Source organism: Eurosta solidaginis, chromosome 1 (assembly GCF_040869045.1).
Source record: "Eurosta solidaginis isolate ZX-2024a chromosome 1, ASM4086904v1, whole genome shotgun sequence".
In the NCBI taxonomy this organism is placed as follows: domain Eukaryota; kingdom Metazoa; phylum Arthropoda; class Insecta; order Diptera; family Tephritidae; genus Eurosta; species Eurosta solidaginis.
In genome coordinates this window covers 76,083,819-76,372,176 of record NC_090319.1, presented here as the reverse complement: position 1 = coordinate 76,372,176, position 288,358 = coordinate 76,083,819, and the positions used below count along the sequence as shown (strand labels likewise).

At 39.0% G+C, this 288,358-nt stretch overlaps 5 protein-coding genes, 2 long non-coding RNA genes and 1 pseudogene across 19 annotated transcripts in view; 3 read left to right on the top strand and 5 right to left on the bottom strand.

The window, feature by feature from the left end:
* The window catches only part of l(3)neo38 (lethal (3) neo38), a 79,441-nt gene extending 20,213 nt beyond the window's left edge, over positions 1 to 59,228 (bottom strand). Inside the window, exons 1-2 of one of the 5 annotated variants that reach the window (XM_067758372.1) lie at positions 59,063 to 59,228; positions 39,765 to 40,606 (exon numbers count right to left, since the gene is read on the bottom strand). In XM_067758372.1, the coding sequence (XP_067614473.1) occupies positions 39,765 to 39,966 (202 nt within the window). In that variant the 5' untranslated portion in view covers positions 39,967 to 40,606; positions 59,063 to 59,228. The remainder of the gene's footprint in view (positions 1 to 39,764; positions 40,607 to 59,062) is intronic. The other 4 variants (XM_067758369.1, XM_067758376.1, XM_067758386.1 and 1 more) reach the window with 4 other exon arrangements.
* A 6,572-nt stretch (positions 59,229 to 65,800) lies between these two features.
* prd1 (pruning defect 1) lies at positions 65,801 to 87,090 on the bottom strand. Of its 3 annotated transcripts, XM_067758366.1 has the most exons (11): positions 86,921 to 87,090; positions 86,428 to 86,572; positions 85,240 to 86,373; positions 83,804 to 84,859; positions 82,675 to 83,708; positions 82,274 to 82,426; positions 81,818 to 82,212; positions 81,543 to 81,756; positions 81,265 to 81,477; positions 77,803 to 78,288; positions 65,801 to 77,732 (listed from the first exon to the last, which is right to left on the bottom strand). In XM_067758366.1, exons 3-11 carry the CDS (start codon positions 86,339 to 86,341, stop codon positions 77,604 to 77,606), a joined length of 4,782 nt encoding a protein of 1,593 aa, XP_067614467.1. In that variant the 5' UTR covers positions 86,342 to 86,373; positions 86,428 to 86,572; positions 86,921 to 87,090; the 3' UTR covers positions 65,801 to 77,603. The 3 variants fall into 3 exon arrangements, with proteins under 3 accessions (XP_067614467.1, XP_067614466.1, XP_067614462.1); XM_067758365.1 differs by having other exon boundaries at positions 85,240 to 86,572; XM_067758361.1 differs by lacking the exon at positions 86,428 to 86,572 and having other exon boundaries at positions 85,240 to 86,382.
* A 21,976-nt stretch (positions 87,091 to 109,066) lies between these two features.
* On the top strand, positions 109,067 to 115,902 carry r-l (rudimentary-like). Of its 2 annotated transcripts, XM_067758358.1 has the most exons (4): positions 109,069 to 109,210; positions 109,270 to 109,338; positions 109,394 to 109,901; positions 114,671 to 115,902. In XM_067758358.1, the coding sequence occupies exons 1-4, from the start codon at positions 109,205 to 109,207 to the stop codon at positions 115,489 to 115,491; spliced, it is 1,404 nt and encodes a 467-aa protein (XP_067614459.1). In that variant the 5' UTR covers positions 109,069 to 109,204; the 3' UTR covers positions 115,492 to 115,902. The 2 variants fall into 2 exon arrangements, with proteins under 2 accessions (XP_067614452.1, XP_067614459.1); XM_067758351.1 differs by having other exon boundaries at positions 109,067 to 109,338.
* A 4,457-nt stretch (positions 115,903 to 120,359) lies between these two features.
* AnxB9 (Annexin B9) lies at positions 120,360 to 215,948 on the bottom strand. Of its 6 annotated transcripts, none has more exons than XM_067758344.1 (6): positions 215,803 to 215,948; positions 161,434 to 161,519; positions 142,459 to 142,941; positions 142,160 to 142,385; positions 141,914 to 142,095; positions 120,360 to 120,540 (listed from the first exon to the last, which is right to left on the bottom strand). In XM_067758344.1, the coding sequence occupies exons 2-6, from the start codon at positions 161,461 to 161,463 to the stop codon at positions 120,487 to 120,489; spliced, it is 975 nt and encodes a 324-aa protein (XP_067614445.1). In that variant the 5' UTR covers positions 161,464 to 161,519; positions 215,803 to 215,948; the 3' UTR covers positions 120,360 to 120,486. The 6 variants fall into 6 exon arrangements, with proteins under 6 accessions (XP_067614445.1, XP_067614443.1, XP_067614446.1 ...); XM_067758342.1 differs by lacking the exon at positions 120,360 to 120,540 and adding an exon at positions 120,815 to 121,032; XM_067758345.1 differs by lacking the exon at positions 120,360 to 120,540 and adding an exon at positions 125,044 to 125,160.
* An 8,772-nt stretch (positions 215,949 to 224,720) lies between these two features.
* spn-D (spindle D) lies at positions 224,721 to 234,063 on the bottom strand. Its single transcript, XM_067758336.1, has 6 exons — positions 233,821 to 234,063; positions 233,650 to 233,756; positions 233,402 to 233,589; positions 233,213 to 233,341; positions 226,822 to 227,010; positions 224,721 to 226,763 (listed from the first exon to the last, which is right to left on the bottom strand). Exons 1-6 carry the CDS (start codon positions 233,979 to 233,981, stop codon positions 226,731 to 226,733), a joined length of 807 nt encoding a protein of 268 aa, XP_067614437.1. The 5' UTR covers positions 233,982 to 234,063; the 3' UTR covers positions 224,721 to 226,730.
* Positions 234,064 to 239,893: 5,830 nt separating this feature from the next.
* Positions 239,894 to 265,244, bottom strand: LOC137235353 (uncharacterized). Its single transcript, XR_010947877.1, has 2 exons — positions 265,182 to 265,244; positions 239,894 to 240,381 (listed from the first exon to the last, which is right to left on the bottom strand). It is a non-coding gene; the product is annotated as an uncharacterized lncRNA (long non-coding RNA).
* On the top strand, positions 246,429 to 264,415 carry LOC137235345 (uncharacterized). Its single transcript, XR_010947876.1, has 4 exons — positions 246,429 to 246,604; positions 246,677 to 246,907; positions 262,624 to 262,804; positions 262,875 to 264,415. It is a non-coding gene; the product is annotated as an uncharacterized lncRNA (long non-coding RNA).
* Positions 265,245 to 271,755: 6,511 nt separating the features above from the next.
* Positions 271,756 to 274,534, top strand: LOC137236916 (uncharacterized; annotated as a pseudogene).
* The last annotated feature ends 13,824 nt before the right edge of the window (positions 274,535 to 288,358 follow it).

Sequence of the window (288,358 nt, the reverse complement as noted above, 5' to 3'; positions counted from 1 at the left end):
CCTCGCATCTCCAGTGTCAATTTGATGTTTCACAACGTTGGTGCGGCCTGGTTTGGAGCCATCTTGGTCACATATGTTGGCGTACTTTAGAAGCAGTTGTTTTGCCTTACTCTGATAGGCTTCCTCTAGTCCCTCCGTCCATGCCGTAATGTCATTTGAAAGATTAGTATTACTTGATGAAACGTGTTCCTGGAGCTGTTCACAGTTAATAACCACTTCAGTCTCTTGGTATCTTCCCAAAATAGCTCCTTTGGTCAGTTTGAGTGGTGACTTGAACTCATTGAGTACTCTTACCGGAATACGTCCATTTTGTTTTGTCATAGCCAGGGTTTTTCCTACAAGTATGTTCGGTGTTGATTTGTTTGCTGCCTCAACAACCCACAATTTGTTTGTCCCACAATCTCCATCAACCTTTGCCAGATGACTGCTTCGGATTTTGGTGGTATTTGCTGACTCTCTTCCACCAGCACTCGTTTACTGCTGTAGCCTCCCTCACATGCGCAACTGGTTATACATAGATGTTGCACCTAACCAATTATGTGCCTACATATTAAGAAAAATATTATCTTTTTTTCAAATGCAGCAAAAATAAAATTTTAAATTTTTTTGAAGTTTTATTAATTTTTGTGTAATTTATGGAAATAAACAATTTTATTTTGTCATTTGTAACATTAAAACTAAAATCCGAAACACTAAGCAAAACCGTCTAGATTATTAAAAACAAAATACGACAAAAAATATGAAAAACAATTGCCAATCTTCTCGTGATCGTAATGAGAGGAAAACCATTGAAGTAGGCTTGAGCATACTATAAATTGCACGGATCGCATATAATTTTTTGCGTGTATTTTGTTGTTGTGACTTTACAATCCGTGCAATCCATGCATTCTGTGATTTCAAGACAAAGCGAATCCCCCGATTGACATATTTTACTTGATATGGGTGCTACATGTCGTATGAGTAACTTTTTGATATATAAACATCTTTGCTCACGGTATTCGTGAATCCAGAATGTAACCGTATGCGTGATGTTTAGGAATGACATGCTATATGGGGGGGATATAGAATACAAGTGTAGACGTAGTGTGTGGTATTGGGGGAATACACTGTCGTCGATAAAAGGCAGTAAAGTGCAAAAAGTGAAACCGGCGAAAATTTATTTTTATTTGGAAGATTTAAAAATTTTAAATAAACATCGATTTTAAAACCTTATTTTATCTTTCGCTGTGAGTTTTAAATATGTATTTGTTTAGTTAGTGAGTAAATTTTGATCACAGAAATTTATTGGCATTAATATTCCTAAACTTTACTGCCTTGTTGCTATGGTCGGCATTACAGATGTAAGTGTAAGTGTAATCATAAGCGGAATGCAAGGGCGAAAGCATGCAAAGGAAGTACGCAATTTCAGTCTACGCCGGCGGTTCCGAAATGGACTGCGTTGTTGGAGCGGGAGTATCCTAAGTACATCTTAAGGTGTCGCTGTCAGTCCGACAACAAAATATTTCTAGTATCTTCCAAGCGTAAGTTCTGGGTATAAAGAGAACATGCAGGCTCCTGTCAGAAGACTCGCTGGGGGTGCGAGGTGTGCATTTACTCAGATAGCCAAGCAGCGCTCATGGCGCTTAACTCCCCCATCACATCGTCTAAGGCCATCAGCAGCTCCAAGAGGTTGCTTTAAGTCGCAGCTTACTTCACAAACATAACGCTTAAATGGGTACCTGGTTACAGGAACATAGAAGGTAACGATGAAGTAGACGAACTTGCAATAGCAGAGGTAGTGCTGGATGCTGCGAAGTCGGTCGAGATGAATTATCCACTTTCATCAATCAAAAGAAACATGCATACAGATTCAAGGAGTTAGCAGTCTCCAGCTGATACACCTGCAAGATAACCAAGCAAACCTGACCGAGTTACGATAGTAGAAGAACAGTGGACCTACTAAACAGATCAAGGAAATAAATCTTTATAATCACTACCACAATTACGGGACACCGGCTGATTTGCTTGCTGCACTTGCATCCACTGCGACGGGAAGGGCAGCAAGGAAACAGCCACGCACTACCTATGTGAATACCCAGCTCTAGTACATACTAGGTTTCTAACTATGGATAGTTATTAGGGCGGGTCAAATAGTATGGGGAAAAAACTTCAGGTGCACATCCAGTTTCTGAATCTATGGGTCATACTGAGTAATATTGTCCATGGGACCATAGGTCTGAAATTTTGATATAAAATTTTCTAACAAAATTAGGGAGGCTCGAAATTCACTTCAGACCTATGGTCCCATGGGCAAAATTACTCAGTATGACCCATAGATTTAGAAACTGGATGTGCATTTTCAACAATAAATTTGACCCGAATACTGCCGAAATTTAAAGGAGTAGCTAAATATTTTGTACAAGATATCAGCAGGTTCATTGTACGCACCAAATGGTTCGATCGGAGTACCGACTAGCCGTATTAAAACAGCAGCGATTCGTTCCACGAGAAATGTGCATCAAAAAGGGGGACCAGTGAGCTACTTGGACTCGGATCGTCAGTATGCGGGCGGCAATGTGTGAACAGTGTTCGTGGTAGGGTTTATGTGAGTGAAATCAGAAAGCAAATTAAGGCAAGAAGAGAAAATTAAAGACACGTAAAGAAAAAATAAATAAATGAAAACAGAACAGAGAAGAAATAATAATAAAGGAAATGATAGGGAACAGAGAGAATAGAGGGAGGAGAAAGGAAAGATGTGAGGTGAAACCCGAGGCCGAAACCGCATCGGACCATATATTTTTATTTTTTATTTTTATTTTTTTATTTTATACTGGGTTCCCGGTGAAAAGGAGACGGGAGTGGGATTTGTTTCATCAAACAGGAAAGGCGTGGACAGGAGCGCGGGGCTGTACGGTTTCTAAGATGTGCAATTTCTGCGAAGTTGAACTGACAGAATTGCTCATATCTCTAAAGAGCCAAGCCTTAAGACTCACATTGGTCATACTAACTGAACACTGCCTTCTGGCATCACATGCTTATAAGTGAGGCCTCGCCAGTAGCACATTCTGTTTTCGTGTTCTGCGCTCGCAAGGTCCAGGCTCCAGCTACCAGAGCGCCAGAGTTGCCAGAACTCGAGGCAGCAGTTAAGATAGGTGCTAGAAAACTTCCAATATTTGCCAAGAGGATGGAGTTATTCCATAACATAAGTCCTGATGCATAATTAGAGTTTGTTAACAAATTTTGTTAACACTGTGGACGCCCTAAGTCTATGTGAAGTGCTTATTGAACGTCCAGTCCAACCTAATCTAACCTGGTAGAATTCGATCTGAAGTTGGGTTCAGTTCTGGCATCAATTCCCTGGTCCGCTCTCCTCTGTTTCTCGACTTGCTATTTTCGTCGTTGTTGTTGTTGTAGCGATAAGGTTGATCCCAGAAGGCTTTGGGGAGTGTTATCGATGTGATGGTCCTTTGCCGGATACAGATCCGGTACGCTGCGGTAACACAGCACCATTAAGGTGCTAGCCCGACCGTCTTGGGAATGATTTATATGGTCACGTTAAACCTTCAGGCCATCCCTCCCTCCCCACCCCCAAGTTCCATGAGGAGCTTGTGGTCGCCGGAAGCTCGCCTGTTAGTGAAACAGGATTCACCGCGGATATGTGAGGTTGACAATTGGGGTTGGAGAAGCTATATATTGCGCTGGCAACCTGAAGGGTTGCGCTACACAGCCCCTTGAATCTGGTATTTTAGTCGCCTCTTACGACAGGCATACCTACCGCGGGTATATTCTGACCCCTTAACCCGCTGGTGGCCTCTTTTCGTCGTCGTATCCTTATCCGCATTCGCGTCTTTGTCCTTGCACTTATGTTTATGTTTATTCTTATCCCTATTCTTACATTATCCTTATCTTTCTCCTTATTCTTGACTTGTAACTTTTCGATGTGATCACGGCGATACATAGGCAGCCAGCGTGTTAACATAAACGAAAAAAAAAAAATATGAATGGAAATGTTATACAGTGTATTGTAGATGTTTTTCCACAGTTAGTAACATACTAACTCTGCAACTGATGGAGCCGACATAAAACATAACCAAGGACGAACAATAAGCGCAAACGTTGAGCAGAGCTAACGGAACCGACTAGGTATGCTGACGCGTCATACACATTCATGCCCGTACGGACATGTACAAAGCATATGTATGAGACAGTCTATTTCGGCTATTTGATGCTCATATACATACATACATACATACATACATACATAGATACTTGTTTGTATTTGGTGTGACGAGAAACCCCAAAATGTATATTTATATAGATATGCGGCTCGTCGGGACTTCCAAGGCCATTTGGCCGATAACGTGTGCATGTATGTAGATATGTATGTGTAGGTGTCTAAAGTTACGTGAATGAAGACATGGCACGTATATACATATCAATAGAGGCGCCGGGCAATATTTCGACAGCAAACGCCCTAACAACTGCAACATATACACACAAAAAATTAAAATACATATTGAATGTCTACAGCAATGTCTCGGTATATTTCGGCACACATATACAAGCAAATAGCGGCGGCTGGTGTATACATAGGAAAACGGAAATGAAAAAGCCGGCTATTTGTTGGTAGCTGCAAGTCGGTAAAAGTGCCGATCTCTGGGCTTTGCTGTAACGTTTGTGTGTGTGTGTATGTGTGGTTGTAGGTACTTGATTTAAGGTTACGTATACGCACCGTCGTACCATTAACCAACGTTTTTGCCGAATATTTAGCTGGAATTCGGGCTGTTTTGTAACTGCGTAGACGAGCAATTGAAAAAAATGTGCGTATTTGTGCTTGCAGCCGGATTTAACTTTTAATTTCGTTTGAGGAACTTTATAGATTTTTGGTCGATTTCGCTCAGCTGGCAGTTGTTGTCAATTGCAAATTTTACTTTTCATATTTATTTTCAGAAATTTGTTTTTGTATTGTACAGGAAATGTGTCGCCCGGCGTGAATAAAGATTTTATAAATATGCATAACTAGTTATATAAATATTCATATGTACATATGTGTGTATGTATGTAACTTCTGTGATTATGTATCAACTCATAAAATGTTATGTACAATGAATTGTAGCGTCGGCTCATCTGTTTTGCGGAAGCTTTAAATATCGACAACAATTTTATTAATGGTTGTATATACATACATAAATTTGTAGAATAGGGTGTGCCTTTTTGACCTGTAAACATCTTTGTTCTCGGTATGGGGGAATGTAAGTTTAAAGGGGATATACGACGTATAAAGGAACGAAAATGGTAGGAAATTAAAGGAATAAAGGAAAGGAAAGGAAATGAAAAAAAGGAATAGAGAAGAAAATTAAAGGAAAGGGAATCAAAGAAAGAAAACGAAAGGAAATGAATGAAAAAAGAAAAAACGAAGTAAGGAAGGCTAAGTTCGGGTGCAAACGAATATTACATACTCAGCTGAGAGCTTTGGAGACAAAATAAGGGAAAATCACCATGTAGAAAAATGAACCTAGGGTAACGGTGGAATGTGTTTGTATGACATGGGTATCAAATGGAAGGTATTAAAAAGTATTTTAAACGGGAGTGGGCCTTAGTTCTATAGGTCGACGCCATTTCTGGATATCGCCATAAAGGTGGACCAGGGGTGACTCTAGAATGTGTTTGTACGATATGGGTATCAAATTAAAGGTATTAATGAGGGTTTTAAAAGGGAGTGTCCCTTAGTTGTATATGTGAAGGCGTTTCCGTGATATCGACCAAAATGTGGACCAGAAAATCATCTGTCGGGTACCGCTAATTTATTTATATATGAATACCACGAACAGTATTCCTGCCAAAATTCCAAGGGCTTTTGATTTCGCCCCGCAGAACTTTTTCATTTTCTTCTACCTAATATGGTAGGTGTCACACCCATTTTACAAAGTTTCTTCTAAAGTTATATTTTGCGTCAATAAACCAATTCAATTACCATGTTTCATCCCTTTTTTCGTATTTGGTATAGAATTATGGCATTATTTTCATTTTTCGTAATTTTCGATATCGAAAAAGTGGGCATGGTCATAGCCATTTTTTATACCAAGATAAAGTGAGTTCAGATAAGTACGTGAACTAAGTTTAGTAAAGATATATCGATTTTTGCTCAAGTTATCGGGTTAACGGCCGAGCGGAAGGACAGACCGTCTTTGGCAAAGAATTATCGCACTTTTTTGGTTTTTCCTAATTTTCGATATCGAAATAGTGGGCGTCGTTATAGTCCGATATCGTTCATTATAAATAGCGACCTGAGGTGAGCACCCAGAAACCTACATACCAAATTTCATCAAGATACCTCAAAATTTACTCAAGTTATCGTGTTAACGGACAGACGGACGGACGGACATGGCTCAATCAAATTTTTTTTCGACACTGATGATTTTGATATATGGAAGTCTATATCTATCTCGATTCCTTTATACCTGTACAACCAACTGTTATCCAATCAAAGTTAATATACTCTGTGTGCAAAGAGTGGAAAGGAAAGGAAAGGAAAGGAAAGGAAAGGAAATGAAAGGAAAGAAAAGGAAAGGAAAGGAATAGAAAAGAAAATAAAAGGAAAGGGAAGGAAAGAAAGAAAACCAAAGGAATGAATGAAAAAAAGAAAAAAAGGAAGGGAAAGGAAGTGAAAGCAATAGAAAGAAAAGATTGGAAAAGAAAAGGAAAGGAAATGAAAAGAATGGAAAGGAAAGGAAGGAAAGGAAAAGACCGGAAAGGAAAGGAAAAAAGGAATAGAAATCAAAATAACAGGAAAGGGAAGGAAAGAAAGAAAACGAAAGGAAATGAATGAAAAAATTAAAAAAAGAAGGGAAAGAAAAGGAAAGAAAAGGATATTAAGTGCCTGGGTGATTTTGGCAGGACCATGAATCTTCCGAATACTTTTGTATGTAGAGAGTGGATTTTACTTTCGTTCAGCTTCAGAGGTACGTGACACGTCGCTAGCTTATACCGGAACAGGTGCGTTTGCCCTTTTCCTTCTACCTCTAACAGAGTTATAGCCTTAATAAGGCCTCATCGTATAGAACGCAATTGCTTTCAACAAAGCTCCTCCTAGCGAAGTGCCTACGTTTTGCTTTTCGCGTGCTTCAAAGCTTAAGACCAAGTCACTGAAACAAATTTAAATTCAGAGCTTGTTAGTAAATGTAAATATCTCAAATGAGTTTTTTATTATATTTGGAAGTTTTCTATACATGGCAACCGTACTTTTTTATTTATTCATCGATCAGGTGATGAGTACCGTTACTTTTTATAAGTGGGAAAAATTAAGTGAATTTTTATTCGTGGTTAAAAGTTTAGAAGAGAATAAAAAAAACTCATCCTAACTCCATCACAATTTTTGGATATATTGTCACAAGTAATGCTAGCTCAAAATTAAGACTAGTGAGAATTTGCGCTAAGCTGCGATATTTACACTTTTTTACTTTAGAATGATAACTGCTATTACAGCAAAATTAAAGGGGAAAAGTTTAATTTAAATATATTAAGGGAATTGTTAAATTTCTAAATAGAAACACAAAAAACTTATTATCTACTAATTCGTGTTTTATTTGCAATCGAGGGCAGATAAGAACGTGAATGAGACTTCGTTTTAAAAGATTGCATTATCCACTTTTTCCCAAAACATTTTTATTTTTGTGGGCGTCTGTAAGGCTCGATCTCTATGAAATTTTACTTGTTGGCTTTTCAGGTTAGCACGAAAGTGTGTACCAAGTTTCGTTATAATCGCTACAGTTTTAGTTTTACCGCCCACTAGTGTAGGGGCGTGGCAGTCAACTAATTTTGATTATATTTAAAATTTTTTTTATCTGCAGTAAGTGTAGGCTCCATGATGAACTACAGCGAAATTGCAGCACGACAAGTAGTTTTGGCTACGCTTATATGGGAACGCGACACTGTGAACCATGCTCTGTGGTTAGGCCAACGTTAGTTTCGTTGCAGTGCGTTGTGGGGAATGTTTCGTACCAATACAGCCGAATATATCCCTTAAGCTCAAGCTTTGAACTAACATACTTATCAAATAGTAAGTGTTGTTTCTCAACAGTAGCTCCACTTGTGAAGAGGAATATTGGAGAATGAAGCTGGATATCAACTTAAAAACTATATATTTATTTTATATAAAATATTTGTTGAAGTTTGTTACGGTGCCGAATTATATCTAGATAATTTAGGATATATATTTTGGAATAGTTTTAAGATCTTTTATCCCAATACAAAATTCACTAAGAGGGCCTTGCTTTATAGAGCAATTCTACAAAAGTGTACCAACCTAATATCTAATCGGTGCAGGGCAACTGCTCGTTTTTTAAATAGACCTTCCATATGCTCTTTATATACTCATTTTATTTAATATCGTATATTCATAGTTTGGGGGGATCGCACGTGTGTTCACTTAACGAATACATATACACTAATATGTATGTATAATGACACATGAATATGTACATATACGTATATAAACAATATTTTCTGTTTGGGCGTGTGAGCATAAAAGTCCTTGAAGTTAACGATTCAGTTTGAACTCACGCCCAAATTTTAGATCTGTGCTGGAAACTTAAGCATTTCGAGAAAATAAAATATAATTAGGGGGGACTATCTGCCAGTGCAAGATGAACAAAAAGTGATGAATACCAGGTAAGGGAGAATAGATGTAAGAAAGATGAAGTGGGGAGGAATTAGAGGGAAATTGATAGGATGAGGCAAATGCGAGATATGGTAATAGCAAAGAGCGAAAAAGTATTGGTAAGAGATCGTAATAGAGGTAGTGGTAGAGTAGATGAAGATGATGAAGAACATCAAAATTTTAGAAACAAGCTTTTTCAATTAGAAGAAAATTTTCTGAGCGGGGTCGCCCCTCGGCAGTGTTCGGCAAGCACTCCGAGTGTATTTCTGCCATGAAATGCTCTCAGTGAAAACTCATATGTCTTGCAGATGTCGTTCGGAGTCGGTATAAAACAAGTAGGCGGGACGGGGCCAATTTATAAGAAACATTAAAAAGGAGCACGACGCAAATTGGAAGAGATGTTCGGCCTAAACTCTCTTCGGAGGTTATCGCGCCTTATATTTATTTATTTATATGGCAACATAGGTAATTTCATACAAAGCTGTCGCAGCAACTTTTTTTTTTGTTCATTTGACTACTAAAACGGTCAATTACGAATCAACGATTTGTGCGCAGTTGATTCAACATATTGTTGCGATGGATAAAAATTGACAGTAATTTCGGTTGATTTTACCAGTCTTTTTCTTTCAGTGTAGAGATGGAGATAGAGGAATACATAGAGATAGAGGAATAGGTAGAGCTAGAGCTAGAGGTAGGGGTAGAGGTAGAGGTACAACAGGAAAAATTCTTCCGCAAGAAAAGATGGCTACGACATTCACGTGACCAAAACTCAAAGGAATTTACATTTATTTGCTATGCACCCTCAAACATCATTAGCACAAAGTTTGAGAGCATGATTATTGGCATGAACATAGAAGCACAAAGTAAACATCCGTTTATAATGTTAGGAGACTTAAAAGCATGGTCTACTGTATGGAGTAGTAGTCGAAGGAACGTTAGAGGTATAGTTGTTCTCGGGAGCCTTGCGCCCCTCAGGATAAAACTTCTAAATGAACCACGGAAATATACATTCGACACTGGCGACCACAAAACTATCAGCTTAGAGTTAGTGGAAAGTTCACCAAGCATAGCTTCCAACCACATACAAAAAAGAAAATGGAAACAACACCTTTTTAAACCACTAACATTTGATGTTGTATGGAATGATGCCACAATACGAAGAACACATGCGAAGGATCTGTCAGTTTAAATATCTAAGTTATAAAGTACAGAGTGTGATGGTGTTATACCCAGAAGTCACACAAAAGTAAATCGGACTCCTGCCTATTTGTGGAACAACCAAATAGCGGAGGAGCGTAGAAAATGCCACAAAGCACGAAGAATGGAACAGACGGCACGCTCGTCGCAGCGATGAGTTGCACAGTACCGCCTTAAAATGCTGTAAAAAAGAGCAAGAGAGCGTGCGTCAAGAAACTAATGAGTATTTCCGATCATTATCCTTGGGATTGGCTTACAGAACGGTGATGGCTAAAATGAAAGGGCAAAAACAGAGCAACCTGCATGCCTGATAGTTTTGAGAAGAATTTTCGAAGCTCTTGTTCCGACACAAGATTACTGAAGCTATGAAAGCGAGGACCTGGAAGATATGGAAATCCCATAAATAACAGAGCAGAAGGTACTGGATGCGACTATAAGTTGCAGATAATAAAACTCCAGGACCGGTTAGAGAGGCAAATACAGCTGTTAAATCAGCGATAAGGTCTAAAACACCAGTATTACGGATCGCTTCACCGATCCAAAAAGGCGTCCTCTTCCGCTCATGGAAACACGAAAGACTGGTCTTTTTGTTGGAAACTGGTAAGATGCTCGATCAGCCATTCTTATGCATGCAACTTTGTATGTTGGATTCGATAGGAAAAACTCTCGAGCGTATTATTATTTAGCGTCTCGGACCCTAAAACGGTAACCAGGGCGATAATATTATACGCAGCACCAATATGGCACGGATCTTAAATGCAGCCTACCGAATTACAGCCATATGAATGGCAAGGACTGCGTCCAACAACGCGATCTTTGTTTTATATCGTAAAATCTAAGTAGATGTGCTGTCAAGTGAATGACCAATCTGTATGGCATTAGAATCAGTAGACCATCGGAAGATCGCAGGAAAGGCTGCCAGAAAAAATAATTTATTTGGCAAGAATGGTGGAAGGAATCGAAGAAAGGGCGCTTGTCCTTCAGCTTAGTTCGGAATATAGCGGAGTGATATGGTACGTTGAGCTTAGCTACGCAGATATTGAGTGGGCAGGGCTGTTCAGGAAGTATTTACACAAGGGTAGGATAGAGGAGGATTTTTTCTATTCACACTGTCCAACCGTACGCAGAACAAGCCCTGTAACATTTCTCTCACTGATGCTAAACCAAACAGTGGAACACATGGATTAGTTGATTTTCATTGGGCCACTTGAGGGAAGTGCGCTGCCACAACGTCCAAGAAAATAAGGTTTAGGTAGAGGAAGAGGTACAGTCAGAGATACATATATAGGCAAAGGATCCGGCACGTTCCGGTAACATGTACCATTTAGGGACAAGCCCGACCATCTCGGGAATATTTTAATATGACCATATTGAACCTTCCAAGCCAGTAGAAGAAATCATCAAGTTACTTCATGCTGAATTGTCCAGGTTTACCAGAACTAAGCGCAAATAGTAGACTCGAGTTGGTCTTATTCGAGACTACAATGGTGCTACTGAACGATTCTCTAAGTAGCTAGTTTATGTCAACGTCTTACGTAGTAATAGGTATTCCTCTGAGTTGCCATTTAACAGGATGTCTACCACTCAACCTAACCTAACCTAACATAGTAAACGCAAGAAAAAAATATTACTACTTTACTTAATTGGCGCTTAATCGTTTAAACGGCTATGGTCATCCAAATAGGCGCGCCAGTCGCTTCTTATCTCCGCCAACCGGCGCCAATTGGTCACACCAAGGGGGTTTAAATCGTTTTCCAGCTGGTCCTTTCAGCGGAGTGTGGCCGCCCTCTTTCTCTGCTTCCATAGCCGGGTTCCGATAGAAGCACTTTCTTAGACGGAGCGTCATCTTTCATTAGCATAACCTTGCCTACCCAGCGGAGCCCCTGCATTTTAATTCGCTGGACTATGTTGATGTCAGCGTAAAGCTCGTACATCTCATCGTTAAATCTTCTTCGGTACTCGCCATCGCCAACGCGTAGAGGACTATAAATCTTTCGAAGAACTTTTCCTTCGAACACTCCCAGAGGCGCTTCATCTGATGTCCATGGTCCATGCTTCTACGCCATTTAGCAGAACGGGTATGATAAGTGACTTGTAGAGTGTGACTTTCATTTGCCGAGGGAAAACTGTACCCTTTCAATTGCCTACCTAGTCCAAAGTAAAGGAAAATCTTAAGTGATGCCAAAAAAAAAATCATCATATATATTATTTCTAAGTGCTGTTTTTATGTACGGGTCCCATTTTCGCTCTTATTTGGAATCCAAATCTATAAATAAAGTTTTGGTTGTAAAAATGAAAATTCGGGCTATTGGCGAGCTTTGGAAAATTTTGGTCGTAGTGCTTTTGTTTAGCTATATTTTATTAAAATAATTTGTTAAAAACGATTGTGAGCACAGAAAGAAAGCTATTTTTACTATGGCACTATTGTGAATATTTGCACTGCATTACCGGCAGTTACTACCATACGCTAGATGGAAGCGCAAGCTGTAAGTTTTAATTGATTGATAGAACAGCTGATTTCTGTTTATATTTGATAAGAGACTTTTATATTGGTTGCGCAAGACGCGCACGGGTTCGGCTCGTTATTTAATAAATAAAAAAGAAAAATTAAAATTCGCCTAACACCGGGGAAGAGTGAGAATCCATATCAGCAACGAGCAAACAATTTCGTGTGTAAGTATAAAAACATTACTCTAGTTACGGAACAGAGTCATCGTCTCTGGCATAGTAAAGCAATCGAAGTAAAAACCAAAACCAAAAAGGAAGAGCATACAATAAAGCCAACTCCAACTGGTATATGTATATAGATAGCAGAAGCTTTTCACTTTTCACTTCACTTTCACCAACTTACTCAGTTGTATATGAGTAACAAAACTCCACAACTTCCACTCATTTGTCCAAAATACACAAAATTGTGTAAATAGAGTAGAAAACTCGAACGCTCTCACACTAAGCAGAAAAAATGTGTAACATATAAATAAAAACCTAAGTAAAAGAATGAGTTCTATTTCGCGACTGAAAGAGTGTGAGTGAGAGTGTGCATGAGAGTGAGTAAATAGGAAAATGAGTAAGTGATTGCGCATAAATAGCAATGAGTGGAGTAAGTGAGTGATTTAAATAGAGAACGTGAGCGATTTAGAGAAAACGAGTAAAGGGTCGCTAGCTTAGCCTATATATGATGGCAAAAACATGAAAATAATAAAACTTGATATATTGTGCTGAATATAATATTTATATTCAGCAGATATGAGTATGCGCGTAAAGTAAGAGTGTACACATGAGTATGAGTAATAACAAAAACAAAGAGTTTGAGTATATACCTAAATGGGTGGGCTGACTAGCACAGCTCCATAACTTCATTTCATCCAGGTGGGTCATACGCTTCATGGTATGGAATGAGTTATTTATGTATATATCGCTGAGAGAAAGCATGGTAAGAGTAGCGCTCAAATGTGGTGAGAAAAATGTATGTACGTACATATGTACATGCAAGTAGGAGTAAGAGCAACCTAATAAAACCGCACTGCGTTTTTTTAGCGCACGCAAACAACCGGCGTTTTTTGCCCTAACTCAAATAAACATGCGATGCTACATTGTAAAGCATGTGTGCAAACGTCAAATCTAAATGTCACGCAGAACAAAAATTGGAAATCGAGTTAGGTTTTCACGCAGCAAATTCAATTTGGGTTGCTCTCATACAAGTTGTATGTGCATGAGACATTTTTGACAGAAAATGACTTGCGTGCGTTTATATTAGGTTGGCTTGAAAATATAGCGCATTTAATTGGTGAGATTGGTTTAGTTTAATAGTAAAGAGAGTATTTAATAGAGAAAGGGTATTATGTTTGGAGTTTGAGTATCTCTTTGAAAGTATGGCGCGCTCCTAAAGTGTTCGGCTGCCGCTTTTTTGAGGATGATGATGATGTTGTTACTTATTTTTGTAGGCAATTTTATATAGTAGTTGAATACATTTGTATGTACACACACATACATAAATACTTACTCAACTACAATGTAAGTACATATATGGAGTTTTAGTGAAAACGAACGCATATTTTGTTTGCAGTATGTGACTGCTCAAATGTGCTTATAAATATTTTTATATTCCTATCATTATGCTTTATTTTTTACTTAAGTAAATATGTATAGCTATATGTGTGTATGTGCATATGAGCATAAATACATATAGACATGTTAGTGTGCATTTTTTTGTTTATTGCAACCCTCGACATTTATAGCGGATGGGGGTTGAATGTTAGCGCCGGCCGGTTGGCATTCGTCGCTAAAAATTAGAAAAATTTAACATTTTTTTTAAAGCTGAATAATTTTCCAATGCAGAAAGAAGAAATCTGGCACCTAATTGCATATTTGTGCTTATTAAAAGAAAAACTGGTTTGCTTCAGACATTTTAGAGCTTCACGCTATACAAACATTTAATTATGGTCAGGTGGCAACACCACTCATAAAAATTTTTGTTGTAAAGTGAAACTTCTTTGAGTTGGAGCAACAATAACTAATTATAATAGTTGGTTGTTATTGCAAAACGGAGATTGCAGATTTGCTTTTCAATGCATTCACGCGTTTTGTTGTAGTAAAAATTGAAACTACTCGATATCAGTACGGACGAGGCAACAGCTGTTTGTTAATCTCTTCAAAGGCTTTTTTCCTGAGAGTGAGTTTTGAACCCGCACTCCTGCAATGATCCGAAAAATCCAATTGTGAAAAAGTTGTACAACAGCAAGACGTGTTGATGGTCGAATAAGTTTGTAAACAGTCCGATCATCGCAGCATGGTGGGTTCAAATCCCACTCCCGGGAGTAAAGGCTTTAAAGAGTATTGCAAGGTATAATCGAAACAGCGGCCGCCGTGGTGTGGTGGTAGCGTGCTTCGCCTATCACATCGACAATCTTTTTTAGTTAGAAGCAATTTTATGTAGGCGGAGTCGCTGCCCGGCAGTGATTAGGCAAGAACTCCGAGACATTAACCAAGTAGATCCCGTCCCGCCAATTTTTAGGAAAAATTAAAAGAGGCACGAGGCAAATTGGAATAGAAGCTTGGCCTAAAATTTTTCGGAGGTTATAGCGGCCTAAATTTATTTATTTTATCGAAACAGCTGTCGCCTTGTCCGTCCTGATGTCGAGTTGTTAAAATTTTTTCCTAAACATTTAATAAAATTAAATTCCTTTATTTATTTGAATATTGGTATCAAATATCTCTTTTAATTTCGAAATTTCAAACAACTGGCAGCCTTGTAAAAACATTCTGAATAGCAAAATCCAAACAAGTATGTAGCGTGTTGCCTACATACAAAGTTTCTTCCAAATGAGTCACCCGTTTCCGAGATATTTGCTAAAAGTTAAAAAGAATCTATTTAGGATTAGGTGGTAAGCTTTCAATAAAACATTTACACGTAAGTTTGAGAAAAAACAAACAAACATGCATCGACATAAAAAATATGAGATTAAGTGCTAACCCGTTGGCAACCTCATCTAGAAATATTTTTTTTTTTTTTTGAATACGACTCAAAATATATTTCGTTTGAAACCCATATTACCATATCTCATATTATTAACAGAAAATCCCACCGATTTGAAGACATTTGTAGTATCAGCACCTTCCTAAAATGTTTAAGAAACTAATACACTATCCAGGTACCAAAGCTCAGCTAAATTGGCTAAGCCGTTTGCGAGAACGTAGTGGATTAATAAAGGAATATGAAATAAGCTTAGATGGCAACCCTGAAAAAATGCTTTTGATGTAATGCGGCTCAAAATACTGTTGATACCCATATAGGCGTAGTTAAATTTTTGTTGAAAAGAAATTTTAAATGAAAACTCATAGCGAAATACTAAATAAATAAATGCAAAGCGCGATATACTTCCGAGAATTTGTCCTATATGCGGGCCGAGACGGGACCTACGTGTTTTTAATGCCGACCCTGAACGGCATCTGCTAGCAGATGCATTTGCGCTGAGAAGTTGTTCATGGCAGAAGTACGTCCAGAGTGTTTGCCAAACAACCGCAAAGGACGGACCTCGCTTAGAAAAACGGTTTTCTAATTCAAAAAACTTTTTTTTTTAAGATTTTGGTGTTGCTTTTCCCGGTTTTTGAACCAATAACCTTTGCACGCTACTGCCGCACTACGGCGGCCGCCTTAGAATATGTATACATTTCATATATGTATGTATACCTCCTCGGCATTAATACACATTCGTTGAAAGTAGTCACGCGGCGATAGCGTTTGCAAAGACTCCCCCCGTAAGCCTAGAAAACGGCTATTCATTTTTCTCTGTTCTCAGTATTTTGCTTCCAAGTCTCGTATGTACTTCATTCTACCAGAAATACTTAGCTATTGACAGTTAAGTAAAGGTAAGTTCAGGCTCGGTATTATGGTTTCAGTGATGAGTAGCAATAGCTAGGTATTTCAGAGATTTAAGCTGAGTCCTGAGGTCTCCGCCACCAATTTAATACTTTTCATTCCTGATGAGTTGCTGTGGCTTACTAGCTCCAAACATTACATATGCCTTCAACTTGTGGACCACTTCATGTAACGCAGTCGCCGTTAAATGGCCCTTTGAATTGAGTGTAGAGCAAACAAATCCACAGTTGTTGTTGTTGTTGATGTAGCGATAAAGATACTCCCCCAAGGTTTTGGGAATTGTTATAAATGTTGCTGTTCCATTGCCGGATATAGATCCGATCCGTTCCGGTAACAATGACCATTAAGATACAAGCCCGATCATCTTGCTACCGATTAAATATGACCACATTGAACCTTCTAGGCCATCTCGCCCCCACCCCCTAGTTCCATGAGGATCTTGGAGTCACCAGAGCCTTGTCTGCTAAAGAAACAAGATTGGCCACAGGTGGGTGAGGTTGACAATTGGGTTTGAGAAGCTATAAACAGTTGCCAGTTGCCTCTTATGAGAGGCTTACCTTCCTCGGGTATATTCTAAACCCCCTTACCCAAAGTCTTTCTCCTCTTCGTCTTGTAGCGATTAAAACACTGCCGAAGGTTTTCGGTAGTGTTATCGATGTTAATAGTCCTTTACCGGATATAGATCCGATACGTTCCGATAAGTACCTTAAACCGACCATCATAGAATTGATTTTATATGACCACATTGAACTTTCAATAAAAAAAATTTTTGCGATTTCTTAGACAAAATATATTTAAACTAAAATTTTTGTGCAGACATCAGCGCCTAGACTATCAGCTTTAATATTTTTCGCAAAATCTGAAAAAATTGTTTGGGGATGAAATGCCGAGTAAATGACTTAAAAATAATGTACATATAGGTATTTACATTCGTGTATTAATCTACAGACATACATACATACATACATGCATGTGCAAGCTGCCAACTTCATGATTGTCTCGCTGATAATCATTTTTACAGCTGCCATCTATTTTCATACCACTTATGGGGAGTAACGAAGCCCCAACGAGTATAAGCTCCACCACTGCAGTCAATGGCCGCATGGTGGGTGAGTTGTTTATACATACATACATATGTACCTATACATATATGAGGGATACTCTGCATATAATTTTCATGTCGTTAATAACGGCCTAGGTAGAATGAATTGTGTTATGAAAGAATGTTGGCGAGTTTCTATTAAAACCGTCGTATTTCACATTGAAACGGCAAACTCTTTCACCAAATTTCAGATATGTACAAATAGGTGGTGCGAACAGTGGAGAAGTCTCTTATGCATAACCACTTTACTCTGACCACGTTTGTTGACGTAAAAGGTACATACAACAACTTAAAAGCTGACAGGATAGAGTCAGCCCTCGGTGGGGCAGGGCTGGAGCAACCTATAAGTAACTGGATTCCGGTGGGATGCTCCTGTGCTATGGATCATTACTATAAACCATATTCTACGCTGATGATGTGAGGATCATGATTTCGTGTCCATTCCCTTCAGTGATCAATGAAATCATGGTAGGACTGTTGGGAAAACTAAGTAGGTGGGCACAGTGATGTAGGATCCGGAGTAGACGGATTTACTACACTTCACGAGGAAGTGCAAACCAATCACCTTCGAATTACCAAGGATAAATGGCCGGCAATTAACCCTATTAAGTAGTACCAAATATTTGGGCCTAACAATCGCTGCTAAACTCAACTGGAAAGCGTGCATCGAGGAGCGGGCATGAAATGCCTACATCGCTTTCTATGCCTAAAACCGATATTCGGTAAGAAATGGGGTCTCAGCCCAACGATGGTGCTATGGCTCCATAGTAAGGTGCTTGACCGATACCCAGAAAGAGTATAGCGATATCCTTGATTTACTTCCGCCGGTAACTCTTGATTCCTAAATAGATCACTATTTCCGCAAACTACAGTTTGAGTGCGCTGTTAACACTAGCATTCCAAGTAGTAGTTCCAGCTAATGACGTCATACTTATCTACACCTATGACTCCAAAATGGCCTTAAGTGTGGGAGCTGGAATACGTGTACAAAGCTCAACAAAAGTGGAAGACCACCACGAGCTTTATAATATTGTAACGAATTTAGGGAAATTCCATTTATTTGCAACCTTCTGCTAACATTCGAATCGCTAAACTGTTGAATAAATCACTCCAATATTATGTATTGCAAAATGGTCTTTATTGGACTACTTTGGGCGTAGCACAATTATACTCCACAAATAAACTTCACTTCGCAACTGATAGCGTGTTTAAATCAAACTGATTGCTTATTACTCAGCTTGCGCTGCTTTAATTCTCTCGGTTTCCTCGTTCACCCATTTCTCCTAAGGTCCAGTAATTTCGCGAACTTTATGCTTGGTTACCAGCCATATATGTACGTGTATATTTGTAGTTTGTAGCCATATGCATGTGTATGTGTAGTGAGCTGATGAATACATATGTGACCCGGCCTATGAAAAGGTGGCTTATGACTCAAAAAAAATAATGAAAAAGAAAAACTACTAAGAAGCTGAAGAAATGCATTGTTTATCTTTAACAGCTGTTTCTTTTTTGAGTCATAAACCACCTTTTCATAGGCCGGGTCACATATTTTTATGTGTGAGATGAGATATTTCTTCGTCGCCTTCTACATAAGAGTGGCTGCTTTATTGCTGTTGTGCACTTATTTATTATCAGCTTAGTGATGCTAATATTCGCGACAATATCAAGAGCTACATACATGGCCACACTAAAATGAAATAATGACAAGGAGTCTATTGGGTAGATACAATAATGATGTTAGATGCATAATGATCACTGCTAAAAATAGTGTTGAGCACTTTCTGTGTAAATGCCTGGGTCTAGGTAGAACTAGTTTAAGATCTTTCCGAAACCCCTTTTTGGAAAATCTGCTTAGATTATCAGAAATAGAGGTTCCAAATATTCTTGAATTTATAAACACATCCGATGTGGCACCCAGTAGGTTCAAACGAGTTTAACGGCACCGCTTTCGCATAACTTCAGGGTGGCGTTCCATATATCACGTTTTTCAAGAGATATCCGTTGCCCCTGTGTCTAGGTCCCGCTATTTTTCTCTGAGTATACTTTAACCGATTTGCTGCCACTCTTCTAGGCCGCTCAGCATGTTTGCTGTAACATTATAGGACAGTGATTTGGTTGACTCTTTCCTCGAGCAAATATCGGTTCTGCTTCGTTGTTTATTTTCCAATCGATCTTGCCACAACCTAAACGTTTCTTCCTTGCTCTCTTTCCTTACGACTTTCATGCACTCTTGATCTGTCTACTTTTTTAATTCCATTAAACTTCTAATCTCTAGCGCTGATATGTCGATGGGGATTGTTCCGTTAATCACTTTTACGGCTGGTACTGATACAGTGCTATAAACGGAGGCTACTCTCAGCGTTGCTGTTCGCTGTATACTGTTGGAAGCTTAGAACGATTTTTCTTGCGGCCTATGTTTGCGCCTTACAGCAACGTGTATAAAGTGATATCTATCAACAGTTTCCTACGATGTTTGACATCAGCCTTCTTGGCAACGATACCTGTTTAGACGCCTGTTCATTCGCATCTACAATTTGCGCCCAGTATGTTAGTCAGTAGTCTAACCTTGCTACCAAATAGTTGACACCCTTTTCAGATGTTATATTTCCGTTGTTCGTATCATGACTAGATTGAGCTTTATAGGGCTTCTTCTGTCTTTCATGCTGTAATGGCAGCAGCAATATCGTCTGCGTATCCAACTAAGGCATTTTTAGATTAAAAATTTCATCGTAACTGGGGCTTCACAGGTCAGGACCAAGAATCGATCACTGTGCTGCTCCGCATGTGACTTTCGTGGTACCCTCTGAGATTTGATATTATATGTATATTATCATCACTAAGCCGATACTAAGCAGCCACTCGTATGTACGTAAACAAATCAATCATCATGTACACACATACATACAAGGCAGCAGAGAGATACTCACAAACACATGTCACCATCAGCCGAAGTAGTATTCACATATACAGACGCATATGGATACAAACTACAAATGTAAATGTATATAGCTAATAACCAAGCAATAAATACAATTATTCTAGTTTCGCGAAATGACTAAACCTTCGGAGAAATGGATGAACGAGAAAACAGAGAGTATAAAAGCAGCGCAATCTGAGGTATGGCTAATCAGTTTTGATTTAAGCACGCTATTGGTTGTGAAGTATAAGTGTTATTGTGAAGTACTTTCAAAGTAGTATAATAAAGACCATTTTGCATTATTGAATATTGGAGTTATTTATTCAACAGTTTAGCGATTCCAACGTTAGCAGAAGGTTTGGAATAAGCAGAATTTCACAATATTCGTTACAGTATAAGTATAACGATGAGATCACTGCGGTAGCTTCTGATGACGCCCTGTAGTTAGAATGTTATGTCTGCCCATCACGCGATGTCGAAAAGGTTTCCCACGTCTTACGTTGCATGTATATTTTCCAATTCCTTGATCGATGTAGTTAATAGAGTTAACTTAGCATCGTTTACTTTTAAAGAAAATTCAAGTACGACGTATGAAACTGGCCTGACTTAATTTTACCTTTTCTCGTACTCTTCAACAGCCCTTTTAGCAAAAGTGTAGTAGATTTGCTGATAAGTCTATGCCACTACCTGCAGTAGAAAGATCATAATTCATTTCGGCTTATTTGAATAAGTTAATTTCCCAGCAGGGTATGAATTAAATACACCGGCAAAATCAAATTATTCCATACTAACACAGCCAAACTAAATTGGTGGTGTGTTTTTGCTTTTTATCTTTTACTTTCTGTTCTCCCACCCCATTTTGCTGTATTTATTTTGCATTTGCTTGTTTCTGCATTGCGTTTGTTTGCCGTGCAAGTCACTTTCGTAGAGGTCGCTTGCCGCATTCTGTTTTGACTTCAGTAGTTGACTTCACTACAATTCAAAATTTCTCTTGAAGTTGGAGCAACTCATTGTCCACATACTTGTACTCAAATCTCAGTCTCTCTCTCTCTCTCTCATTGCCTACTTGCACCGCTGATTTTTCAACTGCTTTAAAGTGCAAACACATCAGGGATGGGAAAGTAGATGCAATTGTACCTTGTTAGGAGTTTTTCGAGTTGCTAGTTATATTCGGTATATTCAGCACATTTTATTAGATTCAGCTCTTCATAGCGAAAGCAAAAATCGCTTTTCCGACTTTTTTTCACGAGTTCCGACCTTATCTTAACTGAGAAATTGGAAATACAGGAGATATATCCCTGCAATCAAACTAACTAGTTCGAAACCACCTCACAAGTGTTATGAACGCAGCGCGTCAGCTGGATTTTAGAAAACCACAAAAAAAGTCACAGTCACGCTTTCTTAAATCCAATTCAGTTACCTCCGTCTCCGCGGTTAAAACTGCCAACTCGACCTTTTATTCAAAAGTAATTTTTGACATGAATGGATAGTGGACGTGGTGATGGAAGAAAGAAGCGAAAAAGATGAGTTTTATCATGGAGGAACGATGCAGGTGATGGCTGGAAATCAGCTGATTTGTACTTTTTAAATATGATTTGGCACTTCTACTTTCGGTGCAGTACTATTTTGACATTAGTCCATCGAATTACAAAAACAAGGTACATGTAACTTTTATTTAGCCATGGCTTTGATGGGGAATGTGGAAAGGAAGTACCTGGTGTGATCAAGAAAAGTGTCAGCGCATTTTCATCTTGGCAGTCACGTCACTCTTCGTAGCCATAATTTTCAAATAGTAAAGGAACGATTCACTTATTGTGCTACTATATGGTGCAGAAGGATGGACCATAATATAAGATGAGATGGCTATGGGAGTGTTCGATAGAGAGCGAGTTCTTCAAAAGGCTTACACGTCGGCGACGGCGAGTACCGAAGAAGATTTAATGATGAGCAGTACGAGTTTTATGCAGAAACCAACGTTGTCCAGCGAATTAAAATATGCGAATGGAAGTCGTTATCGGAACCCGCTTGTGGAAGCAGAGGAAGAGGGTGGCCTTCCACACCAAAGGGGGAAGAGATAGATCCACTAATAATTATACCGAAGTGATCAGGATGATGAGCTGAGTCGATTTAGCCATATCAGTCTGTGTGTCTGTCTGTTTGAATGCAAACTGGACCCAAAACTTTTGAGATATCTTGGCAAATTCGGTGAAGTGGTATATCTGGGTATCCGATTAATCATTTGTCCCAACTCTTTGTTAGAAACTTGAAATTTCACTGGCTGCTTAGAGATTTTTCACACGTTGTTGTCCGAAAAAATCGTCAGGTTCGATCGTATATATAATATATGTCCGTTGGTATCTACCATATTACAAATATAGAGGGGGAGTTCCACTTCTTCTTCTTCACTATCATTGCCGTCATTTGACATAACTAAACTGTGTTTAAGCATCCCGTTTTTGGAGATTTTGAAATTTTTCTCTGTGCTACAATATTTTTGATTTTTTGTTGCCAATTTGTTAGTGTAAATTTGAATATTATACCGAAGTGCCTTGGCTTCATATGGAAGTACTTTTCCTTTGCACTTTCATATGAAATTCAGGCACTTTCATATGAATGGAATTTATATGTGAGGCTATATGGGAGTGCTATGAAATTTTTTTTATATTCAAAGTGTGAATTTGTACCTGTGCCTATTCTACAGGGCAAAACCAAGACAAAAGTGCTTTAAGTGTATAAGAGTTGAGCAGCTCTGTTCAGATCCATTCATGAAAGGTTTACGATCTTCGGCACAGCCAAAAACAGTCCCATCCTTACATGTTTCTGACTAGTTTCATATTTCACTTCGCGTTTTCTTTTGATGCTTTATCATTTACAATTGACTATTCTCATATCGAAATGGCGTCTTCCAATTTCCAATTTCCCATTGACTATTCCCATTCCCATATGACGCTTTCGCTTCTGACTCTTTCTCATTTACAACTGGATAGGGTGTAGTAGTTCGAACCTATCGCTTTCCTTAAATTCTTAAAATATTTCATCAAAATATTTGTACACGCTAAGAGTACTTGAAGGTTCTTCCGTAGAATACCTACATTTCAAAGTAGGTAAATTTCCAATGCTAAATTAGGTACAACTTAAAAATATTCTGCCCATTCCTAATGCAAATACCGCTTTTACTCATTTTCTAAAATTTGACTCTTTTTTTCTCAACCACTCTATCATTATCGTCGTTAGCATCATTATGGTCGATATGATAATCGTTATAATACCACCACCGTCACTTACTTGCAATTTACACACCAATATATCATTTGCAATGCGTTACGAACTCGAAACATTTTCCCACCAGCCACCCATGTTTTACCGTCACTGCCAACATCGCGATTATCATTGAAGTCGTCAGTAACTTTGAAAAATCAATGAAAGCGTCATTAGTTTACTTCAAAGTCATTTTGTTGCTATTTCTATTTGTTTTATTTGCATCATTATTTTTTTTTGTTGTGTGCTTTGGGTCTACTTTTTTATGATAAGTAGTACTCCTTTTCAAAAACACAGTGCCAGATGTTATTGAAAAGTGAAATTAACAACTTTTTTGTCCAATGAGTCACATATGACTCACAAATTAAAAACATGTAAAATGTTTATATGGGCAAATCCCAAAAACTTTTACTTTTTTGGATACTCGGGTTTTACACACGGGCAAAAAACTTAAGGCCAGAAAAAAGTACAAGGACATTAAGTTTGACCTTTTGACTATCCGATCTGATGATTTTAAAAATCAAAAAAGTTGATAGTAAGTTTTTGCAGAACTTCGAAACGTAAAAACCGTCGATTTTTACACTTTTTCAATCGATACCCTTGATTTTTTTTTTTCGATAAAATTTTGAGGCATCGCTGAAACGTTATGGAATTTTAACTCAATGTTGTTTTGAGACGGAGATTCTAAAAGTATGAGCAAAATTAGTGTGCCCCTCCAATACTCAAAACTATCATCAATCAAAGTAGCGATACTTTTTTTTGTCATTTTCAATATTGACAGTTTTTTGCTTATAGCTTTTTGAGGCAACTGAGTATTGAAATTTGAATTATGCAGGATAATAGCCTATCAGGGACTAAAAATAACTGGGGCTTCCAATTCGATGTTTTCAGTTTTGAAGGTAGAGGCAGAAAAGTGGAAGCACTTGGTTGCGTAAATTTTTTTCAGGAGCATGTTTTTTTGTGGGCATAGCTACAATTTTACTTTTATCACTTCATACCCGTTTGTTAATTTTTTTTCTACACCACAGTAGTATGCCACCAATTGCCTCATCTTGGAATATTCACGCAAGGAAAGTTATTGATGTTTGTACATGGGGTAAATATACGAAATTTTCGCCAAAAATTGGCAATCGTCAAAAAGTGTAGAAACAGTTTTTTTTTTGTTTTTTTAAACCAGGTTTTATTTAAAAGTAAATGAAAAGAAACACAAATTTGGTACAAAAATTGAAAAAAAAAAAAAAATTTCTCTACACTTTTTGTCTACACACTTTGACTTTCTCCTGGAACCAATTATATTTTTGGCTAATGTACTGATGTCCTTGATGTGGCAATTTTACACCGCCCTTAAGTCCGGCAACACATAGCTGCCTAGAGTTCGGGACCGACAATTCGCGAGGGCTGGGCACTCGCAGAGGAAGTGGGTAACCGTTTCCTCGGCACCCTCCTGTCTACAGCTCCTACACCTCTCATTTTAGTGGATACCCATTCTACTCGCGTGTAGGCCAAACGGCCAGTGCCCTGTAATAGTGGCCGTGATTCTGTATATTTTCTTCCTAGACCTATTTAGTAGATCATCGGTTCTTTTCTGGTTGTACTCTGGCCAGATTAGTTTGGTGATTCTACAGATGTCCGTAGAGTACCAATCACGGATTGCTATTTTCCTAAGACAGGTGAGAATGTCTCTTTTAATTGATGTGAGTGTTCGATGCACCGTGACTGCTTCCGTGATGTCTAATGATGCTTCTGCCTTTGCTATTTCATACGCGTTTTCGTTGCCGTCAATGTTCCTGTGGCCGGCTACATCATTGGCGTCCTGCTTACCCCAAACTGGAGAAAAAAGCGAAAAATATGGGTTGGTTGGTGAATGAGGACGAAGCGAAGTACCTACTGTCATCAAGCAAAGAGTCGGCGCATTTGCTTATTGACAATCACGCAACTTATGGCAGCTGTAATTTCAAAATAGTAAATACTTATTTATTGGTCGCCAATAAATGCTAAGTAGGCGATTGAAAAGTTAAGTCCACTCTCGGCAATCGAAAATCATTCCCTAACAGTAACTTATCGTACCCGTCCTTATATATGTATGGTGCAGAAGCATGGGGCAGCTTTGAGAGTGCTTGAGGGAATAGTTCTTCGTAAGAATAATGTGCCTCTAAGCGACGGCGACGGTGAGTACCGAGGAAGATTTAATAATAAGCTGTGCGAGCTTTATGCAGACACCAACATAGTCCAGCGTATTAAAACACAACGGGTACTCTGCCTCGGTTATAAGATTGAAAGATGATGTTCCGGCCAAAAAAGTGTTCTTATCGGAACCTGCGTACGGAAACAGAAAAGAGGGCGGCTCCCACCAGGTGGAAAGTGATTTAAATTGCCTTGGTGTTAACAATTGGCGCCAGTTAGCCAAACGAAAAAGCGACTGGCTTGACCCATTGAATGCCCATAATTGTTTAAACGGTTAAGCACCAACTAAGTGAGAAACGTAATTGAAGGGAAAGACAAATTTTTATTTTCCAAGAAATAAAATAAAAAATTATGAATTTTTAAGATGTCTTCGAAAACAGCAAACAAAATTACAGCTTTACTTCTTGAATAAATGAAATATTTATTGCTTAATACCTGCAAGTAATGACAAGATAATATGTCACATACAACCTCACAACCTAAGATCAATGAACTTAGAGCTAAGTGATTACAAAAGTGCAAAACAAACGAAACGAAAACTGGAAGGACGAGCAAAATAAGGAAAATTTTGTAATATGAATACGTACATATGTGTACATATGTATTTGTATAAGTATTAGCACAGAGAAGCCTCTCCTAACGGACACCTCTATTAGGTGGACACCTCTCAATTTATAGAACAACTTGTCCATAGTTATTTGCTAGAAAGCGAGATGAAACCCCTTTACTGAGCGGCCCCGAATCACACATACACATGCATATAGCTAAATAACCAAGTATGAGATATAACTGTTCCATAAGGCATGTTCGTGAAAGGTCTAGACCTTAAGAGAAATGTGCGACCGAGGCAACAGAGAGTATAAAAGCAGCGCAAGCTGAGGACTAATGAATCAGTTTTGATTTAAACACGCTGTTAGTGAAGTATAATTGTTATTGCGAAGTACTACTCCCAAAGTAGTATAAATATATACCATTTTGCAATACTGAATATTGGAGTTATTTATTCGACAGTTCAGCGATTCGAACGTTAGCAAAAGGTGCAAAATAATCGGAATCCCCCAAAATTTGTTACAATATGTATTTACAAATGAAAAGGGGCGCTCTCCGAATAAGACTTATTTTGCGTTAGATGGGCGAAACTTTCATCAGATAAATTTTCAGGTTTGAATGCTCACTATTTAGTAACGCGGTCCGGTCCGCAAGGACCTCACATGAACTGAATGTATCCACAGTGTTAGCAGAAGTTTATGCGACGACCAAATTGAAAACTTCCTAATCAAAAATCAAGACCTTTGAAAAAACTACATTTTGTTGGAAAATACTTAAAGTTTTGTGTGGCCCACCTCACCAACTTTTTCTAGACCTGAAAATTTGATTTGACATGATTTAGTGATCTGCCAGTTTGTACGATCGTCTTATTACCGGATCGACACAGTATACAAGACACCCTCCCATTAGTTTGGTTCCACCGACTTTTACGTATATCGCCCCAACCTTTCACCTCTATTGGAGTTTTAAATCTTCACCGAAGCACATGCTTACATACTTTTTAAACCAGTGAATATAATAATATTTATCAATATTTTTAAAACAGCTACCGACTCCCTTGAGAGAGAACTAGTTTTGGGCAGACAAAAGTTGGCTAACGGTGAATGTTCGGCCAAGGTAGTTTTCACTGTACAACTTCGCATACGAAATGTGTTGTCATGACAATGAATTAAATTATGAAATAGCAGCATCCTTCAAAATGCACACAAAACTCATAACCCAACCCTAAGCCTAAGTAGGGAGAAAAAAATCAAAGTCGCATAGGAAACTGAGCGCGAAAAATTGTGGCAAGCAATGCTGATGGAAGAAACATTGTGGGTGGGTTTGTGTATGTGTGTGGGCCAATGAATGGGTTGGGATGATTAAGCGGTAAATGTCGGAGAGAAGGTAGTTTGATTCTGTGGTTGAAAGCCTACTGCTTGTTGCCGGTTTGGGACTTGCTGATAAATTATGAAAGCGGAAATGATTGCTGGTTGAATGACGACGTGAAAGCAAAGTTTTGAGAATGTACCCCTTTTTTTCAACTAGCAATGTTATTGTTGTGCTTGTTACTATTCAAGGCGACTAAAGTGAGTCGCCTATTCATCAAGAGACAACAAGAACAACATTTGCTGCAAACGCACTAAGTTTTCACATATGGCATTGAAGCTTCAGGGAATTAGATTAATTGGCCAGGCTATTGATAACGAAATTTGACTGCAGTGCTGAGAAAAAAGTGCAACAACAACACATGCGTAAAAAAAATTGTTTAGAACACTTGAGTAGGCAACTTAGAAATATAAAAGACGAAAGCGAAATTGATGCCACACGAATGCAAGCAAACATGCAAACAGATGGCAATAACCTGAACACTAACAAGTAAGGAAGGCCAAGTTCGGGTGTAACCGAACATTACATACTCAGCTGAGAGCTTTGGAGCAAAATATGGGAAAATCACCATCCTGCCATGATTCCAAGGGCTTTTGATTTCGCCCTGCATAACTTGTTCATTTTCTTCTACTTAATGTGGTGGGTGTCACCCATTTTACAACGTTTTTTCTAAAGTTATATTTAGCGTCAAAAAACCAATCCAATCACCATGTTTCGTGCCTTTTTTCGTATTTGGTATAGAATTATGGCATTTTTTTCAAATTTTGAAATTTTCGATATCGAACAAGGGGGCGTGGTCATAGTCGAACTCCGGCCATTTTTTATACCAAGATAAAGTGAGTTCAGATAAGTACGTCAACTTAGTTTAGTAAAGATATATCGATTTTTGCTCAAGTTATCGTGTTAACGGCCGAGCGGAAGGACAAGCGGTCGAATGTGTATAAAAACTGGGCGTGGCTTCAACCGATTTCACCCATTTTCACATAAAACAGTTATCGTCATAGAAGCTATGCCCTTATCAAATTTCACAAGGATTGGTAAATTTTTGTTCGACTTATGGCATTAAAAGTATTTTAGACAAATTAAATGAAAACGGGCGGAGCCACGCCCATTTTGAAATTTTCTTTTATTTTTGAATTTTGTTGCACCATATCATTACTGGAATTGAATGTTGACATAATTTACTTATATACTAATTTTTTGTTAAAATTTGACTTTTAAATGTTTTTTGTTAAAGGGGTGTGTTAATCATCCGATTTTGCCAATTTTTATTTAGCACACATACAGTAATAGGAGGACCGTTCCTGCCAAATTGCATCATGATATCTTTAACGACTGCCAAATTACAGCTTGCAAAACTTGTAAATTACCTTCTTTTAAAAGTGGGCGGTGCCACGCCCATTTTCCAAAATTATACTAATTTTCTATTTTTCGTCATAAGTTCAACCCACCTACCAAGTTTCATCACTTTACCCGCCTTTGGTAATGAATTATCGTACTTTTTCGGTTTTTCGAAATTGTCTATATCGAAACGGTGGGCGTGGTTATAGATCGATTTCGTTCATTTTAAATAGCGATCTGAGATGATTGCCCAGGAACTTACATACCAAATTTCATTAAGATACCTCAAAATTTACTCAAGTTATCGTGTTTACGGACGGACGGACGGATAAGGCTAAATGAATTTCTTTCTTCGCCCAGATCATTTTGATATATAGAAGTCTATATCTATCTCGATTAGTTTATGTCGTTACGGATTACCGTTATGCGAACAAAATTAATATACTCTGTAAGCTCTGCTCAGCTGAGTCTAAAAATAAAATGAGCGTGGGAAAATACAGTTAAGCCTTTGCAAAATACAAGAAAGGCGGGCAGGCAGGCAGTTCCTCAATTGGTAGTTTGGGGCCGTTTGGCTATGTGCTTGCGTATACGGGAAATGCCCGGGTAGCTGAAGCATATCGCGAGTTCGAGTTCATTGCAATTTTAAAAGCAAAGCGCGCTTTATGACCCCCGCTGCCACATTATGCACACAACACTATATGCATATACATGTATGTGTATGTGTGTGTGTATGTGTGTGTGCTTATATGCGGGGGTTGGTAATGGTGTTTGAAAGGTGGTGTTGGTAGTGCAATGGCCGTGCAGTAAATTGTTGTGGTTACGGTTGTAGTAGAAGGTACAAGGAAAGAGTTTAGCAGCGTTGGGGCTGTAGTGCATTTTGTAGCTATAACATACCGCTGCACAACCCCCTATACCTCCCTGAGCTTGTGCGCCTACATACATAAATACTTGTTTGACTTTTGTGCTTTTCACGTATTGTGCTATGTTTTAGCAGATTTGAGGTACGGATTTAGTTCGGACTGAGCAAATGCACTGATTTTACATGATTTTTATGTGTTTTTATAGCTTCATATGGGGTTGAGTTCTTTTTCCAACTCTTTTCCTTTAAATTGTTGGGGCGGCAGTGTGTGGAAATGAGTTGAAAGCAGTATATATTTATGCATATATACATATATATTCATAGATACATCTAACTATATATCATCATATATATTATTTCTAATTGCTGTTTTTATGTTCGGATCCCTTTTTCGTTCTTATTTGGACTCCAAATCTATAAATAAAGTTTTGGTTGTAAAGATGGAGATTCGGGCTATTAGCGAGCTTTGGGCAATTTTGATCGTAGTGCTTTTGTTTAGCTATATTTTATAAAAATTATTTGTTAAAAATAAACGATTATGAGCACACAAAGAAATCTATTTGTACTATGGCACCATTGTGAATATTTGCACTGCATTACCGGCAGTTGCTACCATACCAGCGCAAGCTGTAAGTTTTAACTGATTGACAGAACAGCTGATTTCTGTTGATATTTGATAAGAGTCTTTTATTTGGTTGCTCAAAAAGCGAACGGGCCCGGCTCGTGTATATAAAAATCAAATTATGTATGTATGTATGTATTTAGGTATTAGAGGTATACGCCGGTCACTTAATCGGCGGCGGCGGCGTAGGCTATATTATATACCGGCGGCCGCGTGGCCGGCGCGCCGACAAAGCGATCGGCGTACACCTCTTAATTGAATGGCTGGACTTCAGAGTATCACATTGTCCACAACTAATGAATATCGAAACATACTGCTGATGTGAATGGTATGTTTGACGATCTGGAACAGTATCATTAACTTGCGGATGAATATTTGGGAGGCTTGTAGAGCGAAAATTTAAAAAATTATTTGTAAAACTAGCAAGGCACCCGACGTTGTTCGGGATGCGTATTTATATTAAAGTGGCCCTTATTTTTTTTTTTAAATTTTATTTAGTGTATGTGTACGACAACCAATCGCACACCTACCAAAGCATCGCAGTACACACGAAAACTTTGCGCCATCTGTCAGCGAATAGATAAACCCAATTGCACCAAAAGGTTTGAGTCCCTGATTAACGCGTGTAAAAGATTTAAAATCTTAGCTAAAAGTATTTCATATTATAGGTAAATTTAAAAATTTTCGAGCAAATACATTTTGCCCTATAACTCAGTTATCGATTAATTTATCGAAATATCACAAAATTCAAATGAAACCTGTGACCCTCCTCTATTGTTTGATGCCCATATTGTACGCATATTTAGAGGTTTTAGGTAAGCTCATTTTAACCGATTACACTGGACCACGAATTTCAACTTTTTCTCTCTACCAGAAACGCCGTTATGAAATTCGTATGTAAAATTACCCCCTGATTTCGAAAATTGAGCTCATTTTTGATTCTATGGTACCGTTTTTGAGATATTTGCAATTTACCGTTATTCGATGGCTCCGTTTAATTACGTATATCTCACGAACATGTCATACAATTGCAAAAAAGTTTACAGAACCGGAAAGAAGATAAAATTTTCTATAAACTCATGATATATTGTTTTTTGCTCAACAAGACAGTTGTCGAGATATTAGCTTATCATTTCAGATTTCTGTTTTTTTTATGAAAAAATATGAAAAAAATTACTTTTTGCGAGGGCAGCATTCCAAAACCAAAACCTTTTTTCAAGATATTTTTTCTTTGCGTAAAGCTCTGTTTAATTAAAAAAAAGATTAGCTACCATCGAAGAAAATCGATGCAAAACTGCGTAAGTTATAAGCGATCAAATAAAAATACCCAGGTTGCGCAACTTCAATGTATGTATACATACATACATATATTAAAGGTATAAAGTGCAAATGGGATATTATCCGGACAAACGAAACACTATAACAATGATAATACTTGTTCTTTAAATAAATCAAATAGTACTTTTAATACTCGAATTGTTTTATAGTAGGTAGAGTGGTTGCATCGAAAGAAAGAGTGGTTGGGTTCGAAACCTGCTGTAGGCATGTAGTTATAAACATGTATTTCCGGTAGATTTTCAAAATTATTAGACGCAGAAAATTTTTAAAGGTAGTATTTTCTTTTCCCGGCTTCGTATAAAAAGGAACCTTTCTGTCTAGGTAAAATTTAATTTTTTTCAATTTTATTCTTGTTCCGAGTATAAATATGAGTTAATGCGCCTTGAAACTTCATAACATCTGCAAGTCTCGCCGAAGATAGCTCAGTTCATAAGTCAAATTTCAAAACCGTGATTTATTAAAAAAAATAAAATGAGTAAAAGGACCCGAGAATTTGAGTGTAATAACGATCCAGATATGTTCTGTTTCATGTGTGGCCAATATACTATCATAAGGCGACGACGAGTGTTCTCAGATCATATCAAAACTTTATACTCCAAGTATTTTGGCATTGAGCCTACAAATGCTGAAAAACCATGGACATCGAACACTTTGTGTACATCGTGTCGAGTAGAATTGATTCAGTCGGAATCAGGACAAGAAATAAAATTTGATACACCAATGATATGGAGAGAACCTACTTGCCATTCAATAGAGTGTTATATTTGTCAAACAAAAGTACTTGGCATTGGAAGATCAAGAAGAGTAACCTATGCCAGCGTACCTACAGTGACATTACCAGTGCTACATTCAACGGCAGTTGCGGATCCAGTTCCATTGTCAACAATAATATCTGAGTGCGGGGAATCAAGTTGTACTGAATTTCACATGGGAAACGAGATAAACGTTCTGTCACAAGCACAACTTAATGATTGTATAAGAGATTTGGAACTATCCAAGGAAAAGGCCGAGATCCACACTTCTCGTATGCAACAATTTAAATTTGGGTTATCCGATGTTAAGGTGATATATTGTAGAACTCGTCACGAACCATTTACCAAACACTATACCAAGAAAGCTACTGCAACGACATTCCTGGTTTATTCAAAGAGTTTGGTCAAACATATGATTCAAAAGAGTGGCGATTGTTCATAGACAGCAATAAACTGAGTTTGAAGGCTGTATTACTGCATATTGGTAACAAAAAGCCTTCTATCCCGATCGCACATGCAGTAAATACAAAGGAAACCTATGAGGAAATGCAAAATCTACTCAAATTTATCAAATATGAAGATCATCATTGGAAAATATGTTCTGATCTCAATGTCGTTGCAATGCTATGCGGTCTACAAAGTGTGTACACCAAGCACTGCTGCTTCCTCTGCAAGTGGGATAGCCGAGCTCGTAAGAGCCACTACGTCAGAAGGATTGGCCAGAAAGAGTCGAGTTTACCGTTGGTGTGGATAACATCAAATACACCCCTCTTGTCAAGAAAGAGAAAATCATACTTCCACCCTTACACATCAAGCTCGATCTCATTAAAAACTTTGTTCAAATAATTGAAAACAATTTTTCCAGATATTTCTCAAGCCAAGATAAAGGAAGGTATTTTTGTTGGACCACAAATAAAAAAGTTGATCAACAATAATCAATTCAAAAGACTGCTCTCATCAGTTGAGGCAGCAGCGTGGGAATCCTTTGAAAAGGTCGTTGCTTCTTTCCTCGGTAGACACAAAAGCCCTAACTACGAGCAGATAGGGAACGACTTAATCAATAATTATGCGAAAATGGGTAAATATTAAAGGCTTATTAAAATTAGTTTCCCAAAATTCTATAACTTGTTTACCTAACTAATATTTTCTTTCCAGGCGTAAATATGTCCTTAAAAATTCACTTTCTGCACTCACGTTTGAGCTTTTTTCCGGCAAATCTTGGCGACGAAAGTGACGAACATGGCGAAAGGTTTCATCAGCAAATGAAATTAATTGAGAATCGATATCAAGGATTCTGTGACGTCGCAATGATGGGTGATTACTGCTGGTTTGTCATAAGAGAAACCGATCCTAAACTGAATAAGCATCAAAGTAGAACACATAATTATTTCGACTACATAGTAAAATCAAATTAAGATAAAGATTGTTAGAATATAGTATAAACATAAATAAATTTAAAAAAAAGGTAAAAATATGGGTAATTTCATTCATAAATTGAACTTTTAACTAAAGAGAAACAGAGCATAGCTAGATATTTCACTCTTCTTTATACCATACATACGTTTTGAGGTATACGTTGAAATTGCGTAACCTGGGTATTTTTATTTGATCGCTTATAACTTACGAAGTTTTGCATCGATTTTCTTCTATGATAGCTTATCTTTTTTCTAATTAAACAGACCTTTACGTAGAGAAAAAATATCTGAAAAAAGAGTTGTGGTTTTGGAATGCTGCCCTCGTAAAAGTAATTTTTTTCATATTTTTTCATAAAAAAAAAAAACAAAAATCTGAAATGATAAGCTAATATCTCTAAAACTTTCTGGTTGAGGAAAAAACAATGTATGATGCATTTATAGCAAATTTCATCGTCTTTCTGCTCCTGTACACTTCTTTGCATTTGCTTGACCCGTTCGTGATATATACGTAATTAAAGGGAGCCATCTTTTTGGCTTTTTCGAATAACGGTAAATTGCAAATATCTCAAAAACGGTACCATAGAATCAAAAATGGACTCGATTTTCGAAATCAGGAAGTGATTTTACATACGAATTTCATAACGGCGTCTCTGGTAAATTTTGGCCGTCGACCAGTGTTATCGTAATATGGCAGCGTGAAATAATTTTTTTTGGTACGCCACTGTATCTATTCATGAATTTGATTTTCAATTCATATGAAGCTGAAAAAAACTTTGCAAAGGCATTCTTTGATATTTGTTTGCAAACTAAGTGTATTTTCCTTCGTTTTTCGAAAAAAAAATCCTTAAAAGTAGCTTAATTATAGCTTAAACAACTATATCTTTTTTGTTTCTCACGCGATTTTAATGAAATAGGTTCTAGATTCCCTTCTGGATTACAGGCTATCCATCTGTGAAAGTCTCATAAAAATCCATTCGTTAGTTTCCGAGATTATCGATATCATACAGACAAACAGACAAACAGAAAAAAGTGGTGCCGATGGATTCTACGACATTCCAAACGTCAAGTACACTCATTTTTTTTTAGAAATCTTGGATGTACAGACACGATTTTCTAGAGATTTATTATAGTATAGAAGATATATGTGTTTTTCGTAGTTAATAAATAGATTCCCTGAGAAAGACACGAAAATGTGTCGAAACACGTCGGAAATAAAAAAAAAACTTGTTTTATTTAATTAAATCGGCCCAAAAGCTCCAAATTCATTTTAAATAATTAAAAAAAATAATTTAAGATTTTTTAAGAATTAATGAGCTTAACACAGGTAAGTTTCACCGGGGAAACCTGTTCAAATAAATAAAAACATTACGAAATTGCCTGATGATGATGACGTGGCGGTTTTCAAAATGGTACCATCGCAATATGCCGGTAAATGTTTTCTTCTTTTCAGTTTTTCCCAATAAAACCATTATAATTTACCGGTGTTAAGCTCATTAATTCTTAAAAAATCTTAAGTAAAATTTAACACACCATTAAACATACAAACATATAAAAAAAATAATATTTGGAAAGGTTTTGTTTATATGTATTTAAGGAAATTGACGTTTCGGCCATTTCGGAAAAATCCGCGGATTTTGCCTCAAAATCTTGCATATCGTTCAAAAAATTTCGGGAGTAGCTCCTTGCGTGGAGAAATACTTAAAATGGTCATACTTTTGTAGCGTAGTTTCACCGAAGGAGATGTTCTGGGGTATTAGTCGTCGGCACGATTTCTTTAAATCATTCGTGGCTACATGCTGGTCACGAACAAAGGCGACTTACGGTTGCTATCAATTATCTACTAATAGTCATGAGCCATGTCTCTCGTGGCGCAGTTTAAACGATTATCATCAATGCCAAAGAGCGCCTTCAGTTTTTTTTGGACGAAAATTTGCAGACGTTTGTATTCGATAAATTGACTTCAATGGTCTTCGTTTCCGACCTTATGATATAACAGCTCATTATGGATGACCGCCTTCAGTTTTCAGACTAGTTCGACTATCCCCTACGTTAGGTAGGGAACATCCGGTCATTTGTGCGACTGCCTTGAGAAAGCTTTTGCTTCACCAATTTGAGTGTTTTTGTGAAGGACAAAGCCTCACCTGGTAAATATATGTGCCTACGTATTCACATTTGTAAAAGGAGCCGTAACGTCTAGGTGATATTTAAACTTGTTTGATAGGCTATAATCAATGTGATTCACTCCAAGGGACTAGTTTTGGATAGGGCCGCCAACTTTGGGAAATGTCAAGCCTGGAGACTTGGGTGTTGAAGGATGAAGTGTGAAAATCAAAATTAACATTTCAGACGCTATTGTATAGTTTCGCAAATAAACAAGAGATGTTTGAATGTAAGCCTAAGTGATTTTTCCCCCGTCTCGTACGTACATATATCCTCAACTTAAGTATGAGGTAAGAATTATTTCAAAGAAGCTAGAACCTATTAAAGGACTTTGCATCACTGATTTCTCTTAGTCTTTCAGCCAATCGCAATATAACTTTTTTTTAAATATCGGCACCTTTTTTGGGTAATAGCTTTTTTTTAACAACTTGAGGACAATTTGAAAACATATTCGCCTTGGGTCATTTTATTTGAATTCATTGTTCATTATTAATTTTTTGAAACGAAAAATATGCAAAGTGAGCATATAAATTTATTATAAAACCTTTCTTTTAGTGTTTTGTTTTAAAAACATGAATTGGGCGATGCAAAGTCCGTTTTAAGCTGACATCGAAAACGCCTGTTTTTTTAAATAACTAATGAACAGTTAGAAAGAGTTAAATTTCGCAATTAGTTTCTTATAACTGGCAGTGATGGGCATCCGTTGATACCACTTTCAACCATATCCGACCAATTTTCGACAGGACAATAAATGGCGTAAACAGTCTTTAACGGGTAGAAAATATAGTAACGCGCCGAACGCCGCCGCTGCCGCGCCGATATCTTTGACATTCGGCGGCAGCGTGCGAAAAACGACCAATATCGGCGGTGGCGTTGATCGGCGGCGTATATCTCTAGTAGGTATAGATCGGATTGCGTCCTAAACGGATCGACCGATCACAACTTAATTTGCACCACCCACTAGAAGTCTTCGAAGGATGGTCGTAGGCTAAAAATAATTTCGATATATAAAAGGGGCGTGGCACCTCCCATACAAATGGAATCTTTGGTACTGCAAAACTCTGAAGGTATTCATGCTAGAACATTGCAGTTCAGTAAGGAGTTATAGGAGGAGTTTTCCACCAAGAAAATGTGGGGTGAGGGAGATGGAGGGGTGGCACCTCGCATACAAATGTAATATCTAATACTGCATAACTCTGGTTGTAGTAATGGTAGAATAATGAAAATTGGTGAACAGTCGTGACGTGTACGCCTTGAATTTATGTCCGTACATATACAATACAGTACATATACCTATATTACACATAGCGCCTGTATTTACATTATACATGTATCCCCTACAAAGACTACGCTTAAACTTACATCTTATGCTTACATTCAGGATTCCCCCATACACATAAAAAAAGTGAGGGGTGACAAAATGCTTTATTTATGTCGGTTTTTGTAACAGACCTATTTTCGTCGGGTAAAAGGCCAGCCTCCATACTTTTGATAACGACCTGTTCTTTCATCCCATCAGAGCGCTGACACCTCAGTCTCTACACCGTGGCATATGGTTACCCTCCAATTATAACTTCATGTTAAAGTTGTCTATCATTTTCATGGCATAGAATCAAACTGTTAACGGTACCTTTTACTGTGACCCTTTTGCCCGTAGGGTTGTAATACTTTCCACTCTATTCTTATGCCTGTGATGGGGCGAAAGTAATTCGACTTCACTATCGACCATCTCAGAAAAACTCGAAGTAAGACTTTTGGCTTTCCTAATCTGAGTCCATTAGAGAAATTTTGATTATGCAAAGCTTTTTAGATGTTTGTATTGGTTCATCGAAGGTTTCGTAAACCTCAAATAGCGATGCTAAATTTTATTATATTTCTGTGCCACCCCAATGTACATACCAATCATAACCTCACAAAATTTTATGCATGACATACATATGCAATTAAATGGTCAGAGGGTGTTTTAAGAGTTCATAGAAAATAAAAAAAAAATAATCAATAATCAAATAGCCAGCTTCTTATAGAGGAAGTGAATATATTATGTTTTCATGTAATAGAATATTTAAAGATAAATACTTTTTTAATTCTATGCGCATTAAACCGTAATGAAAAGAAAGTTCGCTGTACTTGCATATTTTTATCTTAAGCAAGTAATCGAGCCCAAATGGTTATGTTTCTGAGCCAATATAAGGTCGGCAGGTCAAATTTTTCTCAGATGTAAGTAAAATTATTTCCCTCACTATTTCAACTTGGTTTGAGGACTATTTCTGGATCATTTTGGGATTGTTTTGGAATGACTTCATTACCCTTTTTGGTATTATCTGTCTTCATGGGAGTCCGAAGCTATTTCAAATTCCTTCAGCCGCCCTGACGTGATTGACAAAAACCATAAAAAATAACTGATCCTAGGAGAAATGTGTTCAGTTGTATTTAAAAAAAGTAAAGCAAGTGTTATACACGCATTCTCTTTTATCATCCAAGTTGGTGCAGCCGTTCTGTCGTAATTGAGTTGCAAAAGCAAACAATTACGGGAAAATTGAAAGCTTTAGGCAAAATTACTGGACATTTTCCGAATTTTTGTCGCTATATTTCTGGGACTATATCAGAATCCTTTCAGTTCTTGCAACGAATTCTTTCGGGGTCATATTAAATGCATTTCGGTATTCTAGGGATCATATCGGGACTATTTCGGGTTGGCTTTAGGACTATTTTGGAATAGTTTTTGGGAAGATTTCATTACTATCTCCGGATCATTCTAAAACTTTTTTCGGTACTTTTTCAGGACTACTACGAGATAGTTTTGGGACCATCTCCTGCTTCCAGTTCTTGTTATTTTTTTCCGGACCTTTCTGGGGCTATTTTGGCACTCTAAGGATCAGATAGAGACTACCTCGGGCTAGTTTCCGGACTATTTCTGTGTCCCTTGTGGACTATTTTCTGGTTTCTTTGCGTTATCACTTTGCCCCTATTTCCAGACTGCATTGAGTTTGTTTTCCGATATTTCAGAATCGTTTCGAGACTCACCGAGATTTTTTTCTGGACTGTTTCGGGTATAGTTTAGGGCCAATCAGGAGGAGGAAGAAATAAAAATGATCACATCTACAGTCTATAAATTAAACTGGGTCGATTTATTAACCGATATCGCGCCAACGATTTTTCGATAGGATTTGGGCTCAGGAAAAAAAGTTCCACTACGCATACCCAAAAAAATAATTTTCGAGCCTGCGAAATTTCATTTTTTTGACTTTTTTTCGACTTTGATTTTTTTCATGACCTACTAAAAAAATTTTTCGAGCCAGCTTAACTCACAGATAAAAAAATTTTCATTTGATTGTAAAATTTTCATGTACCCAAAAATGTTCGCTAAAAACGTTGGCGAAAACAGCTTTTTGAAAAAAAAAAAAATAAATACGTTTTTAGCGGACATTTTTGGGTTGGATAGGGTATATATATGAAAAAAAGGTGAGGAAATGAACCTCCAATTTGCATTGGAGTGCTATTAACTTCAGTCACTTTAAAATAAATTTAGAATTTTCATTCAAAAAATTTGTTAGTAAAATGGTGACCAGAACAAATATTTTTTTATACGGACTAATCCACATCTCTATGCGTTTGCTTCTTATTTTGCATAATTGTACGATACATATTTACATAGTGTAATATTAATAATTATTTCTTCACTCACCATTCGGCATATTTTGATTAAAATGATTGCCATTCGTTTGATAGCGTTGCACATGATTATCACCGAGCCCGGCACCCGTATTGCCATTAATGCCGGTGGGCGTGGCAAAAGCGCCAGGTGGACCTTGTGTGTCATGGCCGAATTTAGCCGCAAACTGATGAATGCCGGAGAACGGGCCACCAAAAGCAGAAAAATTCATCATGACAGCGTTCTTTTTTTGTTTGTTTAGTGCAGACTTCGAAGGGGGGAGGTAAACGCTGAATAAGAGGTTATGCCGTAACACCGACACAGTCAAGTTACTTCTAGTTCAATTTTACACAAAATGAGCACTACATTGAAACATATGCTGCTGAGTGTAGATGAGTTGTTATGGCGTTTTTTTGTTGTTTTTTTTGTATTGCTTATTTCATTTTGCTTACGGCAGACACTTGCTCTTAACTTATTTTAAAATTAATTTTCCACTTTTTTATTTTTATTTTTGTTGCTGATTGAAATTACACATTTTTGTCACGTTGTTAGTTATAATTTTTGTTGTTATTTAAAATTTTTTTTTATACATTTTTTATGCTGTTTTAAGTTTTGTAAAAAATTTGTGTACTTTTAGTTGAAAAAATTATATGCTTTTGTACCTTTTTTATTTTTAAAATGCTATTTTTTCTTCACTTCACACCGCCTCAGTCCCATTCAAAGTTTACTTTTTTCTAATCAAAGTCTACAATGCGACAGTCATTGCTGACAACGTCAACAAAGTGGCTATGAGCTTAGTATGTATTTTGTTATTGCTGCCGCCACTGCTATTCTTCCTTCTGCTTCATCTGCTGGTGTATGAACTATTGAAAAAGCTTTACTTTCGTTTTTCGCGAGCGCGCAGTATGATGACGATGATTTAATCACGGCAACACTAATACTACTGCATTACCATGGCCTGCGCGACTACAGACATCATCTACAATACACTCAAGCACACAAAACATACAAATATTTGCAGTAAATACAGTAAATTCCGAGTAAACTACTTCTCATTTGAGTTCTAACGCCTTTAGTACCAAAAAATCGTTGGTCTTATAAGCCTTGGGGATTCATATACCCAAACATGGTTAGGTTTGGTTGAGTGGACATTAGACTCGGTTGGTCCCCATACAAAAAAAAAACATTGTAAATGTCCGCCCCTAAATTTAAAGATTATGTTGAGAGGGTTTCGGAAAAAAAAATGTTTATTTGATTCTTCGAAATACAGCCGAAATAGTTTTTCAATGTAACTTGGTTATTTGACGTCCGATTTTTTAAATTTATATGTCATTATTTTGTCCTTAGGAAGCTTCACATTTCCGTTTAATGTCCTTTTAAGCTATGAAGTCGTTTTCACAGGATTAGGTTAGCCCCCCCTAAAGAATCCTTTTTTCCTTACCAAACGAAGGTACTTAAAAATTCAAAAACATTTTGCTCTCAAACCATATTACTAAAATAATAAACAAAGAAAAAATCATAAAATTAAATAAACAAAAAAGTTATATCACTTTCAATATTTATTACAACTGTTATTTTACCTGATTCTTATTATAAGTACTTAGACCTGAAACTCATCGTATTTTTGGAGGAAAAAAAGTCAGAGTCTGACTGTAGTCAGAAGTCAGAGTCTGACTTTTCACCTCGTATAACAGCTGTTATACTAAATTTCTCAAAAAAAGAATTCAGCCCTTCAAATAAGGGAAAAGAGCGGCCAACGACCACACTTTTACCTTTTTAATTTGCTGAACGTGTTAACAAAAAAAAAAATTATATTTCGAAATATAGAATTTCGAACTTCGAAAGCCGATATCTATTTGTTGGAGGCTAACTTCGAAAAACGGAGATAGTACTTTGTTTACTTAAGCTTCAGTCTCTACAAAAAAGTGGGTTTTGTCCAATATCCAGAAAAAAGTTGATTTTGTCGCATAGTGCGCTCTGAGCTTAATGAATAGTTACTTAACATTCAGATACCAGCGTGTTCGAATTAGTTCTGAAATGTCACAACTGAAAGAGCTGACTATGGGAGTACCCCAGGGCCCTCTGATTTTCAGCCTCTTTCTTAATGATATTTTTGGAGTGTGTCAATATGTGAGACTTCATGCGTATGCGGATGATATCCAGCTCTATTTATCTGACTCGTTCAAGCAAGTTGACCGTATTTGCTGTCACATTAATGATGACTTGTCAATGATATACAAATGGGCGACTGAAAATGGTTTGTTACTAAATTGTGATAAGTCCTTTGTGCTACCTATCAGCAAAACTCTTGGGTCACTTGACATACGAGTACATATAAATAATGTTAACCTCCAAGTTGTTGATAAAATCAAGAACCTAGGGTTTATAATAAATTTTAAGCTTTCGTGCAAAGACCATATAAATTCGGTTGTCAGCAAGATGTATCTAACCCTACGCAATCTGCGGCAGTCTAGTCTATATACCGCTACTAGCACAAGGCGTCAACTTGTTTTGCAACTCCTTTTGCCTATAATGACGTCTTCTGAGCTGATATATAGTAAGCTGGATTATCACTCCGCGCATAAGGTTGAAGTCCTGTTTAATAACATCATGCGTTATGTATACGGTGTGCCCAGGTTCGATCATATTTCCCCCTGGATACACCGTCTCCTTTGTTGTGGCATCTTAAATTATTTGAAGACAAGGAATTGCATATTTTTATTTAAACTCATGATGTCGGCCACGCCGAACTATTTGCATACAAAATTAGTTTTTACTAGGTCAGCTCGTCTAAGTGACTTAATTGTACCACAATTTAACTCGGTAACATCAGCAAGACTTTTTTTCGTCAACAGTATTCGTCTTTGAAACTCCATTCCGTCAAGTATAAGGAATAAGTTAAACAAAAGCAACTTTAAACAAACGCTTTATGCATATTTTAGTAGCCTTACTCCAGGAACATAGAAGAATGGTCAGCTATCTCTTTTTGTTGAAACCGTCACTTGTAGTTTAAAATTTTTTTTTATTACTATTCATTATTTTAACTCTAACTCTTACTTAATTTTTATAAATCGCAAGCTTTATTTTAATGTGAATTTGTTTATGAATGCTGTTGTGCTATAAAAGATTTAAGAATCTTATTGTACTGATATATATTGAAATAAATGCAATACAATACAATACAACAGGTTTGACTCACTTATTTACTTTGACTTCCCCTATTTATGATATTTGGCATATCTTTATTTAGTTTTCAATGCAAACCCTAATAATAATTTTTCCTCCAAAAATATCATGAGTTTCAGGTTTAAGTATAATAAGAATCAGGTAAAATAACAGTTGCAATAAATATTGAAAGTGCTATAACTTCTTTGTTTATTATTTTAGTAATATGGTTTGAAAGCAAAATTTTCTTGAATTTTTAAGTACTTTTGTTTGGTAAGGAAAAAAAGGATACATTAGGGGGGTACAACTTTGTTAGCTGACCTAGTCATGTGAAAACGACTTCATAAATTAAAAGGACATTAAACGGAAAGATCCTTCGAAGATTCCTAAGGACAAAATAATAACATATAAATTTTAAAAATCGGACGTCAAATAATCAAGTTACAATGAAAAAGCTATTTCGGCTGTATTTCGAAGGATAAAAAAAAAATTTAAAAAAAAATTCCGAAACCCTCTCAACATAATATAAAACAAAAATTTAGGGGCGGACATTAGCAACTTTTTTTCGACCCAGTCTAGTGGGCATGTATGGAAGCTTTCTAGGACCTATGCTACTTGCTGCTTATAGATCTGATAGCTGCGGCTTTCCCAATAGCTCGGGTCTTAGCCTGGTGAGCGCAAAGCGCGAGCACAGAACGTGCTTGATCGTTTCCTGCTATCACTTACAGGGCCTAATTTAAAAAGCCTTGCATGAGATTTCCCACGCATATATTCCAAAACATTTATGTATGTTCATTGTGAATGCACTCAGCGTGTGTCGGTAAGCGTGCATTGGTTTCGCGAGATTTTTTCTACCATTACCTAGTAATAAGACCTTAAGTTAAGAAATTTAGGTTACAAGGATTGGGTCTAGAAGTAACATCCCAGCCCGACCCTTACTGTACCAGCTACTGCGAATCGAACCGCGTCGTGTTGTCATTAAATATAACTATCCCCCTAATCACGAGATTTAAAAGCTCCGCGAGAACATTTAGATATGATTGACCAGAGCAGCCAGCTTCCTTCTACTTAATGGCGCACAATGACAGAATATGCTACACACTTTCCTCTTCCCCAATACTTCTGCAGCTGAGGCAGTAATCGCAAGATTCGATGTTGTGCTCGCAAGAAACTTAGAAGCGGCCATGGTATACCTACTGACCTGTTTTCGATCTGCGGCGTTCACATGAGTCCAAGACCTTTAGCGCGGTAAGAAATTACTTACTTACTTAATCGGCGCTTAACCGTTTAAGCGGTTATGGTCGTCCAACAAGGCGCGCCAGTCGCTTCTTCGCTCTGCCAACTGGCGCCAATTGGTCACAGCAAAGGAGTTTAAATCGTTTTCCCCCTGGTGCCTCCAGCTGAGCGGGCCTTTCTATCAGAGAAAATTATCCCCTTTTCTCGCCTTTAAGCACAGGTTTATTCGCTTTATAAACGCTGCAATAGTCGGTAAGGCGGAAGGTGATCTAAAGTCTCAGGTTCGGTGAAAACATACCAACCCCCCGACCTTTCCGTCAAGCTTGGAGCTATCAGTAATAATGTTGATGGCACCCTGAACAGCATGTTGCCTATTGGCATATTCTTATCGCGTGCATATGCCCATTGTGAAATTCTTTGTTAAAATGTTGCAAAAGTTCAAATATCAGTGTTAAATTAGTGGCATGACCACTTCCTCCATTCCTCCATTTGCCAGTTTCTCTAATTCGAAGGGACACGATAACGGCTATTTCCATCGCTACGAAATCCAGTGTTGGGAGGGGCAGGATAGTTTTGACTGCCTTTGTCGGAGTGGAAACAAGAGCGCCACTAAGGATGAGCTGTGAGCTCGCATGGAATTTTGCCTTTATATGCGCCGACCAGCAAACTAGAACACCATACACTTGAAATTGCAAATTTCCTTGGACTCCCGTTAGAGGACATTGATGACATTTTGTGATCGGTCGCACCTATTAGGTGGGGCGAAGCACTGCTACAACAACAACCATATACTAGAATTAGACGTGCAATGACAGTATAGATCCAGATATCGTCCACGTAGGCAACAGACCTTATGTAGGAGGGAAAATCCTGTACAATTACATCTCGTGAAATGTGGAGAGAACTTTCCATCAGAACTTGTCATCAGAAGAACACCTAACGATATGCGAACAGAATTGTCCGCCTCACTTAGTTTCATATCGGAATCGTTTGCGGTTATCTCATCAGCAATCTACCTTCATCCACATTATATCACTTTTGATTATACCACCATTATGGTATCCGATTACAAGCATCGTTTAGTTAGTTATTGAAACTGCATTATCCTGTAGGCACGTATCTGCTCTTCTTATAGCAAAGACCTCCACAGAATTATGCCCTACCACAATTTCCTTTTCCATTTTTGAGCCACCTGTGTAGGTATAAACCACCCTAATATTGTCTTATCTCTCCCTTGTCTTACTAACTATCTAAGAAATATTTCACCTTAACTCTCTCATAGACTATTTTGACCTAACCCAAGAAAACACCCTCATCCTTTCTTCGTGCTGATTTAAAGATAGATACAATATACTTCTGAGAAGGCTTAAGTCAAGCTTCCAAACTGCGTGGTGTAACTTTTTAATATTTCTTACAAATTGGCAAGACGAGACCTTGATTTCAGCATTCGGAAGCTCTTTTATTCCTCTCTTAATTCAAATCAGGTAGCCGCTGTGGTGTGATGGTTGTGTGCTCCATCACCACACCGAAGACGCTGGGTTCACGCCCTGGGCAAAGCAACATCAAATTTTTAGAATCAAGTTTTTTCAATTAGAAGAAATTTTTTCTAAGCAGGGTCGGCCCTCGGTAATGTTTGGCAAACATACCGAGTGTATTTCTGCCATGAAAAGCTCTCAGTGAAAACTCATTTGCCTTGCCTTTCGGAGTCGGCATAAAACAAGTAGGCCCCGTCCCGCCAAATTGTAGGACGAATTAAAAAGCAGCACGACGCAAATTAGAAGAGTAGCTCGACCTTAAATCTCTTCGGAGGTTATCGCGCCTTTCATTTATTTTTTTAATTTTTTTATTTTAATTCAAATCAGAAACGACTGAACTGCGGCACACTATAAAGGAAGTTAATATCAGGTTCAGTAGTCCCTTCTATGCAAGTCCTGCTGCAGTCCCTTATCTACAGGCGGAACAAATGAGATCTTATCACCTCGTTTGTATTAAAAAATAAAGAGAAAAGCTTATTTCGATAACTCGAGATATCTTTGCAGGCATTTGCAGGTGTTGATATACTCCTCCTCGGAACAGTGATTGGGAAATATGTACATATGTTCTCCCGCTCATTTTACTAGTGCAGTCCAACAAAGCAGTGTGACATCGAATCTGTGAACAACATCTTTTTCGTACTTGTTTGTTTGAGAAGTTAATTTTACCTTGAAGCACTGCCAATTCGGATGGATTTCTGCTGAGAAGCTTTTGATAGCAAAAATGCACTCAAATTGTTTGCCAAATTGCTACCGGAGCTCTGCCACCATTGCGAAAACTTCATTCTGAAGATTTTTCATGTTACTTCCACATTATATGAAACTAAAACCTTTTGTAACATTGTATATAGCACACATATAAAGGCGTTCAGTGCAAGTATTAAAAAAATATAAAATTTACAATGGAAACCGAAAAAGACCGAGGAATCAACTATCTAGACCTCACGATAAATATTGATAAAATTGCCAAAAGATTTAGCTATGACATATATAGAAAGCCAACGGCACAATAATACATAATACCTCAAATCACCCCCAACAGCATAAAAATGCAGCATTAAGGCATTTGGTACATAAACTTGAAAGAACACCTCTTACACAGGAGGCATATAAGAGAGAGCTTAAAGTCATATATAACATTGCTGCAAACAACGGATATAAAAAAGCATTAGTAGATAAGCTTGGAAGGGCGCGTGGTGAACCAAAAAGAAATAATGAAAAGGAAAATAATAACACCTGGACGACTATGACATATACTGGAAAAGCAACATATAAATTGGCAAACTTCTTTAAAAAAATACAACATTAACACAGCGTTCAAAACATCGAACAATCTAGGGCGGAAACTAAGAACTGACACTAACTCAGAAAATCCGGTTAGCAGCCACGGCGTATACAAGCTTACATGCGGATGCCAACATAGTTTCATATGACAAAGAGGACGGCAAATAAGAACGAGGTTCCGAGAGCACATTAGAGATTACAACAAAAAACACGGAATCCAAACATTATACCAAAGTCTAACTTCGCGAATCGCATGGTCGAAAATTAATGTTCCCCAGCAAACATTAATAAAACAGTTAGGGTTCTTCACATACAAGTAAAAGGCCGACGTCTCAACGTACTCGAAAACATGGAAATCTACAAACAGAAAACATTCGACGGTAGAATAATAAACGAACAGTTAAACACAATTTCTGACACAATATTCGAGCCTTTAAAACTTGTTTACAAGAAACAAAGTAATCACTCAGGTACAACAGACAAACACACAACAAAAAATAAACACAAAATAACGCACCAAAACAACAAACCCACAAAGAAGGTCAAACGATTAAAATTACGGATTTTTACCTGCCTCAGTCAGCCACACAAATCGATCAGTAAAAACCACCCTCGGTTCTGAATGAACCCACAGCACATACACATAACTAAATATACACAAGCATCAATTTTGACAATACCTGTTCATGTACCTACGAACTATAAATACAGGACAAACGACAACAACAGATCAGAACGAAAAACGCCACTGATGATGGCACAACGCCGAAACCGGTTTGTCTCGAAACCAAATTTGACAAGGGACGACGGAAAATCGTTCCAATATACATCATTTATCCACACTATCGGAAAATCAACACAACAAAATAAGTAATTAAAAGTACCATTTATACTGCTCTTTTAGTACCTCAGAAAACTAATGTTTGTTTCTTAGGTGGGTTTTACTGTACCAACTTCCCAAAGCACACATAAATATGCATCCGTGTGGCTATGTATGTATGTAAGCAAGTGTTTGTGTTCGCCGCCTCACTGTCGACTCAGAATAGTTAATGCGTCCACTGTACGTACGTCCAACCATTCGTGACCGCAGTGCCTGTCTTCAGTATGAGTCAACAAACCTGCTGAGGTGTCCATACCATTTAGACTTGCATAGGGGTGAGTTAGAACTTCGTTGCTGTTATTTCTCCACCCTGGATATCGAATCGTATGGGCCCTTGTCAATTTGATGCAATATGAGTTAGTTGTTGGCTGGTGGGTGGTGGGTGGCGCGATTCTTACTTGCAATGCTATTAAGTATCTATAAAAAGAACTGTTCTAAGTATACAACAGCTACCTTGCGGAAAGATATTGTATGTGCTTTCAACTTTCAATTTCTGTAAACGTCAAGCGGCTTCGTTGTTGAATTGGTAACAGAGACATTGACAATAAATTAATGGTGCCTCTGACTAAAAGACTCCTGGAGAATGAATGGAGAGCAAACTCCTATCAGTCTTCAGAGTATATGCGCTTTACTAAGGCAACGAGCAAGATGTACCTTGACTAACAAATGGATTGTAGTTCGTAAGTAGGAGCTTTCTAAAGTAGCAGACTATGAAATCAATACGCAGCACTACGAACAATTTTAGAAATGTAAGTAAAAGGCTCTACAAGAAGTACAAAACTTACTGACGCAGAATAATAAAATAATAACAAGAGTAGAGTAAATGCAAAAACAAAGCGAAAGCTAAATAAATTGGTTCGTACGCCGCCTTGGGGGTGAGTCTAGAGACATTTGTGCATGTGTATGTGTGCGTTTACGGGAATAAGTATGGGGATGGTGTACCAGTAGGAAAATCTTTGGCATAAATATATGTATGTATATATGTATTGATTATTCTGACGAAGTTTCAAACATCCGCCTAGTTTCTTTAAAGTCGAACGATGATTTATTTAAGTTGGATATTGCAGCTTCGCGGCTCTCGAAGAAGATTAAGAGGAACTATGGGGCAATATAAGCACCTTCCATGAAGGCAAGTAATAAGATTTGAAGGGAAACAAAAACGTCTATAAATTTCGGAACGATACTACCAGCTCCTTCAGGAGTATAAATATTCTCTCCTACCAAATTAAGATCCAGGCAACGAAATATCGAACGTCATCATAAAGCTGCTTAAGAATCATACGCTATGTTGTTATCAAAGACCTGCTGCACAGTAAGTTCTTCTTTCTACTTGAATAAGGATCTCATCAATCATTGAAGTTTCCTCGGGAGCATTAACAGGGCAGCTGAGCTTAAAGTGACGTCCACCCTACATTTAACATAGCTGGGGCTGTCTAGCACATTGAGTCCTGTCCTGTTAACACTCCAAAAAAAAAAATAAAAAAAAAAAAATAAATAAAACCGAAACCTTCCGTCCAAACTGAATTCATTCATGAATAGATTCACCAGACTACCGTCCCCTACTAATTCCCAATTCCTTGCATCCATTGAGGGAATATGGGTGGTGGATGTAGCTAGAGAGTGAAAAGTGTTGTTCGAAGGGCACTGCTTATTACAACAAAGCTAATCACTAATATAAGAAAATCGGGTTGATCACCATATCGTACAGCCGTTTTACCACACTTGGAGAGATCCCCCGAGCGTTTGCCAATTGCCCCTCTACTGCAGTACAAGGCAACTGAAGCCTATTAGACTTGTCCTCCACATTAAGCTTCCCTGACAGCTTGCTGTGAAGAATAATCCCAAGGTACTTAACCATGTCAAACAGTACCAGCGGGACTCTCCTAAAAGTTTGTGTTCTAAATTTGGGATTCTTGTACTTCCGCGTAAACAAAACAACTCCTGGTCAAAACACCCAGATAACCCTGTTAAACGTCTCTCAGTGTATTCAGAAATATAAGCCTTCAACGTCCTGAAGCAGGTGGTTGATTACCACGACCGAAAGCAGGGTAGTAAGAACGCTTCTCCTGTTAGGACATATACTGGGTCAATGTTGAAAAATTTTATACTTGGCCTTTATTTGGGAACCAGCGCTGGCACGAAAAATAAGGCCGCGGTCGATATCTATTAGCGAAACGCTCTTGTCATGAAGTTATTCTTTGGCTGAAAGCTTGGTCTGTCGTAATAATCAACAAACTCAAAAGTTCGAAGGCCCAAAAAAAATTATTCCTGCGGCAGTTGGGCTGTGGCCATAAAGGGCTAGTACTGGATTCATGCCCGGGAAAGTACCGCGATATCGATTTTTTCGATACAGCGATACTGACCTCCATAAACAATACCATCTCTCTGAAAATAGTATGTCTTCATCTCACGTTCAACTGACGCCCTAAACATGAGCTTTAGACGGTTTAAAAGAACCCCTTCGTGATATGATCACAATGATATTCTTGGCAGGTTTCCTGATATGACTTCGACTTAGTATATAATTTTTGACAAAGTTATACGGTGAGGAACCCCTCAAGATCAAGTAAGGGGTGGGTAGAAGGAATACAATCCCTCTACACGAAAAGATTTCAAATGAACTGGATTGTGATAGGTTGCCTTTACTCTGAGCAGCTCCTTAAGCACTCTTTTAATACTTTTTCCTGATTTAGTCAGTATGCTCCAACGTAAAGTACCGGGTACTTATTCAGCCTGAAAACTCAGTGAAAGGGCGGGGGAAACATACAAGACAAATCCCAGGAGATAGCTGTTTGCTAATGCTTTTTCCTTTCTTCTTCTTGTTTCCCTAAGGGTTTGGGGAGTATAATTGAAGATCATAGTCATTTGAGGAATATTGTAGGTTCTGGAAATCAGCACGTTTAAAGTACTACTTGACCATCTCGCGAAAGATTTGATACCATCACGTCGAACCTTTTAGGTCCGTAGATTTCAGCCGACTCGTTTGACAAACATGACTACCGTGCGCATAATCTAAGCTCCTTAGTCGGCTGGCTGGCTCTTCTCGTATGCCTGTAGGACATACAAATGAACAATCGCATATTAAAAGAGTATAGGACCTAACAAGGAAAGGAATTCTTCCGAATCTAAATGGAGATACCATTCAACCCTACTTGAGCCCTGGTCGCTTATAACCTAGATAGCACAGTAAACATTCAAACAACCGCAGGGTCACTTATAGTCATTAAAAAGTTCGAGCATCCTTTAATCAATACACCGATTTTGAAATTATTAACAAACCCTCTTTGGGATGTAACTAACATTTCTAGTGGATCCCTGTTTTTGTTGCTCTATGAAAACTTGTCTTCGTGGAAATAGGTCACACCCTAATGTACATACATATATTCCACTCATTACTGCTATTGCTTTCATTGTGTATTTTTTTCTTGTCGCTATTTTTCTTCTATTCATTTTGAGGGTGGAAAATCGTATATGAGGTACAAAATATATGTATGTATGTGTGTATGTAGGTAGTGCTTGTGCATGCCAAACGGGAAATGTTTCACTTGCCACGATGTGTGAGTCTCCGCCGCTGTTCCACTAAGTTATGTTGAAAATTGGTGGTATGAGAAATGGTACGCTTACTCATACTTGGCACTGTCCATGCAAAAGTGGGGTGCAGCTCACGAAAAAAGTACACACATATATATGTATGTGTGTATAAGGGCATGTATATATGTATTTGTCTAAGCCGCGGATACTATGTTGGGATGGGAAATGTTGTAGCTTCAAAGGAGACCGAGAAAGCCTACTGGCTTTAAGAAGCATGAAAACTGCAACAGAAGGTTTCTAAGTTAATCGAAGCACACTACGGACTTTGTGACCTTAACTTGCCCAGGCTATTGAAAGGGAAGGGGAGAGAAAGATTTTAAGAAGGTAGTCCATAGACCGAATTTCGAGATGATGTAGAAACCAGTAGAACCAGTTAGAGGTACCTACTGAGTTGACTCTTTGATTAATCTGGTATGTTTTGGATTCTTCCTCATCCCCATGGTAAAGACCAGGCATGCTTAACCAACGAACCGATATCATTTCGTTACGATAATTAACGTTAATAAACGAAACAAAGTCATTTCGTTTCGTTTATTAACGTTAAGAACGTCAAATTAACGAAATGATTTCGTTTCGTTTTCTGCCATATCAAAACGAAATCAAATCGTTTATGTTGATTATTAATTTCAAACTATGCTGGCAAAGCTGATTGATGGCGGAGTCATTAAAGGTGAAAGCATTAGCCAAGCTGATTGCAACTTTTCTCATGAATTTTGACAGTACGAACATTTCTCAGAGTATTTTTGACATTACCACCAACGAATTACACAAACAAATTACATGGAGTTTGTGTGTGTATGTGCGCTCGTTGTTAGCACCTTACGGCTTCACCATGGATATAGCATTGCCAGCACAATTCAAACATAAAGTATCACGTTTTTGTTAGCGTTTTTAACGTTAACGAAAGCTTTTCGTTTCGGTTAAAAACGAGATACAATTTACCTTGATAATTTCTTTATCGATAATATTTCGAAGTGTTTCAACGGAAACGGTGGAAATTTTTTGATAAACGATTAGCTTAACGTTAAGGTGCATCCCTGGTAAAGACTCATTGCAGACATATACGCACATACTACATACATATATGCATACACAGACATATGTAGATGTTTGCCATAGTGATATCATGCCATGAGCTTTCGCATGAATCTCACTTTTCACTATACGTACTACATGCTAATCATCATCAGACTTATTATTATTATTATAATAATGGTCTTACTTATTCTTTGCAACGAGTAACCCAGTGAGCATTACCCACTCACTCACTCACGAATTGCTGCACTTATATAAAATGTACTGAAGAGTAAGTGAGTGTTATTGCATGACAGAAATGCTCGGACGAGTACGAGTACATTGAGCGACTGTGTCAAGCATATTTTGTGGTAAGAGCGAATGTTTAGTATATTGAGAAATTCCACTGGTGGCCATTGCAATGTTGAGTATTTGGCACATTTGTTTGCGGAGAGGGCATGAAAAGTGATAAAAACATTCAAATACTCTTACTCTCATTGCAATATGTTCCAATCAAAATTGTTGTTTTATTACAAATTTTAAACCTAAGATTTTAAGATTTCGTAAGTTCTAATAATAATTTCAAAAGTCGATTAATTCATCAAGAATAAAAATAAAATTAAAAAAATGTAAGCACTTCCTTTATATAAATGGACAAAAATCAGCGAAAAATGTCTCCTTATATAAAGGCATATTCTTGCTAAACTTTAATTTTTAAATTTTGACAGAAATTGTAAAAATATTTATGAGACACATTACTTGGATTGGAAAGTTGGTAGGAACTGAGATATTATTAGTCAATCAATTTCGCTCCACCTTTATATTTTTACTTCTCATAAATATTTTTGCAATTTCTATGTCAAAATTTAAAAATCAAAGTTTAGCAAAAATATGTCTTTATATAAGGAGACATTTTTCGCTGATTTTTGTCCATTTATATAAAGGAAGTGTTTAAAATTTTTTTATTTTATTTTTATTTTCTCTTTTGTTCCTTTGCCACGGCGTCTTAACATATCTGTGAAGTTTCGTGTTTGTAGCTCAATGAGAAGTTACTTTAAAATCGATCTCCAGGCACCAAATTTCCAAGTTCTTATCTAAGCATTTCGATCCGTGCGCCACCTAACGGAACTTTTTCTCCTTTTCTTAAATTTTCTCGGCTTCTTATCCTATCTGTGAAGTTTTACAGTTGTAGCTCAATGAGAACTTATGTAAATAAAAATCAATCCCATAATTCCCTCCGTTTCGTACGATTTTTCTAAATATCTCATCCCGTGCGTCCCCTAGCGAATCTTTTTCTATCGTGTAATCGGCTGTCATCGACCTCTGACTTAAGCTCTAAATTGGTAGCCTCTAGCTCATCGATAAGTTACTTAAAACCCGGTTTCAAATTTCCAAATTATTATCTAATTTAAGACTCAGAATATTTTCGTTTGTTCCAGAAGACCAATGATTTATTCGTCTAAGATGGCACGTTAGGTATGGTTAAAACTTATTTGAGTTATATTTTTTGTTTTTTTGGCCAAGGGAAGCTCACTAGGACAGCTTGAAGGTATTGAAGACCTGCAGGAAAAGAATTTATTATTCCACCACCCCGAACATTTTGGGGAGTGTTATCGATGTTGATAGTCCTTTGCCGTATATAGATCCGGTAAAAGCACCATTAAGGTACTAGTCCGACCACCTCGGGAACGATTAATACGATCGCATTAAACCTTTTAGGTCATCCCCCACCCCCTAGTTCCATGAGGAGCTTGGGGTCGCCAGAGCCGCATTCATATATGTAACAGGGTTCCCCTCGCAAAGGTGAGGTTGACAATTGAATTGCGAAAGCTTTTAAGCTGTAAAGCTTTGTATTGCGCTTATGAAGCCCTTGAATCCCTATGATTCCACCACGTAATCTTCTATGAAAGGGCAGCTAGAGGTCCCTACAGAATGCTGAATCGCATTACATGGACTCTCATTGGATAGCGTACTGTCAAAACGCCAATCACGATAGATAAATGGGATTTATTGAACCCGATAAGAATGGCGGAGCAGCTTCTATCCAACTCTGTCCAGATAGATCCCGCTATTCTGCTAGAAGTAGGAACTATACAGAGATTTATTAACTAACTCGAAGCCTAACTGTGCTTCAGGTGCCGACTACAGAAGGTCAGCGGAAAAACGGATTTTCTGCAGCATATAACGGCCGGTTCACAAGCACCCAAAATAGAGCGAGTTCAGGCATTCTCTTAACACCCTTGGATCCACAATTGTTGGGCTAAAGGCCACAATTGCGCGTATCCGAGTAAGTTTTGCATTGCTTAATCGTCAAAGCGTTGATAGCATCCTTTCTACAGTGTCCTTAATTGCTTAAAATTCGGGAAAATTGAACTTTCCGTTTAATCACAGCCGGCTGCCGTGTTGTGTTGGTAGCGTGCTAATTCTGCTATAGAAAACTTCCCAGTAAAAATGTATCTGCCCTGCGGCTACCGTTCGGAGTCGTCAAAAAATATATAGGTCCCATCACGCCAACTTGTAAAAAAAGTTAAAAAGTTGCACAACACAAATTTTGTGGAAATCTTTATTTGCTTTCGGAGATAAATTGCGCCAATTCGAGAGTATGAAGCTGTTGAAGTAAACAGTGGCGGGTTCATTGTAATGTGGTTTAGCCAAGATTGAGTTGAAGCTATTAAGAATGCGGGATTGCGCGTAATTCGCAAGACTAAAGCCCATATCACAAACTCTAATGAACACACGGGCTGCAGTGGACGTGACCACAGAGTGTATTTTCAGCGAAACATGCAAAGGCAAAGGTGATTTCGTAAATTCGGCTGCTTTCAACAACTGTCGGCCCTTTACCCTCCATCCGCCGTGCGCCGCAAAAAAATATTGGTTAAACCACCGTGGCGAACACCGTGACATGGACGTAGCGTGTTCACCAACCAGACCTGGGTTCAAGGCTGGTTTGACAAACACTCCGAGTGTCATTCTGTATGGAAAGTTGCTCAGTTCAGTTCGGTAGATCCTGTCCAGCCAATTTGTAGAAAAATTTAAAAAGCAGCACAACACCAAAGAGAAAGAAATAAATAAATACAAGGCGGGGTAGCCTCCGAAGAGTTTTATGCCGACCTTCTCTTCCAATTTGCGTCAAGCTCCTTTAATTTTTGCCTAGAAATTGGCGGGACGGGACCTACAGGTTTTTGAGAAGCTTTTCATGGCAGAAATACACTCGGAATGTTTGCCAAATCACTGCCGAGGGGCGACCCCGCTTATAAAATTTTCTAAGTGAAAAAACTAAACTAAATGTTTGATGCTACTTTTCAAGGGTGTTGAACCGAAGATGGTGTGGTAGGCGGAGCACGTTACCACCAAGGCGGCCGCCAAATGTAAGAGAAGCTTGAACTAAACCTTCTCGGAGGTTTGGTATTTATTTTCATTTTCTAGCCACCATCGAATCATTCCAACCCCGTAAAATAGGGTTAACGATTCAAGGGTCACCTTTATACCAAAATCTGGTCACGTGTCACGTGACCCCTAAAGACTTCAGACCGATTTGTATAAACATAAGATACCTGCGTTGCAGCTGCCGGTGCTAGCGGGTATAACCCTGACGCTGAGGGACTCTGCCAAATACCTAGGAGTAATTTTGGATAGGAAACTATTCTGAAGGGAAAACGCTCAGGAGCGTGTGAAAAAACAACGGTGGCACTGTATAGCTGTAGGGGAGCTGTTGCGCGAAGAGGGGGACTATCACCGGATATTACCCTGTGGCTCTACACCGCTGTGTTTAGACCAATCCTTTTATACGGGGCAGTGGTCTGGTGGACGAGCTTAGATACTAAATCAAACTTACGGGCATTCCAGAAGGTACAAAGAAGTGCTCTAATCTGCCTGGGGGTGCTCGGCGGAGGCGCTGGACACTATTTTTAATGTGTTGCCAATAGATTTAATGGCCAAGCAATGTGCGGCCTTTTCTGCTCTACGGCTGCGAGAGTTATCCGGATGGAGAGACAATGTGGATGGTCATGCAGCCATCCTTAAGTATCTGGATTCGCATTCGTCGACTTATTGCGCTCCGACTGTATTTTTCAATATGAAGTACGATGTTATTATCCCGGATAGGTATTATTGGTTGACGGAGCCACCGAACCTGAGCGATAGGCTGCAGATATATACTGACGGCTCCAAACTGGATAATAAGGTGGACAACGGTGTCTTTGCACCTCAACTAGGGTGGAATCTATCATTTAGCCTACCCGTTCATTCCAGCGCATTTCAGAAGGAGGTGGCTGCTATAAATGAGGCCGCTCATAACCTGGGGAAGGCTGCTAACGGCTATAACCAAATTTGTATTTACTCTGACAGCCAGGCTACACTAAAAGCACTTGGATCGGTCACATGTAAGTCCAGGACAGTAGAGAAGTGCCGCAAATATCTTAACGAGATCGCTGAGCAAACTTCCCTCAGTCTGGTGTGAGTGCATGGACCTCGGATATACCGGGCAATGAGATGGCTGACGAACTTGCAAGAGGGGGCACATCTGTGCCGCTTTCGTCGTCTTGGAAGGGATTGAGCATGCCGCTCGCTACCTGTAAGCTCATTTGGAAATGGATTTTCTTAGAAGCGGGTGTGAGATGGAGCAACCTTGAATCCTGCTACCACTTACACAGGAAGAAATCGAGGTTACAAAGTTTACGGAAATAAAGCGCAAACACCAAAAAGAGCAACATACGTCATAACTTCAATTGAGAGCAATTAATAATTTAAGAGAAAAAGGGTGAGAGAGAGAGATAATATTTACATAGCTGGCATTGAAATCAACGTGACCTCTCACATAGTACAACTCCAACGGTAGATACATAATGTCTGGTAGTAGTGGCAGGAACTGTTTTTGTATTTCTTGTTGACAAGTGTTTTCATTTTCTATATTCTGCTATCAAAGCTATGCTCCATATTTGTTGTTGTTGTTATTGCAATTTTTGGTGGTGGGTCGATGTTTTGTACTTTTTATAGTTGAACGCCTGAGCGTATGCTTGGGTTTATGTACGTTTTGTTTTTCCTACCGCCTGGAGGGTGGCTTTTCACTTTTCAGCACAAACAACCAGGGCCGAATTTTCTTACAAACATATAAAAGAGTGAAAGAAAAATATAATGAGAACTGAAGCTAAATTTTAGTCAAATAAAAAAACTCAATTGACCACATTCAAAAGGCGACGACCGACGAACCAGACAAGGTTCCTAAAAAGGACATTTCCGACTCATTTGACAAATTGTATGAGCGTGCAAAGAAGTGTATCGAAGTGTAAGGAGAGTATATTGAATAATAAAAAAGAATAATCTCAAAATGTACACTGAATGTTTTTATTTTGTAAAATTTCGGTTATTTTTGGAACAGAGGGTGTAGAAGCCTTCAAGCGGGAATTTCAACTAGAATGATGAATGAGTGAATGATTAATGATGGATGCCAATTAAGTGAATGTATTGTAAAGAATTTGGGGATTTCCTGATATTTTGCACCTGCTGCTAACGTTCGTATCGCTGAACTGTTGAATAAATAACTCCAATATTCAGTATTGTAATATGGTCTACTTTGGGACTAGTACAATTATACTTTAATATCGCATAATTCACAAAAGCGTGGTTAAATCAAACTGATTACAGAGGAAAAAACTAAACAATTATTACCTGGTGTAGGTTATACAGAAATCGTAAAACGTACTCGTCGTAGAAAAAAACAACCTAATGACGGAAACGCTCCAGAAGTAGAATTTTCGCCTGGCGATGATTTTAAAACAAAAGGTTTCCTCGAAATCATCGACAATCTTCACAGTGAAAGTATATGGAAGCTTAAGAGAGATTTGCATTTCTCATCAACTTTTCTCTAAGTGATGGAGACCTCCACGAAGCTATAAATAACTTTGTTATTTTTTATTCCAGAGATTTGGAAGAATTTTTCATTGAAATGAAACAATTCCAAAGTTACGTGAACTCCAGATACACTGATGCACAAAAAACTCATAGTCATTTGTATAAGATTCTAATGGAAGATCAATTAGCCGATGTATTTCCTAACACAGAAATAGCTATTCGGATTTTTTTAACATTAATGATCACAAATTGTTCTGCGGAACGATCCTTCTCGCAATTAAAAAGAATCAAAGCTGCTGAAAGAGCTACAACGCGACAAGAGTGACTCGAGATGTTAGGTATACTTTGCATTGATGATATAATTGATGAATCTGCCGAAAACAAATGTAGAAAACGACATGTTGAAAATGTAGATAGTAATTTTATTAATATTATTACATTGTGACAATAAAATTTTTATGAAAGATATAAGTTTGTATTTTTTAATCGAAAAAAGAAGGGAACGGACGTGAAAAAAGGGCCCCATTGAGGGTTAATCCGGCCCTGCAAACAACACAGATACTCATACATGCTCATACATACATCCATCCAATCAAAATACATACATACACATAACATTATGCATAGAAACACATTTGTTATCCTGAAACTGAATTGGATGTCTAGCTGTTGTTGTTTTTTTTTTTTGTTTTTGTTTAATAAAACCGCAAATATGTCTGTTAATCGATTTTTTTTTCGATTGTTGTAATGTTTGCCCAGCTTTTCAGTTTTTAACTTACTGTTTAGAATCTTTATAAAAAATTTTTTTTTAACAGTCAATTTAACACAAATTTTCACCGTAACTGCATGTACCATAAATGTTTATTAATTACACCACATACTAAAACCAACGACAATATATCCGGTTGTTGTGACATCCGCTAAAGGTAACGTTACGTCCTGATGTTGTTGCCGTCGAACAATGAATGGTTGCGAGTGTTTGGTACGCGACAATTTGGCGTCAGGCGGCATTAGTAAGCTTTCATTCCTTTTGGCTTTTATATCTCTTCTTTATTTGCCCTTTCGTTACAGCTTACAAGAGCCTTTATTACAATTCCTTGTATATATGTATGCCTGAATGTATTTGTAGTTGTTAATTGTTTGCAGCGCAGATTAATATTAGTGATACACAAAAGCGAGGGATCTCTCTTGAGAAACCCGGTCTTACAAGAGCCGAAGAAGTTGACGGACACCAATGTTGAATGAGCTTAGTAACATATGTAGATAGCATAAAAACCAAGAAGCCTTAAGCAAGAGGTGCAGCAGGGAGTGTGCCTTATCCCCACTTTCGTTAAAATTTTTAAATATCGAAGCTTTCTTTCCCATTCGAAGGAGTTGCCAGTTAGTCTTTCCACATTGTTGGCCTCACGTACACAGAGAAAAAAAGCTGGTAAAATCAACCAAAATATGGGCAGAATCAACCAAAATTACTGTCAATTCTTATCCAATACCCGAAGTTGTTAATTCAACAGCATCAAAATTGTTAATCCTAAAACAACAGTATTTGGCAGTTAAAACAACGAAACATCTGTTGTCTTCATATTAACAGTGACCCTGTTAAATCAACATATTTTCGTCATTTTGAAATTGACACCTTGAACAACAGTAATTTCTATTGTCCTAAAAACAACAGTATTTGTGTTAAGTTAAAAGAGATTCCTGTCGACTTGAAAATAAAAGTTTTCACCGTTGAAATAACAGATAGTTGCTGTAAAACACCTGTGAATGCTGTTGAAATAACAGATAAGCTATTAGTTTTAAAACAACTATGTATAGTTGTTAAAATAACAGTCATAGAAACTTGGCACTATCACCGGCCAAATATTCCGCGACCTTATACAAGACGTGGACGGGGTAAATGTCGACGATAGATGACATTACGTTATGAATTGTCTAGAATCGCGACGGGGTGTAACGTTCGATAATTACCTACATTATGGCGAACATGCAACCGCAATTGTACCTAAAGTTAAGAGTCGTTACAAAATCCTGAAGTACCACTCATTGCTACCTAAGAAGTAATTTGGCAGCCGTTTGTTTGCTACGCGTCTCAGCTATAGGTCTGCCAAAACACCGTGCTCTAAACTGCTATGGGATGTCTTCTTATGTCGCCAAAACATCATCTACACATTGAGGCGGAAGTATTACTAGTCAAAGAGAGAAATGAAATGTTTAATAAACAGATATCCCACCTTTCCCGGGACATAAGAAGTCATCCTCACAAGCACTATGATGAAATCCGGCGCACAAGAACTTAGCCGTTTGAGCCTGATGGGCATAAGAAGGTGTAGCGGTACTCAGAATGCGTTTCATTTTCAATGCATTTTTGATTGTACAATATACCTATACACATATCGACCACACAAGTAGTCAAGTCAGATTAAGCCACATAATTACTTGAACTCAGCAGGAGTTCAACATCATATGTACATGCCGACACACACGACACATATCTGTTTACATTTGTCAGTCCGTCACATTGCCCAACACACTTATCGATCAGTCATGCTGATCGACATATTTGTTATTGGTCATATTGACTGACAAACTATTTAAATGTGTCTATTTACATGTGTACATAAATAGGTCACTGCAATAATATGCTGACTGTCATTTTGCATTATGAATCTATGTATTTTTAGATTGTAAGTATTAGTGTAATTACGTATTAATACTGTAGAAATATTTTGGTATAAAAGGGAAACAATAATATTTGAACTCTAAATAAGGGTTGTTCATTTCATTTGTTAATTCACTTCAAAGGCCATCAACCTCATCCTTGAGTCCTGTGAGAGAATCCAATACCCGCAACTCGCAGTTGGTTAAAGCAGCCTCTCAGGAAGATGCGCGTCACTCTGGCACAACTTCGACCTGTATACTGTTATAAGTGAACCTCTAACTTATACAAAATCAAACCCCACATACATACATAATATATGTCTTAAATGGGATGAGTTTACACAAGATACCAACCATCTTTGCAACTGAAATGTGCCACCCATACCATGCCTGATTGGTTCAACCCTATTAAACCTGCAAGCTGCCTTGGACTTCCGTTAAAGGATGTCGTTCACAGTTTATGAGTGATCGCGTCTATTGGATTGGACGAAGCACTGCTACAGGAAGAAGATAAAGATGAAAACCAAAATTTAAGATCAATATATACAAGATTTGAAACTTTAAACAAACAAAACCTGCAACCCAATCTAAAATCAATTCTATTAAAAATTATTTTAATTCATTATTTTAAAAATTTCCTTTCGGCTGCCTTCAGAGCCGGAGCCTTCACAATACTGTGCCGTCTCGGAAAGCAACGATGGAAGAATATTAACCGCCTATATATGTTTTACACCATTATGTGCCCCTCAGCAGGCAAAAGGCCGGACGCCAAGATGGATTTCAGAAAATATATCAGAGTTAATAATTCCCATAAGAAGGCCGAAGATAGCGGCACAAGCGGATAGTCGTGACGGTAGAGCGCTGCAAAGAATGCGAACGGCGGAGAGCGATAGGTCAGAAGTCAAGGGGTGAAAAGGGATGAGAGAGTATTTCGTCTCAATGTCGGCAGAATACAGGATGCAAACCGCTTGAGCAACCGGATAGAGACTTACATGGAGATAACAACACGGAGACTGTGGCTAACGACAGGAAGACAAACGGCATGGTAAAGCCATCTATGACCATGACGCTACTGTATCGCAGCAATTTCTACGAACTTTTTTAGAACCGGTTAACAATGCCAAACGCTCTCGAAATATTACCCGCTTAACGCGCTTCACTAAATGGCATCTCTAAAATTTTTTCTTTTTTCGTTCCCAATTAAATCTGACACTATATTGTTTTACAAACTTCAGTCATAACAAAAACGCCGCCCAGGGACTTAATTTCAAAATTAGGGTGCCTATAACACGTGTAATGGGGTACCCGGGTAATGCCTGGACTCCTGCCACCTGAATACCCGGGTAAAATCATCAGCCCTATTTCGTATCTCCCTTATCTCCAAAAACTGAATACATCAGTTCACCATTCACCAATCATTTGAAAACCAGCCCATGAGTCACCGATCTCCCTCCTAGGGTAAGGTGCGCACTAATCCGCTACCTTTCAACCAATCGCCGTTTCTTCGAGTGGCGGAACCCAAAGCTGCCTCAGGGGAAGTTTAATGGGAGTGGTCCGTATTCAGCGTCCGGCTCAGAAAGGAACCTGGATGATAAAGTAGCCGGTTCAGAAAAATCAATTGGAAAAAGTTACCGGTTCTAAAAAAACGTATAAATAAATGCAAGATATATTGTAACGAATCTCGGTAAATTCCGCTTATTGTACACCTTCTGCAAACGTTCGAATCTCTAAACTGTTGAATAAATCACTTCAATATTCTGTATTGCAAAATGGTCTTTATTGAACTACTTTGGAACAATTATACTTCAATATCGCGTACTTCACAAGAGCGTGTTTTAATCAAAACTGATTACTGACTACTCAGCCTGCGCTGATTTTATACTCTCTGTTGCATTGTCCGCATATTTCTCCAAATGTCTAGACGTTTCTCCTTCTAGAATCTCCTACATGGTTACCAGCTATATGCGTGTGTATTTGTAGGTTATAGCCTCTCGCATAGCATGTGTATATGTGAGTACTACTTCGGCTGATGATTACATGTGTTTATGAGTATGAGTATATCTACGTTGCCTTGTATGTATGTGTGTAGATGATGATGGATTTGTTTACGTACATACGAGTGGCTGCTTAGTATCGGCTTAGTGATGGTAATATTCGTCACAATATGTACTTACGAACCGAGTTCAAGACGAGCTTCTATTCCTATTTGCTCCTTTTTAATTTTTTCTAAAAACGGGTGGGATGGGACCTGCATACTTTACACCGACTCTAAACGGCATCTGCAACACAAATAAATTTTCACTAAAAAGCTTTTCATGGCAAAAATACTCTCGTATTGTTTGCCACATCATTGCCGCGGAGCGATCCCATAGAGTAACTTTTTTCTAATTGAAAATTTGCTTCTAAAGAATGCTGACAAGTATCACGATTCGAAAAAGTACTGGCCTCCGAAAAAGTACTCGGTTCTAAAAAGTACCCGGATCGGATGGCTAAATCTCGAGTGGAACCAACATTACTCGAGAAGGCCGATCTGTGACTGCCGAGCCAATTATCAAATGGACGATGATGCAATAAGCATAACCTACTTCGGTAAAGTTGTAGCGAGTGTTCAAAATAACCCATCCCACTAGCACACCAAAAAGAGTTGGTAGCAGGATTCTCCGAACGCAGTGGTTATGTAGAGAGAGTGAAGGGCTTGTGAAGGAATCATGCAAGATTTTGTGGTACCGAATTATCGAAAAGCTGGCTTCCAATAAAACATGTTTTTACTACTTGGGTATGGGAATGGGAAGAAGGCCTATACAGTAGCAGAGGCATTACAATCTACACCAACGGCTCGAAAATGGGTAAAGGGAACTGGAGCTGGGATCTACTCAACACATCTACAGTTAAGACAATCATTCCGACTTTTTGACGCATGCAGTGTATTCCAGGCCGAGGTCTATGCCATAGACAGATCAGCAAAGCTGCTTCAAGATAGTATGGTCTCCGACACCGACGTAACAACTTTTCTTGGCAGCCAAGCCGCCTTAAGGGCATTAGAGTCCGACATAATAAAATCAGATATCGTGCGGAGGTGAAGAGCCTCGCTGGCTTCTATAAGTCATGTCAATGTCTCCCTTTGCTGGGTCCCTGGGCACAGCGGTATTGAAGGAAATGAACTCGCAGATGAGATGGCTAGGAAAGGTTCCGATTTTGACAAAAGAGAAGAGGACATCGCCGTCCGACCACAGCTGAGTTATCTCTAGGGGAGAATCGAGGAATATGAGAACAGGGCAACGGACTTGCTATGGACGAAAAGGGTTAACTGCGAAGTCTCAAGGTCCTTATGGCCATGTTTGGATAGGAAAAGCACCTGCTTACTTCTCGAACTGAACAAATCCGCGGTGAGGGTACTTACGGGTGTCATCACAGTTCAATGTGCTATCGTATCAATGCTCCGACGGTGGCGAATACCAACAAGCTCCCTCTGCAGAAGCTGTAATTATGAGGAGGAAGAGGAGTCGATCTACAACTTTCTCCGTCGATGTCCGGGGCTTCAAGAGGTTGGGAAGGCGGACGTCTCGCTTCTTCTTGGTTCATCAGGGAAAGCAAGTGGTTCGTTGAGGACCACTAAGAGGTAATGGGGTTAAACGAATGTGCCGCCACCCTGCATTTACTGAGGGCACTCAAAATGGACAAAAATGTCTCCGAGTGGAAGTGTGGATAATATCCATGTACGCCCTCTTAACCTAACTTAGGTATATGTCGTGATAACTATATGAGAAGGTAGGCGATTGTAACGCGATTTAAATGTATGCAAGTATGCACTTCATATGTGTATGTACCTCCGATTTTCTAGCTTTTTTTATCCAAGGTGCAAATGTTTGCCTAGAAGGTGCAATGTGGTCGAATTAAATCGTTCCCGTTATAGTCGGGTTAGTATCTTAATGGTGCTTGTTACCAGAACTTACCGGATCTATATCCGACAAAGGACCATCACCATCGATAATAATCCCCAAAACGATGTGTATTGGAACGATTTTCCGTCATACCATGTCAAATTTGGTTTCGAGACAAACCGGTTTCGGCGTTGTGCCATCATCAGTGTCGATTTACGTTCTGATCAGTTGTTGTCGTTTGTCCTGTATTTCTAGTTCGTAGGTACATGAGCAGATATTGTCAAAATTGATGCTTGTGTATATTTAGTAATGTATGTGTATGTGCTCATGCAGAACCGAGGGTGGTTTTTACCGATCGATTTGTGTGGCTGACTGAGGCAGGTAAAAGTCCGTAATTTTAGTCGTTTGGCCTTCTTTGTGGGTTGTTTGTTGTTTTGGTGCGTTAATTGTTTTGTGTTTATTTGTTGTTGTGTGTTTGTCTGTTGTACCTGAGTGATTGCTTTGTTTCTTGTAAACAAGTTTTAAAGGCTCGAATATTGTGTCAGAAATCGTGTTTATCTGTTCATTTATTATTCTACCATCGAATATTTTCTGTTTGTAGATTTCCATATTTTCGAGTATGTTAAGACGTCGGCCTTTTGCTTGTATGTGAAGAACCCCAACTGTTTTATTGATGTTTGCTGGGGAACATTCGTTTTCGACCAAAACCTTCGTGGAGTGTCTTTATCGCTACAACAACAAGAACAGCAACAACATTCACTATAATGAGACCACAAGGTTGGAAAATTCTTTTTTAAAGAGACACCGTCCGATAGGAACGACGTCCAACACTTCTGACATACATTGTATATGTAGGAATATGATTTTTGAACCTGCGAAAGGAACAAATCTGACCTGATGATTCACATTTACAGAAATCTTGAAATACGTGAAAAGACGAGGAAGCCGAGCTCTGGTACAGTAAAAAAACAACAATAATTTGATATTCTTTGGCAATAACTGTTTTTATTTGCTATTTTATTGGTATTCGCAGCTATTTTTTCATCATAGCACGGTAAGTTGTAATATTATTATTTCCATATCTCAATAATTACATATATTAAATATTTAATTAAACTTATTTAACTCCAATCGGCAATTTACATACTAGTTGTTGTCATGAGGAAAATAAAGTTTTATATTCGGTTTTAATGCTTTCACCGAAGCTGCAAAAAAATGTTGTTAAAGGCATGGCTCAACTATATGGTTAGCTCATCTCATCAGCTGATTTTATTTTTGTCATTTCACCGGAGCAGGAATTGTCAAAAGGAGTTGGCAAACTTTAAATGAAACCAGCACATTGACAACATTTTCTTACAACACACAAAAACTGCTACGTTTTATGTTTTCATTCCATTCCATTCGCCTAACACCAACACGCAGATTTTGACAATCTTAACAAAGGTATAGTTGTTGCTGTAGAGATGATCTAACCATATAGTTGAACCATGGTTAAAGCCGAGCATGCAACTGGGTTATTCTCAGCAGCATTCTTACTTCAACCAGGAAAAAGGAAATAAGACTAGCAACACCGATCACTGATCAATTTTCAAAACTCTGTTACAATATCAAGCCCTCTTATAGTCCAATAGAATTACACTCGATAGATAAGTCATCAAATTTAACGTGAGGCCCATGGTAAGTGACTAATACCGAAACTAAAGCGGCGACAGAGACGTTTTCCAAGTTGAAATCGCGCCATCTCTGCTATGCTACAAATAACAGATAAAACAATTATAGAGTAGCTTAAGGATATCTGCACGGATCAAGGTATACATCTAGCATCATATAGACGTGTGTTGAAGTGCATATGTGGAGCCAAAAGAAGGCGAAGCACTTCCGTAACCTTATGATGTGACCCACAGCGGGTTAGGGGGTTAGAATACACCCGCGGTAGGTATGTCTGTCGTAAGAGGCGACTAAAATACCAGATTCAAGGGCTTGTGTAGCGCAACCTTTCCAAGTTGCCAGCGCAATATATAGCTTCTCCAAACCCAATTGTCAACCTCACCTCCAAGCGCCGAATCCCGTTTCACTAACAGACGAGGCTCTGGCAGTTGAGAGAAATAGTTGGGTGCATTCTGTGTTCCGGAGAAGAAAACTCTCCATGTCAGAGCCATCCATTGGTGGTTGGTGGTTGGCGACACCAAAATCCGGTTTTCAATGGAAGCAAAATACCTAGGGATTCCACTGGACAGAACCCTCACGTGGAGTGCTGACATAGATGCTACCTTAAACAAAGCAATAAGAGCTTTCTTATAGCCTCCACTCGACTCTATGGCAAAATAAAGGAGCTATCTCCTAAAATTGTATGCTGTACAATTAATACTGTTATGAAGCAAATAGTCACCTATGCTTCCTTAGTTCGATGGCCGGTGACCACGCAAAGAACAGTAATAACAAAATGAAGCAAACTACATCGACTAGTTTGTATTGGCATAACGGGTGCGTCCTGCTAGTGTCCTTAGTGCCTTAGTGGGAATACATCCCTTCCCTATTTTTAATGAGAAAGAGACAACACTTGATGCACCAAAACTACAAAATTTCTGTGAACTAAAGAGCGGAAACAAGTTGGAGCGTATGAAATTAATAAGAAAACGCATGGGAAATTCATGGGAAATAGAGACCGTCTACGATAGGCTTATTCTCGGGGTGTATCGTCATTATTTCAGACAGCCAGGCAGTCTTACGTGACTTACAGTCTAACACAATTACTTCTAAGCTAGTCGATGAATGCATCGGCGCCCTAAATTATCTGGGAGCCAAAAACAAAGTTTTGTTAGGAAGGGTTCCCAGGCATGGGGGGCATGAAGGTAATAAACAGCCCTTCTGTAGACTCACAAGGACACACACCAGGGAGATTATACATAACTGGGAAACAAAGCAGTTTAGACACTGGACTGAATGTACAGGGAAAGATAGGCAAAATTGTTTATACTCGTAACAAAAAGAGTATTAGCCAAACTCATTAATCTAAGCAGAGAGGACTTACGAACTCTCACAGGGTACTATACGAGACACTGTTTTGCGAACTAAGTAGGTCAAATCAATGCGATACACAAATAGTTCGCGGTTGTGACGATGAAATGCCTCTCTCATCTAGATGGTATGACTCTTAATCCTCTCGAAATATGGAGTGAAAAGTCTGAAGAGGTACTTCAATACAATTAAAAGCGTCCACGTATAGGCTACGCCGGACAGGTCAAGCACAATAGTTATAAATACGTACAGATTTTATACGGGACCGAAACTCACTATCTTTGAAAAAAAGCACCATGTATTAATGAATTTTTTGCCTGTCATGTAACCATGAAAAGAAACATATGTGTAGCATTCAAACAACAGAGAACACCCATAATCAGCCCTATTCTGCACTTCGAACTGAACTGAAATTTTCTCAGAACTTTGTTATCCAGCGTTCCGTTTTCATTTAGTCCAACTTCGAAAGTCTCGATTTGACGTATCCTACACTTCGAGCCGAGTTCCGTTTTTCTCAGTTGCAAATTAGTTGACGGAGATTGTTTTGATTTTTATTTTCGCGGGCTTTAAAGTGCAATTTTTTTAAAAATATGTAAGTAAAATACATTAATGTTTATAAAAATTATTTTAAAACAAACTTTATTTTTTATGGTTTGCAGGGCAACAAATACAACACCAGAGCAATATGAAAAATTTTTGGAAATGCTGTCAACAAAAAGAGACATTGCACAATGTTTCTCAAAAAGGCCTAAAGAAGAAGTGCAGATTGGAAAGGCAGCCTTAGTGTAAAACTCTTGCTTCGCTTGCAGTTTTTCCTCCTCACGGTTTTGAAATTTTATCCACTCTGGACAAAGCCGTCGCTCTATTACATCCAGAAAATAGGATAATACTTGGAAACGATTGACTGACCCATCGCCTTATTGTAATCTGTACCAACACCATGCTGGTAGCTGCCTTCAGCAAAACACCTCAAAGCAGCCATTACGCGGTTAATTGCTGTTAAGGCAGTCAAAGTATTTCTCGGAACTTCTGCATCAAATATATCCAAGACATACTTAAATGCGTCTTTATTTAACCTAAAGTTTTTTTTGAATCTAAAAATATTTAACATGTATGAAGGTTTAGCACTTTCAGCACCAACTTACAATTCATCGCTCATCCTGAATGGATTACTGATGTCCCTCAATCTCCGTCTTTTCACTGTCACGTCTACATTGTGGGACGCATTGTTCCCTTCAATGCAACAGCTAATGTTTCCATAATTTATTTATGTTAACTAAATGTTAAACAAAGAAATATTCACTAATTTATAAATTTTTCACAAATATTTCTTTATTTTGTTGTGTTCTAATTTCATCAATTTCTCCCAAACAGCTGATTTCGAAAATTCGCTCATTCTTCCTCTTCTACCTTCAATTCAAGCGGAACTCAGGATACCTACTTTCAGTCCAAGCGGAGCGGAGAACTGAAACGGACTTGTAATGCAGAATAGGGGTGAATAGCTCGACTTTTTTACATTTTCATAAAGTGAATACAGATAAATAGAAATGTATATTAGGAAGAGTCTAATTTTCGAACTTCGAAAACACATACCTATATTTGGGAGGCTAATTTCATAAAACAGAGAAAGTGCTTGTTTGCTTATTACTCTATATCTAGGATTTCTTATAAAAAAATTGGTTTATCAAATGGTAAAGCGAAAAAAAATATTAATAACAGTTAATAAATTTCTCATATTGCTTACAATGGTTTACATGATTCCAATATCTTAAACTATAGCAAGCTTGGCTCAAATAAAAATTTTGTTTAACATAGTCGCAAGTTTTAGGAAGGCGACATTGCTTGAAGCTTAATTTTTGCATATTTATTGAATTTAATAGCTATGACAATGGAACAAAATTTTTCTTTTATAAATAAAAAGGCAAATCATATAAGCAATTTTAGCATTTTCCTTGATCTAGAAAGAAAATTTTTTATAAATTATTGAATTAAAGCACATATCCAAGATCCATGTTCTCTTTATCTGGTAAGCGACTGATTTCGGGCGAAAAATCCGTTAGTTAGCAGCAACTGTACGTTGGGAACGGAAACGGATGGCTAAGCAAATCAAATGCAAATTTTAGTTTAAACTTATACAATTTAAAACATTGAGCCATATGCATAAAAGTAGTTAAGTCCATTTTTGATAGTAATCACTTGAAAATTAGTTTAAAATTTTAAGTTATTACTTCGAAAAAGCTCTCACTGGTTTTATGCATATGGCCCATTCAAAGCAAAATAAAGTACATGCTTGCATTTGATTTGAGTTTTTTTTTTTTGCTTGGAAAATATGTGTATGAAGGTTGTAACATTTGACAAGACAATAAGCCTAAATACATATTTACTTAATATCATTTGTGTATTGCATTTCATGTTATTATACATATAAATACATATATTTATGTATGTTTTATAACCATAAATGTATAGTAATCATAGTATTTGTTATAATTTAATTTATGTATATATTCGACTTTGATTTTACTTAACTTATCAAATATATATTAGCAAAACATATATAAATAAGCTCCGTTATATTTAGCACTGATCTCTAAGGATAAATGATAGGAGTACGTACATGTTTATTTGTATATATATATATACATACTTATGGTCAGGGCCGAATTAACAAATAGACAGAATAGGCAGTTGCCTAAATGCGGGGCAGTTGCGAAAAATGAAAAAGACTTGTAAAATTTTCTTACAAAAAATTCTAGAGAGTGAAAGAAAAATATAAACAGAACTGAAAATAAATTTTACTCAAATAAATAAAACTCAATTGAACGCATTCAAAAGGCGACGACCGGCGAACTAGACAACGTTCCTAAAAAGGACATTTCCGACTCATTTGACAAATTGTATGAGCGTGCAAAGGAGTGTACCGAAGTGTAAGGAGAGTATATTGAATAATAAAAAAGAATTATCTCAAAATGTACACTGAATGTTTTTATTTTGAAAAATTTCGGTTATTTTTGGAACAGAGGGTGTAGAAGCCTTCAAGCGGAAATTTCAATTAGAATGATGAATGAGTGAATGATTAATGATGGATGCCAAATAAATGAATGTATTGTACCGAATTTGGGGATTTCCTGATATTTTGCACCTGCTGCTAACGTTCATATCGCTGAACTCTCGAATAAATAACTCCAATATTCACTATTGTAATATGGTCTTTATTCAGTCGCTTTGGGACTAGTACAATTATACTTCAATATCGCATACTTCACAAAAGCGTGGTTAAATCAAACTGATTACAGAGGAAAAAACTAAACAATTATTACCTGGTGTAGGTTATACAGAAATCGTAAAACGTACTCGTCGTAGAAAAAAACCACCTAATGACGGAAATGCTCCAGAAGTAGAATTTTTGGCCTCGCGATGATTTTAGAACAAAAGGTTTCCTCGAAATCATCGACAATCTTCATAGTGAAATCAAACGACGTGCGAAAGTATATATGAAAGTTTCAGAGAGATTTGCATTTCTCATCAAATTTTCTCTAAGTGAAGAAGCTATAAATAACTTAGTTCGTTTTTATTCTAGAGATTTGGAAAAATTTTTCATTACGTGAACTCCAGATACACTGATGCACAAAAAACTCATAGTCATTTGTATAAGATTCTAATGGAAGACCAATTAGCCGATGTATTTCCCAACACAGAACCCTGTTAACCCGCTTTGGACAAATTATTGGCGACGGTTGCTCTCTATGCCTCAGAAATAGTAACCTGCCCACTTTTGTAAAAAGATTTTCTCATAACAATATAATCCTCTTTGCCAATTTCAACTTCCCGTAATATCCTATCAAATTACTTACTTTCGCCATACAAAAATATTGTGACAAATATTAGCAGCACTAAGCTGATACTAAGTAAATAAAGGTACAACAACAAGAAAGCAAGCTGCCACTCTTGTGTACATCAAATCAATCATCATTTATACACATGCATACAATGCAACGAAGAGATACTCACAAACCCATGTAATTATCAGCCGAGGTCGTTCTCACACATGCACACGCATATGGCTATAAACTACAAATATACACGTATATAGCTCGTAACCATGAGCTAAAATAGTTCTAGAAGGTGAAATGTCTAGACGTTTGGAGAAATATGCAGACGAGGCAACGGACAGTATAAAAGCAGTGCAAACTGAGTAATATTGAATCAGTTTTTGATTTAAGCACGCAGTTAGTTGTGAAGTCTAAGTGTTATTATGAAGTACTCTCAAAGTAGTCTCATAAAGACCATTTTGCATTACTGAATATTGGAGTTATTTATTCGACAATTTAGCAATTCGAACGTTAGCAGAAGGATTGGAATAAGAGGAATTTCCCTAAATTCGTTAGAATATTATCTTTCTCGACACTTTTTGCCTTATCGCTTTAGTTACTTCGATTCCTATTGAAATAGTTTCTAAATTCTATATCGCTTTCATATCTAAATTTCGTTTCATATTGCGAGAACAGTGCTTCCCGAAAGCTGATAAGAATTCGAAACAAAGTCGATATCTTCGGTGATAATTTCTTCAGAAATGTCGTATTGCATAAGTGACTTGCGCGATGAAGAATGCTGGTAGGGCTCCTGAGTGTAACAACCGGTTAAGGGGTTAGAATATACCCGCGGTAGGTATGCCTGTCGTAAGAGGCGACTAAAATATCAAATATATTCAAGGGGTTGTGTAGTGCAACCCTTTCAGGTTGCCAGCGCAATATATAGCTTCTTCAAACCCAATTGTCAACCTCACCTATCCGTGGCGAATCCTGTTTCATTAACAGCCGAGGCTCTGGCGACCCCGAGCTCCTCATGGATCTAGGGGGTGGGAGGGCGGTATGGCTTAGAAGGTTGCATGTGGTCATAACAAATCGTTCCCGAGATGGTCGGGCTTGGTACCGGATCTGCATCCGGCAAAGGACCATCGACATCGATAACACTCCCCAAGGCCTTCGGGGAGCGTCCTTATCGCTACAACAACAACAACAATGTAACAGTGGCGGCTATAACTTATTTTTCAGCGACATTACTTTCCAATAATTTGGATTTTGAAATGGATTTAAAGGTTAAAGTCAGGATCCCTATACTAAACGGTTAATCTTCAAATTTGTCTATTTGTCATATTAAGCAAAATCTCGGCTGAAGCGCAAATATCTGCGACACCGAACTTGAAACTTTCCGTTTGCCGTGGGACTACTGTTAGATGATCTAGTTGATCACTCGGCTAGAAAGGATGAAGTGTTGCTAATACAGTAACAACATCTATTAAACAATTGTGGTAATCATAGTATCGTAGTATTCGTAGTATCTAAATTGTTAACTTTGCCGGCTGTTAACTTTCACACTCTTAAAACATTGTTAATTTGCCATATTCTTATTTCACGATGAAAACATGAGGGAGCCGGCTCCCTTTGTGGAGTTGCAGCGGGCCAACAAAGAAATAAATAAATCTCTTAGGACAAATTAAATATGTAGGTGTGTTGCTAAAAGTGCGGCTTTGCTACTACAGACTCAAATGAACTACACAGAAGACATGGTACGAGAGGCCAATGCTAATGAACTAAGTGCCTTTCTTGTGGAATTGTGCAGTCGATAGAAAAGTTTGGCTTGGAGTTGTTTCCAATCAATAGACTCAGTCAAGATGTGATAGAACTTTTTTTGTGGATATTCAAAAAAGGTATAAGTGATATGAACAATCAGTAACAGTTTTTGTATCGTTTGCGTTTACATATACTTGATCGTAACTATACTTGACATACTTTAGCTTAACACAAAAGTTTAAGTAGACTCTACAAAGCAGAAGATCAACCATCAGTGAAAATAAAGCTTAAAACGTAATTTTTTAGATGAACATGATTTTCCATTCCATGATTGCGAACAGATGTTGAAATGTAAATACAATTTTTGAAATAGCCATTACTTTCAAATGGATAGTTGGAATTGTTACTGGGTAGAGTGTGTTAATTCGTGTACCAAACAAAACATTTTCTAATACTTAGTTTAAACTACGTATCGTGGGGCTGACAGGTGAAAATCATCAATTACTGTTTTTGGAAAAGCCATATTATTTGCATTAAACTAGTTATTTTTCCATCGACATCTAAAAAAAATACAAGCTTAAAAGAGGAGGCTTCAATGAAACTGAAAATATCATTATATCGTCGGACCAATGCCAAAGTCAGGAATGTGCATATTTGATGTTTTGGGAAAAACGCGTTTCAAACCTTCAAAGGCATTGTTAAAAATAGAGATTTAATAAATAGAGATTTAATTTTGTATTTTTCAACCACTATTGGGAGGTTTACTTTTGTAAATCTAAGTAATGTTAATTGAAAAATATTAATTTTATAACTTTTTTTTTTCAAAAAAATGCACATTCGTTGTTTTGCTTTGCAAAATTTGACATATATAATATGTCGTTAAAATAAAAGTGGCACATTCGTGACTTTGGCATTGTACCGACGATATACAAATTTTATCAAAATCTACCAACGAAAAGGTGTTAGTTTTAATATCTGAAATTAATTTTGAGTGTACTTAAGAGGTTTAATCTTTCACCCACACTATATACATATGCACATGTACATATATACACAAATACTATGTATGTACCTCTGTTTGCATTAAACTGAATTAATCTTATATGAGCATTGAAAAAAGATAGCAAATTTATAAATACATTATACTATTCCTTTCACAATAACAATTGTCTCTTGAGTCAAAAGCGTTACATTTAAAAAATTGTTTATTGCGTTTTGACTTATTTATTATAAGTTTTATGTTTGTGCTTTTCCACAAGGGCATTACATACGTTGCAGCACACTCACAAATAAAGAAAAATATATAGTATATACAAAAATGTAGATTTAAAATTCTACAAAAAAGGCTTATGCATAAATTGAAAATCACAATATGAAAGCATGAAATGATGCAAAAACACATCAAGTATGTATAAAAGGCTAGTTTAATATACAATACAAAGTTTGTAAAAACTGAAATTATTAGTAATTAGCATGATTTGTTTTCGAACTGTATATGCATTTAAGTCTCAGAGTAGTGAACTGAAATATAAAAAAAATGGTATCTTATTTGGCTGCCCATTTCGCCCGAAAAATTCAATTCAAAAATTTCACGAATATTTTTTGTCTGTCTTGTTTTTTTTTTTCATTATTATTTATTCTTAAGGTATGTAGCATATTTGCCATCTGTTGAGTAATAATACAACTAAACAGAGAGAAATTGGGCTTGAGCACCCATCAACTAACACCCTTTAAAAGCTCTGGGGTGGGTTTCCATAATTCGATAGTCAACACTCGTTAGCTCGATACTTTAATTCGATATCGGACGCTCGACGACACAGTTTTGGTTTACGTATTTCGATTTGACTACATTTTTCTCGTGTATCAAAAAGTATTTCGAAAGTATATTGGAATCATCAAAATAATTTCAATAGTGAAAGGCGTTTGTTTGCTGACTCCTTAGCTTGAAATTATTCCTCAAATAATCGCAAAAGCATTAAAAACTCTAGCTTACGAAAAGCAATTCGACACCTAAGGTGCTATCGAACAGATTGTGTGTTACGAGATTTTGTGTTACGGAGCGCAAAAACGATTTTTTGATACTCGTTTTTGTTCGATATCGAATAACGGAAAGCCACCCCTGCTTGCCGAAGAATATTTCTGATGCCAAACGAAAAAAAAAACTCTTCGGATGGAAAACATATTTAAAAGTTAAATCAAAAGTAGAAAACCGTTAAATACAATATAAAAAATTCCAGGGGTGCCTTTCCATAATTCGATAGTCGACACTCGTTAGCTCAATACTTTAATTCGATATCGAACGCTCGACGACACAGTTTTGGTTTACGTATTTCAACTTGAGTACATTTTTCTCGTGTATCAAAAAGTGTTTCGAAAGTATATTGGAATCATCAAAATAATTTCAATAGGGAAAAGCATTTGTTTGCTGACTCCTTAGCTTAAAATTATTCCTCAAATAATCGCAAAAGCATTAAAAACTCTAGCTTACGAAAAGCAATTCGACACCTATGGTGCTATCGAACAGATTGTATCGAACGTTCGATACGACGCGACGAGATTTTGTGTTACGGAACGCAAAAACGATTATTTGATACTCGTTTTTGTTCGATATCGAATTACGGAAAGCCACCCCAGGCAAACTGTAGCAGCCTTATACTCTGGCCTAACGTTGACGCATATACAAAACCTCGTACTGACCAATTGAAAATCCTCCTTTAATATTGGCAAAATAGCACAATTACTCAAAGAATGATTTTTCAAATACATCTACGATATAAACAATTTGATTTCTGATATTTTTTTAAATTAAAATAATCACAATTTTGTAATTATTGTAACAAAACAAAAAAGATGTTTTTACATGCTTAAATAAATATATCACGATTTACTAAAAAATAAGCTCTTAAACTTAATGGCGATGTGTTATGAAATGATTCAAGTTACTTTTTGGTTTGAATAGCAACAATACAATGAAGTTATGTATGTGCATGGTTTGACTAAAAATTCAGTATTTATACAAACAAGAAAATGAAAATGCTAAAGAGAAAGAACTACATAATTAAGAGAAAATAATAATATACAAATCCACTCAAAACTACTGTAACTACATATAAATAGGTGAATGCATATAAAATCTCAATGCGCGCAGGTTTCTCCAACTTAACTTAATTTTTGTAGTTTTTGTTACTGAAAAGAATGCTAACTTCACTGATACTACTTCACAGGCTTATTTTCTGTACTCGCACATAATCTGCACTAATTTTTGAGTATTTAAAAAGTTTAAACTGCTGATTTTTGAGAAAGACTGATCGCACAAGTAAGCAGATATTAGCATTACACGTACTTTTGTAGCAAATAATTTGTAATAAGGTATGTTTTTACTTTATATATGCTTATTAATATGACTATGGTATATTTAGTATGTATGTATATTAGATTGGGTCGATTTATTAACCGATATCGCGCCATCGATTTTTCGATAGGATTTGGCCTTAGAAAAAAAAGTTCCACTACACATACCAAAAAAAAATAATTTTGGAGCCTGCGAAATTTCATTTTTTTTTTTTACTTTTCTTCGACTTTGATTTTTAAGGTTTTTTCCAAGCCCTACTAAAAAAATTTTCATTTGATTGTAAAATTTTCATGTATACCCTGTCCGAAAAAAAATATTTTAAATTTTTTTCTTTTCTGAAACTGTTATCGCCAACGTTTTTAGCGGACATTTTCGGTCGGACAGGGTATACATATGAAAATTTTTTTAGTAGGTCATGAAAAAACCCTTAAAAATCAAAGTCAAAAAAAGTAAAAAAAAATAAATTTCGCAGGCTCGAAAATTATTTTTTTGGGTATGCGTAGTGGAACTTTTTTCCTGAGCCCAAATCCTATCGAAAAATCGATGGCGCGATATAGGTTAGTTTTCGTCCATTCAAATCGACCAACCCTAATGTATATGATATAGTATCATATATGTATAGTATGTATGTATATGATCCTTTAAAAAGTTGAAGTACGAATTTAGTTTAAGTTGAGCTTTGAGTTAAGGAGAGCCTTTTTATGCTTGTTTTATATGCATTTACCACACAAATATTCGCTCTTTACTTTTACTTGCAAAAATACATAGATTTAATTTGCTATATTAAGTTATAATTATTATGCTTCCAGGTTGATTATTAGACTTTTGCGTCTACTCCTTACGAGGGATAGCCCAAAGCGGCCGTTAACAATGGCTCCCATGCTCTATTTATATCCATGTATAGCAAAGTACATTCCTCAGCTATTAAATCATCTTCATCCAGCACCGTTATTGGGAATAAGTCATTCTAAAGAAGATAAAAAACAAGTGTCTTACATATTTTATTTGAACATCAGGGGTCTTTATCATTTACTCACATTCTTCGTGCGCCACAATTGTTCGAGTAGCCGCAGAAAACGTTGCATTTCCGAGCTACTAGCAAAAAATATAACCAAATCATCGGTGCTTTCACGCACTTCCTGACAAGAAAACTCCAACACACACCACCATGTATCGTTGTGTGATGGTATTTTAATGCCAGTCATTTCTTTTATATCCGCACATGTTAGTATTTCGATACCAGAATTTTTTCCATAAACGCTATACATGCTAGAATAACGGACATCAGAAACGCTGCTTCTTTTCCGTTCCATTTGTATTTGTCGTGAATAATTTGTCATATTAGTTGTTGTTGCCAATGAAGTTGCGTTAGTGGTGGTTGCATTAATGGAAGATGAATGTGTTGTATTACAACCACCTGTTGCAGTTGCTTGTGAAAGCTGTGATAGCTTAGTTGGTGTAGAATTTATCGAAGAACAAGAGTGTTGGGGCAGACGCGTCGGTGTACTCATTGCGGAACTTAACTATAAGTAACGTACAGTGGATTAATATTGCGAAAAATGTTAAAAGTTAAGTGTGTAATAAGCAGTAGTGAACATTCATTCAACAAAAGTAATATATCTGTCACGAATTTTGCTTCCAACCAGCAGAGCACCGACTGTTACTTGGCTTAAGTATACTTTTATTTAATAGGTAATTATTTAGTACTATCACCAACCAAGTCTAAGACCAACTTATTCACGACGAAATATAAAAAAAAATGAAGATGTGTAACGCATCGATAATAATGTCTTTCGTAGGAGGCGACAGAAATCCACACTCCAGAAGGGTTGAGTGCTAAAAAAAAATGGTTTTCGCGGCAGCCGGTTAGTAACGGGCAGTTCTTGATTAATTGTTACAAACCTCAACATCCCAGCAAGCAACTGCTTGAACTGGGGAGCAAGAGCAGACAATAATGGCCACAGGCCCAGGCCCAAAGATCGATGAGCTATGCAATAAAATAAACGGCTATCTCCCTGATCTCTCCAGTTTTTTCGCCTCGCGAAACCTGGCATTGTCACCGACTAAATCTTCCGCGACCTTGTTTACAACATGGACGCCCCAAATGTCGACCATATTGAACATCCACGTCGATGGCACTACGCTACCGACTGTCCTACACCCCAAAATCTTGGGTGTGACGTTTGATCAGGATCTACATTTTGGTGCGCACGCAACCGCAATTGTTCCAAGAATTCAGAGCCGTAATAAAATCCTCAAATCCCTTGCTGGCAGTACCTGGGGAAAAGATAAAGAAACGCTCTTGACCACATACAAAGCAATTAGCCAGGCGATTACGTGCTACGCGTCACCCATATGGTCGCCAAGCCTAAAAACCACCCACTGGAAGAAACTACAGGCCTGCCAAAATACTGCTCTCAGAATCGCCACGGGCTGTCTTCTTATGTCCCCAGAACACCATCTGCATAATGAGGCGAGAATACTCCCCATCAGGGAGAGAAATGAGATGCTGACCAAACAGTTTCTGTTGAATACCCAGAAACCTGGGCATCCCAACAGACATCTGATTGACGAACCAGCACCGCCTAGGGGCTTAAGGAGTCATCTCCGTAAGCATTTTGAGGAAATACGGCACCTGAGAACCCAGCCGTATGAAGCGGAAAAACACAAGCAGGTCCTCGGTGAACTCCATAGACAGGCGTCGGACCTTTATGTCGGGAATTGCCCGGTGAATCCAGTACTTGAAGAAAAATATCCAGAACTCGCAGAGGAGGAACGCATACTCCCCAGGGAAACGCGTGTCACTCTTGCTCAACTTCGTTCTGGATACTGTAACAGGTTAAACTCTTACCTATCCAGAATCAACCCCGACATACAAAATGTATGCCCTGCTTGCAATGTGTCCCCACATGACACCAACCATCTCTTTAATTGTAATGTGGAACCAACGCCTCTAACACCCTTTCCTTATGGTCCACCCCTGTTGAAACGGCAAGTTTCCTTGGACTCCCGTTAGAGGATATTGATGAAAATTTGTGATCGGTCGCGGCTATTAGGTGGGGCGAGCATTGCTACAACAACAACAACAACAGCAGACCCGAAAACTCACTCATACTAAGTCAATAAACTTCTTTGTCCTCTGGTGCCTGGTGAACTCGGTTATCAGAGCCAAATGTCTTAACATTCCATTTCCATCTAGTTAAGCCTTTACTTAATCAGAAGGTTTGTCTTTCTCCACATGACCCAAACCAAACCTTCAATTGCAATGTGGAACCAACGACTGAATTTCTTAATAGTATAGCCCGGTTGATTAGTGGAACCCGATAACTTTTCTTAGAGCAATCGTGTACATTTGATCTGAGGAAATACGGTTACACAAAGCATTACAAAAATATTCAAAGCTCTTTCTTATTGCTGATATTTTTTAATATCCGCGCATAGTTAATGCTCTCTTAATGCTACGCCTGCTTACTTAGATATACAGCCCAATTCTAAATATTCCTTCGGAATTTTGTTCTCGCGGGATTTTTTATTCTCGCGAAAAATTCCTCCAATTATTTTCTTCTAGGGAGAACAATAATTGAGGAACAGAAATTTCGAATTTTCCAAGTCAGCTATTTTGCCCATTGAAATTTCGTTGCGTATTTCTATTGTTGTTGTGCATAAGAAAACTGCACGATAACACAAATCCGCTGGAGTTGCCTGCTTCCACTCAGCAAAGCAAGCGGCCAAGCCGAGATGAATTCCTCTTTCGCCATATGCCAAAATCTGCTATGGAATCGCAACATAAGATCACGGATCGAAAACTATTTTGATGCATTCCCTTCAATTTAAAAAATGAAAAAACTCCAAAAAACTACATTCATAATACCTACTTTTCTCTATTAACCGGTTTTCCCTTTTTCGAACATTGCCTAGAACAAAAGGAAAGGGAGAAGTGAAAATACCAGAATTTTTTATTTAGAATACGAGGAATGGGAAAAGGGAAAATCAGCTTTATCAATATTTCTACGTAAATTCATTTTAATGCCTTGAATAGTTAAGGTTGGCGGCCGCCGTGGTGTGATGGTAACGTGCTCCGCCTACCACACCGTATGCCCTGGGTTCACACCCCGGGCAAAGCAACATCAAAATTTTAGAAATAAGGTTTTTCAATTAGAAGAAAATTTTTCTAAGCGGGGTCGCCCCTCGGCAGTGTTTGGCAAGTGCTCCGAGTGTATTTCTGCCATGAAAAGCTCTCAGTAAAAACTCATCTGCCTTGCACATACCGTTCGGGAAAATCGTTGTAGGGAAAATCAAGAGGAGCACGACACAAATTGGAAGAGAAGTTCGGCCTTAGATCTCTTCGGAGGGTATCGCGCCTTACATTTATTTTTTATAGTTAAGGAGCTGTGACTTAATACCCCTTTAAAGGTTTCAATTATAAAAATAGTGCTATGTTTATACCTTTTATTATTCCTTTAGAAATTTAAAAAAAAAAAAAATTGTATTTCATTTACCAAACTTCCTGTATCTCCGGCTGGCGTCAGATTGCCGTCCTCGTTCATACTATAATTTATATCTTTACCAGCTCCTGCTGGATCTGATATCTTATCCTCATCTTTGATTCGCTTAAGTGGTGCTGAAAAATCTTCGCGTAAAGTTATCAAATGGTTTTGTGTTATTATAAGCGTACATCCAAGTGTTTTATGTTTTTCCTGCATTTCAAATAACTATAAATAAATTGTAAACAATTTAGAGAAAGTTTAATTTGCAGCAAAATTCGTGATCCACCTACCCCACTCGCAGCCTGTAAAAGTGCTTGTAGCCATTCCGAAGCTACATACTCATCCGGTGCTGCTAATTGCAATAGTTGACCTTTTAATATAACTTCGAAGCAATGTGGACGTCCAGCTTTAGCGGCGCGACGTGCGCCCTGACATTCAGCAAGCGCCATAGCCCAACTTGGTATTTTTTGTGTTGAATCATTAAACATATACAAAACACCAGCTCTAAACAGCAAGGAAGCGTTATTTAATTTAAGCAATTAAATGTTAAAACGAAATAACCTACTTTAATAGAAAATAACCAGGATTCCACATGTGCTTGCTAACACTATGCGCCGATTGATGCACTTTTATACGTCGATGCATAAGAAAACCTTTAACATGCGGGCCCAGCGGTTCTTGTACGATTCCCAAAACGCTAGCCGGTACATTTACTACCGCATAATACAGCCAAGTATCTGTAGCACCAACTGATGAATTTTCACGCACGAAAGTTTGTAATGGTGCGAGGTGTGCGAAAGATAACTGACCTACGGCTGGTAGAGATGCGCCACTACGACGCGCACACATTTCTAAATTGGCAATTAAACCATCAGCAGGATAAGGGCCTCCTGCAAGAAGTACTTGTTGCATATCACGTGCACTATTGCTGAGCAGCACCGTATTGCCGAAAGGACCCATCTGAGAATGAAGAAATTTGGTATAGAGAAGTTTGCAATTTATTTAGTAAAACAAAACTTACCAATATCACATCTAACTCGGCGTAAGACAGCACAAATTTTGAGCATAAGCGACTGCGTACCAAGTCAGTAACGTACAAAGTACGATCGGTAAGAAACACTAGTACGGGTGTCATAAAACCTTCGCGACTGTATCCGGTGTACAGTTTAAAGACCTGGAAATTTATAATGGTTTGTTAAACGTAATGTATTTGTTCATTCGACTGGCTCAAACTCGCAAATGTTCCATAACCCTGGAAACCTCGTGAATAAAGGCATTTTTCATATTAGTTTACTATGTTTGCACGAGTTACGAACTTTGCGTGGCATTTGTGAGTGTCCATGAGTTGCTCTACCGTTTTACCGTCAGTATCTCGAACAATCTAATAAGTAGTTTTACCCTGGAGTGTTATAATCAACTCACCTTCATCAGTTGTTCTGCCTTATCACGCAATATTTGTAAATAGTTTCCATTAAACACATCAATTGATATTTCACCAATGCCAAGCTCGAAACGTGATACCACATCACGTTGCGAGTCTTCAATTTGCAATAATTCGCGTCGTGGCGATTTAGCATTGGACGTTTCTATTTCCATTGCTATTTCAGCATTTAAATCATCGATGAGTTCGTAATTTTTTGGCCTAACTCCTGGCACATACAAGTTTCCAGAGAGTAACCTCTGCTCATTACGCAGTTTGTCTGCAAAGAAATTATTTTTACGTATCGAAGTTTCGAGTTTCTTTTTCTGTGTTACATTGCGCAAGAACCGATTAATTAATGATGTTTTTGCATTACTTGGTTGCGGTGGCTTCAAGAGATTTGCATAGTCATTCATTGCCTGCCTTTCAGTTATCTCACTCGAATAGTCCACAATAACAATATCGCTTTCATTTTTATCTGTATCTGTTGTAATCGTTAAGATATCGTCAAAATCTTCACTAAGGATTGTACTCTTCGAATCACGCCCGCTTCCTCCACGTACACCAACATAACCACTAGCCGTGCCGTTGCTGCTACCACCAATCAAGCTGCTAGTTAAACCGGAAGTAGCGCTGATATTTAAAAGATCAGGACTAAGTAAAGACGGGTCAATAGGAGGACAGGCGGTGGTGTTAGCACTTGTATTAACTAAACTTGTGCCGTAACGTAGCGGCTGTGCAGCCAAGTTATTGCCACTGGCACGCTTTCTAAGTGGTGAAGGTAAATGTCGATGTTGTTTTTCCATATTACCACGCAACTCCTGACCTATAGCTAAGCTATTGTTGCTGCTATTTCCCGCACTGCCAACAGTAATAGAAGTACTAGTTGTTTTGGAATTTGTTGGTGGCAATGAACATGCACTTGAATTAGTTAAGTCAGATATGGTGGATGATGATATAGTTTTTGGAAAAGGATGCTTAGAGTGCAGCTTGAGGTCATTACCATCCGTAAAAGAATTTTTGTTGACGTAAGGTGCTATTAATATAAAAACATATTGCAGTACTTGTAATACATCATCATTAATAAAAAAAAGGTGATATTTTCAAATGTGCAACAGAAGTACTACTCACAAAAATTAATATCTGCGCTTATATTTTGTTGATTTTGTCCTATGTTAGTAGTTTTATTAGCCTCTGATTTTTCTTTAGCATTGGGTGTGGAAGTTGAATCCTTATTGAAATTGCGAAAGAAGTTGGAAAATGTTTTTGCAATTGGCGCAGCGCTAAAAGCGCTACGCAACTGATCCGGTTCGGGTTGTGCAATGGGTGTTTCATTATCAAACAGCAAACCAGAAGCAATACTACCAGGTGTATTACTTGCTGTCTGTAGATCGAGATCAAGCAATTCATTTGTTTCATAACAATATGAAACGCCTGTATGTTCGAAAACTGTGCTCTCACAATTAACAATGAATTTGTTACGAAACTGTTGAGGCTGCTCAGTGGAAGTGGAATGCGACTCATATTGAGATTCAACACCTGTCTTCTGATTTGGCGTAAACGCATCGGTTATTTCGTTACGTTGCTCCCCATCGATTTCTTCTTGCCTTTGCAAGACTTTTACAACCGCTACGCCCGCAGTTTTTTCTGCACTACTTTGCCGCGTTGGTGCATATATATCTTCTTCATTTTTACGCCTCAGTTGTTCGTCAACATTGTGTACGAATTTCTTTACGCCTTGTGCGTTTTTCGAGCCATCCAGACTTTTACTGAGGAAGGGTTTTTGTTTGAGCGGCGGTGAGGACGGAGCAGCCAACTGCTGACCACCGTCTTTTATTTTTGATTTGTGTTCAGGCGTTTGTTGTTCCAACTCTGGTAGACACTCTACAACAGATTGTAGATCTTCGGAACCTTCAGGTACACCACGTTCTGGGAGGGGCATAGTGAAAATACTTTTTAATGATCCAATAATAATTTTGCTGCTATTGTCAATTAGTTGGTTCATATCATGTACATTGAATTTTTTAACCCGTGTACTCAGATCTTGCTCGTAGATGATATTCGTGTTTCGTTTGGGTTTCTTTAAGCAACTAGACTTTGGCATCTTCTCCTTGTTCCATACGGATTTTATTTGATTATTCTCCTTCAAATTGTCAATGTTGGGTTCGGAGAAGTAGCAGTTATCACCTAAGGAGTAGAAGTATAATGATACATTTTTTTTAAAATCGTAGGCTTCTTCAGATTATGCCCCGCATAATGAAAGTGAAATAAAGCTTTATATGTGACCCGGGTCACATATATAGATTGATTGAAAAGTGATCCACTTTCTCGATACCGAAAACAAATAGTACAAAGTGTAAAATGAATAAATGTTATTCAAAATCTGAAAGAAAGTGTATTGATTTTAAATGCAGGTAAATCAAATTATGAGATTTATTACATATGTTAGGTCTACAAAGTATCCACGAGTTCGAATAAACCGCTCCTCTTGTTCATAATTTAAAAATAAATGTTCCACCCAAACATAATATTAATAAAATGCATTTCAAATTGCAATAATGACTTACCGATTATGTTGTTATTAGCATTACTCATTCCAATGCAATCGCATGAACTACTCTTCGCTTGTCCATATTGTTTTCTATTTGAATTTTTATCGTTTTCATCCGAGTCCAAACTCGAATTCGAACTGGAACATGAGCACCTATACAAAACTTGTCCATCAGTTCCATTACCACCAACAGCAGCCGCATCAGAACAGTCACCACGCTCATTATTTGGTACATATTCAAAAACACCCGAATTATCATACTGCAAAGCCTTTTGTTCTTCCATATCATATACATCGGAGTTGCCGTAGTCTAGGACATCAGAGCAAGCATTACGATAAACAATACAACGGCGCCTTTGTGCGCAACCATTATGAGCGGCTTCGTCTTCGTGCGTATGTGAACATAATTCTGTTTGGGTAGTTGTGCCGCCGGCAGCACCGCCATCTCCTTCTGAACACCACGAATATCTTCCAGCAACACCAATATGTTGCAGAGCCTTTCGTCCCGATTTATATGTAATAAAACCATGCTCAATATGTATGTTATCGGTGCGTGTATTTTTGAGTATGTCCTCGTGGAAGGATACGCGTTTCTTCGGTGCTTTTGGTGCAATAGGTTGTTTACGTACTTTACGTCGATATACAATATTTTCTGCGGTATCAAAGGTAGAGTATGTACTTGTATTCATCGCTTCATTGATGGGTAAATTATTTGTAAAATTGTCATTTGTTGCATTGTTTGTAGTAACGTTGGAATTATTATCGATGCCAGCAACAATCTCCTCGAATACAGCGCTGACGAAATGCCGTTCAACGGCAGGCGGTGGCGCTGCTACCACAGATACTTCATCATTACTGGCAACCCGTTCTTGTGCATTATTCGATTTGATTTCATCTAATTCAAAACCTGTCTGTGAAGTTATTGATTCAATCATAAATTCACTAGACTCCGAATCCAAAGTCTGTACGCCCGAATCACTTGGTGTTGTATCCTCCAATGTGCTATTCATGCTTGAATTCATTTTATCTATTGCTGAATTGAGCTCATGCTTGTTGACTGCCTTATTTGATTGCCCTTTTCGCTCAATACCATTTGTAGCACACAATGGCGATTCCATTATAATATCAAAAGAGGATGGTGGTCGTTCCACTAAAGTTTCTATATGTATTAGAAAAATATTTACATATATATGATTATATGCACCTGTACGAAAAGTATATACACTAGGTTTTGCAGTAAAGGGTATATATCCCTTTATATTATAGATTTTGTAGTAGAGCCTTTAAATTGTTTGCGATTTTGTAATTCTCTTATGGTAATTGTGCCTATTATTGCTGAGTATCATGATCTTAAACAGAGAAAATAATGAATGAAGTTAGTTTTATCTAAGTATTAAATTTATGTGCAAATAATGCAAATATTCTTTTACGCAAAAATCGATAGTCAACTTGCATCAAACCGGCAGTGGGCGACCGAGTGGTATTAAACGCAATAACAAAGATTCAAGAAATACAGGTTCTATACCCTCTGTCAATATGAGCGGTAAAAGTCGAAAACATATGAGCTAAGAGTGCTTCACATGCAAGCACTGTAGCGATTACGGTGGCTATTGCTTGACTTCCACCACCCAACCACCCACATTTTCTTTATACTCGATATTTTTCAGTGAATTGGTTTATGAGCCTTTGCTTTTTACCTTCCAATTGCTGTGCCAAATCCATGTTTACTGTCTCGAATTTTAGGTGCGCAATTAACTATACTGGATACTGGTTGTTTTAACTTCTTTTATAGTGGTTAATATTTACTAATAACTAAAAATTACACATTTTTTTGGAGCACCACAAATTTTACTGCTGCGTACTTGAACCGAAAATTGTGAATTGGCAAATCAATAATAATGATTGTTCCTTCACCGTCCGTAGTTGCTAAAACCATTGAAGGTTTGTGTTCTTTTTGATGAAACTCGGACTATCACGGTTCATGTTGACTAATTGCCAAAAGAGCCCATTACTGATACTTAGCATAGACTTGACTTGACTTGGCGTAAACTTGGCAACTTAAGGCTCCATTACTGATACTTAGCATAGACTTGACTTGACTTGGCGTAAACTTGGCAACTTAGCCACGATTATACTCCACTTGGCGCATAAAATCTGGCATCATAATCAGCGTTGAAATTTATTTTTAAATAAATGTCAATTTGTATGACAAAATGTCAAAATGAAATGGAAACAAACAAATGGCATCTCAAAATGTAAACGTCACTTAGAACTTACATAGAAAATCAAAATTCAACAGACTTCAAAGTCAAGTTAAGTTTTGAGTAATCAGTAACATGCAATGTTAATTTAACAGAACTGTAAGTGACAGCTCGCAAGCCAAGTCAAGTCTATGCTAAGTATCAGTAATGGAGCCTTTAGCCACGATTATACTCCACTTAGCGCATACAATCTGGCATCATCTAATCTAATCTAATCTAATCTAATCTAATATATATTATAAATGGCAAAGTTTGGATGTGAAGATGTTTGGATGTTTGGATGTTTGTCCAGACGTTTGTCTTTGTGACTCAATAACGCAAGAACGGCTGGACCGATTTGGATGAAATTTTGCACACATATAGCCAATAGTCTAGAAGGATCTACTAGCTATATATTTTTCTAAAGGGGCGTGGTCCCCGCCCCCTAGGAACAGTTATAATTTAATTATCATATTTTTTCGTCTTTGCGACTGAATAACGCCAGAATGGCTACACGGATTTTGATGAAATTTGGGACACAGACAGTAGTCTACTAGCGAAATTTTTTTCGAAAATGGAAAGAGGGGTGGGGTCCCACGACCCCTTCGAGAAATTATTTTTCATAATTTTTACACATTATAACTTTACGTATACTGGCCTTCACCAATATCACAGACTCAAGGGGTCAAATAAGTCGAGGGCTTACAAAGTAAGCAGTGACACCCTCCGCCCGCCCGCCCCCTCTTTTATCTCCCCCTCTGGTGTAAAATCTATAAATTGTTATAACTCAATATAAATTTTCTCCTAAATCAATAGTTTTTGGTATCTGGTACATACAGAACGAGATCTAGACAATTTTGGAGGAACGATCAGTGGTCCTCTCCTCTACTCCCGCCATCCGCCCTCCATCAATTGTTTTTATTAGCACGCTTTTATTAGCTTTACCTGTATGTTTCTATGTAACTTTTTATTCGCTCCAATGCGCCTGCTGCCTTATTAACATGGTTTTATAATTAGCTTCACCTTATTTGTAATCTCGTAAGGGTCATATCGAGACCCTCCGGGATCATTTCTGGATGGTTTTCGGGATCGGTCCGGGATTACGCCGGGGTAATTTCGGGACTTTTTCGGGACTATTTCGGGATCATTTTGGGACCCTTCCGGGATCATTTCTGTATAGTTTTCGGGATCCGTCCGGGATCCCGTCGGGGTTATTTTGGGACATTTTCGGGACTATTCCGGAATCATTTCAGGACTATTTCGCGATCATTTGGGGACCCTTCCGGCATCATTTCGGGATCCGTTCGGGATCCCGTCGGGGTACTTTCGGGATCATTTGCGTACCTTCGAGAGATAAATTCTTGATCGTTTCCGGGATCATTACGGGACTTTTTCGGGGTCAGTTTGGGTCCTTTCCGTAATCATTCCTGGATGGTTTTAGGGATCCGTCCGGGATCCCGTCGGTGTCATTTCGGAACCATTTGGGGTCCATTCCGGCATCATTTCTGGATGGTTTTCGGGATCCGTCCGGGATCCTGTCGGGGTCATTTTGGGAATTTTGCGGGATCATTTGGGGTCTCTTCCGGCATCATTTCTGGATGGTTTTCGGGATCCGTCCGGGATCCCGTCGGTGTCATTTCGGGACCATTTGGGGTCCATTCCGGCATCATTTCTGGATGGTTTTCGGGATCCGTCCGGGATCCTGTCGGGGTTATTTTGGGACTTTTGCGGGATCATTTGGGGTCTCTTCCGGCATCATTTCTGGATGGTTTTCGGGATCCGTCCGGGATCCCGTCGATGTCATTTCGGGACTATTACGGCATCATTTGGGGTACCTTCCGGCATCATTTCTAGATGGTTTTCGGGATCCATCCGGGATCCCGTCGGGGTCATTTCGGAACTCTTTCTCGACTAATACAGGATCATATGGGGAACCTTTCGGCATCATTTCTGGATGGTTTACGGGATCCGTCCGGGATCCCGTCGGCGTCATTTTGGGACTTTTGCGGGATCATTTGGGGTCTCTTCTGGCATCATTTCTGGATGGTTTACGGGATCCGTCCGGGATCCTGTCGGGGTCATTTTGGGACTTTTGCGGGATCATTTGGGGTCTCTTCCAGCATCATTTCTGGATGGTGTTCGGGATCCGTCTGGGATCCTGTCGGGGTCATTTTGAGACTTTTGCGGGATCATTTGGGGTCTCCTCCGGCATCATTTCTGGATGGTATACGGGATCCGTCCGGGATCCTGTCGGGGTCATTTTGGGACTTTTGCGGGATCATTTGGGGTCTCTTCCGGCATCATTTCTGGATGGTTTACGGGATCCGTCCGGGATCCTGTCGGGGTCATTTTGGGACTTTTGCGGGATCATTTGGGGTCTCTTCCGGCATCATTTCTGGATGGTTTACGGGATCCGTCCGGGATCCTGTCGGGGTCATTTTGGGACTTTTGCGGGATCATTTGGGGTCTCTTCCGGCATCATTTCTGGATGGTTTACGGGATCCGTCCGGGACCCTGTCGGGGTCATTTTGGGACTTTAGCGGGATCATTTGGGGTCTCCTCCGGCATCATTTCTGGATGGTTTTCGGGATCCGTCCGGGATCCCGTCGATGTCATTTCGGGACTATTTCGGCATCATTTGGAGTACCTTCCGGTATCAATTCTAGATGGTTTTCGGGATCCGTCCGGGATCCCGTCGGAGTCATTTCGGAATTTTTTCTCGACTAATACAGGATCATTTGGGGACCCTATAGGCAGCATTTCTGGATGGTTTTCGGAATCCGTCCGCGATCCCGTCAGGGTCATTTCGGGACTATTTTGGGATAATTTGGGGTACCTGCCGGCATCATTTCTGGATGGTTTTCGGTATCCGTCCGGGATCCCGTCGGTGTCATTTTGGGACCATTTGGGGTCCATTCCGGCATCATTTCTGGATGGTTTTCGGGATCCGTCCGGGATCCTGTCGGGCTCATTTTGGGACTTTTGCGGGATCATTTGGGGTCTCTCCCGGCATCATTTCTGGATGGCTTTCGGGATCCGTCCGGGATCCTGTCGGGGTCATTTTGGGACTTTTGCGGGATCATTTGGGGTCTCTTCCGGCATCATTTCTGGATGGTTTACGAGATCCGTCCGGGATCCTGTCGGGGTCATTTTGGGACTTTTGCGAGATCATTTGAGGTCTCTTTCGGCATCATTTCTGTATGGTTTTCGGGATCCGTCCGGGACCCTGTCGGGGTCATTTTGGGACTTTAGCGGGATCATTTGGGGTCTCCTCCGGCATCATTTCTGGATGGCTTACGGGATCCGTCCGGGATCCTGTCGGGGTCATTTTGGGACTTTTGCGGGATCATTTGGGGTCTCTCCCGGCATCATTTCTGGATGGTTTTCGGGATCCGTCCGGGATCCTGTCGGGGTCATTTTGGGACTTTTGCGGGATCATTTGGGGTCTCTTCGGGCATCATTTCTGGATGGTTTACAGGATCCGTCCGGGATCCTGTCGGGGTCATTTTGAGACTTTTGCGGGATCATTTGGGGTCTCTTCTTCCGGCATCATTTCTAGATGGTTTTCGGGATCCGTCCGGGATCACGTTGGAGTCATTTCGGAACTTTTTCTCGACTAATACAGGATAATTTGGGGACCCTTTCGGCATCATTTCTGGATAGTTTTAGGGATCCGTTCGGGATCCCGACGGGGTCATATCGGGACCATTTGGGGTACCTACCGGCATCATTTCTGGATGGTTTACGGGATCCGTCCGGGATCCTGTCGGGGTCATTTTGGGACTTTAGCGGGATCATTTGGGGTCTCCTCCGGCATCATTTCTGGATAGTTTCCGGATCCGTCCGGGATTCCGTCGGCGTAATTTCGGGACTATTAGGGGGTTATTTGGGGACCTTTCCGGCATCATTTCTGGATAGTTTTAGGGATCCCTTCGGGATCCCGACGGGGTCATATCGGGACCATTTGGGGTACCTACCGGCATCATTTCTGGTTGGTTTTCGGGATCCGTCCGGGATCATTTCGGGACTATTTCGGGATCATTTGGGTACCTACCTTCATCATTTCTGGATGATTTTCGGGATCCGTACGGGATCCCGTCGGGGTCATTTCAGGACTTTTTCGGGATTCGCCCGTTATCCCGGCGGGGTAATTTCGGGACTATTTCGGGATCATTTGGGGTACCTAGATGGATAGTTTTCGGGATTCGTCCGGGATCCCGTCTGGATCATTTCAGGACTTTTTCGGGATCATTTGGGGTATCCTCCGGCCACTTTTCTAGATGGTTTTTGGTATCCGTCCGGGATACCGTCAGGGTAATTTCGGGACTATTTGGGGATAACTTGGGAACCTTTCCGGCATCATTTCTGGATAGTTTCCGGGATCCTTCGGGGATCCCGTCAGGGGGTCATTTCGGAACCCGCGACTAATGCGGGATCATTTGGGGACCCTTTCGCCATCATTTCCGAATGGTTTTCGTGATCCGTCCGGGATACCGTCAGGGTAATTTCGGGACTATTTGGGGATAACTTGGGAACCTTTCCGCCATCATTTCTGGATAGTTTCCGGGATCCGTCGGGAATCCCGTCAGGATCATTTCGGAACTATAAGGGGATCATTTTATTTTTCATCTTTCTTTAAGGGGATCATTTCACCTTCCAGCATCATTTCTGTATACTTTTGGGGATCCGTCCGGGATCCCGACGGGGTCATTTCTGGCCTATTTCGGGATCATTTTGAGGTACCAACCGGCATCATTTCTGGATGATCCGGGATCCGTCCGGGATCCCATCGGGGGAATTTCGGGAATTTTTCGGGATCATTTGGGGTCCCTTCCGGCATCATTTCTGGATCGTTTTCGGGATCCGTCCGAGATCCCGTCGGGTTTATTTTTTTACTTTTTCGGGAAAATGTCAGCGAATTTCGAGACTGTTCTTGGATCATTTGGGGATCCTTCAGGGATAATTTCTGGATGGTTTTCGGGATCCCGTCGGGGTAATTTCGGGACTTTCACGACTATTTCGGGGTCAGTTGCCCTTAAAGATCATTTCTGGGTGGTTTTCGGGATCCGTCCGGGATCCCGTCAGGGTTATTTCGCGCCTTTTCGGGACTATTTCGGGATCATTTTGGGACCCTTCCGGGATAATTTCTCTATGATTTTCGGGATCTGTTCGGGATCCATTCGTAGTTTTTTCGCGACTTTATCTGGGATAAATTGCGGACCCTTTAGAGATAAATTCTGGATGGTTTTCGGTATCGGTCTGGGATCCCCTCAAGGTCATTTCGGGACTTTTTCGGGACTATTTCGGAATCATTTTGGGACCCCTCCGGCAAAATTTCTGGGGGATTTTCGGGATCTGTCCGGGATCCCGACGGAGTTTTTTCGGGACTTTTTCCGGACTATTTCTGGATTATTTGCGGACGTTTCAGAGCTCAGTTCTGGATGATTTTCGGGATCTGTCCAGGATCCCGTCGGAGTTATTTCGGGGTAATTGTGGGACCCTTCCAGGATAATTTCTTCATGATTTTCGGGATGGGTCTGAGTTTTTCGTGACTTTCGGGACTATTTCGGGATCATTTGCGGAACCTTCAGAGATCAATTCTGGATGGTTTGTGGACTTTTCCGGGATCATTTGGGTATCCCTTCAGAGTCATTTCTGGATGGTTTTCGGGATCCCGTCAGGGTCATTTCGGGCCTTTTTCGTGACTACTATTTCGGAATCATTTTGGGACTGCTCCGGGATAATTTCTGGGCGATTTTCGGGATCATTTGCGGACCGTTCAGGAATCAAATCTGGATGGTTTTCGGGATCCGTCCGGGATCCCGTCAGGGTCATTTCGGGACTTTTCGTGACTACTTCGGGATTATTTTGGGACCCTTCCGGCATCATTTCTGGATAGTTTTCGAGATTTGTCCAGGATCCCGTCGGCATCATTTCGTGACTATTTGGTGTCATTTAGGGACACTTCCGGGATCATTTTAGGTCTCTTCGAAACCGGTAATTCAGCACACATGGCCGTGGATTTACGGCAAATTATTCGTAATTAAAATTCGGTATGTTTTATCTTTAATATATCAGCTTTTTCGTTCTATTTTTAAATGAATCCTGTAACGAACTATTACAACTATAATTAAAATTTTTGTAATATTTTAACCAACTAAATACCCGAAAAAGCAACACTGCTTTTATTTAAAAACTTCTTTTTGGTTTTAGCTAATTGTAGTTTCACTCCTTTGTTCTATGAGTAGTAATTATTTCACCCCTGTCATATCAATTAATTTAACTTAGAAACAAAATGTATTTTTTTTAATTCGAAAAAAGTGTATTGTACTATTCATGTAAGCGTGCCCATCAGCTCAGTTAGTTTTTTTTTTTTACTGTATTAAAAAATAAAATACATTGACAGAAAAAATTTTTAAACAGACAACTTGATAAACAGGCTAACGCGAATAGCACATATATTTTATTTTCTCCTTGCGGACGGGGCCGCGGGTAAAGGCTAGTATATATTATAAATGCAAAGTTTGGATGTTTGGATGTTTAGATGTTTGGATGTTTGTCCAGACGTTTGTCTTTGTGACTCAATCACGCAAGAACGGCTGGACGGATTTGGATGAAATTTGGCACACGTATAGCCAATAGTCTAGAAGGATCTACTAGCTATATATTTTTCAAAAGGGCGGAAGGCCCCGCCCCCTACGAACAGTTATAATTTAATTATTATATTTTTTAGTCTTTGCGACTGAATCACACCAGAACGGCTAAACGGATTTTGATGAAATTGGGGACACAGACAGTAGTCTACTAGCGAAATTTTTTTCGAACATGGAAAGAGGGGTGGGGGTCCCACGACCCCTTCGAGCAATTACTTTTTAATTATTTTTACACATTATAACTTTACGTATACTGGCCTTCACCAATATCACAAACTCAATGGGTCAAATAAGTTGAGGGCTTACAAAGTGAGCAGTGACACCCTCCGCTCCCCTCCCCACCCCCCCCCCCCCCCACCCTTCTTCCACTCTGGTGTAAAATCTATAAATTGTTATAACTCAATATACATTTTCTCCTAAATCAATAGTTTTTGGTATCTGGCACATAATGATCGAGATCTAAACAATTTTGGAAAAACGAGCAGCGGTACTTCTCCTCCCGCCCTCCATCAATTGTTTTTATTAGCACGCTTTTATTAGATTTACCTCTATGTTTCTTTGTAACTCTTCATTCGCTCCAACGCGCCTGCTGCCTTATTAAAATGGTTCTACAATTAGCTTCGCCTTATTTGTAATCCCGTTGGGGTCATATCGAGACCCTTCGGGGATCATTTTTGGAAGGTTTTCGGGATTCGTCCGGGATCATTTCTGTATAGTTTTCGCGATCCGTCCGGGATCCCGTCGGGTTTATTTTGGGATATTTTCGGGACTATTCCGGGATAATTTCGGGACTTTTTCGCGAACATTTAGGGACCTTTCCGGCAACATTTCTGGATGGGTTTCGGGATCCGTTCGGTATCCAGTCGGGGTATTTTCGGGATCATTTGCGTATCTTTGAGAGATAAATTCTTGATGGTTTCCGGGATCACTACGGGACTTTTCGGGGTAATTTTGGGTCCCTTCCGCCATCATTTCTGGATGGTTTTCGGGATCCCGTCGGGGTCATTTCGCGACTTTTTCGGGATCATTTGGGGTCCCTTCCGGCATCATTTCTGGATGGTTTTCGGGATTCGTTCAGTATCATTTCGGGACTATTAGGGGATCATTTGAAGACCTTTCCGGCATCATTTCTGCATAGCTTCCGGGATTCGTCGGGGATCATTTCGGGACTATTAGGAGATCATTTGAAGACCTTTCCGGCATCATTTCTGCGTAGTTTCCGGGATCCGTCGGGGATCTCGACGGGGTCATTTCGGGACTATTTCGGGATCATTTCTGCATAGTTTCCGGGGTTCGTCCGAGATACCGTCGGGGTCATTACGGGACTTTTTCTCGACTAATACGGGATCATTTGGGGTCCCTTCCAGCATCATTTCTGGATGGATTTCGGTATCCGTCGGGGATCCCGTTTTGGACATTTCGGGACTTTTTCTCTACTTATACGGTATTATTTGGGGACCCTTTCGGCATCGTTACTGGATGGTTTTTGGGATCCGTCCGTGACCCGAGAGGGATCATTTCGGGACTCTTAGGGGATCATTTGAGGACCTCTCCGGCATCATTTCTGCATAGTTTCCTGGATCCGTCGGGGCTCTCGACGGGGTAATTTCGGCACTATTTCCAGATCATTTGGGGTACCTACCGGGATCATTTCTGGATGGTTTCCGGGATTCGTCCGGGATCTCGTCGGGGTCATTTTCGGACTTTTTCGGGATCATTTGGGGTCCCTTCCGGCATCATTTCTGGATGGTTTTCGGGATCCCGTGAGGGTAATTTCGGGACAATTAGGGGATCATTTGAGGACCTTTCCGGCATCCTATCTGGATAGTTTTCGGTATTCGTCCGGGATCCCGTCTGGTCATTTCGGGACTTTTTCGGGATTTTTTGGGTTCCCTTCCGGCATCATTTCTGGGTGGTTTTGGTGATACCGTCGGGGTAATTTCAGGACTTCTTCGAGATCATTTGGGGTCCCTTCCGGCATTATTTCTGGAGGGTTTTAGGGATCCGTCCGGGATCCCCACGGGGTCATTTTGGGACAATTTCGGGATCATTTTGGGGTACCTACCGGCATCATTTCTAGATGGTTTTCGGTATCCGTCCAGGATCCCGTCGGGGTCATGTCGGCATTTTTTCGGAATTTTTTGGGGTCTCTTCCGGCATCATTTCTGAATGGTTTTCGGGATTAGTCAGGGATCCCGTCGTCATTTCGGGACTTTTTCTCGACTAATACGGGATCATTTGGGGACCCTTTCGGCATCATTTCTGGATTGTTTTAGGGATTTCGTCGGGGTCATTTCGGGACATTTTCTCAGCAAATACGGGATAATTTGGGGACCCTTTCGGCATCATTTCTGGATGGTTTGCGGGATCCGTCCGGGATTCCGTCAGGGTGATTTCGAGACTATTAGGGGATCATCTGAAGACCTTTCCGGCATCATATCTGGATAGTTTTGGGGATCCGCTCGGGATCCCGACGGGGTCATTTCGGGACTTTTTCGGAATTTTTTGGGGTCCCTTCCGGCATCATTTCTGGGCGGTTTTGGGGATACCGTCGGGGTAATTTCAGGACTTCTTCGAGATCATTTGGGGTCCCGTCCGGCATCATTTCTGGATGGTTTTAGGGATCCCTCCGGGATTCCGTTGGGGTAATTTTGGGACTTTTTCGGGATCATTTGGGTTCCCTTCCGGCATCATTTCTGGATGGTTTTCGGGATTCGTCCGGGATCCCGTCGGGGTCATTTTGGGACTTTTTCGGGATCATTTGGGGTACCTACCGGCATCATTTCTGGATGGTTTTCGGGATCCGTCCGGGATCCCGTCGGGGTCATTTTGGGAAAATGTCGGGATCATTTTGGGGTACCTACCGGCATCATTTCTAGATGGTTTTCGGTATCCGTCCAGGATCCCGTCCGGGTCATTTCGGGACTTTTTCGGAATTTTTTGGGGTCCCTTCCGGCATCATTTCTGGATGGTTTTCGGGATTCGTCCGGGATCCCGTCGGGGTCATTTTGGGACTTTTTCGGGATCATTTGGGGTACCTACCGGCATCATTTCTGGATGGTTTTCGGGATCCGTCAGGGATCCCGTCGGAGTCATTTTCGGACAATTTCGGGATCATTTTGGGGTACCTACCGGCATCATTTCTAGATGGTTTTCGGTATCCGTCCAGGATCCCGTCGGGGTCATTTCTGGACTTTTTCGGGATTTTTGGGGTCCCTTCCGACATCATTTCTGGGTGGTTTTGGGGATATCGTCGGGGTAATTTCGCGACTTTTTCGGGATCATTTGGGGTCCCTTCCGGCATCATTTCTGAATGGTTTTCGGGATTCGTCCGGGACCCGTCGGGGTCATTTTTGGACTTTTTCCGGATCATTTGGGGTACCTTCCGGCATCATTTCTAGATGGTTTTCGGGATCCTATCGGGGTCATTTCGGGACTTTTTCGGGATCATTTGGGATATTTTTCGGCATCATTTCTACATGAGTTTCGGGATGCTTCCGGGATCGCGTCGGGGTCATTTCGGGACTTTTTCTCGACTAATTCGGGATCATTTGGAGACCCTTTCGGCATCATTTCTGGATGGTTTTCGGGATCCGTTCGGGATCCCAGCAGGGTAATTTCGGGACTATTAGGGGATCATTTTGGGACCTTTTCGGCATCATTTCTGGATAGTTTTCGCGATCCGTTCGGGATCCCGTAAGGTTCATTTCGGGACTATTTCGGGATCATTTTGGGGTACCTTCCGGCATCATATCAGATAGTTTTCGGGATCCCGTCGGGGTCACTTCGGGACTTTTTCTATACTGATACAGGCTCAAATGGGGACCCTTTCGGCATCATTTCTGGATAGTCTGCGGTATCCGTCCGGGATCCCATCAGGGTCATTTCGGAACTATTAGGGGATCATTTGAGGACCTTTCCGGCATCATTTCTGCATAGTTTTCGGGATCCGTCCGGGATCATTTCGGGACTTTTTCGGGGCTATTTCGGGATCATTTGGATTATTTTCCGACATCATTTCAGTATGGTTTTTGGGATCCATCCGGGATACCGTCGGGGCCATTTCTTGACTTTTTCGGGATCATTTGATGTCCCTTCCGGCATAATTTCTGGATGGTTTTCGGGATCCAACAGGAATCCCGTCGGGGCCATTCCTGTACTTTGTCGGGACTAATACGGGATAATTTGGGGAGCCTTTCGGTATCATTTCTGGATGGTTTTCGGGATCTGTACGGGAACCAATAAGGGTAATTTCGGGACTATTTCTCAATCATTTTGGGACCTCTCCTGGTTAATTTCTGGATGATTTTCGGGATCTGTCCTGGAATTTTTGTATCATCTTGGGACCCTTCCGGGATCATTTTAGGTCTCTTCGCAACCGGTAGTTCAGCACACATGCCTTTTTAAATTATGAGCTTTTATGGCCGTGGATTTGCTGCTAATTATTCGTAATTAAAATTCAGCTTTTTCGTTCTATAATAGTGTAAGGAACTGTTATAACTATAATTACACTTTTTGTAATATTTTAATCAACTAAAACCCGAAAAAGCAACACTATTTTCATCTAAAAAATTCTCTTTAGTTTTAGCTAATTGTAGTTTCACACCTTTGTTCTATGAGTAGTAATTCTTTCACCCTTTTCATATCAGTTAATTTAATTTAAAAACAAAATGTATTTTTTTAATTCGAAAAAACTGTATTGTACTATTCATGAAAGCGTGCCTTTCAGCCTATCTTCCCATTTAGTTCTTTTTTTTTACTAAATTACAAAAATAAAATACATTAGACAAAAATAATTTTTAAACAGATAACTTGATAAGAAGGCTAACGTGAATAGCACATATATTTTATTTTCTCCTCGCGGACGGGCCGCGGGTAAAGGCTAGTATCTAATATATATTATAAATGGGAAAGTTTGGATGTTTAGATGTTTGGATGTTTGGATGTTTGGATGTTTGTCCAGACGTTTGTCTTGTGACTCAATCACGCAAGAACGGCTGGACCGATTTGGATGAAATTTTGCACACATATAGCCAATAGTCTAGAAGGATCTACTAGCTATATATTTTCAAGAGGGGCGTGGTCGCCGCCCCCTAGGAACAGTTATAATTTAATTATTATATTTTTTCGTCTTTGTGACTGAATCACGACAGAACGGCTTCACGGATTTTGATGAAATTTGGGACACAGACAGTAGTCTACTAGCGAAATTTTTTTCGAACATGGAAAGAGGGGTGGGGGTCCCACGACCCCTTCGAGCAATTACTTTTTAATAATTTTTACACATTATAACTTTACGTATACTGGCCTTCACCAACATCACAGACTCAAGGGGTCAAATAAGTCGAGGGCTTACAAAGTAAGCAGTGACACCCTCCGCCCGCCCCCCTTTATCTCCCCCTCTGGTGTAAAATCTATAAATTGTTATAACTCAATATAAATTTTCTCCTAAATCAATAGTTTTTGGTATCTGGCACACACAGTTTATAATTAGCTTCACCTTATTTGTAATCCCTTCCGGGATAATTTCTGGATGGTTTTCGGGATCGGTCCGGGATCCCGTCGGGGTAATTTCGGGACTTTTTCGGGACTATTTCGGGATAATTTTGGGACCCTTCCGGGATCATTTCTGTATAATTTTCGGGATCCGTCCGGGATCCCGTCGGGGTTATTTTGGGACATTTTCGGCCCTATTACGAAATCATTTCGGGACTATTTCGCGATCATTTGGGGACCCTTCCGGCATCATTTCTGGATGGTTTTCGGGATCCGTCCGGGATCCAGTGGATCATTTGGGAACCCTTTCGGCATCATTTCTGGATGGTTTTCGGGATCCGTCCGGGATCCCTTCGGGGTCATTTCGGGAATTTTTCGCGACTAATACGGGATCATTTGGGAACCATTTCGGCATCACTTCTGGATGGTTTTCGGGATCCGTCCGGGATCCCAACAGGGTAATTTCGGCACTATTAGGAGATCATTTGGGGACCTTTCCGGCATCATTTCTGGATAGTTTTCGGGATCCGTCCGGGATGCCGACGAGGTCATTTCGGGACTATTTCGGGATTATTTGGGATACCTACCGGCATCATTTCTGGGTGGTTTTTGGGATTCGTCCGGGATCCCGTCGGGGTCATTTCGGGACTTTTTCTCGACTAATACGGGATCATTTGCGGACCTTTCCGGCATCATTTCTGGATAGTTGTCCGGATCCGTTCGGGATCCCGTCACGGTCATTTCGGGACTATTAGGGGATCATTTGAGGACCTTTCCGGCATCATTTCTGGATAGTTTTCGGAATACTTTCGGGATCCCGTCAGGGTCATTTCGGGACTTTTTTCGGAATCATTTAAGGATGGCTTTCAGGATTCGTCCGGGAACCCGTCAGGGTAATTTCTGGACTTTTCCGAGACTATTTCGGGATCATTTTGGGACCTTCCTAAGATCATTTCTGGATGGATTTCGGGATCTGTCCGGGATGCCGTCAGGGTAATTTTGGGACTATTAGGTGATCATTTGAGGATCTTTCCGGCATTACTTCTGCATGGTTTTCGATATCCGTTCAGGATCCCGTCGGAATAATTGCGGGACTTTGTCGAGATCATTTGGTGTCCCTTCCGGCATCATTTCTGGATGGTTTTTGGGATTCGTCCAGCATCACGTCGGGGTCATTTCGAGCCTTTTTCTCGACTAATACGGGATAGTTTGCGGTTCGGTATCATTTCTGGATAGTTGTCGAGATCCGTTCGGGATCCCGTCAGGGTCTTTTCGGAACCTTTCCGGCATCATTTCTGGATAGTTTTCGGGATCCTTTCGGGGTCCCATCAGGGTCATTTCGGGACTTTTTCGGCAACATTTAAGATTGGTTTTCTGGATTCGTCCGGGATCCCGTCAGGGTAATTTCTGGACTTTTCCGAGACTATTTCGGGATCATTTTGGGACCCTCCCAAGATCATTTCTGGATGGATTTCGGGATCTGTCCGAGATGCCGTCAGGGCCATTTTGGGACTTTTTCGGGACTATATCGGGATCATTTCTGGATGGTTTACGGGATCCGTCCAGGACCCCTTAAGGGTCATTTCGGGACTATTAGGTGATCATTTGAGGAGCTTTCCGGCATAACTTCTGGATGATTTTCGGTATCCGCTCGCGATCCCGTCGGAATCAATGCGGGACTTTTTCGGAATCATTTGGGATCCCTTCCGGCATCATTTCTGGGTGGTTTTTGGGAGTTGTCCGGGATCCCGTCGGGGTTATTTCGGGAGCTTTTCGGGGCTAATACGGGATCATTTGGGGATCTTCTAGGGGTCGTTCGTGACTTTTTCTGTATTATTTCGGGATCATTTGGGGACCCTTCCGGCATAATTTCTTGATGGTTTGCCGGATCCATCAGGGACATTTTGGGATCATTTGGGGACCCTTCCGAGATCATTTCTGGATCCGTCCGTGATGCCGTAGGAGCCATTTCGGGATTTTTTGTTACTTTTCCGGGATCGTTTTTGGACCCTTCCGGGATCATTTCTGGATCTGTGCGGGATCCCATCTATGTCATTCCCGGACTATTTTGGGATCCTTCCGGAATCATTTCTGTATGGTTTTCGCGATCCGTCGTGGATCCCCTCGGAGCCATTTCGGAACTTCTTCTGGAGTATGTCGGGATAATTAGGGACCCTTCCTGGATATTTTCTGGATGGTTTTTGAGATCCACCCGGGAGCCCGTCAGGGTCATTTCGGAACCTTTTCGGGATCATTCTGGAACACCTTCAGGGATTATTTCTGTATGGTTCTCTGGATACGTCTAAAATCGTGTCGTTGTCATTTCGGGACTATTTTTTTGGGACTATTCCGGGAACTTTTGGAGACCCTTTCGGGGAATTTCTGGATGGTTTTCAGGATCCGTCCACGATAGCGTGAGGGTCATTTCGTAGCTTTTTCTGGATAATTTCGGGATCATTTGGGATCCTATCAGGTTATCAGCTCATTTAGTTCTTTTTTTTTACTCAATTACAAAAATAAAATGCATTAGTAAGAAAACAAATTTTTAAACAGATAACTTGATAAGCAGGCTAACGCGAATAGCCCATATATTTAAATTTCTCCTTGCGGACGGGGCCGCGGGTAAAGGCTAGTATATTATAAATGGGAAAGTTTGGATGTTTGTATATTTGTATGTTTTTCCAGACGTTTGTCTTTGTGACTCAATCACGCAAGAACGGCTGGACGGATTTGGATGAAATTTGGCACACATATAGCGAATAGTCTAGAGGGATCTACTAGCTTTTTTTTGAAAAGGGGGAGGTTCCCGTCCCCTAGGAACAGTTATAATTTAATTATTGTATTTTTTCGTATATGTCACTGAATCACGCCAGAACGCCCCCTCTCGTGCAAAATATATAAATTGTTACAACTCAATGTAAATTTTCTCCTAAATCAATAATTTTTGGTATCTGACTCATACAGATCGAGATCTAAACAATTTTGGAAAAACGATCAGTGGTACTCTCCTCCTCCCTCCATCCGCCCTCCTTCAATTGTTTTTATTAGCACGCTTTTATTAGCTTTACCTGTATGTTTCTTTGTAACTCTTCATTCGCTCCAACGCGCCTGCTGCCTTATTAACATGGTTTTATAATTATCTTCACCCTATTTGTAATCCCGTTTGGGTCATCGCGATCATTTGGGGACCCTTCCGGCATCATTTCTGGACGGTTTTGGGGATCCGTCCGGGATCCCGTCGGGGTCATTTCGGGACTTTCTAGGGATCATTAGGGGTCCCTTCCGCGATCATTTCTGGATGGTTTTCGTGATCCGTCCGGGATCCCGTCGGGGTCATTTCGGGACTTTTTCGGGATCATATGGGGTCCCTTTTGGCATCATTTCTGGATGGTTTTCGGGATCCGTCCGGGATTCTGTCGCGGTCATTTTGGAACTAATTTTCCGAAACTATTTCGGGATCATTTTGGGCCAAGATCATTCCTGGATGGATTTCGGGATCTGTCCGGGATCCCGTGGGGGTCAGTTAGGGATCCGTTTGAGGTCCCGTCAGGGTCATTTCGGGACTTCTTGGGGACTATTTCGGGATCATTTCTGTATGGTTTTCGGGAACCGTCCGGGATCCCGTCGGGATTATTTCGGAACTTTTTCGGGGCTAATACGGGATCATTTGGATACCCTTCCGGCATCACTTCTGGATGGATTTTGGGATCTGTACGGGAACCCATCAGGGTAATTTCGGGACTTTTTCGGGACTATTTCGGAATCATTTGGGGACCCTTTAGTAATCATTCCATGACTTTTTCTGTATTATTTCCGGATCATTTGGAGCGCTTCCGGTATCAATTCTTGATCGTTTGCCGGATCCATCAGGGTCATTTCGGGACCATGTTGGGATCATTTGGGGACCCTTCCGAGGTCATTTCTGGATACTTACAGGATGCCGTAGGAGTCATTTTGAGATTTTTTGTGTTACTTTTTCGGGATAGTTATGGAACCCTTCCAGGATTACATCTGGATCCGTGCGGGATCCCATCGTGGCCATTTTCGGACTATTTCGGGATCATTTTGGGACCCTTTCGGAATCATTTCTCTATGGCTTTCGCGATCCGTGTTGGATCTGTCGGGGTCATTTCGGAACTTTTTCTGGATAATTTAGGAACCCTTCCTGGATGGTTTTTGTGATCCGTCCGGGAGCCCGTCAGGGTAATTTCGGAACTTTTTCGGGACTATTTCGGGATTACTTTGGTACCCTTCAGGGATCATTTCTGTGTGGTTCTCTGGATAAGTCTGGAATGGTGTCGTTGTCATTTCGGGTTTTTTTAGGGCTATAACGGGAACTTTTGGAGACCCTTCCGGGGCACTTCTGGATGGTTTTCGGGATCCGTCCGCGATAGTGTCGGGATCATTTCGTGGCTTTTTCTGGATAATTTCGAGATCATTTGGAGAACATATTAGGTTATCAGCTCATTTAGTTCTTACAAAAGTAAAATGCATTAGACAGACAAAAATTTTTAAGCAGATAACTTGATAAGCAAGCTAACGTGAATAGCCCATATATCTCATTTTCGCGTTGCGGACGGGGCCGCGGGTAATGCGGCAGTTACTCACAAACGTTCGTACCAAAAACGTGTCAGCTGACACGATCTATCTTATGAGTGTGCAAGGTAAACGAAAACTCTCCGACGTGCAACGCCCGTACGTACGTAGCCCGGAACGTAGAAATCAAAACATTTTTGATTTTTCCCGTAAGAACATGTCAGCTGATCGCTCTCTCACTAGACAGAGTTGCCTAGTAAACTTTTATGCTCTAATTTTTGACCGTTTGCAGTTTTATGCAAAAACACCTAATTAAAGTTTGAAAAATTGTGAAAATAATTCGAAATAATTATGTAAAAGTGCAGATTATAAATAAGTAATCTATATATATTTATTTAATATTAATTCCAGCCTTTTACAACATCAAAAATTAAATTGGAAAAAGTTGATGTTTCCATAAGCATGCATGCAAAATGGTCAATGGCAACAGTGCTTATCTGTAAACAATACACACACAAATATGTTATTTACATGTACACAGACGCACACATTGATTTCTACGGGCTTGAGGGTTCGGTCAAACGTGTTTCGTACGACAAACGTCCGTACGTACGGCACACGTCGGTGGGTAATTGCCGCTTAAAGGCTAGTAATCAATAAATGTCAATTTGTATGACAAAATGATAGAATAAAATGGAATCAAACAAATGGCATCTCAAAATGTAAACGTCACTTAGAACTTACATAGAAAATCAAAATTCAACAGACTTCTAAAGGGCGAATTAATGGTGACTTATAACCATAAAGCCATAACCAAATAAATCAGCTGATCGAACCTACCTTATGGAAAGGAATGTAATCGATTAATGGTGCCATACCATAACGCTAACCCCATAGCCAATCAATTGGTTTTTGGTTCCTAGCCATATCCATAACCTAAAAATATTTGAGTTGGTGAATTTAATAACTTTTTGTAGATTTTCTTCATTGTTTTGGATACGTTATGACTAAGAGACTTATTTTTTGCGGAATATGTTTGTAATTTTTTGCGTTTTTTTCATTTTTATGAAATTTTCAAGATTTTCAGGTTAAGGCACCATTAATCGATCACATTGAGATGGTTATGGATATGGGTATGGTTACGACTATGGCGTTAGGGTTAAGGAAGTTTAATTTGGCTTTAAGTCAAGTTAAGTGTTGCTAAGTTTCGAGTAATCAGTAACATGCAATGTTCATATAACAGAACTGTTACAGTTCTCATGTCAAGTCAAATCTATGCTAAGTATCAGTTATGGGCCCTAAACGGTGACTGCTTTGCAAATACCAGAGAGGATAGATATAATATGAGGCGTCATTTCAATTTTTAATTGTAATGTACCTGATTGGCGGGTATTAGCAAATTGCCTTCTACACATTTCTAAGAAGTTTATATTAATATATATTGTGATTGTTGGAAAGAGGATGAATTGCTTAATTAATACGATCCTTTAAAGCAATCAAAAATACCTCATGAAAATGTGTAGAAGCAATTTAAAATCACCCCTCAAATGGGACATTATAAATAAATTTTGCAAAAAGTATGAAATGACGTCCCTTATTATATCTATCTTCTCTGCAAATGCCTATATGACACTACGGGGACTCATTAAAGCATATAAATTTATAAGGTGTAAAATTATATCCATTTAAAAAAAATGTTTGTTTTCTTATACAATTTAAAAAATACCAAGATTAAATGAAAAATCAAAACTAAAACATCTTTACTAAGAAATTATTGTAAATGACTTGCTGATGTCGGAGATTGCTGATGAAGGACGGCAATTATGCTTGCAAGATTGCATTCCTTTGAGTTTACCGCGTTTACACCATGAGATATGCGCGTAAATTTATACAAATTGTGTAAATGATTTTTCATACAATATTTTACAGTTCCCTTACGCACTAGATAAATTTATACGTTTACACACATATAAGGCATTTATAAGGTTAAATGAGCCCCCCTACTATTTACAATATAACATTAAAAACAATGCAAATAACACGAGAAAATTTTCTCTGATGGTTCACTTGTTTCACAAAAAGTTCGTTTTAGTTGTGTTTTAATGCCCAAAATTTTGAAACTAAAACCAAAATTTACATATGTCAGAAAAAATAAAGAAAAACCGGCCGAATGTCAAAAAAACCTATAGAAATCAAAAAGGCTTGTTTGTTTTCAATGAACTACGTTGTATTTTTCTTGTATTTCGTAAATTTTTTTAAATATAGTTTACACACTTATCCCAGTACTGAAAGAGTATTAGGAGAGATACAAGATATTTGATAAAATACAGGAAAAATAAAGTGGTGTCATATAGGTAAAAGCAGTTCTACGTAAAGACGGATTATTTTTTTGGTCGCTGCACAGCAAAGAGAGGGGCAATGAGTTCAATTGTTATATTATGGCGCTATCAAAGCGTCAAGCTGGAGACATTGGTGCTTTATCGGTAACCGTATCGGTAACCTTTTAACAGCTGATTCGACCAACCTTATGAAAATCAATGCAATCGATTATTGGTGCCGCTAAGGTCGTAACCGTATCGTAGCCAACCAATCGGGTTTTGGTATACCGTCGTAACGATAAACAGCTGATTACGTTAGGGATACGTATACAGCGATACGACATACGGCACCAATGACTCCGGCTTCAAAAGGAAGCAATGCGACCAAAGTGTTTACGTGTAACCGCATTAAGGGCCAATTGATGGTGACTTATAACCATAAAACCATAACCAGATAAAACAGCTGATCGGACCTACCTTATGGAAATCAATGTAATCGATTCATTCTGTTTTAGTCGTTTCGTTGGAGTGGTCGTGCGGGTCATCCTCGGCTCAACCACATTTTGTCGGGCTTTTTTAGTTGAGCTGAAAATTTAAAGAGGCCTCAAGGTTGGCTTTGTGCTTCCTTCTGGCGTTTTGGCGGAGTTGGGAGTTGCACTGCCTCGCTGACCTGGATTCAGGATGGTCTTTTTGCACTCCTAACAGAAATCAGTGTTACAAATAATTTTGGAATACATATAAATTACTTATTTTGTGCCTGGCGTGGTGCCATTTAAAAACCTAATTTCTATTGACTTTGTGCTTGGCTTTGATGCCTTTTAAAAAAGCAAATTATTCTTGATTTTGTGCATGACGTGAAGCCTTTTAAAACGCCATAAAAAAATTAACATTCCGAGAAATAACGGTACTTTGATATCGAATAACGGAGCTGTGTGAATAACGGAGGAACATGTGAAATGAAACGACAATATTGAAAGACCATTTTGATTCTGAACCTGGTGCTATGGTCATAGAACCCAGCCATTAATACCAAATCTAAAAAAAAATAAAATAATTTAATCGATTAAAGGTGCCATACCATAACGCTAATGCCATAACCATACCATCGTATGGCGTTTTGGTTTCTCGCCATATCCATAACCTAAAAATATTTGAGTTGGTGAATTTATTAACTTTATGTAGATTTTATTCATTGTTTTGGTTACGGTGACTAACGGACTTATTTTTTGTGGAATATGTTTGTAATTTCTTGCGTTTTCTTCACTTTTATGAAATTTTCACCATTTTTAGGTTAAGGCACCATTAATCGGTCACATTGGAGATGGTTATGGATATGGGTATGGTTACGACTATGGCGTTAGGTTTAAGGAAGTTTAATTGGCCCTTAAGTCCGTCGTTAGCTTATTCTGAACCTGGGGCAGATTCAATTACTGCGAGTTTTAAAATGTACTCTTTTTTATATAAATTGAATAAAATAAAGCCACTGGTTTCAAAATAAGCTGCAGTTCTGAGAAGGGCCTAAACCTCAAGACTATCGCAAATTATCGACTTTCGAAAATTTTCCAACTTTATTTTGTCAGTGCCGGCAAAAGTCTAGTTAAGGGGTCGACTGCTAATCCGCGTCAAACAATATCAAGAGAGCTGTCAAAAGTACGCACGCAAGTTTAACCTCGGCAACAAAGAAAAGTTGTATCTCTGTCCGGAGATATTTTCAGTTGAAGTTTGCGATTTTCATGTGGTTGTTGTAATGTTGGTGCACCCAAAAAAAAAAATTGTGATCATAAGTGTCTCCAAACCGGTGTTAACACCCAGGGTAATTTTTTATAAGCGCGGTCGAAGGCCGCCAACGCAGAAAAGTGTAATAGTGCAGTTTACGGTACCCACCGAAATTTGGGCCAAAATTTTCGAGTGAGGTATCAAAAGACGCGTATTCACGTCTAGATTAAGAATCCAAAGGCGGAAAATAAAAATTTTAATTCGTTCAAAAGATATTAACGAAAGACCCGCGGGTACCTCCGAAACCGGGGGTGGGAACCATAGTATTTTTGCGCAGAACACCTTTCTGCCTTGGCGGCCTTTGGCCGCGCTTATAAAAAATAACCCTGGACTACGCCATGCCAAGTCCGGGTGTGTGGTATAACCGTGGCTACCGCCAAGGTGATGCATAATTTTTTTTGTGGGTAAAACACAACGACAACCACATGAAAATCGCCAACTTCAACTGCAAATATCTCCGGACAGAGATAACATTTTTCTTTTCCGCCTTCGGATTATCGTTCTCGAGATTCATACGCGTCTTTTGATACCTCACTCGAAAATTTTGGCCCAAATTTCGGTGGGTACCGTAAACTGCACTACTACCCAGAAAAGTGTTCTGGGCAAAAATATTATGGATCCCGCCCCCGGTTTCTGAGGGACCCGCAGGTCATTTTTCAGTTTTCCGTTAATATCTTTTGAACGAGTCCAAATTTTTATTTTCCGCCTTTGGATTATTAATACTGTTATAATGACGCGTCGTTTGACACCTCTCTCGATATTTAGAATCGTATTAGCAGTCGACCCCTCAACCACTCTTTTACCACAGTGTCAATCGCGTCGCCCTCGTTTTCAGCGCAATAGCGTAACGCCGCGCGTCATTACATAGGTATATTTAGAATAAATTTTTTTTTAAAAGCGAGACTTTTGAAATCTATAGTTAAATTCCAAACACCTGCATCTAACAACCGATAAAATGTGTGATGAACGTAAGTCACTCGCTCTTAAATTATATGAGATAAATGCTTTCAAATTTGGTGATTTCAAGATGAAGACGGGCATTAATTCACCTGTATATTTTGACTTGCGCGTGATAGTCAGTTACCCACATGTGATGGTAAGTTATTGGTTAATCATGATATACGAAGCATTCAACTAATATATTTGATTAGAAAAATGTTGCCGATTTGATTGCATCGCATATAAAAGAGCATCAACTGACGGCAAAGCATATATGCGGTGTGCCATATACCGCTCTGCCATTGGCCACTTTAGTGTCTGTGCACCAAGGTACACCTATGTTGTTACGGCGCAAAGAGGCTAAAGATTATGGTACCAAAAAACTGATTGAAGGTTTATTTAGTGCTGGCGATACCTGTCTCATAGTTGAGGATGTTGTGACATCTGGTTCAAGTGTATTGGAGACAGTGCGCGATTTGGAGAAAGAAGGTATTATCGTCGAATATGCTGTTGTAGTGGTAGATCGGGAGCAAGGAGCTGTAGCCAATATAATAAAGCACAATGTTCGCATACATTCATTATTTACACTTTCATTTCTGCTAAAGACCTTAAACGAAGCCGGTAAAATAAAATCTGATACTGTGGATGCGGTTGCCAAATATATAGCAGCGTCGCAAATAAGCAGTGATGTCTCGCTTCAAAATCTACAACAAAACGTTCGTAAGTACTAAAGAATATTGTGAAAACAATCAAATTTAAGTTATTATCTATCTATCTATCTTCTATATGTGACCCGGTCTATGAAAAGGTGGCTTATGACACAAAGAAATTGCGAGAAACAGCTGTTTTTTTTTGCAAGAAACAGCTGTAAACAGCTGTTTTTTTGAGTCATAAGCCACCTTTTCATAGACCGGGTCACATATATAAAATTCAAATTATGTATGTATGTATGTAGGTATAGATCGGGTTGCGTCCGATCACAACCAAATTTACACAACCCTCTAGAAACCTTCCAGGGATGGTCATAGGCTAAAAATAATTTCGATATATAAAAGGGGCGTGGCACCCGCCATACAAATGGAATCTTTGATACTGCATAACTCTGGAGATATTCATGCAAGAACATTAAAAATCCGTAAGAAGTTATATGAGTTCAATCCCTAACACCTCCAAGAAAATGTGGTGTGAGGAAGGGGGGGCGTGGCACCTCCCATACAAATTGAATATATCATACTGCATATCTCTGGATGTAGTAATGGTAGGATAGTGAAAATTGGTAAGGAGCTATATGACGTTAAGTCCTAACACCTCCAGTAAAATGTGGAATTGGAGAAAAGGGGCGTGGCACCTTCCCTACAAATGGGATTTTTTCAGAACTATGGCTCCCGTACAAACTTAGGTTATTTTAACAGCTAAAGTTTGACTACAGAAATGAGTTTTGCTGCTATTCCTTTTGGACGTTTAGTAATATGCCGTCGTTAAAATTTTTTGTCAACTTCCTATTAAGTCGGCTTTAGCAATGTCTATCAATAAAGCTCAAGCACAGTCATTAGCTGTAGTAGGAATCAATCTTACCAACTCATGTTTCACCCATGGCCAATTATATGTAGCCTGCTCCAGAATTAGCTCATCGGAAAATCTTTTTATTTATACTCCAAATAATATTACAAAAAATATTGTATATCCTATGGTTTTCAGCAATACCTAAATTCGCAAATACACAAACTTAAAATAAGTTTAAAATTTGTGTTATTTATTTTGCATAATTTTATAGAAATGTGGGGTGAAGCCCACGGGCATAAGCTAGTTATAAATAAAATAAATGTAAGGTGCGTCGTGCTTCTTTAATTTTTCCTACAAATTGGCGTGACGTGACCTACTTGTTTTATGCCGACTCCAAACGGCATCTGCAAGGCAGATGAGTTTTCATTGAAAGCTTTTCATGGCAGAAATACACTCGGAATGCTTGCCAAACAAAATTTTTGATGTTGCTTTGCCCGGGGCGTGAACCCAGGATTTTCGGTGTGGTAGGCGGAGCACGCTACCATCAAACCACGGAAGCCGCCGTATTATAAATATATTGTCGTCTAACATGCATATTCCCAAAAAGCATTACGCGTTTATCAGGTACACTAGATTTCAGCTCTCATTTTACAAACATTATTCACTTATTTCATTAGCTCTTAAATGTCTAATCGGTTTTGGATATCCAATAAACAAGCCATAAAAGGCTTATACTGCATATAAAACCATCAACCATATCAAACTATCATAAACTTAATAAACAAAATTGCTGCCTTTATCTCTACTATTAGCCAGATATAAAACGTTATCTTTCTCTAAAAAGAACAAGTAAGGAAGTGTAAGTTCGGGTGAACATTACATACCCAGCTGTACATTTGAAAGGTTGTTTTTTGTTTTGTGTGCTTAATAGGCTTACAAGGCTGCACATAAGACATATACATATGGTTCTATTCGGACCACACAATACCGTCCCCTTGCTGAAACAACAAGTTTTCCACAAGAATCCCAGAGAGGAACGAGTGGGCAAACGGCAGGTAGCCGGGATCTCACGAAATCTCCGTTTTTACATATGACTCTAAACTGAACAACAGGGTCGAGTCGGCAGCGGAATATTCTCAGAAAAGTTCAATCTAAGCGAGAGCTTACGCTTACCCGACCACTGCAGTGTTCAGGCTGAACTTATAGCTATCTAGGAAGCAGGCCTATATCTTGCTAACCTGCAGGTGACCAATTCTATTTCAATTTTCTCGGACAGCCAAGATGCCATAAAATCCCTGCAATGCAGTAACACCTCGTCACTAGTGGCGTTGAAGTGCAGAGAAACCCTCAACAAGCTAGCTGATAAATGCAACCTGTGCATTATATGGGTTCCTGGCACCTGTGACATCTCAGGAAACTGCGCTGCGGATGAGCTGCCTAGGGAACGCACCAACCAGCAAACAATAACCTCCGCTGGTTGGTCCAGCCCTCCTCTAAACACCTGCAAGCACTGCTTGCGATCTCTATTCAGGGATCAAGCTAACGCCAGATGGGCTATGGAACCTATGTACATGTAGAATATCCAAACAAATCTGGCCTAAGCTCGATGAAAAGAGAGAGCAATCGGAGATACTGCTAAACCGTATCTCTATAAACCCACTAGTGGGCCTTCTTACAGGTCACTGTCTCATGGGTACTCATGGTGCCTATATGGGCCTACAGACAAATAACTTCTGCCGCAGCTGTAGGGACGAGGAGATAGAAAGCGTAGAGTACTATCTGTGCCACTGTCCCGCACTGTCAAAAACCAGGTACCGATGCCTCCACAGACACTCCTTTGGGGGTCTTGCGGAGCTTGAATCTGCACACACAAACGACATCTTGCGTTTCATCAGGCAAACACACTGGTTTAGCCTCACTGGGGTCTAAACACTCTTCGGACCCCCGCGTGGTAGCACAACGGGCCACGACGGCCTACGTGAGTCTCCGCTTGGACAGCGGAGGCAGCCACTTCAACCTAACCTATGGTTCTATTCTGAACTAATTTTTCTTCGAGTTATGGCTTCCGAAACATAGAAAATTGCTTAGTTATAAAAGGGGCGGTGTCACGGTAATTTTTTAAAATTTTAATTTTTTCAAATTTGAATTTCTTCCTATTTATTGTTATAAATCCATTTGGGAAATGAAATACCATTGATATAAAGCTCTTATTTGCAAACATATAGCTTATTTTATTCGTCCACGACCCTTTTGAAAATCTTTCATATAAAAGTGGGCGTGGTCCTTAATCGATTTCGTAAATTTTTCTTCAAAGCATTCCTTATAGTAAAGGCAAACACTCTGCCGAATTTTGTTACGATAATTTTAATGATTTTTGTTTTATGATTAATAATACTTGTAAAATTGATTTTATCACAAGTGGGCGGTGTCACGCCAACTTAAAATTTTTATTTTTTATTTTTATCAAGAGTCTCAATATCAGTCCACACGTTAATTTTCAACATTCTAGGTGTATTATTTACTAAATAATCAGGTTTTTTGTGTTTTCCAAAATGTTATATATATAAAAAGTTGGGCGTGGTTATCATCCGATTTCGCTCATTTTCAATACCAATGTATTCTGGGTCCAGATAAGCTCGTGTACCAAATTTTGTGAAGATATCTCAATATTTACTCAAGTTATCGTGTTAACGGACAGACGGACGGACGGACGGACATGGCTCAATCAAATTTTTTTCGATACTGATTATTTTGATATATGGAAGTCTATATCTATCTCGATTTCTTTATACCTGTACAACCGACCGTTACCCAATTAAAGTTATAATACCCTGTGTACAAGTACAGCTGGGTATAAAAAGTTGTCAACGTAGTTACATAAAAACGAAATATCCGGAAGAAGCTTGGGATCGCCTTACCTGCGTAGTAAGTATATACCCCTTAATTAATGTGTAGTAGCTAGAGCTGCGGTTGTTTTTGTTGTTGTTGTAACGAGCATCGTGGTATGGTGGTAGCGTGCTCCGCCTACCACACCGAAGATGCTGCGTTAGATTTCCGGACAAGGCAACAACAAAAATTTAGAAACAATTTTTTTTTTGAATTAGGAGAGTCTTTCTATGCGAGGTCGCCCCTCAGCAGTGATTTGGCAAACACTCCGAATGTATTTCTACCATGAAAAGCTTCTCAGAGAAAACTGTTGTTGTTGTAGCGATAAGGTTACACCCCCAGCGGGTTAGAGGATTAGAATATACCCACGGTAGGTATGAATGTCGTAAGAGGCGACTAAAAATCCAGATTCAAGGGGTTGTGTAGCGCAACCTTTTCAGGTTACCAGCGCAATATATAGCTTATCCAAACCCAATTGTCAACCTCACCTTCGGCGAATCCCGTTTCACTAACAGACGAGGCTCTAGCGACCCCAAGCTCCTCATGGAACTTGGTGGTGGGGAGGTAGGGATGGCCTGAAGGTTTAATGTGGCCGTATAAATCGTTCCCGAGATGGTCGGGCTAGCACCTTAATGGAGCTGTTACCGGGGCGTACCGGATCTGTATCCGGAAAAGTACCATCACATCGATAACACTCCCCAAAGCCTTCGGGGAGTAACCTTATCGCTACAACAACAACAACAACAACTCAGAGAAAACTCATCTACCTTGTTAGATGTTTATGGTCCTTTGTCGGATACAGGGAATGGTACGTTCCGGTAACAAGCATAATTAAGATACTAGCTCGACCATCTTGGGAACGATTGAACCATCTAGGTTTTGCTTGACACGTCGAACCTTTCCAGCAAAACACTTGTCGAGGCGTAAAAGCCTTAGAGGTATCTAAACTTATTTTTAATAGTTTTTTTTATATACTTATCTTTCTATACGGATGCGTCGCGACTTTACACTCTCTACGTCGAACTATTTATTGATTATATGTCCACAGACTTTATTATTTTCCTTTTTTTTTAAATATAAATTTTATTTCTTATTTCTAGCCACTGACTTCTCACGTACGAAACTATCATTTGAAAAACGCGCCACACTTACAAAAAGTGATGTAGCCAAAAAACTATTCAATTTAATGTCCAGTAAAAAGACAAATCTTTGTCTAGCCGCTGATCTAACGAAAGCCGAAGAAATTCTTAATATCGCTGATATTTGTGGACCTTACATTTGTGTGCTCAAAACACATGTCGACATTATCGACGATTTCAATGATGCGTTCATCAAAAATTTACGTCTTCTTGCAGAAAAACACAATTTTCTACTTATGGAAGATCGCAAATTTGCTGATATTGGCAATACTGTGTCATTGCAATATGGTAAAGGCATTTACAAAATTGCCGATTGGGCTGATTTGGTTACCGCACATACACTCACCGGTCGTAGCATATTACAAGGTCTAAAAGCTGGCTTCAAAGATAGTACTGCAGATGTTCAAAAACGTGGCGTTTTCTTGTTAGCCGAATTATCAAATTCGGGTAATTTAATCGATGCTAAATATTTGGAAGCAGTTAATAAAATAGCAACAGAAGGTGCAGATATTGATTTTATTGCCGGCATAGTTTGCCAATCGGCGAAGTGTTTCAATTTTCCTGGTTTAGTGCAATTGACGCCTGGTGTAAAGATTGATGATAGTGCTGATCAGCTGGGTCAACAATATCAAACGCCCGAAAATGTGGTTAAGGAGCGTGGTGCTGATATTGGTGTAGTTGGACGTGGAATTATACAAGCTAAAACTGCTCAAAAGGCAGCAGCGTTATATCGTGATCGTTTATGGGCGGCCTATACTGATCGTATAGCGTTAGAGAAATAGCAAAGTTTAATTTGGAATTGAAAATGCATAGACTGTGTGCGCACGAGTTGATACTTATAAAAGTAGACCTTAGCCTTCCATAAGAAAATTTTGACAGATGCAAAACTGAAGAAGTTTTTCAAAATAGATCAGATAAATAAAATTTTTAGCCACAAAAAATATAACTCACTTTCATTTTGTGCGGCATTCCAAACATGGAACGCTCTTAAATTTGTTCTTTTCTTTTTTTTTTTTGTTATCATAGGATAAAGGATATGACTCAATATGATATGTAACGGCTCGCTGTAGATGTTTGAAAGCTTTCAATTATATTATCTAATGTAAACATAATATAGATACTATTTATTAATCAACATTCCATATTAAGTTCTAAACATGCATTCAATAAAAAAATTTTAAAAATTAAAATAAGTTTTATGAATATATTACCTTCGCCAAATATATTTGTAATGAAAAAATGCGCCTAAAGTTATACCAGATTTTGTTGAAATTTTTGTGTTTTTATTTTTTTTTAAAGTAACATAACTGCGTATCCCACATAATCTGACCAAAACGATGTGACAGAAATTTACATCACTGTGCAGTTACTCTACCTTTAGTGCGAGTGGAATTGTGGTGCGCTATTATTATGTTTTATTTTTTTTTTTTTTGTTTTAGAGAAACCTAACCCATCGGGAGATTGAACTTTATTTTAACTATTTAGAAGACTGTGGTCTATCAAAAGATGATCTTGATGACAAAAATTCTGACGATGAGTGTCGCGATGCAGATGATGTAATAAGAGTGTTACAAGAGGAGAGCGACGATTGTGACGAAACAGATGAAATTCTTGACGATGATCCCTCTTTTATACAGGAGAACAATTCGGAAGAACAACAAACTACTCTTCATCTACATCTCTGACTAATTTGGCCACTTTTTCTTTTGATAAAAGGAAGTTGATATAGAAAAAGGGAAATATGGTGCATCATAGAGATAATATCAGTTTCTCTGGAAATTCATCTGTTTCTAATGAGATATCAAAACTGGAAAGCCCATATCAATGTTTCACCCACTTTATCACAAAAGATTTCATCAATAGATTAGTAGAGCAAATAAATTTATATATAATTCAATGTAATCCGAATTCCACTACATTTGTCACAGACTCAGAAGTCAGTGGCTAGGGGTAGTTATGAAGAAAGAGTATCTACAGTAGATGGTGCTGATCTGAGTTGCGTGGCATGGAAGGATAACATGGTGGTAACGCTATTATCCACATATGATGGATACTTGCCAGTCACGGAAGTTAATAGATATGATAAGTAAAAAAAGGAGAAAATTGGTATTACTTACCCGTTCAGCGTTGAAGAGTACAATAAACATATGGGAGGAGTAGACCTTATTGATAGCTTTCTTGGAAAACCCCATATCACTGCGCGGTCTAAAAAGTGGTACCTGCGTATATTTTTTCATTCTTGCGGCAACAAATTCTTGGATTCTTTACAACAAAAAAAAAACTCAAGAAAGGAATGTACATAAGAAAAATTTGCTTACATTGGCTCAGTTTCGAAATGAAGTCGCCTTTGTGTTATGTAACAAAGGACCCTGTACAAGTGCTAAAAGTGGGCGCCTAAGCAACAGTACTCTTGAAGAGGAATTGACAACAAAGAGGAAAAAGGGTTCCCCAGCTGATATAAGACAGGATGGTTTCGATCATATGCCGAAAGTAGGTGGCTCACTTCGGTGAAAATACCCTAAATGCAAAGGTTATTCTACAATTTCTTGCAGCAAATGTGGAGTTAATTTGTGTCTTAATAAGAAAAACAAATTGTTTTGATAATTATCATCAATAAAATGTGATACAAAAATATATTGCATACATAAGTTTTATATGTTTTGTACTAAGGTTAACATGCTTATTTGCATGATGATGGAAATTTCCATCATACATTTTCTTTGTTATTTCAGGAAAAAAATACACTAGGATTTTAAAAAAATTTTTCTGTGAATATAGAGCTTGAATTATATCACCCAGATTTTTATACTCAGTTGAGCAGAGCTCACAGAGTATATTGTTTGATTGGATAACGGTTGGTTGTACATATATAAAGGAATCGAGATAGATATAGACTTCCATATATCAAAATAATAAGGATCGAAAAAAAATTTGATTGAGCCATGTCCGTCCGTCCCTCCGTCCGTTAACACGATAACTTGAGTAAATTTTGAGGTATCTTGATGAAATTTGGTATGTATGTTCCTGAGCACTCATCTCAGATCGCTATTTAAAATGAACGATATCGGACAATAACCACGCCCACTTTTTCGATATCGAAAATTTCGAAAAACCGAAAAAGTGCGATAATTCATTACAAAAGACAGATAAAGCGACGAAACTTGGTAGATAAGTTGAATTTATGACAACTAGTAAAATTTTGGACGATGGGCGTGGCACCGCCCACTTTTAAAAGAAGGTAATTTATAAGTTTTGCAAGCTGTAATTTGTCAGTCGTTGAAGATATCATGATGAAATTTGGCAGGGACGTTACTCCTATTACTATATGTACGCCTAATAAAAATTAGCAAAATCGGAGAAGGACCACGCCCACTTTTTAAAAAAAAAATTTTTTTAAAGTAAAATTTTAACAAAAAATTTAATATCTTCACAGTATATAAGTAAATTATGTCAACATTCAACTCCAGTAACGATATGGTGCAAAAAAATACAAAAATAAAAGAAAATTTCAAAATGGGCGTGGCTCCGCCCTTTTTCATTTAATTTGTCTAGGATACTTTTAACGCCATAAGTCGAACAAAGATTAACCAATCCTTTTGAAATTTGGTAGGGGCATAGATTTTATGATGTTAACTGTTTTCTGTGAAAACGGGCGAAATCGGTTGATGCCACGCCCAGTTTTTATACACAGTCGTTCGTCTGTCCTTCCGCATGGCCGTTAACACGATAACTTGAGCAAAAATCGACATATCTTTAATGAACTTAGTTCACGTACTTACTTGAACTCACTTTATCTTGGTTTGAAAAATGAACGAAATCCGACAATGACCACGCCCACTTTTTCGATATCGAAAATTACGAAAAATTAAAAAAATGCCATAATTCTATACCAAATACGAAAAAAGGGATGAAACATGATGAGGTAATTGGATTGGTTTATTGACGCGAAATATAACTTTAGAAAAAACTTTATAAAATGGTTGTGACACCTACCATATTAAGTAGAAGAAAATGAAAAAGATCTGCAGGGCGAAATAAAAAACCCTTAAAATCGTGGCAGGTATTACATGTATAAATAAATTAGCGGTATCCAACAGATGATATTCTGGGTCACCCTGGTCCACATTTTGGTCGATATCTGGAAAACGCCTTCACATATACAACTACCATCACTCCCTTTTAAAACTCTCATTAATACCTTTAATTTGATACCCATATCGTACAAACACATTCTAGAGTCACCCCTGGTCCACCTTTATGGCTATATCTCGAAAAGGCGAACACCTATAGAACGAAGGCCCACTCCCTTTTAAAAATACTCATTAACACCTTTCATTTGATACCCATATCGTACAAACAAAGTCTAGAGTCACCCCTGGTCCACCTTTATGGCGATATCTCGAAAAGGCGAACACCTATAGAACGAAGGCCCACTCCCTTTTAAAAATACTCATTAACACCTTTCATTTGATACCCATATCGTACAAACAAAGTCTAGAGTCGCCCCTGGTCCACCTTTATGGCGATATCTCGAAAAGGCGAACACCTATAGAACTAAGGCCCCCTCCCTTTTAAAATACTCATTAACACCTTTCGTTTGATACCCATATTGCACAAACGAATTCTAGAGTCACCCCTGGTCCACCTTTATGGCGGTATCTCGAAACGGCGTCCACCTATGGAACTAAGGATTACTCCCTTTTTAAAATACTCATTAATACCTTTCTTTTGATACCCATATTGTACAAACAAATTCTAGGGTCACCCCTGCTCCACCTTTATGGCGATATCTCGAAACGGCGTCCACCTATGGAACTAAGGATTACTCCCTTTTAAAATACACATTAACACCTTTCTTTTGATACCCATATTGTACAAACAAATTCTAGGGTCACCCCTGGTCCACCTTTATGGCGATATCTCGAAAAGGCGACCACCTATACAACAACCACCACTCCCTTTTAAAACCCTCATTAATACCTTTAATTTGATACCCATATCGTACAAACACATTCTAGAGTCACCCCTGGTCCACCTTTATGGCGATATTTCGAAACGGCGTCCACATATAGAACTAAGGCCCACTCCCTTTTAAAACACTCATTAACACCATTCGTTTGATACCCATATTGTACAAACAAATTCTAGAGTCAACCCTGATCCACCTTTATGGCGATATCCCTAAACGGCGTCCACCTATAGAACTCTGGCCCACTCCTTCATAAAATACTCTTTAATACCTTTCATTTAAAACACATGTCATACAAACACATTCCACGGTTTCCCTCGGTTCATTTTCCTACATGGTTATTTTCCCTTATGTTATCACCATAGCTCTCAACTGAGTATGTAATGTTCGGTTACACCAGAACTTAACCTTCCTTACTTGTTTTCACATAAAAATAAAAACTTATGCAAATAAGGGTTAAAACTGAGTGTGTGTTTTTAATATACCATACCTAAATCTCCGAAACACGCAGTTTTGAAAAATCTGTTGGTTATTGCCTTTGTAGTTCACAGACTATTTGAAGTTTAGGCAATAGCGAATGTTGGAATAGATATGCAGCTGGCATCTAAAATTTTGGCGTAGTATACCGTGAAATTCACTTGGCTCTGATTATCTAAAACTCAAAAATTGGAAAGTCAAATATGTGCATATGATTTTGTTATAACAACTAATACATGTGGAATCATTTATTGATTTTGGATGAATGTAATTATCTACATACATATGTATATGAAAAAATATCAGCTATTTAAATCAATTTCAATCTGGCTCAATATGAGGCCAAAGTAATCAAAATTTTGCCATAATCACCACCAACATCGTCCTGAAAAGAAAGAAAAATGTGCAAGAAAAACAATTTTTTATAAAATGTATAAATATAGTAGAAATAAACGGTTACTCCGCTACTTCTTTTCTAAAAAATCGGTTATTGCACTTTATTAAAAATTTCCAAATTACAAATAGTATTTACATAGCTACACTTTTATATAATATTCTCATGTTTTTTTATATGCTTCTAAATAAGCTTTGTATTATTTTTGGTAAATGAATTTAAAATTTGCACTGAAATCGTCAAATCAAAAGAATGTCAACAAATCTAGTAGCTCGGCAGCTTTAATACATACTAAAATACTGAAGTAGATTAAATATAAGATTTAGTTTAGAGTTATTTTTAAATATTTTTATTTATTTTTTGTTGTCCTCTTTAAAGATGCTCCTTTTTATTTGGCTTGCGCATTTTGCGTTTAAATATCGACTCTTTTTACCAAGCGGTCAAAGTGACAAGGACTAAACCGATTTCGGAGTCGCAATCCTCCTGAAAACATAACAAAGAAAGTAAACAATTGGATAGATATTTACAAAGTCCCGACTTGTTAGAAGAGAAAATATTAAAAAAAAAACCCCAAAAACAAAAAATAGATAGCGTGGAAGTAGTAAAAGCGGAACAACAAGAGTACATTTTCGAAATTTTAACTTAAATATGTACTTACTAGCATACGTTTTTCTGCTCGAAAGTAGCTTCGCCTACATTTACTTCACTCTCTCCTATCCTTATTTTATTAATAGCTCTGTTTTTTTTACATGGATATTAGGGTGGGTAAAATTTATTGTTGAAAAGGCACAACCAGTTTCTGAATCTATGGGTCATACTGAGTAATATTGCCAATGAATTTCGAGCCTCCCTAATTTTGGTTAGAAAATATTTTTTTTTTTAGAAATTTTTATTATTATTTTTGTTAGAAAATATTTTGGGCTATTTATAAATTGAATTTGTAATATGGAAAAGTAAAATATTCGCCGCTATAGGGCGCTTTCCTACTATTCTTCGCATTTTATCGTTTCTTTTTGGGGAAAATAGACGAATATTTTACTTTTCCATATTGCAAATTCAATTTATAAATAGCCCAAAATATTTTCTAACAAAAATAATAATAAAAGTTTCTAAAAAAAAAATATTTTCTAACACAATTAGGGAAGCTCGAAATTCATTTCAGATCTATGGTCCCATGGGCAATTTTACTCAGTATGACCCATAGATTCAGAAACTGGATGTGCACCTGAAGTTTTTGTTTCCCCATACAATTTGACCCGCCCTTATGGATATACATATGCACTTCAACTTTGTAAGGACTGCCGAATGTATAACTTTATCTACACTTTTTATGAAATGCTTGCGTATAAAATTGGTACTTCACTTTCAATTTTGGTATGCGTTATACACTATGACCCAAAAAGTTTGCGTACCCACTACCTCTTCATACACTACTACTACGTGTAGTTCTTCATGAGCATTTTTTATGCAGCAAATGTAGATGTATATACATGTTAAAAATAAAACAAGTGTAATATTCATATCCGCAGTCATATCCCTTAACCTATTTCTATCTCTCTCCCTCCCAGATCGGGCGCTTCGGGATATTCATACCTGGGTATCAAATGTCGGGTTGAAAGTCAACGCGGATATGGTCTTGTTTACAAAGAGGTACAAGGTCCCAAATTGGATCAGGAGGGGTGACCCTACAGGAGAAACCTTGCATAAAATATCTAGGAATCATCCTAGACAGTAAGCTGTCATGGAAGCTCAACGTGGAAGAGAGGCTGAAGAAGGCTTCAACGGCACTTTATTCACCTAAAAGAATGCTTGAGTGTACGTGGGGCTTATCGCCCTCTCTTTCTCATTAGGTTTTTACAGCGATTTTAAGCCTTATTCTATACTAAGGAGTTCTTGTTTGGTGGAAAGCCACACAACAAACAACCTACCTCAAAAAATTAGAGGGGGTATGCAGACTATCAATGCTTAGCATTACGGGAGCCCTGAAAACAACACCGACGGTTGCAGTGTATGCCATTCTGCACATTGTAGATCTGGTAGCAAAGAACATAGCGTTAACAACTGCAACCAGGCTCGGTGCCTCGGGGCAGCTTGAAAGCCGGCCAAACGGCCATAGTAGTATAGCGTCATCAACCACAAGACGTACAGACTACCTGTTTCCCTATCTGCTCTTTGAGGGCGATCTTAAGGCCACATCAGAGGTGGACGGTTGCGCAAGGGTTCTAAAATGGCGGACGAGGCGATACATGTGTACACAGATGGTTCCAAAGTAGTGGAAGGAGTAGGGTATACTGTGCTGATCCGGAAATAAACAGATCCTACAGGCTGCCGCATTACTGTAGCTTTTCCAAGCGGAAATAGTAGCCGTAACCAAAGCAGTAGAAACCCCGGAAGAGAATAGCATAAGCTGCAATCGTGTTAACTTTTATATTAACAGTGAAGCAGCAAGTAAGGCAATAATCTCGCATAGCACAACATCTAAATGCGTGTTAGAGTGTAAGCAGTCCCTGGAGAGAATCGAGACAGAGAGAAGCATACATCTATATTGGGTCCCAGGGCATATGGGAATAGATGGGAGTGAAAAAGCGGAAGAACTAACTAAAAAGAGCGCATCTCTTGAAACTTGCTCCGTAGACGTCCCAATTAGACTGGGCGAGATTAAGCGAAGGCGAGCGGTGCACATGATCGACCAAGCAAGAAAGGCGTGGGTTCAAGCGCGGGGCTGTAAAGTGTCGAAGATTATGTGTAGCTCTTACAACCTTAAACTAACAAAGTTGCTTCTATCATTAAAAAGAGAGGACTGTAGACTCATGACCGTAGACTCCGACTGCACACTGCCTTCTGGCGTCACATGCCTTTAAATTAGCCTTGGTCAGTGATAGCAGATGTAGGAAGTTCGGGTTGGAGGAGGAAACGATCGAGCACGTTCTGTGCTCGTGCCCTGCACTTGCCAGGCTAAAACTCCAGCTATTAGGAGTGATACAGCTGTCAGATCTAGAAGAAGCAAGTGGCTTAAGTCCTAGGAAGCTTCTAGTATTTGCCAAGAGGACGGAGTTATTTTATAACATAGGTCCTGGTTTTTGATAGGGTTTTTCAGTTTGGTCGTTAAAAACAAACTTCTGGTAATACTACGGACTTATTCAGTCTATGTGAGGTCCTCATGGGCCGGCCAGTTCAACCTAACCTCCCAGCCAAATACCATTATTATGAGACACTAGCAGATTTGTCAGACGTTTTATTGCTCGCCTGCAAACATTTTAATGGCTTTAGATTCGTCAGTTGTTGTTGTTGTGTCAACAGTGTTTCCCCTATTCAATAGGTGTGACCATTCACAAATTATCATCAAAGTCTTCTAACGGAAATCCAAGGAAACTAGCAGTTTTAACAGGATTGGAACATATAATGCTGCTGTTATAGGCGTAGCTTCCACATGAAAATTAAGAAGATGGTTGTAATCATGTAGCAACACACCGCATGCAAGGCATACTTTACCTATGTCGGAGTTGTTTATGGACAATTAAGAGCTTAACCGGTTACAGTAGTCAGAGTGATGTTGGGCCAGAGTCAATCGTGTTTCCCTAGGTAGTCCCCCCTTTCCTCTTCTGCAAGTGTTGGACATTATACAGATAACGGTATTTATCGAGCGCTACCTAGCGGAGGTATTTACCGACGCAGTGTGGATGAGGCTTATGGCCTCCATATGCTTATCTGGATTAAACGGCGTATTTGGTATGTGTCGGATCTCATCGTAGGGCTTGAGCCCCTAGCCCGCAAGTTTCCTATAGCGAGTTTTGCGTTAAATAACAACGAAACGAAGTGCTTGCTGTCATCCAAGAAAGAAACGACACGTTCATGCTTTGGCAGCCAGGTCAGTGTTGACGGATATAATTTCGAAACAGGAGGATTTTTTCTACACGAGAACCAGCATTGATAGCGAAAATAATCTTAGCTTAGAAATCGAACGGGGAACAGCAACTTTGGACTGAGTAGGCAATTGAAAAGAAAAGTCCTCTGTCGACGAACAAAAACCACGCTTTACAAATCGCTCATCCGAACCGATGTGTGTGGCTCGGAATTATGGGCTGTGCCGAGAAAAGATATGAGGGCTCTTGGAGCATCGAGGGAGGTATAATAATGGACAGTGTTCACTTTAAACAGATATGAAGATAGTCCAACGAATAAAATCCCAAAGGCCCCGCTGTCTCATTCATGTTAACCAAATGAATGAAGACGCTCCAGCCAAAAAGTATGTACATACATATATCAATAGCCGTATTTAGAAGCAGAGGAGAAGCAGTTGGAGGATGACTTGAGCTCCCTTGGTACCTATTGGGAGCACCACTCATAGCGAAACAAGGATAGCCGTCGTGTCTTGTCAAAATCGTCTTGGCGGTTAAGCGCCAATCAATAATGACGATGTTCATATCTGCGTAAAGCTTCAGCAGCAACTTCGTTTTGTCTTCATGGCTTGAAAATAAAACTTAAATAACTATTTAAATAGAATATAATATTTTTATTTATATTTGGAGTTGCTAAAATAATTTATTGAATTATAAATTAATAGGAGGCCAAAGTGCTCAATGCATAGCCAGTATCGTCACCCACGTCGTCCTGCAAATAATTAAAATGATAAACAATAAAATAAAATTGACTTTCAAATTTACTATAAAAAGAAATTGAACACATTTTTACGTGAAAATTTTTTATTGAATAAAAATCTATAGTTGCACTCGAGAACTAAATATTTGTAGTCTAAACAAGTAAGGAAGGCTAAGTTCGGGTGTAATCGAACATTACATACTCAGCTGAGAGCATTGGAGACAAAATAAGGGAAAATCACCAAGTAGGAGAATGAACCTAAGGTAACCCTGGAATGTGTTTGTATGACAAGGGTATCAAATGGAAGGTATTAAAGAGTATTTTAAAAGGGAGTGGGCCATAGTTCTATAGGAGGACGCCTTTTCGAGATATCACCATAAAGGTGGGCCAGGGGTGACTCTATAATGTGTTTGTACGATATGGGTATCAAATTAAAGGTATTAAAGAGGGTTTTAAAAGGGAGTGGCCATTAGTTGTATATGTGAAGGAGTTTTCGAGATATCGACGAAAATGGGTACCAGGGTGACCCAGAACATCATCTGTCGGGTACCGCTAATTTATTTATATTTGTAATACCACGAACAGTATTCCTGCGATGCTTCCAAGGGCTTTTGATTTCGCCCTGCAGAACATTTTCATTTTCTTCTACTTAATATGGTAGGTGTCACACCCATTTTACAAAGTTTTTTCCAAAGTTATATTTTGCGTCAAAAACCAATCCAATCACCATGTGTCATCCCTTTTTTCGTATTTGGTACAGAATTATGGTATTTTTTTCATTTTTCGAAATTTTCGATACCAAAAAGTCGGCGTGGTCATTGTCGGATTTCGCCCATTTTTAATACCAAGATAAAGTGAGTTCAGATAAGTACGTGAACTAAGTTTAGTAAAGATATGTATATTGATTTTTGTTCAAGTTATCGTGTTAACGGCCGAGACGAAGGACAGACGGTCGACTGTGTATAAAAACTGGCCGCGGCTTCAACCGATTTCGCCCATTTTCACAGAAAACAGTTATCGGCATAGAAGCTATGCCCTTACCAATTTCACAAGGATTGGTAAATTTTTGTTCGACTTATGGCATTAAAAGTATCCTAGACAAATTAAATGAAAAAGGGCGGAGCCACGCCCATTTTGAAAGTTTCTTTTATTTTTGTATTTTGTTGCACCATATCATTACTGGAGTTGAATATTGACATAATTTACTTATATACTGTAAAGATAATAAATTTTTGGTTAAAATTTGACTTTAAAAATTTTTTTTTAAGTGGGCGTGTTCTTCATTCGATTTTGCTAATTTTTATTTAGCACATATATAGTAATAGGATTAACGTTCCTGTCAAATTTCATCATGATATCTTCAACAACTGCCAAATTACAGCTTGCAAAACTTTTGAATTACCTTATTTTAAAAGTGGGCGGTGCCAGGCCCATTGTCCAAAATTATACTAATTTTCTATTCTGCGTCATAAGGTCAACCCACCTACCAAGTTTTATCGCTTAATCCGACTTTGGTAATGAATTATCGCATTTTTTCGGTTTTTCGAAATTTTCGATATCGAAAAAGTGGGCGTGGTTATAGTCCGATTTCGTTCATTTTAAATAACGATCTGAGATGAGGGCCCAGGAACTTACATACCAAATTTCATAATTTACTGAAGTTATCGTGTTTGCGGACGGACGGATCATCCCAGATCATCTTGATATATAGAAGTCTATATCTATCTCGATTAGTTTATGCCGTTACGGATTACCGTTATGCGAACAAAATTAATATACTCTGTGAGCTCTGCTCAGCTGAGTATAAAAAATATAAACTCGAAATTAATATTGGTAGTGAGGAGGTTCACTAGCTCTCTTAAATTTGCTAGAAAAAGTGTTAAACAAGCGGATATCTAAACAAATTAGCAATACTTGCTCTTCAGGTATCTAGATCTTAAAGGGGTCATGCAAAGATTTCGAATATAAAACCAAGTTAAACGACGTAGGATACAAGGAGACAAGGTCCATTTGGGGAATGGCTATGTCGGTCATTGCTCGATCATTTTGCTTTTTTAACGCCCTGTAGTTTTGCGGTTTGGCACTGGGCATGCGAATTCTTATACCCTTATAGCAGGCGCTATCCTTACCAATACCATACACTTGCTCTTTTATTTTAACATTAGCATGACATTGGAGACGGCGTCCTGACACACGTAGCAAACTAAAAACCTTGAGAAATATCAGACCCCTGCCCCTACAGCAAGGGCGTACTTCCACACACTGCAGACTTTAGAAAACACCCTTCAACATCGCCTACATTGTAAACTAAATGCCTTGAGAAATATCGCTCATAGAGGCTTGATAATGGGCCGCAAAAAGTACTTTTCGAATTAGGTATTGTGGCGAATATTAGCATCAATATGCTGTTGGTAGATAATCACAACAACAAAACCAGCAAGCAGCTACACTTATGTACATGTACACATTAAAGCAAGCAGCCACACTTATGTACAAGGCAACGGAGAATATTCCATACACATAACCTGCAGCTTGAAGTAGAGAGATTATTTCACATACATATATGTAGCCGGCAGCTAAGAGCAGAAGTTGTTACTCACACATACACACGCATATGGCTAGAAGAAAAACATAAACTACAGATATACATATATATATGTAGCTAAATGACCAAGAATGAGATACAACTGTTCTAGAAGGCATGATCGTGAAACGTCTAGACCTTAGAAGAAATGAGCGAACGAGGTAAACGAGAGTATAAAAGCAGCGCAACCTGAGGAATCAGTTAATCAGTTTGATTTAAACACGCTATTAGTGAAGTATAATTGTAGTCTAAATAAATATCATTTTGCAATATTGAATATTGGGGTTATTTATTCGACAGTTCAGCGATTCGAACGTTAGCAGAAGATACATAATTATAAGAATTTCCCAAAATTCGTTACAGTATATTGCCACTGCTAGAACAACAGGACATTTTTATTATAAAAATAAAACCAAAAATTTAAAAAAATAATACATTTTTCAAGATATTTTTACACATATTAAAATAGTATATGTGCGATATAACTTAAATGTTGAAGTGCAGGTGGTGTGAAATTTTGAAAAAATGCAAAACTTACAACTGGGCGTGAAAAAATAGCAGCAAAAATGATATACATACACACTTGTTTGATCAGTTATTTTATTTTTTGTTTATTTTCGTTTATTTGAGGTTCATTGAATTACATAACACAAACTTTGTAAATCAATTTTTAAAATGATTTCGAAAAAATTCGAATTTTCGGAAATGTTTTTTTTTTAAAGAATTTCGGGAAATTTTTGAAATTTGTACAATTCATTTTATTTTGGAAAAACACAAGAAAGAGGCCAATTCACGTTCTGTGAAGTGATAAAATGAAAAAAAAAATACACAAAAATTTTATTAAAAATTCGAATTTTCGGAAATTTTTTTTAAAGAATTTCGGAAAATTTTTGAAATTTGTACAATTTATTTTATTTCGGAAAACACACAAGCAAGAGGCCAATTCACGTTCTGTGAAGTGATAAAATAAAAAAAACACAAATTTTATTAAAAATTCGAATTTTCGGAAATTTTTTTTAAAGAATTTCGGGAATTTTTTGAAATTTGTACAATTAATTTTATTCCGAAAAAACACAGGAAAGAGGCCAATTCACGTTCTTTGAAGTGATAAAATGAAAAAAAAAACATAAAAATTTTATTAAAAATTCGAATTTTCGGAAATTTTTTTTTAAAGAATTTCGGGAAATTTTTGAAATTTGTACAATTCATTTTATTTCGGAAAAAAACAAGCAATAGGCCAATTCACGTTCTGTGAAGTGATAAAATGAAAAAAAAAACACAAAAATTTTATTAAAAATTCGAATTTTCGGAAGTTTTTTTTAAAGAATTTTGGGATATTTTTGGAATTTGCACAATTAATTTTATTTCGAAAAAATACAGGAAAGAAGTCAATTAACGTTCTTTGAAGTGATAAAATGAAAAAAAAAACACACAAATTTTATTAAAAATTCGAATTTTCGGAATTTTTTTTAAAGAATTTCGGGAAATTTTTGAAATTTGTACAATTCATTTTATTTCGGAAAAACACAAGCAAGAGGCCAATTCACGTTCTGTGAAGTGATAAAATGAAAAAAAAAAACACAAAAATTTTATTAAAAATTCGAATTTTCGGAAATTTTTTTAAATTTAAGGAAATTTTTGAAATTTGTACAATTCATTTTATTTCGGAAAAACACAGGAAAGAGGCCAATTCACGTTTTTTGAAGTGATAAAATGAAAAAAAAAACACAAAAATTTTATTAAAAATTCGAATTTTCGGAATTTTTTTTTAAGAATTTCGGGAAATTTTTGAAATTTGTACAATTCATTTTATTTCGGAAAAACACAAGAAAGAGGCCAATTCACGTTCTGTGAAGTGATAAAATGAAAAAAAAACAAAAATTTTATTAAAAATTCGAATTTTCGGAAGTTTTTTTAAATAATTTCGGGAAATTTTTGGAATTGGCACAATTAATTTTATTTCGAAAAAACACAGGAAAGAGGTCAATTAACGTTCTGTGAAGTGATAAAATGAAAAATAAAACACAAAAATCTTATTAAAAATTCGAATTTTCGGAAAATTTTTTTTAAGAATTTCGGGAAATTTTTGAAATTTGAACAATTCATTTTATTTCGGATGAGGCTGTTTTAGATTTTCTGCTTTTAACAAATAGTAAGCATTTTTATTTTTCATTAAGTTCAATGAATTCAGTAAAAAAAAAACTACAAAATTTGTAAAACATTTTTGTTGCTACTTTTTTACACGCAGTTGTACTTAGAAAAAAATATCACATTTTTAGAATTAAAGCCACTAATACCAATACGAATTTAATACAAAAATTTGATAAAACGAAATGCTATTTAACAAAGTAGCGCTTCAAAAGCGTTCGAACTAAGTTCTTTTTTTTCGTTGGTTATAAAATTAGTTTGATACATTTGTCACAAGCATGTAATATTGTTTTAATTGCATATGTAAGTTATTAAAAATTGTTTAATATCTAATAGCTTATAAATATTAGACTGCCTCTACAAGCTGCTTTACGTTGTATGCATCGTTATGTTGCTGCTTGTTGTTGTTAAGCATTTTACCAGGCAACCATGGTGACAAGTACAAAACCGATCTCAGATTTTGAATCCTCCTGCGCGTAACACGACGTGGGGAAAAGGCATAAATACAAATAGGAAGATACAGAAAGATATTTTTAGCGAACAAAAAAAACGAAGTAAAAAACGCAAAAGAAAATAAACGAACTAATATATTTTTTGTTATCTTTAAGTAATTAGTCAAAATAATTATTAATTTGTAATAAGGACAGTTAATATTAAGCAGTTAGAGCGCGATGCAAGTTAAGTTGCAGTCTTAATTCCACTGATAGTTGAATAAGGCTTTTTTTAATGGAATAATATTTTTTATGTATTTTAGATATTCCCGTGAAGTTATAAACAGTATTTGCATTTGCTAATCCAGAGTTGCAGTAGCAGCGAAAAATATTGTAACTAATTCTGAGAAATTCTTGATAATTATACACCTTCTGCTAACGTTCGAATCGCTGAAGTGTCGAATAAATAACTCCAATATTCAGTATTGCAAAATGGCCTTTATATAGACTGCTTTGGGAGTAGTACTTCACAATCACAACTATACTTCACTAATAGTTTGTTTAAATCAAACTGACTGATTATCGCTTGCACCGCGCTGCTTAACCTCGTTCACCTATTTCTCCTCAGGTCTAGACTTTTCACGAACATGCCCTCTAGAACAGTTGTATCTCATACTTGGTTATATAGCTATATACATATATATCTGTGATTTATGTTTTTCTTCTAGCTATGTATATGCGTGTGCATGTGTGAGTAACAGCTTCTGCTCTTATCTGCTGACTACATATGTGGTGTGATTATTTACTAACATCATAGTGATGCTAATATTCGCCACAATACCCTGCTACTGCTCCGGCTCTGAACATGAACAGAGCATAGAGCAGAGCCGTAGCATATAAAGTTGGTAGCACTTCTTATACTCTGCTACGAGCTACGTCGTGTTTTAGAGCGAAGCAAATAGCAGAATAAAAACTAATTGGAGCGAGAGGGGAAAACAAAATTATTGCTATTTGCTCTGTTGGGTATTTTTATGCTTGAACTTTGCTGTCTTTCCTCTTGTTAATGCTATGGCTCTGCTCTATGCTCTGTTCATGTTCTGAGCCGGAACAATAGCAAAAAAATAAACTCCACTCCTACTAATGTAGGATTTTTAATATCTGTTTATGAATAAACATATTTATTCAATAGCATCTCAGGATTTAAAGCATACAGTCGTAAGTGATTTAGTTCCGGATGCAAATTTGAGAAGCTTCGACGTGGTTATATCAATTGTCATTTACGTATACGTATGTATTGTAGCGTTTTGAACGTATACTGGAAACGGTGTAGTTAATAAAAGTCAACCAACCTGCCCCCATATTACGTTTTACGTTCCGTGATCGAAAGTAATTTTTTAAATCATAATAGCTCTGAAATGGTAATGGTCCATAAGTTATTATAATTTTCAGTAATAGTTTGACAGTTGTACAGTTATCGTTTGACTGACAATGATTTTGGTTGGTTGGTTGCTGTGCTGCAAAGTAGCGGTCTAAGCGCCTCAAGTTGTCCAGGAACCAATTAAAATTCTGTACAAAGAGCTTGTTTTTAGTCGAACTATTTCGTTAGTTCAATAATACTGTTGATGTCACTTGTGAAGTACTTTTATATCTCTCTTAGATCGGACAGCACGAAACCGCCCAGAGTTCGGTACCTGATATTGGTCAGGGCTGGTAATTCGCAGAGCAATTGGGTGACCGTTAAAATGGTTTTCAGTCACTGATCGTATAACGTAATACGGCCTCAAGCTTTGTTTCTGAACAAGGGCTCAACTTGAGAGTCATAGCGAAAATGGCGCTTTTAGAAAGAAAAAAAATGCACTTACTCAAATTGATAAAAATGTAGTTCTCAACTTGTACTAGCCTGCTTGCGGTATGATAGGGGTGGTTTCTAGGGGTCAGGGCTGTGTGTGACTCGGTACCCGAGGGTTAGATAGTGTAGGGGTGTGGTGAGTTAGCACACTTATGGTGTGAGACAAAATTTTAAGAAAAATAAGACTCAATTCAAGAAAATTAGTATGTCTATGTTATCTCAATCGATTTTCAGGTGTAGGAAGATTTAGAAACATGAAAATTTCAAAATGCGATATCTCAGCGAAAAAAGATGATATTAGAGCAAACTCACCGCCATTTGAAAGAAGAATACTTGTATTTAAAGATGCCATCCTTTAATTTTGGTGAAAGAAAACATCTACAAGGCTACATAACCTCATATATGGGCAAAAATGGTGTTTTTTGCACTTTTAGTTTAGGATATCTTGAAAACCAGAGCTGGCAGAGCAATTTTGAGGCCAGATTTCGATTCATCGCAACAAAATACTTCGAAAATATATAGTCCGGTTTCTGGGTATGAGATGCTGTCTGCCTGTGTTATTTTCAATTCATAACGCTTCATTAATGCTACCAGCCACTTTTTTATTTCTTACTATAAACAGCTGCTGGCTTTGGTGGTGCAACTTTGGAAAAGATTTTTTTTTAACATCACCTCAACTGGATAACTCATGTAGCATATTAACTGGAGAAATGTGCGGATATTCATTTGTGAACTATAAATTTTTCCAAATCTCTCCAAGTTTGGAAAATTATTTGAGAATGATGTTGGAGATGAACTCGAGAACTATAAATTTTACGAAATTTCTCAAAGGTTGTATAGTGAGCTAATGTTATCATCATTCAGAACTAGAGAAAATAAATAAAAATGTAAGACGCGATAACCTCCGAAGAGATCTAAGGCCGAGCTTCTCTTCCAATTTGCGTCGTGCTCCTCTTGATTTTCCCTACAAATTGGCCGGACGGGACCTACATGTTTTATGCCGACTCCGAACGGCATCTGCAAGGCAGATGAGTTTTCACTGAGAGCCTTTCATGGCAGAAATGCACTCGGTGCGCTTGCCAAACACTGCCGAGGGGCGACCCCGCTTAGATATGTATGTATATTAGGGTGGGTCGATTTGTATGGACAAAAGTTAACCGATATCGAGCCATCGATTTTTCGATAGGATTTGGGCTCACTAAACATTTTCACTACGCATACCCAAAAAAGTAATTTTCCAGCCTGCGAAATTTAAGTTTTTTGAATTTTTTTCGTCTTTTATTTTTAAGGCTTTTTCGTGACCTACTAAAAAAAAAATTTTATTTGTATACCCTGTCCGACTCAAAAATATCTGTTAAAAAAAACTGTTATCGAGAACGTTTTTAGCGGAAATTTTTGGGTCGGACAGGGATGAAAAAAACCTTAAATCAAAGTCGAAAAAAGTCAAAAAAATTAAATTTCGCAGGCTCGAAAATTATTTTTTGGGTATGCGTAGTGGAACTTTTTTTCCTGAGCCCAAATCCTATCGAAAAATCGATGGCGCGATATCGGTTAACTTTCGTCCACACAAATCGACCCACCCTAATATACATATTTCCCGAAGGCTGGAGAAGTATTTTTTCCATATTTGTTGGGTAAACAAAGTATAGCTATTAGGTATCATCCGGTCGCAGATATTCTAAGCCAGTTAAAGAATTTTTCATGTAAATGCAGCAACAACGATTTGAGTCAGATAAATCCAGATAAGAAGTCTGGTTCATTTTGTGAGCCAGATAATTTGTTATTTTCTTGCCTTTGGTTTGGCCACACTGCCTTTAATAAACTCACTTTTTCAATAATAGCTGTCGCTGCTTGGGCATTATCCTTACTGTAAAATGAAGCACAACAGTGAAATCTAACTATCACAACTCATGTCAACATAAATATCAGGAACTCTGCTTCTGAAGTCTCCCAATGATATAGAGCACTGTCGTGAGAATTGAGCGTTATACGGAGCTAGAAAACTCACTGCTTGATGGCTATTGCTCTATCTACAAATTATCTAGATAATGAAAAACAAATGTTGCCGTACAAAAAAGTCTATCCCAAAAAAATCCAGCCCTAACACAGTTTATGACAAATACGCCAGAGTGAAACTTCCTTGTTTCTTATATCATGCACTTGGACCAAGGCGAATCCATACAAGATAATGGCAAAGCGAATTCAATCCAATTCGCAGAGCAGAAGAAAGTCAAGTCAAAAGAAAATTAGCATTGAATTCGATTAACTGAAATATTGTTGGTACTAAGGCGTTGATAGGAACTTATCCCTAAAAACTTATTTCAACAATTTTTAAATTCAAGTTGTTGTCTATGTTCAATTCAATACCTTTTTCAATTAATTTCATTTTCCTTACAAGCTTATACGCCTAATAGTAGGCTAAATTATTGTATACGAGTTACTGTATTAATGTATGTGTACTTTCAAAAAAATAAAAATAAAAAAAAATATCAAGAAACAATCAGCTGATGGGATAGCAACACCTGGTACTGAATTCGTCTTGACCTAACCATAAACTAAACCTAGATCTCCTGTTTTGGCATTTTTCAAAGTTGGCAGCCGTACGTATATTCACTTCGTTAATAATAAAATGATTTATATTTTATTTTCTTTATATGAAAATGCACATTTATTCATAAGCCATTGGTTCAACACTTTGTATTTAATACATATTTGAGAAAAAAATCAACCACATGCTCATATACATGTTTTTTATATTAATTGAACAATGATTTAAAACAACAAAATATATATTTAAAGGGCCAATTAAACTTCCTTAACCCTAACGCCATAGTCGTCGATACGCATATCCATAACCATCTCCATTGTGATCGATTAATGGTGCCATAACCTTAAACATCTGACATTTTCATAAAAATGAGGAAAACACAAAAATTACAAACATATTCCACAAACAATTACACTCTTAGTCAAAACGTAGCCAAAACAATGAATAAAATATACAAAAAATTAATAAATTCACCAACTCAATTATTTTTAGGTTATGGATATGGCGAAAAACCAAAAACCAACTGGTTGGCTATGATACGAGTATGGTTATGGCTTTAGCGCTATGGTATGGCACCATTAATCGATTACATTGATTTCCATAAGGTGGGTTCGATCAGCTGTTTTATCTGGTTATGGATAAGTCAACATTAATTGGCCCTTAATGCACAAAGCAATAATTGATATTCGATAAAAGATGTTTATGTGTATAAATATTACATATGTATTTAGTAAAAGTATTATATAAAATGACATTAAAAGGCGGCACCTTACACGCCTTTACTTTATATATATGGATATATATATTTATAAAATCTACAACTTTTAAAGAAGCGTATATGTAAGTTTAATATAATTTATATAAATTATGTATGTCTGCATGTACATATGTATCTATGTACTTTTGTTTTTGTTTTGCATGTGTATTTATATTTATATTATGTATATATAGTAGTGTATATTTCTAGGCAGCCAAGTACATAGGTAGATGATTTGATTGTGAATGTTTATTGAGATTTCATTTACTTATGTAAAAATGTGTTTATGTGCGTTTCAAAGTATAGTATAGGATATATGTAACGCTCCGAGAGAAAATACCTCTAGCTGGAAAAAAATCTATTTTTTAAGCATTTATTGCAAATGAAAGTTCGTTCTCCAAATTGGTAGCAACCGGATATGGTTATCTTTATTACTATTATTATTTATGAGCTAGCGCACACGACCTAAAGGACCAATTAAACTTCCTTAACCCTAACGCCATTGTCATAACCATATTTTTACTTATCCATATAAAATTGGCATTAGTTATTGGTGCCTTAACCTAAAAATCGTGAAAATTTCAAAAAAATGAAGAAAACGCAAAAAATTAAAAACATATACCACAAAAAATAAGTATCTTAGTCAAAACGTATCCAAAACAATAAATAAAATCTACAAAAAGTTAAAAAATTCTCCAACTCAAATATTTTTAGGTTATGGATATGGCGAAAAACCAAAAACCTATTGGTTAGCTATGGTATGGTTATGGCGTTAGCGTTATAGTATCGATCAATGGTGCCAGATTGATTACATTGATTTCCATATGATAGGTTCGATCAGCTGTTTTATCTGGTTATGGATAAGTCACCATTAATTGGCCCTTAATATACCGGCGCGCCGTGTAAAACCAACAGCATTCGTGTTGGGCAGATTTTCTTGCGGACCGTCACATATTTTTAGGCGGTCTTTAAGCTCAATTGAGGAGCCAACTCTTCAACATATGCATTTTCTTATAGTTTTCTGTGTTCTTTAAGTCAATTTATCTTATAACATTAGGTACTTTAGGTAATAAATTGAAAAATACATTCAGCGTTACTCGATTTTCTTGCCGCATACTCTTTAAATATTTTAATTTTTCGAGTTTATTTAAAATCCGACAATAGCCAATAGGGCACGTTTGTAATCGCCAGAGGTGTCGCCCTGAAAAAGTCGAATAATTTGTGATTTAATTTGAATTTGAGTTTGAAGCAGAAACGAACAATTAATTATGAGTAGGAGAAAAAAAAGTTTTTAAAATGAATCTTATTAATTTATTTTAAGAAATTTTTAATATTTCTTTTATACAAACGTCATGTCACCATGAAAATTTGTAGGGTCAAAGCGCCGAAAAATAGTCGGTTGTACCTTGAAAAAATTGTAAAAGTACGGGCGAGAGACGGACAAAAGCCCGGTTTTTTAGTAGTTGGTTAAGCTAAGCTTAAACTAAGTTTGCTCAAACTCTATTCAAAATTAAACTACAGTGCAGTCTTCCAGTCACAGTTAAACGCCGGCATTTAGTTTCTAGATAACTTGTAGACACGGCAACAGCTGGATTTTATTTTGAACCACACCGTTCACCACACACATCTAACGCGTTCAATGCTGACCAATGTCGTTCAAACGACGGCGTTCATTGTATGTACATACTAATAGATAATTCACCGTCTTCCTAGTCTAATTTCTTTATAGCAAGCTCAACTACCCACACACAAAGGACAAATCAACGTCGACAACACTCTTCAAAACCTTCGAGCAGTGTCTTCATCGCTACAAACACAAATAAAAACAACAACTACACCAAAGCGTGCCACTCTATAGAAAATAGCTGATTTCCGCGTACGTATCTGTAATGTGTTACGTTTGACAAATGATATAAATAGCGTCCTGATTTAAACTTGTTCGCACCAAAATAGGACTGCATTGCTTCGTTTTAAGCTTGGTCTAGTAAAATGAAAAAATTGCTTAAAAATTTTAATTTACACATCGCTTGAGAGTACATAAGTAAAGTGACTTACGCAGTTCACTGACCGCGATAACTCTATTGAAAAATCTTAGTTTAACGCATGCAATCCAAAAATGTGTAAATTAGCGCCAAAAATTAATAAGTATTTACTGTGCACATAATGTTTGTATGTACATATATGAATAATTAAGAAATGGGGCTGATACATGACACCTTTTCATTCTTATTAACTAAGCAATTAAAAAGACCCGAATTTGACCTAACGCAGGACTAAAGCGGGAGTCATTGGTGTCGTATGTCGTATCGCTGTAGTCGTATCCCTTACGTAATCAGCTGTTTATCGTTACGACGGCAAACCAAAAACCAATTGGTTGGCTACGATACGGTTACGACCTTAGCGGCAAAAATAATCGATTGCATTGATTCCCATAAGGTTGGTCGAATCAGCTGTTACAAGGTTACCGATAAAGCACCAATGTCTGCAGCTTATATTAGGGATTGTAAGGCCCGGTTTTTCAGTACTGCAGTTTGAATTTAATTAGATTTTAAGCAAATTTAGCTTAAGCACAGACTAACCAATTATTGAAAAACCGGCTCTCAAATCTTTTGCATTAACTCTGATGATTATCTTCTATTAAATCTCAAGTTAATCCCAAACGGATGGACTAAGGGCCGTTTTCGCCATCTTCAGTTAGTCACTTATCTATTAGTTATCGAAGTTTTTGGTTTCTCCATCTTAACTGAAGCTTAAAGCCCCGACACATAAGCAGTTTTTCATACAGATGAGTTTAACACAAGCTTTTGCATTATGAGTAGATTGCACGTATTTTTATGGGGAACGGTAGATTGGGCGACACCGGCGCCATCTGATATGGAAAAGTAGCCAACTCCCAAATTTTGTTGCAAGCAAATCATAAGAAGAATAATTTCACATTTGCTTTGGCTAAGGGTGTTGGCACACTTTGCAAGTGAAATTATTTTTCCCACTGGTTGGTAACTGTTCTAACATTTTTCGCAATTAAAAACTGCAATATAACAATCGAATACGACACAAAATATGTTAGCTAGTATTTTTGTTGTCTAGAGAGAATGTTCATAACAGTACTTCGCGAAATTTTGCATGTGAATGGGCTTGGCTACATTAACTTCAATTGACTAGTCTGAAGTTCCTTCATATTTACAAACGCAACATCTTGGTTGATTGTGGCGATGTTATTGGAATACATAAGCTTGTGTTAAACGCTTCTATATGAAAAATGTCATTGTGCCGCGGCCTTTAGCGTTTCAGTTAAGTCCAATGAAAAAGTTTAAACAGAAGTCAGCTGTTTGGATTCATAATACATCCTTCCCGTTTGTTCTAAAAAATATTCAAATTTATCGATTTAACCGGAGGTTGGTTAGATTTCTAATTTCCAGGTAAAATTTAAATTAACTGGAGATGGTAAAAACAGCCCTAAGTGCCATGTGTCAGCCTTATAACTTTAAATTAACTTTCAGTGTATGAGATTAATTTATTTATATGTATTTAATTTAGTAACCCAGAAATGAAATAGTTTTATTCTTATTATAAATAGCCCAAAGATATTAGAATATTAATCCAACCCCAAAGTGCAATAACTCCGATTAGAAAGCATAAATAAAAAAAAAAAATACCAAAACAAACATTGTAGTGGGCGGAGAATTTGGTAAAATACAAATTTGTACCGATCAAAAAAAGGAAAAAAACCTTTTTGATCTAATGAAACTTATTCAAATAAAAAACCATGAGTCCACAGCCACGAGTTTCAGCGGATGGGTGATATTAATTCGGAAAATTTTGCCCTCTCTTTAAGTAAAGGCCCTGCAGTGAAAGTGGAAAACAGTTCCGCAAAGCTTACCGCACCCAAAGCGGGACAGTTGGTAGCCACAGTTGTGCCCACAGCGTTTAAGTCTGAGCTATGTGTATTTAAAATAATTGATCAAAGACTGCGAATATTGCAGACAAATGAAGAACGCGTTCATAAGGTCTGTTTAACCATTACAGTATCCAGATAAAATTTTCGTGGTGTGGTAGTAGCGTGCTCCACCTACAACACTGAAGACCTTAGCAGGTTAGGGGGTTAGAATATACCCGCGGTAGGTATACCTGTCGTAAGAGGCGACTAAAATACCAGATTCAAGTGGTTGTGTAGCGCAACCTTTTCAGGTTGCCAGCGCAATATATATCTTCTCCAAACCCAATTGTCAACCTCACCTTCGAGCGGCGAATCCCGTTTCACTAACAGACGAGGCTTTTGCGACCCCAAGCTCATAATGGAAATTGGGGGTGGGGAGGGGAGGATGGCCTGAAGGTTTAATGTGGCCATATAAATCGTTCCCGAGATGGTCGGGCTAGCACCTTAATGGAGCTGTGTTACCGGAGCGTACCGGATCTGTATCCGGCAAAGGACCATCACATCGATAACACTCCCCAAAACCTTCGGGGAGCAACCTTATCGCTACAACAACAACAACAACAATACCTTAGAGTCGCGTGCAAAGTAACATCAAAAGCTTAGAAACAAATTTTTTCAGTTAGAAAAAAGTTTTTCTAAGCGGCGTCACCCTTTGGTAGGGATTTCATATCCTTATTAAGTCAAATGGTAACAACCTTACTGACTAGATTACAGGTTAACTACTAGTTTAACAATTTTAAAATGAGGTTTACTGAGATATGTAATAAGACTCAATGCGTGCCTTAAACAGAGACCTTGGCATGTCAAAGTCCAGATCAAGGCTTCTGAATAGGCGATTAAATACCTCATAGAAGAGATGCGAAACTGAAGTAATTCGAACGCAGCGCTTCAACGCGGAATGCACTGTGGAACCGGAGAGCTCTGTTAGGGGCATTGAAAGTCAACTGCCCAAGTAGTTCTGAACAGTCAATAGCACCGGATATTATGTCAAAAATACACATTACGTTTTGAACAAAACGCCTAACTTCAAGTGGCAAGACATTGATAAGCATGCATCTAGCATTGTAGAATGGCAGGGGATTATCAAAGTGTAGAGGTTGAAGAGCAAATCGTATGAACTTGCGCTGAATTCTTTCAATTCTTAAAGAGTGTGAAGAGTATATCGGATTCCAGATGACTGAAGCATACTATAGCTTTGAACGCACTAAGTCATTGTATAAGGTTTTCCTGGTATATGGGTCCTTGAAATCCTTAGCAAACACTCCGAGTGTATTTCTGCCATGAAAAGCTTGTCAGTGAAAACTCATCTGTCTTGCAGATGCCGTTCGATTTGTAGGAAACATTAAAAGGAGCACAACGCAAATTGGAAGAGAATGTTAACCTAAATCTTTTCGAAGGTGTACCGCACCTTGTATATATTTTTATTTTATTCCTTTGGGAAAGGTGATTTTAACAATTGGGCCCGACCATCTCGGGAACGATTTATGACCACATGCGAGCTTCTAGGCTATAACGCCCTCCCACCCTCTAGATCCACAAGAAGTTCGGGGTCGCCAGAGCCTCCGCTGTTAATGAAACAGCATTCGCCACGGATAGGTGAGGTTGACAATTGGGTTTGGAGAAACTATGTATTGCGCTGGCAACCTGAAAGGGCTGCGCTACACGAACCCTTGAATCCAGTATTTCAGTCGCCTCTTAGGAGAGGCATGCCTACCACGGGTATATTCTAACCCCCTAACCCGCTGGGGTTTTAATTTTATTTTTGTATTGCGCTTATCTACCGCTTGAATCACTGGGAAGTCTGTTTCACTCAACTGCGATTTTCGGGAATTGGACTCTGGGAAGGATGCTCGCCGGGCATTTATTGGCATAGGACATGGCCGACTCATCATGGATTAGGCTGACGGCTAGTTTATAGTTTATGCTCATCATTACCAAAACGGCTTCATACTGTTTGCGGAGATTACTCCTTATGCAGCTGGGAGGCGGAGCCTCTTCAATGAGATGTCTGTTGGGATGCCCAACCTTCTGAGTATTTAGAGGAAACTGTTTGCTCAGCTTTTCATGTCTCTTCTTTATGGGGAGTATTCCCTTTGTTTACCTCTATTAATTGGGATATTAACGGGATTTTGTGTGATAGGTGTACATATGTATATGACGAACGCATGTGAATCCCAGCGAAAAGTTACTATCAGAGTTGTGGGGACGAGGAGGAAATAGAAAGTGTTAAGCACTTCCTTTGCAGATGCCTAGAATCTTATTCGAAACTATATCATTGCAACATAACGATTCGGTAACTAAAGGGAAGCTCATCTTAAAGGGACAGAAGAGGCCCGTCTACTTTTTATCGTTACATCGACATCCGCTATATGAACAAGAATCAGAAGTTTGTAGCTGGGACATTCTAAATATGCTTTTTATACTTTTGATAAAAAAGACTGTTTGAATTTTTAAAACCAACCACTACAAAATTTGAGTTAGTTTAAAAAAAAAACAGAAATTGAAATTTACCTTGATCCATGATTCCAAGCTCTTGCCATATTTATTTTGGAATGCTTCTTTAATGTCTCCCAAATCAATTTCCGAACGACTGACCACAATACGTATCAGTGTCTTATCCTTGGTACCCATGCCGTGCATAGATTCATATAAACGCTCAGCGAAATAGTCAACCTTCGATTTGCAGCACTTCACTACAAATGTAGAAGAGTTTTAAATATAAATACACATTAAACTTTTAGTTCATTACACGCATACCAATAGCAAGGAAGCCACGCTCTACTGAACCGCTGAATTCACGTTTAATCGCCTTCTCAATATCATGACCAGCCATATTTTCATATTCGAGGAAAATCTGTCGCAGTTGCTGGTAAGAACGTGTAATCAAAATTGAATTGAATGTAGACTCATCAGTACCCCATTGACCTTCACCGGCTTCCTGTAATAGCTGGGCATCAGCAACAGCAGCAGCCTCATCAACACCCTAATGAGAGAGAGAGGTTGCATATTTATAAGTTGCCACACCCACAATTATGTATATTCGAAAAGCAACTTACTTGATTTTCATCCCGATTACCCTGCACCAATGATACGCACAAACGTTTGAAGTGTCCGCTGGTGTCACCTTTCAAATCCGATTCCAAGGAACGCCCAAAACTTTGCTCATAAAACTGGGCAATTGTTTTAATACCATAATTGGAGAGTGTGCAGAGAATTTCAATGATCGCTTCTTCATCGGTGCCCATGCCGGAGATGGCATCGTGTAATTCGTTGGCATAAAATTGTGGCAATGGTGTCATTAATGCTACAATAACATTTTCGAACTTGCCGCTCAATTCGGATTTCAGCTCGGAGAGCAAATCTTTGCCATAAGCGGTTTTGAAGGCTTCAGCGATTTCTAAACGTTGCACAATACCACGACGTGCCAAAATTTCAATGATCGCCTTCTCGTCTGTGCCAAAGCCTTTCATGGCTTTGCGTAGAATGGCGGCATCTTCGACGGGATCGAAGGGATCAGCTGGGTAGACGGTGGGGGTGCACTGTGTCGTATAGAAGTGAAAAGGAATATAATTAATTAAATTTATGAATTAACTTGTTGAAGGTGAAGAGTCTCAATTATTGTCAATATACATATTGTGAAATATTATCATCACTAAGCCGATACTAAGCAGCCACTCGTATGTACGTAAACAATTCAATCACCATGTATACACATACATACAAGGCAGCAGAGATATACTCACATACGCATGTCATCATGGGTCCTTTCGAAATCTGCTTTTCTACAATTTGCTGTTATACTTATTAAGATTAGGACTTGATGATTTGCGAGGTAAGATTCGATCTATTATGCTTGACCATTAGCTACCTTAAAGACAGAGTACTTCTTTTTGACACGGATCAAGGAGCAAAAGAGTACTAAATCAATGTAGGCGTCCCACAGGGATCTGTTCTCGGTCCAACGCTTTGGAATGTAATGTATGACGGGGTGCTAAAGATTGATCTACCAGAAAACACGCAAATTGTGGGATATGCTGATGATATTGCAGTGGTAGTAGTGGCCAAGAAACTAGACCTGCTTCAAGCATTATGTAATGACGCCGTAGGAGGAATAAAGGAATGGCTTACCAATACGGGACTGGAGTTGGTTAGCCAAAAGCGAACGAGTTAGCCTTAACTGTCGGGGATAATCAAATCACTTCAAAGGATTCTCTAAAATACTTATGAGTGCACGTTGATTCTAAGCTAACTTTCAAAGAGCACTTCAGAGCGGTGGGAGAGAAAGTTACCAAAGTAAATGGAGCACTTATGCGAATAATGCCTAACATTGGTGGTCCGAGCGAAGCTACACGTCAGCTATGTCCAGTAACCAGCTCAATAATACTATACGCAGAACCAGTGTGGTATGGATCTAAACGGACCCATTAAAAATATATATTAGCTGCTTACCGACTTGCTGCTTTAAGAATAGCAAATGCTTATCGGACGGTGTCCAAGGACGCGATCCTGGTTCTAACCCGGGAAATCCCAGTGGACTTACTGGCAAACGATATGGCCGATCTGTATAAAAGTAATATCGAGCGGCCATCTGAAGAAGCCAAGAAAAGAGCAAGGGTAAAAACTATAGCTAAGTGGCAAGAACTGTGGGAGGCCTCGAGTAAAGGGCGTTGGACCTTCATGCTAGTTTGGAACGTAGCTCCATGTAATGAGCGGAAGCACGGCGAACTGAACTACCATCTCACGCAGATACTGAGTGGACATGGCGGTTTCAAAGAGTATTTATGGAAGCGTAGTATAGAGGAAGATCCTCTTTGCCCAATTTGCACAATGGAGTTAGAAAACGCAGAACACGTCATGTGCAACAGGAAAGAGAGCTGGACTGCAGTGATAAAAATGGCATTTATAGTCATGACACGCCTCATGGATGCTGAGAGTGCGCAGAGAAATGCGCATGCGACCGGGGTGGGCTACGGTTCCAAAACGGGGCTGCTTTTTAGTCTACGGACACACGGTTGCTGCGACGGCAGCAATTATGGTGCCTTAGGCATTTTTCAGCCCTCCCGCAAAAAAGCCCCTCAGGCTTTTTACCTCATATCACGATTAATCGTTTCATCGGGGAGTTGAAAAGGAAAGCGAGGCGAGACAAACAGAAGAAAACGGCAACCTGGTAACCGATGTCCTGAGGGTGCTAAGATTATGAAGGGAACACTTAGCATGCAAGGGCCTGTCAAGCGTTTTGTGCGAAAGATTGATGCCAATCATGAATCGATTGATTGGACCTTACCAGTGAGGTCTCAGACCAGGTAAATCTACCATCGACTAGATTTTCAATATGCGCCAAAAAGCAATTGACACACATCGCCTCTTCGTGGATTTTAAGGCCGCCTTCGACACTAGCGAACTTTTCAGGCTAATTTTGTATTTGGAGGCTTTTAATGTATCTAAGTATCTCTTCAAGCTTTTTACTCCATATCACATAGCGATTAAGAGTCACACCACCTAGATGAGAGAGTCTCTGCCTTGCCAGAGCGACGCATTCGCAGAGAATGTGAACCGGCGTTTCATCTTTCAGCTCACTGAAACAACAAATTTGAGTATCGGATAGATTTAACTTACTTACATAGGTGATTCGCAGACGACAGTCTAACAATTTGTCCTCCCTACGAACTCTCACTGAGTACTACACGGGACACTGTGGCCTACGATATCACCTAAGAAAGTTAAATATATCCGAGACTCAAATTTGTCGTTTCTGTATCCTCCCTGCTTAGATTAATGAGTTTGGCTGATACTTTCGTTGCCGTAAGTATAAACAGTTTGCCCTGTCTTTGCCCTGGGCAGTCAATCCAGTGTTGTCTGAATTGTTTTGTTTCCCAGTTACTTTTGGTTTCCCTGGTGTGTGCTTTTGTGAGTCCACAAAAGGGCTCTGGACCAGAGAATGGTCCATGGATAGGTTTGGTGGTAAATGAGGACAAAACGAATTGTCATCAGGCAAAAAGTCATTAAGTAAATAATTAAGATTTATCAGATTACAGATATAACAACTCGAATATCTAAATGTCTTGCCTTTTTGATATTTATTTAAACAAAACATTAAAACTAATTTTTAAATTAATATTTAATTTTTTATTATGGTCTTAAACATGTTCACCCTTGGAAGTTTTTTGTGATATTTTCGTGCACGCCCATGAATAAAAATGGCGTTAATGTGCTTAGCAGTAATCAATTTTCAAATACAATGGCACAAACAGAGCGAGGTTGGTGTGAAATGTTGATAATAAAAATTTAAAAAAATTTATGCAAATAAATTCCACAAAATTTAATGAATGCTGGTCAACGTAAGCATTTTTATGGAGAACAATTACTCAGAAACTCAGACATATAAAAAGTATGTACATTAGGGCGGGTCAAATTGTATGGGGAACAATGGAAAAAGCTTCAGGTGCACATCCAGTTTTTGAATCTATGGGTAATACTGAGTAATATTGTTAGAAAATTTTATATCCCAATCCGAATCCGAATTTGACATTTATTTTCATGTATTTTATTTGTGAGAGCCGCTATTCGGATTGGGATATAACATTTTCTAACAAAATTAGGGAGGCTCGAAATTCATTTCAGACCTATAGTCCCATGGACAATATTACTCAGTATGACCCATAGATTCAGAAACTGGATGTGCCTTTTCAACAATTTATTTGACCCACCCTAATATACATATGCACACACCTGCTAGGAGTAAACCTAGCGCAATACTAGTTTGATGTACACTAGAGCTCGGACTAATCGATTAACCGATTTATTCGGTTAGCAATATTCGGGTAGTCGAGAGGAGGAGTATGAGGAAGGTCTAGACAGTTACAGGGGCATTGAAATCTACATAGAGAGCTCGAAAATGGAAAAGGGCTGGAATGTACTCATATCATTTGCAGGTAAATCAATCCTACCGACATTCAGACTCATGCGGTTTCTCCCAGGCGAAGGTATATGCCATAGAGGGGGCTGTAAGACTGATCCAAGATACTACGATTCCAGATATCAATGTAAGGATCTTTGTCGAAAGCCAGGCCGCCTTAAAGGCAATATAAACCAACGTGATAAAGTCGGATATCGTGCGGAGGTGTCCAGCCTCGATGGCCTACAATAGGCACCTAAACGTCACCCTTTGCTGGGTTTTGGGGAATAGTGATATTGAAGGGAATGAATTTACAGATGAGATGGCAGGAAAGGTTCCGCAATGGACATAAGCGAGTCGGACAGTTCCGTACGAGGAAAAACGATGACTATAAGATTAGAGTTAAAAGGGGGACTCGCTGGGGACCAACCAGAATGATTGCGAGATCGCAAGATCCCTATGGACTCCTTTTTTAACAGAGCGACATAAAAATGCTCGCATTGAGATCACCAAGAAACATATTGTAACGAATGTTAGCTGCACTGAGCGATGCTATCGTCTCTAAGCCGATGCTAAGCAGTGACGTGAATGCACATCAATAATTCAATCATTATGTATCTACATAAACGAAACAATAACTGCGTCTACATATATGTACCATGTACGTATACGAGCAGCGGAGAGTTAAGGCACTAACACATGCATATATCTGAGAAGTTTGAGAGCTACTGGACTAGTAGATTCTGGAAGCGCCTAAAAGATGTATAAAATTGTGCAATTTTAGTTATAGCTGAGAAGTTTGAGAGCTCATGGACAATGCTAGTAGATTCTAGAAAAATGCGAACGAGGAAACCAAAGAGTATAAAAGGCAACAGATGTAGAGGCGCTGCAATTCAGTTTGATTTGAGTTGATCAGCAGTTACGACTAAGACGATATCTAGCGAGCAATAGCAGTATTATTTTGAATAGTGGAGTTTCATTTGAGCTATCAGTTTGGTTATTAAGCTATTCGTTGCACAGTTACTGTTGTGAAGTATTTTAATAAAGGCCATTTTTCCATTATTCAATATTGGTGTTATTTATTCAACAGTTTAGTGATTCGAACTTAGCAGAGGATTGCAAATAAGAGGATTTGCAACAAATTCGTTACAATTGGTGTCAGGAGAGGAATTGTTGAATAAATTCCAGAGGACAACAAGGACATGGCAAAGTTCAGGTAATTGAAGATCCAGCAACTAAAGAAGGAGTTGGAGAGCCGTGGATTGAATACAAGCGGCGTTAAACTTGAACTTCAGGCACGGCTACGAGAGGCAATGGAAGCAGAAGGAATTGATGTGGACGAGTATGTCTTTTATCCTGATGAGGACGAGACAACAGCAAAAATTGAAGAGAAAAATGAAACAGCGCAGACAATGGCGAACACAGACCTGAACATGATGTTGGCTGCAATATCGGCACAAATGTCCGAAATGTCATCACAAATTTCTACACATCTCGAAGAACAGAAGACATATATGGCATCCCAACTGGAGTCGCAAGAGACACGTATAACATCTAAGATGGAAGCACAAGAGGAGCGCTTATCATTGCAGGTGGCGCAAATGTCTTCGCAGTTGGAAGTACAGGAAGCAAGGGTAACATCAAAGCTGGAAGCACAGGATACAAAAATTGTGCAGCTCGAGGACAAAATTGATGCTGAGATAGAAGCTTTGAGAGGTCGTATACAGGAGTTGCAATTAAATCGCCCAACAGTCTCAGCGAGTAATCCAAAGGTAAAGACTCCATCTTTTGATGGCTCTGCTCCTTTCCAGGTCTTTAAGCTACAGTTTGAGAAGACCGCAGCAGTGGAATGTGAAAGATAAAGTTGCCGCACTCTTCGTAGCGTTGCCGAAATCTTACAGACTATTCCAGAGTACGAACGGGACAGTTATGACGCATTGATGGCTGCGGTAGAACGGCGATACGGAAGCGAACACAGGAAACAGATATTTCAAATCGAATTGCAAAACCGCTACCAAAAAGCCAACGAGACTTTGCAGGAGTTTGCTTCGGACATTGAAAGATTGGCTCATCTTGCAAATGCGGATGCACCCGTGGAATACACGGAAAGAGTGAAGATTCAGAGCTTTATAAATGGCATACGGGACGTCGAAACGAAGCGAGCCACATACGCGAACCCAAAGCAAACATTTTCTGAAACGGTATCCCATGCATTGACTCAGGAAACGCGTCATTATTGAGTAAACCAGCATACAAAGCTCATCGTGTGGAAGTAGAAAGGCCAGAGTGGGTAGATACAATTTTGGAAGCTCTGAAGGGATCACAACAGAAAAATGCCGGAGTTATGAAATGTTTCAAGTGCGGTAACCCAGGTCACATTGCACGTCATTGCAGTAGCAATTCCAATAGTTCCAACAATGTGGGTGACCGTAAACGCAGAGCTGAAAGAGACGAGCAAATCTCCAAATCCACTCAATCGTTAAACTAAAGCGAGTCAGCCGCAAGGGGCGACAGCTGGCTCCCTCAATTGAATGCCCCATAATCTCTATCTAGCAAATTGGAAGAAGGTCAAGCAATCTTACTGTCGGAGAACATGTGGATGGAAAGGAACGTTTACTGACTGTAGATACGGGTGCATCCCATTCCATCATTCGATCAGATTTAGTCAACAAGAAGATAAGACCATTGCTTGGAGCAAGATTGCATACAGCCACGGGAGAGGACACCCAGGTAATTGGAGAAGTAGAATGTGAAGTAGCAATTGGGAACGTCACGGTACTTCACAATTTTATAGTGGCAGGTATTGTTGATGAAATCATAATTGGAGTGGACTTCTTAATCAACCAAGGCATCAAGATCGATATGCAAAGCAAGACGATGCGATATAAGAACATGGATGTGCCACTTAATTTCGGCTACGAGAGAGGCTACAGCAGTAAACGAGTGCTGGTGGAAGAGAGTCAGCAAATACCACCAAAATCAGAAGCAGTCATCTGGGCAAAGGTTGATGGAGATTGTGGGACAAACAAATTGTGGGTTGTCGAAGCAGCAAATAAATCAGCACTGAACATACTTGTAGGAAAAACCCTGGCTATGACAAAACAAGATGGACGTATTCCGGTAAGAGTACTCAATGAGTTCAAGTCACCATTCAATTTGATCAAAGGAGCTATTTTGGGAAGATGCCAAGAGGCCGAAGTAGTTATTAACTGTGAACAGCTCCAGGAACACGTTTCATCTAGTAATACTGATCTTTCAAATGATATCACGGCATGGACGCATGGGCTAGAGGAAGCCTATCAGAGGAAGGCAAAACAACTGCTCATAAAATACGCGAACATATTTGACCAGGATGGTTCCAAACCAGGCCGTACCAAGGTTGTGAAACATCAAATTGACACTGGAGATGCGAGGCCGATCCGTCAAGCTCCACGTAGTGTTCCACTGGCGAAGCGGGAAGTTGTGAGTCAAATCATACAAGAAATGAGTGACAGCGGCGTCATCGAACCATCAGCTAGTCCATGGAGCTCACCGGTAGTACTTGTAAAGAAGGATGGAAAAATGAGGTTTTGCGTGGACTACCGAAAGTTGAATGACGTTACGAAAAAGGATAGCTACCGGTTGCCAAGAACTGACGACACTCTGGACTCGCTATCTGGTACGAAATGGTTTTCCACACTGGACTTGAAAAGCGGCTACTGGCAAGTTGAGGTGAAGGAGGAAGATAAAGAGAAAACAGCCTTCAGTGTCGATGATGGTCTTTGGCAATTTACAGTGATGCCTTTTGGACTTTGTAATGCACCAGCTACTTTTGAGAGACTCATGGACCAGGGCATACCCGATTCCAGGAGCAACGTTTATTCTAGATACAGATGCGAGCGGATATGCTATAGGAGGCGTTTTATCACAACTGGTCGATGGACAAGAGAAGGTAGTTGCATATTACAGCCGTTCATTGGAAAACCAGAGAGGAACTATTGCGTTACACGGAGAGAGCTGTTGGCATTGTTAGAGAGCATTAAACATTTTCACAAATACCTCTACGGCCAGCGATTCCGTGCAAGGACAGATCACGAAGCGTTGGGCTTCTGCAGTTCCGTAATCCAGAAGGAGAATTGGCACGGTGGATCGAGCGACTACAAAGCTATGACTTTTCCATTGAGCATCGAAAAGGTAGTACCCATGGAAATGCTGATGCAATGTCACGAAGACCATGTAGTCTGGAATGCAAGCACTGCTCAAGGGCGAGGCTAAAGAAGACATTATAGATGTCCGGCTAATGACTATAACGTGTACGGCTGAATGGGACAAGGAACAACTAAGAAAGTGTCAGCTAGAAGATACAGATCTGTCACATGTTATGCAAGGGCTCGAACGAAACGAAAGACCAAGCAGAGAGGAGATGTCAGCAGAGAGTCCCATTGCGAAGTCATATTGGGCACAGTGGAACAGTTTAGAATTGATATCCGGTTGCTTGCATCGAGTATGGGAGAGTGAGGATGGTCAATGCAAGAAGAAACTGATAGTTGTTCCCAGGAAGAGGATTCCTGACGTGCTCAGCGAGCTGCACAATGGTCCAAGTGGAGGTCATCTTGGAATCCCGAAGACACTCGAGAAAATTAAGCAGAGATTCTATTGGGTTGGTTGCCGTCAGTCGGTCACCGAGTGGATTGCCAACTGCGAGGTATGCAACAGAGCGAAAGGGCACAAAACCCGAAGTCATGGCCAGATGAAGCAGTATATTTCAGGTGCACCATTTGAAAGGATCGCCATGGATGTCGCAGGTCCATTTCCTACTAGCAACCGCTTTTTTTTTTTTTATACCCAATCCCAAACCAAGAAGCAGAAACAGTCGCAGAAGTGGTTAAAAACGAATGGGTTGCAAGGTATGGTGTACCAATGGAGTTACATTCTGACCAAGGCAGGAATTTTGAATCAGCTGTGTTCCAAGAAATGTGCAAGAAGTTGGGCATTCGAAAAACACGGACAACTGCATTGCATCCTCAGTCCGATGGTATGGTGGAACGCTTCAATAGAACATTGGAGGAGCATTTAAGGAAAGTAGTAGACAAGTACCATAAGGACTGGGATACACACATATCATTATTCTTGATGACCTACCGATCGGCAGTACATGACATAACGGGCCAAACTCCCGCAAATGTAATTTTTGGCAATGGCCTTCGACTGCCAGCTGATTTGAAGTATGGGATAGATGCCGATGCGGAGAGGAATGTTAAGAAATCCACTGGTGTCTTGGAAGAAGAGCTGAGAGAGATACACGATCTGGTAAGGCAACGAGCAAAGATTATGAGTGACAAGATGAAAGCGAGGTACGATAAAGCAATTAATTCGGAAGGGTTTCAGGAAGGAGATTTGGTGCTACTATACAACCCACAACGAAAAAAAGGTTTGTCCCCGAAATTGCAGTGTAACTGGGAAGGCCCATACAAAGTTGTAAAGCGGATCAACGATGTAGTGTACCGCATACAAACCATTGGAAAACCACGAACCAAAATGAAAGTGGTTCATTTGGAGAGGCTAGCAGCGTTTAGATCGAGAGATTTGTCTGATCGGGACGATCAGACTTACGTGGAGGGCAGTGTAACGAATGTTAGCAGCACTGAGCGAGCTATCGTCTCTAAGCCGATGCTAAGCAGTGACGTGAATGCACATCAATAATTCAATCATTATGTATCTACATAAACGAAACAATAACTGCGTCTACATATATGTACCATGTACGTATACGAGCAGCGGAGAGTTAAGGCACTAACACATGCATATATCTGAGAAGTTTGAGAGCTACTGGACTAGTAGATTCTGGAAGCGCCTAAAAGATGTATAAAATTGTGCAATTTTAGTTATAGCTGAGAAGTTTGAGAGCTCATGGACAATGCTAGTAGATTCTAGAAAAATGCGACGAGGAAACCAAAGAGTATAAAAGGCAACATATGTAGAGGCGCTCCAATTCAGTTTGATTTGAGTTGATCAGCAGTTACGACTAACGACGATATCTAGCGAGCAATAGCAGTATTATTTTGAATAGTGGAGTTTCATTTGAGCTATCAGTTTGGTTATTAAGCTATTCGTTGCACAGTTACTGTTGTGAAGTATTTTAATGAAGGCCATTTTTCCATTATTCAATATTGGAGTTATTTATTCAACAGTTTAGTGATTCGAACTTAGCAGAGGATTGCAAATAAGAGGATTTGCAGCAAATTCGTTACAATATGAAAATGGAAGTAGGGAAGTTTAATTGGTTTTTTGAACCCATATTTAAGTATCGTCTTTGGTTGCAGGATATATTTTCAGATGTGGAAAAATGGAACTTAGATGGGCCCGGACGGAAATAGAGGATATTGGAGAGATTTGAAGAAGGAGCCCCAAATTTTTTCAAAGAGAATTTTTGGAGTTGCGTCGCTGATGGTTTGGGAAACATTTACAGGCGACGCCGTACTAGAGCTGCAGGTTTTGAGCTCAGAAATTAAGAGTTCACTATACGTTAATGTACTTCAATGCAGTCTTCTTCCCAATTTACGAGCAAACAGTGAATAAAATATTTAAAAAAAATGTTGAAGTTAAATGGGTTTATTTAAAACAATACTTACATGAAGTAATAATAATACTAAAAGCTAGAAAATAATTAGGTAGGTCCTAGGTACTAGTCATCACACTCCTCATCAATCTAGGGCGTTGATCAGAAAATGAAATAAAAGCGTTGGACGCGTCAAATTTCTATTGATAGTCATAAGTAAGACCAACTGAACCTTAATCAAGTTATGCTACGCCTCACAAATTTAGAAATTTCATGCGCTGAACGCTTTTATTTAATTGTCTGATCAACGCCCTAGATTGATGAGGAGTGTGATGACTAGTTCTAAGACCTACCTAATTATTTTCTAGCTTTTAGTATTATTATTACTTCATGTAAGTATTGTTTTCAATAAAACCGTTTAACTTAAAAAATTTTTTTAAATTATTTTATTTTCAAGTTTTTAGTCTTTATTTAATTGACTATTATTTCTATTAGTTCATTTAGTGACTCATTATTACAAGGACTCTTTCCTGACAATTTGTTAAAATCTCAGTCCTCAATACATAATCCTACATAGACCTTCATAAGACTTTACTCGACTCTGCGCCACGTATGCTTGTCCCTCCTCGAATTACAAAATATTTTGATGTTACTTTTACCGGACTGTATGTAATATTTGTTCCAAATATGAGCCAAATTTCATTTCATTTCATTTCATTTATTTATTACGGCAAAAAAGCCTAATTCATAAATTAAATTATATTACAATTTACTATCTTATTGCTAAGGTTTTACAATATTCATAAAGTTTTGCTTTAAAAGCCCCGATTTCATTACAACTTTTTATATCTATAGGGAGTTCATTGAAACTTTTTAGACCTTTATAAAAAATATTTTGCTGATCTATTTCAGTTCTGAATAAAGGCAGTTTGAAATTGTGTTTATTCCTTGTATTAATGTTATGTGTTTGCTTAACTAATACTACGTTTTTACTTAGATATTCAGGTACATTTTCACTTTTAATATTAAATATAAACTTCATAGCGTGAAAAAAAATCTTTTGCTTTACACTTAACCAGTTCAAACTTCTCAGCATATCAGCCGTACAAGTATCTCTAGGTTTTTTAAGAATAAATCTCATACATCTGTTTTGCATCTTTTGAAGTTTATCTATTTCTTTGTCTGACACAATGAATAGAATAGATGGGCAGTTTACAAAGTGCGGTTCTATAATGGACTTATATATAATTATTTTGTACTTTTTTTGAATATATTTGGATGTTCTCTGCATAACCCCAATTTTTTTCGCAATTTTCTGGACTGTGTAGTTTATATGTTCTTCAAACTTGAGTTTGTTATCAATTATAATTCCCAAATATTTTATACTGTCAACTTTTTGTATGCTTTCATCATTTATTTTTAAACCAATTATATCCTCATTAACGTTCCTCCTTGTTATTATCATAAATTTCGTTTTATTTATATTAAGTTTCAGTCTATTTCCGCACAACCATTTATACAGGTTATTCAGTTCATGTTGTATTTTAGAAAGTGCAGAATTAATATTATTCTCACTAATCATTATTAATGCATCATCAGCGAATAGTTTAATTTCACAACCTTCAATAGCGTTAACTATATCATTAATATAAATTAAGAACAGTATCGGTGCCAAAACTGAGCCTTGTGGTAACCCTATGGGTACTTCTAATTCATCAGAGATCACGGTATTTATAACCGTTTTCTGTCTCCTCTGCTTCAAATAGCTGCGAAACCAGTCAAGTTCTATACCAGTTATACCAATACGTTCCATTTTTTTGATTAAGATCTCCCTATCCACTGTTTCAAAAGCTCGTTTGAGGTCTAGGAAGACTGAAACAACCACTTTTTTTTTATTTAACTCTTCTTTCCAGTCATGTATCACCAAATTAAGAGCTGTCTCACATGAATGTTTCTTTCTAAAGCCTGACTGCTGGTGGGCTAGTATATTATTATCTTCAAGGTATTTCGTTAACTGGTTCTTAACATAAGCTTCAAGTATTTTACAATCACTAGGCAGCGTGTTTATGGGTCTAAGTTCTTCAGGTTTTACTGTCTTTTTAACTTTTTCCACTGGTATCACCGTTGACGTTTTCCACTTTTCTGGTACAAGACCCTCTTCTAGGCTGTTATTGATTATTTGTGCGTAGAAATATCCTGTATACGATATACAGTCTTTAAGTACTCCATCAGATATAAGTTTTCTACCGCCTATTTTATATTTGAACTCTTTCAGAATATTAATAACTTCATCTGTTGTTATTTTGGCAAACTTTAATCTAGAATTGACTTGTACATCACTTAGTGCTATACGGCAAGGTTCTATGATGTTATTAATTTCTATTACGCTATTTATAAAGAACCTATTTAGACCATTTGCCAGCTCAGTTTCATTTTCTACCATCATACCATCTATTATCGCCTTTTTAATCCCTTCGTTATCTCTCGTTAAGCAAACCGCTTGCTTAAGATGTTTCCACATTTCTCTGGCGTTATTTTCATTCATTTCGACTTTATTTTCCATATATTTAACTTTCTTTATTTTTACTAGCTTTTTGTAGATACGATTTATATTTTTATATTCGTTCCAATCACCTGTTTGTATCGCAAGCTTATAATTATTATATTTGCATTTATTGATTTGCGCCAGTTCTCTGTCGTACCATTTATTCATAAGCTTGATATGAACTTCTTTTTCATACGTTAAACTTTCCATAGCTTGCATTATTATGTTGTTCACTAATTCGACTTTCTCATCAATTAGTACGTTTTCATTTATGTTGAAGTTACATGATCTCAGGATGCTTATTAAGATTTCACTATTATATTTATCCCAAGCTGTGATTTTCTTGGTCATTCTCATCTGGTATGATTTAGACGTTTTAATATTGAACATTATTGTTTCGTGATCTGAAATTTTGTATGCAGGCAAATTATTGCACTGTATTTCATCTGAATTTGAATATAATAAATCAATTTTAGATGCACTTGCATCTGTAATTCGAGTATTAAATTCTACTTTTTGGGTCATACCCATCACAGAAAATATCTCATTCAATTTTGTACTATATGTTGATATGTAGTTCATGTTTATATTAAAATCCCCGATTAGTATATTACATTTACTTCTTTCAAATTTATCGATTAAAATTTCATTTAGGTACTCGATAAACGCTGCATCACTTGTGCTTGGTGAATGATACAGAACCCCTATTTGCCACTTTTTATCGACCTTTTTCAATTTTATTATAATGCACCATAAGTTCATATTGACACTAGCATTATAAATTACATTTATCTCCACTGTCCTATGAACATACACTAGTACTCCTCCTGTATGCCTGCTGTGCGAGTCGCATCTAACCATATTATACGATGCTATTTCTAATTCGCTGTCTTCAACATCTTTCGTTGTACACGTTTCCGAACATAATATAATACTTGGTGTATGTACTTCAGCCAACACTTCCAGTTCACATTTGTTTGATACTATGCTGTTAATATTCAAGTATATGCACTTAAGTTCATTGTGTCTAGTCTGCAGTCTTTCTTTGTATCGAATTTTCTTCAGCGGTATCTCATTGAATTGTGGCGGGCTTACCAGTGCGTCGGGTGTTCGCTGCTAGTATCCTAGCCTTTGTTTTTTTGCATTCAAGTGCTTTAGGTAGACTGGGCACTGTCTGCTATTGCACGAGTGATTGACATCTAGTCCTAGATTTAACTTCTCATTTGCCTTTATGCAGTTTATACACTTGTTTGCTGGTTGTTCATTACATTCAATGGTCTTATGCTTACCCAAGCATTTGGTACAAACTTCCTCGTTTTTGCATTCAGTCGCCTTGTGATTGTATCCTCTGCATTTGAAACACGTTGTCACATCAACGCCATCGTAAACTTTGCACCTTTCCCATCCTACGTTGAGCTTATCCAATTTTAAAGCATTAGTAAACATTTCCTCGTCCACCTCCAATATTGCGTTGTAATAGTTTTTGTTGCTAGTTTTAACATTATATTGCTTAATAATTTTTATTTCACCCTGTTCTAGGCATTTGTTTTGCTTTCTTAGACACTCGATCAGGTCATCTCTATTCTTTTCAAACTGCATGCCTGTTATAAATAATTTTGGTTTATAGTCACGTGGTATCTTTATTTCATATTCATCACTTATTTTTTTATCCATAATTTGTTTAATCTTATTTCTTTCATCTTCATTAATACTATCGATCACCATAATACCATTATGGCCCGCTTTAATGTCTGTTATCTTTAGCTCGTTAGGGTTAATTTTATTATTTAGATCTTGCCTTGTTCTTTCACTAGTTTGTTTTGCCTTCGGTTTAACAATAATAGGAGCCCGTTTCTTAAGCTCTGGAACGGCCCTAGCTGTGTTTTTATTTTCACCCGTTCTTAGAATATTTGCATATGTTTGTTGTGGTACCCCATCGTTTTTCTCCTTTACTATTGTTTTTATTTCACTACAAAATTTCTCATTCTCCCTCCCCACTACTTCAGCTTGATTTTTTATTTTCTCTGCTATCTCCCGCACTTTCTTAATTTCAGCTGCATTTTTAATATACATTTCTTGATGCATTTTTAAGGTCGCCAAACGTTCATTGTATTTTTCCTCCATTGTTTTCATTAACGCCCGCATCTCTTTTTGGTTGGTTTTTAAAGCTTCTTCAAATTCGTTTTTGTATTCTTTTAAATAGCCACTGTTCCTATTAACACTCTCTTGCATGTCTCGCAATACCAGATCAATATTATGTATGTATGTAATACACTCTTCGCAAATAAAATTCACCATTGGATGTGTTCCTATTACAGTAGCTTTATAGCTATCCAAGCCGGAACATTTTGCTGCCGAGTGGTATACTTTCGCACACACACCCACACATCTAATTCCCGTCTCCCCGCGAATTGCAAGTTTGCACTTGTCACACTTATTTTCGCTTTCAGACATATTGCCTTTGCTATCGTTTTCACTATGCCGTGGTCGTTTTGTGTTAATTTGTAATTATATATGCAAATGTATGCGTTTCTATTCGCTAGACTTGAGTCACTTTCTCACCGGTAGAAAATTATTAAATATTTATATGGTATTTCACTAGGTTTTGAATCGTTATTGATATTAGATTTTGTTAAATTAAAAGTGAACTGATCTTCTTACAGAGTCTCTATCTCACATATTTGTCACTTTTAATAATTATTCAAAGGGTTTCACCATTTTTGCAAACAAAATTCAACGAGCGATCTTTTCAATACAATAATGGTAGAAGCTACGGAAACTCATTGTACATCATAGGTCGCGTTCTATTCATGTATGTATTATGTGTTCCAAATGTGGACCAAATCGGACCAAATACGAAAATTTTGAATATCTCGATCCTTGCGCCACCTAGCGGCAATTTTTTTCACAGGCCGCTTTCTATTTATGCATGTATTATGTGTTCCAAATATGAGCCAAATCGGACCACAAATACGATTTTTTGAATATCTCGATTCTTGCGCCACCTAGCAGCGATTTCTTTCATAGGCCTGTTTCTATTCTTGTATGTATTATGTGTTCCAAATATGAACCAAATCGGACCACAAATACGAATTTTTTGAAATATTTCGATCCATGCGCCCCTATCGGAGTTTTTTTATTATTGCATTGTCATCGGGTTCTGAACTATATTCCAAGTTTCATGTTTGTAACTTATCGGGAAGTTACTTAAATTTCAATTACAAAATTCGTTCACTACGGCCGTGCAGGCGGCCATGCGGCCGGCCTGTCAAGTCAAGCTAAATAAAACCGTTTAAAAACGGTGGACTTTTCAGCAGGACAATGCACCCATACATGTCAGTCGCGAGGCAAAAAAATTTGTTTCTGAAAAGAGAGTTAATGTTTTAGATCGGCCAGCATGTTCACTCGACCATTATCCCATGGATAATATCCCGAGTCTTTCCCGAAAACCATCAATATGCATACATACATAGCTCCATTGTGGATAAATAAGAGCAACTGGAGTGTAAACAACTTTTAAATTTAAGAAATTCTATGTATAATAGAGTTTTTAAATGTATTCAACAAAATAGAAATCTAATAAATTAAAGGTATTAATGAAACAAATTTTTAGACAATTCTTGAAATGTGCTATAGTTATGAAATCATTTCCTTAACCCAATAAGGGCACTCTTTTGCTTTTGTATGACGTTAACATTAATGGAAGAGAGTAATTCGAAAAATCAGTTGCTGAAGCGAAAGAGGATAAACAGCTGAACTTTTCCACATTTTTATTTTGTTTCTATTGCGTGTCCCAAAAATGTACCAGCAGTTAGTTCTCTAAGGCCCGGTTTTTCAGTAGTTGGTTAAGCTAAGCTTAAACAAAGTTTGCTTAAACTCTAGTCAAATTCAAACTCCAGTTAAACTACTGAGCAGTTTTTCAGTGTCAGTTTAAGGCCGCCTTTGGGGTATGCTTCTTTGTGTGGCAACATTGTGTTTTTTATTATCTACATAATTTTTAGATACGGCAACAGCTGGATTTTGTTTACCTAAGAAGCATGGAAAAATATTTCTCCCGCGAAATATATATCTAGTTCCGGAGGTGATATCCAACATCATTATTTAATTATTCTTAAACCAGATAGTTCTCGAGTTGATATCCAACTTCTTTCAACCTTTGAGAAATTTGGTAAAATTTAGAGTTCTCGAGTTGATCTCCAACGTTATTATCGTTATCAAATTATTATCCCACCTTTGAGATATTTTGGGAAATGTATATTTCTCAAATGAATATCATCAAACATATTTCTCCAGTTGATATCCTACACTGGATATCGAGTTGAGGTGGAAAAATATCTCCAAGGTGGTACCACCAAAACCAGCAGCTGTTTATTGTGAGAAATAAACACCTGGTTGATAGCAGTAATGAACCGTAATTAATCAAAAATAAATTATATATATTAGCCGTGTTTTTTTTTTTACACGCGTATACGTTTACGTTGGCGCGTAAAAAAAATGCTTATCCTCGCTTAGATAATGCTTAGGAGACCTATCTATCGGCAACTAGCTACAGAACATGTTGTACCGAAAAGCGCAGACACAAACCCCTGGTGGCCATATTGTATAACATATAGCTGAATCTGTTGCGATGTAGAGGTGAAATATAGACACATATTTCAGTTGCATGTGAGTATAACTGAAATTTACGAGTACTAATTTTATGCGCAGCAATTTCAGAAGAGTAGATAAAGTTTAACTTATATTTAAGAATTCATGAGCTTAACACCGGCTTATAATAATTGAATTTCAATTATTATGTTTTCTAAGAGAAACTGAAAAGAAAGAAACATCTATTGGCATATTGCGATGGACCCATTTCGAAAACCGCCAACGTAATCATCATCAGGCAATTTTGTAATGTTATCAAAGGTTTCACCGGGATTCGAACCGTGAATCACATGGTGAAACTGCAGTAGCCTTTAACCACTAGGCCATCCTGCTGGTATTTGTTTTCATGCTTAATTCAGTTTTTCTTATTTCTACACTAACAACGCAATTGAGACATTTTGTCTCTATATTGATTTGTGTGCCATGTAGATTTGTTTTTGTAAAGTTCTTCTTCGTTGCGAATGAGCAGCTTTGTTAACTCGGGCTCAGTTGTACATATTTATGTATGTTTGTTTAATGGTGTGTTCAGTATATACTTATATTTAAGAATTCATGAGCTTAACACCGGCTTATAATAATTGAATTTCAATTATTATGTTTTCTAAGAGAAACTGAAAAGAAAGAAACATTTACTGGCATATTGCGATGGACCCATTTCGAAAACCGCCAACGTAATTATCATCAGGCAATTTTGTAATGTTATCAAAGGTTTCACCGGGATTCGAACCGTGAATCACATGGTGAAACTGCAGTAGCCTTTAACCACTAGGCCATCCTGCTGGTATTTGTTTTCATGCTTAATTCAGTTTTTCTTATTTCTACACTAATATCACAATTGAGACATTTTGTCTCTATAGTTTAACGCTTAGCAGTCCATATAAAGTTTAAGCGTAAACGTAAATAGATTCTCTTTATGATTCTCGAGTTGAGCCACTGTTTCGAAACAACTCTTGAGATTTTAGAAGTATGCCTAGTTATGAACATGAGCTCTAGTGGTACTCAATCCCAAATGCTTATTGGGTATATTCGACATTTCGAACGAACCCAAATCACCGATAGGTTAACTAGAGTTTAACCCTGCCAGATCGGTCGCTTAAGCTCAGCTTAAACTTCTGTTAAAAAAGACTGAAAAACTGCAGAATAAGTTTAAGCGTAGTTAAACTGACAAACTGAGTTGAGCTTGTACTGAAAAATCGAGCCTAAGGAAAATGTGTGCTATAGTTATGAGACGCACTTTAGATACGTGTGAAAAAAAAAAAAGATACGTGTGACTAATAATAAGTAAACAATAAGAATACCTACATTTGTGTAAATCTATTATATGTATAGAATTGTATACGTATTCTTAGTCATACCGAAGTACAATTATTAAAAATTATTATAAATTTCTGAACTCATAAACTCACCTTGAATGGATAATATTCAGCAGAACTCATTTTGTTTTGTTGCTTTGTTAATTGAGTTTCTTAAAAAGTTAATACAATAAATTGCGCTAAAATGAAAAAAAGAAAGAGAATATTTTAGTAGAGCTACAAATATGAATAGATAACTTTTAGATAAAATGCATGAGCACAGAGTTATGTAAAACTTTTATAACGAGCCTGAGCCAAGTGTTTTATATAGTAATGGTATCTAATGTGCCATGCGTGGTTCCAGGGGGGGGGGACTTTTTTTGTATTGACTGTAATGAAGTATATAATACAAATCTACATAGTAATTTCTTATCACACAACCGATTTTTACCAATTTTTAATTTTTCTTGCTTTTTTACGTTATTATTACATATGTATATTTAAAAAAAAGTTCTAGAACGTAAAAAAGCAAGAAAAATTTAAAATTAGTAAAAATCCGTTTTGTGATAAGAAATTAGTTTAGTATTATATACTTCATTACAGTCAATAAAAAAAGGTCCCCTTCCTTCCCCCTGGAACCGCGCATGAGTGTACACTCACAAAGAAAAGTATTGACACAAGGATTTTTTGGAATTTTTACCCAACGTTGCTTAAGCAAAATAATCTTCGCAATTAATTCATAAAAATACATAATAAATCCATTTTGTAGAAACGGTCTAGCATCATTGCATTGCAAACTTCCGTAGTATATTTTTTACAGTACACTAACAAAATACACGGTTATGCATTTGCTACGTCATTGCAAAAACGCAACATCAAAAACCGTAGTTTTTTTTCAATAGTAGCGTTCCACTGAGTCATCGAGCTCTGGATCACCATTAAATCTCATTGGTACGACGAGGATCAATGCTATAAGAGTTCGCAGCACTCAACGAATGTGTACATATAATAGGGTACCTGTTATTATACTCAGCTGAGCAGAGCTCACAGAGTATATTTATTTTGATCGCATAACGTAACAGCATAAACTAATCGAGATAGATATAGACTTCTATATATTCATTCATTCATTCATTTTTATTCATTATTGTCTTGTGCAATCTTAAATTTTAACAATTCATAAAACAGAAGTATACTTATGTATATAAAATTTGCAAAAGATAACAGTTAATGGTGTTTAGTGTCCAAATAACAGGACAGAGGTAACACCATTTCCTTAAATAACTATATTTCTATGTTGAACATTGTGGGGTGCAATACAAAATCTATGTAATGAAGTAATAATAGTTACAGAAGTTGAAGAATTAAACAAATTCCAATTTACAAGTGTGATTACTACGAAAGAATTATACAGAGGTAGTGAAAGACAAAAAATATAATGAAAATACTAGTAATTATATTAATTAATTATACAATTTTTTAAATTTTTAAAAGGGAAACACTACGTAACAGGCCGCAACAGAACTTCTATATCATCATGATTCAAACAAAGGAGCTATAATTTCACCTCCTTCAAGAAAACGGATAGTCTCCTAATGCTTTGTATAGCTTCAGGAAGCTTATTGAAAACCATGCAGGACACTATTGTGTAGAAGTTGCGAAACACGGTGGTACGAGAAGCAGGAACTACAACATTTGAATGTGAGCTGCTTCTTAGCCTTTGTGGGGGTATATTGGACTACGTAGATAACCACACCTGATAAGAAATATTTTTAAAACTTTATAGAAATACAAGTGCCTCACAGGCAGAATATTTAACCGTTTAAAAAGGTTCATAGTGTGCGATAGGCGGTTCGCGTTACATATTCTTCTTATGAGACACTTCTGCAGAATTAAGAGCCGACGAGTTTTACTATTATACCCACTTCCCCAGCAACTTATACCATATTGTAATTTAGATTGTACTAGTCCAAAATACACCATTTCAGCACACTGCGTGAACATAATTTTTTAAGACGATTAACAGCGCAGAGTGGATAACAGATATTGTTTCATAGTAGAGATATGGGACGACCAACTCAAATTTTGATCTATTATAACACCCAGGTACTTAAAATTGGATACTACTTCGATCTTAAAGCATTTTTCGTCGCATTCAAATTCAGGTGTATAACCAACACGAGACCCCTGATCAATACAAGTATGAGTATAAAGTTCATACCGCATACAACTTGCAGAATGAAAAGTAACATCACTGATTGGCTCTTCCTTGCCTGAGAGGCTGAAATACATCACCTTGGTCTTATTGCTAACAATCAGCTTATGAGAAGCGAACCATTGCCTTAGCAGGTGCACATCATGATTTATATCCGCAAAAAGACTGAATGCATTGTTTGTCGCATATGCAATAGCCAAGTCATCTGCAAAAGCAGTGACTTTTCCCAGGAAAGGTATTGAAAATATAGAATTTATATGAATTAAAAATAAAACTGGACCAAGGACTGAACCTTGAGGGGCGCCCAAATCCATCGATCTAGCTGTGCTTAAAGAATTGTCTATTCTGACCCTTTGTATTCTTGTATTTAAATATGATTTAAACCAATCAAGAACATTTCCACGGATGCCAGCTGAATGTAGTTTACTTAGAAGAATATTATGGTCAACCATGTCAAAAGCTTTTGTTATATCAACAAAAAGACTACCACAATACTTTCTTTCGTCCATGGACTTATACATAAAGCAACATAGGTCAAGAAGAGCATCTTCAGTAGAAGCTCCTGACCGGAAGCCGAATTGCATAGGACTGAAATATTAAATTTTTTCCAAATAAGCCATGACCCTACACTTCACACATTTCTCAAAAACTTTCGAAATTGATGTCAAAAGAGAAATAGGTCTGTAGTTGTTCTTATCTTTCCTATTTCCCTTGTTGTTGTTGTTGTTGTTGTAGCGATAAGGTTGCTCCCCGAAGGCTTTGGGGAGTGTTATTGATGTGATGGTCCTTTGCCGGATACAGATCCGGTACGCTCCGGTACCACAGCACCATTAAGGTGCTGGCCCGACCATCTCGGGAACGATTTATGTGGCCACATTAAACCTTCAGGCCATCCCCTCCCTCCCCAACCCCAAGTTCCATAAGGAGCTTAGCGTCGCCAGAGCCTCGTCTGTTAGTGAAACAGGATTCGCCGCGGATAGGTGAGGTTGACAATTGGGTTTGGAGAAGCTATATGTTGCGCTGGCAACCTGCAGGGTTGCGCTACACAGCCCCTTGAATCTGGTATTTTAGTCGCCTCTTACGACAGGCATACCTACCGCGGGTATATTCTGACCCCCCCTAACCCGCTGGGGGAGCCTATTTCCCTTCTTATATAGTGGTATAACAACAGCACATTTCAGATCCTCTGGGAATACTCCTGAGACTATACTACAATTAAATAAATACTTTAAAATGTCAACAACATAGAGAGCAATCTTTTTTAACATGCGATTCGAAATATCGTCAGATGAATTATTGTTTTTCAAAGAGTTTCCTAACCTCAGGATCTCTGTGCCAGAGATAGGGTCAAAAAAGAAGCTACTTCCTGGAGAAGTATTTTCAGAATTAAAATGGTTGATGTTACATGTGCAGCTAATAGGGCTATTATTGGGCAAGGAAGCTTTTCCGATTGTAGCAAAAAACTCATTAAAGTGATTAGCAACGTCCACTGGGTGAGAAACATCCACCCCGTTGATATCTAAAACAATAGAATTAGCATTGGTGACCGAATTCCCATGAAGAATGTCATAAACCACATTCCATTCCTTTTTAAGGTCACATATGCAGCTATTAGCCTATTTTTATAAAAAAGTTCCTGACTTAAAGCGGAGTCATTGGTGCCGTTTGTCGTATCGCTGTAGTCGTATCCCTAACGTAATCAGCTGTTTATCGTTACGACGGTAAACCATAAACTAATTGGTTGGCTACGATATGGTTACGACCTTAGCGGCACCAATAATCGATTGTATTGATTCCCATAAGGTTGGTCGAATCAGCTGTTATAAGGTTACCGATACGGTTACCGATAAAGCACCAATATCTGCAGCTTTAAACGAGTTTCTTTATGCAACCTGCTTGTAAGACGGTTCACGCGCTTCCGGAGACGACTGTTACTGGAATCTTTGTAACTTTTAGCTCGTAATTTATTTTTTACTTAAATTTTTTTGAGTAAATTATGGTTAATCCAGGGCTTGAGAATCACATCCGAACGCTTTGGAAAAGTTACAGAACTGGATCTACTTAAGTGAGCTTAAAGCGTAGACAAAAATAAATTGTACGCCTTGCTTATGTCCCGTTCTGCGTAAACATTTTCCCACTTTTCATAACGAAGTGATATAAGATCTCTGAAATTAATTTTCCTGACAGCTGTCATCCTCTTACGGTTATTATTACAAATAAAATTTAAACAAGTAATTTGCAGACCGATCATACAATGGTCGGAAACTCCCAGATCAAGGTTTAAAGCAACACATGGGCAAAAAGTAGAATCGTCAAAGCGTCCGTATATATGGTCTAAGCATGTGCCAGAGTCAAGTCGAGTAACAAATTTAATAAACGATGACAAACCATGACTTGCCATTAACTCAAGATGATTATCTACTGCAGAGTTGTTGCCGAATAAATCAATATTGAAATCTCCTATAATAACTAGATTTGTTGTTTTTACTTACTTACTTACTTAATTGGCGCTTAACCGTCTAAACGGTTATGGCCGTCCAACAAGGCGCGCCAGTCGCTCCTTCGCTCCGCCAACCGGCGCCAATTGGTTACACCAAGGGAGTTTAAATCGTTTTCCACCTGGTCCTTCCAACGGAGTGGGGGCCGCCCTCTACCTCTGCCTCCATAGGCGGGTTCCGATAGAAACACTTTCTTGGCCGGAGCATCATCTTTCATTCGCATAACATGGCCTAGCCAGCGCAGCCGCTGCGTTTTAATTCGCTGGACTATGTTGATGTCTGCGTATAGCTCGTACAGCTCATCATTAAATCTTCTTCGGTACTCGCCATCGCCAACGCGTAGAGGTCCATAAATCTTTCGAAGAACTTTTCTCTCGAACACTCCCAAAGCCGCTTCATCTGCTGTTGTCATGGTCCATGCTTCTGCCCCATATAGCAGGACGGGTACGATAAGTGACTTGTAGAGTATGATTTTCGTTCGCCGAGAGAGGACTTTACTTTTCAATTGCCTACCTAGTCCAAAGTAGCATTTATTGGCAAGATTGATTCTTCGCTGGATTTCAGTGCTGATGTTGTTGCTAGTGTTGATGCTGGTTCCCAAATAAACGAAGTCTTTTACTATTTCGAAATTATGGCTGCCAACAGTAGCGTGGTTGCCAAGGCGCATATGCGCTGACTCTTTGCTCGATGACAGCAGGTACTTCGTTTTGTCCTCATTCACCATCAAACCCATTATTGTTCCAGTGCGGTTAAGTTCTGCAGCTAGTATAATTTTCTCCAGCATCAAATTAAAGAAATGGCACGATAGGGGGTCACCCTGTCTGAAACCTCGTTTAGTTTCGAACGGCTCGGAGAGGTCCTTCCCAATTCTGACTGAGCTGATGGTGTTGCTCAACGTCATTTTGCACAGCCGTATAAGTTTTGCTGGGAAACCAAATTCAGACATAGTGGCATATAGGCAGCTCCTTTTCGTGCTGTCGAAGGCGGCTTTAAAGTCGACGAAGAGGTGATGTGTGTCGATTCTCTTTTCACGGGTTTTTTCCAAGATTTGGCGCATTGTGAAAATCTGGCCGATGGTAGATTTACCAGGTCTGAAGCCGCACTGATAAGGTCCAATCAGCCGGTTCACGGTGGGCTTCAATCTTTCGCACAATACACTTGAAAGGATCTTATATGCGATATTAAGAAGGCTGATTCCACGATAGTTGGTGCATTTTGCAGTATCCCCCTTCTTGTGGACTGGGCAAAGAACACTTAGATTCCAACCGTCGGGCATGCTTTCTTCCGCCCATATTTTGCTAAGAAGCTGCTGCATGCGCCTTACCAACTCCTCGCCGCCGAACTTGAATAGCTCCGCAGGCAATCCATCAGCGCCCACGGCCTTGTTCTTTTTCAATCTGGTTATTGCTATTCTAACTTCGTCATAATCGGGCGGGGGGACATATATTCCATCGTCATCGATTGCGGGATCGGGTTCTTCATCTCTGCGCGGTGAATTGCTGCCTCCATTTAGGAGGACAGAGAAGTGTTTCCTCCATAATCTAAGCACTCTCTGGACATCAGTTACAAGGTCGCCGTTTTCATTCCGTCTGTCGCCGTATTTTTTGGTAGAATTTTCGGGCGTTCTTCCTGGTGGCTAGCAGCTCAAGCTCCTCGCACTCACGCCTTTCTGCTTCTGCTTTTTTCTTCCTGAAAAGGCGTCTCGCTTCACTTTTCAACTCACGATAGCGTTCACACACTCCTCTTGTCGCGCTCGCTTTTAACGTAGCCCTGTAGGCAGCGTCTTTTCTTTCGGTTGCAACGCGGCATTCTTCATCATACCAGTTGTTTTTTCGTGGCCGCCGGTAACCAATTTTTTCCTCGGCGGCAGTATGAAGTGCTTTGGAGATATGTTCCCACTGCTCCTGTATTCCTTCAGGATGAGTTGTGCCCTCAGAGAGCAGGTGTGAGAGTCGAGTTGCGAAATCATTATCTAAAAACGATGAAAACTCGATACAAAAACTATATCTGGGAGATAATCAAAGGCCTCCAGGTTTAAATATAGTGAATCAAAATTCTGATGCCGACTTCTCACATTCTGATGTACGATAGTTAAAGTGTTTGTTGCTCCTGATAAAATATTTCACTTCATAGGAGAAAATCCAAATTTCCGATACAAAAACTATATCTGGGAGATAATCAAAGGCCTTCAGGTTTAAATATAATGAATCAAAATTCTGATGCAGACTTCCCACATTCTGATGTACGATAGTTAAAGTGTTTGTTGCTCCTGATAAAATATTTGGTTCGTTTACGACGTTTATAATAGGGCTGCCAACTATAAAAAAATGTCTACTGTTCATTTAAAAATTAATTAATTAAGGTGACAGATCAGCTAGATCTTCAAACGTATTTATTACAACAGCTCTATCATTTTCGGTCTTTCTTATATGTAATCTTGAATTATTGAATCACAAATACTTAAAATGTTTCTCCCTTTTAATCTTACTAGCAGCTGAAAATAATGCGCAGTTATAACCGGTTAAGAAGTTATTGATAAAAATGTTTTTAATATTGTTGCTATTATTTGGAAATAAAGAGGTATTTAGTTTCTTATGCGCAGTCCTCTTGGCCAACATGATTTTCTTCTTGATACCATTAGATTTGAATTTTATAAGAATATTATGAATAAAATTATTGCCCGACGAAGATTCCCTCACGTTTTTTCGATTCTTCCTCCGAAACCACTACATCCAATGCATCCCTGAAAATTTTGTCAATACATTCTTTGGCATTTCCTTTATCTGCAATCGGCACTCCCACTATTTCAACTGTATTTTCTAATAGTTTTCGCTCCTTCCAATTCAATTTGCTTTCCAGCTTTGATACCTTGGTTTTCAATTCTTTGTTCTCTTCCTGTAGCTGCTGCACTGTTCCTAGAAAGTCAATGTTCATTTGCTTAAAGCTGCAGACATTGGTGCTTTATCGGTAACCGTATCGGTATCCTTATAACAGCTGATTCGACCAACCTTATGGGAATCAATGCAATCCAATTGGTTTTTGGTTTACCGTCGTAACGATAAAAAGCTGATTACGTTAGGGATACGACTACAGCGATACGACATACGGCACCAATGACTCCCGCTTAAGGTTGAGAATTTCTTCGTACAGAAGTTGAAGAGTTACATTGTTGTCATTGTTGTCACTGCTTGTTGCTTTGTCCACTTCTTTCTCTGCATTACACTCTGCCTTGCGCTGGTCGTGTGGTGGTTGGCTCAAAGCAGTCGGCGCAAGCAAATGTTTATTGTGACTTTGCGCTATTTGGGTAGTTGTTGTTGCGTTTTGCAATGTTTTCCTTCGCATGACACTGCACTTGTCACATCGGTATTTTTGGTTGTTTACTTTGAAGAACTCAACATCTCGAGATTTCAAGTTCACGCATTTACAGTGAAAGTAATTTTTGCACTCTACGCAATCAATTTTGTTAGCACTATAACGATCGACTTTTTCTTTGCAAATTATGCAACTCATAGTGCACTATAAAATATTAAATACTTCGTTTGATAGACTTTTAAGTGAGCACCCCACGATCACAACCGTCTTGCACGAAGTTAACTCATCAAAATGATCTGGGCGAAAAAAGGAATTAATTTAGCCATGTCCGTCCGTTCGTCTGTCAGTAAACACTGTAACGTAGCGTTACAATAACGTAACCCCCTGTATTTCTTATTCACTTAAACCTGAACCTCCCTGTACTTATTTTTCTATAGCATAGCCAACAACCACTTGTACTTATTTTTTTATAGCATAGTCAACAACCACTGATAGCAAACCAATGAAAATCACAATAATGGTGTGTTGACTTCTCAACCAGTTTGCGGCACCACCCATATAAACATCGAATTTGCATTTTTGCAATTCAGTCCTCGCAGGTGAGCCAGCGGGAGTGGATGTCTTTTTAAAGACATACTTTTCCCTCCTGCTAGCTAGCTGAGTGTAGAGTTGTGCTTTTTCGTTCATTTCAGAGATTCGAATCTTTCGTTCTTTTTCTGACGAACGAACAAGTTGTTCTTATTATTCATCTGTTTGTTTTTTTTTCAAGCAAATTTGTTCACTGCTGCTCGCACCCGCGAAAAAAGCCAACATAGATGGGGGTGTGTATGCAGCAATGCTTTGTGTAGATATACTTAAATGTGTTATGAATAAATAAGTTAATATATATATGTATAATTAACTCCAAAAAAGTTACAAATTTCGGAAGATCCAGGAAATTGAAAGAGTACAGACACAAATTGTAAATATGAACTTTTCAAGTTTGATAAATGTAATAATTAGTTTCTTACAAAACATGTTTTTTCATAAATAGTCCATACATATACTGTTGTAGCAGTGCCACTCACAAAGATGACCACACATATCTTTATAGCTCCGACACATAAGCAGTTTTTCATATAGATGAGTTTAACACATGCTTATGCATTATGAGTAGATTGCACGCATTTTTTTGGAGAATGGTAGAATGAGCGACACTGGCGCCATCTGATATTGAAAAGTAACCAACTCCCCAATTTTGTTCCAAGCAAATCATAAGAAGAAGAATTTGACATTTGCTTTGGCTAAGGGTGTTGGTATAGGAAAATAAAGAATAAATATTTCCTATTGAAATTTAAATATAAATGTATTTTATTATTTCACAATGAAAAATATTTAATGACTGACTCAACTATGAAAACTTGTTGAACAATATAAAATTTAAATGTTAGTTGCTAAGCAACACTTTTGTTCTGAAAACTTGAACTGCACCGCCACACTACCAATATAGGAAAATAAAGAATAAATATTTCCTATTGAAATTTTAATATAAATGTATTTTATTATTTCACAATGAAAAATATTTAATGACTGACTCAACTATGAAAACTTGTTGAACAATATAAAATTTAAATGTTATTTGCTAAGCAATACTTTTGTTCTGAAAACTTGAAATGCACCGCCACATTGGCACACTTTGCAAGTGAAATTATTTTCCCCACTGGTTGGTAAATTTTCTAACATTTTTCGCAATTAAAAAGTGAAATATATCAATCGAACACGACACAAAATATGTTAGCAAGTATTTTTGTTGTATAGGGAGAATGTTTACAACAGTGCTTCGCGAAATTTTGTATGTGAATAGGCAAGGCGTAATAAACTTCAATTGCCAAGTTTGAAGTTCCTTCATATTTACAAACGCAACATCTTGGTTGATTGTGGCGATGTTATTGGAATGCATAAGCTTGTGTTAAACGCATCTATATGAAAAATGTCATTGTACCGCGGCCTTTAGTGTAAGTGGCATCATCGACATTCGTGCTCACTGTGAATGAATTTCTGCATATGTATGTATGAATTTACAATGTTCGCGAACGAGAAGAGAGAAAGAATAACATTAGAGAAATCGAACTAAAAGAACAAATGAACTAAAAGAACAAATAGAACCGAAATCGAAGATCTAGTTCACTTATTCAGTTGAGAGACCCGGTCAATTGAACAAGTTCAGAACGAAACGACCCAACTCTGGCTGAGTGGAAGGGGCGCCGTCATGGCACGGGTCACCCTTCACTTAGGTAAGGGCGACGGGGAGGATGCCTTGTGCTACTTTGCCCCCCCGCGCCCTCCTAGGTGTTGAGTGGCCCGACGCCTTCATGGCCATTTAACCCCTTCCCCTCAGTTCTAGCTTAGGCTGGCTGAGTGGAAGGGGCGCTGTCATGGCGCGGGTCACCCTTCACTTGGGTAAGGGCGACGGGGAGGATGCCTTGTGCTACTTTGCCCCCACGCCCTCCTCGGTGTTGTGCGTCCCGATGCCTTAATGACCATACAACCCCTCCCCCTCAGGCCTAGCTTCGGCTGGCTGAGTGGCAGGGGCGCCGTCATGGCGCGGGTCACCCTTCACTTAGGTAAGGACGACGGGGAGGATGCCTTGTGCTACTTTGGCCCCGCGCCCTCCTAGGCGTTGAGCGGCCCGACGCCTTCATGACCATTCCACCCCTTCCCCTCAGCACTGGTTTCGGCCGTGAGCCGATGCGTGCGTACAGGGGCTACCGCTGTGCGGTTAAGGTGCACTTCCCCTCCGCCCACGGGTCGACCCACGGTGTATCGGCTGGTACAACCCCGCCCCCTTACGCATCTTCTACTAGTGTGCAAGTAGGGAGGCGGGGGTGTCCAGCGGTGAAACCAGCACTAACGAGTCCTCGCAGTATCTTCCCCAGGTGACCGACCCCGCGGACTACCGATCCTGCTGAAGACTACCGATCAATCCGATCCCGCCGATACCCTCAACCGACCCCGCCCGGAACGAGCCGCCGCTGTCCAGATAAACACCATCGCCAGCCTACTTCCCTTCTCTCCCCGGCCCTGGTGCGCGCTCCGTAGCCCACCGCCGCTGCTGTCACATCGTAGCCCCTCTGGTGCCGCCGCTGCTTACATCCCGCCGGCGCTACGCCGATCGTTGGCCGTCCGCCATACTACCGCCGTGCCCATCCCGCCTTGCTGGTGCCGCCGCTGCCACACCAACCACTGGCCGTTCGCCGTCCTATCGCCATTCAGCCGCCACTGCTACGACGACCGTTGGCCGTTCGCCATTCCACCGCCGTTAAGCCGCTGCATCCGTCCCGCCGCTGCTACGACGACCGTTCGCCATTCTACCGCCGTTGCATCCGTCCCGCCGCTGCTACGACGACCGTTGGCCGTCTGCCATCCTACCGCCGCTAAGCCGCTGCATCCGTCCCGTCGCTGCTCCGACGACCGTTGGCCGTCCGCCATCCTACCGCCATTAAGCCGCTGTATCCGTCACATCGCTGCCACGACGACCGTTGACTGTCCACAATCCTACCGCCGTTAAGCCGCTGCTTCCTTACCGCCTTACCAATCCGTCCGTTACCCGAACGTTCAACCGCCCTAGCGAACCTCCTCTGCTCCAACGACCGTTAGCCGCCGCTCTGCTCCCCCTCACCATCTTGCGACGTAAAGCTGCTGCCCGTCTAATATCTCCAGCCGTGTGTGCGTGTGTTGGTAACACATAAATCTTGTGTATTTATTCAGTAGGGGTTTGTGGGACCTTTACTCGACTCTGGATTGACTGAGCGTTACCCCAGCCTTAGACAAAACCCACCTCATAACACGATAACTTGAGTAAAATTTGTGGTATCTTAATGAAATTTGGCATGTAAGTTCCTGGGCACTCGTCTCAGATCGCTCTTTAAAATGTACGAAATCGGACTATAACCACGCCCACTTTTTCGATATCGAAAATATCGAAAAACCGAAAAAGTGCGATAATTCTATACCAAATACGAAAAAGGCTTGAAACATGGTGATTGGATTAGGTTTTTGACGCAAAATATAACTTTGGAAAAAACTTTGTAAAATGGGTGTGACACCTACCATATTAAGTACAAGAAAATAAAAAAGTTCTGTAGGGCGAAATAAAAATCCCCTGGAATCATGGCAGGAATACTGTTCGTGGTAATACATACTATATAAATAAATTATTATCGTTGTTAATATTTGCTATAGCAACGTTTCCAACGTCAAGTACACAAAATTCTGAACTCCCTAAATATAAACTAAAGTAAAATTTTTTTAAATTTTCACTAAGAACTTTTTGGAATTTTTCTAAATATGCAGTTATGTAGAGCATACAGCGTTACACTTTGCTCTGTTTAAATGACGGTGTGGCAGTGTAATCCTGCTGGTTAAGCCAGTTGATCGTGACAATTTTTTTCGAAGAAAATTAATATGCAGGCAATAACTGCGGAACCAGACAAGGGGAGAGCATGGTAACATACATACAAAAATTAAATTTTCATGTATTTTGTTTTTGTAAAAAGAGAGACTTATGTCAAAATCGTACTTGGCCGGAAGTTGAGGCGTCAAATCACATTATAAAAGTACCAATCAGTTGCTTTCCGGCGGTCACCTGTTCCTGGTTCCGCCATGACTTTTATTATTTAAGGGTCAATTAAACTTCCTTAACCCTAGCGCCATAGTCGTAACCACACCCATATCCACAACCATCTCCAATGTGATCTGTTAATGGTGCCTTAACCTAAAAATCGTGAAAATTTCATAAAAATGAAGAAAACGCAAAAAATTACAAACATATTCCACAAAAAATAAGTCTCTTAGCCATAACGTATCCAAAACAATGAATAAAATCTATAAAAAGTTATTAAATTCACCAACTCAAATATTTTTAGGTTATGGATATGGCGAGAAACCAAAAACCAATTGGTTGGCTATGGTATGGTTATGGCGTTAGCGTTATGGTATGGCACCAATAATCGATTGCATTGATTTCCATAAGGTAGGTTCGATCAGCTGTTTTATCTGGTTATGGTTTTATGGTTCTAAAGCGGGAGTGATTGGTGCCGTATGTCATATCGCTGTAGTCGTATCCCTAACGTAATCAGCTGTTTATCGTTACGACGGTAAACCAAAAACCAATTGGTTGGCTACGATACGGTTACGACCTTAGCGACACCAATAATCGATTGCATTGATTCCCATAAGGTTGGTCGAATCAACTGTTATAAGGTTACCGATACGGTTACCGATAAAGTACCAATGTCTGCAGCTTAACGTAATCAGCTGTTTATCGTTACGACGGTAAACCAAAAACCAATTGGTTGGCTACGATACGGTTACGACCTTAGCGGCACCAATAATCGATTGCGTTGATTCCCATAAGGTTGGTCGAATCAGCTGTTATAAGGTTACCGATACGGTTACTTAGCACCAATGTCTACAGCTTAAGTCACCATTAATTGGCCCTTTATGGACAGCGCGCTTGTAAGAATCAGCTGATACACGGGGTAGCCATTTATGTTTTTTTCATGTACTATAAAAGTTGCCACTTTTCTGCGGTAGGAGTAACTCTTTTACGCTTTTACCATTTATTTAGGTAAAAATTTTTTTTTAGAGAAAACTCTATTAATAACCTTAAGAGATGTCCAGCTTTTTGGAAAACTTTTCAATTTACATACATACATATTTTGCATACTGAGAAAAGTTCTAAAAATTTTACTAAAGATTCGAGTTTCGATCTTTATTGCGAATTTCACGTAAGATCTTGAACTTTAATTTATATTGATTTTCTTTTATTCTTTTACATGTTTTTATAAAAAAAAAATTGCGAAAGCTATTCTGCTTAAGAAAAACTAGGTGAAAATAGCTAAAAAGTTCCTGTGCCAATACTTATTTTCGTGAGTGTATGTTAGAGTGAATCAAAACATGAGAGCATAAGATAACAGAAACATTTGGAAGGAGAAATGTCAGCCCCTTTTTTCAAACTTGTATTGTAAACAGGCTTGGACGTATGTATGTATGTAATTGTTACAAGTGATGACGCCATGCAAAAAAATACCAAATTACCGCCAACGGCTAACAAGTTAAGGCTGCGTAAAATAAAATATTGTGAATTTTTTTAACAAGGAAGTTAATTCATGTGTTCATATGATCTACACACCCACCAGAGCAAAATTGCATATTCTATAAAATAGACAGTTATTTACTAGGGATACTGACATACAAATACATTTCTAATTTATTTCTGAAAGCGTTTTTTTTCTTACATTTTTTTATTACGTCCTTTTAAGGCCAGAAAATAAGGCTAGGTTATTAAAAGGTGCCATGTTGACATTAAAAACTACCGCATTATATACATATTTATATTTTATACACTTCGCGGCCATTCAAAACCCCATGAATTTTTTTACTTTGTTCGTGTAAAAATCGATTTCACATGGGTAATTTGACATTTACACTACGCTCTAATGGCCTACTAACTTGATGGCTATCAATAGCGTAGAGTTTTGTGGTTAATACATTACATAATACATTCACTATTGCCTAATGTAGCTCGTTTCTGCTCTAAAATCTTCGTAGGTAATTGTGCATTACAATATTTAATAAAAAGTTACTCAGAACTTGCACTCTTGAAAGTGAAAGTTGTTTGTGTCGAGACAAATCGACGTCATCGTCGTGCTATGCCAGCCTTCTGCTAAGGTTCTAATCGCTAAACTGTTGAATAAATAACTTCAATATTCAATAATGCAAAATGGTCTTTATTAGACTACTTTGAGAGTACTTCACAATAACTCTTACTTCACAACTAATTGCGTGTTTAAATCAAACTGCTTAGTCATGCCTCAGCTTGCGCTGCTTTTATGCTCTCGGTTTCTTCGTTGACCCGTTTCTCCTAAGGTCTAGTAATTTCGCGAACTTCATGCTTGGTTACCAGGCATATAACTACATGTATATTTGCAGTTTGTAGCCATATGCGTGTGTATATGTGAGCACAACTTCGGCCGATGGCTACATGCGCTTGTGAGTAGCTCTCCGTCGCTTTGTATGTATGTGCGTAAATGATGATTGATTTGTTTACGTACACAAGAGTGGCAGCTTGCTTTATTGTTGTTGTGCCTCCATTTAACAACCGCTTAGTGATGTTAGTATCACTTAGTGATGCTAATATTTGTCACAATATGCACAAAATTTTCGAATACAAATATGGCCGTATCATAAAGTTCTGACTTTTCGAATCTACAATGTATCACTACCGTTTCAAAAACGCTTATCTCACAAAATTTTTGAATAGCGCCTCAGAATTCGACTTAGGAACGCCCTATCTCAGAATTTGTTTGTTCACTACCGTTTTAAAAACGCCGTATCTCACAAAATTGTTTAATAGCGCCTCAGAATTCGACTAAGGGACGTCCTGTCTCAGAACTTGTTCGAAAAGGGCCCTATTTGAGCTTAAATTCAATACATTCTGATATTAGCTGGGACGTTTATGAGAAAAATTGTGGGATAGGGGAGTGTTCGAGAGACAAGTTCTTCAAAAGATTTATGGACCTCTACGCGTTGGCGATGGCAAGTACCGAAGAAGATTTAACGATGAGCTGTACGAGCTATACGCAGACATCAATATAGTCCAGGGAATTAAAACGCAGCGGCTGCGCTGGCTAGGCCATGTTATGCGAATGAAAGATGACGCTCCGGCCAAGAAAGTGTTTCTATCGGAACCCGCCTATGGAAGCAGAGGTAGAGGGCGGCCCCCACTCCGTTGGAAGGACCAGGTGGAAAACGATTTAAACTTCCTTGGCGTTACCAATTGGCGCCGGTTGGCAGAGAAAAGAAGCGACTGGCGCGCCCTGTTGGATGCGCTGTTCACTCTCTATCCCAGTCTCAACTACTGGCCAAACGATTTCAATATCTTTGTTTTCATAAACCACTACGAAGCTACATGAAACTAACGCATTTATATATAAGATATAGATAGATAACAGAGACATTCTCTTGTCAGATAGTATTGCTCCCTACCACGTATCTACTCTCCCAGTATCTTCTTGCCATTTCCTCCTTCTCTACATTTTTGATCTCTGCCTCCCTTTCTCATCTTTTCCCTATTACTTTCTCGATTTTTCTCTCCTCTACTCACATTTCCTTTTCTCAACTTCACTTATATTTCTTCGTCTCATTTCCTTCTCTTGCTTCCTCTCCTTCCTATCTTACCCTCATACTTTCCCCATTCTTACCTCCATTTTCTACTCCCACCATATTTCCTCCCCACACCTCCTCTTTCTATTTTTCATCCTCCCCATTTCTCTTAATTCCTCTTCCCATTTTCCTCCGCTATTTCTTATTTTCCTTTTTCTACCTACGGCTTTTCGTATAACTCTCCCGGACCGGGAGTCCCGGTCCCTATCGCTTTTCTTCTTAACCCCCGCTCCTTGTTAAAACCCTGACTAACACATCCAAAGTAATAAGGCTCTGCCAAATAAAGTTGAGCAACACCACCAGCTCAGTAAGGGTTGGGAATTGCCTCTCCGAGCCATTCGAAACCAGACGAAGCTTCAAGCAAGGCAGTTTATGATATTACAATATATTATAAGAGCTTACAATTACTGGCGTGTGCTGATGATATTGATTTTATTGGCCTTAACAAACGCGCCGTGAGTTTTGCCTTCTCTGGATAAGATAAAGATTAGATAAAGAGGCAAAAAAAGTTGGTCTTGCGGTAAATGAGAACAAGACGAAGTACTTGCTGTCATCCAATGAAGAATCGGCCCGGCCCTTTGGCAGCCACGTCACTGTTGAGGAATATAAATTCGAGCTTAGAAATAAAACGTCGAATAACTTTTGCCAACAAGTGCTACTTTGGCCTGAGTAGGCAATTGAATAGTAAAGTACTAAGTTTCTCGTCTAACACTTAGTACGCGCTTCAAGTCGCTCATCATACCTGTCCTGATGTATGGCTCGGAATCGTAGACGGTGTCGATAGAAGATGAGATGGCTCTTGGAGTGTTCGAGAGAAAGGTAGGTAGGTTGAACTGGCCGGTCCATGAGGACCTCACATAGACTGATTGAGTCCGTAGTGTTACCAGAAGTTTGTTTTAACGACCAAATTGAAAAACCCTATCAAAAACCAGGACCTATGTTATAAAATAACTCCGTCCTCTTGGCAAATACTAGAAGCTTCCTAGGACTTAATCCACTTGCTGCTTCCAGATCTGACAGCTGTATCACTCCTAATAGCTGGAGTCTTAGTCTGGCAAGTGCAGTGCACGAGCACAGAACGTGCTCGATCGTTTCCTCCTCCAAACCGCACTTCCTACATCTGCTATCACTGACCAAGCCTAGTTTAAAGGCATGTGACGCCAGAAGGCAGTGTCCAGTCAGAATACCCATCATGAGTCTACAGTCCTCTCTTTTTAATGATAGGAGCAACTGTGTTAGTCTAAGGTTGTAAGACCTACACATAATCTTCGACACTTTACAGCCCCGCGCTTGAACCCACGCCTTTCCCGCTTGGTCGATCATGTGCACCTCTCGCCTTCGGTTAATCTCGCCCAATATAATTGGGACATCTACGGAGCAAGCTTCAAGGGATGCGCCCTTTTTAGCTAGTTCATCCGCTTTTTCATTCCCATCTATTCCCATATGCCCTGAGACCCAATATAGATGTATACTTCTCCCTGTCCCGATTCTCTCCAGAGACTGCTTACACTCTAACACGCATTTAGATGCTGTGCTATGCGCGATTATTGCCTTAATTGCTGCTTGACTGTCAATATAAAAGCAGCTTAAGCTATTCTCTTGCAGGGTTTCTACTCGCTTGGAAAACGCTACAGTAATCCGGCAGCCTGTAGGATCTGCTTATTTCCGGATCAGCGCAGTATACCGCAGACCCTACTCCTTCCACTACTTTGGAACCATCGGTGTACACATGTATCGCCTCGTCCGCCATTTGCGCACCCTTGCGCCAACCGTCCACCTCTATTGTGGCCTTAAGATCTCCCTCGAAGCGCAGATAGGGAATCATGTAGTCTGTTCGTCTTGTGGTTGATGACGCTATACTACTATGGCCATATGGTCGGCGCTCAAGCTGCCCCGAAGCACCGAGCCTGGTTGCGGTCGTTAACGCTTTGTTCTTTGCTACCAGGTCTACAGGTGGGATGTGCAAAATGGCATACAGTGCAGCCGTCGGGATTGTTTTCAGGGCTCCCGTAATGCTAAGCATCGATAGTCTGCATACCCCCTCTAATTTTTTGAGGTATGTTGTTTTTTGTGTGGCTTTCCACCAAAAAAGAACTCCATAGTATAGAATAGGGCTTACAATCGCTGTAAAAACCCAATGAGAAAGAGAGGGCGATAGGCCCCACGTACACCCCAGCATTCTTTTACATGCGTAGAGTGCCGTTGAGGCCTTCTTCACCCTCTCCTCCACGTTGAGCTTCCATGACAGCTTACTGTCTAGGATGATTCCTAAATATTTTGTGCAAGGTTTCTCCTGTAAGGTCACCCCTCCTAACTTAGGCCTGGTCCAATTTGGGACCTTGTACCTCTTTGTAAACAAGACCATATCGGTCTTCTCCGCATTGACTTTCAACCCGACATTAGATGCCCAGGTATGAATATCGCGAAGCGCCCGATCCATCAAAGAACTAATCGTTGGAAGGCACTTTCCACTTATGACAATTGCAACGTCATCTGCGTAAGCCGTAAGTTTTACGGGTCCCTCATCGAATTGCCTGAGCAGTTGGTTGATGACCAGCGTCCACAGCAGAGGTGATAGCACCCCTCCCTGCGGCGTGCCCCTGTCCACTGATTTCGTGGCCTCGTACAATCCCCATTGTGATGTAATCTTTCTGCATTTTAACATGCAGCCGATCCATCTGATTAAGGCAGGATGTACTTTAATGTAATTAAGACCATCCATAATCGCCCATTTTGCAACATTATTGAAAGCCCCGGCAATGTCCAAGAAGACTCCTAGAGCATACTCCTTATATTCCAGGGATTTCTCTATGCTTATTACCACCCTATGCAATGCGGTGTCTACCGACTTGCCTTTGGTGTACGCATGCTGTGTTGTGGAGAGAAGCTTTTTATCCACGTTGGACTTTATGTACACATCTATCAGCCTCTCAAAGGTTTTGAGCAGAAATGATGTTAAGCTAATGGGTCTATAGTCTTTGGAATACATGTGACCGATCTTCCCCGCCTTTGGTAGAAAAGCTACACGAGCAGTTCTCCAAGAGTGCGGTACATGATTCAGTCGTATGCACCCATCGAATATTATTTTAAGCCATTCCACGACCGCCCTACTTGAGACTTGTAGCATGGCCGGGAATATACCATCTGGGCCCGGCGATTTAAACTTAGAAAACGTCTTCACTGCCCAATCGATCTTGGTATCGGTCACCAAGCTCGGCACTACTAGCTCCGTGATATCGGAGTGTGAGTGATATCTGCTGGCTCCTCTAAACCGTCTCCCGATGGGAAATGTGTATCGAGAAGCACCTCAAGGGATTCCTCACTATTACGTGACCATTCCCCGTTCTCTTTCTTTATTAGTCCCTGGACTATGTTTCCCTTTGCTAGGATTTTTTTCAACCGTGCTGTTTCGCTGGAGCACCCTATATCCGTACAGAAACTTTCCCATGAGTTTCTCTTCGCCCTGGTAATTTCACGCTTGTAGATCCTCAGTAGATCCCTGTACTCGTCCTGACACGCTTCGCTTTCCGCGGTCTTTGCGAGCTTAAACATTTCTTTAACCTGTCTTCTTAGAAGACTCAGCTCATTGCTCCACCATGGCGCCTTTGCTTTTCCTCTGAATCTTCTTAGAGGGCAAGCGTTGTTATACGCAGTCATAAGCGTCCTTGTTAGGAATTCATTCGACTCCTCCAGTTCCTCTACATTAGCAACCTCTTTGGGTTGTCCCAGTTTTGTTTCTACATGTTTCTGGAATTTAGTCCAGTTCGTTGACCTAGGGTTTCTAAAGGTTCCTCCCTTCTCTACCCTCTTTAGGGGGATGTTGAAGCTGATATACGCATGGTCGGAGAAGGATGGTCTATCAAGAACCATCCAATCATACCTTGATATATCACGCTCGGAGCTCAATGTAATATCCAGAACATTGCTGGATGTTGGACAAATGTATGTCGGGACATTTCTCCTGTTGGCTATCTGCAAATTGGTTTGCAGGATGTAACAAAACAGAGATTCGCCTCTCTCGTTCGTATCTGCTCTTCCCCATTTGGTGCGCATTTGCATCTGCGCCTATGACCAACCGCCCTTTGCGCCCTTCCTCCTGTACTAGCCTTATGCACTCCATCGGTGGGACCTCCGCAGCATGGCCATGTAGCAGGACGCCAGGATAAATGCCTGCTTATTCTTTTGCTCAACGGCCACCGCTACGAGATCCTCAGTGGTGTAATTAGGCAGCATATATGAATGCAGCTGTTTCCTTACCATTACTATAGCTCGCACCCGTCCTTCCGTTTGCGCGTAGTAAACGCCAAACCCGCGCGCGCTAAGTCCAGCAACCTTTCCTCCCGATGAGAGCCACGGCTCCTGGATCAGCGCCACGTCAAACGAACCCTCCTCAAGGGTTAGGGGGAGTTCGCTCGACGCCACTTTACTGTGTTGGAGGTTTATCTGTAGGACTCGCAGCACCATTGGGCTGTTTGTCCCCCTCCAGCACATTCGTCTTGACGTCGTCGTCCTCCCCTTGCCCTTTTGGTTTAGAGTATTCGAGGCCCCCTTCAGCCTCTCGTGACTGTTGCGCAGGGTGTTCCTCTGTGCGAGTCACAGCACCATTTAGCGGTTGGTCCTCTTCTAGCACGTTCGTGGTGACGTCGAGGACCTCCACCTGTCTTTTTTCCCTTAGGCTTTTGAGGTCCTTTTCGAATTCGCCCACCTCTAGCGTGTTAGGGTTTTTATCCTCGGGACTTCTTTTCCTGAGTCGCATGTAAATTTTGCCAGTGCCAAAGGACATTTTACCAAGCTGCGTGTACAAAATATCCTCCGCCTGCTTGTTTATTTGGAAGATGTAGAACTGACCATCCTCGGTAGGCTGAGATACAGTAAGTACCTTCCAATCCTGTGTCGGTATGTTCGGATTCTAATTCTGCAGAAGTCGCAGTGTATCCTCCGACTTCATCACGCATGGTATCCATACCTTAACTTTTGGTACCGTGGGGATTTGCGCTTTATCCACCACCTCAAACCGCGCGTTTGTGCCTTGCCTTTGGAGGTTTGGAACCACTTCCTCCAGCCACTGCAAGCTCGCGATGTTGTCGCACGCTATCATCTTCACACCGTTATACCACCCCCCCCCCCCCCCCCCCCCCATCAAAGGTTGGAAGGGGCTTACTTGGTTGTTCCCGCATCATCTTAAGCATTAAGCTAATAAGCTCCCTTTCCACAGATCTCCACCTTTCAGTAGTCATTTGTCCGAAAGGACTGCTACGATCAACCAGCGCCACAGTCAGTGACTGTTTTGCCACATCACTCATCTTCTCGGGAAAAGCAGGAGTCTTAGTGTTATCTCCCTTTGGCACCTCCGAGAAAGCCGGAGTCTTAGCGTTAACTCCATTTAGCGCCTCCGAGAAAGCCGGAGTCTTAGCATTATCTCCCTTTGGCTTAGTTCGAGAGAAAAGTTTTCCGGAAGATTTATGGCCCAGTACGTGATGCCGACAATCAGGCTGGACGTTGAAAATACCTTCAACTGCGTCAGGTGAGTTGAAATGGCCGACGAGCTAAACTCCAAGGAACTACCTAAAAAGTCGTTGGCTCACGGACGAAACAATCCAATGGCAGAAACAGGTGAGGATAAAACAGGTGGAGCAACACAAGGACCGGAGTCATATCTACATCTCTGGAATACTACGTTTTTTCCGAATGCCCAACATTATCAATATGAGGTTGAGGTGTTCGACTGGAAATGGCTACAACGAATCACTTGGAGATTTATGCCATAGCAGTGTCATTCATAAGATGAGCTGCGTAAGTTACAGATGGTCACCAGATAGGTAAGAGCTCAAATTGCGTAATCAAAGAGCCAAGATGTGGAAAAAGCGCGGGCCGTGTGAGATTAGTTTTTAGTGGTGTGTAGCCTTTCAGTAGAAGAAGGGAGTCTAATCATAATCGGAAAGCTTCGCTGCTGCAAATTCTACCCGATCACTTGGTTAGTGTAGAATAAAAGTATATCCAAAATATATAAATTACGAGCCGTGCGCATCTTGCGCAACCAATATAAAAGCATCTTATCAAATATCAATAGAAATCAGCTGTTCTATTAACTTACAGCGTGCGCTGCCATCTAGCGTACAATAGCAACTACCGGTAATGCAGTGCAAATATTCACAATAGTGCAATGGTATAAATAGATTTCCTTGTGTGCTCACAATCGTTTATTTTTAACAAATTATTTTAATAAAATATAGCTAAACAAAAACTCTACGACCAAAGTTGCGCAAAGCTCGCTAATAGCCCGAATCTCCATCTTTACAACCAAAACTTTATTTATAGATAAGAGCGAAAAAGGGACCCGTACATTAAAACAGCAACTAGAAATAATCAGCCCAATTCTAAACAAAAATTCCGTGCGAGTTTTTTCCCTTCTCCCATTCCTCGTATTTTAAATAAAAATTCCTTGTGAGTTTTTTCACTTCTCCCTTTCCTCCTATTCTGAACAATGTTCGAAAGAGCGGGAACCGGTTATGGGAGGAAAGTAGGTATTATGAATGTGAGTGAGAGGGAGATTTATCTGCCATTTCTTAGGAGTTTGTTCACTTGTTTAATTAAAGGGAATGCATCAAAATAGTTAAAGGAAATTGGTTATTTTAAGAAAGAACATTTATTTGTACAAATGTGTGCTAACATATGTACATTCTACCACAATATTCCTTATTTTAAGTCGAAAAGTATATCATAAGCAACGGAAGAACTCTTGGTATATTTGATACAGCCATCCAGAAATTTCGCAAGGATTTTTTAAGAAGGCTTAAATAGATTTTGGCATATGACGAAAGACGAATTCAACTCGACTTGGCCGCCAGAAAATTGCTTTGCTAAATGGAAGCAGGCAACTCCGGCGGATTTGTGTTATCTCGCCGTCTTCTTCTTCTTATGCTCCTGTCTTGATGTTGCTGTGGCACCAATTCATTACTCATTTCAGTGAATACCACATGAAATGCAATACTTTGCATATTTTATATTTTACTTCTTAATTTCAAAAAAATTTGCAACAATAAAAACATTTCATTTTTTAAACAAAATAAGAAATGCGGAACGAAATTTCAATTGACAAAACAGCTGACTTCGAAAATTCGAAATTCCTATTCCCCAATTATTGTTCTCCCTAGGAGAATAGAATTGGAGGAATTTTTCCGCGGGAATAAAAAAATCCGCTAGAACAAAAGTCCGAGGGAAGGGTCGACATTTTTGCAACGATTGACGCACCCTAATGTAGTATACATTACGTACACACCATGAGTCGTGGGTGAATTGAAGACACTCAAAAGCTCGTCATTTTCGACAAAAAGCAAGTATTAATATAAAAAAATTAAATAAGCATCGTCTTGATGGGGAGAGACATTTTTGAGGTCATCTCATTGAAGAGGCTTAGAAGAATTTTTGAACACGTCACTGAAATTATTGTTGTAGTTTGTCATAAGCAATGCTATTCAATTCGATAGCACATGTACGGTATGAACATTGCACATACGTATTTATATGTTTTATTGAAAAAGTTTCGATGAACAAGTGTGTAATACATATATACATTAGGGTGGTCCTTGTAAATAAAATAAACGAGATATTCTAGTCTCACCTCTTCAGATGATAATACCTAGGTCAGAAATATCACACATACATTTTAGTTCAGTTTGAAAACGGTAAGGCATGTCACATAGGGGGCAAAGTTAAGATTCCTCCATGGAAATTCCAGAAATTAAAATTGAATTTTTTGATTTTTACGCGCACAATGGATAATAATGGCGATATCACATTAAGACGTGTTGTACACGGATCAAAGCTCAGATTGCCCTATGAAGACTCAATATATCATAATCTGAATTTCAACCACTGTACGACACCCCGAAACCATTTCTTAGAGGGGCCAACAATTATATGTGATATTTTTGAACTAGGTATTAAGGTCTGAGTGGGGGCTCTAGAAAAAGGCAATTGGGATAAGGTTTACAACAACTAAGGCATGACGTGGCTGAATGCGTTTGTAACACTTCAACCATCGTAGGAGTGCGGGTTCAAATCCCACCCACTCCCGGGAGAAAAGGCTTTGAAGAGATTTACAAGGTATAATCGAAACAGTTGTAGCCTTGTCCGTCCTGATGCCACGTTGTTTCAATTTTTCCCAAATTATTAAAAAAATAATTTATTTTATTTATAAGGACCACCCGAATGTACGTGGAGACACACCCAAAAAATCATAATGTACGCAAATTGAAATAGCAGGGCTGGTGAGAGATTGGGGAGGTAAACAAGAAGCCATTGTGTAGTAATTTTTCATTTGAATATTGAATGTAACTAGATATGTAGAAAAACCTGAAATAAACGCGACTGTACGTTTCATGTTTATTTTTGTTTTTATAAATCTTTTTTAAGTCTTGTTTAACTTCGATATCAAAACTGGTTTGCATTTGTAATGCGTTCGTTGGAAAGCTACTCAGAGGAAGTAGAATGGAACGCACAAAAATGTGTAGTTTAGTTTTGCTCAAAGCATTGTGTTGCATGAAGGAAATGTAATCGTCATAAAGAGTCATGTACCAAATTAATTTGTAGAATAAATATAAGTAACAAGTAACGACGGGAACCACAACTTTGGGATTCAAGGGGTTGAAAAGCGATTTATAGCTTCGGAGCTGCCGCAACCCAATTGTCAACAACTACGCGAGGGGAATTCTGTTACAAATATAAATGTATCATACACATATTTAGCAAGTAAGGCTTTGGGGTGGAAGTGGTATGGCCTAGAAGGTTTAATGTGGTCATATTAATCGTTCCCGAGATGATCGGGCTACGTACCGGAACTGCAAAGGACCATGTAGATCGATAACACTCCCCGTTAATACAACAACAACAACTCAAACTCATGAATGCAGCGGAACAATGATATGATGAAATTTTAAAAATTCATAAAATCGGAGTTATGAGTTGTATGGGATACGAGCCTGACCCGTGCGCATCTTGCGCAACCAATATAACAGAATTTCCATCTTTACAACCAAAACTTTATTATACTCAGTTGAGCAGAGCTCACAGAGTATATTAAGTTTGATTGGATAACGGTTGGTTGTACAGGTATAAAGGAATCCAGATAGATATAGACTTCCATATATCAAAATCATCAGTATCGAAAAAAAATTTGATTGAGCCATGTCCGTCCGTCCGTCCGGACAGACCGTTAACACGATAACTGGAGTAAATTTTGACGTATCTTGATGTATGTAGGTTCCTGAGCACTCATCTCAGATCGCTATTTAAAATGAACGATATCGGACTATAACCACGCCCACTTTTTCGATATCGAAAATTTCGAAAAACCGAAAAAGTGTGATAATTCATTACCAAAGACAGATAAAGCGATGCAACTTGGTAGGTGAGTTGAACTTATGACGCAGAATAGAAAGTTAGTAAAATTTTGGACAATGGGCGTGGCACCGCCCACTCTTAAAAGAAGGTAATTTAAAAATTTTGCAAGCTGTAATTTGGCAGTCGTTGAAGATATCATGATGAAATTTGGCAGGAACGTTACTCCTATTACTATATGTACGCTTAATAAAAATTAGCAAACTCGAAGAAGGATCACGCCCACTTTTAAAAAAAAAATTTTTTTAAGTAAAATTTTAACAAAAAATTTAATATCTTTACAATATATAAGTAAATTATGTCAACATTAAACTCCAGTAATGATATGGTGCAACAAAATACAAAAATAAAAGAAAATTTCAAAATGGGCGTGGCTCCGCCCTTTTTCATTTAATTTGTCTAGGATACTTTTAATGCCATAAGTCGAACAAAAATTTACCAATCCTTTTGAAATTTGGTAGGGGCATAGATTTTATGACGCTAACTGTTTTCTGTGAAAATGGGCGAAATCGGTTGAAGCCACGCCCAGTTTTTATACACAGTCGTCCGTCTGTCCTTCCGCATGGCCGTTAACACGATAACTTGAGCAAAAATCGATATATCTTTACTGAACTTAGTTCACGTACGTATCTGAACTCACTTTATCTTGGTATAAAAAATGAACGAAATCCGACTATGACCACGCCCACTTTTTCGATATCGAAAATTACGAAAAATGAAAAAAAATGCCATAATTCTATACCAAATACGAAAAAAAGGATGAAACATGCTAATTGGATTGGTTTATTGACGCGAAATATAACTTTAGAAAAAACTTTGTAAAATATTAAGTAGAAGAAAATGAAAAAGTTCTGCAGGGCGAAATAAAAAACCCTTGAAATCTTGGCAGGTATTACATATATAAATAAATTAGCGGTATCCAACCGATGATGTCCTGGGTCACCCTGGTCCACATTTTGGTCGATATCGGGACCCCACTCCCTTTTAAAACTCTCATTAATACCTTTAATTTGATACCAATATCATACAAACACATTCTAGAGTCACCCCTGGTCCACCTTTATGGCGATATCTCGAAAAGGCGTCCACCTATAGAACTAAGCCCCACGATCTTTTTTAATACTCATTAACACCTTTCATTTGATACTCATATCGTGCAAACAAATTCTAGAGTCAACCCTGATTCACCTTTATAGCGATATCCCAAATGGCGTCCACCTATAGAACTATGGCCAACTCCCTCAAAAAATACTCTTTAATGCCTTTCATTTGATACACATGTCATACAAACACATTCTAGGGTTTCCCTCGGTTCATTTTCCTACATAGTTATTTTCCCTTATGTTGTCACCATAGCTCTCAACTGAGTATGTAATGTTCGGTTACACCAGAACTTAACCTTTTTTACTTGTTTATAGATTTGGTTTTATGAAAAATTGCAGGCAAACGTATCCGTACTACCGGTGCGTATACATAAAAATTTTTCGTATAAAAGACAGTTGCATACACACAAACAAACAAGTGAAGTTAATACTACAATCACACTGTCCTCACATGCAAAGTTTCAAATGAGTCGTTTGAAATTGTTTATATTGGCCCCATTTGCAAGAATTTCCTGGTAGAATTGTCAGTTTGGCTTTAAAACGCTGCTTACTAAGATTATTATTATATTATTATACGTCGTTTAACCATTATGTTATTGCGGGGTTTATTTTAGTAAAGAAATGTCAAAAACTTGTGCGGATCTGATGTGTCGATCGCATTTTCAGGTCAAATGCAATGAAATGCGTTCAAATGAGTCATTTCGGAAATGTGATTTATATGAGGAAATGCGTCGCATTTGGATTTTTTCTCTCAAAATGACGCATTTTGTGCAGTGCAAATGTAGCATAACATTTCTACTCATTTGCTACTCTGAGCTAGTGTATAGTAAACTGAGCTCCAAGTCTGCTCATAAAATTGATGTAGCATTTAATCAGCTTTCACGTTATATATTCGAATATCTGAAAGCTAGAAACTGCATTTTCGTTTGTCAACTTATCATGTATAAGGAGCCTTGTTTCCTATATGATAAGCTAATTTTACCCAGGTCTGCTCGATCAAAGACCTAATAGTACCAACTTATAACTATCTAACATCTGGACGGCTATTCTTTGTCAATGCTATTCGCCTATGGAACTATAATCCAGTATCCCTTCGTAGTAGTCTAAATAAAAGCAACTTTAAAAATGTTCTTTATGCTCATTTTAGTTGAAACCATTATACTTCTTGAGTTTTCTCCATCAATATGTATGAGTGTAAACAATGTTTTGTTATTAAATTTAATTCTTTGTTTATTTTAGATACTTTCTTAATTTACTTCTCTATGTTTAATATGATAATTCAACCTACAAAACCTTCTGTTATTACTTTTGTTTTTTATCACTGTGATTTATCTTTTTGTTGTACTATAAAAGATCCTAGATCTTATTGTACTAATACTCTTTTTGCATATTAAAAAGAGAGCGCAAAATCGAAAACGCATACGATAAATAAATTTGTTTGCGGATTCAAACTAATTACTAACAACAACCTCTAGGTGCAATCAATTACCGACGCATGTACACTCCAAAAAAAAACCTAAAAACGAGGAAAAATGATATTAAAATAAGAAAAAATGGTATATAATATTTTGCTACAGAAATCCTTCCCTAAATCTGGACAAGTGATTTTCTTAAGTATTAAAACTATTTTGTTTCACTAGTTTATAGGAATAATTTTATTAAAAATGGAGAAAATGGTATAAAAATAATTTAAAAATTCCATTATGTACCTGTCGCAACAGTGGATTTCTATCCAAGGTGCTTAACTTTACAGTCTAGAGTTCTTAATCACCAAGTACTTTTGATTAAAAAATTAAAAAAAAAAGTTTGCTCAAATTATTGAAAAGTTGTATACAAAAACTGGAAATTCTTATTTATTAATTTGAAATGTTTCACAATTTAAAGATTTTTTTTAGGAGATATTTTCTTCATATTTGACAAAGGCTTTTTTTCTGGGTGTAAATAATAAACTGTAGAAAACTCTTTGCATATTATGGACGTTCTGTAACTCAGAGATCAGTACTTAGTACAAAAACGTGAACGACTGGCAACATTGCCAAGATGATGCTAAAAATATGTGAAACTTAAGGGCCCATTACTCATAATTAGCATAGACTTAATTTGAGAACTGTCACTTACAGTTCTGTTAAATGAACATTGCATGTTACTGATTACTCAAACCTTGGCAACACTTAACTTGATTTAGCAGTCTGTTGAATTTTGATTTTTAATGTAAGTTCTGAGTGATGTTTAGATTTTGAGATGCCATTTGTTTGTTTCCATTTCATTTTGAAATTTTGTCATACAAATTGACATTTATTTAAAAATAAGTTCTGATTATCATGCCAGATTGTATGCGCTAAGTGGAGGATAATCGTGGCTAAGTTGCCAAGTTTACGCCAAGTCAAGTCAAGTCTATGCTAAGTATCAGTAATGGGCCCTTTAGCCTCTAAAATAGTAAGACAGGAAAGTCAGTACGATAAGTTTATCTAAGGTGCTATAAAGGTTTGTGTCATACGAAATACTCGTATACTAATAATGATTATTATTTTTTAATGGTGTTTCAGTGATCTATTTTTGAAAAAATTTTCATTTATTGACTTTACATACATATTGTTCCAATAAACATTAGTTTGCCGGAAATTTAATGCGTCTGTAAAGATGAATCATCAGTATGTAGATTTTTCTTTAATTTCACTGAGTCATGTGATGCTTGTTTATACTTAAATATGTGCACAAAGCATGCACAGAAAATCGTAATGTATTGAACTACAAATGACAAAAAAATTACAAATTCCTCGTATGTACATATGTACATTGGGTAGAGTCGATTTGTATGGACGAAAGTTAACCGATAACGCGCCATCGATTTTTCGATAGGATTTGGGCTCAAGAAGAAAAGTTCCACTATGCATACCCCAAAAAAATAATTTTCGAGCCTGCGAAATTTCATTTTTTGACTTTGATTTTTAAGGTTTTTTTCATGACCTACTAAAAAAAATTTCATGTATGTATACCCTGTCCGACCCAAAGATATTTTTTTTTTTTTTTTTCAAAAAATTGTTATCGCCAACGTTTTTAGCGGACATTTTTGGGTCGGACAGGGTATACATACATTAAAATTTTACAATCAAATGAACATTTTTTTATTAGGTCATGAAAAAACCTTAAAAGAAAAAAAGTCAAAAAAAAAAAAAAATATGCAATTTCGCAGGCTCGAAAATTATTTTTTTGGGTATGCGTAGTGGAACTTTTTTTTCTTGAGCTCAAATGCCATCGAAAAGCGATGGCGCGATATCGGTTAATAAATCTACCCAGTCTATAATACTATGTTCAAACAGAAAAATAAATTGAAGCAATTTCGATTTAAATTGAGTGGTGTTCATACAACTCAATTTAGCTTACACAATAGTACTTTGACAGCTGGTTGGCTCATCTCTACAGCAACAACATACCTTAGTTCAGACTGTCAAAATGTGCGTCTTGGTATTAGGCGAATGGAATGGAATGAAAGCATACATTTTTGAAATTTTTGTGTGTTGTAAGAAAATGTGTTCAATGTTTTGGTTTCATTTTGAGTTTGCCATCTTCTAATAACAATCCCTACTCCAGTGAAATGAAAAAAACCAAATCAGCTGATGAGATGAGCCAACCATATAGTTGAGCGATGCGTAACTGACGTTTAAATCTAGTCAATAAACACACTTTACAAGGCTGCATTTGCAGCTTGAAACAATTTATTACGCAAATTTTTTTAAATTGGCCATTTATTATAACAATTTATTATATGATAAATTGCGCAATAAATTGCCCAAATGGTATAAATTGCCAATTTGGTGTGTGTTTGTACATAGTGTAATGTACATATTAAAATATGTACCTCATCAGCTATAAAAAAAAATTTTAAATATAATAGTTCGTTATCTTAGTAACTGTAAAGCAAGTAACTGGAAGCAAATTTTTAAATTACAAGCGTAGTATAAGTTTAGTTTGTAAGTGTAGTATAAACCCTAAAGAAATAAGAAGAATAGTGTTAAGTTGGTAAGACTGCAAAATAAAGATGGGAGAATACTTCCGGTACCAGAGAGAAAGAGATAAGACGTGCTAATTTCTTAATCATAATAAATCGACAGAAATATAAGGAATAACAGCCTTGTATAGAGCTGACATTTTTCTAAACCCTGTAAAATGTATCTTCTAAAATTAACAAAAAAACAAGTAAGGAAGGCTAAGTTCGGGTGTAACCGAACATTACATACTCAGTTGAGAGCTGTGGAGCCAAAGTAAGGGAAAATCACCATGTCGTAAAAAGAACCTAGGGTAACCCTGGAATGTGTTTGTATGACATGTGTATCAAATGGAAGTGGGCCATAGCTCTATAGATGGACGCCATTTAGGGATATCGCCATAAAAGTGGACCAGGCCTGACTCTAGAATTTGTTTGTACGATATGGGTATCAAATGAAATGTGTTAATGATAATTTTAAAAGGGAGTGGGTCTAAGTTCTATAGATGAACGCCTTTTCGAGATATCGCCATAAAGATGGACCAGGGGTGACTCTAGAATTTGTTTGTACGATATGAGTATCAAATGAAAGGTGTTAATGAGTATTTTAAGAGGGCGTGGGCCTTAGTTATATATGAGGACGCCTTTTCGAGATATCGCCATAAAGGTGGACCAGGGGTGACTCTAGAATTTGTTTGTACTATATGGGTATCAAATGAAAGGTGTTAATGAGTATTTTAAAAGGGAGTGGGCCTTAGTTCTATAGGTGGACGCCTTTTCGGAATATCGTTATAAAAGTGGACCAGGGTTGACTCTAGAATGCTTTTGTACAATATGGGTATCAAACGAAAGGTGTTAATAAGTGTTTTAAAAGGGAGTGGGCCTTAGTTCTATGGGTGGACGCCTTTTCGGGATATCGCCATAAACGTGGACCAGGGGTGACTCTAGAATGCGTTTGTACAATATGGGTATCAAATGAAAGGTGTTAATGAGTATTTTAAAAGGGCGTGGGCCTTAGTTCTATAGGTGGACGCCTTTTCGAGATATCGCCATAAAGGTGGACCAGGGGTGACTCTAGAATTTGTTTGTACGATATGGGTATCAAATGAAAGGTGTTAATGAGTATTTTAAAAGGGCGTGGGCCTTATTTCTATAGGTGGGCGCCTTTTCAAGATATCGCCATAAAGGTGGACCAGGGGTGACTCTAGAATTTGTTTGTACGATATGGGTATCAAATGAAAGGTGTTAATAAGTATTTTAAAAGGGCGTGGGCCTTAGTTCTATAGGTGGACGCCTTTTCAAGATATCGCCATAAAGGTGGACCAGGGGTGACTCTGGAATTTGTTTGTACGATATGGGTATCAAATGAAAGGTGTTAATGAGTATTTTAAAAGGGAGTGGGCCTTAGTTCTATAGGTGGATGCCTTTTCGAGATATCGCTATAAAGGTGGGCCAGGGGTGACTCTAGAATTTTTTGTACGATATGGGTATCAAATGAAAGGTGTTAATGAGTATTTTAAAAAGGAGTGGGCCTTAGTTCTATATGTGGACGCCTTTTCGAGATATCGCCATAAACGTGGACCAGGGGTGACTCTAGAATGTGTTTGTACGATATGGGTATCAAATTAAAGGTATTAATGAGGGTTTTAAAAGGGAGTGGCCCTTGGTTGTATATGTAAAGGCGTTTTCGAGATATCGACCAAAATGTTGACCAGGGTGATCCAGAACACCATCTGTCGGGTACCGCTAATTTATTTATATATGTAATACCACGAACATTCATTTTCTTCTACTTAATATGGTAGGTGTCACACCCATTTTACCAAGTTTTTTTCTAAAATTATATTTTGCGTCAATAGACCAATACAATTACCATGTTTCATCCCTTTTTTCGTATTTGGTATATAATTATGGCATTTTTTTCATTTTTCGTAATTTTCGATATCGAAAAAGTGGACGTGGTCATAGTCGGATTTCGGCAATTTTTTACACCAATACAAAGTGAGTTCAGATAAGTACGTGAACTGAGTTTAGTAAAGATATATCGATTTTTGCTCAAGTTATCGTGTTAACGGCCGAGCGGAAGGACAGACCGTCGACTGTGTATAAAAACTGGGCGTGGCTTCAACTGATTTCGCCCTTTTTCACAGAAAACAATTATCGTCCTAGAATCTAAGCCTCTACCAAATTTCACAAGGATTGGTAAATTTTTTTTCGACTTATGGCATTAAAAGTATCCTAGACAAATTAAATGAAAAAGGGCGGAGCCACGCCCATTTTGAAATTTTCTTTTATTTTTGTATTTTGTTGCAACATATCATTACTGGAGTTGAATGTTGACATAATTTACTTATATACTGTAAAGGTATTAACTTTTCTTTTAAAATTTGAATTAAAAATTTTTTTTTAAAAACAGGGCGTGGTCGTTCTCCGATTTTGCTAATTTTTATTAAGCAGACATATAGTAAAAGGAGTAACGTTCCTGCCAAATTTCAATTTTTTCGATTTTTCAAAATTTTCGATATCGAAAAAGTGGGCGTGGTTATTGTCCGATATCGTTCATTTTAAATAGCGATCTGAGATGAGTGCCCAGGAACCTACATACCAAATTTCATCAAGATACCTCAAAATTTACTCAAGTTATCGTGTTAACGGACAGACGGACGGACGGACATGGCTCAATCGAATTTTCTTTCGATACTGATGATTTTGATATATGGAAGTCTATATCTATCTCGATTCCTTTATACCTGTAGAACCAACCGTTATCCAATCAAAGTTAATATACTCTGTGAGCTCTGCTCAACTGAGTATAAAAAAGAAAATAATCCGATCAATGTGGACATTTGACATTGGTGGCTCGTAAGAAAAAAATTATTGAGAAGTTTTTATACCCAGCTGTACTTGTACACAGGGTATTATAACATTGATTGGATAACGGTTGGTTGTACAGGTATAAAGGAATCGAGATAGATATACACTTCCATATATCAAAATCATCAGAATCGAAAAAAAAATTGATTGAGCCATGGCCGTCCGTCCGTCCGTCTGTCCGTTAACACGATAACTGGAGTAAATATTGAGATATCGTTACCAAATTTGGTACACGAACTTATCTTGACCCAGAATAGATTGGTATTGAAAATGAGCGAAATCGGATGATAACCACGCCCACTTTTTATATATATAACATTTTGGAAAACATAAAAAACCTGATTATTTAGTAAATAATACACCTAGGATGTTGAAGTTTGACATGTGGACTGACATTGAGGCTCTTGATAAAAATTTGAAGAAAATTTTTAAAATGGGCGTGGCACTGCCCACTTGTGGTAAAATCAATTTTACAAATATTATTGATCATAAATCAAAAATCGTTAAACCTATCTTAACAAAATTCGGCAGAGAGGTTGCCTTTACTATAAGGAATGCTTTGAAGAAAAATTAACGAAAACGGTTAAGGACCACGCCCACTTTTATATAAAAGATTTTTAAAAGGGCGTGAACGAAAAAAATAAGCTATATCTTTGCAAAAAAAGAGCTTTATATCAATGGTATTTCATTTCCCAAGTGGATTTATAACAATAAATAGGAAAAACTTCAAATTTTAAAAAAATGGGCGTGGCACCGCCCCTTTTATGACTAAGCAATTTTCTATGTTTCGGGAGCCATAACTCGAAGAAAAATTAGTTCAGAATAGAACCATATGTATATTTATGTATGTATTATTGCGCAGCCTTGTAACACTATTAAGCACACAAAACAAACAACAGCATTTTAAGTGTACAGGTGGGTATGTAATGTTCGGTTTCACCAGAACTTAGACTTCCTTCATTATTTTTATTTGGTTTGTGTAATGAATTTGTGACTTTTACGCCCCGATTCTGAGCGTTACCGGTAAATTAGTAGCCAGAACATTATGTAACCGAATATCGTTACCACTTCTTTTATCCGCGATTCTGGCCCAAGTGGTAACGCTGTCATCACCGAAAAACTCACCAGTGTCTGTGGAGAAATTTGAAAGGTAGTTTTCTTCGCTTTCACGGTTGCCACTTTGGTCCATTTGGACCAAAAATGGTCCCTTCCAACCCCATTTGGTCCGCTGGTCCCTTTTCTTCAATTTTGGTCCTTTTTAGGCAGTAGCCACGGTTGGTACTTTTCTCTCGCCACTTTCAGGGGCAAACATTTTTAAGATTCTCTCTTCGCCTTGTGAAATTGTAGCCACTTAAAATGTTCAGTGCCACCCTGCATGACTTGAAAAGAACAAAAATTGTAACCATTTTTACAAAAAATGCAGTTCATGTGGTTGTTCGCTGTCAACTGTGATCGCAAATTGCTTTTGAGTGAGGCATGATGCCACTTTCAGGGGCAAACATTTTTAAGATTCTCACTTCGCCTTGTGAAATTGTAGCCACTTAAAATATTCAGTGCCACCCTGCATGACTTGAAAAGAACAAAAATTGTAACCATTTTTACAAAAAATGCAGTTCATGTGGTTGTTCGCTGTCAACTGTGATCGAAAATTGCTTTTGAGTGAGGCATGATGCGACACATACGTACATATATAGCATTCGCTTCAGCTTCGTGTGATTCATCAGCTAATTTACAGGGCTGTTTTCTGCACCGTCAATGACAGCGGGGGCAAGTAATGTTGCATTTATAGCCATTTTTAGGGGTAGGTTGTTGAGAAAAGATAATGATGCCCTCTATTGAGGCTAAGCTGATTTTACAACAGAACAGAACTTTTTGAAGGGTTGACGTGAAGGCGACATTTTCGTGTAGAAAAAAAAAAACACCATATGTAAAATATAAGAAAATACGAATTGCTTCTCGCCTAGCATAGCTTATAGCGAGCACTCTGCCTTGAGCCTAACACTTTCAAAACTTATACAAAGAAATTCTATGCATTACTTCTCGTTTGGCATGTTGATATTTAAATATTTCTCACCCAGCTCAATGAGTTCAAGGAATTCCAGGACTATTGTGGTGTTAAGCCACACAAGGTAATTGAAAATTAAGTATCCTCGAACAAGAAATATTTTAACTCGAAGACAGAAGGAAGCAAATGCAAAAGAGATTTGATTTCTGAAGAAAGGTTTTGTATAAAACTATTCCCGTAGGTGCTAACAGAACCCCTGAGGCCTGGGATCAAAACTCACACTTACTGAATCTAGGCTCTGATATGAAGTTTAAACGTTAAGGGAAAAAGTAAGCATCTATAAAAAATAGCACTAACAAAATTGCCTAGTTTCATTTATGATTTACTGAGTTTTCCACTTACATAGTTCGGCAGCACCAGAGCGCAAATTTTGAACCGTTTAAACCTAACCGTTAAAACCTAACTGCTGCTAGAACCAAGAGCTTTGTGACCAAAACTAGGTTCACAACGTTTGGTTGGTGAAAGACATAGACTTATCCTATGTCAAAATATAGTACCATTTTCGGGTGCATGTACATATATTTGTATGTTCAGATTGAATTAAAGGAAAGTCTTCACTATGTTTAGTAAAATTTTATATGGAAACATCCTAAAATTTTGTATTTTATACTAATAAGTTTGGTCCTTTGTTTCGATGAATTTTGGTCCCAAATGAAAACATGGTGTGGCAACCGAAAATGTCTCACTTGTAGATTCGAGGTTAACGAATAAACGGGACGATGTGTATATGCATATTATGCATGATAATACTATGTTCAAACAGAAAAATAAATTTAGGAAATTTCGATTTGAATTGAGTGCTGTTCATACCACTCGATTTAGCTTGCACAATAGTAATTTCATAGCTGGTTGGCTCATCTCTACAGCAAGAGCATACCTTTGTTCAGACTGTCAAAATAAACACGCACATTATTAGGCGAATGAAAACATAAAGCTTTGCAATTTTTGTGTGTTGTAAGAAAATGTGTTCAATGTTTTGGTTTCATTTTGAGTTTGCCATCTTCTTTTGACAATCCCTACTCCAGTGAAATGAAAGACATAAAATCAGCTGATGCGATGAGCCAACCATATAGTTTAGCCATGCGTAACTGACGTTTAACTATACTCAATAAACACACTTTACAATGTTGCATTTGCAGTTTGAAACAATTTGTTACGCAATTTTTTTTAAATTGGCAATTTATTATTACAATTTATTATATGACAAATTGCGTAATAAATTGCCCAAATAGTATAAATTGCCAATTTGGTGTGTGTTTGAACCTAGTATAAGTTTCTACATAGGTATATTGTAATTTATTCTGTGAAAGTACATAATGTAAACAAATATGTATAGCAAGAGGCATTTTTTTATTTTTAAGTTTTGCCTTTTTCTAAACAACAGCTGTTGTGTGGTTATTTCGATGTAACCACCTACTGTGGGTAAAAAATTATCCGGCTACTTTCGCGGGTAGAATACCAAAAGGGTGTAAAAGTTGCCACATGATTTCGTTACCGTGGTGAAGAATGTGGTTACCACACTAAAATCGGGGCGTTAATGTCTGCCTTTTTTCGCATCCGCTGTATTCAGTTTTGATCACCTACACAGATGGACATATGTATATAAGTACATATTTGCACAGTAATTTGTATCACTTATTTTTACTTTTATTTTCATTTTCACTATACGCAGTGGTAGCTAGCAAATTAGGAACACGATGTAATATATGTAGTGCAATTTTAGGGAAGGGTGTTTTTTTTTTTAAAGCAAATTTTTTTTATTACCAGAGAGAACAGAATAGTTTTAGCATTATAGATAAAGCATGTGGGCATTTCGAATAACGTTGTCATTGCTAATGTTAACGTCCGAATTATTGCATCTTGCTCTTAGAAAATCTGTCCTTGTAAATGCTATATCCTTGTATATGAATTAAGTTGAGTATGCCCCAACTTGCTTCTACAGCAGAAATCGATGTCTGAGTTCGAAAACATCCTATCTCAGAACCCGGTTGAAGAACACGTTATATCAGAATTTTTTTTCACAAATGCCCCATCTTACGTTAAAATGTTATGAATTTATGCTTAGATAGGGCGTTTTTGAAACAAATTCTTAAACCAATTGTAAAGTATAGCCTCTTTCAAGATTTTGCTGATATTTTACTCGGCAGTCTAGATAGTCTACTTATGTTAAAAAACCGAGACCTATGTAATGAAATAACTCCGCCCTCTTGGCAAATACTTAAAGTTTTCTAGGGCTAATGCTACTTGCTGCTATTAGATCTGATATTTGTGCCCATCTTAATGCTGGAGTCTTAGCCTGGCGAGCGCAGAGCACGAACATAAAGCGTGCTCGATCGCTTCTTCCTCCAACCCGCACTTTCTACAACTGCTATCACTGACAAGGCCAAATTTAAAAGCATGTGACGCCAGAAGGCAGTGTCCAATCAGAATGGCCATCAGGAGGCTACAGTCCCTTCTTTCTAATGATAAGGGTAACTTTGTAAGTCTAAGGTTGTAAGTCCTGCACATGATCTTCGGCACTTTGCAGCAACGCGCTTGGTTGCACGCCTTTCCTGCTTGATCGATCATGTGCAGCTCTCGCCTTTCTTTAATTTCGAACAATCTGATTGAGACGTCTACGGTACAAGCTTCGAGGGATGCGCCCTGTTTAGCTATCTCATCCGCGTTTTCATTACCATCTATTTCCATATGCCAAGGGGCTCAAAATACACATATGTATGTATATTTCTCCCTATCCCGATTCTTTCCAGAGATTTCTAACACACTTTTAGAAGTTGTGCTATGACAGTCAGTTCAGTCTATGTGAGGTCTTTTTTATTGACCGAGCAATTTCGCAGATAGCTTGTGGCCGCAATAAAAGTTAACTAAACTAAAGATAACCTTAAGTTGGATCGTTATCTCTACATTCTAAGTTTAATTTTTAATTAGCGTTTCCCAAAATCAGGTAGGGGTAAATGAGAAATATTTCGCGTGTGCAAAAAGATGGCGTTAATTTATAGCATAAATCATGATTTCTGATAGTGTTTTATAGGCTGATAGGGTCAGCAAGAAGGTGACACTGATTTGAGCACTAAACTCATTCGAAATATTTTGAACATTCGTCTGTATCCCAAATTTCCACACGTGCTTTCTTTTTTGCACTCAAAAAATAAATATGTAGCATATTCATAAAAAAAAAATTTGACGACAAAATGGAATAAAGTATTATATTTCTTTTGTTTTTTTATTTCATTTTACTGATAGAGCAAATAGCAATAGCTGTGTTTTTTTTACATCTACAGACGTTTACGCTTAAATTTTATATGGACTGCTAAGCGTCAAACTTTAAATACACCTCTGAAATTGCTGCCCATAAAATTAGTACCACTAAATTTCAATACGCATTATACTCAGATGTATCTGAAATATGTGTCTATGTTTCACCTCTACACTAATTCTATGTATCACCTCTTAAAATGGTGCGTGTCCACAATTCATCGCAACGATTCAGCTGCATATATGTTATACACTATGGCTATCAGAGAGTCGTGTCTCCGCTTTTCGGTACACCCTGTGCTATAGCTAGTTATTTAACCACTGCCGCTAGATGCGTCTCCTAAGCATTATCTAAGCGAGGATAAACGTTTTTTTACGCGCAAACGTAAACGTAGACACGTGTAAAAAAAAACACGGCTAATGTTAAAGTTTCACGCACCAATGCGCTTGACATTGAATTATTTATGTACAATGATTAATATATAATACAACTTGACACATGCTTTTTTTTTAAGTAGCTTAAGTTGACTGAAGGAATCTTTGAATTCCTTTCAGATACTCATAATTATACTATGCACAGATTTTACATATGGGCTGCCAATGGACCCTAATTATAAGTCTCTAATGAAACAAGCGCCGTGGTGTGGTGGTAGTGTGCTCCAACTAGCACACCGAATGTTGTGGTTTCGAGTCCCCGGCAAAGTAACATTTCAAACATTTGAAAAAGTTGTTTCAATTAAAACCAAGTAAAGACGTGACTCATACTTCATACCTTTCATGAATGATGGTGAAAAATAATCTGATCAAATGTGAACATATATATGTAAATATATTCAGCCCTATTCTGCATTTCGACTTGGATTGGAATTTTTTCGATTTGGCAATTTTGGTATTCTGTGTTCCAATCTCTTTCGATCCAACTTCGAATCGTTCGATTTTGCGTATTCTGCATTTCGATCGTAGTTCCGTTTTTCTAAGTTGCAAATTATTTGGCGGAAAAATATTTTCTTTTTAGTTTTTTATTAATTTATAACAGAATTTTAACAAAAATGTAAGTAAAACTTGTTAAGAAACGTAGAAAGCTTGATGATGATTGCTTTTTATGTTTCCAGGTCAAAAACAACATGTCGATGTCGAAGTCCTTGGACGTATTTGCCCCGCAAAAGTATCTAACACATACTTGAAAGCATCCTTGTTAAGTCGAAAGTTTTTTTTGAACCTAAATACGAAAATAAGTCATTAAACTTTACCACTTTTAAGTTCAATTTCTTACAATTCGTCACTCATCTCAAATGGATTACAAAAATCTCGCAATATTTGCTCTTCCATTCTCGCCTGGCAATTTTCGTATGCGTTGCTTTCCAACTCTATAAATAATGCCGCGGCTATTGATTCCATTATAATAGACAGCTATAATTTGTGTCTGTTCGTTGGGTCCAGTTATATGCCAAAGCAAGCTGCCGGCGTAGAGGAAGGTGAAGCGAAAACGTAAACAATCCTTGCGGAAAGAATAGGTAAACCTTTATAAAGTATTTTAGGCCAGTGCAATGAAATTAGCATCCTTAAAATTCAGAAAATGTCAACTATATTCGTGCAGGAATCCGTTTTAACAAAATTTGGTGGCCACGGCAGGGAATTGGCCAAAAGAACGACAAAAACACACTTGCAATTATGAAAGCACTTCACTCACAAAAATATAACACTGCGGCAATATATTCTTTTGCTTTTTTTGTACAAAATGGCGTGGATAATAAAATATAAACGTTTTTCAGTGTTTTTTACAAATTTTCTTTATTTTATTTTGTTCCAATGTTCACACATTCCGTACCAACAGCTGATTTAGAAAAATCATTTGCTCTTCCTCTTCTCTTTACGATTCCGTCGTAATGCAGAATACCAAACTTCGATTAAAGCGGAGCGTAGAACGGGAACGTAATCGAAATGCAGAATAGGGGTGATTGTAACGAATTTAGGGAACTTCGCTAATTTTACACCTTCTACTAAAGTTCGTATCGCTAAATTGTTGAATAAATAACTCCAATATTCAATAATGCAAAATGGTCTTTATTATACTACTTTAAAAGTACTTCAAAATAACATTTATACTTCGCAACCAATAGCGTGGTTAAATCAAACTGATTACTGACTACTCAGCTTTCGCTGCTTTTATACTCTCTGTTGCCTCGTTCACCCATTTCTCCTAAGGTCTAGTAAATTCGCGAACTTTACACCAGCCATATATGTACATGTATATTTGTAGTTTAGTCTCTCGCATAGCCATATGCGTGTGTATATGTGAGTACTACTTCGGCTGATGGTGAGTATCTCTTCGTTGCCTTGTATGTATTTGGTAAATGATGATTGCTAGTGATGGTAATATTCGTCACAATATATATGCTTGGAGAACAGACATTAGCAATATTTTTGATAAATGAGACATAACTGATTGGTAATTCTCACACAAAGTTTATATAAGGAAGCTATGAACCTTTTGTCCGAACAATCGGAATTAATATTAGCCGTGTTTTTTTTTATACACGCGTATACGTTTACGTTTGCGCGTAAAAAAACGCTTATCCTCGTTTAGATAATGCTTAAGAGACTCATGTAGCGGCAGTGGTTAAATAATTAGCTACAGCCACAGGGTGTACCGAAAAGCGGATACACAACCCTCTGATGGCCATAGGGTATAACATATAGCTGAATCAGTTGCGATGAATTGTGGACAGGCACCATTTTAAGAGGTGATACATAGAATTAGGCCCCTATTATGAGCATTATTCGATCTTCGATCTTCGCTGGCTATCGAACATCGAAAATCGAATTTGAAATTGGTATTATGACAACTCATCTCTGTCGAAATCTTCGTTGTGTATCTAATTTTCAAGCGAACAGAAATATGTTGTCGACACTGTATCGAATAGAAAAAGAATTGTTTAAAATGTAAGTTTTTTGTATTTATGTTCTACTTTTTTACTACCTAGTAGTAATTTTAAACTATTTGAATTAATTTTATATAGATCCAAGGTCGTGAGTACAAAACAACAGCTTCTTTGGACAGTCTGAAATTTTGAATAAATCTATAAACAAAACTTATAATTTCAACAATTTGACAACTTATTTAGAAAGCTACACTTACGTGGTGGAATTCATTTCCAAAGGATTTGAAGCATCTCACCCGTATTCTACTTCTGGCTAGCTCCAGTAAGCTTTCCTCTTCATCTGACGAATCATCAAACCACAATTCCGTTGTAGTCATACTTTTATTTTTAATATTTGCATTTAATAACTAGTTCTGCTTTTGTTTATTTTATTTTATTCGACAGAGTATTGGAAATGTGCTATTGTGAACTTTTGAATTTATCGAAATTCACAGTAACGCTTGCCTTCGTCGAACGCGCGTCATAATACCGAATGAAAATTCGTTCGATCAGCTCTTTCGACCACAGTCCAAGATCGAATTTGTCTCATAATAGGGGCCTTGGTGTTGAGGTGAAACATATACACATATTTCAGTTACATCTGAGTATATGTATTGAAATTTATTAGTACTAACAGCCCCGACACATAAGCAGTTTTTCATATAGATGAGTTTAACACATGCTTATGCATTATGAGTAGATTGCATGTATTTTTATGGAGAATGGTAGAATGAGCGACACTAGCGCCATCTGATATTGAAAAGTAGCCAACTCCCCAATTTTGTTCCAAGCAAATCATAAGAAGAAGAATTTGACATTTCCTTTGGCTAAGGGTGTTGACGTTGAGCAACACCATCAGCTCAGTCAGAATTGGGAAGGACCTCTCCGAGCCGTTCGAAACTAAACGAGGTTTCAGACAGGGTGACCCCCTATCGTGCGATTTCTTTAATTTGATGCTGGAGGAAATTATACTAGCTGCAGAACTTAACCGCACTGGAACAATATACTATAAAAGCGTGCAATTACTGGCATATGCTGATGACATTGATATCATCGGCCTAAACACCCGCGCTGTTAGTTCTGCTTACTCCAAGCTGGAAAAAGAAGCGGTAAAGATGGGTTTGATGGTGAATGAGGACAAAACGAAGTACCTGCTGCCATCGAGCAAAGAGTCAGCGCATATGCGCCTTGGCAACCACGCTACTGTTGGCAGCCATAATTTCGAAATAGTAAAAGACTTCGTTTATTTGGGAACCAGCATCAACACTAGCAACAACATCAGCACTGAAATCCAGCGAAGAATCAATCTTGCCAATAAATGCTACTTTGGACTAGGTAGGCAATTGAAAAGTAAAGTCCTCTCTCGGCGAACGAAAATCATACTCTACAAGTCACTTATCGTACCCGTCCTGCTATATGGGGCAGAAGCATGGACCATGACAACAGCAGATGAAGCGGCTTTGGGAGTGTTCGAGAGAAAAGTTTTTCGAAAGATTTATGGACCTCTACGCGTTGGCGATGGCGAGTACCGAAGAAGATTTAATGATGAGCTGTACGAGCTATACGCAGACATCAACATAGTCCAGCGAATTAAAACGCAGCGGCTGCGCTGGCTAGGCCATGTTATGCGAATGAAAGATGATGCTCCGGCCAAGAAAGTGTTTCTATCGGAACCCGCCTATGGAAGCAGAGGTAGAGGGCGGCCCCCACTCCGTTGGAAGGACCAGGTGGAAAACGATTTAAACTCCCTTGGTGTGACCAATTGGCGCCGGTTGGCGGAGCGAAGGAGCGACTGGTGCGCCTTGTTGGACGGCCATAACCGTTTAGACGGTTAAACGCCAATTAAGTAAGTAAGTAAGGGTGTTAAAACACTTTGCAAATGAAATTATTTTTCCCACTGGTTGGTAAATTTTCTAACATTTTTCACAATTAAAAACTGCAATATAACAATCGAATACGACACAAAATATGGTAGCAAGTATTTTTGTTGTATAGGGAGAATGTTTACAACAGTGATTCACGAAATTTTGTATGTGAATGGGCAAGACGTAATAAACTTCAATTGCCAACTCTGAAGTTTCTTCATATTTACAAACGCAACATCGCAACTGTTTCAGCAACTAAATATACATGACATAGGTGAATGAATATCTGTGGTGGTCAAATGATTTTTTGAAAAGAGATATGATGCCGAGTAAAGTTTGTTTCGTAATAGGTACATGCGATCTTGAACAGATGCCGCTCTATTGAACCAGTTTATTGAGGTTATATATGAATAAATGTGCATTCATTCAATTTATATACAAAAATGCATATGTGTGTATATATACATTAGGGTGGGTCGATTTGTATGGACGAAAGTTAACTGATATCGCGCCATCGATTTTTCGATGGGATTTGGGCTCAGGGAAAAAGTTTAGTTAGTGGATTATAAAAAAAGTTTAGTGGTTAATAAATCGACCCGGTCTAATATACATAGATGTCCATATACATTAATAATAAAATATATGTTGGATGTATTTTGTACATTTGTAGACCGCTTTATTGACATTTACGCCTCGATTCTGAGCGTTACCGGTAAAATAGTTCCCAGAACATTATGTAACCGAATATCGTTACCAGTTCTTTTATTCGCGATTCTGGCCCAAGTGGTAACGCTGTCATCACCAAGAAACTCACCAGTGTCTGTGGAGAAATTTGAATGGTAGTTTTCTTCGCTTTCACGGTTGCCACTTTGGTCCATTTGGACCAAAAATGGTCCCTTCCAACCCCATTTGGTCCGCTGGTCCCTTTTCTTCAATTTTGGTTTTTTTAGGCAGTAGCCACGATTGGTACTTTTCTTTCTTTTTCAATCAGGTAAAAGTTCACAGTATTGCCCAAAAATTCGCCACACTTTCGTTAGCCCCCATAAAATTTTGAATTTACTTCAATGGAACTCTCACCATAAAAAATTGCTCAGTCAGTAAAATGAACCAGAACAATAACATTTCACCTAGGATATAATTAAGCCAGGCATTAAAAAGAAAAATGTTGGCAAACACATTGTCGTTAATTGTTGATGAAATAACCGACTAATCAAAAAAAAACTCTTGTTTTATAATAATATTAATAACGGCTAGATATTTGGATCGGTTATACAACACTATGTAAAATATATGAAAATAAAAAAATCTTCTCGCCTAGTATACTTTCAAACTTATACAAAGAAATTCGATGCATTACTTCTCGTTTGGAAATTTGATATTTAAATCTTTCTCACCCAGCTCAATGAGTTCAAGGAATTCCAGGACTATTGTGGTGTTAAGCCACACAAGGTAATTGAAAATTAAGTATCCTCGAACAAGAAATATTTTAACTCGAAGACAGAAGGAAGCAAATGCAAAAGAGATTTTATTGATTTCCTTCCGAAATGTTTTGTATAAAATTATTTCCGTAGGTGCTAGCAGAATTCCTGACTCCTGGGATCAAAACTCACACTTACTGAATCTAGGATCTGATATTAAGTTAACGGCTAAGAGAAAAGGTAAGCATCTATAAAAATAGCACCAACAAAATTGCCTAGTTTCATTTATGATTTACTGAGTTTTCCACATACATAGTTCGGCAACACCAGAACGCAAATTTTTAATCGTTCTTACTAAAACCTAACGGCACCATACATTTTATTTCATTGCAATCAACAACATAATGCTGGAACCAAGTGCTTTTTGACCAAAACTAGGTTCACAACGTTTGGTTGGTGAAAGCCATAGACTTATCCTATGTCACAATATAGTACCATTTATTTGTTTGTTCAGCTTGAATTAAAGGAGTCTTCACTACGTTTAGTCAAATTTTATATAGAAACATCCTAAAATTGTGTATTTTATACTAATAAAATAAATCAAAAATTTGGTTCTTTTTTCGATGAATTTTGGTCCCAAATGAAAACATGGTGTGGCAACCGTGTTCGCTTTACCGAAAATGTTTCACTTGTAGATACGAGGTTAACGAATAAACGGGACGATGTGTATATGCATATTATGCATGTTAGGTTTCTACATAGGTATATTGTAATTTATTCTGTGAAAGTACATAATGTAAACAAATATGTATAGCAAAATCCAACACTTTTTTAATATTATCTTTACTTATTTGCGCTTACAATTCTTTATTTTTCAGTTTTGCCCTTTTCTGAACAACAGCTGTTGTGTGGTTATTTCGATGTAACCACCTACTTTTGTGGGTAAAAAATTATCCGGCTACTTTTGCAGGTATAATACCAAAAGGGTGTAAAAGTTGCCACATGATTTCGTTACCGTGGCGAAGAATGTTGTTACAACACACGAATCGGGGCGTTAATAGTTTTTTGTACGACGTTTATTCCAACACTGAGATTTTATATACAAGAAAGGTATATTTATATATTCACAATATGTTAATATGTATAAGCATATAAGAAGAAAAACGAAGGGGAATAAAGGGAGAGAGGAAAGCGCGCTTTAGGAGGCGAAAGAGTGTGGTTTTGAAGGATGAATTAGTAAATTGGGAAGATACAGAGCAAGAATGAGAGTTAGATAAATGGAATCGGATAGAAAAACGCTGAGTAAGTGGAAAAGAAATAGGGAAAGGAAGATGGAAGGGTGGTGGAAAAGGGAGATAGGCTGGGACAGGAACAGTAAAAGACAGACAAAGCGGAGAGGAAAAAGGAAAATTAAATCTGCATTTAAAGAGATAAAGAAAGGCAGAAATACAAGAAACAGAAGTTGAACGGAAGGCCGAAAGAGATCATCGGAGAACGAGGCAGAGGTGAGACAAATGATACATTGATGTTTCAAAAATATTTATGAATCGTGCATAGCGATGCTAACTGCATATTTAAGAATGTCGATACAAAGTGCTCCGATGAACGCCTTAATAACTCATTGAAGAAACTTTCAATATATTGAATTCGATATTTAACTAGATAGACCGCACACTTAGATCATAACAGCGATCTACTGACACAAGAAATCGCAATGTTAAGAAAACGCGAAACACTGACTGCATCCCCCATATGCGTCAATGTAATTTTTATTGTTAACAAAGCCTTTTTTCGATGTAACAGCGATTAACAAGCATTTCAGTCACCTAATCGTGAGTGCGCAAATCTATTAAACTGTTTATAACGACTTATACTTAAATAGAAACAAATTGCTTTTAATAGGCTATCGAAGGCGCGACCTACGACAAAGGAAGTCTGTAGTACCGCAAACACTTAGCATGAACAAATATGTACCACACCAACCTAATAAAATGCTTTGCGGCAGTTTTCTATCAAAAATATTTCATGTACACACATGTGCATACATGTTTTACTTTTTCGCATTCATATTGTAACGATTTTCCTGCAAATCCTCTTATTTGCCCTTTTGCTGGGATCGTATCGCTAAACTGTTGAATAAATAACTCCAATATTGAAAATGGAAAAATGGCCTTTATTCAAGTACTTCACAATAACACTCAAACTGTGCAACGAATAGCTTAATAACCAAACTGATAGCTTAAAGGAAACTGACTTTCAAAATAATAGTGCTATTGCTCGCTAGATATCGTCTTACTCGTAACTGCTTGACAATTCAAATCAAACTGAATTACTTCTTACTCGCCTGCACTGCTTTTATAGTTTACGCTGCATACTTCTAGGCTCTTCGATTTCCAGAAGTTACTAGTTGTTTCGGCTACAAAATCGCCAGCCACAACTACGTGCACAAATTATTGCTCTCTCTTGTGACAACTCAGATAAGATATATGCATGTATTTGTGCATTGCCGCTCAGATGTTCGTATACGTACTTATGTTTAGACGCAATTATACATAATGATTGAATTATTGATGTGCATTCACGTCACTGGTTAGCATCGGCTTAGAGACGATAACATCGCTCAGTGCTGCTAACATTCGTTACACTGCCCTCCACCTAAGTCTGATCGTCCCGATCAGACAAATCTCTCGATCTGAACGCCGCTAGCATCTCCAAATGAACCACCTTTCTATTTCGTGGTTTCCCAATGGTTTGTATGCGGTAGATGGAATTACTGATCTTCTTCACAACCTTGTACGGGCCTTCCCAAATGCACCGAATTTTGGCTGGAACACCTTTCCGCCGGAGAGGGTTGTTTAACAGTACCAAATCTCCCTCCAAGAACCCTTCCGAATTATTGTTCTCATTGTACCTGCGTTTGATCTTACTACTCATTATCCTTAGTCGTTTCCTCACACTCTGTTGTTTGACCAATGAACTACTTCGCAGAGCTTGCGCTTGACGGATTGGCTTGACAGTATCGTTCCGCCGTTTCCCAACAGAAGTGCGCGATGGCTTGAAACCACCCTTGCATGCTTCCTGCAAAATTCTTGCAGTCGTTTTAGTGCGTCCATTAGGGTTTGTCAATGCCGGTGTTTTTGTCGCAGGTACTTTTGATTTCGCTTTGTTTGGCCCATTCGTTTCATCAACCTTTACCTTTGACTTTCGTGGCCTTTGTCGACTTTTCTCCACCAGTACTCGATTACTGCTGAAACCTTTTTCCAAACTGAAGTTAATTGGCACATCCTGGTTCTTATAAAGCATCACCCTTTTCTGCATATCGATCTTGATGTCATGGTCAACCAAGAAGTCCACTCCCAATATGACTTCATCAACGATCTCCGCCACAAGGAATTTGTGTAAAACCATGACCTTCCCAATCAGTACTTCACATATCACTTCTCCCTGGACTTGGTTATACTCGCCTGTGACCGTACGCAACCTTGCTCCAGGTAACGGTTTTACTCTCCTGTTGACCAAGTCAGATCGGATCAAGGAATGAGATGCGCCCGTATCTACAGTCAGTACTCGTTCTTTGCCATCCACATTTCCTCTGACGGTAAGACTGCTCGATTTTCTACCAATTTGCGACACAGATATCACAGGGCATTCAATTGCTGGATCTAGCTCTCTACCTCTTACTCGCTCTTGCTCATCTCCTCCAGCTTTGCGTTTATGGCCACTCACATTGTTGGAACTATTAGGACCAAGATCGCAATGACGTGCAATGTGACCTGGGTTGCCGCACTTGAAACATTTAATAACTCCGGCATTCTTCTGTTGAGATCCCTTCAGTGCTTCCAAAATTGTTCCTACCCACTCTGGCCTTTCTACTTCCACACGGCGTGCTTTGAAAACTGGCTTACACAGAAGCGACGCTGTTTCCTGTATCAGAGCATGCGATACCGTTTCAGCAAATGTTAGTTTGGGATTCGCATATGTAGCCCGCTTCGTTTCCACATCTCGTATGCCATTTATAAAACTCTGGATTTTTACCCTTTCGGTGTATTCCACGGGTGCATCCGCATTTGCAAGATGAGCCAATCTTTCAATGTCCGAAGCAAACTCCTGCAAAGTCTCGTTAGCTTTTTGGTAGCGGTTTTGCAATTCTATTTGAAATATCTGTTTCCTGTGTTCGCTTCCGTATCGCCGATCTACAGCAGCCATCAATGAGTCATAACTGTTCCGTTCGTACTCTGGAATAGTCTGTAAGATTTCGGCAGCTGGTCCTTTCAATGCTACGAAGAGTGCGGCAACTTTATCTTCCACATTCCAGTTGTTCACTGCTGCGGTCTTCTCAAACTGTAGCTTAAAGACCTGGAAAGGAACAGAACCGTCAAAGGATGGTGTTTTTACCTTTGGATTGCTTGCTGAAACAGCTGGGCGGTTTAATTGCAACTCTTGTATACGACCTCTCAAAGCATCCACCTCGGCTTCGATTTTTTCCTCAAACTGCGTTATTTTCTCGTCCATACGTGCTTCGAGTTTTGATGATATACGCGCCTCTTGCGCTTCGAGTTGTACTGTTATGCGTGCCTCTTGTTCTTTCAGTTGTGTCTCCATCTTTGATGTAATCTGTGTCGACATTTCTACCATACGCGTTTCTTGTGCTTCAATCTTCGATGTAATCTGTGTCGACATTTCTGACATACGTGTTTCTTGTGCTTCTAGTTGGGATGATATATGTGACGACATCGATGATACTGTCGATGTTTGAGCAGCTATTGCAGCCAATATCATGTTCAAGTCTGTGCTAGTAACTGTCTGCGATGTTTCATTTTTCTCTTCAATTTTTGTTGTTGTCTCGTCCCCATCAGGATAAAAGGCATACTCGTCCACATCAATTCCTTGCGACTCCATTACCTCTCGAAGCCGTGCTTGAAGTTCGATCTTATTGCCGGTTGTATTTAATCCACGGTTCTCCAACTCCTTTTTCAGTTGCTGGATCATCAATTCACTGAACTTTGCCATGTCCAAGTTGTATTCCCAATCTTCGGAATTTATTCAACAATTCCTCTTCTGACACCAATTGTAACAAATTTGCTGCAAATCCTCTCCTCTTATTTGCCCTTTTGCTGGGATCGTATCGCTAAACTGTTGAATAAATAACTCCAATATTGAAAATGGAAAAATGGCCTTTATTCAAGTACTTCACAATAACACTCAAACTGTGCAACGAATAGCTTAATAACCAAACTGATAGCTTAAAGGAAACTGACTTTCAAAATAATAGTGCTATTGCTCGCTAGATATCGTCTTACTCGTAACTGCTTGACAATTCAAATCAAACTGAATTACTTCTTACTCGCCTGCACTGCTTTTATAGTTTACGCTGCATACTTCTAGGCTCTTCGATTTCCAGAAGTTACTAGTTGTTTCGGCTACAAAATCGCCAGCCACAACTACGTGCACAAATTATTGCTCTCTCTTGTGACAACTCAGATAAGATATATGCATGTATTTGTGCATTGCCGCTCAGATGTTCGTATACGTACTTATGTTTAGACGCAATTATACATAATGATTGAATTATTGATGTGCATTCACGTCACTGGTTAGCATCGGCTTAGAGACGATAACATCGCTCAGTGCTGCTAACATTCGTTACAATATTTATTTATGTTATGGCAAAAAAGTCGTTCATGCATAAAGCAATATCATCAATGCGTTTTTATTAGCTTCACCTGTAATTCCCATATCTTGCCCAAGTCCGCCTCTTTCAATCAGTAGGTGATCTCGGTCGACCACTAATTTTTGGTGTGTCCGGAGATTTGGAGTGAAGACCCAAAGTTCGTACCTCCTCCTTTTTCCAGACACAGATGCGTCAACCGCCCCCGGGGCCAGGTCACCATATAAAATACCTGGGCATCATCGATTTCACCAACCATTTATTGCTTGGAAAGCGATCCACCAGTCCGTCAGGAAATCAATTTCACCAACATTCAGTTACTCGGAAATCGATTCACCGATTACTCATCTATGAATCGATTTCACCAACCACCGTTGATGTGGAAATCGGTTAACCGATTCGTCAACTAAGCATCGCCCATTCAACAATCCAGTCCACCGATTCTTCAGCTGCGAATATTTGGACATCGATTTCACCAACCCTCGATTTCTTGGAAATCGATCAATCGACTCCGTCATCTACGCATCGCCGGTTCACCAGCCCTATTTATTGACAGCTAACAATCCACAGATTGGTCCTATACCACTCGCCGGACATTGATTTTACCAACCACTGGTTGCTTGGGAATGGATTCACCATCGCAGCCACCAACCGCCTATCCAATTATCGTAAGCCCTTTACTCAAACCCAGCCACCATTCACCGATTACACCAGCAATCGTAATGTGTACGTGAAACGATAGACCGTTCGCCTGTCCTCCGATTCCACTGGCAGCCGGACGCTGTCGATCCTACGCCTGTAACAACTAGGTACGATTCACTGCCACGGTGTGTGTGTCTATGTACCTCTGAACCAAATACCAACAACAAACAAACTTGTATTCATTTAGAAAGGAAGTGGCCGCCTTCTCCACTCTGGACTGACTGAGTGCTACCCCAGCCTGCGACAAAACCAACCTTAAAGCATTACGTCGACCCCCAGTTTCGATTCTAATTCGAATAAAGCACATTTGTATAATCCGTGTTCGGTTCTGGTAAACTCACTTTTGTTACATCCCTAGTACTGCCCCCTTGGCAATCACAGCTATAGGATTACTTTTATGAATATCCCAGCGGACCAAGTTCGATTAATTTGCAAGACCGCAAAATACTCAGAAGTGAGCTCATATCTGAACAAAAGATAGAAACTTTATTTTTATTACAAAAATCCTGTAAACAAGCTCCTACGCGAACAAAGAGCGATAGAAAATTTATTTAACGCATATCACTCGCTTAATGCTTGTAGGAATTCTCGCATGTGAGCAAAGAACGATGTTCATTTTTGTGGCGCAAAACACTTTCTTATGAGCTTTGCAACATGTGTTTTGTGAAAAAACGAAAATGTAGGCAAAATAACGGTTCATAATTTCGTATATAGCGTTATTTCTTCTATCGATGCGCAGCGCAAATAAGAAATAAAACAATTTTTTAGTTCTATTTAGAGTTGTGCTTTTTCGTTCATTTCAGAGATTCGATTCTTTAGTTCTTTTTCTGATGATCGAAGAAGTTGTTCTTTTTGTTCATCTGTTCTTTTTTATTTTCAAGCAAATTTGTGCACTGCTGCTTGCACCCGCGAAAATAGCCCTCAAGTATAGATGATGTGTATGCAGCAATGCTTTAAATGTGTTATGAATAAATAAGTTTAATTAACTTCAAAAAAAGTTACAAATTTCGGAAGATCCAGAAAATTGAAAGAGTACAGACACAAATTGTAAATATGATCTTTTCAAGTTTAATAAATGTAATTAGTTTCTTATTAGTCCATACATATATTGTTTTAGCAGTGCCACACACATATCTTTAGTGTAAGTGGCATCATCGACATTCGTGCTCAGAATTTCTGCGTATGTATGTATGAATTTACAATGGTCGCGAACGAGAAGTGAGAAAGAATAACATTAGATAAAACGAACGAAAGGAACAAATGAACTAAAAGAACAAATAGAACCGAAATCGAAGATCTAGTTCACTTGTTCAGTTGAGAGACCCGGTCAATTGAACAAGCTCAGAACGAAACGACCCAACTCTAGTTCTATGATATCCGTGAAAGTGAATACTTGAGTGCTGTGTTTGAAAAATTATTTAATATTTATTATACGCAAATAAATACTGTGCAAAGTATAAACGCCTCAAGTGCGCTTCAATGTATTTAATATAGGTGAACACAATGGGAAACGGAACAACTGAAAAATTCGCTCATCCTATTTCTTGTGATCATTTTGTAATATCCTTTTTGATACTTATATAATATTGTTTCCGACACGGGAAACATTTTTTTTCAGTATTTAATTTGAGTCGAAAATGTATCAAATGAAATATTTTATCCGACTACGCACAAGTATCAAAAAAAAGCCTATACAAAATATTGCTTAATATTCGCTAGCTTTATTTGTTGCGACTATCTTAAACAATACTTTCACTGCCACAATGACATATGAATCATATTGCTATCGTTTTCAGATGCGTTTTATCCGGTTAAATATCATAAATCGCTCAAATGGAGTTATCATTTGTGAGCATTTGGTCCGCTGGGATATTAAGGAGCCGTGTTTTTTTTGAACAAACATAGCCCCCATATGCAGTCTATGTATAGGTATGTATGTATTAATACAAATATCCATACCTATACTATACAGCCATACATATTCATGTATATATTTACTTACATATATACTTTAGAGGAATTAATACGATAATCTTATCTTTTTAACCACTTTTTCTTTTTTTCCAAGTTTCACCACTCTTCTATTGTAAAGCTATTTTGTTTGGCATTTCTCACATTTACATTTTCTTATATATTATTCTGACGTTTTTGTTTTTTTTCACCAAAAGTTAACGAAGATAAAATGATTTTCAGTTGGATCGATGATGTCATCACACGCTCATGGACATTGTAAACTTTACCAAGTAGCGCAACTAACAGCTGATCGCTCACAATTTGTACACACACACAAACATCACTAATGGTCATATTACGGAAATCTTAGGGAAATTGAAGTTAAATTTTTAAACAGACATAAAGTGTTATAATTTTGGAATATATAGCATCTAGGACACCTTAATTGCAGTAATTGAAAGAAAATGTTTGCTTATACTCAAGTATTTAATTATATTTTCTAAATTTATCTTTAATATTGATACAATGATTGATCCAATGCAACTCTGGTCTTCCTAATGTTCTTTATTCCACTCCATTCGAGTGCCTATTTTCACGGCCTGCGAGTGCCTTCCACTCTATTCGCAACATAACCTCGAATTAAGCTGCCAAACATATAGTAAACAATGCTCATGGAAGATAGGCGTTTAAAAGATTAAAAAACAATTTTTTAAACTATAAACAATAAAAAAATGGGAAATTTTGTAAAAACACATCGAACATTTACAATAACTTAAATATCAAATATTTTGTTTCGAAATAACTCAATTCTTCCATGCTTTAGAAAACGCACCCAATAAAAAAAAATTTTTCTCAAGAAATTCCATATCAATTATTCACTTTTTACTGCACTAAAATTTTACTGACCAATGTATTTTCTTAAAAAAAAAAAGTTTAAAAAGCAGACACATAAACAGCTAGAATAAAAAAAAATTAAGTAAACTCGCAACACTAAGTGAAAGCTGAAAATTAAACAATTTTCTTTTGTTATAAAATTTCTATTTACCCCAAGCTAATAATTATTTTCACTGCAGACGCTATTGTACAGTTATAGCTGCTTCAACGACTAAATGTAGACTGAAATGCGCCACTCAGTTGTGAATACTTTTATTTGTGTGCGCTTTGCAACTGAGCAAGGATGAGTGTAAATTGGAGAGTAAAGTGTTTGGGGGAGCGCAAAAGCTCAATTTTGAAACCAGCTGCCGGCCAGAATGGTATGTGGAGCATTGGATGCTTAGTACAGTACATATAAACTTTATAGATATCATAGTTGCCGTCTTCTTGTACCAAATCCAAATAAAAACAAGTAAAGGTGTCTAAGTTCGGGTGTAACCGAACATTACATACTCAGCGTGAGCTTCAATTGCACATTTTATTTCAGATAAATTACTTTTCTACGTAACACGTGGCACCGCCCGTTTAAAAAAAATTTCTCCCCATTTCCTCTTACAATAAAACTTGATAAGTGAAATATCATTGATTCAAAACTATTTTTTGCTAAGTTATAGCTTATTATTCTAGTGTATGGCCTTTTTAAACACCTTTTATATAAAAGTGGGCGTGTTTTTTAACCGACTCCGCCCATTTTTTCTAGAAATATGTTCTGCTATAAGGAAAATATGTGTACACAATTTCATTACGGTATGTTAATTTATCTTCGGGTTATGGCTCATAAAACGTAGAAAATTGCTTAGTCATAAAAGGGGCGGTGCCACCACATTTTTTTAAAATTTGAAGTTTTTCCTATTTACTGGTATAAATCCATTTGGGAAATGAAATACCATTGATATAAAGCTTTTCTTGCAAAGATATAGCTTATTTTATTCGTATTCGGCAACCTCTCTGCCGAATTTTGTTACGATAGGTTTAATGATTATTGATTTATGATAAATATTTGTAAAATTGATTTTACCACAAGTGGGCGGTGCCACGCCCATTTTAAAAAAATGTTTCAAATTTTTATCAAGAGTCTCAATATCAGTCCACACGTCAAATTTCAACATTCTAGGTGCATTATTTACTAAATAATCAGGTGTTTTGTGTTTTCCAAAATGTTATATATATAAAAAGTGGGCGTGGTTATCATCCGATTTCGCTCATTTTCAACACCAATCTATCGTGGGTCCAGATAAGCTCGTGTACCAAATTTGTAACGATATCTCAATATTTACTCCTGTTATCGTGTTAACGGACAGACGGTATGAAGGACGGACGGACGGACGGACGGACATGGCTCAATCAATTTTTTTTTTTCGATACTGATGATTTTGATAAATGGAAGTCTATATCTATCTCGATTCCTTTATACCTGTACAACCAACCGTTATCCCATCAAAGTTAATATACTCTGTGTGCAAAGCACGCTGGGTATAAAAATATCCTTTTTCTAAATGTTTGATATGACAGCGAACTCAGAACATCCAGCACCAAATCTATTCTAATAAAATTCATTTACAATTGTCTCGTTGTCACGCCATTTTTCTAACCCTCTGTCTCCTTCGCTTTTTTTCGAGCTTCCCTTCCCTTTCTCCTCTTCTTCTAGTTATTCTCTTTCTATCTTTTTACCTACCCCCTAAGCTTTTCAATTATTTTCTGCTTCTTCTTCATTTTACTTTTTCTTCCTCTTTCCCGTTCTTCTTCTCCTCGTCTTGCTGTCCGCCTTTACGTCTTCTCTCCCACTGTCCGTTTCTTTATCTTAACATCACTATTTTTTTTTTGCGATTCCTTTACCATTCAAAAAACTAATTTTTCCTTATCTTCCATTTCATCATTATTTTCATTTCCAATACCCTTTCCCTTCCTCTTTTTATTGATCTCCGTCTTCCCCTCGCTCCATTTCATCTTCCGCAACCCGCAAAACTCCGCCTTTCATCCCCTTCCTTTTTTGTCTTTCTAATATTCCTTATCTTTTCTTCACCCATCCTTACCACTATCCTTCCACATTCTTTTTCTCTTTTTATTGCTTTTCGTATTCCCCACCCTCCGTTTCGTCTTCCGCAACCCACAAAAGGCCGCCTTTCATCTCCTTCCTTTTTTGTTTTTCCAATATTCCTTATCTTTTCTTCACTCATTGCGCACTCTTTTCCTCCATTTCCTACTTTCCCTATTCCCCTCTCTCTTTCTCCATTCCCACAATCCCTTTTCTTACTGTGCTTTACCTTCTTCCACCGAATTCTGAAATAGGGCGTTTTTCAAACTTTTTTTGAGACAAAGCGCTCTCGAAACCGCAGTCGAGATCGGATGATATTCTCCTCAGCAATCGATATATGGTCCTGTCTATGATACCGCCCTCGAGTATCAAAGGAGGTACAATGAAAAGCTGTATAGCTTTACGTAGATATGAACATACTGCAACGAATACAAGCTCAGAGAGGCTACGCTTGCTGGGTTATGTTATGCGAGTGGAAGAAGACGATAGCGCAAGATTTCAATCGACATCCGCTGACTGGAGAGGGACAGGCGGAGATAGTCCTTCGTGCTCCCAATTGGCTTCAGCTGCCACGACGAAGAAGAGAAACTCGGTCTAACTTTTACTCCTCTCAAAAATAAATGTACTAAATTTGATTCAATTATGTCAAAACGGCAACTGTGATAATATATAGATATATATGTGATATATTCATATATAGAATTGAAGAAATATTTGTAAGTATACATATATGTATATGTGTAAAAAGGTGAGCCCATAGCGGAACGATACAAGGTGGCAGCATGGTGACATACCTACAAACATAAATAAAAATTGCATGTACTTTGTTTTTGTAAATTCGATGGACAAATGTCAAAATCGTACTGCGCCGTAATTTGATGTATCAAATCAAATAAAAAAGCCTAAAATCAGCTGTCCCATGCTGCCACCTTGTATCGTTGTGCCATGGGTGAGCCTTTCCACTCTCTATGACTCTCCCTAACAGAGAGCGCAAGTTTTCAAAACCGGCAATGGCACCAGTGTTGCCAGGTGATGCAAAAAAAAGAAGCTAGATTGGCAAAAAAAAAGGTTAAAAAAGGCTAAATTTAGAAAAAAAAGAAGCTAAAAAAGGGCAAGAAATTTTTTGGTTAATTCATTAAATTTTTTTATATTTTAGTTTACACATTTCTAAAAAAAAACCGTTAAACATAACTTAAACATATCTTCCTGTTTCAAAACATATCAGGCACATTTTCCTTGACTAGCACATGGACTTACTTTAAATGATTGCATATGTGTATATACATAAAAAAAATATTATAAACTAATTATTTATATAAAATATTCCCCGTCTGAAGAATCAGAAGAGCTTAAGTCTGGGTATAAAATTTGGCTATTTACCATAGATATGAGATCATCGGTAATTTCAAAGTCATTACAACATTTAGATAAGCGTTTTAACGAGCATCTAATATTAAGCAGCGCATTAAGTATTTTAATTATTAGTTTGTTCCTTAATTTAGTTTTCAGAATTTTCATGCCACTAAAAATTCTTTCAACCTCCGCGTTACTGAGTGGTAATACTAAAAAACTAAATATGAATTCGACAAGTTCTAAAAAAGGAGGTTCGTTTAATGTATTCTTATGTTCTCGGACTTCCGACCAAAATTCCATGGTGGAGTGTACATTTTTCCATTGTATAGTTATAAGTTTTCGCCACTGCAGCTCTATTAATGCTATTTGACTTGAAGAATAACTATACTTGTCTTTTTCAAAGTAAGGAAATACATCTGGCTTTGAAACTTTCAACGAATTTTCAGCAGAAAACGAATTCATCTTTTGTAGAGAACTCATTTTATTAGGTATTAGGTGTTCACAGGAACTATTGAAATTATTTTATTTTAGAAATTTTTAAAAATACATTCGGAGTAAAAAAGGCTAGAAAAAAGTCACGAAGCTAAATCCAAAATTTCGAGGCTAAAGGCAAAAAAAAAGGCTAAATCTAGCCTCGAAAAGGCAACACTGAATGGCACATTAACATACACCTTAATTATTTTATTATTACTCATTCTATTGAAAGCATTTTTGTTTTTATTTAAACTTGTTTGTGTTGATCTAAATGACGTCATTCATTTAGCTATACTTTACTCTACATATTCATAGTACAATATAAAAAAGTGAAGTTGATTTCCAAGCGAATAAGATAGAAAGAATCAACAAAGCGAAAATATTTAATCAGAATAATTACAATAACACTATGATACACGAAAATTAAACCGGGTCTCTCAACTTAAAATGCTTTTTTTTTATACTGTAATAATAGTTATAGTAGGATGTCCGTTGTTTAGAAAGTTGGTTTTTTTAAGAGACGTCTCTTTAATTCGGGAAATTTCGGATAGTTATACACCTTCTTTGAATCGCTGAACTATCGAATAAATAACTCCAATATTCAGTATTGCTGGTCTTTATACTACTTTGGGAGTAATACTTCACAATTACAATTTTACTTCACTAATAAAAGAAACAAATAATAAATGTAAGGCGCGATAACCTCCGAAGAGATTTTAGGCCGAGCTTCTCTTCCAATTTGTGTCGTGCTCCTTTCTAGTTTTTCCTAAAAATTGGCGGGACGGGACCTACTTGTTTCATGCCGACTCCGAACGGCATCTGCAATGCAGATGAGTTTTCAATGAGAAGATTTTCATGGCAGAAATACACTCGGAGTGCTTGCCAAACACTACCGAGGGGCGACGCCATAGACAGAGCGGCAAAGCTGCTCCAAGATAGTGCGGTCTCCAACACCAACGTAACAATCTTTGTTGACAGCCAAGCCGCCTTAAGGGCATTAGAGTCCAACATGATAAAATCGGACATCGTGCGGAGGTGTGTAGTCTCTCTGGCTTCTATAAGTAATCTCAATGTCTCCATTTGCTGGATCCCTGGGCACAGCGGCATTGAAGGGAATGAGTTCGCGGATGAGATGGCTACGAAAGGTTCCGACTTAGACATAAGTGAGGTGTACAGCTCCGTCCGACCACCGCTGAGTTGTCTCCTAGGGAGAATCGACGAATATGAGAGCAGGGCAAGGGACTTGCTAAGGACCAATAGGGTTGACTTCGAAGTCTCAAGGACCTTATGGCCATGCTTGGATGAAAGGGCACCAGCTTCCTTCTCAAACTGAACAAATCTGCGGCGAGGGTACTTACGGGTGTCATCACAGGTCATTGTGCTATTGCACCAATGCTCCGACGGTGGCGAATTCCAACAAGCTCCCTCTGCAGAAGCTGTCAGGATGAGGAGGAAGTTGATCTACCACTTCCTCTGCCGATGCTCGGCGCTTCAAAGAAGAAGGCTCAGATTTCTGAGCTCACGCTTCTTCGACAGCCTTGCAGAGGTTGGGAAGGTGGACGTCTCGCTTCTTCTTGGGTTTATCAGGAAAAGCAAGTGGTTTGTTGAGGACCGCTAGGAGGTAATGGGGCTAAACGAATTTGCCGCCACCCTGTACTTACTGAGGGCACTCAGAATGGACAAAAATGTCTCCGAGTGGAAGTATGAGTATCACCCACACACGCCATCCTAACCTAACCTAACCTATCATGTTGAAACTTGGTACGAAGGTCATCTTTACTAGTAATACATGTTTTGTCAAAATAAACGGAATCGGTTGGCAACCATGCCCCTTTTGAAAAAATAATCTCATCGAAATTTTGAAAAATTCTATAATTCATTACCAAAGATCGATAAATCAATGAAACTTGTTGATATGGAGGTTGACTTTATGACAGAAAATAGAAACTCGGTAAAGTTTTGAAAATGGGCGTAGCACCGGCTACATTTAGAGGAAGAAAAAAAAGACGTAAATCAGAAGCCATTGATGATTTGGCATGGAGGTTGTCCGAGCTTCTAATTGGTGGGTGGACACTATTAAGCAAATAAAGCAGTTGAACTTATAAATTTTCGTGGGTGTGTTGAAATAATAACCTCTGGTAAAATCTTTTCTTTTAATTAAAAAAACGGCGGGGCACCGCCTTCTTCTGACAAAATCAATTTTTCAGATTTTATTGACCATAAATTAAAAATGGTTCGTGTTATCTCACAAGTCTGGAAAAAATGAACGAAATCGGTAGGGGCCGCACCCACTTTTATATAAAAGAGATTTAAAAGAAACGTAGACGAATATCATAGGCTATATTTTTGCGAAAAATTAGAGGATATTGATGAAATTTGTGAGTGATTGCACCTATTAGATGGGGCGAAAGCATTTTCACAACAACATGTTCTGTATGGTTAGGCTCTTGTTTGTGAAATTGTGAAACTTTAGTTTCTAGATGGCACACGTATCTTTGCACCGTAAGGCCCGGTTTTTCAGTGCGAGTTTAAGCTCCAGTTAAAGTTGACTAGAATTCACCTTTTCTGGAATAGTCAAAATTGGGATAGGCCTCTCTAAGCCATTCGAAACTGAACGAAGTTCAAGACAGGGTGACCCCCTATCGCGCGATTTCTTTAATTTGATGCTGGAAAAAGTAGAAAGTTTTCCTGTACGGAGCAATATTTTATAGGAGCTTGTAACTACTAGCGACATTGACATCATCTGTCTAAACAACAGCGCAAACTGGAAAATGAAGCGAAATATATGGGTTTGATGGTGAATGAAGACGAAGTACTTGCTGTCATTTAGCAAAAATTCAGCGCATTGGCAGCCATAATTTCGCTAATTTGGGAACCAGAATTAGCACAACCAACAACGGCAGTCTAGAAATCCACCGAAGAATCACGCTTGCCAACAATGCTATTCGACAGCTATTCGAATGAAAGATGCAGTTCCGGCCAAAAAGGTATTCTTATCGAAACCCGTCTTTAGAAGCAGAGAAAAAGGGTGCCCTTGGGGTGGGACGCAACAAATTAAATGGGGTTACGGTTTAAATCAAAATCCCCACCATAGAACAGTACTCGTTGCGCTAGACCTATCAAAAGCTTTTGATACGGTCAACCATGGCACGTTGCTGCAAGACTTGGAAGGGTCTACCCTTCCCCAATGTCTTAAAAGGTGGACCGCAAATTATCTGGGTGGACGGCAGGCATCGGTGCAATTTAAAAACAAAACATTAAAACCAAGAAGAATTAAACAAGGGGTGCCACAGGTTGGTGTCCTATCCTCACTTTTGTTTAAATTCTACATATCAAAGCTACCTTCGCCACCAGAAGGAGTTACTATCGTTTCCTACGCCGATGACTGCACAATAATGGCCACAAGCCCAGGCCCACAGATCGATGAGCTTTGCAACAGAATAAACGGCTATCTCCCTGATCTCTCCAGTTTTTTCGCCTCGCGAAACCTGGCATTATCACCGACTAAATCCTCCGCGACCTTATTTACAACATGGACACCCCAAATGTCGACTGCCGACTGTCCCACACTCCAAAATCATGGGTGTGACGTTTGATCAGGATCTACATTTTGGTGAGGATGCAGCCGAAATTGTACCGAAAAACCAGAGCCGTGATAAAATCCTCAAATCTCTTGCTGGCAGTACTTGGGGAAAAGACAAAGAAACGCTCATTACCACTTACAAATAAATTGGACAGCCGATTGCATGCTACTCGTCCCCTATATGGTCGCCAAGCTTAAGAACTACACACTGGAAGAAGCTACAGGCCTGCCAAAATACTGCTCTCAGAACCGCGAAGGCTGTCTTCTTATGTCCCCAGAACACCATCTACATAATGAGGCGAGAATACTCCCCAACAGGGAGAGAAATGAGATGCTAACCAAACAGTTCCTGTTGAATACCCAGAAACCTGGGCATCCCAATAGACATCTGATTGATGAGCCAACACCGCCCAGGGGCTTATGGAGTCATCTCCGTAAGCATTATGAGGAAGTACGGCGCCTGAGAACTCAGCCGTATGAAGCAAAAAACACAAGCAGGTCCTCAGCGAAATCCACAAACAGGCGTCGGACCTTTATGCCAGGAATTGCCCGGTGAACCCAGTTCTCAAAGAACAATACCCAAAACTTGCGGAAAAGGAACGCACACTCGCCAGGGAAACGCGAGTCACTCTATCTCAACTTCGATATGGATACTGTAACAGGTTATACTCTTACCTATCCAGAATCAACCCCGACATACAAAATGTATGCCCTGCTTGTAATGTGTCCCCACATGACACCAACCATCTCTTCAATTGTAATGTGGAACCAACGCCTCTAACAACCTTCACATTATGGTCCACCCCTGTTTAAACAGCAAGTTTCCATGGACTCCCGTTATAGGATATTGATGACAATTTGTCGCACCTATTGGATGGGGCAAAGCACTGCTGCAACAACAACAACAGGGTTCCCTTGGTGTTTCCAATTGGAGCCAGTTAGTCCAAAGAAGAAGTAGCTGGCGCGCATTGTTCGACGGCCATAACCGTAGTTGTTGTTGTTGTAGCGATAAGGACACTGCACAAAACCTTTAAGAGTGTTATCGATGTTGATGGTCCTTTGCCGGATGCAGATCCGGTACTTTCCGGTAACAGGCACCATTGAGGTACTAACCTATCACTATCTCGGGAACTATTTAGTATGACCACATGAAAATCTCAAGGCCTTCCCATCCCCTAGATCCATGAGGAACTTGGATTCGCCAGAAAATCAGATGTTAAAGAAACAGGATTCGCCACGGGGAGGTTAGGTTGACAATTGGGTTGAAGAAGCTATATATTGCGCTGGCAACCCCTTGAAAGGGTTGTGCTACATAACAGTTAAGTGCCAACTAAGTACGTAAGTTAGAATACGGTGGTATCATTTCCACATTTTGTAAAACATGCTGAAGATTAATATATACTTCGAAAACTGAAAACATTATCCACAGAATGTAAGGCGCAACCAAATTATTACATATTATTACAATTATAAACAGGTTAATAACGTGCTTATGCTACATATAAAATACGTTCATACATTCAAGTATACACGTAAATACTTTCCTAATTTACAATAACAAAAAAAATTGTAATCGTCAGTATATTTTAAGAATGAATCATATACACATATTTGAACAAATATTTCCAGCAGAATCGGATATAACATGGAAGGTTTATCTTTGAGAGGAAGCAATTTACTCTATCATTCTTCACACAATAAAACTCCGAGAAAAATTATGCATATACTCGTATTTATAAATGTATGTACATGCACAGAGAAACCTCTCCGAACGGACGCCTCTGTTAGGTGTAAACTTCCCTTGGCCGGAGTTTTTTTTTTTTTTGCACCAAGTTTTGTATACAATTTTTAGAACATATTGCCATCCTTAGGCGGACATGGAGGAACGCAGACATTTATTTGCTTTCAAATTGGATAAAAAACGTATACTCAGTGGACTCTTATCGGCGGACACTCACACCTGTCTTCATGAAAAATCAATGAAAATCCTCTCTTGGACCTCTTCTGGCCGGTCCTCAACTAAACTATTGAGTTAGTTAGAGGCTTGATCCAAGACCATCTCTGTAAACCCTCCTCCAGAGCCATGACGTGTTATGAAATAACTACGTTCTCTTGAAAAATACTACAAGTTACCTAGGGCTCGATCTAGAAGTTTCTAGAATTGAAAATTTGATATAAGCTTATATTTGACACCTTGCAGCCTTACGGTTGATTTCACTTTTCTATTTGGTTGATCATGTGCATATGTCTTCTTTCCCAGTTCATCCATGTTTTCGTTACCATCTATGCCAATATGACCGGGCCCTACTATGATTGTAAAACTTTCATTGCTCCATTTCTTTCAAGTGCTTTTTTGCACTCTAATACACTTCTAATTGTTGTGCTGTGCGGAATTATCGCTCATTGGAAGAAACTACAGGTCTGTCAACCCCCCAGCGGGTTAGGGGGTTTAGAATATACCCGCGGCAGGTATGCCTATCGTAAGAGGAGGTTAAAATACCAAATTGGTGCAAGGGGTTGTCTCCCCAAAGCCTTCGGGGATTTCCTTATCGCACAGTCCTGTCAAAACACTTCTCTCAGAATTGCTACGGGCTGCCTTCTTTTGTCGTCAGAACACCACCTACACAGTGAGGCGAGAGTACTCCCCTGGGCATCCCAACAAACATCTATTGAAGAGGCCCGCCTCCCAGGGGCTTAAAAAGTCATCTCCGCAAACATTATGAGGAAATACGGTGCTAGAGAACTCAGCCTTATGTAGAAGAAAAACACAAACAGGCCCTCAATGAGTGATATTCACAAAAAGGCGTCGGGTCTCTATGCCAAAAATTTCCCGGTTAAACTCTTACCTATCCAGAGTCACCCCCAAATACATAATGTATGCCCTGCATGACAACAACCATATTTTTAATTGCAATGTGGATCCAACACCTCCAACCCCCTCACTATGGTCCACGCCTGTTGAAACTGCATGTTTCCTAGGACTCCCATTAGAGGATATTAATGACAATTTGTGAGTGGTCGCACCTGTTGGATGGGGCGAAGCCTGCCACAACAGATTATCGCACCAATGACCACCTGGTTGTTAATACAAAAGTTTACCCGACTGCAATTTGCGCAGATTTTTTCAGTATCTCTGAGAGTTTGTACGTTTTTGTTACCGTATCGACACAGTATACCACACATCACGTCGGTTTCCATAGTTAGGTTCCATTTTCGTATCATTCAGCATTTCTGCGCTGAGGGTAATACATCGACTAAAGACATCGCTCTTGGGCGGACAAAAGTTGACAAACGGTGAGTGTCCGCCCAAGGGAGGTTTCACTGTATTTATATACATGTATATATGGATTTCATGACAACTACGGCGTTTGCTTTTACGTCGTTTTAATTTGAGCTTTATACAATGTATTTCATCTCAACTACGGTGTTGAACTATAAGCACGAGCCCTGTTTTATTGAAATTCTTTAGTGTAACTCATGCTTTAACGTCACAATCTTATCATTAATCAACATCCATATATTACTTAGGAAGGCAAATCATGTTTTGTTCTTAAGAATATTTGTAAGCCTAAATAGTACTTATATTCTATGTTTATTAAGGTAGATCACGCACGCCATTTTGTTTTATCTGAAATTGGAAAAAAGTTTCAAATTCTAATACTTAATTCCAACTTAAGGTTACTTACCACAAAAGGAATCGCTATGTGTGGAACAATATTCGACTTTTCTACCAGTGCAACATAACATTTGTGCTCATTAGATTTACTAAGAATGATTCGTTGATTGATTTTATGGGCGTGACTATCGCCTAGTGCTGGACAAATTTTCCATTCATTACCATTAATACGCGTAGTCAGCTCATTTGTAATAACGACCTGTTGAAAAGTTTAAGAGAAAAAAATTGAATTGAATTGAAAAAAAAGAGATTATCTTTAATCTTTGCCCTCAGCCTAAATACTCTGAAGCTCACTCGACAGGCCAAGCGCAGTACATGGGTAAAACGGGTGAGTTATGTATATATATATATATAAAAGCAGCAAGATATTTTTACATATAATGGAAAAAGGTAATGCACTGCGACCTATAGATCAATTGTGACCTCTTCTCTTCACAGTACTTCGTCTAAGCCGAGACCCTCAGAAAATCGAGTAGGACACTCTGTTTCAAGGAGTGTATGTGTTAACCCTTTCGACCCGACATTCGCACAGCAATGATGGAATCCAAATTTTCATTGGAGTTGGTTATTTAGGAGATATGTATTATACCAAAGAAAATCTGATGTACAATGGGAGGGTGCCTTAGGGGGTGGTGGTGGATGTTATGTGGTACAACTATGTACCAACCATCCGATAAAACACCTTCTTTAAATTAATAATAACTTAAACAGAAATGTAGATATAACATATTTTATTGAATATATATTTTATTGAAGAATATTTTGGTGAAAAATATTGTTATACATACAATTCACGTATGAAATGGGGCAAAACACATTTTACAAAGCGGCACTTGACACTCCTGACATATTGTCTCAGGGCGAGTCTGAATTTTTTGAGAACTGCAGTTGGTTGTTGTTGTTGTTGTAGCGATTAGGTTACTCCCCGAAGGCTTTGGGGAGTGTTATCGATGTGATGGTCCTTTGTCGGATACAGATCCGATACGCTCCGGTAACACAGCACCATTAAGGTGCTGGCCCGACCATCTCGGGAACGATTTATATGGCCACATTGAACCTTCAGGCCATCCCTCCCTCCCCACCCCCAAGTTCCATGAGGAGCTTGGGGTCGCCAGAGCCTCGTCTGTTAGTGAAACGGGATTCGCCGCACGAAGGTGAGGTTGACAATTGGGTTGGAGAAGCAATATATTGCGCTACACAACCCCTTGAATCCCCAGTTGGTACAACGCCGTCGTGTAGGACCCTCAACAGGAAGATGCATTGCCTTACGTGAGGAGGTTTGTGGCAGTCGTCCAGGCTTTAGTGATCGGCGAACGGAAGTGGTTTCTGAGCCTTCGTTGATCAATTCCTCAGCTAAGGTAACTAAAAATGTTTCAAATGGCTCTTGTTCCGGTTGATATCATTACAAATAACCCATTATTTACGGCTGCCATCATTAGCCGTGTTTTTTTATACACGCGTATACGTTTACGTTTGCGCGTGAAAAAAAAACGCATATCCTCGCTTAGATAATGCTTAGGAGACCCATCTACCGGCAGTGGCTAAATAACTAGCTGCAGCCACAGGGTGTACCGAAAAGCGGAGACACAACCCTCTGATGGCCATAGGGTATAACATATAGCTAAATACGTTGCAATGAATTGTGGACACACATAGAATACATAGAATTAGTGTAGAGGGTGAAACAAAAACACATATTTCAGTTACATCTGAGTATAATGCGTATTGAAATTTAGTAGTACACATTTTATGCGCAGCAATTTCAGAGGTGTATTTAAAGTTTGACGCTTAGCAGTCCATATAAAGTTTAAGCGTATAGATGTTTACGTGTAAAAAATAACACGGCTATTATCAATCGATAATACCATCTTCCACCACTTATCCGATTTCCTAACGTATTCATAAAGCCCAGACATTTGATCAGCCAAATCGATCCCTCCCATGATCTCCCCATAAAATTTTATTTGATTTGGACATGGTACTTGAATTGTTTCGCCTGTTTTCAAGGTTTTTGTCACAGTTGATATAGTAGCTACGTGACAATTGCTCAGCACCAATACTTTTTTAGTGTCTTGCCATTTTGCGCACAACAGTCCAGTTGATGTGCATTTGAACTCGGTTTCACCTCTCTTCAGTTTTTTTCCAGAGAACTTAGGCATATCTGTTCTGGTATGTTATCTGATATTGTGGAATTGTGAGGTTCATAAACATATTTTTTCGGTACGAAATTCTCATCAGGATTATTCCATATAATATTAGTGTTTGATGCGACGGGTTATGAAGCAATTTTATCTCTTGATTCTTCGTTATCACCACTAGAGCTCGATACACCAATTGGTGCGACTTCTCCCCCAGCAGCCTCATTTTGCTCGTTTGCGGACTCTTCGTTACCACTGGAACTAGTGCAATCACTTGGTATGAAATTGTCGGACCTCCCTCTTGAAAAGTCTTCATAGTCAGTAGCACTATCAGTTTCATCTTCTAGAATTTTTCGGATATCTTCAGGGCCCATTTTCTGGGGGAATAATAAACTTTAGTACTTACAGCACGATTGGTACCCATATGTACCACCATAACGGACGACTGGTACATGTAGGTATCATATGTTAAAATAAGCGTAAAAATATATGTTTTTAATAAATACTTACGTTTGAAATTGTGAACACCTTAAAAACTTGTACCCTTATTTGTTTTAAATATTTTTGGCGCTTTTAACACTTAACATCATAGAAAAACCTTGAAAAAACTAACTTCGCACTTAAATTTTACCGCTCTTCAAGCAACAGAAAACGATCTAGTGAAAACAAATAAAATCCAATTGTAACGGGACTTGTTAGTATGTATTTAGAAAAGAATATATATGGGCAGGGCAATAGCACCACTCAAAGGAATTTAATTGAAACATTTTAGATACGTTTGAAGTTCAGGTGGTACACATACGTACCGTCCGTGTCGAAAGGGTTAAATGGGTCGTATATTTTTAATCTTCTTCTCGCAATGATATCGCAGTCAAAATAATGTGCTGTGCACCGCGTTATCTACTCTTGCAGATGAAGAAAGCAAACTACCAAGTCACCCTGTCCCAACTTCGTTCAGCACACCCAAATTCCAACATTCGCTAACGCTTCAACTTGATCGCTAAAAATATCTAAAACAGTAACAACTACACAGAAAAGTATGCAACATTTAGTTGCTTAACTATAATACTTTTACATGGGACTTAAGCCCCCAGTACTGATACTTAGCATAGACTTGACTTGACTTGGCGTAAACTTGGCAACTTAGCCACGATTATACTCCACTTGGCGCATAAAATCTGGCATCATAATCAGCGTTGAAATTTATTTTTAAATAAATGTTAATTTGTATGACAAAATGTCAAAATGAAATGGAAACAAACAAATAGCATCTCAAAATGTAAACGTCACTTAGAACTTACATAGAAAATCAAAATTCAACAGACTTCTAAGTCAAGTTAAGTTTTGACTAATCAGTAACATGCAATGTTCATTTAACAGAACTGTAAGTGACAGTTCGCAAGCCAAGTCAAGTCTATGTTAAGTATCAGTAATGGAGCCTTTAGGCCCGGTTTTGCAGTACAACTTTAACTCAGTTTGTCAGTTAAACTACGCTTTAACTTATTCTGCAGTTTTTCGGTCTACTTTAACTGAAGTTTAAGCTGCGCTTAAGCGGCCAATCTGGCAGGGTTAAGCTCTAGTTAACCTATAAGTTCTTTGCGTTCGTTCGAAATGGCGTTATTGGGTATATAATAAGCATTTGGGCTTGAGTACCATTAAAGCTCATGTTCATAACTAGGCATACTTCCAAAATCTCAAGAGTTGTTTCGAAACAGTGGCTCAACTCGAGAATCATAGCGTACTCAGCAAAGGAGGAAATTTTTTATAAAGCCAAAAATGCTATTCCTTAACTTGAAAAAATTTCATTAACAATTTGAGGTTGTCTAACTGGACTCAAACGTAAGATTCCATACTACAGTATTTTCACGAAAATAAAATAAAATATATATAATTTAAAAAATAAATAAATGTGAGGCGCGATAACCTCCGAAGAGATTTTAGGCCGAGCTTCTCTTCCAATTTGCGTTGTGCTCCTTTAAATTTTTCCTACAAATTGGCGGGACGGGTCCTACTTGTTTTATGCCGAATCTGTACGGCATCTGCAAGGAAGATGAGTTTTCACTTAAGGCACACTCATGGCACACATACACTCGAATTTTACAAAATTTCTCAAACGTTGGATAGTGATTGGAGAATGAAGTTGGATATCAACTAGAGAACAATCTGGTTTAAGAATAATTAAATAATGATGTTGGGTATCACCTCCGGAACTAGATATATTTTTCGCCGGAGAATTTTTTTTCACGTTTGTTGGGTAAACAAAATCTAGCTGTTGCCCTATCTACAAATTATGTAGATAATAAAAAACCCAATGTTGCCGCAGAAAAAAGCATACTCCAAAGGCGCCCTTAAACTGTGACTGAAAAACTGCTCAGTAGTTTTACTGGAGATTAAATTTGACTAGAGTTTAAGCAAACTTAGTTTAAGTTTAGCCTAACCAACTACTAAAAAAATCGGGCCTTAGGCGTTCATGCCTTATGACTATATAGTACTAAATGATGCATACTTTTCTGCGCACTTGATATTGCTTTAGATATTTTTAGTGATGGACTTTTAGCGTTGTTGTTCCGGTTACAAACATAAAGGTATAACCCAACCATCTCGCGAACGATTTCAAATAACTACATTGAACCTTCTAGGCCTCACGCCCCCGAAGCCTAGTTCGTTGACGAACTCTGGGTCGCCAGAGCCTCGTTTGCTTAATAAACAGGTTTCGCCACGGGTGGGTAAAGTTGATAATTGGGTTGCGGAAGCTATAAATTGTGCCGGCAAGGCCTTAAACGGATTGCGCTACACAAACCTCTGTTGTGTTTCTAGCAGTGCTTCGTCCCATCCAGTGGGTGCGATCACTCAAAACAGGAAATCCATCTTTGCCTTTTTGCATACAATGTCATTACAATGCTTTTAAAAGGCAACAACCCCAACCTCTTCTTTAATTGGAATAAGGACTCGTTGACACGCCATCAGAGAACAGCAAAAATCGAACACAACAACGTTTGATTACATTCGGCAACATGATCGTGTTCAATGATCCAACTTGCTTAAACGAACATAATCGACATTGATTTAAAATCAACCAACTTATTGCATGCGTGAATATAATCAATTCAGGCGTTTGCTCGTTTGCCTCAACAGCGATTACATTCATCGGAATGAAAAGGCAAATATGAAAACTCCATGCGTCTGAATATTTGCATGATTCTTCTGCCCTCACGTCACGGCGACTAGCTACATATAAACATTGCTTACGATTCTGTTTGTTTGCCGAACTAAACGATACTAATTCTCGTGCTTTGATTTTATTCTCCGCTTGCCTTCGTTTGATCAATACAATCGTACACAAAACCTGTTCGGTCATTCGATCGCAATCATGCTAATGGAGTCTAGTAAAGACAGATGCTGAGTTTATTCCATTATGACGCGAATCATTTCAGAGTTAAATCCAAATGGCGTGCAGAGAACTGCAAAAATCACAATTTTCTTGATTTAATCAAACACTAAAACCTGCATTCACATTCAATCATGCGAATAAACTCATAATTGAATAAACTCAGCATCTGTCTTTACTAGACTCCATTAGCATGATTGCGATCGAATGACCGAACAGGTTTTGTGTACGATTGTATTGATCAAACGAAGGCAAGCGGAGAATAAAATCAAAGCACGAGAATTAGTATCGTTTAGTTCAGCAAACAAACAGAATCGTAAGCAATGTTTATATGTACCTTGTCGTCGTGACGTGAGCAGAAGAATCATGCAAATATTCAGACGCATGGAGTTTTCATATTTGCCTTTTCATTCCGATGAATGTAATCGCTGTTGAGGCAAACGAGAAAACGCCTGAATTGATTATATTCACGCATGCAATAAGTTGGTTGATTTTAAATTAATGTCGATTATGTTCGTTTAAGCAAGTTGGATCATTGAACACGATCATGTTGTCGAATGTAATCAAACGTTGTTGTGTTCGATTTTTGCTGTTCTCTGATGGCGTGTCAACGAGTCCTTATTCCAATTAAAGAAGAGGTTGGGGTTGTTGTTAAGTTTACATACAGTTATTAATACAAAATTTATATACTGTTAATTTGGATCGATGCAATATTGAAAAATTAGTTTATTTTTAAAAAGCCGACAGAAAAATATATAAAAATAAAATTTCGGGAATATCAGGAACCGAATTTCAGCAAAAAATAAACTGCAAAATTTGGAACTGTTGGTTGTAGTGGGAAGATAAACGTATAGATGTGGCGTACTATTACTCACCACTACTTGATACTCCATTGCTAACTGTTGCAACTCAGTTAATAAAGTATAAATTAAACCTGTACGTTCCGCCACCTCTTCAATGAAGCGTAATGGAAACGAAAACGAGTCTACAATAATAAGTTTAATCTGTAAGAAAATATTAAATTGAGCACATATTTTTATGTTGTTAACTGTCAAGGCAATTACCGCTATATCCTCATTCAGCATATTTCGTAGTTGTGCAACCGCAGCTTGTAAAGTTTGACAATTCTTGCAATAAATGTATGTAACACCACTCAATATAGTGTTAACTGTGAAGGGGGTCTGGGTGAGAGTGTCATAGGTACCTTTATGCATTGCACGATGAAATCGCTTTTCCGTGCAAACGGCCATTTCTGTAAAGAATAATAAGTTATAACTAAATATAAAAAGTTGCTAAAGTAAAATCTATTTACCCCGCAAACGCGTTGCGCTGAAATCTTGGTTGGTATCCAGATAAATAGCTTTACCTTGTAATCCACCAACTGATTTAGGAAATTGCACATTTATACAAAGCTGCAAGCTAAATTGAACGTTAATTAACATAGAAATTAACTAACATTTTAATGAATGAAAAAATTAGTTACCACATTTGGGTTTTGCCACATCCAGGGCCACCACAAAATTCTGTTATTATTCCCGCTGCAATCCCACTACCCATCTTATCATCCAACTCTTTGCAGAGCGTCAAAATGTGAGGCATTTCCTTTTCTTTCCTCCAAATATCAAAACACGTTGTTTTAAACATAGCTTTTGCTATTAAATGTAGGTTTTATTCAAATTGTTGAAATGCCTACAAAAAAGTTTTTTTTTGCTTCATACCAGCTGATTAGCACAGACAGTGTTGGTTAGCATCAGGTTTGGTTCCTGACACGGTTGCTACACCACGTTTTCATTTAGGACGAAAATTCATCGAAAAAAAGGACCAAATATCAGAAAAAAGGACCAAATTTTTGTTTTTTTTTTGATTGTGATACAAGCAACTCACAAAAGTGTCATAGTCGGATCAGGATGTTTCCATGGTTTCCTATAAAAAATTTGAATAAACTTAGCGATTACTAGACTTAATTCAAACTGGACACACAAAACACTACCTTTAGGTATTATATTTTCAAATTTCTAGGATAAGTCTAACTATAAGTTTTGAATGTAGTTTTGCTGACAAAGCCCTCAGTTCCAGCATTATGTTGTTAATTGGAAAGAAATAAAATGTATAGCGTAGTTAGGTTTTAGAAAGAAAAGGCTTAAACACTTACGTTTTGGTGTAGCAGAACTATAAGCAAACTCAGTAAATCATAAGTGATGCTTACTTTTTCCCCCGAACGTTGAAATTTTATACCAAAGCCTAGATTTGGTAAGTGTGATTTTTGACAAACTCACATTTACTGTATCTAGCCCCAGGCTTCTGATTAAAAATCAAACGTCTTAAAAGTTTCAACTGTGCAATAACGGAACCTGATTACATTTAACTAGGTACTAGAAATTAGGTAACAGCGTTGTTATTGAAGTTTATGGGATTCTACCTACATGAACAAAATACAAAACATTTCTTTCAAAATCAAATATTTTTTTATTTGCTTCAAAATCTGTATATAAAAGTAAATTTGTTCAATCGCGATTCGTTATTCATTTATAAAATTACCGCTTCCAAGAACTATTCCTGCCTTACTTACAGTTAAAATATTTCTTATGTCAAGCTACTTAGTTCTCCAGCATTCGGCGTGCCTTAACCCCACAATACTCCTAGAACACCACAATACTCCCGCAATTTTTACATAGGATTTATTTGTAAAAAATTTTGAGAGTGCGACCAAACATAAAACCAATTAGTTCCTTTATTTTACTTAGTTTTCAAATCAAATTTTAACTCGACGGCCATCATAATAGCTCTATCAGTGGAGCCTTGCCAAATTTCTTAGAGGCACAGGTGCATTTGAAAAAAAATTTCTAAGCTCAACTAGTGAAAAAAATCTATCACGAAAAGTGTTTGATAAAAGATCGAAATATCTGGATACTAAAACAGGAATGTTTTCTGATAAGTCCCTGTAATGTGTTTGCCCTTAGATCCATCACTTTTCTTATTAATGCGTCGCCTAAAATATCTCCTATGGAACGTCATTGGTCTGCTACACTTTATTGACTAAGCAATTTTTGTTGTAAGATTTTCATATACATAAGTAAATTAAAAATTATATGTGGGTTAATGAAAAGGAAGAAAAGTACCAAAATCATTGCCACTGCCTAATACTAGGTACAAGCACACACCAAATTTGCAATTTATACCATTTGAGCAATTTATTACGCAATTTATCATATAATAAATTGTAATAACAAATTGCTAATCAAAAAATTGCGTAATAAATTGTTTCAAACTGCAAATGCAACCTTGAAAAGTCTGTTTATTGAATACATTTAAACGTCAGTTACGCATGGCTCAAGTTTATGTGTGGCTCATCTCATCAACTGATTTATTTTCTTCATTTCACTGGAGTAGGGATTGTCCAAAGAAGATGACAAATGAAACCAAAACATTGAACACATTTTCTTACAACACACAAAAATTTCAAAGTTTTATGTTTTCATTCCATTCCATTCGCCTAATACCAACACGCACATTTTGACAGTCTGAACAAAGGTATATTGTTGCTGTAGAGATGAGCCACCCAGCTGCCAAATTACCATTGTGTAAGCTAAACTGAGGGGTGAAGCCTTGTGTAGAAGTCCACGAAAGTGGGGAAAGCTTCTGACCGCCATTCACCTGGGAATGGCCAGAGCGATTCTTTTGCATGCGGTTCAAGCAGCTCACTACTGCCGGTCGCTTGCGGCCAAATATCCTCTGAGCTAATGTGAGAAGGCGACAACCTGGCTAAGCCACTCTGACATAATCGGTTTAAGGGCTAGCCGGGGGAGATCTCATCGGCAGCGTCTGTACACCTCTAGGTGCGGCTGCAAGCGGGCATCTGACTTGGAGCAAGCGGCTCGCTATATAAACGTGCAAGTAATATTTACACCCCCGCTGAGCGGGTTGTGCGCTGGGCTTGGGACCCGCCACGTAAAACCAAACTCCAATGAAATATAGCAACAAGCCTCGGATAAATACACTCTCTATTGATGACGACCATGGCAAACGTTCGAAGGACAATGAATTGAGGGCATGCACCCCCTGAATGGGATTGGTGCAGATGCCCGGCTGGTTGATGTCCTCGTCAAAGCAAAATCTGACATCACCGCCATCCAAGAAATGCGTTGGACGAAGCAAGGAAGACAGAAGATCAAAAATTGTGACATCTATTGGAGTGGCCACACGAATAAGTGCAGTTTCGGCGTCGGATTCGTGGTGGGAGAGAGACTTTGTCGCCAAGTGCTGGCGTTCACGCCCGTGGACGAGCGTGTCGCCGCTATCCGAATAAAAGCAAAATTGTTTAATATATCATTCATCTGACAGACAGAGGAGAAAGACGATGAGGTGAAAGACCCTTTTTATGAACCATTAGAACGCACATACGAGCGCTGCATGATATAAAAGTCGTGCTTGGCGACTTTAACGCCAGGGTGGGCAAAGAAGGTGTTTTTGGCCCTACAGTCGGAAAGTCCAGCCTACACAATGAAACTTCTCCTAACGGACTGAGGCTGATTGACTTTGCCGGTGCTCGAAACATGGTCATATCCAGCACGAGGTTCATGCATAAAAAGATACATCAAGCTACATGGCTGTCTCCTGATCGAAATACTCGCAATCATATCGATCACGTTTTGATAGACGGACGGCATGCCTCCAGTATTTTAGATATGCGCACGATTCGAGAACCTAACATCGACTCGGAACATTATCTCGTTGCAGCCAAAATACGCACCCGCCTCAACGCGGCTAAAACCAAGGAACGAAAAACACAAGGAAAGCTAGACATCGAAAAGCTTCAATCACAACAGACTGCCAATGATTTCGCAACTCGACTCTCACACCTGCTCTCTGAGAGCAAAACTCATCCTGAAGGAATACAGGAGCAGTGGGAGCATATCTCCAAAGCACTTCGTACTGCCGCCGAGGAAAAAATTGGTTACTGGGGGTCACGAAAAAACAACTGGTACGATGAAGAATGCCGCGTTGCAACCGAAAGAAAAGACGCTGCCTACAGGGCTACGTTAAAAGAGAGCGCGACAAGAGGAGTGTGTGAACGCTATCGTGAGTTGAAAAAGGAAGCTAGACGCCTTTTCAGGAAGAAAAAAGCAGAAGCAGAAAGGCGTGAGTGCGAGGAGCTTGAGCTGCTAGCCACCAGGAATAACGCCCGAAAATTCTACCAAAAAATACGGCGACAGACGGAAGGTTTCAAGACAGGGGCGAACCCCTGTAGGAACGAAAACGGTGACCTTGTAACTGATGTCTAGAGAGTGCTTAGATTATGGAGGGAACACTTCTCTGCTCTCCTAAATGGAGGCAGCTATTCGCCGCACAGAGATGACGAACCCGATTCCGCAATGGATGATGATGGAATATATGTCCCCCGCAAGATTATGACGAATTTAGAACAGCAATAACCAGATTGAAGAACAACAAGGCCGTGGGTGCTGATGGATTGCCCGCGGAGCATTTCAAGTACGGCGGCGAGGAGTTGGTAAGGCGCATGCAACAGCTTCTTAGCAAATATAGGCGGACGAGTGCATGCCCGACGGTTGGAATCTAAGTGTTTTTTGCCCAGGCCACAAGAAGGGGGATACTGCAAAATGCACCAACTATCGTGGAATCAGCCTTCTTAATATCGCATATAAGGTCCTTTCAAGTGTATTGTGCGAAATATTGAAGTCCACCGTGAACCGGCTGATTGGACCTTATCAGTGCGGCTTCAGACCTGGTAAATCTACCATCGACCAGATTTTCACAATGCGCCAAATCTTGGAAAAAAACCCGTGAAAAGAGAATCGACACACATCACCTCTTCGTCGACTTTAAAGCCGCCTTCGACAGCACGAAAAGGAGCTCCCTATATGCCGCTATGTCTGAATTTGGTTTCCCCCCAAAACTTATACGGCTGTGCAAAATGACGTTGAGCAACACCATCAGCTCAGTCAGAATTGGGAAGGACCTCTCCGAGCCGTTCGAAACTAAACGAGGTTTCAAACAGGGTGACCCCCTATCGTTCGATTTCTTTAATTTGATGCTGGAGAAAATTATACTAGCTGCAGAACTTAACCGCACTGGAACAATATACTAAAAAAGCGTGCAATTACTGTCATATGCTGATGACATTGATATCATCGGCCTAAACACCCGCGCTGTTAGTTCTGCTTACTCCAAACTGGAAAAAGAAGCGGTAAAGATGGGTTTGATGGTGAACGGAAGGACAAAACGAAGTACCTGCTGTCATCCAGAAAAGAGTCAGCGTACACGCGTCTTGGCAACCACGCTACTGTTAGCGGCCATAATTTCAAAATAGTAAAAGACTTCGTTTATTTGGGAACCATCATCAACACTAGCAACAACATCAGCACTGAAATCCAGCGAAGAATCAATCTTGCCAATAAATGCTACTTTGGACTAGGTAGGTAATTGAAAATTAAAGTCCTCTCTCGGCGAACGAAAATCATACTCTACAAGTCACTTATCGTACCCGTCCTGCTATATGGGGCAGAAGCATGGACCATGACAACAGCAGATGAATCGGCTTTGGGAGTGTTCGAGAGAAAAGTTCTTCGAAAGATTTATGGACCTCTACGCGTTGGCGATGGCGAGTACCGAAGAAGATTTAATAATGGGCTGTACGAGCTATACGCAGACATCAACATAGTCCAGCGAATTAAAACGCAGCGGCTGCGCTGGCTAGGCCATATTATGCGAATGAAAGATGATGCTCCGGCCAACAAAGTGTTTATATCGGAACCCGCCTATGGAAGCAGAGGTAGAAGGCGCCCCCTACTCCGTTGGAAGGACCAGGTGGAAAACGATTTAAACTCCCTTGGTGTGACCAATTGGCGCCGGTTGGCGGAGCGAAGGAGCGACTGGCGCGCCTTGTTGGACGGCCATAACCGTTTAGACGGTTAAGCGCGAGTTAAGTAAGTAAGCTAAACTGAGTTGTATGAACAACACTCAGTTTAAATCGAAGATGCTTCAATTTATTTTTCTGTTTGAATGTAGTATAAAAAGGACCAAAGTTGAGAAAAAGGGACCAGCGGACCAAATGGGGTTGGAAGGGACTATTTTTGGTCCAAATGGACGAGAAGTGGTAACCGTGGTTGCTGTTTGTTTGCTTTGTAAAGGCCCCGTCACATAATCAGTTTTACATATAGCTGTGTTTAACGCAGTCAAATGTTTAACACTAATACCCTACAAGACAGGTACCCGTTACCTAATCGATTACTTAATCGTTACCAATAACTTGAGTCACCAATTATCGTCTTAATGACTTTTACATTGCTGTCGTGAAAAAGGTAACGCATGCGCTCTCAAAATAGTGTACGTGTGACTCGCTCTCTCGCTCTTACCTATTGTGTTTTCGACATTCCTTCTCGCTCGATGTTATTTACATTTTTAAGTTACTTCATTAGGTATGTTTTCGTTATCGCTAACCAAAACATATGCAACAACAACACGGGTAACTGGCCTATCGGTTACCCGTACCGGCTACCTTCTGTCATTTCGCTTTTTATATGAATGAAACGCGTCCCTTTTGTTTAAATAATATTTAATTATGAATAAATTATGTATACAATGGTTTTTACAAATAATTTCCTTAATTTTCTAGTAAACCTTACATATGTGCATATTTATATGTACAAACTACATATGTAAAGACATAAACTCATTCGTAGTCGTGCCCTTTCTGAAACTGTTTTGAGTTTCGAAGCTCGCACTGATGGTGCTCAATTTTTCCTGCGCGGGTGGTGTTGTTAGTATCAGTTTGCATAGATATGAGTGTTGTAGATAAATACCGGAATATACGCAGCCCCATTTCGTGCTATCAAAGTCGATTTGCAGGTGATGTTGAGCCTTTGAACTTGACCCTTTCCCATAATATGCGTGGTAGGGCCTTATATGTGATACTAAAAAGGCCGAGGGACAGTTGTCGCAGTTTTCTTGTAGTTTGAGCAAATGTACGTTCTTCTTACAGCCACAGCTGGAATATTGCTATGCCCACATCGTCAAATCGAATTACCTAGAATGAAAAAGAAACGAATATCAGTAAGGATAGATAATAAGTTTTTAATATAACCGGAAGTGCTTAATAAATACAAGATACTCAAGGGGATTTCAGATAACTAGAATCAGCACCTGTAAAGTAAATTCAAGTGAACCTGCTCCATGTCAAGGCATCTTCCGGTAGCGGGGTACCCGAAGATTATAACAAGGGATAATTGATAGATGTTGGGGTAATAAATAGTAAATTAGGCATGCTACAAAAACAAAAACGAATAAATGCAGATGACTGTTTAATCCATTATGCGAAGTTCTTTGAATGGATGTGAAAATTGAAACGGGCAAAGTACTGCTAAAACTGTTTTCCCCGAGTAACCCGGGAACGAATTGATATGACTACGTCTATTCTTCTTAAGCAGCAATGCCGAGCACCAATTCCCTTTTGGACAGGAAAGTAAACGTTTGGTTGTCTGCAAGTTTATCATATGCTAATACAGAACATACTCGTTTGCTGGATCTGAGCAATACATCTAATTTTCCCAGATTTTCTGGGCTCACCGAGGGTATCCTCCTGAATGGTGCATGTGTACCCTGCTGCCTTGCCTGGCCGCTCACCCAACAACACCAGGCACGACGGCTCCAGCGGGTTAGTGGGCTTAGAGTATACCCGTGGTAGCTATGATTGTCGTAAGAGGCGACTAAAATACCAAATTGATTCAAGGGGTTTTGTAGCGCAATCCTTTCAATGGGTTGCCAGCGCAATATATAGCCTCTCCAACCCAATTGTCAACGTCACCTACCCGTGGCGAATCCTGTTTCTTTAACAGCCGAAGTTCTGGCGACCTCATGTTCCTTATGGATCTACATTTGAAGGCGCTTAGTTAGCTGACATCGCTTACTTAACCGGTAGATTCTAAAGTAAAAACCAAAACACAAAATATAGGTTAGGTTGAAGTGGCCGGTTAATGAGGATCTCACATAGACTGAATGAGTCCGTAGTGTTACCAGAAGTTTGTTTTAACGACCAAGCTGAAAACCCTATCAAGAACCAGGACCTATGTTATAAAAAAACTCCGTCCTCTTGACAAATACTAGAAGCTTCCTAGGACTTAAGCCGCTTGCTGCTTCTAGATCTGACAGCTTTATCACTCCTAATAGCTGGAGCTTTAGCCTTGCAAGCGCAGGGCACGATATTTCTCAGGGGTCCCGGTATTTCTCGGAGGGCCCGCGATTTAGAGGTACTAAGACATTTTTTTTAATTCAGGAGAGTATTTAGTTGTTCCATGTGAACATTTCAAGCCGAATTTCAAAAGCAACGAATATTGATAATGATTTTTTAGCTGGTCCCTCGAACAGTGAGGGGACAATAAAAACATTAAACAAAAATATATGTTTACATGAATCCGAAATCGTAAAGTTTTCGTGGTAACACTGATTAAGGTTCATATTCAAAAAGCCTTCCAACAATACCACCAGCTCTGTATCAAAGTCTAGATTATTTAAACGGTTTCGATATCGGTACCGTGAATAATGAGTTTTTGCGATCTGAAGAAGTCAACGAAATAATTCGTCGAGGTCATCAAAAGTGCCCTGTTATTTTTCCACGTGATTGTCATGACGAGGCATTTCCTACCTCGTTGTTAAACAGAATCTTGCCAAATGGAGAAAAAGTGGAGCGTCACTGGTTGGTGTGAAGTGCCAGTAGCAATGCTTTTTATTGCCTACCATGTCGTCTGTTAAGCACCAATACTTTAAATCGACCTAAAATTTGTTGTCCTGGCGAATATTCGAAATTCCAGGTATGGAAGAAGCTATACGCTAAACTGCCATCACACGAAATTACTGAAGATCACATTAAATGTTATATTCAATGGCGATCTTTACAAAACCTAATTCGAAAGGAGGCTACAATTGATACACTTATCAATGAACAGCTAATCACTGAAATTCAAAAGTGGAAAGAAATTTTATATAGAATTTTGGACACTTTTTTTTTTCAAAAAGCGAAAGGATGGACATTTTTTGGCATCTAAGATCTCATAAGCCATTATGATCCGATACTTAGAGATCATTTGGAGAAAGTTAGGATTTCACAATAGCAGCACAAACGTTTACATGTTCACTATCTTTCCCCAGACATTCAGAACGAGTTTATAGAAATTTGTGCAAAGCTCGTGAGGGAAACTATATTAGATCAAGGCCAGAAAGCTAAGTATTTTGCTATTATCGTTGATGCTATGCTTGATGCTAGTCACGTTGACTACGTTCATTTTGCGCTCACTCCATTTCAATTTGAAAGCAACAAATTTACAATTCCAGGGAAGATTTTGGCTTTCGTGAATTGTAACCAAAAAACTGCTCAGAAAATCGCTGATCTAATTTGCCATACATGATTGAAGATTGTCGTGCACAAGGGTACGATAACGGCGCCAATATGAAAGGAGCTTACAACGGAGCACTACGTCACATTCTCGACAAAAACTCGAATGCTGATTACTCGCTTTGTGCAACCCGCAGCTATGATAGCGTTTTCTTTTCTGGATAAAGTGTTACGCAAGCGTTGTTGTTCTATTCTAAAAAACAGGCAACGCCTTTACGGGGTACTTCGTTCTTTTGGGAAAATTCTTGCCTGCTCGCAACGCAAAAGCGTTACACTTTTACCCTATATAAAATGGCGGTGTGGCAGTGCAAGAATCTTTTTAGGACGGTCATACTCTTGTCAGTGTGTCACGTGCAAGGGATGGTTGCATCGGACAGGTTGCTCTGGGCTTGATCCCAAAACCCGACGTCCTCGTAACTTTTACAAATCTTTTGTGGCTTCTTTTTGTTCACGCCCTCATTACATTATGAGAAAATACGGCACCTGAGAACACAGCCGTATGAAGCTGAAAAACACAAGCAGGTCCTGAGTGAACTCCACAAACAGGCGTCGGAACTCTATGCCAGGAATTGCCCGGTGAATCCTGTACTCAAAGGAAAAAACTAGCAGAGTAGGAACGCACTCTCCCTAAGGAAACGGGAGTCACTCTAGCCCAACTTCGATCTGGATACTGTAACAGGTTAAACTCTTACCTATCCAGAATCAACCCCGACATACAAAACATATGTCCTGCTTATAATGTGTCCCCACATGACACCAACCATCTCTTTAGCTGTATTGTGGAATCAACGCCTCTAACACTCCTCTCATTATGGTCCACCCCTGTTGAAACTTTCTGTTTCCTTGGACTCCCGTTAGAAGACATTGATGACAATTTGTGATCTATGGCACCTATTGGATGGGGCGAAGCACTGCTACAACAAGAGCAGGCGGACAACCCGGAAAGAGAGGCAGGAACTGCATGACCCATCGATCCCGAGCCGTTCCTGTCAGTTGGCTCACAGGGGCATTTATTAGGAGAAGGGGGGAAAAGAGAGAACACTGGAGCAATACGCCAGGTTTGAGACAATCTAAGTTACTGTTAGGAAGTTATAGCACAAGTCGCTACAGGGCAATAATAGACCTATCGAAAGATAACCGAAGAATCCCAAGAGCTTTCTTACAGGGCATTATAGACTGAGCAGCCGTATGCAGAAAGTGGGCATACTATCGAATAACACATGCCGATTTTGTGATCGATCAGCAGACGGCGGACCATATCCTCCAAGAATACGAAGCAATCTCAAAACGTAGGGCTAAGTTTATGGGCTCACCATGGCCAGTGCATTCCCACATTTAATACATTGAGGTACTAACCCGACCATCTCCGGACCTATTGATATGATTACATTGAACCTTCTAGGGATTGAATATTAATAATGACCGCAATGCGAAAGTCTGTTAAAATTTACCATTCTCCATGGAATGCTACATATATAACTTCCCACGTTTTGAATCAGTAATGAAAAGAGCAAAATTTACTAAAATTTTAACTGGTTGTGGGTAACGTGTTGACCCTGCAAGACGGAGGTAACCAGTTCACCCACACATTCAAAGCTTTTTTGGCTCTCCACTAACACATCGCCGTTTCATCCTGTCATCGAAATGACAGTTCATTAATTATTCCGGAAAACATTGAAACGCAAAAAAATATATATTGTTTACAACGAAAAATATCTTGTGCTTTTAGTTGTGACATGTGACGGAAATTAAAAATTTTGTTGCAGAGAACACCTTTTTGCGTTGGCGACCTTCGCCCAAAATAACATTAAGTTAATTTGAATCGTGACATGTGACTGAAATTAAGAATATTGCTGCAGAGACCATCTTTTTGCGTTGGCGGCCTTCGCCCAAAATAATATTAAGGGTAAAGTTTTACAAGACGGTACACCACCTAATTTAAAAATATCAAATAATAATAAAAACGGAGCTCGAGACGCGCCTTTTGATTCCACGTTTGATAATTTTTGATAAAAATTGGGTGGTGCACCGTCTTTTAAATCGTTACCATATTAAGTTGTATAGAATCAACGGGCCTACAAGGTTTTATGTCAACTAAATCGCTCCCGATATGGTCGGGCTAGTACCTTAATGGTTCCCGGAACGTACCCGATCTGCATCCGGCAAAGGACCAACAAAGTCGATAACGGGGAGTGTCATCGCTACAACAACAACAACATTATTTACTTTCTGATTTTCATTCATACGTATGTGCATTTTTAAATAATAAAAAAAATGTTATATTATTCAACATGGTTTTGTTCATCGGAGATCAACTACTACCAACTTGCTTGAATTTACGTCTTTTGTTATGAATGGTTTTTTAGTTTGCAAACAAACAGATGTAATTTACACCGACTTTAGTAAAGCATTTGACTCTGTTAATCACGAGCTCTTAGTTACCAAACTTGATCTTCTGGGTTTTCCAGCGCCTTTATTAAGTTGGATTTCAAGTTATCTTGAAAATAGGACTCAGCGAGTTTTCTTTAACAACAATCTTTCAAAGTCGTTTGATGTAACTTCTGGCGTGCCCCAGGGTAGCCATTTGGGTCCATTACTCTTTAACCTGTTCATTAACGACTTACCAAAGGTTATATTACATTCTAGAGTTTTTATGTATGCAGATGATGTAAAACTTTGTTACACTTATCTGCCTTCGAACTTGTTCGGTTTTAATCAGCTTCAGGCCGATCTGGACTCATTTCAAGGCTGGTGTACTGCAAATTTACTTTTTTTGAATTACTCTAAATGTAAGCAAATGACTTTTCACCGTGTGAAGCCGGTCCTATCATCTTATACACTTAACGGCGACCCCTTGGAGCGGATATCTATTGTTACTGATCTAGGAGTTATTTTTGATCCGAAATTAAGTTTTACCACACATATTTCAACCGCTATAAAAAAAGCAACTGGTGTATTAGGTTTTATCAAACGTTGGGCTAAAGAGTTTGATGACCCTTATTTCACAAAGATCCTTTATACCTCGCTGGTACGTCCTATTCTCGAGTACTGTTCATGTGTCTGGTCTCCGATCTATCAAATCCATGTTGATCGGATTGAGTCGGTCCAGAGACGGTTTTTAATTTTTGCATTACGAGGTCTCAACTGGGAATCAAGTACTCATCTTCCACCATACAGGAATAGACTTCTTCTAATTAATTTGCCATCTCTAGAGAATCGTAGAGTATTACTTGGCGTTATGTTCATTCACAAGCTCATCATTGGTGTGATTGACTCCCCTGACCTAATCAGTCAACTAAATTTTGCGGTTCCTGCTAGGGCGTCCAGGCATTTTGTGCCTTTTCATTTACCTCTATGCCCGCAAAATTTTGCTAGAAACAGTCCCCTGCGCCATTGGTGCTCGCGGTACAATGATTTGTATAACTGCATTGGCTTTGAATGTTCGTTTGCTGCTTTACATACTGCTATACTCTTATGTTTAGCCTGATATTTTAATTTTATTTTTTCTTATACAATGCGATGTCAAATGTTTATAACATACAAATTTTCTATGTACCTTTTTTGAATTTTTTAATTTTAAGAATGGCTCTGTATTTTACATATATATCTGTCGTATTACAATAATTAGTCGACCGCTTTGTGTTTGCGTCGACTTTAAATAAATAAATAAATAAATAAATAAAAATAGATAGCATCTCCGCCGGGTTGCGATTCAGCTCAGAATATGCCAAAATCAGAGGAAATCTACAAAAACAAGGTACTTTACAAGCAACATGCTTTGGAATACGGTACCAAACTGGTTGGATGTATTTCCCTAAAAAAGGGTGGAACTACGCATCTTGGTTTGCCAGTATTTGCTTCGGTAATTTATATTGATTTGTAGTGATTAAAAATTGCAATAGTAGATAATGTAATGTGAATTAAAATTGAATAGGTAGCCGGAGCAAAAAAGGCAACTGATCGGCATGCAACTGTTATTTATGTGGTGCCACCGGGACCTGCTGCTGCTATCCTAGAAGCATTAGAAGCAGAAATGTCTTTGATTTTTTGTATCACCAAAGTTGTGCCATAACATGATAGGGTTCGCGTTAAGCACGCTCTCTTAAGGCAAAAAAAATCGCGTCTAGTCAGGCCCGATTGTCCAGGAATCATCGCACCAGAAATGGTAAGTAAATTGGCTACCATATTAAATATATAAGCAACATGTATGAATTTTTTAGTGATAATTTGTCATGCTTTTGTTGATAATCAACTGAAGAATGCAAATACGACAGAGTTCGAAGTTCATGTGAAAACCAATTAATTTTTTTAATTAGCATTTGGAGAGAAAAATACATATGTATGTATGCATAGAACTGCATAGAGGGGAGGAAAAATTAATTATTATCAGTAGATTTGCAAGATTTTTGTCATTTTCCCTGCATCGCAGTTGTCATTACATTGCGTTAAGAGAGGACATCAACACCTTACTACCCACAGCCAGTTAAAATTATTGTAAATTTTGCTCTTTTCATCACTGTTTCAAAACGTGGAAAGTTATATATCGAGCATTCCATGAAGAATGGTGCATTTTAGCAGACTTTCGCATTGCCGGCATTTTTAAGATTCAATCCCTAGAAGGTTTAATGTAGTCATATCAATAGTTCCCGAGATGGTGGGGCTAGTACCACAATGGTGCTTGTTACCGGAACGTAGATAGATAGATCATTTATTGAGGATTGCACAGTGACTTGCACATCTCCTTCACAGCACCTCATCCTAGCCGACTTCCTTGATGAACCCCAGCAGGGTTCTTTGCTTGAGCGATTAAATGTGGGAATGCTCTGGCCATGGTGAGCCCATAAACTTAGCCCTACGTCTTGAAATTGCGCCGCAATCTAGAAGGATATGGGCCACCGTCTGCTGATCCATCACAAAATCGGTATGTGTTGTTCGATACTATACCCAGCTTTTGCATGTGACTGTTCAGTCTACAGTGTCTTGTAAGAATAGCCGTTGGGGTTCTTAGGTTATCTTTTTGAGAGGCCTATTAATGCCCTATATCGAGTTGTGCTGTAACCCCCTAACAGTAACTTAGATTGACTCAGGCCTGGCATATTGCGCCAGTGTTCTCTCTTTTCCCTCCCTTCTGCTAATAAATGCCCCTGTTGGCCAACTGGCAGGAACGGCTCGGGATCGATGGGTCATGCAGTTGCTGCCTCTCTTTCCGTCTTGTCCGCCTGCTGTTGTTGTAGTAGCAGTGCTTCGCCCCATCCAATAGGTGCGACCGATCACAAATTGTCATCAATGTCCTCTAACGGGAGTCCAAAGAAACTCTGTTTCAACAGGGGTGGACCATAATGAAAGGGATGTTAGGGGCGTTGGTTCCACAATACAATTAAAGACATGGTTGGTGTCATGTGGGGACACATTGCAAGCAGGACATACATTTTGTATGTCGGGGTTGATTCTGGATAGGTAAGAGTTTAGCCTGTTACAGTATCCAGCTCGAAGTTGAGCTAGAGTGACTACTCTCGTTTCCCTAGGGAGAGTGCGTTCCTCCTCTGCTAGTTTTGTTCTTTGAGTACAGGAATCACCGGCATAGAGGTCCGACGCCTGTTTGTGGAGTTCACTGAAGACATGCTTGTGTTTTTTAGCTTCATACGGCTGTGTTCTCAGGTGCCGTATTTCCTCATAATGTAAAGAGGTCGTGAACAACAAGAGCCACAAAAGATTTATAAAAGTTACGAGGACGCTGGATTTTCGAATCTAGACCAGAGCAACCTGTCCGATGCAACCATCCCTTGCACGTGAAACACTGATAAGAGTATTTATTTTTTTAATTTAATTTATTTATTATTACGGCTGTTTAGGCCCAAAACTTAAACTACTAAGTACAGTTCATTGTTATAATCACTTATTTCTATTGAATATGCTGTTGGAATGCCATGTGATTCCGATCAGCATATTTACTAGCGTGACAGAGGGACGAGTCTGGGAGCCACTCATTAAAGGAAGGTTGGAAAGGACGCGTTTCCAATCCTCCAGTGCTCCCAGCTTAAGGCAACAAAATTTGGAATTTATATTTTTCAATTATATGTGTATTTTAAGCTTTCGGAATGTATTAGTCTCCGATCAATGCAGCTAAACATGTCTTTGGATGTTGGAAATTCAAAATAACGTGTATCCAATCACCCCTCAACTTTGTTTAGTAAAGACGCTGTCGGAATGCATGAAGATTCCGATTAGCACAGCTCAACATATAATGGGAGGTTGAAAAGGACGTGTTTCCAATCCCCCTTGCTCCAACTTTTATTTGGCCTTATTTTCGTTATTTTTGTTACACATTATATAATTTTATTGTTATATTTATGCTGTCGGAATGCGAATGATTCCGATCAGCAACAGTAAATACCAGCTGGAAATACCGAATTCCAGCGAAATTAGTTGTTGGAACTGTCTGGAGTTACAGGTGGCGACCGATTTTCTTTTCCTTATGGCCGGATGCATTGTATTTTGCTGCTACCATTATTACCATTCCCTTTTCGCGCTCCAGTATCGGTATATCATGTAAAAAAATAAAAGAAAAAAAAAACTATCTTATTGGAAGGGTTTTACAATGCTCCAATAAACTTTTTTTAAAAGTATTGAAGTTATTACTACTTTTTATGTGATTAGGAAGTTCATTGAAATATTTCTGGCCCCTAAATATATATGACCGTCCTAAAAAGATTCTTTTCCGGCAAACGCAGCAAACCCATTTCTCAGTACTGGGGTCAGGAGAAGTACCCGGATTGGGGTCGATACCTTCCCGGAAGAGGAGAGTATGGCGCAGACCCGCTGCAAGGATCTGCTGGGGGGTTGATAATTCGTGGGAGAGTGGAGTCCGCCTGCTCATTGCCCTCCACTCCCCTGTAGCCTATGACCCAGGCCAACAGTACTACGTTGTGTGCTCCTAATTGATTCAGCTTTTCTACGCACTGAAGGACAAGTGCTGACTTTATTTCGAACGCCGCAAGTGCCTTTAGTGGAACCTGACTGCCTGACTGAGTATGGCAATTGTTTCATTGGGGTATCAGCGCTGAAGGTTCAGCTTAGCGCACTAACTTATGGCGAATACTTCCGCTCGAAAATGCTCGGATGTGCTTTTATAGTTACTGATATTTTGGTTCTGGGTCCGAAAACTCTGGCTCCAATCCCCTCTGGCGTCTTCGAGCCATTTATGTACCTTCCGATCTTGAGCCTAGTAATACATTGCACCCGCCTATACCTATACAGCCGTATCAAGAGACGGAGCAGCCCATTACATATTGGCACAACCGGAGCACTGCTGGACATCCATCCTATATGAAAGCTATGCATTCAAAAGTGTTTGTACCAGTGGCTGGTGCACACCGAACTGGACCAATGTATGCTATATTGAGGCCTGCACAAATACCAAGCTATGTTTATGTAAATAATGTTACTGCTAATGTCAATTTGCACGGTTGAGCACATACAGTACCTACGTTTATACAAGGTGGAACACCACACTACCTACATGGCGATGTAGCCACCGATCAGGTTGTTGTAAGAGATTAATTAAAATATGTTATTCATAAACACTGATTCTTATATTTTTATTATCATTAATCTGTAGACTAGACTCATGACGGGTAGTCTTACTGGACACTGCCTTCTGGCGTCACATGCCTTTAAATTAGGCTTGGTCAGTGATAGCAGATGTAGGAAGTGCGAGTTGGAGGAGGAAACGATCGATTTCATTCTGTGCTCGTGCCCTGCGCTTGCCGGGCTAAGACTCCAGCTGACAGATGTCAGATCTAGAAGCAGCAAGTGGCTTAAGTTCTAGGAAGCCGCTAACCCGCTGGAGCCATGAGAAGCGTGAGTGCACTTTGGGTGCCCCAAGACAAGTTCCGTACCTGCTCCGAATAATTTGATAGATAGATAGATTAGATAGGGATCTGTTCTAGGTCCAACTCTTTGGAATGCGGTGTATGGCGGGGTGCTACAAATCGACCTTCCCGGAGGCACGGAAATTGTCGGCTATGCAGATGATATTGTCGTAGTAGCAGTGGCCAAGAAACTTGATCTGCTCCACGCATTATGTAACGACGCCATGGGAAGAATAACGGAATGGTTGACGAACACGGGGCTGGAGATGGCTAGCAATAAGACAGAAGTGGTTCTGATGAGCTCAAAGCGGACTGTGGATGAGTTGGTCCTAACCATAGGAGATTTTCAAATAAATTCAAAGCCCTCCTTGAAATATCTAGGAGTAATCATTGACTCAAAACTAACTTTTAGGGAGCACTTCAGGGCGGTGGGGGACAAAGTTTCTAGAGTTAGTGGAACCCTAACGCGAATAATGCCCAACATCGGCGGCCCAAGCGAAGCTACCCGTCAGCGATTATCCAACGTAACCAGCTCTGTAATATTATATGCAGCACCAGTATGGCACAGATCTAAAATGGTCCACCAAAAAGATATACTAGCAGCCTACCGCATTACTGCTATACGAATAGCATGTGCTGTTCCGACGACGCGATCCATGTTTTATCCAGGAAAATCCCAGTAGATCTACTCTCAGGTGAAATGGCCGATCTGTATGGCATTGGATTCAGCCGACCATCTGAAGATGCTAAGAAAAGCGCAAGGTCACGAACAATAGTTAGGTGGCAAGAACGGCGGGAAGATTCGAGAAAAGGGCGCTGAACCTTCATGCTAGTCCGGAATATAGCGGAATGGTACGAGCGAAAACACGGCAAACTAAATTACCATCTCACACAGAAATTGAGCGGGCACGGTGGCTTGAAGGAATATCTACATAAGCGTGGGATAGAGGAGGATCCTTTCTGTCCAAGCTGTCCGTCCGAATTGGAAAGCGCAGAACATGTAATATTTCACTGCCCTCGTTTTCACGGCGAAAGACTGTCTGTAAACAGAGTTTTTGGAGAGGAACCTTCCATTAGGAATTTAGTTCCACGAATTTGCGGACAAATAGATTGTTGGATTGCTGTGAGCAAGATGGCCTTTATAGTAATGACGAAATTGATGATGCATGCCGAAAGGGAGCGTAGAGAAATGCGCATACGAAGTAGTGGCGACTAAATCGCCTTTGAAGTTACTTTACCAGGTCCTGATTCTAGTTATCTGAAATTTCTCTTGTGCCTTTGGAAAAGAGCTATGTGTGGAGCCCTATTTATGGAACACTTTTCGGCTTATATTAAAAACTTTTAATCTATGTTATGGTCACGCATCTACAAGGGAAGCAGTAAGGAAGGCGGTCGGCATGATGTTGTGGTGCACAGTGGCTAGTCATTGTCGGCTGGGGCGGGTCCTTGCCAACCTTACTGTTCCTGCGCCATAAACAGAGAAAATGGTCATATCATGCCTGTTCAAAAGCAACAGCTGTCAAATTCAAAACAAACTGACAGAAGCGCAGAGACCGACTCAAAACGCTTATCAATACAAAATAAAACAACATCCGGCTGAACCGGATGTCACGGACAGACCGTTAACATTCCAAAAATTTAAATTCAAATTCAAAAAAAAACTGACGCAAAAAAGTACTACCGAACCGGACATGGCCGGTTACTAACGCTGAAAATCAAATTCAAAAAAAAACCGCTGAAAAACCAAACAATAACGAAAAAAGCTGGAAAAATTAAAAATAAAAAGAAAAGGGCCGAATATACATAGGGGGCGCCGCGGGTGGTGTTGCGACGCCCGGTGCTTTATCCCACCCTCAAAATCCATGGCCACCGACGCACCTAAAATTTCGGTGGCCCCTTACCTGGTTCCCTAAGTGCCTTCTAAATGAGAAGAATCATCAGCATTCCCATTTTTTTTTAAATTTATTGACAATTCATTATAAATTCCTTATAACCGTTCGATATAATTTCTTAGGTGGTTATTGCCAACCAAGCTGTCCTCATCTAAGAACTTATTTGAAATGTCTACAAACTCTTTGTTTTATTTTAACTTAAATTGCTAATACTGGAGTTACTCCACAGGACGCCAGTCATTTTGTTTTATTCAATGTTAAATAAGAAAATCAATAAAGTCGATACTTAGATTAAACTATTAATATTCGGAACGTATAATGAATGAAATTAATCAAAGCTGTCATGTCTATATTTTAATCTACTAGAACGACGAAGACCACTTTGAGTCACACTATTACCAACAGCTTTATAACTATCAAGAAGACTTGGAAATCCAGAACATGAAGCTTTAGTTTGAGATTCTTCTTTAGAATCTTCATCATTAATTTCTGTTAAATTTTCATTAATATTTCCCGAAAGTTCAATTTCTTCACATTGAAGGTCTTTACTAGGAAGAATTTGAACAGTAATCTCAACCAGGTTTTTATTAATCAAAGCATTATCATCAATATTTATCTCTTAATAATTGTAAATTAAGCAAAGCTCTAGAATAAATACAATTAGCTTAAATTTTTCTTTCTTTTGAATTATTTAAACTTTCGCATACTTTCATTTCTTTCTCATATGCTCGTATGTATGTACATCTACAACTGTGTTATATAAGGTATAATACAAAAATATGTTACGTATATGCTTAAATGTTTCTATACGTCTTTATTTTATTTGTTTGTGAGTTTTTGTTGAGAACTTTGGATATATTTTCCTTAAATTGTATATAGAAAAAAAATTTTATTGATTGCAACCTTTTTACATTTAGTTCTTGATAACCCTCCAAACGGGGAAAGGTATTTATACTTAGTTCCTTTCTTTTTTTTTTTTTGAGTGTATGAAATACAAAAAAAAAGAACCTTATAGGTATGCTACGACTTGTTACTTAGACCAGGACCGCATGTTAGCAGTAATTTTCGAACCAAACGAAACAAAAAAAAATTTTCGCTTGGTTACACCCAACAAAAAATTGCGCTCTCATGAACGGCCTGCGTATGGTTTGAATCTTGCGTTCGCGCTTTCAAAGTAATTTTGCTAAGGTTTTATAATAAGCGTTTGTAAAAGAAATGTACTGTATATTAAGACTTAAGTGGAGTGTAGTGGTCAGTGACATGGAACGAACTCACCCATTGTTCTAAATGTTGTGGTTACTGTGAGTGGCGTTGCAACAGGCCTAGGTTCGGGGCCCTGTTGTTGTTGCGGTCCGCGTCGTGATGCTGCAGCGGCCTATAGTTGGCGGCCCGGCTGCCGTTGTTAGTAAAGCTGGTGGTTATTGCGCGCGACGATGCGCCGTCGAGTATGGTAGCGTGCGCGCGGATGGTGGCAGCGCGCGATTTCGTTGGCGCTATTGTTGCCGCACTGTAATTACGGCTCTGCTGTTGTTGTTGTAACTGGTGGTTTCTGTAAGTCTGGTGGTGGTGTTGCCAATTGAGTCGTTGTTGGACCATATAGATGGGTTGTGGCTAACATTGCCGTTTCAACGGGCACATGAGCATATAAAGTGTGTGCCACAGGTGGTTGTAACTTTACTGCAACCACATTCATGTACACCTAACCGCTTGCAAATGTTTGAACCAACTTTTCAATTGTAGTGAGACTCCTCGCTGTTTTAATGCGTTCAGCAAAATTCGTATATTTTATACTTAGTAAAAGATGACTGATTGAACATAAATGGAATAAGTTCTGCTTTTTATAGTTAATAGCAGAGGAGTATGTTATAACCGATTTTCAAATGTTGTCTTTTTAGATCACATTTATTTTTCTGCAGATTGATTGATAACGTTGCAGATATCTTTCTCGTAACTTCTGCAATATTGTTACTTCATTTGCACTTTCCTGGTGTACAACTAGTTTTCTTTGTTTTTTTATAGTTGAACGGAGTGCCTTTTCCTAAAGACTTAGCTGGAAAAATATGTTGGAACCACTTGTTCTGTATGATTTTGCCGTTTTTCATAGACGACACGCAATTCCAACGATGAGACCCACGTACGCACACGTTTTGGAGTTTAGTCAAAGCCTTCACAACTCATTAGACTTTTAGGTTATGGTTGCTGATATCAATTTCGTAGTACAATTAATCGTCACTTCAACTTGTTTCAAATTTTGTTGGCTTGTACTGAAATGCCAAGTCCACACGAGTATCTATTACACACTTATTGCTGTATTCTCATTTTTTTTTTTTTTTTTTTTTTTTTTTTGGCCTTTCCGGACGCGTGCCATCCACTTAATTGAAATTTTCTTCTTTTTTGTGTCGTCTGCAGAAAACGTGGTAGTTAAAAAAAAAAGGGCTCTTTTTCCTTAGTGATCGCCGGTCTGTCATTTCCTTCTTGTTTTCGATAATTTTCATCGCAACCTTCGCCACATCGCTAGGTGTGTTCCCGTGAACACGCTCCCAAGTGGATCGCAGCCATATGCCGTAGCAGCAGACCGTAACAAACCTGCTTCGCTTTGGAGACCTGACGATGAAGCGAACAGGAAACCGGGTCAGCTGTGGGAAGCTACTGCCAGGGAACTTCGACGACAAGCAACGTGGGGCACGACTCACCCCTGAGATAAGAGTCTCAAAGTCCTACTACGAGCTAGCCGGGCAACATAGGTCCATCAAAAAAAAATTTAGTCAAATTTGGGAATTAATTTCGTTTCCTAGTTTTAAAAGGGCTTTGCGGCAAGTAGACATTTGTTATGGAGAACTCGTCAAAACTCCGAAAGGTTTTAGTGGTTATCGCCCCCACAAAAGGCAAGACAAAAAAAAAGTATAGACATTTTGATGGGGAGAACTCGTCCAAACTCCGAAAGGCTAGTCCGGCTTAAGCGTGGACTGCCAGGGTGTTCACGGTCCTCGGTGAGTACGCGTGTGAACATCCTATGAGGTCAGTGCTCGGGGAGGATACTGGGCGAGATGTCCCCGACCGCCAAAACGCCCAGACAAAAGTCCAATTGGTGGGTATATAAAAAAAATCAAATTGTAGTTCGGTAAGGAAACGTTTTCTGGTTCATTGCGGACGAATGTCCGAAGCGTGGAAGCGACCTATTAATTTCCCGTTTAGGTCCTCGAGATCATACAACGCATTGCCTACTTTTCGAAGCACGCGACACTTCAGGTATTTCGGTAAGAATTTGGCGTTAATGCCCTGTTTGAAGTTACTTAAGGCAAAGTTTCTTCTGAAAACTTCCTGACCTTCCTTGTAGTTGACTTGCCTAGAGCGCTTGTTATAGGTGATTGCTCCCCTATCCTTGGCCTGATCTAAATTTCTACGGATCTGCTCACGAATATTGGTCAACTTGTCAGCTCGGCTTTCTACCGTAACCTGGTCTTCTCGAAGGCTGTCGAGTTTCCCTAAAATGTTGTACGTTGAGGCATGCTGGACCATGTTTTGGCCATATAATACAAAGTATGGAGAACACTGAATCGCCGTATGAAAATCACTTCTCAAAACTGATAAAATTTCGGGTATATGCTTATCCCAATTAGTGTGGTCAGGTTTATCCTTCAGGAAAATCCTAATCTTAGAAACAATTTCTCTATTGACGCGTTCGGATGCGTTCGCTTGGGGAGAATATAGCCCCGTCCTCACGTGCGTCACCCCGTAGTTTGCAAAAAATTGGTTCATTTCCTTCGAGATAAACTGTTTACCATTGTCACTGTGAATAAACTCAGGGACCCCTACAGCCGGAAAAATTTCTGAAGCGAAGTAATTTATAACGTTAACAGTGGTAGCTCTCTGCATGGGTTTTAGCCAAACGTATTTGGAAAAATGGTCTAGTGCTATGAAAAGAAATTGATTTCGCCGCTTGGATCTCGGATACGGCCCTAGAAAGTCGCAATACAACCGCTGAAATGGCCTTTCGGATTCAAAGGTACTCCCTATAGGTGGTCTCGACTGCTGATTGGTGGGTTTTACCGTTTTGCAGGTGTCACAACGCTGGACGTAGTCCCTGACGTCCTTAGCCTGCTGCGGCCAGAAGTACTTCTGCCTAACACGCTCTAAGGTTTTCTGCCATCCGCCATGGTAACTCCGGTTAGCGTCATGTGCTAATCTCACTGCTTCCTCAGTCAACCCTTTTGGCAACCACAAACGCCACAGCGAGTCTTCTTCCCCTTCCAACCCCTTACGAAACTTAACTCTCTTGAAGATTACACCGTCCACAACTCGTAAATCCGGAAGTGACTCCTCGTTTTCGGTGACGGTCCGAATTAAGTCTAAATACTCATTGCTGGTAAATTCGGGAGAGACTAAGTCTATTTCTCCGGGTGTGGTAGTGAAAGTTAACTCGTCAACGTCAAAACGCGACAACGCGTCTGGTACTACATTCAGGGTGCCCTTACGATGTTCCATTCTAAAATCGTATCTTTGCAGTAGGAGTGACCATCTCGCCAATCTCCCGCTCAAGTCTTTTTGTGTCATCAACCACTTGAGACTGGAGTGGTCCGTAACAATCCGAAAAGGTAATCCTTCGACATAGGGTCGGAAACGCTTCACGCTAATTATGGCTGCGAGACATTCCAGCTCGGTTACTGTATAATTGCGTTGAGCATTATTCAGCTTTTTCGATACGAACGCGATTGGATGCTCAGCGCCCTCATCGTCGACCTGGAACAACACTCCGCCAACACCTATTTTGGAAGCGTCGCATTGTATTACGAATTCCCTTGAAAAGTCTGGTTGGGCCAAGACAGGGGCGGAACTCAAAGCTACTTTTAGCTTCTCGAAGGCCTCTACAGCTTCAGAGGTAAGCTTGAACGGGCCTGCTGACTTACGGAGACAGTCGGTCAAGGGACCTGCCAAGTCAGCAAAATTGGTAATAAACGTTCGGTACCAATTCGCCATGCCCACAAACCTACGCACTTGCCGAGGGGATTTAGGGATCGGGAAGTTTTGTATTGCTTCTACTTTTCCCGGATCCACTTTCAGACACCCGCTGCCTATCAAATACCCTAAGTAGCGTATTTCCTTCTGACAAAATTTACTTTTTTCCACATTTATTGTCAGACCTGCATCTCTCAAACAGTTCGCCACTTCCGCTAGCAAGTTTAGATGATCCTCAAAATTAGTGCTACATACCATCAGATCGTCCAGGTAGACAAAGACGTTCTCTCGCAGACGCGAAGGGATCGCCTTGTCCATCAGCCTACTCATAGTCTGCGGTCCATTGCACAGACCAAACGGCATCACCTTAAAGTGGTACAGAGGCCTCCCCGGAACTGCGAATGCTGTTTTTTCCTTTGAGGACTCTGTCAATTTGATCTGGAAGAACGCGTCTTTCAGATCAATGCCACTAATAAAATGCGTGTCCTTGAGTCTGCTCAATAAGCCGTTGATATGGGGTAGGGGGTACGAATCCTTCTTAGTCACCGCGTTGACCTTTCTCGAATCTATGCACAGCCTGACTTTGCCTGGTTTCCGGACCAGTACTACAGGACTACACCACGGGGAGTTGGATTCCTCTATAACTCCTAACTGTAGTAACCTGTCTAGTTCTCTAAAAGCTTCGGCTTGCCTCGGCGGCGAAAGAGGGAAATGTTTGCTTTTTATGGGTACAGCATCACCGGTGTCGATGTGATGCTCCACTAATTTAGTTTGCCCTAGGCCTAACTTCTCGTACGAAGGAAACGTCTCGATGACTTTTCGCAATCCTGATTTCTGTTCTGGTGACAATTCATGGAGGTTAAGTTCCTCTTCCTTTTCAAGCCTAGTCTCTAAACACTCTACGCTCGGGAATATTTCGGGAGCTAACGCGAATGCTCTCCAAAAATCTACCCCGAAGTATGCTTCTTGGAGCAATGAGGGAACAAGGTAAAAACGAATAATCTTTGTGAGATTTTTAAAAGTGACCGGCAGAGATACTGAGCCTAAAATTTTTTGTTTGTTGCCGCCTGCGGTATATACGAACGCATGTAAGGGCTGATATTCGAAGCCGTTATCCTTTAGGAATTCTACTCCATTTTTCCCTAAGATGGAGACGTTGGCTCCCGAGTCTAACAACCCTACAAGAAAACTATTTTTAATTCTAGCCTTTACTAAAGGCCTTTCGTCCTCTGTAAGCGTTAACGTGGTGGCTTGCAGCAGTCTACGCTCCTGTACTCTCCGGTGGTATCTCTTCCTACACTTCAAAATATTGTCCGATACCGGATATTGGTCAAAAATGGTATGTCTCAATTGTTCATACCTATCCTCCCTTTCTTTTAGGGTTGGGAAAAGTTGCGTTTGGCACGCGACATCCCTATGCTGGCGTCGCAGAATTTTGATTTGCTCGCCCATCGTGAAAGAGGACGTTCGACTCTCGGCTTCAGAACTGTCTGTACTGTCAGGGTAAGTTATTATTACTTTGGAGGGCTCTTCTGCCAGGGTACTACAGCACCTCGGAAGCTCACCACCTCCATGCAGAGATTCGCCCTCTGGGTCAGCGCACGGGACGACGCCTCGAGCACTGGCTGATGTGGGGGCTATGAAGCCGAACGAGGTTCCCCCGCCTTCTCGCTCGGGTACTGGTTTCCCTGCCTGCGATGGTCCCTAGGGCATTTGGGGGTGAATACACCCTTATACCCACATTTAAAACAAAAAGGACTTTTTATGGGTTCCTCACAATATATATAGGAGTGCCCCATTCCTTGGCAATTCCAGCATTGGATTCCCGAGTAGTCCGGTCTTCTGCTGCGTCTATATTCCAGCGCCTCTATCTGCGGGTCTATCTCGCCGTCCTCGCCTTCCATCTTCATGTCCGGGGTTGTCACGCGTGCCTCGCTTACATGCCGTCCTGGGTAAATGGCTCCCAGCAGCTTGCTCTCTTTCAGCACTTGTTCACCTCTGCGTGCTACATCGCGTAGATCATGGAGGTTCCTCACGTCCGCATTAAAAAGCATTAGCTTAAGGCTACTGTTGACGTTCCTTTTTATTATGTCAATCAGTAGAAGCTCTGACATTGGCTCCCTTAAGCGCGCGTTCAAGGAGATTATGTCCGCGTGAAACACGTCATAACACTCACTTGCCTTTTGCTTCCGCATGGAGATCTCCATCATGATCTCGTGGTCCGTTTTCAAGGTGCCAAACTCTCTTTTCAAGGAGTAGCACAAAAAGGCATATGTCGCATTTGGGTTTTGTTTGGTAAACAGCCAGTACCATTCTTCGGCTCGTCCAGAAAGGAACAAGTGGAAACTGGCCATTATTTGTTCGTCCGGGCATTGTGTGCGCTCACACAAAGTGTTCAGTTTAAACAGAAAATCGGCTACGCTGCCATTGCCGTCGAACGCGATTTTCCACTCCTGCGGTTTTACGGTGATGCTGCTTGGAGTCGGGTACATTGGTGGTACTCCCGATGGCAATGGGTTACGGTCCATCCTACTCGCGTTCCTGTGTTGCTGGTGCGCTTGCTGCGTGGATTCGAGAGCGGCGTTGAGCTGGGCCATGTTGGATCTAATTGAGCCCATCTCTCTCCGCATTTCCTCCTGCGAAGCCTGAAACAGTTGGTGTAGCACGTCCACCCACGAGCCTGCACGGTTGGCTTCGTCCTGCGTTCCTAAGGTCCGATCGCTTGTAGCGTCTCCGAAATTTCCTATGTCCTGGTTTGGGGGTAAGGCACCAGCTCCTTCGGGTGCGTAGATCGCCGCATTGGGCATTAGCCCCGAGATATCGTGCACGTTCACATGACTGGTGCTTACGGGTATGTCTATTTTGTCGCGCGGGTCGTTCAGGTCCGAGCCTATGTTAAACAGCGCGGGATCTCCGCGATGTCCCCCTACTGGGGTGTGCACCACCAAGGGACGCCTGGCCTTGGGGAAAGCCCCCCTATTATTGCTACCCCCGATTCGGGTTTCCCCTGTAATTCCCCGCGCTCCCGAACGGTGTGTTCCGGCCCTGATGCCCGAATGGCTGGTCGCGCGACATGTTCAGGGGGGAAAAAAAAAATTTTGGTCAAGCAAAAACTTGTGCCCGTACGGCGCTTAGAAAAAAAAATTATATGGAGGAAAAAAAAAATAAAAATTTGAGCGCGAATAATTACTGCAAAAAAAAATCGCAAAAAAAAAATTTTCAGTTAAATATGTGTCCTAATACTCATGGGAATGCTGACATCCCCCTCCGAAGGCACTCGGGATACAGGCAAAACTAAAAAATGAAAAAAAAAAAATTACATAAACTCATTCATACATGTCCCTAGTGCTCCCAACCGCAGTGCGAGGGGGTCTTAAGGCCCCCTCCGGGACTGGTTGGGGTCACTAGGGTCACTCCAGGCACACACGGGTCGGTCTCAACACGCCCAGCCGCAACGCAGGGGCAGTCTCCAGGGGGCTTGCCCCTGGGACTGGTTGGGGGTGTTGAGGCCTCCCGTCCATCCTTGCTGGACACCCCTCCTGCCTTCGCCGCAATGGGTGGAGCGGTTTCGGAACCGCTCCCCCAGTCTGGCGGGACAGGAAGGAGTGCCACTCTGAATCCCAGCTCAACCCGTCACAGTCCAGGTGGTATTCGAATCTACCACCTGGGACGTGGGATGAGCTGGGGTTCTTCCAACTCACACACACTCTCACACAAGACAACACAAAATTCGGCATATAACTAAAAAAAACTACTTTACAAAAAAAAACTTTTTAAAATTTACTAATAAGAGAGAAAAAAAAAAACCCAATTAGCGGACATATATTTTCCAATGCCGACTGCAGACAACTTTCCGGGAAAACAAAAAAAAAACCCCAATTACAAAAAAAAATAAAGTGCGTGCAGCACTGCCTCACTGGGTGAAATCAAAAAAATCCGGAGGACTGACGTGAAGTCCCGTGACCCCTTCGGCCACTGCCCCCGATGACCAGCCCGGACAACCTGATCCGTCCAACCATCCCACCGCAACGTAGGTGGCAGCTTCTGTGGCTGCTCACTCGGACTGGTGGGATGGTCAACCTCACAGGTTGACCCGACTGACCCTCGCGGCCAGCGCCTTAGGTCCCACGTTGGGCGCCATCTGTTATGGTTGCGCATTTACGATGGAAGCAGTAAGGAAGGCGGTCGGCATGATGTTGTGGTGCACAGTGGCTAGTCATTGTCGGCTGGGGCGGGTCCTTGCCAACCTTACTGTTCCTGCGCCATAAACAGAGAAAATGGTCATATCATGCCTGTTCAAAAGCAACAGCTGTCAAATTCAAAACAAACTGACAGAAGCGCAGAGACCGACTCAAAACGCTTATCAATACAAAATAAAACAACATCCGGCTGAACCGGATGTCACGGACAGACCGTTAACATTCCAAAAATTTAAATTCAAATTCAAAAAAAAACTGACGCAAAAAAGTACTACCGAACCGGACATGGCCGGTTACTAACGCTGTCAATAAATTTAAAAAAAAAATGGGAATGCTGATGATTCTTCTCATTTAGAAGGCACTTAGGGAACCAGGTAAGGGGCCACCGAAATTTTAGGTGCGTCGGTGGCCATGGATTTTGAGGGTGGGATAAAGCACCGGGCGTCGCAACACCACCCGCGGCGCCCCCTATGTATATTCGGCCCTTTTCTTTTTATTTTTAATTTTTCCAGCTTTTTTCGTTATTGTTTGGTTTTTCAGCGGTTTTTTTTTGAATTTGATTTTCAGCGTTAGTAACCGGCCATGTCCGGTTCGGTAGTACTTTTTTGCGTCAGTTTTTTTTTGAATTTGAATTTAAATTTTTGGAATGTTAACGGTCTGTCCGTGACATCCGGTTCAGCCGGATGTTGTTTTATTTTGTATTGATAAGCGTTTTGAGTCGGTCTCTGCGCTTCTGTCAGTTTGTTTTGAATTTGACAGCTGTTGCTTTTGAACAGGCATGATATGACCATTTTCTCTGTTTATGGCGCAGGAACAGTAAGGTTGGCAAGGACCCGCCCCAGCCGACAATGACTAGCCACTGTGCACCACAACATCATGCCGACCGCCTTCCTTACTGCTTCCATCGTAAATGCGCAACCATAACATCTATTCTTACTGATATGAGTTTCTTTTTCATTCTAGGTAATTTGATTTTGACGATGTGAGGATAGAAATATCCCAAATATTCCAGCTGTGGCTGTAAGAACATACATTTGCTCAAATTAGAAGAAAACTGCACGGTTGAGCACATCCAGTATCTAGGTTTATACAAGGAGGAACACCACACTACTTTCACGGGGATGTAGCCACCGATCACGTTGTTGTAAGAGCTTATTTTAAATATGTTATTCATAAACACTGATTCTATTATTTTGTTTTGGTTTTTACTTTAGAGTCAACCTGTTATATAAGCGATGTCAGCTATGCCTGTAACGTAAGCGCCTTCAGATGTAATAGTTACCGCGGACGCGGTCACAGGAGTAGTTCACTACGTGGGGATTACACTAATCAAGGACTTTCAATATCGGAAGGTTTTCCAGCACTATAACACACCAACAATATGTGCAATCACCCGAATAAATTGTACAACAAACGTTAACACCACATCATCAGCCAGCAACAACAACAACAAACGCAACAAGTTGAAACTTCTAAACAATTAATGACTAGTGAACCACCAACATATCCGCAATATGCGCAAACATCAACACCAACATGTGTCGCCTACTTTGCAAAACGGTGAAGATGGCCAAGGCCATTCTGATTCTAATACTGATAAAGGCGAACCATTGGCAAATTTAAAAACTCAAACAGACCACGGAAAATGTTGATGATGGTATTAATTCTAGTACGGATAGTAAAGAATTTAAACCTAGGAAAAAAGCTAAACTTGATAAAAACTTAACCGAAGATGACAATGTTTCTAATCCTAATACAAAGGAAGATGAACCTTTGATAAATATGAAGCTTAAAACAGAGTTATCAAAAAATGACGATGATGATAATGATGTTGATGCAAAGTCCAATGTTGAAAATGATGAAAATTATGAAACAGAATCTGAAAATAGTATGAGTGTGGATTATAACCTGAAGCAAAACTGTCATATCCGGTACGACCAGAATTAGATGTTAAGAAAAGAGCCTACATAAAAAGGCTCAGTAAATTTATGGAAAATGTATCATGAGACAATGCCCAATGTATGTATTTCAATTAAATTCAGCACATTGTTGGAAAAAGCATCTAAACTTTATGCATCGTGTAGAGAAACCAGAACATTTACAATTTAAATATAACGAACGTGGTGCAAAATGTAAATTTTGTGATATTCAAGCAGCTACACCAGCTTCAACAAATTATTGGACCATGAGAGTTCTCATATGCCTAATAGTCATTATTTAAAATGTAAATTATGCGATTGGAAGACGAAAATACATTCAAGTATGAATTTTCATTTACGTGTACAACACGCTGAAACAATTGATGTAACAACGAAAATTTTAGAATTGAATGTTTGTCCATATTGTAATCACAATGGTATTTACGCAAACACTTAATACATCTTTTCTATGTTTAGAATGTGGTGAATAATTTAGAACAAATACAAGTTTACGTGTGCACCACAAGATTTGAACGGAAATATCTTGAGGGTATGGTTACACCTATGTGGCATCTACAAGCTATTTATAATGACTAGTATGGAATGAATCCGGATATGGAAGAAAACGGAGGTGACGAAATGAATCACCATGCTTCTTTGGATTCTGGTGATACTCCTGACATGCTTCCTAATTTCCCTACGTCTGATGTTACTATACCTACCAAACTAATATGACTGCAAACTGATGAGCAACACTACCAGCGCAGGAAAAATAAGAACTTCAAAACAAGGTTTCGGAAAGGGCGCGACTATGAATAGACGTTAATGTATTTATATAGTTTATGAATATATAAAATTCACATATGTAAAGTTCGCTAGAGTAATAAGGCAATAATTTAAATTGTAAAAAAACATTGTATATATGAAAAATTTATAATTAAATATTATCTGAACATAAAGGACGCGTTTCATTCATAGAAAAAGCGATTTGACAGAAGGTAACCGATACGGGTAACCGATAGACCAGTTACCCGTGTTGTTGTTGTTGCATATGTTTTGGTTAGCGATAACGAAAAAATAACTGATGAAGTAACTTAAAAATGTAAATAACATTGAGCGAGAAGGAACGTCGAAAACACAATAGGTAAGAGCGAGAAAGCGAGTCACACGTACACTATTTTGAGAGAGCGCATGCGTTACCTTTTTCACGACAACAATGTAAAAGTCATTAAGACGATAATTGGTGAACAAGTTATTGGTGACGATTAAGTAATCGATTAGGGAACGGGTACCTGTCTTGTAGGGGATTTCCTCTCTTAACGCAATGTAATGGCAACGGCGACGCAGGGAAAATAATAAAAATCCTATAAATCTACTGATCATAATTAATTAATCCCTCCCTTTCTATGCAGTTGTATGCATACATACATATGGGTTTTGTTCTCCAAACGCTATTTAAAGAAATCAATTGGTATTTACATGAACTTCGAACTCTTTGGTATTTACCTTCTTCAGTTGATTATCAACAAAAGCATGACAAATTATCACTAACAAATTCATACATGTTGTTTATATATTTAATATGGTAGGCAATTTACTTACCCTTTCTGGTGCGATGATCCTGGACAATCGGGCCTGACTAGGCGAGATTTATTTTGCTTTAACATAGCGAACCATATCATGTTAGGGCACAATTTCGATTATGCAACCAATCAAAGAAATGTCGTGCTTGTAATAATGCTATGATAGCAGCAGCAGCTCCCGGTGGCGGCACATAAACAACAGTTGCATGCGGATCAGTTGCATTTTTTGCTTCGGCTACCTATTCAATTTTAATTCACATTACATTATCTACTATTGCAATTTTTAATCAATACAAATCAATATAAATTACCGAAGCAAATACTGGCAAACCAAGATGCGTAGTTCCACCCTTTTTTGGGAAAATACATCCAACCAATTTTGTACCGATGTCCAAAGCATGTTGGTTGTGGAAAGTACCTTGTTTACCGGTAAATCCTTGGCAAATGACACGTGAATCTGCATTTAATTGTAGGTTTCTTGTTGTTTTGGCATATCCTGAGCTGAATCGCACCCCGGCAGAGATGATATATATTAGAATAATATAACATTTTTTTTTATTATTTAAAAATACACATTCGTATGAATGAAAAGCAGAGAGTAAATAATGTTGCTTTGGTTGTAGCGATAAGGACACTTCCCGGGAGCGATTTAATATGACCATCTGAAACCTTCTAGGCCATCCCGTCGATTCTATACAACTTTCAGATTCTAAAAACGGTTGTCGACACGCGTCTTTTGATACCACTTTTGTTTAGGTGTGCACTGTCTTGAAAACGTTACCTTTTTTAGTTTTGGAAATCGAATCTTCCAATTCCAATTGGTGGCAAGAGGACTTGGCTGCCTCTAGTTAATGCGCCAGGTTAATTTAGAAGTGCCTAAACAGCTAACACACGTCACACCTAAAAGTCCGTAGCACAAGCACTTTTTTAGTTTTTTAGTTTAATTACCACAATTATAGTTTTTCATCGTTTTAAAATGTTTCCCGGAATAATTAATAAATTGTCGCATTAAGATGACGCTGTCATTTCGATGACAGCAAGAAACGTCGATGGGTTAGTGGAGAGCGAAAAAAGCTTTGAATGTGTGGGTGAACTAGTTACCACCGTTGTTGTTGTAGCAATGCTCGCCCCACCTAATAGCCGCGGCCGATCACAAATTGTCTTCAATATCCTCTAACGGGAGTCCAAGGAAACTTGCCGTTTCAACAGGGGTGGACCATAAGGAAAGGGGTGTTAGAGGCGTTGGTTCCACATTACAATTAAAGAGATGGTTGCTGTCATGTGGGGTCACATTGCAAGCGGGGCATACATTTTGTATGTCGGGGTTGATTCTGGATAGGTAAGAGTTTAACCTGTTACAGTATCCAGAACGAAGTTGAGCAAGAGTGACACGCGTTTCCCTGGGGAGTATGCGTTCCTCTTCTGCGAGTTCTGGATATTTTTCTTCAAGTACTGGATTCACCGGGCAATTCCCGACATAAAGGTCCGACGCCTGTCTATGGAGTTCACCAAGGACCTGCTTGTGTTTTTCCGCTTCATACGGCTGGGTTCTCAGGTGCCGTATTTCCTCAAAATGCTTACGGAGATGACTCCTTAGGCCCCTAGGCGGTGCTGGTTCGTCAATCAGATGTCTGTTGGGATGCCCAGGTTTCTGGGTATTCAACAGAAACTGTTTGGTCAGCATCTCATTTCTCTCCCTGATGGGGAGTATTCTCGTCTCATTATGCAGATGGTGTTCTGGGCACATAAGAAGACAGCCCGTGCGATTCTGAGAGCAGTATTTTGGCAGGCCTGTAGTTTCCAGTGGGTGGTTTTTAGGCTTGGCGACCATATGGGTGACGCGTAGCACGTAATCGGCTGGCTAATTGCTTTGTATGTGGTCAAGAGCGTTTCTTTATCTTTTCCCCAGGTACTGCCAGCAAGGAATTTGAGGATTTTATTACGGCCCTGAATTCTTGGAACAATTGCGGTTGCGTGCGCACCAAAATGTAGATCCTGATCAAACGTCACACCCAAGATTTTGGGGTGTAGGACAGTCGGTAGCGTAGTGCCATCGACGTGGATGTTCAATGCCAGGTTTCGCGAGGCGAAAAAACTGGAGAGATCAGGGAGATAGCCGTTTATTTTATTGCATAGCTCATCGATCTCTGGGCCTGTGGCCATTATTGTGCAGTCATCGGAGTAGGAAACGATTGTGACTCCTTCCGGTGGTGAAGGTAGCTTAGATATGTAGAAATTAAACAAAAGCGGGGATAGGACACCACCCTGTGGCACCCCTTGTTTAATTCTCCTTTGTTTTAATGTTTCGTTTCTGAATTGCACCGATGCCTGCCGACCACCCAGATAATTTGCGGTCCACCTTTTAAGACATGGGGGAAGGGTAGACCCTTCCAGGTCTTGCAGCAACGAGCCATGGTTGACCGTATCAAAAGCTTTTGATAGGTCTAGCGATACGAGTACTGTTCTATGGTGGGGGTATTGATTCAAACCGCAATTTATCTGGGTGCTAATGACATTTAGCGCGGAGGTAGTGCTATGGAGTTTTCTGAAGTCATGCTGATGAGGGGCTAGCTGCAAATGTGCTTGGAAATAGGGGAGCAAAATGGCTTCAAGCGTCTTTGCCACTGGCGAAAGGAGAGATATCGGACGATATGACTCACCTACGTTAGCTGGTTTCCCAGGCTTTAGTAGCGGGACCACCTTGGCCATTTTCCATTTCTCGGGTATGACAAAGGTGGAAAGAGACAGGTTGAAGACATGCGCTAAATATTTGAAACCCTCTTTCCCTAGGTTTTTAAGCATCGGCATGGCTATGCCGTCTGGGCCCACTGCTTTGGATGGTTTAGCGCGACCAATGGCGTCCTCAACCTCTCTAGCGGTGATGGTAATTGGTGACGCGCTGAATTTGTGTTTATGTGCGTGTCTATTGGCTCTCCGTCTATCTTTTTCGACCGTAGGATGCATTATATATTGTCGGCAGAAAGCGCTCGCGCATTTTTTCGCATCCGATAGCACCTTATCGCCAAAGGCGATGGAAACTTTGTCTTTGTGCTTAGTCGGATTCGATAGGGACTTTACGGTGGACCAAAGTTTACCTACACCGGTAGAGAGGTTACAACCTCTTAGGTGCTCTTCCCATTTCTCCCGCTTGTGTTCGTCCACAAGCAATCTGATGCGTTGGTTTATATCCCTTATTTGGGGGTCGCCTGGATCAAGCTGTCTTATAAGGTCGCGTTCCCTCGCTAAGCTCGCGGCCTCCGCCGGGAAGTGGGGCCGGATTTCGGGAATTCTCCCGGCGGGAATGAAATGTGCCGAGGCGGATTCAATGACCTTACGGAAGGCACGCTCCCCTTGGTGGGCATCAGTCGGGATAGGGAGGGCAGCAAAGCTGCTGTCTGTTGCAGATTTATATTCTTCCCACTTTCCTTTTTTGAAGTTTATGAAAGTGCGTTTTTCGGTGACGATGAAGTCGGCGGTACGCTCGAACGAATTAAGTATGGGCAGGTGGTCGGATGCCAATGTTACCATCGGCTGCCAGTTGACGCAGTTTACGAGTTCTGCGCTCACGATTGAGATATCTGGCGAGCTATGACAGCTTCCTACCATACGTGTGGGAGCGTCTCCGTTTATTGTGCAGAACGTCGTTTCGTCTATTTGATCCGCCAACATCTCACCCCTACTGTCCGCCCGCAAGTTTGAATGCCATAGGTCGTGATGGGCATTGAAATCGCCTAAGATAATGCGATTGTTGCCAGTGAGTAAGGCCCCGATATTAGGGCGGTATCCACTGGGGCAACAGGTGACAGGAGGGATGTAGATGTTGATGATTTCTAGATTTGCATCGCCTGACCGGACAGATAGGCCTTGACGTTCTAAGACATTGTCCCTGCGGTCGATGCCAGGATCAAATATATAATATTGCACAGAGTGGTGTATAATAAACGCGAGGCCGCCTCCATTTCCGCTCTCGCGGTCTTTCCTGTGGACATTATAACCAGAGCAGGTCTGCAATGCAGATCTTGCTGTGAGTTTAGTCTCTTGAATCGCAGCAATGCGGATGTTGTGCCGCTTCATGAAATCGACTATCTCCGTAATCTTCCCAGTTAGTCCATTACAGTTTAACTGCAGAATTCTGAAGTGCATGAGGGGTGACGCCGCCACTCTAGGGGTAAGTGACGGGTGACTACGCCTAGGTTGTGGAAGGCCAGGACGCAATTGCTGTTGTGGCCTTGGGACTGGGCGCCCTTGGGCAAGCATCGGGGTACCCGGATGATTTGGGTTTGCGACCTGGCAACATGGCGCGATGAAACCCGTCGAGGGGTTGCCGTCGCGGAGACCAGAACATCTAGGAAAGTGGCACCACCCAAGGCAGGATCTGCATTGAGCGGATGTCGCAAACCTATATATTCTGTGCTGGCAGACGGTGCAAACGGAGGCAGGGACGAAGAGTCTGTTTCCCTGACCTGCACGATTGCTGCCAGAAAAGAGGGGGGAGAAGAAGACGGGGGCAGGGGCTGATGCTGAGCATTGCTACCAGCTCTACTACGAAGGTAGTAGTTATGAGTGGTATCAGCTGTTTGAGTTGTTGGCGCCGTGGGGCGCGAGCAGCAGCGGGTACTTGTTGTGGCTTGCTGAGCAGCGAAGCTGCTGGAAGGTAGTGGGGATACGCTTAGGCGTAGACTACGGGACGCCCTTGGGCCTGAGCAGCAAGGAGCCACAAAAGATTTATAAAAGTTACGTGGACGTCGGGTTTTGGGATCAATCCCAGAACAACCTGTCCGATGCAACCATCCCTTGCACGAGACACACTGAACAGAGTATGACCGTCCTAAAAAGATTCTTTTCTGGCAAATGCAGCAAAACCATTTCTCAGGACCGGGGTCAGGAGACGGACACGGATTGGGTTCGATACCTTCCCGGAGTAGCAGTCCTGCTGCAAGGAGCTGCTGGGAGGATGACAATTTGTGGGAGGGACGAAACAAATTAAATGGGGTCACACTGAAATGACAGTCCTTGGTCGGGAAAAATCCCGAGTCGCTCCGGTACATAGAACCGACTGCCTTGGGAAGCGTAGTTAGTTACCACCGTCTTGTAGGGTAGTAGTAGTACTAATTTCAGAAGAGTAGATATAGTTTAACGTTTAGCAGTCAATATAAAGAGCTTAAACGTATATAGACATAAAAAGAAAATACAGCTAATCACACAAGATGTTGCGTTTGGAAATATAAAAGAACTTCAGATTTGGCAATTGAAGTTTATTTCGCCTTGCCCATTCACATACGAAATTTCGTGAAGCACTGTTATAAACAATCTCACTATTTAGGAAAAATACTTGCTAACATATTTTGTGTCCTATTCCTTTGTTAAATTGCAATTTTTTAAATGTGAAAAATGTTAGAACAGTACCAACGAGTGGGAAAAATAATTTCACTTGCAAATTGTGAAAGCACCCTTAGCAATTTTTTCAGGTCAGATGGCGCTATTATCGCTAGGCTACGGATTGAACAGTGATCCAGAAACCGATTAAAATTTAACATGCAAACGCAACAACAAATTGATCTATATGGATCTAATAGCTCAGCAGGTCTTTCCCAATCCTATCGGAGGTATTGGTGCTACCAAAGAGACATTTTTTCGAATAGAGTCAAAACTACCTCTTATCGTGAAGCCTTACTCCTTTCCGCCTGCCGCTTTTTTTCTTACCCAGGAGACTCAATAACGGTTCCTCCGTCTAAATTGTCCCCAGCAGCAATATATTGCTAGGTCGAAGTTTGTTCTCAGAGAACAGATTCTGGTGTCGATTTGAAAAACTATATGCCGAGTTCTTGGTGAATAGCCCCACAACGGCACACTTTTCTCACTTGGCTTCTTATATATTTTCTCATTGGCATTTACACACCCGCTGTAAGTTCTGACTTCGCTGGCTTGGATAAGATACGAAAACGTGGGTCTTGCACCGGAGAGGGCAAGGCAAAGTAGAAGTTGTCATAAAAGGAAGAATTGGAGCATTCGCCTTGGCAGCCACGTAACTGTTCACAGATATAAATTTGAAACTGGGAAGGACTTTGTCGTACAGAGAATAATTCTTTTCAATAAGTGCTACTTTGGACTATTAAAAGTAAAATACTCTCTCAATCACCAAAACTCACGCTCTATATATCTCTCATCATACCTTGCTCGAAATCATGTACAGCTTGGAGAGAAGATGGGATGGCCCTTTGAGTATTCGAGAGAAAAGTTCTTCGGAGAATATATGGCTCCGTCCGTGTTGAGAACGGAGTCTATACGCGCAACAAATAAAATACCAAAGGGCTGCGCCTATTAAGTCATGTTAGGCCAATAAATGAAAACGCCAAGGCCAAAAAATACTGCTTTCGACATTCGGAAGCAGAGGAGTTATGACAGATTTTCTATCCTAGATACTCGCATCTTCAATCTATTCGCAATGTATAGGAATGACTGGCGTGACTTATTATGCAAAGGCCAAGTTCGAATAAGCCTTTGTACCCCCATCAAGGATGAAGGGTGAAAGTATTATGGAGCCCAAGTTGCAAATCCTACGTTAATCTCCAAGAAACAGGCATATTTTGCCAATGATCTGTTATAATAAGCCTGCCACGGCAGTAGTCCAACCAACAGTCTACGACAATAAACGGCAAACAGCTCTCAAAGGTGAATGCATTGCAAGCTGGGGACTTGTGTCGCATTACGGTAAGCGAGGGTTCAAAGGTGGGTGACATGAATTTTTGGAATTTGGATAACATTCAGTAACATTTTTATTCGGGGAAAACGCTACAACTGCATAGTACACACTTGAAGGTGTACGATCGTTTATGGAGTAATTTTCCATATTTAGATGGCAACTTTTGTTTATGATACACTTGCCGATTATGTTATAGATGAGGATGGAGGCGCACTACATGATGTGGTTGTCACACGTTCCGAGGATTACACATACGAATTGATAACGGGTAAAAATCGTGTGGGTAGCTGTCATAGTTCACTGACTAAAGCTGTGGTGGAGGCAGGGGCGGATCTAGCACGATTTGGGAGGGGGAGCGATTTAAGTCTACTTTTTAAGTAAGATAAAGTGACTTTTTTGCTTCGACCTTCATTATTTTCGATATTTTTATAAAAATATGTATTATTATATAACACCAACAATCCAAATATACACTTAAGACTTTTTAGAAAATTCGGGAAAATTCCGTGAATTTTCATGCAAATTTTTAGCTTTCAGGAAGAATTTTTAGAATTTATCTCTCAGAAAAATTCTTACCGAAAAGCTGAAAATTCGCGGAATTTTCCTGAAGTTTCTAAAAAGTTTTAAGTTTCTATTTGGATTTTTAGTGTTATATAACAATACATATTTTTTATCTTTATGTAGAATTATGTATAGTATAAGTCAGAGCGTGCCACAATTCCCAAAATAATGGAGATTTCCTGGCGTGAATGTATTACTGCTGCCAAATAGTAACACATTAAAGCTGGAGACATTGGTGCTTTATCGGTAACCGTATCGGTGACCTTTTAACAGCTGATTCGACCAACCTTATGAGAATCAATGCAATCGATTATTGGTGACGCTAAGGTCGTAACCGTATCGTAGCCAACCAATTGGGTTTTGGTTTACCATCGTAACGATAAACAGCTGATTACGTTAGGGATACGGATACAGCGATACGACATACGGCACCAATGACTCCGGCTTAACGCGATCATAGTACAGGTCTACAAGTAGGATATGTAGCAGCGCGCACATACACATGTACAGCCACGCTCACCTGATGAAATGCTTGTTCTTGTTCGTTCCTTTTGTGGATTCTATTTGGCACTGTTGTACTTCTTAGGTCCAAGAAAAGTGTAGTAGCTGCTAACGAAATCTGCGTGAAATTTTTATTGTAAAATTACAAAGAAATATCCTTATTTACTTTCAAACGAGCACTTAATTACATCTCTCTTTAAAATCCATACGTTTTGGACAATTTTAATTATCAAATTGTGATACCTTTTTACCGGGGACGATTGCTAAAACATGACCAAAACCGTTGGGGCAGCTATTAATAGACGAATTTTTGCCTCGCTTCCAATAATTTGAATTCGAATGACAAAACGCGTCTTTTCATATCTCTTTCCACATTTTTGGACGTGTTATTGCAGTCGACCTCGGTTTCAAACGATTTTTCGCGGAGAACTTTTGAACGGGTAGAAAAACTTAGCACCCGTGTTGGTATTCTTAATGCTGGAATAACTACGCGTCCGCAGATACCGCAATTCAAGACTTTTGTATAATTTTCTGTAGGACCCATATAGGGCACTACATTTTCATACTAAATTCGTTCAAAACAATTTACCATCACAGCAACCCATATCTGATATTCCGCTCCTTTTTTGTTTCCCTGCGTCGCTTTTACGGCAGCAACCTTGGTAATTTTGACATTTCGTTCAGTGTCAAACTCATGTTCCACTGGGTTCCACGTTAATTTGAAACTGGCCGAAGTGTCAAACTGCAGGTTGTTAGAAAGAGAAAGGAATTATTTCCTTCTCATACATATCATACTTGTAAACCTGTACTATGAACGCGATTGTTGTTTTTTCAAAAGGAATTTTTGTCCAGAAAAAAGATGCGGTGTTGCAACCGTGATCATGAAATAGTGACCAAGGCTGCCAAATTTCAGGAAAAGTACGCAATTCTTTCTCCAAATACAAGAATGGTACATTTTTTCTGGTGATTTTACCCACAGCGAAACAAATGGAAATTGGAAATGAATATGTAGCTAAACTATTCATTTCATAAAATATTACAACCGAAGTATTATAAATTGCAGATCTTCGGAGGCGAGGGCGATTTGGACGATCTTATAGATTATACATACATAAAAGCTAAAAATTTTATATGTAATTAAAAGAAACTTTTATAATTTTCATGTTCCAGATCAGAGCGGTTGCGATCTCCCCACTCGCCTCCTTCCCCCGTTGATTGTACCAAAACGAACTGCGCGCACCTGGACAATGCAAGCTTGGGACTTGTGCCGCATTACGGTAAGCGAGGGTTCACAGGTGACATGAATTTCTGGAATTTGGATAACATTCAGTAACATTTTTATTCGGGGAAAACGCGACAACTGCATAATACACACTTGAAGGTGTACGATCGTTTATGGAGTAATTTTCCATATTTAGATGGCAACTTTTGTTTATGATACACTTGCCGATTATGTTATAGATGAGGATGGAAGCGCACTACATGATGTGGTTGTCACACGTTGCGATGATTACCCATACGAACTGATAACGGGTAAAAATCGTGTGGGTAGCTGTTATAGTTCACTGACTAAAGCTGTGGTGGAGGCAGGGGCGGATCTACTGTAATAAATCCACTTGGGAAATGAAATACCATTGATATAAAGCTATTTTTTGCAAAGATATAGCTTATTTTATTCGTCCACGACCCTTTTAAAAATCTTTTATATAAAAGTGGGCGTGGTAATCGATTTCGTAAAATTTTCTTCAAAGCATTCCTTATAGTGACGGCAACCTCTCTACCGAATTTTGTTACGATAGGTTGAACGATTTTTGATTTATGATTAATAATATTTGTAAAATTGATTTTATCACAAGTGGGCGGTGCCCCACCCTTTTTAAACTTTTTTTTTTAATTTTTGTCAAGAGTCTCAATATCAGTCCACACGTCAAATTTCAACATTCTAGGTGTATTAATTACTAAATAATCAGGCTTTTTGTGTTTTCAATACGAATCTATTTTGGGTCCAGATAAGCTCGTGTACCAAATTTGGTGAAGATATCTGAATATTTACTCAAGTTATCGTGTTAACGGACAGATGGACGGACGGAGATGGCTCAATCAAATTTTTTTTCGATACTGATGATTTTCATATATGGAAGTCTATATCTATCTCGATTCCTTTGTACCTGTACAACCAAGCGTTACCCAATCAAAGTTAATATACTCTGTGTGCAAAGCACTCTGAGTATAAAAATGAATTTCGATTACGGATCGTAACACGTAATACCGTCCCTGAAGTCAAAGGGGTGAAGGTATTGTCAATTCTTGTTTATATATATAATTTATTTTAATAAATGTGCACCGGTGCTAGCTTTACAGCCGTTATTCGGTATTTTTGCATTAGCCAGAACTTTGTTCGCTTTAAACTTTCTGGCAGGCTTATTAATAACGTCAGCAATACCCTGCTTCTTCAGAACGGGTAAGAATAAAAACTCACAGGGGTGATCCGAGAAAACCCGCTGAGTGGTGGGGAGCTATTAGATTAATTTAGAAATAAAAACAGTTAGTCGACACAGGGCTGTGTACTTACCACTCCCTTTTAATTTCTATATATCGTAGCTGCCGTCACAACTAGATGGAGTCTCCGATCTCTCCCTATTCCCCATTTCCAAAAATCTGACGTTCTAATTTAGGACGTCGACTGTCTTTCTATCAACGATATCGACGGATATGAGAATTTCATTGGGTTTCTATGTTGGCATCATTATTCTGACGCCTGTCAATCACCCAAAAATGTTGAGTGCTACCTTTCGTAGTCTCCTCCTTCAAGGGATGTGAAAAGTGTACTAAGTTTCAGGTAATTCGTTTGTCAATTATAGTCGATCTTGGCACTCTTACTTTCCAAATTGCACCCATATTTCACATGGTCAGTAAAACAAAACTTACTAACAGCAGATTCACTTTGGTTCCACACTGCATTTCTCCTCGTAATACTGTTCTACGATTTCGATGAACTTTTTTGAATGAATCTGGCGGCTGAGCAGTGTTGAATAAAAAGGAGGTACAAGCCACCTACCTTTGAGCTGTCAAATCGGTGTTCGGTGAGAAATAAGGTGGTGATTTAGACGGTGATGGCGATTGGATCTATAGTTTAAGGGGAAGCTCTTCGAAAGAGCTCCAATCTCATCAACCCCACGGCATCTTAAGACCCCGTTTTAAACTTTCCTCGCATCGATTGTATTTTATTATTATTATTAGGCCTGGCAGCACTGCGACCTTTGTCGCAATAGATCTGTGCATGACATTTCAGCCTAATTTTATATGTGGAGGCTTTTAATGTATCTAAGTACCTATTCAAGCTTTTTACTCCATATCACATGGGGATTAAGAGTAACCCACCTAGATGGGAGAGTATCTGCCTTGCCACATCGACGCATTCGCAGAGAACTTCAACCAGCGTTTCATTCCCCAGCTCATGGAAACGAAACATTTGAGTATCAGATAGATTTAACTTACTTAGGTGATCACAGTGTACCGTATATTACACAGTGAGAATTGGCAGGTCCTCCCTGCTTAGATTAATGAGTTTGGCTAATACTTTCGTTGCCGGTAGTATACACAGTTAGGCCTCTCTTTACCCTGGGCAGTCAATCCAGTGACGTCAGAATTGTTTTGTTTCCCAGTTACTTATGGTTTCCCTGGTGTGTGCTTTTGTGAGTGTTTAGTACGTGCCAGTCCACTCAAATTCATGCTTACGCTGATGACGTACAGCTTTACATGTCACGCCCTCTTGAGGATACTAATGAATTATGTTCTGATTTCAACAAAGGCCTGTCATTTATCGCATCTTGGGCTTTGCAAAACGGCCTCCGATTGAACTGCTCTAAGTCCTATGTTCTCCCTATATGCAACAGACGCGTGGACTCCTTAACCATTCCACCGCTATTTTTAGGAGATGAGAGTGTACAATTTGGTTACTAATCTAGGTTTTATCATTAATTCTAGCCTAACATGTACCGAATATATATATAATTTTTGTTGTGTTGCAAATGTTAAATTTTTACATTTTATTTCAATGTTTTACCATTACTATTAATATTTAATTTTAAGCTTGCTCATGAGTAACTTATATATTCCTTGTATATTTAACTGTTATGCTAGAAAAGATCATTTATCGATCTTGCACTAATACATTGTTTTAAATAAATTGAAATTGAATTGAAATTGAAAAGGGCTCTGGACCATAGAATGTTGCACCCAGCCTTGCTAGGTAATCTGCATCTTCATTACCTTCATGTCATTGATGTCCGCGAACCCATCCTAACAAAACCTTGTTCATGGCTCCCAGGTCATTAAGGATTTCAATGCAATCATCCACTAGCTTAGATATAATTGTGTAGGATTGCAAGACACACAGCGCCGTCTGGCTGTCCGACATAATGTAGATGCTCTTCGATGTATATACTCTGTACATCGTCACAAACCCCAAAAAGGCTTAGGTAAGCTATGTGTTGGGATACTCTGAAAAGGCATAGCAGTATCCTTTATCTACTTTTGGGAGCACAATTATCCTTGCAAACTTAAGTTCAAGGGAGAAGTTAATACAATTCTTCCAAGTAGAAGTAATTGCAAGGAGCACGGATGATCGCAGATGATAACGGCTTACAATCTACAACGCCAGTTCCAAGATGAAATAAAGTGTGGGGGGGCTGGAATTTACAAGGATTATCTAAAGATATCATCATCATTAATTGGCGTTTAGCCGCCCAAGCGATAACTGACACCAATTGGAAGCAACAAGAGGGTTCAAGTCTTCCTCCACCTTTCCCTCCCAAATCAGTAGAGGTCATTTGCTCCTAACTGCGATGTCGAATAAAATACTTTCTTAACCGGAGTGTCTTCGTTCATGCGCATAATATGACCTAGCTAACGAAGCCGCACTATCTTCATATCTGCGTAAACCTCATACAGCTCATCACTATACCTCCTTTGATACTCGGCGTTACGGACAAGTCCATAAATCTTCCGCAGAAATTTCCTTCAAGCACTCCAAGCGCTATTTCATCTTCTCCCATATTTCGGAGCCATACATCAGGACGGTATGCCAAGCGACTTGTAGAGCTAGATTGTTATTCTTCGAATGAGGACTTTTCTTTACATCTGCCTACTCAGTCCAAAGTAGCACTTATTAGCAAGAGTTATTGTCCGTTTGATTTCTAACTGACACCGTTTTCGCTGTTAATGCCGATTCTCAGCAAATCTTCATATGCCTTCATTTACCCTAAGACCCACTTTTTTAAGTCTTTACCTAATTCAGAGAAGACAGAACTCACTGTGCGTTATTGAGATTTCAACGTCATTAAAATTCCCGTCATATTTTATAATACCATCATGCGGTAAAACTTAGAAATCACTTGTGGATCGACCGCTAGGCAGCAATAAAGGCTCTATCTGCGCCACATACATATGTACCAGCTCAAAGCTAGTAAGTGCATGTTATCAACTTTTATCTCCATAAAAATCCAATATCTGAGTGCCGGTTTATACAGGCACCGAGGGAGAAGAGATGGCTGATGAGCTGAGAATGGGGTAATAAACAGAGTCGGAGTGCGTAGGCATACACACAAGTTTAACCAAAAAATGGAAAATCGAAATTTTTACTTGCGCACAGCGAAAATTTACTACGGGTTTAGCAATATCAAGAATGGTCAGACTACTATGAGTTAATAACAAGGAATCGTTTAAGTAGATATTGGGGAAAATTTAAGATTAGCTCTTGCTAAAAACGTTTAAGATCCTTCGGAAGCTCCATTTTGGGTAGGTTATTGAAAGTCGGGACTCCAATTATTCAGTAGGTTACGACGAGCTGTTTGGCATCGAAGCCTACGGTAGGCTAAGCAAGCAGTTTCTAGAAGGCTGCTCACCCTAATGTACACTTGTTGGAAAAACTGCCCCACCAAATGGCATAGTTGCACATTCATGATCAAAACGATGAGATACAATAGTTTATTTATCTAAATCATAGTACAGATAGGCTTTTAGAAACATTCACCGGGAGTCATTAATTCATTTATTATACTCACGTTCCTCTAGTGCCGCAATTGGAGCCATATAACGACCATTGAAGAGGGGGGCACTCAGATTTCCGCATTACTCTGCAAACAACGAAACTCTTAAAGCGGATTTACGTTTAACATTTGGGTCGCGAGGAACGTGGCACGGTGTTCAATTGATATCATATGACGGAGTTGAAGCGAAGAAGCGCAGCCAAATCGTTTCTGTAAGCCCGCCTTTACCTTTTCAGTTTAGGCCATAAGTTCATTGCAAAATTAAGCTATAATTCCTGGCCGGGTAGTATTGTATATTGTAACGAATTTACTGAAATTCCTCTTATTTGCAACCTTTTACTAACGTTCGAATCACTAAACTGTTGAATAAATAACTCCACTATTCAATAACGCAAAATGGTCTTTATTCAAGTACTTCACAATACTACAACTTCTCGACAGATAGCGTGTTTGAATCAAACTCATTCTGATTGCCCAGATTGCGCTCTTTTATACTCTCGATTTCCTCGTTCCATACTTCTAGGCGTTTCCAGAATTTACTTAGTTACCAGCTATAAAATTATAACTACAGATGCACGTGTCTCATATAAGAAGTCCACTCCCAATATGACTTCATCAACGATCTCTCCCACAACGAATTTGTGTAGCACCATGACCTTCACAATTAAGACTTCACAGATCACTTCTTCCAGGGCTTGGTTATACTCGCCAGTGACCGTACGCAACCTTGCTCCAGGTAATGGCTTTACTCTCCTGTTTACCAAATCAGATCGAATCAAGGAACGAGATGCGCCCGTATCTACAGTCAGTACACGTTCTTTGCCATCGACATTCCCTCTGACGGTAAGACTGCTTGATTTCCTTCCAATTTGCGACACAGATATCACAGGACATTCAATAGCTGAGGCAAGTTTTCGATCTTTACATCTGACTCGCTCTTGTTTATCTCCTCAAGCTTTGCGTTTACGGCCACCCAAGCTGGAACTACCAGGACCTGTGCTGCAATGACGAGCAATGTGACCTGGGTTACCGCACTTGAAACATTTGATTGCACCATTATTCTTCTATTCCGTTCCTTTCAAAGCTTCTAAAATTGGGTCTACCCACTTTGGCCTTTCTACTTCCACACGGCATGCTTTGAAAACTGGCTTACACAGAAGCGACGCTGTTTCCTGAATCAGAGCATGTGATACCGTTTCTGCGAATGTTGGCTTTGGGTTTGTGTATGTAGCTCGCTTTGTTTCGACGTCCCGTATGCCATTTATAAAGCTCTGAATCTTTAACCTTTCAGTGTATTCCACGGGTGCGTCTGCATTCGTTAAATGTGCCAGCCTTTTAACATCCGACGCAAACTCTTACAATGTTTCACCAGGCCTCTGAAAGCGGTTCAGTAACTTCATTTGGTATATCAATGCTTCATAACAGTTCCGTTCGCCCTTTGGAAAGGTTTGTAATATCTCAGCAGCTGGTCCTTTTAAAGCCACGAACAATGCAGCAACTTTATCTTCGGCATTCCAGCTGTTCGCTGCTGACGTCTTCTCAAACTGTACCTTAAAGACCTGGAAAGGAACAGAACCGTCAAATGTTGGGGATTTTACCTTCAGAGTAGACGTTGAAGTTATTGGACGGCTCAATTGTAACTCCTGAATACGATCTTTTAAAGCATCTATCTCGGCCTCCATTTTATCTTGTCGACCACTGAAGCCTTCCTGAAACTGCGTTAGTTTCTCTTCCATACGCGCTTCCAGTTGTGCAAATATTTACGATACCTGTGCTGAAATTTGTGCCGACATTTCTGATATATGTGCCTCTTGTGCTTCAATTTTAGATGTTATTTTTGACGACATTTCTGAGATACGTATCTCCTGTCATTCCAGTTGGGATGCCATATATGTATTTTGCTCTTCCTGTTGTGATGACATATTTATGGATATTTGTGACATTTCTGAAATGCGTGCCTCCTGTGCTTCCATCTTAAATGTTAAACGTGTCTCCTGCGATTCCAGCTGAGATGCCACTGTCGATGTTTGAGCAGTTATTGCAGCCGATACCATGTTCAAGTCTGTGCTGGTAACTGTCTGCGATGTTTCGTTTTTCTCTTTTTTGTTGTTGATTCTTCCACATCAGGATAAAAGACATACTCGTCCACATTAATTTCTTCCAATTCTATTGCCTCTCGGAGTCGTGCCTGAAGTTCGAGTTTATTGCCGGTTGTATTCAATCCACGGCTCTCCAACTCCTTCTTCACTTTCTGGATCTTCAGTTCACTTCACTTTGCCATGCCCTTGTTCTATTCGAAATCTTCGGAATTTATTCAACAATTCCTCTTCTGACACCAATTGTAACGAATCTACTGCAATTCCTCTTATTTGCAACCTTCTACTAATGTTCGAATCACTAAACTGTTGAATAAATACTCCACTATTCAATAACGCAAAATGGCCTTTATTCAAGTACTTCACAATACTACTACTTCTCGACAGATAGCGTGCTTAAATCAAACTCATTCTGATTGCTCAGATTGCGCTCTTTTATACTCTTCCATTTCCTCGTTCCATACTTCTAGGCGTTTCCAGAATTTACTTAGTTACCAGCTATAAAATTATAACTACAGATGCACGTGTATAGCTTCTCATATGCGCGTGTATATGTGAGTGATACTTGCACAAATAATTACATACTTTTGGGAGTATCTCAGATATATGCATCTGTTTGTGCGTTGCTCTCCGCTGCTTGTATGGACATATGTGTAGACATACACCCTTATCGCGAAGTTCACGCGGAAAAGTGTTCGCCTTCACTTCTTTTGTTCGGGTGAACTTTTTCCGCCTATCGGCAATTTCGGGCGAACAAAAGTTCACTTCGAAACAGGTGATGTGAATTAGTAGTGAACAAATAATTTACTTACAATTGTGTAAATTTTGTAACCAAGCATATATTTCCTTAAAATACAACAAAAATTTAAATAAAAAATTTATAAAATAATATATAGTATTGCACTTATGTTGGTATTGATTGAGTGCGAGGAGAATATAAAAGTGAAAGCGATTCGGAGGCAATTAAGAGACAGTTCTAACCCTTTGGAGCTAAATGATTCACTGTAAGCTAAAAATTACTATTCTCTGCGCTTTTGAATAACAAGTAAATTTTTTTTCAATTAGCTTTCGCCAATATTACAGGCTAAACAATTCGGCATTCTAATCACCCCTATTCTGCATTTCGATTACGTTCCCGTTCTACGCTCCGCTTTAATCGAACTTCGGTATTCTGCATTACGACGGAATCGTAACGAGAAGAGGAAGACCAAATGATTTTTCGAAATCAGCTGTTTGTACGGAATGTGTGAACATTGGAACAAAATAAATTAAAGAAAATTTGTAAAAAACGTTTATATTTCATTATCCACGCCATTTTGTACAAAAGAAAGCAATAGAATATATTGCCGCAGTGTTATGTTTTTTTTAGTAAAGTGCTTTCATAATTGTAAGTGTGTTTTTGTCGTTCTTTTGGGCAATCCCCTGCGGTGGCCACCAAGTTTTGTTAAAACGGATTCCTGCACGATTATAGCTGACATTTTCTGAATTTTATGGATGCTAATTTCATTGCACTGGCCTAAAATGCTTTATAAAGATTTATTTATTCTCTCCGCAAGGATTGTTTACGTTTTCGCTTCACCTTCCTCTACTCCGGCAGCTTGCTTTGGCATATAACTGAAACCAACGAACAGACACAAATTATAGCTGTCTATTATAATGGAATCAATAGCCGCGGCATTGTTTGTGGAGTTGGAAAGCAACGCATACGAAAATGGCCAGGCGAGAATGGAAAGGCAAATATTGCGAGATTTGTGTAATCCATTTGAGATGAGTGACGAATTGTAAGAAATTGAACTTAAAAGTGGTAAAGTTTAATGACTTATTTTCTTATTTAGGTTCAAAAAAAACTTTCGTCTTAATAAGGATGCTTTCAAGTATGTGTTAGATACTTTCGCGGGGCAAATTCGTCCAAGGACTTCGGCATCGACATCTGCCCTTAATATTGTTTTAGCTGCTTTGAGAGTTTTTGCAGAAGGCTGTTTGTTATGGCATCGCATTTACTATGGAAGCAGTAAGGAAGGCGGTCGGCATGATGTGTTGGTGCACAGTGGCTAGTCATTGTCGGCTGGGGCGGGTCCTTGCCAACCTTACTGTTCCTGCGCCATAAACAGAAAAAAGTTCCTATCATGCCTATCAAAACGAGCAGCTGTCGAATTCAAAACAAACTGACAGAAGCGCAGAGACCGACTCAAAACGCTTATAATTCAAACTAAAACAACATCCGGCTGATCCGGCTTAACATTCAAAAAAATTCAAAAATCTAAAATTCAAAAAAACTGGCGCAAAAAAAAATTACCGAACCGGACATGACCGGTTACTAACTCTAAAAACCAAATTCAAAAAAAACTGCTGAAATTAAAATAAAATAACCAAAGGGAAAATAAACATAAAGGGCCGTATATAGGGGGCGCCGCGGGTGGTGTTGCGACGCCCGGTGCTTGACCCACCCTCAAAATCCATGGCCACCGTCACACCTAAAATTCCGGAGGCCCCTTACCTGTGTGCCCTAAGTGCCTTCTAAACAAGTAAGGAAGTCAGCATTCCCATATTGTCAACAAATTTATTCAATGCTCATTATTACTACTAACATAGATTTCTCTTTTGTTTTCTCTTACTTCTTACTACACGGGTTTTGGAACCTATTTAAGCTTATAAACAAATTTTTTTGAAAAAATTTTATAGCAATCAAAAAGGCTATATATGTACTAAAATAAAAATATACTATATATGTAATGAAAGAAAATCTTTTTTTTTGTAGAACTTTGGTCAAATGCCCTTTTTTCTCCTTTTTTTTTCTTTTTACAAATCTATCTTAGGGCTGTACAGTTTGGATACAACTTCTGCTAATTGGGGCCCACTTACAAAATTAATAGTTGTTGTATTAAAATTACTTTGAGTTTAACTAAACATCAATTCGGTATTACACATAGTATAATGACAGTAATATGTACTATGCGCTGAGAAATTAGTCATAAACGCAACTAGGAATAAACTTGGGGTAAATCCTACCCCTCAAAAAATATTGTTTCACAAGCTCAAGCAAACCGTAAGCTTTTAGCTTCATGGAAAAATTACCGAAGTCATTCACCTGTTCAGGTAAAACATGAACCTTTTAAACTTATAGTACAATTACTGAAATCGTTTTACTTGTTCAAGTGAAACGTAAACTGTTTTACAAGTAAGTGTTAGGGTTGGTATTGTTTCGGGTTTAGTTCGACTCAGTCAGCCAAAAAAAAATGTATACAACAAAAAGTTTTGTTTTGCTAACGCAAGCCAACCCGAATTACTTGTTATTTGCGTCTCTTAATATAGAGTTAATGCATTTTACTGATAATGCAACTGAGCTTGAATTACCAATAAAACTTTATTCCTTACCGAAACAATATCAACACTTTTGCTCACTCCACAATCATATTCGCCACGATGGCATCAATAAAAAAAATGTATTAGTAAAATTTTACCACAACGCAAAGCAGATTTTAATACCTGAAACACCTTTTCTTTGTTTCACAGGCAGTATAAATTGCACACCCATGACCATTAAAATATGCTTTGTTTTTTTGTTGGTTAAAATTTTTTCTTGTAGAAAAAAGGCAATTTACTATGACTTAAACATTACATAGATATATACTCGAATATGGGTTCTAATTAGCTTTATACCCTTTTTTGCAACACTAAATAGTTACGTTAAATTGATCTTCGTGGTTTTTAGTTATAGGACATAAACTTTACATTACTATCAATCTTGAGTTGTTTTTATGCTTTTTTAATATTAGTGCCTTTAACTATAGGGAATTCATTTTTCCATTTTTCTACCAAATTGCAATCTTATTTACAGTGCAAAGGTATTTAGCACATTGGTCTTTGTGTTTTATATAAACAATTCACTTTTAATTTAGTTGTGGTTACATTAACATTATATAATGTTGCGGAGTCAAAAATATAATTTAAAAAAAAAAAGGTTAAGGCTACAAATACATAATTTTAGTTCAGTAGTGGAACGAACTCACCGCTTTAACCGCTGATGTTCGTTATCGCAATTGGAATGCCCGCAGGCCTATATTCGCTGTCCTGTGATTGTCATTGTAGCAGGTTTATTGTAGCCCAATCTGGTCGTAGTTGGTAAGGGTTGCGCTAGTAGTGTTAGTGCCGGTATGGACGCAGTTAATAAAGATGCGCTAGTAGTGTTATTGCCGGCATGAGCGCGGCTAGCAAGGATGCGGCTGGTATTATTGGCGGTACGTCTGATGGTTGTTGCGCTCATGGTTGCGCTTATGAAGGAGTTGGGGGAGGTACTACCGATGGTGATGCCCGTGGTAATAGTAGGCACCGTTGGTGGTGGTTGGCGCGGTGGTCCGAGGTGAACAAAAGACCCAGGTGGCGATACAGCTTCGTGCTGGCCTTTACGCCGGTGGTAGTGTCCTCCTAGGTTAAGATATATTACCACCCAATTCCCCCCTTCTTTTTTTTATTTCTGCGCAGCATACAATTGCCGCTTGATCATGCCTAATGGTTGATAGGTTAAAATGCAGATCTAATTCTGGCGTTGTTTCATTGATGGGAAAATGTTCACGTTGTAAGTCCCAATAATCATTTAAAAACACCATCGGTGAATACGTTTTACCACCATCATCTAATTTGGTGTCGATTTGGCCGGCAACTCGGCGATTTTTCTTGATTTAGTTTTTCTTACCAAATTTTTTCTTTCCTTATGTGTATACGGCGGAAACTCAATCTTCAAAAGGGCCGATTTTTTTCGTAGTGATGGCCGGTCTGTCTTTTTCTTGTCTTTTCGATCTCTTTTTATCGCAACTTTCGCCACATCGCTAGGTGTGTTCGCGTGAACACGCTCCCAAGTGGATCGTAGCCGTAGACCGTAGCAGCAGACCGTAACAAGTTACCAGCATGGAATAAAATAAAAATAAATGTAATGGGCGAGAACCTCCGAAGAGATCTTAGACCGAGCTTCTCTTCCAATTTACGTCGTGCTCTTGGTTTTCCCTACAAATTGGCCGGACGGGGACCTACATGTTTTATGCCGACTCCGAACGGCATCTCCAAGGCAGATGAGTTTTCACTGAGAGCTTTTCATGGCAGAAATACACTCGGAGCGCTTGCAAAACACTGCCGATGGGCGACCCCGCTTAGAAAAATTTTCTTCTAATTGAAAAACCTTATTTCTAAAATTTTGATGTTGCTTTGCCCGGGGTGTGAACCCAGGGCATACGGTGTGGTAGGCGGAACACGCTACCATCACACCACGGTGGCCACCAGCATGAAATAGGGGCGGATTATAATGTAGGAATGGGAGAGTCAACAGTGTCAAAGTCACTGTCTATGTTTCTGGATGTAATGCAACCAAAATTATGCCCTCAGTGGATAACATTTGAACAAAGTAAAGAGGAGAATATACAAGCGAAGCAAGAATTTTATGCGAAGGCAAGCTTCCCAGGAGTCATCATATCCCGCTTTGTTGCGATTAAATTAGCCAACGTCTCATACTGCACTTGTGTTGGAAACATAAAAAACAATCACCATGAAGCCTTTTACGTTTCTCAACAAGTTTTACTACATTTTTGTTAAAATTCTGTTATAAATTAAGAAAAAAATAAAAAGAAAATAATTTTCCGCCAACAAATTTGCAACTTAGAAAAACGGAACTACGCTCGAAATGCAGAATACACAAAATCGAACGATTCGAAGTTGGATCGAAAGAGATTGGAACACAGAATACCAAAATTGCCAAATCGAAAAAATTCCAATCCAAGTCGAAATGCAGAATAGGGCTGAATATTTGCTAGATATTCTTAACAACTCCTTGCCACCATTGAAGCAAAAATTTGGAGTTCCACCAATTGTAAAGTTGAGTACTTGTCTTTGTTTTTTCGCATACGGAAAGGCGTTGGAAAGGATCATGAAGTGGGTCTTAGCCAATCTTGCTTCAGTGAGGTGCTCAACATTTTGGAACCGTTGCTTTGTCCACAATGGATAACTTGGCCGACTGATACGTTGTCATAAAAAATAGAATTTACATAGTTAGCAATACAGGAATTTCAAGTTTTTCCACTCAGCTTCCGATTGTGCATTATTCATTGATTTATTTCTAATAATAAAAGTACATATAATTATAAGAGTATCAAATTTCAAAACAAAAAATTACTTACATTTTGTTTTCCTCTCGTTCGCCTGTAAAATAAAAGTGAACAAATTTGGGTCTCACCGCTGTTCATTTCGCCCGAACACGAAAAATTGTTTCGCCACCCTCTGCGATAGGGTGAACAATAACTGTGAATATTTTCAGGTGAAAATAAAACTCGCGATAAGGGTGATAATGATTAATTTGTGTGCATACAAGTCACTGCTCAGTATCGGCTTAGAGATGATAGTATCCCTTAGTGTTGCTAATATTCGTCACAATATAATAACTATTGAATTGCTAATCCAGAGCCTCGTACGACCAACTACAGCTGCCACTGTGTTTTGCAAGTTTTTTCAAAGCTCTTACCCATGCAACTTCCAATCTCTATCCCAGTGGCGCACAACGCCGGCAGAGCTTCGAATCCAAACTCAACTTTTTTTGTAGTAGTATGTGTTTACTTGGAGAATGTCTAAGCATAAAATTCAGACATTGGAAGTTTACTGCTTGAAGTATAAGCTGGTTGAGTGCTTGCTTTACTGAATCTCAGTCGCCGCGCTCACACGACATATATGTGATGAAAGCTTACATAAATAAATATGAATATATCGCTCGTTTTATAGTAAACTGATGTAATCCAAAAAACAAGTAAAGGTTTCTAAGTTCGGGTGTAACCGAACATTATATACTCAGCGTAAACTTTAATTGTACATTTCATTTCCGATAAATTACTTTTCTATATAATACGTGTGTTATGGAAACGCATTTACGATGGAATCAGTAAGGAAGGCGGTCGGCATGATGTAGTGGTGCACAGTGGCTAGTCATTGTCGGCTGGGGCGGGTCCTTGCCAACCTTACTGTTCCTGCGCCATAAGCAGAAAAATGTTCCTATCATGCCTATCAAAACGAGCAGCTGTCAAATTCAAAAAACCTGGCAGAAGCGCAGAGACCGACTCAAAACGCTTATCAATACAAAATAAAACAACATCCGGCTGAACCGGATGTCACGGACAGACCGTTAACATTCCAAAAATTTAAATTCAAATTCAAAAAAAAACTGACGCAAAAAAATACTACCGAACCGGACATGGCCGGTTACTAACGCTGAAAATCAAATTCAAAAAAAAACGCTGAAAAACCAACCAAT

Excerpts from the sequence above, each read along its gene's own strand:
- spn-D (XM_067758336.1), bottom strand. The coding sequence starts at position 233,981 with ATGTTTAAAACAACGTGTTTTGATATTTGGAGGAAAGAAAAGGAAATG. Across the intron at positions 233,590-233,649 it reads CAGCGCAACGCGTTTGCGGG|AAATGGCCGTTTGCACGGAA; the intron begins GTAAATAGATTT and ends TATTCTTTACAG. Across the intron at positions 227,011-233,212 it reads CAATGGAGTATCAAGTAGTG|GTCGTTATTACAAATGAGCT; the intron begins GTGAGTAATAGT and ends ACTTTTCAACAG.
- r-l (XM_067758351.1), top strand. The coding sequence starts at position 109,198 with ATGTGTGATGAACGTAAGTCACTCGCTCTTAAATTATATGAGATAAAT. Across the intron at positions 109,339-109,393 it reads TCAGTTACCCACATGTGATG|AAAAATGTTGCCGATTTGAT; the intron begins GTAAGTTATTGG and ends ATATTTGATTAG. Across the intron at positions 109,902-114,670 it reads AAATCTACAACAAAACGTTC|CCACTGACTTCTCACGTACG; the intron begins GTAAGTACTAAA and ends TCTTATTTCTAG.
- AnxB9 (XM_067758344.1), bottom strand. The coding sequence starts at position 161,463 with ATGAGTTCTGCTGAATATTATCCATTCAAG. Across the intron at positions 142,942-161,433 it reads CTGAATATTATCCATTCAAG|TGCACCCCCACCGTCTACCC; the intron begins GTGAGTTTATGA and ends TATACGACACAG. Across the intron at positions 142,096-142,159 it reads GCGTGGCTTCCTTGCTATTG|TGAAGTGCTGCAAATCGAAG; the intron begins GTATGCGTGTAA and ends CTACATTTGTAG.
- prd1 (XM_067758361.1), bottom strand. The coding sequence starts at position 86,945 with ATGGATTTGGCACAGCAATTGGAAG. Across the intron at positions 84,860-85,239 it reads TGCTAATAACAACATAATCG|GTGATAACTGCTACTTCTCC; the intron begins GTAAGTCATTAT and ends TCTACTCCTTAG. Across the intron at positions 77,733-77,802 it reads AATTGTGGCGCACGAAGAAT|AATGACTTATTCCCAATAAC; the intron begins GTGAGTAAATGA and ends TATCTTCTTTAG.